A 288358-nucleotide genomic window follows, 5' to 3' on the forward strand; every position below is an offset into this window, starting at 1 on the left:
TTCTTTTTTTTTTTTTGTAGAGACAGAGTCTCACTTTATGGCCCTCAGTAGAGTGCCATGACCTCACACAGCTCACAGCAACCTCCAACTCCTGGGCTTAAGCGATTCTCTTGCCTCAGCCTCCCGAGTAGCTGGGACTACAGGTGCCCGCCACAAAGCACTGCTATTTTTTGGTTGCAGTTTGGCCGGGGCCAGGTTTGAACCCGCCACCCTCGGTATCTGGGGCCAGCGCCTTACCGACTGAGCCACAGGCGCCGCCCTGCTAATTCTTTTTCTTTCTTTTCGAGATAGAGTCTCAATTTGTCGCCCTTGGTGGAGTGCTGTGGCATCACAGTTCACACCAACCTCAAACTTTTGGGCTTAAGCGATTCACTTGCCTCAGCCTCCCAAATAGCTGGGACTACAGGCTCCTGCCACAACACCCAGCTATATATTTTTTTGTTGTTGTAGTTGTCATTGTTGTTTAGCAGGCCTGGACCGGGTTTGAACCTGCCCAGGCCCTCTGTATGTGGCTGGTGCCCTAGCCGCTGAGCTATAGGTGCTGAGTCTCTTTGCTAATTCTTTACGCTCTTTTTCTTTGTCTTATTTGCATCAGCCAATCTCTCCAGACCCATGTTAATTAGAAGTAGGGTAGCAATATCCATCTCTTGTTCTTGACATGCAACTGGAATGCTTTCAAAAATTTAGCATTAATGATACTTGTTGCAATGGCTTTTTGGACCCAATTTCTATTATACTGATGAAACATCTCCTTATTAAAAATCCCTAGTCACCATAAAATTTGAATTGCTGCTTATGGCCTTCTCATATTAATTGAATTTGACTCTAAAATGAATTATCTGATGTGCTATGAAATATGAATTCCTGCTGAAGCTTTTCCTAAACTCGTGGTATCCATGAGGTTTTTAAGTCACACGAATTCAATGTGGTAGGACCTCTGTTTGATAGTTTTCCCATTTTCAAAATAATAAATTTTCTTCAGTGGTACCTGTTCTCACATGGAGAGCACTGGCTAAAATTTTAGAGAAATTTTACATCCATAATGTTTATTACTTGTGTGGGTTCTTACGGGAGAAGGCTTTTTCACCTTTAGTACCTTCAGAAGATGTCTCTCCTGTATGAATGTCGTGATAATTAACGAGGTGTACCTTCTGCCTGAAGACTGTTACACTTTCATTACCATTACATGGCATCCTCAAACATGAACATTCTTGTGCCTGATGAAACCTGATTTGCCATTGAGTGCTTTGTCATCTTCCTTACATGCACAGGGCTCATCTCCAGGGTGACTTCTTTTTTTCTTTTTTCCAGTATGACTTTTGAATAAACACTTTTCTCAAACCTACTGCATTTATAAGATTTCTTTCCTGTATGGGTTATTGGATGAATAATAAAGTTTTCGAAGATTTTCCACATTCATCATGCTCAAAGGCTTTCTTTACAGTTTGAATGTTCTGATCCTTTTTTTTTAATTTTTTCTTTTTTTATTCAAATGATACTTTTTTTTTTTTTTTTTTTTTTGCAGTTTTTGGCCAGGGTCAGGTTTGAACCCACCACCTCCAGAATATGGGGCTGGCGCCCTACTCCTTTGAGCACAGGTGCTGCCCAAATGTTCTGATCTTTAATGAGGTATTGCTTGTAGCTAAAGCCCCTTTCACATGATAACATTCAGGAGTTTCTTTCCAGTGTGAATTTGCTCATGCTCTGTGAGATTTGATTTGCCACTGAAGGCTTTCCCACTTCCCTCACACACTAGGGTTTCTCTCTGGCATTTCTTTGGTGTCTAATCAGACTTGGTATTTGCATAGCAGCTTCTCACATTCATAAAGTTTCTTCCACTACACCTGAAAGCTTTTCCGGATTTATCACTTGTATTTTTTTTTTCCCTGTATGGCTTTTTAAACACAGAGTGAGGGGTAAGATTCAAAAGAGTGTGTGTGTGGGGGGAGAACACTTGATTACCTTGAGCACACAGGTGTTATTTCTCCCCAGTATGCGTTTTTCTCAGTGTCTGTGAGGCATTGCTTCTAAAGGTTTTCTCTACATTCATCTTCTGAAGGTACTAAGGGTGACTTACATTCATAGGTTCGGTATGACAATTTTTTATGCTGAAGGAGATTTTATCTTGGTTGAATGCTTTCCAGCATTCCTTACATGCAATAATTTCTCTTTTGTATCAATTCTCAGGTACCTGTTCACCCTTTATTCTTAGAGAACACTTTTCTCACAATGATTACCTTTAAATGAAATTGCTACCAGTAAGATGAACATGGCATACTCATCATACTCATAATACTTTTTTTCTTACACAGCTTCTTTTATATCGAAACCTAAATTATGGTCCAAATCTTCAGGTATTTTCCTGAAGTAACAGTGTTTGATGAAATGCCCTTTTTCAATCATACATTTTGTTTTTTGCCTTGACTATTTGATGGAGAGAGATGTAACTTAACTCAGTCTTTCCAAGCTGCTTCTCTCTCTGTTGACTTTTCCAGCTTCCTCTGGACTTGACCTCCTTTATGGTTTTTCCTCCACATCCATGACTCTAGACATCCAGTTTTGTGACTGTGATATTGCAATATAATAAGAAAAATATATTGTGATATATTTGTTTTCCTCGTTTCCTGACACATAGCTGCTAAAACCCATGAAATCTCTGGCATGATAGAATGTTTTTTGTATACTAATGAGATGACTGGTGGCTGGGGTTCCTAGCACCTTCAGGACGGGGGCTGGTCTCCAGGAAGACCAAGGCATGATTTAAAGGCTGGGACTTTCAACCTCACCCCAAACCTCTAGGTGACGGGAGAGGGGCTAACAGTTGAGTTGATCAATGGCCAATGGCGTAATCAGTTATGCTCCTCATGGTGGAAGGGCAAAGAGAGTATAGGAGAGACAAGAGATGGAACTTGAAGCCTCAAGCCCTCCTATAACTGGCATTAACCCATTCATGATGGTGGAGCCCTCATTCCCTGAACATCTCCCATCAGCTCCTATCTCACTACACTGTTGCATTGGGGATTACCTTTCCAACACATGTTCAAACCATAGCAACCCTCTTTGGCTTCTTCTCAAACCACTTCTATCTAAGCTCGAAATATATATTTGATCTGTATAACTCTAGCCACGTCGTGAACTCCTTGATTCTTTCCTTGCAGCCCATCCAGCTCCCATGTCAGACCTCTACTTCTGTCATTCCCTTTCCTCCCTCTGCATAACTGCAGCCCATCCAGCTCCCATGTCAGACCTCTACTTCTGTCATTCCCTTTCCTCCCTCTGCATACCTGGAGACAGATGACTGGCCTTTTCTGGTTTTGTTTTGACTAGTACCTCATTATTTTGAACTTAAGGTTGTGAAAATAGTATAGGAATGCTCATATTCCTATCACAAAGGTTCCCCATATGTTAACACATTAACCAGTTTTGATTTTTCATTCTCTCTGCATATGTATGTATATATATTTTTTCTTTTTCTGAACTGTTTGAGTATAATTTGCAGATCTATTTCTCCTTTACTCAGTGTGTATTTCCTAAAAGGAAGATGGTATCTGCCAAATTTCTCCACTGTAAAGTTACTATTTTTCCCTTTGTAACTAATAAATATCTTTTGTGGAGATGTTTTGAGACTTTGGTGGTATCGAAGCATCAAATTTTTATCCATTAGTTTTAGCATTCTTTGGTAATCTTCCTTCCAAAAAAACATAGTAATGATGGTGGCTGCCAAAGGGTATCTTCTCTTTCTAGCATTTCTTTTACTTCATTTAGTTTGTTTTCTTCGGTAACAGTAAGCTTTCATTTTTTTCCCTGTTGACTTTGTTTTTAACCTTTATGGATTCATTACATTCCTGCCAGTTTTGTGATACACTAAAAAAAGTCTACAAATAGAATGTGCAGTATATTACTTGTTTTTGTTGGCTGGTCTCATCTGGAGTACCACTGGCAATAGATGTGACTCCTCACTTCCCATTCTTTCCCCAGACAGCTCTTCCTAGGTTTTCTAACCCTCCCTTGAAGCTGTGATGCTCAGAGTTACCAGCCACTCCATCTTCATCTTTCCAATCTCAAGGTTGCTTGTCTTTATCTTTACGTCTCAGCAATATTTGTTGCGGTTGACCATTATACCTGCCTTGAAACACTTTCCCCTGCTTCTCAAACACCTGCCCTTCCTCTTGTCACCCATCTTGAAATTCAGCAGCTCCAGGAGCTTAGTGCTGGGTAGTCTTGTCTTCTCCTCATATACTCTCACTCTCATTTAATCCTCATTAGACGACCTCGTCTAATTAGACCTCATCTAATCCTGTGCATTTAACCACAATTTATAATCTGATGAATTGTATGTCTAGCCCTGATCTCTTCCTGTAATTCCAACTGCCTATACAATGTGTCTAGTTGGATTTTGAAAAGGTATTTCAAACTTTATATGGACACAAGAGAATTCTTAATTTTCTAACCACTTTTCTTCCAGTCTTCCCATTCTCCATGAAGGTATCAACATTTGCTTGCCAAGTCTCACTCCCTTGTCATTCATTACCAGCGATCACCCTGTTCTTATCCATTTGCAAGCTGTGTGGCTTTATCTCCAAAATACGTCTGGTGTCCAGACACTTCTCCTTGTTTACACTATTCCTGTTTCGGTCGAGACCACAGTCATGGTTTGGTTAGAGCATGTTGACAGACTCCTTGTCTTTCATTTCTTGCTTCCTTCCCCAACAAAATAAGCACACTAAAGTGGTCAAAGTTATCTTAAAAGAAAAAAGTTATGTCATTCCCTTGCTTAAAACTTCATTTTTAAAAAAATTTTCTTTTTGGAGACAGAGTCTTACCCTGTTGCCCTAACTGGAGTGCTGTGGCGGCAGTCTAGCTCAGAGCAACCTCAAATTTCTGGGTTCAAGTGATCCTCCTGCTTTAGCTTCCCAAGTAGCTGGGACAAAAGGCATGCCACAATGCCTGGCTAATTTTTTCTATTTTTAGTAGAGACAGGGTCTTGCTCTTGCTCAGGTTAGTTTGGAACTCCTGAGCTCAAGCAATCCTCCTGCCTCGTCTAGGCCTCTCAAGAGTGCTAGGATGACAAGCATGAGCCACTGTGCCTGACCTAAAAATCTTACTTTAAAATTGCACTTTAATTAATTAATTAATTGGGTTTTATTATTTATTTATTTAGTTTTTGAGACAGAGTCTCACTATGTTGTCCTCGGTAGAGTGCTGTGGCGTCACAGCTCACAGCAACCTCACACTCTTGGGCTTAAGTGATTCTCTTGTCTCAGCCTTCTGAGTAGCTGGGACTACAGGTGCCCGCCACACCTAGCTGTTTTTTGGTTGCAGTTATCATTGTTGTTTAGCAGGCCCGGGTGGGGCTCGGTGTATGTGGCCAGCGCCCTAGTCACTGAGCTATGGGTGCCAAGCCTTAAATTGCACTTTAAATAACAACTCCAATACCAAAGTTTTAAGTGATCTTTTCCCTATGCATTTCCCCAAGTTTTCTTGTATTACTATCCCCTCTACCCTAGGTTCTAGCAACTCTGGCCTTCTTACTATTTCACAGTGTATTAGTTTGAAAGCTTAATAAAGGAATGGATTTTTGCATCGTTTTTCCTTTTGTCTATAGTGTTAATTAGTAAATCCCAAAGCACTACGACAGTGCCTAGCATATGGTAGGCACTCAATGAATACATACTTGATGGAAAAATAAATGAGTATGTGCATGATGTGTTAATTTTTTTAACCTCGTGGTGTTAGCATTTGCCATTCTCTCAGAATGGAAGGTTCTCCAGGATCTTAACATGGCTAGCTTTTTTTTTTTTTTTTCTTTTTCATTACTTAAGTCTCAGCTCAAATGTCAGCATCTTAGAGAGGACTTCTTTGGCACCCTATTTAAACTGTCACTATTCTCTCCTTTTGCATTATCCTGTTTTACTTTCTTCATGGCACTTATTGTCACCTGGAATTATTCATTAATTTTCTTCTGTTGTCTCCACTAGAATGAAGCTCCATGAGAACAGGGACATTTTTGCTGTCATTGTTTACAACAGTTAAGTGCCACACAGTACACATTCAATACAGTCCTAGTACTCTGCAAAGAGTGAATTTTACTGTGTGTGAATTTTAAAAGTCATTAAAAAATCTACCTTAGGGCTCAGTGCCTGTGGCTCAAGTGGCTAAGGCTCCAGCCACATATACCTGAGCTGGTGGGTTCGAATCCAGCCTGGGCCCAACAAACAACGATGACTACAACCAAAAAACAGCCGGGCGTTGTGGAGGGCACCTGTAGTCCCAGGTACTTGGGAGGTGGAGGCAGGAGAATCGCTTGAGCCCAGGAGTTGGAGGTTGCTGTGAGCTGTGATGTCACAGCACTCTACCCAGGGCAACAGCTTGAGGCTCTGTCTCAAAAAAAAAAAAATCCACTTTAGGCTGGGAGTGGTGGCTCACACCTGTAATCCTAGCAGTCTGGGAGGCTGAGGCAGGAGGATTGCTTGAGCTCTGAGGTTCAAGACCAGCCTGAGCAAGAGTGAGACCTGTATGTACTAAAAATAGCTGGCGCCTTCATGTGTTCCAGCTACTCAGGAAGTTTTTTTTTTTTTTTTTTTCGGCCGGGGCTAGGTTTGAACCTGCCACCTCCGGCATATGGGACCGGCGCCCTACTCCTTCAGCCACAGGCGCCGCCCGCTACTCAGGAAGTTGAGGCAGAAGGATCACTTAAGCCCAGGAGTCTGAGGTTGTACTGAGTTATAATGATGCCACTGTACTCTACCTCAGGTGACAGAGTGAAACCGTGTCTAAACAACAACAACAACAAAAAAACTACACTAAAAGCAGATTCCTGAAGTTCACTTGAGACCTTCTGAATAAAAAAATCTGAGATGATGTCTACTTGTAATATTTGTGCACTCTGAAGTTTCAGAACATTTCTTTAAGACTGTAAGAGCAACTCAGGTCCAGTCCAGATAGCCCCTTTCCTCATCATGGTGAGTTCTCTTTTGGGTTCCTTGGTGTCATTTCTGGTCAGTAGATCTTAGTTGGGACCATCCCAATCCATCACAGAGGATGTAATAATGTTAAATCTCAAAGGAAGACTTTTGAGAGGCCTCTGGAGACCAAGGGATTTAGGGGGTGGCAGCTTTGGTAAGGCCATGGTAAGACCTGTCTTACCTTTGGGATTGTTTGCCTACCCACAACCCTACCAGTGAGCACTCAAGTGACTCTCTTAACCAACATGTTTCCTAAGACAACTGATTCCACATCTGTGTACTCCAAGAAGAGTTAAGAGCATCTCTCACTGTAAATGTTAAGGTGTGTGCTTCATCAGGCTCCCTTCCACTTTTTCATCTCAATTAAATTCAACAAATGTTTCCTGATAGCCTTTTAGTGCTGCCTGCAGAGGGGTTTACGGAAGAAAAAGATAAAGCCTAATAGTCCTCAAGTTGTTTACAAGATAGATAGTCAACTGTCTATAAAGTTTTAAAAGTGCAATGCTCTCCCATCCTCTTAACACTTTGCTTCCAGTCATCAAAATAAAACAGTAAAGAGAATACTGTTGAATGAATTTTAGTTTTTCCCCCTCCTGGGTGTTTTCCATTCTGTCTTTTGTTTAATTGTACTTTCTCCCTTTTTTCCTGGTTAGCCAGTAGTTCAGCAATTTTGTAGGTTTTATCATCAGTAGTATTCCTCATTTAAGTTCCAGTGTGCTAAATACTTTACAGATCTCATTTAACCTTAAAAACAAGGTAGCAAGGTGAGTATCATGGATAGGGAAATTGCTCCCCTGAAGGTCCCAAGGTCGGAGGTCTCTTTGCGGTCGCTGGCTGCTGTTATTCACGTTGCCAGCGGGTAGTTAGGGCTGAGCGGTTCGCTTCAAAACTGGAGCTCAGGCCTGGCACGGTGGCTCATGCCTGTAATCCTAGCAGTCTGGGAGGCCAAGGCGGGTAGACTGCTTGAGCTCACGAGTTGGAGACCAGCCCGAGCAAAAGCGAGACCCATCGTCTGTACTGAAAATAGAAAAACTGAGGCAAGAGGATCGCTTGAGCCCAAGAGTTGGAGGTAGATGTGAGCTATGACGCCACAGCACTCTACCCAGGGAAAAAGCTTGAGACTCTGTCCCAAAAAACAAAAACAAAATAAAAAAACCCCAAACCTGAGCTCATTTTAATGCACTTGGCTTCCCTTTGAGAAGGCAACTTTAAGGATCAGTAGATGTGGGAAGCCTGGGGTTAAGAAATGAGTGAGCGAACTCACTGGTTAACCGATGTTGAATAATACTTCTCAATGTTTGAAATAAATAATTTCCTTTATCAAAGTGGAAAAAGAGAAAGAAGAGAAACAGTGAAGGTGTTCTCTGGTTTGGTAAGGACTGAGCACAGACAAGGGCCGATGGGCCAGAAGGGTGGATGAAAAAGAAGTGCCTCTGCCCACGGGGCGCGCCCTGGAACCCTGGAGACCGAGGCCCCAGAAGCCGCGTCCCGCCGCCCCAGCCCTCCCGGGGAGCTGAGCAGAGCCAGGCCGCTTCCGATGGAAACCTGCGCTGGGGGGGGAGCCGACAGCCGGACGCGTGCCCCGCCACACCCCCGGCGCGCTTCCCAGTACGCTGGGTCGCTGGAGGTCGAGGGCCGCGAGCTCGAAACCCCAGCGCAGGGCGTCCCCTCTCCGCGGGCCCAAGGCTGGCCTGGGGATCCTCGAAGGCGTCGGGGCTCCGGAGCCGGCTTGGTTGAATGCGAAGAGTCGGGCTTTCTGATTGGCTTAAAAGTACAAACTCAGGCGAGCGCCGCCTGAGACCCGCTCTTCGATTGGATTTTACGTGAACAGCAGAGCACGAAATAAAGAGGTCTTCAGTCATTGGGCCATTGTGTGAATCTCCCTTTGGCTTCTCTGCCGACTGAATAAGCGTTTCAGGATCTTCGTCATGACTCTTAAATCTGGGCCTGTCAGTTCGCCCCTGCGTTTCTCGTCTTTAGGCACGGCATGCGGCTTACAGAGTTTAACCAATCATATGACGTCGAGATCAGGTTGCCAGGCAGATTACGCTAATGAGGCCCCGCCTTTTATGCTGCTCCCACTCTGCGGCGGGAAGAACCACCTGGAGGTGGCGGGGGGGGGTGATTTCTATCACCCCTAGGGAGAGAGGATCGGGGACCCGCTGATCTTCCAGCTCCCCTCACCCAACGTCGTGTAAGTACCTAAAGGATTAAGGGAACCGGATAAGCCATGGTCCAGAGTACCCCATAGACTGGGAGGGTGTTTCGTCTTTGCTTAGTCCCACCCAAAATGGCGCCCAGCTCTTTCCGCGTCTGAGAGCCCGGCCGGGGCCAACCGACCGCGGACCCGGGTGGGGGGGGGAATTGATGGTAGTGGTGGGGGAGAAATCCCGGCGGCACCGCCCGATGGTACAGTCCAGCCGGGGCTGGGACAAGGCACCTCACTCGGGGTGGGGGGTCAAACCATCTGCACCTTCTTAGGGGAAAGGGGCAAGACCCCCTCCAGCAGGCCCTCCTGGCGCAACGTTCAGCGATGGCTTCGTTGCCTCCTTGCCCCTGGCTTCCCCGCGCGCAGCCTCCCCCCTGCGACCCCCGAGCGGCTCGCACGCTCCGCCGGCCGCGCGCACCTCTCCTCCCCTGCCCGCGTTGGTTGGGCCGGGACGGCAGTTGGGCGGCCTGCGCGCCGCGGCAGTGGCGGCGGTTGGGCGGGCGCTCGGGGTGCTGCGGGCCGGTCTCCGCCGTCCGGGTGCCAGGGGCCGGCGCGGGGGGTGGCGGCGCGGCCCGGGCCTCGGGGCCGGCCGGCCGCGGGCGGGCAGCGGGTGCGCACGGCGCGGGGCTCTTTCCGAGGGGGCTCCGGGCTTGGGTGAGGCCGCGCCGCCCACCTGCTATCGATTGCTGGACCGCGACCTGTATTTACTAGATGGCGTCGCTGAGACGGGGAGGGGGGCCGGCTCCGGGAGTGCCGGGGTGGCCTGTACGGATCTGTCCCGCAAACCCCGTGCGGGGGTGGCCGGGGCGGAGGCCGAGGGTGGGATCTGGGTCTTGCCCCTGCCAGCCTGCGTCCCGGGAGCGCCCCAGAGGCGTTACCAGGCCAGTTTGGGCGAGGGTCCGTGGTGTGTAGTTTCCCAGCCCATTATTAAGCATTGTTTAGTCTGTAGCTGGGTGTTAGGTCTTCTCAGGGAAACAGAATAGTCACCGTCTGCCTTCCAGGCACACAAACGCAGCACTGTTGAATTTCGTGTGCACTTTAGCCTTGCTTGCTGGATAAATTGGATTCCAGTCCATTTTCAATGTATGTGTACACTTAAGCACGAGGAGGGGTGGCTTTGTGCTGTCATCAGAGATTAAACATGTAATGAGACCCACCCAGCTCTGCCCTGTGCCCTAATTCTGCTCTTTTGGCTGCTTAAATCCTGCCCTGCTCATCAGTGCCAAAGTTCTGTTTAAACTCAATAGTACTTACCTTCATTAAAAACAACAAAAACCATTCACGACTATATTGTGGCCTTTGTTTTTGACTTGTTGGCGTCTTTTCTTTTGTTTAAATCACTCCACCCGCCTTTACTGTAAGCTGTTTGAAGGCAGGCAGGTGTATTCTTACACTGTATCTTTTCGTACTTTACTGGTGCCCACTCTGTGACTAGCACCGCAGTAACTTCTCTTTTGATGAATTGTACTTAATTTATTCTGTGAGAAAAAAAATAAAAGATTGGTTGAGGGCAAAGCAATGTTAAATATTGAGTATTTATACGTATGATGTATTTAGGAAGTTTACTAGGTTTACTATTTTTAATAAATTGGGGGTGAAATTGACATAAATGAACCATTTTAAAGTGAACAATTCTGGGGTACTTTAGTGGCGGCCTTTCCTTGTTTATTTTGGACCAAGACAAATGTGGCGTGCCTTCTCTTACTCCATGAGCAACCGCGCTTTGCTTTTCCCTGTTACTTGCTTTACAAGGGTGCTAAACTGCTCTGCTTGTTCAAAGAAGCCATAGTTTTTCTAATGTTTTGTAGCATGCTCCACAGGCTGGTCTGGAGACTGTGAGCTCAGGCAGTCCACCCACCTCGGGCTCCCAGAGTGCTAGGATTACAGGCCTGAGCCACCCAGCTGAAGCAACAATGACGAGGATAACAAAAAAATAGCAACTCTGGACCAAGATGAGTGGGGAGTGACCCTGGACGTGAGATGAGTGGGGAGGGACCCTGGGTGCAATGGAAGCCACCCTGGTCCGGGGGAAGAGCCTGAAGCAGGCTTGGACCTTCATGCACTGGGTTCTGCTTGCACAGATCCCCATCTGTGACTTCCTGGAGAGTCACTTCCTAGATGAGAAAAGTAAACTCATCAAGGAGTTGGGTGACCACCTGACCGCCCTCCACAGGCTGGCCTCCCCCAGGCTCACTCTCAAGCTTGACTAAGGAGCCTGGGGAGCCCTCAAAGTGTCAGGGTTCTGCTAGAGCCTCATCCTCCAGCCACAAGGCTGCATTTTAACCACCCTGGGGTCCTCTCCCAAATGTAGATAAAGCTTTTTGGAGAAAAAGAAAAAAAAGTTAGCTGGCATCAAGGAGGCACCTGTGGTCACAGCTACTCTGGAAACTGAGGCAGGAGGATTGCTTGAATCCAGGAGTTTGAGGCAGTCACTAATAAGTGGGAGCTAAATGAGGGGTATATACAGGCACAAAGCGATGTAGGGTGTCTCTACGAAAGTTTTGAGACTATGTTATGCTCCATTATTTCACTTCCAAGAAACAGTGAACAAGCACCCTTTCTGATTACCTGTGCAAGTTTCAAGTCGCCTGGCTTATTGATGTTGCTGGAAGGGCTTCGTTTGTTTCCATCTGTGTGGATTTTATGTTTCTTGATTTTTGTGTATCTCAGAACTTTCATAAAAGACATTGGAAACCAAGAAGGGGAGTGAGGGATAGAGACTTACCTGTTAGGCACACTGAGCAGAATTCTGCTGACTGGACACTAAACGCCCTGACTTTAACATTATAGTGTATCCCTGTAACGACAACTTCTGTAGATGGTGGGTGGCTCACACCTGTAATCCCAGAACTTGGGGAGACTGAGGCAGGAAGATCTTGAGTCCTGGAGTTTAAGGTTACAGTGAAGTATGATGGTGCCACCACATTCCAGCCTGGGTGAGTAGGCAAGACCCTGTCTCTGTAAAAAAACAAAAAAACAACAACAATAAAAAGAAATTTATATTGCTTTTATTTACTTATTTGAGACAGAGTCTCACTCTGTTGCCCAGGTGAGAGTGCCCTGGCGTCAGTCTCCCTCATAGCAACCTCAAGCTCCTGGGCAGTCCTCCTGCCTCAGCCTCCTGAGTAGCTGGGACTACAAGTGTCTGCCACAACATCCATCTAATCTTTTTTTTTTTTTTTTTTTTTTGTAGAGACAGAGTCTCACTGTACCGCCCTGGGGTAGAGTGCCGTGGCGTCACACAGCTCACAGCAACCTCTAACTCTTGGGCTTCAGCGATTCTCTTGCCTCAGCCTCCCAAGCAGCTGGGACTACAGGCGCCCGCCACAACGCCCGGCTATTTTTTTGTTGCAGTTTGGCCGGGGCTGGGTTTGAACCCGCCACCCTCGGCATATGGGGCCGGCGCCCTACTCACTGAGCCACAGGCGCTGCCCATCCATCTAATTCTTGTATTTTTAGTAGAGAAGGAGTCTCGCTCTTGCTCAGGCTGGTTTTGAACTCCTGAGCTCAAGGGATCCTCAAGCTGTGGCCTTCCAGAGTGCTAGGATTACAGGTGGGAGCCACTGCTCTGGCTCATTTTCCTTTTTAAAAGAACCTAATTATGGGGATAGGTTTCTGGGCAACAAGCATAATTGATGAAAGGATTGAAAACTACTGAGCTGTACTTTTGGTTTCCTCAGTATTTTTTCATTGTAAGCACTGGTAAACACATGATAACTGTATAATTTCAGTTGGTAGAAGCTATTGAATATCCTGTCATTGCAGCATTTGAATTGTTCAGAATTTGAATAGTGATATATTTGGAATTATTGCCACTAAAACACATAGTCTCCCACTGCATTGCCAGCCCAGTGTGTAGGCACTCCCAGTCCAGCAATTTATTTGTTTTTCACAAGCAGAATTTATTGTTTATTATTTTAATTTATCACAGGTATTTTAATAGATTCACAAAGGAGAATTTGGTCTGGTGTCTAGAAAGAGCAAACGAATTAAGAAAAAGGAAATGTTTGCAACCACCAAATCTTCATGGGAATTCTTCTGGGGAACAGTGAAGGGAGGGAGGGGTGAAAGGGGCCTTTTCTTGCCTCATACTTTGGTCCACACTGCTGATGCTTTTCGAGGTTTAGTTGAATCACTGCTTAAGGGTATTTGGCCTGGCCTTTTCTATTCTTGACATTGTAATTCTAGTTACAGACTTGTGTGGAACATCCTGAATTGTGTCTCCTGTGACACTGATCCCTCACTAGAGTTCTAAAACATTTTGATCCCTCTTCTAAAATCCTTCAGTGCTCCCCACTGCCCTTACCTGTGTAGATTTTATATCTGTTTGGTTTGTAGAAAGCACCTGGCTTTTTGGACAACATCAAAATGGTTTTGAGAATAGGGGTGTTGGTGGGGAAATGGCTAACTCCAGATTACCATTACAGCAAGAGACTTGAAATGTGGGGAAGGCAATCTTTGTAAAGTCAGTAGTACACAATGCTTTAAGAAGCCTAAACATGGGTGGCGCCTGTGGCTCAGTCGGTAGGGCGTCGGCCCCGTATACCGACGGTGGTGGGTTCAAACCCAGCCCCGGCCAAACTGCAACCAAAAAATGGCTGGGCGTTGTGGCGGGCGCCTGTAGGCCCGGCTACTCGGGAGGCTGAGGCAGGAGAATCGCTTGAGCCCAGGAGTTGGAGGTTGCTGTGAGCTGTGTGAGGCCACGGCACTCTACCAAGGGCCATAAAGAGAGACTCTGTCTCTACAAAAAAAAAAAAAAAAAAAAAAAAGAAGCCTAAACATATAGATTGCTAAAAGGTTACTGTCTGCTGCAATCGTCTATTACTATTCATTATTCACTTTTTAGTTAAACTCTCATCTATTTCAAACATTAGATTATTGGAAGGCTGGTGTGGTGGCTCACACCTGAAATCCCAGGAGTCTGGGAGGCCAAGGTGGAAGGGTTGCTTGAGTTCAGGAGTTCTAGACCAGCCTGAGCAACAGCCAGACCTCATCTCTGCTAAAAAAATGGAAAATGAGCCAAGTGTTGTGGCAGGAAGGTGCCTGTAGTCCCAGCTACCGGGGAGGCTGAGGCAAGAGGATCTCTTGAGCCCAAGACTTTGAGGTTGCTTGAGACATGATGATGCCATGGTATCACAGTGAGAATTGGTCTCAAGGAAAAAAAAATTTATTGGAGGTAAATGCTACTCATCCTCTCCTTTTTTTTACCTCTATCCTTCATTTTCACTCTGACTTTGATGTTGCAATCAACAGCCTCTTTCCTGCCCTGATCTTTGCAAGAGATCAGGTCCCTTAGATCTGCCCTGTCCAGTACTGTAGCCAGTAGCCACATGTGGCTCTTGAGCGCTTGAAATAAATATGTGTAAGTGTGACATGTGTACACCAGATCTTTTTTTTTTTTGAGACAGAGCCTCACGCTGTGTCCCTGGGTAGAGTGCTGTGTTAAGCGATTCTCTTGCCTTAGCCTCTCAGGTAGCTGGGACTACAAGTGCCCATCAAAATGCCCGGCTATTTTCTGGTTGTAGTTGTCGTTGTTTGGCAGGCCTGGGCTGGATTCGAACCCGTTAGCTTTGGTGTATGTGGCTGGTGCCTTAGCCGGTTGAGCTACAGGCGCGGAGCTCAGATCTTATATTACTCAGAATTAGTATTAAAAAATATGACATCCGAATTTCTAAAATATCGATTACATGTTAAAATGATGATATGTTAAATAAATTGGGTTAAATAAAATATATTATCACAATTTCACCTGCTACTTTTAAAAAATGTATCAAATACATTTTAAAATATAAAATTATGTGTGCATTGCTTCTCAGCCTTTGAGATCAAGTGTAAAACGATGCCTGTGTGTACCCTGCATCTGTCGCTCACTGTGTTTGTTGAACAGGACAGCCTCAGTCTGGCAGGTGAGGGTGTTTCCACATGGTAATATTCAAATAATAGAGACTGCTATTGTGTAGATGTGTCTGTGTTTTTTAGTGCTCTTGATAGCTCTCACAATGCAGGATTATTCTTTTGAAGAATAAATATCTTAATCTCAAAACCACTTCTAGATAATTAACTGTTATTGAATTAAAATAATCAATTAATCATTTGAACTTAATAAAATGACATCTTGTGAGCACATAATCCATTAAAAGGAAGTTGAGCGAAGCATAATCAGCTGAATTTCCCCAAATTTGGTCTGCTATCTGTACATTGATTTTTATAATTTACTACTTTTCAAAGATTTAAGAGAGATTTCTAGGAGAAACTTAAAATTGAGAAAATCAGGCTCATACTTTTTTCTCCTGTTATTTAGAAAAAGGCCACAATAGTTTGAGTCTAAGGGTAGAACACTTTGGTCCAGCTCCTGGGACGACTGTCCTTTTAAACACAGTTGGAGAATCATAACCTACAGATAAATTCCATGTTGTTTTTACTCCTATATTTGAAAACATTGACAATTTTGCCCTAACCTGCTTTTTTTGATGCCTTGCCTTTTACTACCCTGTGCAGAGGTTTGATAAGGAATAGAATTGATAGCATGGACCCTGGGGGGCAGAGGAACTTAGTTTCATTGCTCTACTTAACTTAATGGCTGTGATCCTGGGCAAGTTACTTGTGTAAGCTTTAGTTTTCTTATCAAATCATTCAACTAGTTTCTTAATTGTTTTTTATTTTTATTGTTTTAGAGATAGTCTCTGTCACCTAGGCTAGAGAGCAGTGGTGTGATCATAGCTCACTGTAACCTTGAACTTCTGGGTTCAAGTGGTCCTTCCACCTCAGCCTCCCTAACAGCTGGGACTACAGGTGTGCACCACCATGTGCTATTTTTTAAAATTTTTTGTAGACGTGGGGGTTCTTGCTATGTTGCCCAGATTGGTCTTCAACTCTTGGCCCACCTCAGCCTCCCAAAGTGCTGGTATTATAATTGTGGACCATTGCACCCAGCCAGTTTCTTAATTATTATTATTATTATTATTATTTTTTTTTTTTTTGTGGTTTTTGGCCAGGGCTGGGTTGAACCTGCCACCTCCGGCATATGGGACCGGAGTCCTACTCCTTGAACCACAGGTGCCACCCAGTTTCTTAATTATTAATAGAGATAATAATAGTACTAACCTCACAGATTTCTTATGAGGGTACTTATTAATAACTGACCACAATAATATAAATGGTTCGATAACCATGCACAAAGTGGCAAATGGCATGTTGTTTACCTATAATAACTTGGGCCCTGTATTTTAGCCAAACTGGTCTTTCCATTGTTCCTTAAATGTTCTTGGTTTTCCCTTTGTGTTTTCATTCCTTCAATTCTCAAGTGGAATGTTTGTTCCTCTCTGTCCTCCTACACCTCTTTTCCTCGTTCTGCCCACCAAAATCCCGTCTGTCCTTTTAGAGCAGTGGTTGGAGAACTTGTTTTTGGTAAAGGACCAGATGGTAATTATTCATCATTTGATGACTGAAGATCTAAGAACAGGAATGAACACTTATTTATGTGACATGCACTTTGTCCCTCAAGTACCATAAACCTACTGAAGTGAGACACTACATTACTACAAAACAATAATTCTAGAATTAAAATGAAACTAGTAGTAATAGCACTTTGGTGAGCTTTGCTTTATTTAAAAATTTTAAGAAAGTGTATGTTCTTTTTATATGTCTTTATCCCATGCTCTAGGTATCTCACCAAAAACTTAGCTTTCATAAATCATTTCAAAAATATCTTTTTTCAGATCCATGGTTTTCAACAGTTGTAAAATATAGCTGTTGTATTTTAAGTCTAACAAAAAATGTGTAAGACCTTTCTAGAGAAAATTCTAAAACTTTATTGAGCGAGTTTAAATAAAATCTAAATAAATGGAGAGCACAGTGGTTCCAGGATGGAAAGATTCAATATTGAACAGGTAACAATTCTCTGGAAACCGATTTATAGATCTAATGTAATTCCAGCATTTTTTTTTTTTTTTGAGACAGGCTCTCATTCTGTTGCCTGGACTAGAGTGCAGTAATGTCATCACAGTTCTCCTCAACCTGTAACCTCAGACTCCTGGGCTCAAGCCATCCTCCTGCCTCAGCCTCATGAGTAGCTGGGACTACAGGTGTGCAGCACCACACCTGGCTAGTTTTTCTTTTCTTTTCTTTCTTTCTTTTTTTTGAGACAAGATCTTGCTCTTGCTCAGGCTGATCTCAAACCCTTAAGTACAAGCAATCCTCCCATCTTGGCCTCTCAGAGTTCTAGGACTATAGGTGTGCGCCTCCACGGCTGGCCAATCCCATCAGATTTTTAAAAACTGGACAAGCTGAGTGTATAAACTTTTTGCCAAGAACTGAGAAAAGGCAAAACAAAGAAAAGTTGGGACACCTTCTCTACTGGAGATTAAGAAGGGGTATACCGATTAAGACATTGTACTATTGGTATTGGATAGGTTTATCATGATAGATCAGTAGGGTACCATACGGAGTCCACAAAGAGTATCCTATGAGTACAGATCCAAACCCTTACTTTATGATCCAGGACCCATGGCAGAATGAAAGGCAAAACAATTAAGCTTTTAGAAGTTAGTGTAGGAGAGTACATTCATGCCCTCAGCAGAGTAAAGGGATTCTTAAATGCTTTCGGCACTAATAGCATAATAGGCAAAAGTCTTGAAGAAACACTTGAGGAAAGGAGAAATTAAAATGCTTAATAAACATACGAAAAGGTGTTCAACCTTGTTAATAATCGAAGAAATACAAATTACAACCATAATTCCATAACACCATACACTTAAATGAAAATTAGCAATTCAATCCTGAGGATGTTGAGCAGTAGAAACTTGCATCCCTGAGTGACAGAGATACAATTAGCATAACAATTCAGAAAACAGTCTAGCTTTGTCAAGAAGCAAACTTTTAATGCCCAGTGATTGCACTATTAGAGAAATGCATTCACATGGGAGAGCCAGAAAAAATATTTTGCATAACTTATTTTCATGATCTGAATTGATTCAATTAATATTTGAGGGCTGCCATGCTCTTTTCTGTACATACAGGTAGCGTTTTATTTATTTATTTTGGAACAGTAGGGAATCGATGTTATTTATGTTTTATCTCTCTGCTCAGTATTTAAATAAAATTTTCTATCCAATATGTTCTTCTGTTTCTAAAACAATGCTAGACATAGAACAGACATTTAATGAATATTCTTTATTTTTTATTGCTTAGGATTCATTGAGGTTAACGAACATTCTTATGTCTTAAAAAATAATTTGAATTTTTACGATGGGAATCTTTTATTATGACTTTGTAGTTACCTCTTTGGCTATTTAATTTGCTCAATTAAATCTCTCTGTGAGTTTAGTAAATCACAGGCTGCACTGGTTCCTTTGAGATGAAGTTCTAGCCTGGTGGTTGCATCATCTGGTGGGAGAAGAACAAGACAGTGGCAGGTCCAGCCTGTTCTGCCAGGAACCACGGCTGGCGCAGGAGAAAGGGCAAAGGTGGTTCAAGCCCTGTAGGAGTGAGGGATCTGGGCTCGAATCCCACTAGTGAGCCCGGTGACTGCGGACAAGTTATCATTCTCTGTGGTGGGAGGATTAATTGAGATCAAGGGTTTAAAGGGCATCTCACAGGATAGGTGCTCAGTAAATAGCTGTATAATCATTACTACTACACTAGGTGTTTACTTAAGTAACTTAATTTCCACAGTATGCAATTTGAATGAGATGGACTACGATTATGCTAAGGGTTTCTAGTTTTGAGATTTCGTTTAACTCTTTCAGTGGATTTACAAAAGGAGCCAACATATTATAGACCACACCTTAGTGAAATGGACCAGTGAAGTGTTTGCCGAAAATAGTCAGACTGAGATTTCTAAATAGAAATGCCTCTAATTTGTCTTTCCATGTGGAAGAAAACGCTAATCACATAGGTTAAACATTTTATCAATTTTAAGTTGAACTTTACATATTTTCTGGAATATACAACTAATATATTCTGAAATGTATTAGTTAAGAGAGTACCTGTGCCTGTAGTTAGGAGATATTTATTCCTAAATCAATTGTTTAATAATGAAAATGTATTAGAATGTGTATTTTTTTTTTTTTTTGGACACCGAGTCTTGCTCTGCTTTCTGGACTAGAGTGTAGTGTTGTCATCATAGCGCATAGCAACCTCAAAACTCCTGGGCTCAAGTGATTCTCCTTCTCAGCCTCCTGAGTAGCTGGGGCTACAGGTGCACACCACCACATCCAGCTAATTTTTTCTATTTTAGGTAGAGATAGCTTCTAACTCTTGCTCAGGCTGGTCTTGAACTACTGACCTCAAATGATCCTCCCACCTCAGCCTCCCAAGGTACTAGGATTGTAGGTGTCAGCCACTATACCAGGCCTAAAATGTCTTTTAATTGAAAAAAGACTTCTCTGGATATCTACAAGATCTAAAACTTAGCCTATGCTAATCATAATTTAAATAGTTATTAATAGTTGCAGTACACGTTATACTTTTGTTCTATACTGTGACAGACACTATCCCCCTTCACATTAGCAGTGAGTCTGTGAGATAGGTAAGACACCTGGCTTTATTCTTATCGTCAAGATAAATTTTGCTTGCCTTCAGAAATCCTTTTTCCACTGCTCCTTACTTATAACTTTAAGAAAGGTTCTGAATAGTAGAAAACAACTCAGAGTGCTAGATCAATGCATGCTGGCCTGCAACCGTGGTTTTATTACGATGGCGTAGTTGAAGGCTGGACGTGGCTGGACGTGGGCCTGCAGTCCCAGCTACTTGAGAGTAGGAATAAAGGGAATTACTTCAAGCCAGTACAGTTTACTTCTTAGTCCTTAGTCCTTACTTAAAAGTCATGGTCACTTAGTTTAACAAAACACTGTTTTTCAGGATTTGAGATAGAGTAAGCAAGTAGTTACACTATTATTTATTGCATACATAGCGTTGTTATGAAAATTGTGCTCTAAAAGTGTTTTCCTCTGACTGATTTTAATAAGTTAAATTTTTTTTAATCCAGTTAAAAAACTTGAAAGCACATGGATTTATTGAGAAACAGCTTCCAGCTTACTACATAAGATTATGCATCTTTAATATGTTAACCAGGAATTTATCCTGACAACTTGGATTTGTGATTTGCTGAGTCATACTTACTACCCAGAACGTCTGTACAGAAGGCTTTTCTGGCTGCAGAAGACCCTTTTGAAGGTCTGTTTGATTATTGCAAATTCAACAAAAGAGCTTGAGATACGTGAGCCAGATAGCTTTGAGTTCACTGGGGCAGCAGGGCCATCGATCGCATCTGTGACCCTGGGGCTGGCTTGTGAGTGCGCATGCCACTGTTCAGAAGGGAAGTGGAGGGAGTACGTTTGGAGCTTCATGAATCTGTTATCCATCTCGGGAAAACAGGGATGCTCAGTATTACTTGACGAGTCATTTGCAGCAATCTTTTAATTTTCAAGTGTGCCTTACAAATCCGTATTTACATTCAAAGCTCTTTTCAGATATGGTAGGTGTATGGTACAAATTGCCAGTTACCAGGGGTGGAAGGAAAGCTGGAAAATAAATTCCCCTGAGAGCAGTCTGATAGGCAAGGAGGACCTCCCTAATTCACTCTCACCACAGCCTTTTCAGAATTCTAAGGCAGATAGGCCACAAATACAAATGTATTAGGGAGGCTGGTGAGTTGCATATTTTGAAGAAAAGTAAAAGGATTCTTGCTAAGTTTTTGTTTAGCAATGAAAAAGCCTTTTATTAAAGGTGGTGGCTTTGGGCACTGAGAACTTGTGTAAGAATGTTGATTAATATCCTTAAGTCAGAGCTCTAACCTTTACCCTATGCTCACTAGGCAGGTCTTTTTCTTTTTCTTTTGCAGTTTTTTGGCCAGGGCTGGGTTTGAACCTGCCACCCTCAGCATATACCACAGGCACTGCCCATACAGGCAGGTCTTAACTCCACCGAATCAGTCCCTCGTGTTACTTCTAGCATGATTTTTCGAAAAGCATTACTGCCATGATGAGGTTATTTTTCTTTGCTTGCTGTAAAAGAGTTGCTTTTACAACTCTTTATTTTTCTTTGCTTGCTGGCACCAGATCAGGTTTATAAACCCATGGTTCCCTGCTCCCCTCTGGAGCCCACAGAATCTTCAGGGCGAGACTCTAAAGTCTGTTTTTCATCTCACTTCCTACTGACTCTGGTAAAACCAGTTTATGGACATTGGGAAGTGTAGATGAAGTTTAAATTCTTACACTTCTGCTGTGGTCTCTTCTAGGCCCAGACTAACTGCTGTTGGAAGCCTTTCTCTGTCATAGTTATGAGTCTTTAGGCGTTCGAGACCAACCTGAGCAACACAGTGAGACCTTATCTTTACAAAAAAATCAAAAACTAGCTGGGTGTGGTGGCACGCTCCTATAGTCCCAGCTACTCAGGAGGCTGAGGTGGGCAGATTGCTTAAGTCCAGGAGTTTAAAGTTACAGTGAGCTATGCTGACGCTGATGCACAGTAGCCTGGATAACAGAGTGAGACCCTGTCTTAAAAAAACTTGGTATTTAGCTGATGTTGAGGTCCCAAGGCTTATGTTTTAACTCTTATTTTGAAGCTGCAGTATGCTGTAATTTTGTTGGCTGGACAAACCCTTACTATTAGCAGAGAGTTTACAATCTGTATGATTTGAACTTCAGGTTTATTCTGCCTACACAATAGCAGACAAGAATCTGAGGCACCTGTTTTCATTTGGCTGTACTCATTCCTCTGAGACCTAGGAATGAACATGAACTGTTAGGGTGAATTAGTAATTATATTATTAACCACAACAACAAACATTTTCAAGCGCTGCCTATGTGCCAGGTCTGTTGTTAAGCGCTTTCCATAGTTTTTCATTTGCATTAGTTTATTTCATTTATTTTCATAGCATCACATTATTTCTTAGATCTATCTTAATTCTATCAATCTTAGGGATTGATAATGCTACCACTTTATGGGTGAGGTAATTATAGCTAGGGAAATGCAGGCACCTGCCCTGGCCCCGGATTGTGCAGCTGGCTCCTGGCCTTGGTACTCTGCTGGGATGCCCAGAGTCGGGCACCTATGTCAGAGGATGCTCGGTCAGCAGGAGTCTCCTGGGAGGTCATGTTAAGGCACCAGCTCTGACATCAGGACTCACTGCAGCCCTCCCCCAGGAACCATGCATATGGAATTATGGTATTATGGGAATGTCACAAGCTCGAGGCTGAAAATATTCAGAAACTATATGGTCAAACATCAAGATATCAGCTTGGGCTGGGCGTGGTAGCTCATGCTTATTATTCCAGCACTTTGGGAGGCTGCAGTGGGAGGGTTGCTTGAGGCCAGGAGTTCAAGACCAGTCTGGGCAGCATAGCAAGATCCCCATCTCTACAAAAATAAGAAAAAATAGAAAAAAAAGGTGTACACCATGGATTATAAGAGTTAGACTTCTTAGAGAATTCCTTTTGATCCTACATTTGGCTTACAGTGCGCTCTTTGCATTTAGGTCTGGCTGTGATTCTGTGTAACTTGGAGCCACTGAGCTCCGTGCAGCTTTACAGCTGTATAGAGCTGGTTAATGTCACCTGTTAATTTGCTTTCCCCTCCATAGTGTTTTCTCCTCTTTCCAGCTCACTACAGTTCGTTAGAAACATTGATATCATATATAACACTTAGCTTCTTAACTACAGAAAGAGTTGTATACCAGCTTTTTTTGTTTTTTCAGAGACAGGATCTCACTCCATTGCCCAGACTGGACTGCAGGGATAGGATCATAACTCACTACTACAACCTTGGAACAAACATCTGGGCTTAGGCGATCCTCCTGCCTTATCCCCCACAGTAGCTAGAACTGCAGGTATGTGCCACTGTGCCTGGCCATACGACATCATTTTTAATAGCAATACATTTTTTTTTTTTTGAGACAGAGTCTCATTATGTTGCCCTCGGTAGAGTGCTATGGTGTCACTGCTTTCAGCAACCTCAAAGTCTTGGGCTTAAGCGATTCTCTTGCCTCAGCCTCCCAAGTAGCTGGGAGTACAGGTATCCATTACAACACCCGGCTGTTTTTTGTTACAGCTGTCGTTGTTGTTTAGCTGGCCTGGGCCAAGTTTGAACCTGCCGCCCTCAGTGTATGTGGCTGGCGCCTAACCACAGTGCTATGGATGCCAAACAAAACATTTTTTTGATTTATGAAAATTCATCCTGAGAGAGCTTTGATAAGTAAACAAATTACCCATCTAAGGGAGGAGAAGATTGCAGTACGTTCCTTTGAGAATCCCTCACAGACAACCCCCTGAGCCAGCCAGGGCTCTATGTGCTGAGAACACTTCCCTCATCACGTCAGGTGGGTGGACCTCGACGGCCGCCTTCCAGTGGGGGGACAGAGTGCACACTGACTGTGCTCCCGTCATCGATGATAAATGCTTTGCAGAGTGTGAGAGCAGAGGGTACGAGAGAGGATGATGAGAAAGGCCTGCTAAGGAGGATGCATTGTCCCTGACATCTGAATAATGACAAGGACGTAGGCGTTGGACAGTGGTGGTGAAAAGCATCTCCTTTTGGAGGGGAGAACACAAACGTAGTCAGAGGTAGAGCAGTCAAGGTAGCCAGTGTTGGGTGCTCATTTGAGAGCTGGGCCCTGGATTTGAAGTGGGACTAGTCAGACCCACACAGGATTGTCTCCAATGTGAGTATGGCCCAGTGTTGATGGGAGGGTCTGTGATGCTGGATCTAGGAGTCTAATTCAATATGAATATTTCTGTTGTTTTAATCTTTTGGCTGCTTTGAGGAATGAGTTCTTCTCATGGTCACGTGCAGTGCCATACTCAGTAGAAAGGCATGAAGGTTTCTTCAGCTTTACCCCTTCCGGTTTGAATATTCCCTTCTAACCCTTCTCCTCTCCTGTATGTAATAGCTCTCAAAAGATTAGCTCACTAGGGATAAACAAAAACAATTAAATATCTTATCAATATAAAAATAACTTTTTTGATTATAAAAGTATAGATTAATACTATTGAAAACTATTCAGAAAACATAAAACGCTATACAGAAGTAAAGCTGCTCAAATTCCACTTTTCAGAGCTAACATTTTGGTGAGTATTCTTTAAGGGGTTTGGATCAAAATCCCAAAAGATATAATCTCAAAACCCGTAATACTGAATGTTGAAATCTTGAAAGATCAAAATCTTTAAAGTATAAATTCTAAAGGTAAAAATCTCTAACGTCTAAAATCCTGCAAATCACGATCTTGGAAGATTAAAACCCCGAAAGTTGAAATCCTGAAAGACAAATTCAGGGGAAGGTATTAGTCTGTTTAGATTGTACACAAGATAGTTATTTCCTGTTAATTGCATCATGTTAGGTGGAACTATTACTTTGTTACTGTCTTCATTTGCATTTGGGGAAAAATTCAGGTAGGTGGATTGGCTGTGCAATACCATAACAGTTAAAACTTCAGTTTAAAAATGTGGCATTTGCCCGAATTACCATTGCTTCCAGCTGATGACTCTCCAGGAGCTTTGGATAAATTAAAGCTGCATTTGCCTGAAGAAGCTGAGGATGTTACTGGCTGTTTCAAAAATAATTATGTTCACAGTGGGCTGGGAGGACACTTACCCCGCACTGTTTCGGTTTGATCTCCAGTATTGTTTCCATCAGATGTGTGGTCTGTGTCTGAGGGCCTGAAGGAAGGATTTCTGCGTTCCCACCCCACATAGAATCGTGGCCTGGAAAGTGGGATAACTTGATAGGTAATGTTCACGTTGGTGTGTCTTGAATCATAGAAAATTTTCAAAAAAGAGTTGCGCCTTCTCGAAGATGAATGTGAATGTATTCTCTAAAGAGAGCCGTGCTTAAAAGAAAAAAAAAAAAGCTCTTCATAGTGACTCAAGACTTTAAAATACAGTTAATGACCATAAAAGTCAGCTGGCTCTTACGGCCTATCTCTGTGTAATTGCCCATAATCCATCTTTGCTATACTTTTTCAAATGTGGAATTTTAGTTTTAGTTTTTTAATTTCTTTAAAAAAATTTTTTTTGCCCCAGCATTTTAAATTGCCAGCCTTAGTTTTTACACTTTGCTATGTTATATATTTCATCTTCACATCATTTCCGATACTGGAGGTATAAATTATGTAGAGACTTTTTAGAGCATTCTAATTTGTTTCATGCATTTTCTGCAAATTTGACTCCACAGAAGTGTTATTGCTGTGTTGACTTTGTGTGTAAGTGTTGTGCGTGTCTGTAAAAGCATCGAAACATCCTCAGTGACTGAGGAGCTGTCCTTTTTCGTACATCTACATTTGCAAAAGATAAAATTTCTTTTTTTTTTTTGAGTTGGAGTCTCACTGTGTCAATCTCAGTGGCATCACAGTTCACAGCAACTTCAAAGTCTTAGGCTTAAGCGATTCTCTTGCCTCAGCCTCCCAAGTAGCTGGGACTACAGGTACCTGCCACAACGCCCGGCTATTTTTTTGTTGTAGTTGTCATTGTTGTTTAGCAGGCCCTGGGTAGGTACGAACCTGCCAGCCCCAGTGTATGTGGCTGGCGCTAACCACCAAACTATGGGTACCGAGCCAAGATAAAATTTCTTGATATCTCAGCTTTTTAGGTGACTGCATATGTGGTGGTAACCCACTGTGGCATTTGATTGGTCTTGCTGGAAGGCTTAGGTGGTTCACTAAGGTATTTCAGATGACTGCAGATTTAAAGCTGGGTGCACACAGTTACCAACCATAGTGGTAGGTGTTGATACATTTCCCTTTTTGGCCTGCTTTTTTATGAATATGATTTCATCTGTTCATAACTCTTATACCCACGTGATTGTTATTAGTATGCCTACGTGTTTATGTTTGAAAAATAAGTTATTATTGCCTATTTTATAACATGGACCTATCAAGGAGTTCTGTTGTGTTTTTATATGTTTCATAAATGTTACATAAATGTAACTTTTTTTTTTGAGACAGGGTCTTGCTCTCTTGCCTGGACTGGTGGCTTAACTTCCTTCCCTAAGACATTTCTTTGTTTATAAATAAATCAATAAACCAATACACATATTTAAAAATCTTTTTTATAAGGGAGAAAGAGAGAATGTCTATCAGTGGGGGACTATTTAAAGAAATGATTGGAACAGCTATCATGTTGAAAGCAATGTGATTATTCCAAATACTTTCCGCATCTAAAAGGATATCTATAGATTATTAAGTTAAAGTATGGTTCTGTTTCTGGATAAGCATGCATGTGTATATATAGACATTTGGGCTTGGCAGGTGGCTCATGCCTATAATCCTAGCACTCAGGGAGGCTGAGGTGGGTGGATTGCCTGAGCGCAGGCGTTGGAGACTGTCCTGAGCAAGAAGAGTGAGACCCCATCTCTACTAAAAATAGAGAAACTAGCCAGGTATTGTGGCAGGCACCTGTAGTCCCAGCTACTTGGGAGGCTGAGGCAGAGAATCCCTTGAGCCCAAGAATTTGAGGTTGCTGTGAGCTGTGATGATGCTACTGCACTTTACCCAGGGCAACAGAGTGAGACTCTGTCTCAGACAAACAAACAAAAAACATTTAGTTTGTGTGTGTTTGGTGTGTATATGATGGAACAGTGGAAGGACGGGAACTACAGTGACAACAGTGGTTTATCTGGAGAATGGAGTGGGATGTGAAAGGGTAACTTTTACTTTTTATTTCAATAATTCTCTATTGTCAGAATTGTCAGTGGTTTTGTATATTCCCAGATAGTACACCCTTCACCACAAGCAATTTTAGTAACATTTTTATCAGCTCTAAAAGAAACCTTGTTGTCTCTCTGTTTCCCCCTCCACCTCCCCTGGCCCTAATCACCCACTAATTTACTTTCCAACTCTGTAGCTTTTCCTTTTTGTATTTAAAAATATTATATGTGGGCCGGGCATGGTGGCTCACGCCTATAATCCCAGCACTCTAGGAGGCCGAGGTGGGTGGATGGCCTGAACTCATGAGTTTGATACCAGCCTGAACCAGAGTGAAACCCCGTCTCAAAAAATAGCCGGGTGTTGTAGCGAGTGAGCACCTGTAGTCCCAGTTACTTGGGAGACTGAGGCAAGAGAATCACTTAAGCCCAAGAGTCTAAGGTTGCTGTGAGCTGTGACGCCAGGCACTCTACCCAGGGTGACAGAGTGAGACTCTGTCTTCAAAAAAAAAAAAATACGCATGGTCCTTTGTAACTGGAGTCTTTCACTTGGCACGATGGTTTCAAGGCTCAGTCATTCTGCAGCATGTCCCAACACTTCATTCCTTTTTTATGGCCGCGTAGTGAGTGTCCATTGCATGGGTGCCCCACACTTTGTTCAGGTATTATCTGTTAACCTGCGCCATGGTGGTTTCCACCTTGCGCCTATTTGAATAATGCTAGTAGAAACTTTTGTGTCCAAGTTTGTATGTGCAAACAGGGAGTGAAATTGCTTGGTCTTGCGATAATTCAATGCTTAATCACGTGAGGATGGCCAGATGATTTTCCAAAGTGATTTATGCCACTTTACATTTGCACCAGCAGTGTCGGAGGGTTCTGGTTTCTCTGTATCTTTGCCATGCTTCTTATCTGACTTTGCGATTCATTTGATTCACGTTATCTTTGTGGTTGTGAGGATGGTGTCCCACTGTGGCTTTAATTTACATTTCCCTGATGCTGTTGTTGAACATTTTTTCATGTTCTATGGGCCGTCGATATCTTCCTTAAGTTTTATGAATATTTATATATTCAACACGTAAATCCCTTATCAGATACTTGATTTTCTCTTGGGTTTTCTTTTCACTGTCTGGACGGTGTCCTTTGAAGAACAAACTTTTTTATGACAATGAAGGAAAGTTTATCTGTTTTTTTCTTTTGTTGCTTATACTTTTGGTTTCATAGTTAGGAATCCTTTGCCAATTCCAGACTTATGAAGATTTACCCCTATCTTTTCTTATAAGAGTTTTATAGTTTTTTCCTCTTATATTTAGGTCTTCAATCCATTTTGAGTTAAATTTTGTACGTAGTGGGGCAGCGCCTGTGGTTTAGTGGGTAGGGTGCCAGCCCCATATACTGAGGGTGGTGGGTTCAAACCTGGCTCTGGCCAAACTGCAAAACAAAAAAATAGCTGGGCATTGTGGCAGGCGCCTGTAGTTCCAGCTTCTAGGGGGGCTGAGGCAAGAGAATCGCCTAAGCCCAGGAGTTGGAGGTTGCTGTGAGCTGTGACATCACAGTACTCTACCGAGGGTGATAAAGTGAGCCTCTGTCTCTTAAAAAAAAATTGTATATAGTGTGAGGTCCAACTTAATTCTTTTAAAAATTTATTTATTCATTTACTTTTAGAGATGGGGTCTCACTATGCTATTCAGAAGCACAATCATAGAGCACTGAAGTCTTGAACTCCTGGACTCAAGTGATCCTCCGGCCTTGGCCTCCTGATTAGGTGGGACTACAGACAGGTGTGCACTACTGTGCCTGGCTAACTTAATTCTTTTGCTTATGGAAATCCAGTAGTTCTAGCACCATTTGTTGAAAATACTTTTTTTCTTTAATGAATGATTTTGGTATCCTTGCCAAAAATCAGTTGAACATGGACGCCATGGGTTAATTTCTTGACTTTTAGGCCTATTCCATTGCTCTGTCTGCCTTTGTACCAGCAGCACGCTGTTTTGGATACCATTGTTTTGTAGGAAGTTTTGAAATTGGGAAGTGAGAGTCTTACTTTGTTCTTCTTTTTCAGGATTGGTTTCACTATTCTGAGTCCTTTGCTATTCCACAGGCTTTTAAAAATCCACTTGTCAATTTCTGCATAGAAGTTAGCTGGAATTTTGACAGGAATTGCACTGAATCTGTGGATTAGTTATTTGGGGGGGGTATTAAACCATATTAAAATATTAAGTCTTCTCATCCATGAGCATGGGATGGATCATTTTATATCACTTATTTTTATCTTCTTTGATTTTTTTTAAACGATGTTTTGTAGTTTTCAGAGTATAATTTTTTTTTTTAATTTAATGAGACAGAGTCTCACTTTGTCACCTTCAGGAGAGTGCTGTGGTGTCATAGCTCACAGCAACTTCAAACTCTTGGGCACAAGTGATCTTCTTGACTCAGCCTTCCAAGTAGCTGGAACTACAGGCAACCACCACAACGCCCAGCTATTTTTAGAGACAGGATCTCACTCTTGCTCAAGCTGGTCTCAAACTTGTGAGCAATCTACTCGCCTAAGCCTCCCAGAGTGTTGGGATTACAGGCGTGAGCACCGTGCCTGGCCCAAAGTATAAGTTTTGCATTTCTTTCGTTAAATTTCTTCCTAAATATTTTATTCTTTGTGATGCTACCATGAATGGAATTGTTTTCTTAATTTCATTTTTGGATTGTTCATTGCAAGTACATAAGAATACAATTGATTTTTGTATATTGATCTTACATTCTGCAACCTTGTTAAACTTCCTTATATACATATAAAGAAGTTCATATATATATTTATATATATAAATTTTACCTTGTTATTTTACATGACTCCTTATCCCTCTCCCTCTTCCCTTTTCCCCACCCCTTCATTCCCCTACCCCACCCCTTGTATTAGCTCATCTACTGCCTTCATATTAGAATTGAGTACATTGGGGCGGCGCCTATGGCTCAGTCGGTGGGGCGCCGGCCCCATATACCGAGGGTGGCGGGTTCAAACCCGGCCCCCGCCAAACTGCAACCAGAAAATAGCCGGGCGTTGTGGCGGGTGCCTGTAGTCCCAGCTACTCTGGAGGCTGAGGCAAGAGAATCGCCTTAAGCCCGGGAGTTGGAGGTTGCTGTGAGCTGTGTGAGGCCACGGCACTCTACCAAGGGCCATAGAGTGAGACTCTGTCTCTACAAAAAAAAAAGAATTGAGTACATTGGATTCTTGCTTTTCCATTCTTGTAATGCTTTACTAAGAAGAATGTGTTCCACCTCCATCCAGGTTAATACAAAAGATGTAAAGTCTCCATCTTTTTTAATGGCCGAATAGTATTTCAGGTATATATATACCACAGCTTATTAATTCATTCCTGGGTTGGGGGGCATTTAGGCTGTTTCCACATTTTGGCAATTGTAAATTGAGCTGCGATAAACAATCTAGTGCAAATGTTCTTATGATAAAATAATATTTTTTCTTCTGGGTAGATGCCTAGTAAAGGGATTATTTTTGTGCCAGTACCATGCTGTCTTGACCACTATGACTTTGTAGTACAGCCTAAAATCTGGTATGGTGATGCCCCTGACTTTTTTCTTTTTTGTAGAGACAGAGTCTCACTTTATGGCCCTCGGTAGAGTGCCGTGGCGTCACACAGCTCACAGCAGCCTCCAACTCCTGGGCTTAGGCGATTCTCCTGCCTCAGCCTCCCGAGTAGCTGGGACTACAGGCGCCCACCACAAGGCCCAGCTATTTTTTTTTTGTTGTTGCAGTTTGGCCGGGGCTGGGTTTGAACCCGCCAACCTCGGTATATGGGGCCGGCGCCCTGCTCACTGAGCCACAGGTGCCGCCCCCCTGGCTTTGTTTTTATTACTAAGAATTGCCTTGGCTATATAGGGTTTCTTCTGGTTCCATATAAAACGAAGAATTACTTTTTCCAAATCTTGAAAGTGTGATGATAGTATTTTAATGGGGATTACATTGAATCTGTAGATTGCTTTGGGAAGTATAGATATTTTCCTAGCCATGAGCATGGCATGTTCTTCCATTTGTTAATATCTTCTGCTATTTCTTTTCTTAGGGTTTTGTAATTTTCTTTGTAGAGGTCCTTCACCTCTTTTGTAGGATCAAATGGGAGGTGTAATTTGAGTGCTTTGAGGATTCTCCATACTTCCTTCCAAAAAGGTTGTATTAGTTTGCAGTCCCAACAGCAGTGTAAAAGTGTTCCCTTCTCTCCACATCCATGCCAGCATCTGCAGCTTTGAGACTTTGGGCCATTCTCACTGGGGTTTGGTGGTATCTCAGGGTGGTTTTGATTTGTATTTCTCTGATAATAAGGGATGATGAGCATTTTTTCATATGTTTGTTAGTCATTTGTCTGTCTGCTTTAGAAAAAGTTCTATTCATGTCCTGTTTATCAGACAACCAGCCGTTCTTTATAAAAAGATAGAGGCAAACATCAAGGTTTGCCATTCTTTAGAACTCAGACCGAGTGCCGGCTCCTTCTGAACTCTCAAGGATTTGGGCCCCAGCAAGTCTCCCAGCCTCGGGTTTCTCCTCCTTGGAGGAGTGCTCAGGCTCAAGGACCTGATGGGGCCCTGAGGCATCACTAACAAACTTCTTCCAATGAGATGGGAGGACCAGTTTTTGCTTTTTAGTGTATGAAAAGTTCTTATCTGAATTAGGAGAAAAAGCCCACATTTCTTGTGCTGCAGGAAGAAAGATTGGCTTGCTTGCCTCCCTTGCAGCATGAAGAGAGAGAAGAGCCCTCGCCCTGACTGGAAACTGTGCACAGGGAACGTTGGGGGCCTTATTGCCTCATATAAGGATTCCTACCTGGGAGGTGGAAGGGCAGAGGGTCATGGAAATGAACTGGGAAGGGCAGGCCAAGGTTACGGTGTCAGACCTGCCTGAGGGGTTTCCCTCCTGGGCTTGCTTTGTCATACGATATTTTCAAATCGGGCTTTTTTTTTTTTAACCTTAGTTCAGTCCTCTTCTGGTTACACAGTACTTTCTTGATGATGGTCAGAAACCAATCAGGACAATTCCTTCAGGACTCATTACAGACTAGCTTTTAGATCCTAACAGGTGCCTCAGAGTCACAGTGTCGAAAGTTCTACGTCCTGTGAAGTTTTTCTGTCATTCTTTGCTCGCTCCCTTTCTGGAGGCTTTTCTGGGGTGCCCCCCCATGGTATAAAATGTAAAATGGTACTGTCTGGAGGGGTTTCCCTGTGCTTTGGCGCACCCATTGTTTGCTTCATGGTTCAGTTGGTTAGGACTGTCAGATGTGAGTGGCTGCAGGGCCCGTCCTTGTCACTTTCCCCTTCATTTTTTACCTTTGGATGCCTCTGTTTATATAGAAACATCCATAATACTTTTAACTAAGGAACAAAACAATATTATTTGAAACCTAGTCAAAGGGTTATTGGCATATTCTTTTTAAAAACTTTGTAGAAATCATTTATGGACCCCTAGTGTCTTTGCTTAGCTGCTTTTTCAGAAGCCTTTAGTCCCCTAGGCATGTTTCTCTAACTACAGTTGTGTTTTTTTTTTATTTCCAAATGGACCTTAAAAGAACATTTTTGTCATATTACTCTGCTCTCATTTCTAGGTTCTAGGAACTCCTTAGCTGGGGTGAGAGTGGTCAGTAAGAGAGAGGATGCATGCTTTGGTGAAGGACCCCAGGCTAGCCCTCCACCGTGGGCGCCGTGCTCTGTCTGGTGGAAGGACCCCAGGCTAGCCCTCCACAGTGGGCAAATTGCACCACCTCTCTCCCAAGTCATTTCTCCTCTGTGAGATGCAGAGGAGACCACTTTAGGTTTGTTGTGAGTTTGGGGTAACAAGTAAATGGAACAGTGGTTGTGAAAGCACTTGGAAAAACCCTCCTGGCAAGGGTAAAGGATTGCTGTTTTTTATAACTACTCATGTCCATTTTTTCTCAGCAGTGCTAATGATTTGTGGTAAATCCTTTTAAAACTGAGAAACGTGATGGATTATTTGGGCTTCCCCCTCTCAGCAACAATGGGACATTTGTGCTGAAATTTGTGTTATTTTGTTGTTCCTTGCTACTTCCTCTACAAGTTCCTGTCTACCATTTAGAACTGAGTCCAGCATTTTTTCTTTTTAATTCTGAGTTCTTAAACCATTTGTTCCACAAATCAGTTAAATGTAAAATCTCTACTTTCCGTTCCAAATGAATGAACATAATAGAAGCTCTTTGTTTTCACTCTATTTGGTCTAATTTTGTAGCTCGCAAATTTAATGTGACACCTTTCAGTCACGTGGGCGCCAGCAGCTGCATGGAGTGGAGCCCCAGTTCACCCTTATGTGCTGACCCTAAGTCTGAACGTGTGTTTAAACAACTTCGTTAGATTGTTGTGGGCATTAGCTGAACTGACAAATGACGCTGCCATGTGGCAGTCTTCCCGCCAGCGGTCCCCATGTCCTGTCTGTGACTGGCCCCTTTTTCCCTGGGGCTGCGCCCAGACCAACAGCCTGCATTTGATAGTTGGACCTTGTGTGGTCAGTGGAATAGAGAGTTGCACAAATCTTGTATAAAAAGCGTGGCGTGGAACCCAGGGTGAATCAGGTCAGCAGTTAGAGATCCAAAAAGTAAACCTGGAACTAGAGCCTCAGAGTTTCCCCCACCTCTGGTGGGGAAAAAGAGAAGCCATTGAAATGGGCCCACAGGGCTGCCTGTGCTGCCTGGGCCTGTGGGGAGAGGGCTCAGCAGTGAACTGGGCAGGGGCCTCATTTTAACCCTTTAGTCTCTCCTTCCCTTTCTTCCCAGAATCTTAGAGGTCCCTCATGTTGAGGTATTACATATCACTGCCTTTTCCCCATGACCCTGCCTCTAGCACAACTAAATGTGAGCGCTTAGGAAGTGGCACAAGTGAGATTGAGGTTTGACTGGACATTGGCCACAGTGGCGATCACTGCTAGCCATTGTTCACTGTCTGTGTGCCAGGCGTCTTGGAAGGTGCATGGCGTTGTAGCCACCCAGCCACAAGAGGAACTGATTGACTCTCAGGAATTCCAGAACCGGGTGTGTTGGAGACCAGCTCCTTTGACCCAAGCTAGGAGAGATGACAGTGGTAGACATATGCCATAGTTTACCTATTTGTGAGTTGATGGGCACTTGGGTTGTTTGCACATCTTAGTGATTGTGAATTGTGCTGCAGTAAATACTCGAGTGCAGATGTCCTTATGATAAAGTGATTTTTTTTCCTTCCTCGTAGATGCCTAGTAATGGGATTGCAGAATCAAGTATGAGGTCTGTTTTGAGTTCTTTGAGGATTAACCACACTTCTTTCTAAAAGGGCTGTATTAGTCTGTAGTCCCACTAACAGTGTGTAAGTGTTCCCTTCTCTCCACACCCCCACCAGCATCTGCAGCTTTGGGACTTTGTGTGGTGGGCTGTTCTCACTGGGGACAGGTGACATCTCAAGGTGGTTTTGATTTACGTTTCTCTGATGATTAGAGAAGATGAAAGTTTTTTCATGTGATTTTTGCCATTCATCTGTCTGCTTGAGAGAAGGTTTGTTTGTGTCTTGCCCAAGGATAAATGGGGCTGTTTGCTCTTTTCTTGTTGAAGTATGCACTATTCTTGTCTCCATGTTACACAAGGGAGAATGGAGTCACAGGGAGGTTAAGCAATTCATACCAGGCCAGCTGCAGGGGAGGTGCAGCCAGGATTGGAAACCACACCTGGAGTTCCAGCGGGCTCCTGAGGACCCTCCCCCAACCCTAACCCCTAACCCCACACTCCACTGGGGCCCTGCTGAGTGCTGGAAATCCTGGGAGTTGGGAATGCCTTGAGTTGGGCTCAAGGGCAGAGGGATGTTGTAATACTGCCCCACCAAGAGCAAAATATTTGCAAGTGCTGTATCCAGAAGTCTCATCTTCATATCTTCACAAGAGAATTCATCTATGTTTTATCTTATACTGTCTAAACCTCTGTTTAAGTACCATGATTTTTTTAAGTGCCATGATTTTTAAAAATCATTTAATTTCATCTTAATTATAGAGCTGAAAAGTACTCTGATGAACTTATTTTGTAAAGAGTTAACTGATTTGCCTAAATACACTTAGTTTTCTTTCTTTTTTTTTTTTTTTTGTAGAGACAGAGTCTCACCTTATCGCCCTCGGTAGAGTGCCGTGGCGTCACACAGCTCACAGCAACCTCCAGATCCCTGGGCTTAGGCGATTCTCTTGCCTCAGCCTCCCAAGTAGCTGGGACTACAGGCGTCTGCCACAACGCCCAGCTATTTTTTTTGTTGCAGTTTGGCCGGGGCTGGGTTTGAACCCGCCACCCTCGGCATATGGGGCCGGCGCCCTACCCGCTGAGCCACAGGGGCCGCCCATACACTTAGTTTTCTTTTGTAGCTTTGTTTAATCACTGACATTGTACCAGATGGTTGCTTCAATTTTCATTTCAGATTAATTGATTTATTTCAATTAAATTGTGAATAAATACGGTTTTAAAAATTATTCTGGGACTCAAAACTTAGTGCCTAACGTAATTTTAAAGGAAACATACATTCAAAATGTCATTGAATAATCAGCCCTGGAGTTTCATCCACATAATTGTCTTTTGTCCTGCCCCTGTCCTTGCTGGGAAGGTTCCAGCTCAGCGTCCCTTACCTTGCTGGGTTTCTCAGTTCAGCTATACAGATCTTCATTCATCTCCAAGTAGCTTAACTTAATTTGCCTTTTTTTTTTTTGAGACAGAGTCTTACTATGTTGCCCTTGGTAGAGTGCTGTAGCATCACAGCTCACAGCAACCTAAACTCTTGGGCTTAAGTGATTCTCTTGCCTCAGCTGCCCAAGTAGCTGTGGCGCCTGCCACAATGCCCAGCTATTTTTTTTTTTTTTTGTAGTTGTTGTTTTGTTGTCATTGTTGTTTAGCAGCCTGGGTTGGGTTTGAATCCACCAGCCCTGGTGTTATGTGGCCAGAACCCTAACCACTGAGCTACGGGCGCCGAACCATACTTGCCATTTTTCATTCACAGAATTTGAACATTTGTACAGAACCGTTAATATACATTGCTTGATCTTTGCCACTTTTTACCTCAGCAGGCTACCTGCTTCGGGTCTTCCTGTGACACTGATTTTCTCCTTCATTATTCTGCATCAGACTTTTCTTTGATGTATAGTTGTTATTAGGAGGCTTTACAATTCCATAGAATTAGGTCTAAAATTTTCAAAGTCAGTATTTTATAATGAACTAGTTTGTATCTAGAGCGTTTATCTTAGACAAAAAGAAAGAAAAATGAAGTAAAAGTGAGAAAGAAAGGCCCCAGAAATATGAGAAACATTTTCTGGACAGGGAAGGCTTGTCTCTTTCTGAGAGACCACCTGTTGGACGGAGGCCTTACTCAAGTTCATGTGCAGCTGGAATCTCACTGGCGGTTGCAGAGGGGTGGTCGACTTTGCTAGGCTATTGTGATGGCTGGCAAAGAATTTTTCCTTTACTTGGGCTACAAAGTACAAGACTTGCTGTAACCGGAACTCAAAGACAATAAGCATAAAGAAAAAAAAAAAAGCTAAGAGAAACAGCTTTGTACAATATCAGGAATCTCTTGATAAATCCCACGGTGTGGTGTTAGGGCGAGAGTACTGGAATCTCTTGCTCTGATTCTGATGTTGCTGACCTGATGTGTGACTTGCAGTGATCTATGCCATGTATAATCTCTCTGGTCTTGAGTTTGTCATCTGTAAACTAGAAGTTGCTCAAGGAGGTAATCTGTCCTCAAACTATCCTTCCCAAACACTAGTGTTCCAGAGTTGAACCAAAGCATTCTTCCATTTGAATAAAAATAAAGGGAAAATTGTGTTTGACTTTGACTTTTCAATCCTACAAAATTTTGTTAACCCTTTGTTGCTATTGCTGCCAATCATTTTAGCCAGCACCAGGATGTGATAAATGAACAAGCAGCAAAACAGCTGGGAATAGCATGGAAATATCTGATCTCTCTGGGCCTCTTCTTCCACTTCTGCCTGTAGGTGATGAAGACAGGGGCTTCTGACTTCTAAGGCGGGTGGGGGGGCTCTGGAGTAGTGGCTTTAGCTGAGCGAGGCCCAGTGATGTTGGGAGCCAGGCTGGTGGATGGTGAGGGGCAGGACTGTGGGATGAGCAGTAAGATTGGAACTCAGGCCTCCTTGGAGGCAGGCAGTGGGGAGGCTGGCACATTAGGATACTCTGTGCTTTAATGCTAAAGTAGTTGGAAGAGTAAGGGTTTATCTTTCCTCTTTCCTTTATCTTTTCTTTTACTCTTACTGAGTATTTCCTATATGCCAGGTACTGGCCTAGGTCCTTAAGGAACATCAGTATATCAAGAAAAGGAAAAGTGATCCCTGCCTCCTCGAAGCTGCCAGTCTAGTTGTTTTCTCCTGAGGAGTGTGGCACAATGGAAAGTGTGAGCTTTAGAATTAGACAAATCTGGGGTCTGCCAGCCTTACCAGGCACTTGTCCCATGGGGTGAGCTGGGAGGTTGGCTGTCATATCTCCACTATGTTGTGAGTTCCAGAAGAGCAAAGTTTTTGCTCCCCTTTCTTATCCTCAATGTTTACCATGGACTAAAACCTGTGTCTGTGTTCACCAAGCATGAACAAAACTGCTGCCATTTCTGGAATGTTCATCGTTATGCCGTGTGATGACAAATGTTGCCATCTTTTATTGAATCTAAGGTGTAGATGGTAAGATGCACAATTATTTTATATATCAGTAAGAGAAAAGAACCCGACAGCTAAACTCTGACACAAGTGCTTTCTGCCACTTAGAGTTTTTATTACATACCTATTGAAATAGCTTTTAGATTTATTTAGACATTGATTTTTATCGTGGTGTTCCCATGTGCACATAAAAGGGAAATGGATTGATTTAAGTATTCCTAAGATTGCTTCACTTTAAGAGCTTGATGCTTCAAGATCTCTTTAAACTTAGAGTTTTTATGTTGGTGGCTTCCCACATAGCATCTTTCTCTGGGCCATCAGGAATGTTGGTGGTGTGAGGGCACACCACTGTCTCTAAGAATCTCCTCTAAGCATCTAATACCTGTTCTGTTTGTTTTTCTTTTTTTACAGCGAGGGTCTCACTGTTGCTCAGGCTGCTGGAGTGCAGTGGTGCGAGCATAGCTCATTACAACCTCTAGCTCCTGGACTCAAGTGATCTTTTCCCCTTAGTCTCCCAAGTAGCTGGAACTATAGGCATGTGCCACCACGCTCGGCTATCTTTAAACTTTTTTTGTAGAGTCAAGGTCTTGCTATGTTGCCCAGGTTGATCCTGAACTCCTAGCCTCATCCAGACCTCTTACTTTTGCCTCTCAAAGTGCTGAGATTATAGGCATGAGCCACCGGGCCTGGCCTTTTTCTGCAGGTTTTCATCCTAGTGTTTTCTTACTTTGTCTGTGTCAGGCTGTCCCTTTCCAAGACTCTCAGTGATAAGAACCCGTCGTGCAGCTTGGTCCATGTGGGTTGTCTTTTGGACCAAGGTCCTTCAGGGTCTTGGTTGTTATGGTCATTTTCCCAGTGGTGGATATTTGCTTCTCTTATAACATTTATGCTCTGCTGTTGTTTTCATGCCTTTCAATTTTAATGCTAAATTACAGTGTAATTTTTTTGAAGACATTTAAAATGCCAGTTAGGCTCAGTATGTCAGCAGTGCATGTGACTCAGCTGAAGTGAGATCACACACGAGTAGGCACCTGACTGCCACCTGGGCGTAGGGACTGCGAGACACCACAGATTATAAAATAGACCCTTATTTCAGAAAATGTAAAGTGTGAGGGAAAAGTGCATTATCAACTTGGTGAAATACTAATATATAACAGTATTAATTTTTATAAGAACTACCATGCAGGGCAGATAATTTGGATTTCTTTTCTTTCTTTCTTTTTTGGAGACGTCACCCTTGGTAGAGTACTGTGGTGTCACAGCTCACAGCAACCTCAAACTCTCAGGCTTAAGCGATTCTCTTGCCTCAGCCTCCCAAGTAGCTGGGACTACAGGCGTCTGCCACAATGCCCAGCTTTTTTTTTTTTTTTTTAGTGATGGGGGTCTTGTTCTTGGTCTTGAACTTATGAGCTCGAGGCAATCCACCCACCTCAGTCTCTCAGAGTGCTAGGATTACAGGTGTGAGCCACTGCTCCCAGCAAATCGTTTCTTTTGTTGTTATTGTTGAGACAGAGTCTCCCTTTTTCACCCTGGGTAGAGTGCTGTTGTGTCATAGCTCACAGCAACCTCAGACTCCTGGGTTTAAGGGATTCTCCTGCCTCAGTCTCCCAAGTAGCTGGGACTACAGGCACCTACCACAGCGCCCAGCTATTTCTAGAGACAGGGTCTCGCTCGTGTTCAGACTGGTCTTGAACTCATGAGCTCAAGCAGTCCACTTGCCTGGGCCTCTCGGAGTGCTGAGATTACAGGCGTGAGCCACCTCACCTGGCTGAAATTTTGGATTTTCAAGTGAGGATACTGAGGATTGGAGTGTGTGGCTTACTAATGTTGTAACTAGGAAGAACAGGGTAGATTTGAGAGCTCAGACCCCAGATTTGTCTGATTGTAAAGTTCATACTTTCCACTCTATCACATTATTCAGGAAAAAACAACTGGGCTAGAAGCTTCCAAAAGGCAGGGATCACTTTTTCTTTTTCTTGATATACTGATGTTTCTTAAGGAGCTAGATTGATGCCTGGCACATAGGAAATACTCAGTAAATCCTGGTTGAGTGAAGTCAGTCATTACAGAGAAGATAGACATGCAAGCATGTCGTTCTCTTCCCGGGAATGAAGTCTCTTAACTCCTTTTTTTAACAAAAGGAAGAGGAGGGAAGATGGGTGACTCTTCCATTCTCTTAGGTCTGTAGGAGAGGCGAGAAGGTGAGGCGAGGCAGGGAGTCTATCCCTGGTGAGAAGAGCCGTCAGCACCTGCGGGTGGACGGTGCTGACAGGGCTTCCGGGATTCCTCCCCTGTCCCCTTAAGACAGGATCAACCGGGCTCTGTAAATTGTACAGTCAAAAGGAAAACTAACGAAAAGGAAAATAACTACGACAGTTCTTGCCATAAAGGAAGTTTATGTACAGGGCATGTATCAATAAATTGTTAGATTTTTAAAGAATATGAACTGTTTTGAAAATTCTGAAACTCTGCATGACTTCTGTAAAATATGCAAATTGCTGTATTGAGCACTTGCTGTATGGTAGGCTTTTTACCTAGAATTTTCATTTAACTCTCAGAATAGCTTTGGAAGGTGATTGTTTTCCCCGTTTTGTATATAATGCTGTTGAATTTCAGAAACTTTAAGTAATTTGGCCAAGATGATGTAAGCAGTAAGTGGTTGAGCCCTTCTGGAAGCCAAAATGTTTAATTCAGGCCCTGTGAGTTTTCTGTTTTACTCTCTTGTTTCCCATCTGAGTTTAAGTCTAGAGAAGACTTCAGGAACCATATTATCATTTTACAGATGAAGGCATTGTAAACCCCAGAGGGTTTACGGTGACTCGCTTAGATAGTAGTCAATAATGCCTGGAATTCAGCCTTCCTGAACTGTTTATTAAACAATAAATAATTGCAGAATGTCATACTGGTGTTTTAAATGGTTTAGCAATTATAGAATCTCAGGAAGTCTTATAACCGTGTCTTAAAGAACAATAGCTACTAGCCCGGGCATCCTGGATCACTGTTTTGGATTCCAGGTACTTTGTGAATTCAAATATTTCCCCCATCTCGAGCTTCTTTATTTGTTAAGGGTGTTAGAAGTTTATAGGGAATTGCTATTGTGGGCAGTAATGCACATCCTTCTGGCTGAATTTTTCCTGGTATTCTTTCCTGTGTGTGGATTGTTTTTTTGCCCCCCATCTTTTAGGGAGCATTCCCCCCATTCTCTATTTTTTTGTCTTACGTAGTTTACTGGTATCTTATATCATGTAATGTCTACTTCCTGACTCTGGCCAGACTAGAAAAAAGGTATTTCAGTGTGGAATAATTGCCCTGTCCCTTCCCATTTCTGCTTACTGCCACCTCTTCCTCTTTTACTTTGTGTCTTTTCTGAGAAGTCACCCCGGCCCACCTGCGTTCAGATGAGCTGTCCTCGCCTCCGTTCCCATCACACGCTGTGATGCCTTTAGACCACTCAACAGAAGTTAATGAGGACCTGCCACATAGCTATAGTCAACAAAACGCATTTCTTGACCTTCAGGAACACAAGAGTTGAGATGGGGAAAGAAGATGAGTGAGGGGCAGTGCCTGTGGCTCAAAGGAGTAGGGTGCCGGCCCCATATGCCGGAGGTGGCAGGTTCAAACCCAGCCCCGGCCAAAAACTGCAAAAAAAAAAAGAAGATGAATGAGTAGGCAGAAAAGTATCCCCTGGTTGGGTGCATTTTCTCCAAGGTGATTGTGTAGCAGGTGCTGTGCTAAGCATCTCACATACGTTATTTCATGTCATTCTCTTAATAACCTTATGATCTCCATTTTACAGAGAAGGAAAAGAGATTTAGAGAACTTCTGTGATTTACCCCAGGTCAGTTAAGTCTCAGAGCTGCTACCCACATCCAGCTCCAGAGCCCGGGCTCTTCCCCACTGGGCCTCTTCTAACATCCGCCTCTCCAGGCCTCCGAGCTCTTGCCCCGTGTTTCCAGTGCCCTCAGACGTGGGGCGCAGGAGGTGAGCCCCAGTGTTGGAGTTCCAAAACTAGTACTGAGTTCCTTTTCACCTCACCAGTTTAACTGCTTCAGTATCTTCCCTCAGAGATGAGGGGGAAAAAGGCAAGATACTAACACATAAAATGCAAGATCCACTGTAAAGCAGTGTATGTCCAATACTCAGCATGGTGGCACGTGACAGCAAAAGATTGGAAATAACCTGAATGTTTGATGCAAGATTGATTAAATAAAGTATGCTGTATTCATACAATGAAATTACACAGCTGCAAAGAATGAGGACTGTCTATACAGACATGGAACAATAGAAAAGGTGTCCTGGAACAAACAGGTGCAGGAGAGATGCTGCCTTGTGTGGAATCGATAGTGCGCTTCTGTTTGTGATTGGAGAGGGAAAGAGTTTATGTGCATAAACTATCTTTGGAAGAAAGATAAGAAATTGGTAATATAGGTTGCTTCTGAAGAGTGGCTGGGAGATTGCAGGAAGGGAGGTTGTCTACTGTATACTTATTTTGTCTTCGAAATCCGAGCTAACTGCATTTACTCCTATTAAAAAAGATATAAATAACATTGAAATAAGAAATGGAAAGCACTCTTCTAGAAATGAAAACAGACAGAAAGGCACTCTGGGCTGTGGATGTTTTGTGAAGGCCTGGCCTTTTCCTGCCTGGTCCTGCGACATTCTCGTGCCTAGCACAGCATTCACCTGGGCATTTGTACAGTGTCCCGAGCTGGGGGGAAAAACCCCTCAAATTCCTCTATAGGAAGGATGCATCTCTCTTGTGGTATTTTTGCTAAAAAGACATATCCTGAATCTAACCGTGAAGAGACATCAGACAAACTTCAATTGAGAAACATTCTGAAAAATAAGTGGCCTGTGCATTTCAACAATGTCAAGGTCACAGCAGACCAAGAAAGAGCATTAAAGGAGAAGGGTGTGACAATTGAACATGCTGTGTGTGTGATGCCAGATTGTGCACCAGGCCAGGAGAAAACAACGTTGTTTCTTTGGATATAAAGGACATTAATTAGGCAGTTGACAACATTTGAGTAATGTCTGTGAATTAGGTAATAGTAATAGTTTCAAAGTTTAACTTCCTCATCTTGATAATAGTGCTGGGGTTATAATAAAATGTTCTTGTTTTTAGGAATTAGGTACTTAAGAATTTAGGAGTAAAAGGGGCATTGATTCAGGAGAGAGAGAAGGATAATGAAGTAAAATTGTAAAATGTTAATAATCTGAGGGAAGAAATACAGGGATTTTTTGTATTCTCTCTGAAATGATTTCAAAATAAAAAAAACTTAAAAAGAAAAATACGCTATAATTTATTTTAAGTGGGGTCTTGCTATGTTGCCCAGGCTGGACTTGAACTCTAGGCTTAAGTAATGTGAGTGCCTCAGTTTCCCGAGTAGCTGGGACTACAGGCACATGCCACCATACCTGGCTCTGACTTTTTTTTTTTTTTTTTTGTAGAGACAGAGTCTCACTTTATGGCCCTCGGTAGAGTGCTGTGGCCTCACACAGCTCACAGCAACCTTCAACTTCTGGGCTTAAGCGATTCTCTTGCCTCAGCCTCCCGAGTAGCTGGGACTACAGGTGCCCGCCACAACGCCCGGCTATTTTTTGGTTGCAGTTTGGCCGGGGCCGGGTTTGAACCTGCCACCCTCGGTATATGGGGCCGGCGCCTTCCTGACTGAGCCACAGGCGCCGCCCATACCTGGCTCTGATTTTGTAATTACCGACCCTTTTATTTCCCTTTATGCAATTTTTTGGTTTTCTTCATATGGATCTTTATGTTATTGGTGACATTTATTCCTAGGTTTCTCAATATTTTGTTTCTTTAAATAATGGCTGTGTCAAGACCCTAAATATATTTTATATATACTTAAATATTAAATAGTGGTTAGGGGGCCAGCCCCATATACTGAGGGTGGGGGGTTCGAACCTGGCCCCGGCCAAACTGCAACAAAAAATAGCCGGGTGCTGTGTCAGGCGCCTGTAGTCCCAGCTACTCAGGGGGCTGAGGCAAGAGAATCACCTAAGCCCAGGAGTTGGAGATTGCTGTGAACTGTGACGCTACAGCACTCTACCAAGGGCAATAAAGTGAGACTCTGTCTCTAAAAAAAAAAAAATTAAATAATACTGTTATCTAAAGAAGATGTGCTTTAAAAAAAAATAATTTTGTTAGGATATAATTTAAATGTGATAAAATTCATATATTTTAGTTGAATAGGCTGATGACTTTCAAACCATGTATTCCCTGTGTAGTAACCACCACCCCAGTCCCAACGCAAGATGTGGGGTGAGAGCTTGTTTCAGGCTGCCCTCTGAGTGGGGATCAGAGGGCAGGGTATCTGGAGGGTGTGTGCGGGGTGGGCTGGGGAAGCAGGAGATGTGCGGGGAGGCTCCTACCTGCCACGGTTAGGTGCACACATGCCGGCACCTTCTCTGTCTTTCTTCTTCAGGTCCAATAAGGTTCAGAGGTTGGAGCAGGTGTGGTCTAAGAATTCATTTCTCAGCGTATTTCCTTTGGTAGTGGAGGAAATTCTGGCTGGGTTTTGGCCAGTGGGCTTTCTTCTCTTGACTCCAGGGTTTGTCTGACCAGTCCCACCTTCCCTGTGTACGTCCTGTGGGACTGTAACAGGAGGATGAGCCGAGGAGCAGCAGGCCTGGCTACTGCCTGCTAAACTCAGCAGCTCTCCAGTGACGTTTAAAATACCAACGTTTTCAGAACCTCTCCAAAAGAGACAGTTACCTTAAAAAGCCTATTGTGGAGAGGAAAAGGATTTGAGATATAGATTTTGTGCATGTTGATGTTCAGTAAGGCTTTTAATTTGGTGGCTAGTCACTCCTGTAATTGGCCAAATGGGAAATGACCTTTGTATTTGCACTCACAAATTGTGGCCCAGAAAATTCATCTCCCTCTGCTTGCCATTTCCCCCTCATTTTGTGGCTTTTATTATTCTGCTGTTCATTTTGAGTAAAGGTTGCATAGGAAGGCAGTGTCTATAAGGCAACAGTTGGGCTGCGGGGCAATAGTACTTGGGTGTGGACCCATCACTTGTCTGCATTTGACATTGGGAAACTCACTCCCCTTAGGACGGTGGTTCTCAACCCTTTAATACAGTTCCTCATGTTGTGGTGACCCCCAACCATAACATTATTTTTGTTGCTACTTTATAACTAATTTTGCTACTGTTATGAATCGTAAAGTAAATATCTGATATGCAGGATAGTCTTAGGTGACCCCTGTGAAAGGGTCATTCAACCCCAAAGGGGTCTCAACCCATAGATTGAGAACTGCTGCCTTCGGAGAACAAAGCTTATCTTCAGTGTTTTAACTGAAGATTACATTCGTGTGTGCACGCGCGTGCACACACACACACACATATTGATAACAAAATATGAGTACAGGTCACGTTGGGCACCTCTTGTAATTACGGAAGTCAAATGTTAACTTGAGAATCACAATTTAATAATTTTTTCCTTTCTTAAAGTGTGTATATATATTTTTTGCACCCTCTGCATGTACATAAATGTACATGGGTCATTACAGAAGTTTTGAGATGCTCAAAAGTCAAGAAACAAAAAATCTGAGCAGACAGAACCAACCGAAGTCTTCCCACCAACACTGATGAGCTGAGCAAGTTGTAACTTGGCATCAGCCAGTCAGAAAGGACGCTGTCGACTGTGTCTCTTGGAAGTGAAATAATGGACCATAACATGACCTGTCTCAACACTTTCGTAGTGACTTACCTACACACACACACAAATATACATATATACAAAATATATAATATTTATACACACACACAAATATATATGTGCATCTCATCCCTAATGAGTGTTTAGAATATGGCAAGCATGCAGTGGATTGTATTATTTTTACAAATGATTTCTTCATTTTTACCCTTTTTGCCCCGGGTGTTGCCTTTAACAAAGCTGTTTTTTTTTGCTCTCTTTCGGTGGTTGAAATTGTGATTGATAAAAATGTATTCGTCTACTGATAGTCTTGGTTCCTTTTCTGTCTTTTCCAGGCCTGCTGCAGCGAGACCTCTCTGTCCTTCATGAACACGTGTGTGGTGGACAGATGACTGTCCCCTACCCCGTGCTGCTGTAGGGGCTCCAGACCTGGGGCTGTCCAGGAGGGAGAAGATGGACTCCAAGGATGAGAGCTCACACGTGTGGCCGACGTCCGCTGAGCACGGACAGAATGCTGCACAGGTGGAGATCGGTCTTTTCCAGCCTATTATTGATAGCAGTTTTTCAACTGGATACAGTTTGCTGATAGTAAAGAAATAACAACTGTCCAGAAAGTATCCAGCCATGTAATATGAGAACTAGAGACACATATGGCTGGGTACTTTCCAGATAGCTCTTGTGTAGTAGTGAATAGTTGAGAGGGAGCCGACGCGAAGAACTTGCTCGGAAGGAATTAAGAGTGTTTTGGCACCTTCAGTGCCGCGTTGACACAATTCACTGTGAGTTAGAAGAGCTAAAATACCCCCCATAGGCTTCTCCACCTTGTCTTACCATCTTGATCTGTTTCACTGCTCTGCTCTATTTTACGTTCTTGGTGCTGAAAACCTCAAATTGAAATTTGTTCTCTTATATTATCTAGTATAGGATTTTTTTTTTTTTTTTTTTGAGATGGTCTCACTATGTTGCCCTGGGTAGAGTACTGTGGCATCACAGCTCACAGCAACTTCAAACTCTTGGGCTTAAGCGATTCTCCTGCCTCAGCCTCTCAAGTAGTTGGGACTACGGGCACCCGCCACAATGCCTGGCTTTGGCTGTACTGTCATTGTTGTTTAGCAGGCCCCGGCTGGCCTGAACCTGCTAGCCTCAGTGTATGTGGCCAGTGCCCTACTCACTGAGTTACAGGTGCCGAGCCTAGTGTAGGATTTTGATTCTTTGTGCATAATGAAGTACAAGGTATGTCTATTAAGTGAGTGGTCTTTCATTTTTGAGACAGAGTCTCACTCTGTCACTTGGATAGAGTGCTATGGCATCATCATAGCTCACGGCACCCTCAAACTCCTGGCTTCAAGCAATCCTCTTGCTTCAGCCTCCCAAGTAGCTGGGACTAGAGGCATGCACCACCATGCCTGGCTAGTTTTTTCTATTTTTATTAGAGACAGGGTCTCTTACTTAGGCTGGTCTCACAATTCCTGAGCTCAAGCAATCCACCTGCCTCGGCCTCCCAGAGTGCTAGGATTACAAGTGTGAGCCACTGTGTTGCCTGGCCGGCCTTTTCTTTTTAAATTCATAGTGTAAACCTTTAAGTAAGGTCCCATATGAGTCAACAGCTTTGGAGGCTGGTCGCCTATTCAAATGCTGCCTTCACCAATGACCTCTGCCTTTCCAGTTTCTGCCAGAACCAGCTATATGTTATTGTTACTTACTCTGTAATTTTGGTATGAATGTGAATTTTTGGATGAGCCAGCAGTCACATGGAGCTATGTTTTATATGTGACAAAACTATAAAACTTAATTTTTAAACATTATAATACATATGCAATTTTCATTTAATTTCTCATTAAATGGCATAACCATAGTACTCTTATCAAAATCAGGAAGTTAACACTGAAATATTCAAATATGAAAATTTTATTTCATTTAAGCAATATAATAAAATTACAATAAATAAAACTGCTTATCTCGTATATGATTTAAAAGTCTTAGTCTGATTCCTTAAAGAAAGAAACAGAGTTTTAGAGACGTTTTCAGCAGAGTAATCGAGAATTCTGTTTTGTTTCTCCTGGAAACCATTTCAATGAAGTTTTCATGCACCTATATGTTTTGGTGGTCCATTAAAAAGGAAACAAAAGAAAGTCTGGTTGTGACCCTGTGCATGCCCAGAGTCCCTGTCTTAGGGGCAGCCGAGGTCAGGCGTCCCCACTGCTCCCTTGCTTCCCAGTTATTCCTGCCCCAGCCAGTAATTCCGATCTAACAGAATCTGAGTGATAAAGCCCAAACAGAAAACCTTAGCTTGTCTTTGAGGAAATGAGTGTTCCTTTTTTAAGCACTGAAGTTACCAAGGCTTAGATGTTAATGAACAAATCTAAAGTCACAAAGTTATCTTACAGCAAATAAAACTGCGCCAATGTGTTGTGAGTCTAATGTTTCTAATGCACAAACTTAATTCTCACGGGCAAATCAAATTTATGTAAAAGCCAGACTATTTGGTATAAAGGTAGAAGTTTGTTTTATTTATGTGGTGCTTAATTTTGGTCTTTTAGATCTCTTTCTGAGGATTAAATTAATTTATATTATCTTTAGGATCTACTATTCTCTGCTGTAGGAAACTGACATGAAAAATTTAGGTCCAAAGCCAAGTTAGCGTAAGTGTAAGGACTCCAACCTAAGAGTGCCTGACCTCAGTATCACCACGAAAATTATTTCTCTCCCAAATGTGTACTTTGGCCATCTGCTTCCAGACCTTCAGTATCAGGCATAGGGCCATGTGCCAACCTCAATCCTTCAAGAATCCATCCTCCAGGGCTGGGCGCCATGGAAGATTAGTCTTAGCACTTTGGGAGGCTGAGGTGAAAGGATTGCTGAGGCCATAAGTTCAAGACCATCCCTACATAAAATAAAAAAATTAGCCAGGTGTGGTAGCATGAATCTGTAGTCTCAGCTACTCAGGAGGCTGAGGCAGGAGGATTGCTTGAGCTTAGGAGTGCAAGGTTGCAGTGAGCTATGATGAGGCCACTGCCCTCCAGATTCTAGTCTGGGCCACAGAATGAGACCTTATCTCAAAAAAAAAAAAAAAAAAGAAAGAAAGAAAGGAAGGAAGAATTTAGTCCTCCAAAGCGGAGCACTCAGAAAGTATTTTACAAAACATAGTTTCTACTTTAGTTCTATTGGTCTTGGGAGATAGAAAATTATTTAACCTAGTGACAGCGGAAATAGTTGTTCAAAACCCCTTAAAAATACTTTATTAGAATTTTCTATTTTTACCTACCTGGCAAGGAAGAATTTTATTACACTCATTAATCCAGCAAGTATTTACCGATACACCTCTAATATGTCCTTTGTCTTTGAAACAACTTATAGGAAAGAAAGTGACCTTATTTTAATGTGTCTGCTGAAAGGCACTATGAGTTATAAAATAGAATTTTTATGATGTGTTGAAAGCAATTGGCTTTTGAGTCTTGACTTAGCTTTTCCCATCACAGAATAATTTGTATTTTGTATTTTGGTAATATTAGCAAGCAGGAAACTTGTGTCTCTTTTACAGGATCCTCTTATTACTCCCAAGAAGAGTTATCTATCTGCAGTGGAATATGAGGCAAACAGGAATTTAAGTCAGTTGTCTAACACTAAGCAGTAAATCAGTGATAGGGTCCTTGGATCTTGGGTCTGGTCACTGACTAGACGTTGAGGGTGTATTGACCCCCATTTTTCTTGCACTGGGAGATATTTTAGAATGCAGGTGTGCCTGGTGGGTCGCGTGCCTTAGCGAGACTGGTTTCGCTTTATGTACTTGCCTGCTTTTTGTTCCAGGTGCACTTTGTTCCGGATGCTGGAACTGTGGCTCAGATCGTCTACACTGATGACCAGGTCCGCCCGCCCCAGCAGGTGGTGTACACGGCAGATGGTGCCTCCTACACATCAGTGGATGGGCCGGAGCACACACTGGTGTACATCCACCCTGTGGAAGCTGCACAGGCATGTGAAGGATTGTTTGTTTATAATTTTTTAATTTATTAATTAATTCACCAGTTACTTACATACTCTCTGCCCATCCTTGTGCTAGGTGCTGATGACACAGAGAATATTCATGTAAGATTTGTGCTTTCATGGAGCTTATAACCAATTTGGCAGAGGAAGATAATGGTCTGTTTAGCAATTTACTATAATAAAGAAGGTACTAGGCTCATGTCCACTCTTTTCTCTGCTAATCTTGACTAGGTTTATGACTTTGTTACTTTTGCTAAGTATTAGGAACTAGGCCAAAATGGCAAAGATAGTTCAGTGAAAAAAAAAAAAACAAAATACCCAGATTATTTCAGTTAAATGTGTAGGAGTTCTGCTAGCTTGTTACTGATTTGTAGGGCTGTAACAGAAGCTGAGGTTTTACTGGTAAAAGCCATATAATTCTAGCTATGTTTATTGTTTTGTCAGTAACTTGGAGAGTTAGTTTCCAAATGCATCACACAAATATGCCCCAATTTATGAATGTTAGTTTCTATGTTAGTACTTTACAGTGTATAAGGTGTGTTGCGTGACTGGAGACGCAAACGAACAGCAGCTTTGCCGTGGGTATAAATTCGCTCCTGTAATTATTAAGTCAAGAAACAGACTACACAATACAGGATGGCGTGTAGCAAAATTCTTTATTCAGGGTTTTGATTTTATACCTTTCTAGTCACGTACACAATCTATCATCTGTTAGTTCACCATTACCTCATTTTACCTATCTGAAATTAACTTGAAAGGAAATATCCTGTTACCATATCAACACAATCACTTTTGCAGTAAACATCTTCTTCTAGACACTGACTAATCTCTGGGCAAGTATCTAAATAAAGATCACAAAGAAGAAAGTAGCCACAGGGGAACAGAGTTAATGGAAGAGTATCTTCAAGTGTTCACTCAGTATGAAGTAACTCAGTTTATTCAGTATGAAGTAACGACTGTGTCTCTCCTCAGGGCAGAGCACCTATAGACCTCTGACAATATGTTGTTAATATATGTCAACTCTCTGGCCCGTATCTCTGAGGAAGGGCTCTGAGGAAGGGTGGCATGCCCTTTGATCTCAGGCTTCACGGGGTGCACAGCTTCAGAGAATGGGCTTGTGGAATTTTTAACTAGAGGCAAGCCAACTCTGCATGTGTCCCTGGGGGGCCCAGGTCCCTTAAGCCTCTGGAAAAATACCAAGCCATTTTAAACTCACACTGAGTTCACTTTGTGTGCTTGATGTAGGATATGTTTATTTTTAAATATCATCCTACAAGGTGCATTTAAATATATGTTTTTAAAAAACTAAATTCCATACTTTTAGGTAGAATCCTGGTAATAAAAATTTGCCCTCATTCAATATTTAATCAAGAAGCTCCAATTACTCTTAAAAATTACAAACCTCTACAAAGATGCACTTGCTGTACTCGTACGTAGCACTTTTGGAAGGCCTCTGCTTAGTTCTAGGGCCCCGCCTATTTTAAAATAAGATCACATAGTTTCTGGAAAGAATGACTGTGTCCAACTTTTAGTTCATTGCGAGGTTACTAAATGTCTAAATTATGATAATTTTAAAATCTCAAATCTAAGAAATCTTGACATTGGCTTTAACTATTGTTTACATTCTTCTGGAATCAAAATTTAACCAGGGTTCCTATTTCCATAGCTTTGCCAAAGGCTTGGGCAAATTAAAGTCTTTTAAAAGCTTTAGAAGAAAGTATGTTTTCTGGATTAGAGCTATTACCCGTGGTGCCTTGGCTGTAATGGTTTTGAATATTTTTCTTCAGTTAAACTTTGCTGCATCATGACCCAGTTTATTGTGTGTTTTTAATGGGTAGAGGCTTTCTTTTTTTTTTTTTTTAATTGTGACTTTATTGACTTTATTTACCTCCCAAAAGAACCTATAGAATGTTAAGTTCAACTTATTTTCCTTCTATTTCCCTCCTGATTATAAACGTGCATTTGTGTTTGAAAGAGTTGCGACCCTTGCGTGTATAATACTCTTCTTTACGCCTTTTCATTTAATCACAGGAGTGCTGTGTATGTACTTGTGTCCCCTCATTCATGTTATGGCTTTTTTCTTTCTGTGATGTGCCTTTTTACTTAGCTGTGATGTTCAGCCTCAAGAGAAGCTTTGCTTAAGAATAAAATCATAAAGTATATTAGCCATTTGGGATGGTTAGCTTAACACAGTCTCTTTGGAGCCATCTGAATGAGGGGCTTTAGCTAAGTGTAAGATCACTATCTTTACCTTCTTTATTAATGAAGGATTATTACTAGCTATAGTGGGAGTTAACTCTCCCAAGAATTGGTGCTTAATAGCAGGATAATTTTTCCTGGTGTAGGCAGGCTGTCTAAAGATCTGTTGATAATGTGTTTTTTCTTTCTTTCTTTCTTTTTTTTTTTTTGTCCAGACTCTGTTTACAGACTCAGGCCAGGTAGCTTATGTCCAGCAGGACGCTACAGGTCAGCAGGTAACGCTTTTCCTTTTTGCCTTTTGTTGTTTGGAGATGATATCGTAAATGTTACTGTTCCCTGGAATGCCCCTCGTCCTTCTGCATCCTGCTGTTTCCAGATATTTGTTTTATATACTAAGAATATTCTCTAGATCTTGTAACAAAAACAAAGAAAAACATCAAATAATGCTGACATAAACCAGTCTATACTGTGATAGCCTGGTAATAAAAAGTGATTTGTTGGGAAAATAAGCACGTAAGCAGAATACTGGTGCAAGTTCCAAAGAATAATCATGAATTTTAAAAGTGTCTTTTTAAAAAATTGGAAACATTTTTAATACTTTTTCTATTTTTAAATAGCAAAATAAGTTCCTGCTTAAATTACATATAAATTTGGTGGCGTCTATTCTCATTCTAGCTTCTGAAAGGTTGAAGTTCTTCTTAGTTTTCTTTTAAAACATTTCTTTCCCTTTACCTCAATACCCGCACCTCTTTTCTTTTCTTTTTTTTTTTTTTTGGAGACAGGGTCTTATTCTGCCTCTCAGGCTGCAGTGGTGTGATCTTAGCTCACTGCACCTTCCATCTCTGGGGCTTCAGTGATCCTACCATCTCAGCCTCCCAAGTGCCCCAGTAGTTGGGACTGCATGGCTGATTTTTAAAATTTTTAGTAGAGATGGGGGTCTCTCCATGTTGCCAGGCTGGTCTTGATCTCCAGGGCTCAAATGATCCTCCTGGCTCGAACTCTCACAGCGCTAGGATTATAGGCGTGAGCTACTACAACTGGCCCCTTTACCCGCATTTCTAACATGTCCCATTTGGTTTTGGGAGACTTTCCCCTTGTTTTCCACAAGGGCGTGAAAGTGAAAAGAAGGTGCAGAGGCTCAACATTTCTGTCTTACTTACAGGGAACATGAATTCAGATAGGTTTATGTTCATGTCAGCTGCTATTTACTACTGAGTGCCATGAATGATTAATAAATAAATTCTCATCAGGAAGCAGTTTCTACATTTTTATTTTTTAGTAGATGATTTGTATACTTCCATTTTAAAATTTGAAAAACAAACAGTACTTGTGTCAATATCATTTGTTAAATGTAGAGAGAGTTTTTAGGAGCCTTTGTTATGTAAGCTGGGGTTGAATTCATTCCTCACTGGCAGTGAGCTACAATGCCATGGTGTCTGTGAACTTGAGTGAGAATTATTTTATTTTAATAATGTTTTATAATAATTAGGTATATATACCCAAAACTACCTCATTTCTGTGAGTATGTACTGATTCCATCAAGCAATGGATTATTATATGTACATATATTGTAGGATATACTATTATTTATAATATTTTACATATAAGTTATTACCCCCCCCTTTTTGCTACTATAAATAATACTCTCATGGTTGTCATATCAGATTAATTATTTCTTTTTCTTTTTCTTTTTTTTTTTTTTGGCAGTTTTTTTTGGCTGTGGCTGGGTTTGAACCTGCCACCTCTGGTATATGGGGCCGGCACCCTACTCCTTTGAGCCACAGGCACCGCCCAGATTAATTATTTATTTAGGATTAATTTCCCAAAGAAAAATGAGACAAATGACATTCAGATTTTAAGTTATTTAAGAGTCAGGTTTTTTGGTGAAAGTGAAAAAAGATAACAAATATGAAAATCAAACAAGTTAAGTAAAAACCCAGAATCCTAAATTTGAATTGGAGCCTCTCCTAATGTGTTTTCCAGTTCTGGCCACTGAAGAGGTTTAGTTACAATGATCAGTTCAACAGGAGGGAGCACCCCCTGGTGCTCCGACTTGATCTCTGAATAGTTCTCCGGTGGGAGGAATCAGGGCTCCCTGGAGAAAGACTGATTCTGGCTCTGGGGCTGGGAACACACAAGATGAACTTGGAGCATCTTGTTTTTTCAGAAGGCCAGGGAGCTATGAAAAATTTCTATTTTATCAGCACACAAGAGGGAACCTGAAGGGGCCAAAATGGAACAATTTGACCTGTAAAAAGGATAATATCTATAATAGATTGAAGTACTTAAATATATTTAACGTCTACAAGTTCATACTGATATTAAAATGAATGACTCATTGGTTACTTTTTGAGCATGCTAGGATCTACCACATTATTCTGAAACTGGTAAATGTAGTGTGGGGGGAAATCCTGCCTTTCTCCCGAAGCTACTCAGGTTGCCAGTTATTTCAAGAGGGAAATTTTCTTACAGAAACATTCCAAGTAAAATAAAGAAAGAGAGATTGACTTAGAATATCACCATTTTGCATCTTCTAATGAAATATGGTTTTAGGTATTTATCATCAGCAGCAGCCTGAATCTATCTGGAGAAGGTTGATGATGAGGAACTTTGTAATGGATAGATCAGAGTGGTAACAACTCTGAACTTTTTTTTTTTTTTTTTTTTTTGAGACAGAGTTTCACTTTGTTTCACTTTGTCGCTCTCGGTTGAGTACTCTGGCATCAGCAACCTCAGACTCTTGGGCTCAAGGGATTCTCTTGCCTCAGTCTCTCAAGTAGCTGGGACTAAAGGTGCCCACCACGACACCTTTAAAAAAAATAGCCCAGCTATTTTTTTTTTTTTTTTGTAGAGACAGAGTCTCACTTTATGGCCCTCGGTAGAGTGCCGTGGCCTCACACAGCTCACAGCAACCTCCAACTCCTAGGCTTAAGCGATTCTCTTGCCTCAGCCTCCCGAGTAGCTGGGGCTACAGGCGCCCGCCACAACGCCTGGCTACTTTTTGGTTGCAGTTTGACCGGGGCCGGGCTTGAACCCGCCACCCTCGGTACATGGGGCCAGCGCCCCACCGACTGAGCCACAGGCACCGCCTGCCCAGCTATTTTTTTTAGAGACCGGAGTCTCGCTCTGGCTCAGGCTGGTTCCCAACCTGTGAGCTGAGGCATTCCACCTGCCTCGGCCTCCCAGAGTGCTGGGATTACAGGCATGACCCACCGCATCTGGCCGGCTCTGCCATTCTTAATGTCACGGAAAGAGTGACAGCCATTCGTTACATGCCTCCTGGCATTGTAATAACTTCCTATTGTTTATGCCGCATGTGAAAGTTTTCTAACCTCAAACTTGAACCAGAATCTGATCAAGTCTCTAGATTCAGCTTAAAAAGCATGGCAGAAAAAACAGAGCAAATTAAAAGACACACAAGAATGCCGTCGGCAAAATCCAGCCTGCAGGAAACTTTCTAGGACAAACGGCCTGGTTTCTTTTACAAATAAATTGTAAGGGAAAAGAAGAGGAAGGGGAGCTCACAGATTAAAGGAGACTTCAGGGATGTATCAGTCAGGTGGATCCCAATGTGAACAAACAAAGTTGATGAGGCAGTGGGGGAAATCATGACACTAACTGGGTATCTGGGTATTTGTGTGGATTATGAAATAGTTAACTTTTTAGGTGTGATAATATATGAAATACAAAAGCCATTTTCCTTTAGAGATAAACACTGAACTATTTACAGATGAAAATGTGTAATGTCTAGGTTTTGCTTCAAAATAATCTAGCGATTAATCAAGATTAATCAAAATAATCTTTAAAATAAAAAGTAGGCAGGAGATTAGTTGATGTAAGATTGGCCACGCGTCAATAATCATTGAGCTGAGTGATGGGTATGTGAGGTTCCTTACACTGTTCTCCCTATATGACATATGTTTGAATTTGTCCTTATAAATGGGAAAATTATTTTGGTGATTGACTTTCTAAATTGCTTTTCAGATATTGAAAACATTTAAATTCCCACAAATAACGCACAACATGAGAGCGCCCATCTCCCCACCCTCCTGCCACGTTGGCTGTTGGCATTCTTTTCATATTTTGCCAATCTGATAGGCAAAATTTTGTTGTTTTAATATTAACACTTAATCTTAATTAAAGGAGGTTTTATTGCCATGTGCACCTCACAGCTTTCATCTTTTCCAATCTCCAGGCACAATCTGTTTGTCTTGTGTTTTGTACAAAGGGAAAAGTCTGGCTCCATGAACCCCGGCGTTACGGGCACCTAACTATTGGCTTAGCATCTTCATTTCAGCATCCTTTCAACCAGTTTTTATTTCTGGCTGTAGTACCTCTGCAGTTGTCAGTTTATTCAGTGACCTGGATAAATTTTGGATAGGAAATTAGAGTGAGGGTTTAACACAGATGACGGTTGCTTTTTTTTTTTTTTTCCGTTTTTTAACAAAAAGGTTCCTATTCTCAATTGTTTTTAGTGGTGGCAAAATCTCTCGAGCATTTTTCATGCACGTATATCCTTGTTCTTAAGAAAGGCATCAGTGGTCCCCAGGCAGAGAAGCACAGTCCCCTCTTTGAAAACGAACATGTGTGGGTCCCCACATGCCGAGGGGAGAGCAGGCTGCATGCACAGTCGGCCCAGTGGGAGGTGAGGAGCATTCTGTTGTGTTTGCTGCTGTCCAGTAGAGTTTCGTATTTCCCTTCTCAGACAGATTGTATCCTTACAGAGCATTAAGTGGGAAGGAGAAAGTATACCTTAAGTCTAACAGATTCATTTTCCTTTTACTGTGTTTTATTGTACATGACAAAATGCACAGAAGTAAGCTAGTTGTGCTTTGTCTTCTCTTCATTAGAGTCAAGTAGACAACACGTTGCTTGTCCGCGTACTGCCGGCCTGTGACTGCAGGCCCCCGCGTGGATACCTTGCTGCTTAGGTATTAAAGGTGTAGTGGGTGATGTTTACTGCCTCTGTTGCCTTCCTCAAATAGACCAAATTCCACGGGGGCCATTGTAATGTAGTGGAAAAAGCAGTGCAGAATTAGAATTTAAATTTTACCTCTGCCATTTGATGAGCTGGGTGATGGCGTTACCTGACCTCCAAGGAACTGAAATACATACCTAGGTATGTATTCATTCAGCAAAGGCCAGTTTACTTTGCATTCGTTATTCATTAAACAAATTTGTAATGCATGTCTACTGTGTGTTAGGGTCTGTGCTGTCTAGAAAGATACAGTTTTTTTTTTTTTTTTTTGTTGCCCTCGGTAGAGTGCTGTCACATCACAGCTCACAGCAACCTTCAACTCCCGGCTTACGCGATTCTCTTGCCCCAGCCTCCCGAGTAGCTGGGACTACAGGCACCCACCACAATGCCTGGCTATTTTTTGGTTGTAGTTGTCATTGTTGTTTGGCAGGCCTGGGCTGGATTCGAACCCGCCAGCTCTAGTGTATGTGGCTGGTGCTTTAGCAGCTTGAGCTACAGGCTCCAAGCCAAAAGATACAGTTCTTACCTAGAAATTACTGTCATCAACCCTTTTCATTCCTTTTCAATGGTAGTGTGATTCTGATATATATTCAACCTGCGCCTTAGCCTTTTTATCCTTAAAAATAATGCTGGGGTAGATTGCTTGAGCTTAGGAGTTTGAGACCAGCCTAAGCAAGAGTGAGCCCTATCTCTACTACAAATGGAAAAATGAGCCAGGCGTAGTCACAGCTACTTGGGAGGCTGACGCCAAGAGGATCTCTTGAGCCCATGAGTTTGAGGTTGCTGTGGGCTATGATACTATGGCACTCTACCCAGGGCGACAGAGTGAGACTCTGTCTTAAAAAAAAAAAACTGAAGTGGTGAAGCCCCTCCTTTGCTATAGTTTGTTAGGAGAGTTCCAGCACAGGGGAGGTGAAGGTTGTTGGTATTATTTTGATGTCAGCTTCCTCCACAGTGGCAAGAAGCCAGGGGTAACCTTGCTAGACTAGGGCAGTATTTTTCAACCTTTTTTATCTCATGGCACACTTGAACTTACAGTTAAACTTCCACGGCACACTTAAATTATGTTGATCAAAAAAAAGAGTAAACACAGGCAGTGCCTGTGGCTCGGTGAGTAGAGTGCTGGCCCCATATACCGAGGGTGGCAGGTTCGAACCCGGCCCCGGCCAAACTACAACAAAAAATAGCTGGGCATGGTGGTGGGCGCCTGTAGTTCCAAGAGAATTGCCTAAGCCCAAGAGCTGGAGGTTGCTGTGAGCTGTAATGCTACAGCATTCTACCGAGGGTGACAAAGTGAAACTCCGTCTCTAAAAAAAAAGAATAAACAAAAGAATATACTTCCTGTGCTCTAAACTTCTTTCAAAAATAATTTAATGATCTTTAAGAATTTTCACGGCACATCAGTTGAAAATCACTGAACTAGAGTCTAACAGGATGTGGTGGGACAAAGGACGTTGCCTTTTCACTAGAATAACTCTGGACTCTGCACTCGGCCTTTCAGGTCGGCTCTGTGGAGCTTCAGGGCTTCCTGGGGAGTCGAGGTGCACATAGGCCTTGGTTTGTTCACCATTGCTACATTCATCACTAGTGCTGGTGTTACATCTCTGGTGTAGAGGAAAGGTGACGTCATAAACTGTGCTCTGAGATGGCGAGTGGGGACAAAGCTGCTTCCTTGCAGCCTCTGCTGAGGAGGTCAAGGGGAGGTGGCCAAAGTTGTCGCGTTCCCGGAGCCCCTGCTCTTTTCCTTGTGGAGTCCTTGCCCTCAAAGGGCATTTTATTCTGTTTTTATTGAAGTTGAGGCAGAAGCAACTCCCATAATTTTGTGCTCCTGTGCAGAACTTTCCGAAAGGTTCTGAGTTACAGAGGTGGGATGTTGTGCAGAAGTCCAGGCTCTTAGTTGAATGAGTGCACATCAACCACGCAGATCATCTAAGGCAGGTGGTTTTATTGTTCTGGAGCTCAAGTGTCTCAAATGCTGGGCAATGATCTTAACTCCTACAGCATGTCAGACTCTCAATAAACACACTCAATACTGTTTCTTTATAGAGTTCAAGAAGTTCTTTGATTTAGATGCTCAACAGAAAAAGGATGTTTTTGTGATTAGCAGCAGAGAATTCTTCTTTGAATGGATTAATGTCATTTCCCAAAGGGCCAAATATATTTCAATAGACTAATCTTCATTGAACACCTACTTCATGCTAGGCAGTTTTTCAAAGTTGTAGCAGAAGTATGAGCTGTAGAAAACTTATGATAATAATAATCATCAATACTAAGGATTTTGGGTTGGAGCAGTGGCTCCCAAAATGCTAAGATTTTGGGTGGCTGAGTTGGGAGGATCACTTGAGGCCAGAAGTTCAGCACCAGCCATAGTAAAACCCTGTCTCTAAAAAATGAAAAACAATTAGCTGGGCATGGTGATGCACAACTGCTGTGCTGGCTACTTAGTTGGGGGAGATGGAGCTTGAGCCAGGAGTCGGAGGCTGCAGGGAACTCTGATCACACTACTGCACTCCAGCCTGGGCAACAGAGCAAGACCCTATCTCTTAGAAAAAAAGAAAGAACTCCAAACTAAGCACTCAGTAAACGTCAGATTCTCTACTACTGTCCTTATACATATTGTTTCACTTAATCCTTATAACAACCTGAGGTATGTCTCACTGTGTCCATTTTACAGAAAAAGAAACTGAGGCTTATAGAGAAGTTTTGTAACTTGCTAAATGGTGGGGCTAAATCTGTCTGATTCAAGCCCACAGTCGGTTCTCCTAGGGTGTTACTAGAGAGGCAGAATGGTCTCCAGGAACCTGTTTAAGTAAAAAATAAGCTATTTAAGTTTTGAGAAGGGGAAAATGGCTTAATAGTACTCTAAGAGGAGATAAAAGGACTTCGGATTCAAGCCATTTATGAGTTCAGGATGGGCCTGCAGTGGAACTGTGGCTGTCATAAATGCTAATGCCGTCAGACGCTGTATTAATACAAATATGGAATCTGAGGAATAAATGAAGGCAGCCAGATGATCAGGGAGCTAGAAGTTTGGCCTTCTGAGAAGTGATGGAATGAATGAGGGATTTTTGGCCTTCAACTATTTGTTGACATGGCAGAGGGCTAGGCTCACTCTGCAGGCCTCCAGAGGAGAGTCCTGGGCCAGATCACCAAGTTGCGTATCTGGACTCCACAGAGACGTCTCACACTTAGAACTGTTCCAGGATGGCTCAGGCTGGCCTGAGTGAGGGTAGTGAAGCATGGAAGCCATGGCTGTGAGGTCGACAAGTGGGCTTTGTGGCCCTTGGAGGCATTGGGGTTGATTCCTTCACAACTGGAATAGGATAGGATTTAAAAGTTGGTGGAAGAACATAAGGAATGTAACGTGGGCATTTAGAAACTTACTTGCTTTATTTATGACTAGAAGGTCACATGGTTCAAACATGACCTACGGTGCTGATTGGGCAGTAAAAATGAGGTGCCGTGAGAGGAGCCAAGGGCACTGAAGTGGGAGGCAGGGGAACCTTTGAAGGTACCATTTATTACTGAGCCTGTTAACTCAAGACATGGCCCAAACTGTGTTATTTGCAAGAGACTGGCTTCGGCACCATGATACAAAAAGGCAGCCCATCCATTCTTACAACCTCAGCCTCTCTGAAGTGTCAAGTGCAGAGCCGTTAACTGTTGAATTTTGCCACCCACGCGCAGCACCATGTGTGTGGTTTTAGCAGTGAAGTGGGAAAGGCAGGTCAGCTCATTATGCCCCTATGTTGTGGCCATGCTGAAGGCAGGGAGGACCCTCTCCCCGTTATTAACGATGTGGAGCCTGATGGTACCCCATAACAGGCTGCCAGGCTGTGCAGAGGTCTGGTGCTTACGCACTGAAGTCTCTGGGGGAGGCAGGGCAGGCCCCGCAAACAGGTGTGAGATAGCAAGGAAAGGTGGCTGGGCTGTGTCGCGTTTAAGGGGTGCGTTAGGACGCACATGGTCAGGGCCCTGCGGGTGTCAATCTCCTATTGGCCCAAATGAAGGCTCACCTGGGCTTGCCGATGAGCCTGCCCAGGTGTGGGCCGAAGACGACGACGAGGGAGGGCTGGGCTTAAAAGCTGTGAGCAGCCAGTCATCGAAAATGAAGTCAGATTCCTCCTCCTGGCCCATGGGTGGAAAGCACTTTTCTAGGACCTTGAAGGGAGCTGGTGTGAAGACCAGACTCCACCCAGGCCTTGCGCTGTGCGAGTGTGTGACCGAGGCAGATGTCGGCTCACTGTGTGCCTTATGTCCAGGCCCCGCTGCCGGTCCATAACCAGGTGCTACCTTCGATCGAGAGTGTGGATGGTTCCGACCCTTTGGCAACTCTGCAGACCCCTCTAGGTAGACTGGAGGCCAAAGAAGAAGAGGATGAAGATGAGGATGAGGACACGGAGGACGAGGACGAGGAGGACGGTGAAGACACAGACCTGGATGACTGGGAGCCGGACCCACCCCGGCCCTTTGACCCTCATGACCTATGTAAGTGGGGCTGCTGGGCCTGTGGAGGGAGCATGTGTGCCTGGTGTTCACACCCCAAGTCCTGCCCACGTTCTGCTCCCATGGGGTGTACTGTCTGTGTGGTCCTGCCCTACCTCCCCAGCAGCCTGTGGGGTGCAGTGCTGACGCTCTCGGGGACTTTCTAGTTTCATGGGAGGCTAAGCTGAAACTCAGAAGAGGTTAGGCAGCCTCTCAAGGTCACATAGGGATGAGTGGGGTCAGGTGTCCGAGTCTTGGTCTCTCTCACCAGAGAGTTAGGTACCAGCCCCCGACTGTCGGCCTACCCACCCTGGGACTTTAAGGCCATTTCAGCTATTTCAGCTTTGATAAGCATGCTCTGCTCTGCCTTGTGCACGGTCATCTTTACAGATGCTCGTTACATCCCAGGTGCAAGTGCTCTCCCGACATGGGCAGTAGTAGCTTCCCCAGGGCCCTGATTCTCAGTGGAGAGCCAGACTCTGGGGTCTGTCTGCGCCTGGAGGCCTTTCTACTGCCTGTTAAGGTGCTGCTCACACCTACAAATCACTGTCTCTTCCCAATGACTTTCAGGCTTATGTAGCAAAGTTCTTACCTCCTTTATTTGCATTTTTGAGGCTATTCAGAGCTCTGTGGTCTCACCTTGTTTCTCCCAGACCTTCTGTGTGGTGGTGGCAAAACCCATCTGCTTTGGGTCAGATTCAGCTCCAGGTCTAAATCCAATCCAGGAGTGAACTTCTTTGTTTTGTTTTTCCTTGAATTCTTAAGTTTTCAAGGCATCTCCTAAGTCAAAAAGTAGCTCTCTGTTATTTAACAGTTGTACAAATGGAACATTCTCATCTCCTAAACGAGGTCGCACCACACAGCCAGAGTAGGGTAAAATGTAGTTGGTCAATGAAACCTGTTATAGGGGTGGCGCCGGCCCCATATGCTGAGGGTGGTGGGTTCAAACCCAGCCCCGGCCAAACTGCAACAAAAAAATAGCCGGGCGTTGTGGTGGGCGCCTGTAGTCCCAGCTGCTTGGGAGGCTGAGGCAAGAGAATCGCGTAAGCCCAAGAGTTAGAGGTTGCTGTGAGCCGTGTGACGCCACGGCACTCTACCCGAGGGCGGTACAGTGAGACTCTGTCTCTACAAAAAAAAAAAAAGAAACCTGTTATGTGTCCCGAGCATGATGATCTGTGTGGCCCAGTCATGTCCCCTGCTGCAATGGCTGTATGCATGTAGTTCTGGCAGGTAACTTACAGATGGGTGCTCCTGGCAGGCCGGTGAACGTGGCTGGATTGTTGCAAACCAAGTACTTTGGGATGGTTGTGATGGGCTGGAAATACATGTCCCATCAGGGGGCTGATTGTTATCTGGGTGCATGATACAGTATTCTAAATTCACTCGTTTTTTTCAGGGGGGCTGATTGTTATCTGGGTGCATGATACAGTATTCTAAATTCACTCGTTTTTAGCATTCTCACCGGACAGTGGTTAGCACTGAACTCTGACACCATCTAACAGCTTTGGAGTTAGATTATGTGGTTTCTAAAACTCCCTTTCGTCGGTTCCCCCCCAGGAGCTTTATTGAGATATTATTTACATACTTTAAAATTCACCTATTTTTGTCTAATCAGATTTTTCAGGATTTTACCTAATCAGGTCTTTTTTCTTTTCAGACGTGTTGCAATTGATTTGTAAATTTGGTGGCTACTGTTTGAATTACTATGCAGCAGATTTGAAATAAATCACAGCCTGCACATTCTTTTTGGCAAGCATGAGCAAATTCTGCCTGGTTTTAGAGGAAAATTGCAGGATTTTTATTGGTCTACAGAAGCTAATGTATTACAGATGAATAGGTAGTACCATTGTAGGAGTTAATTGAATGTTGGCCTGAAAACTTAGACTTGGGGATTTTTCCAGTCTGAACTTTTTACCTAAGATCAAGTCGTATTGAGGAATTTGACTTTTCTTCAAGCCTGTCTCTCCTTTGCAGGGTGCGAGGAGTGTAATAACGCGCATTCTTCCGTGTGCCCAAAGCACGGCCCCTTGCATCCGATCCCCAACCGGCCTGTGCTCACCCGAGCTAGAGCGAGTCTCCCTCTGGTTCTCTACATAGACAGGTTCCTTGGAGGAGTGTTCTCCAAAAGGCGCATTCCCAAGCGCACGCAGTTTGGCCCTGTGGAGGGCCCCCTGGTGAGGGGGTCAGAGCTGAAAGACTGTTACATTCATCTGAAGGTAATTTACGCTTTGTCATGGTTCACCCTTGTTCCTTTAATGGTTTTTCCAGGAGCATTCAATTTTCTGCTGAGTCTCTTATTTCAGTTTCATAGCTGTTGTTTGCTAGCATTTTTCTTTCTATGCTTAATTTAAGTGGAAACTTTCTCTCTCACCAATAAACTGGAGATTGCAATTTTAGGTTATGAATAATTCTGAGAGCTATAGTCCTGAGGGGCTATCATAGTTTGTTAGGGCTACTGTAATAAAATACCACAGACTGGGAGGCTTAAAAATTTGTTTTCTCGTGGTCCTGGAGGCTGGAAGGCCTAGTTCAAGGTTTTGGTAGGGTGTTTTTTTCTGGTTCTCCCTCTGTGCCGTGCAAAAGGCCGCCACCTCCCTCTGTCTTCCCAGGGTCCTTCCTCTGGCAGGTCGGTGTCCTAATCTACTCATCTTACAAAGACCGGTCACATTGGATTAGAGCTCAGCCTAATGACCTCATTTTAGCTTAATTACCCTTTCAAAGGCCCTATCTCCAAATACAGTCATGTTCTGCGTTAGGTCTTCAACATGAATTTGAGGGAGAGATACAATTTAGCCTGTAACTGGGGCTTTGACAGCCACCTTCTTTCTTTTTTGGAAAAATAACTTTAGAATACAGAGAAGATTATGTAGATTTTATGTAATTTGCTATGTATTGGTAATGTTTGCAGGGAAACCACTTCGATTTTGTAACAAGTTTGTTCTTTTGACTCTTTCATTGAAAAAATAAAGTTCAGCATACAGTGAAGTATTTATATTGGTCTCTGTTCTTTACATGGATGGTTTTGCTTCCATCCAACCCTCCCTGTCATCCGCTTCTAGGATAGCTATTCCAAAAACTAAGTTGCTAAGAACTAAGGGCAATGAGAAGGGTAAATATTTGGGAAGTGTTTTTTGACGAGTCAATTGCTGTCATGGCGCTGTTTTCTTTGGTGAGTGCTGAAGATCCCCAAGCAAGAATATTACTTTCTAAAGAGAAATGCTTTCTCTGGACTATACATTATAGGGATGCCTTTGAATCCCAAAAGGAGGCAAGTTGTAATGAACCTGAAAGCATTCTGCTTGTACTTTCTGACTAACTTCTACCATTTTTTGTCATGTTAGTTTTGCAAAATACTGATAAAACCATGCAATTAATTAGATTGTTAGTGTTCAGATTTTACCAGGCAATTCTCTTACCTTACAGGCGAGACTTCAGAAAGTATCTTTTCTCTTTTACATTAGGCAAGTCACAATGTCAGTATCTTTCTAGATATAAAGGGAAGAATCAGGGTATATGGTTCATTTAGGGACCAGTAGTTTATATATTATGACATGAGTGCATATCCTATTGAAGGTTTTTATTTTTGTGGTGTGGCTTTTTACTTTCTCTTTGGTTACAGGTTTCTCTTGATAAAGGGGACAGAAAAGATAGGGATTTGCATGAAGACCTATGGTTTGAGCTGTCTGATGAGACCCTGTGTAATTGGATGATGTTTGTACGTCCAGCCCAGAATCACCTGGAGCAGAACCTGGTGGCTTACCAGTACGGCCACCATGTGTATTATACGACAATAAAGAATGTGGAGCCCAAACAAGAACTGAAGGTACAGTGCTGGGTTCACAGTGCAATTTGTGAGCAATAGCGACTACTTAGGGTTTTTCCTAATTTTTTTTCCCCTAAAGTGGGGTTGTTACAAAAGCGATTCTTTCCTGGTAATTTACTTACTTAATTGAGTAGCTCAGTAAGTAAAGAAAAGCTACACAAATCCTATCTTTGAAACTGTCAGCTAGGTCATCTATAAGTCCCAAACAAAACATGTAAAAGGAAATTCCTATCGCATACCATCTATCCTAACAAATTCTTGTGTTTCTTTTTCTTTCTTTCTTTTTTTTTTTTGAGACAGAGTCTTACTTTGTTGCTCTTGGTAGAGTACTGTGGCATCACAGCTCACAGCAAGCTCAAACTCTTGGGCTTAAGTGATTCTCTTGCCTCAGCCTCCCAAGCAGCTGGAACCTTAAGCACCTGCCACAACACCCAGCTATTTTTAGAGGCGGGGTCTCACTTTTGTCAGGTTGGTCTGGAACCCCTGAGCTCAGGCAGTCCGCCCGTCTCTGTGCTGTCATCTCCTGTCTTCAGGACTGTCGCTGCTGCTACCGTAGTTCTAAAATAAATGCGCCACAGTTGCCTGTGGGGTGTTTCCCCAAACCAGCCTTGGCCTTTCTGCAAGTTTTGACACTGCTTTCCCATTCGACTGAACTCATCTGTGTCTTTTCCCTCAATTGAATTGCCTGTATCCCTGGTAGTTAAGTGGTTTTTGATTGAGTCAGTGGGAAGTTTCTGACAGTTTGCTATCTGATGCTTTAATGAGAGGCCCTGCAGGCTGTACGCCAGCCTCACATTGCTTTGAAATTTCTTGTGTTTATTCTGAGGGAAATGCAAATTTTTTGGGCCTGTTTGGCATCCACTCATGGGGTGCCAGGAGGCTCACAGTGAATGAGGTGAGAAAGAATTGAGAACTTGGCCAGGTTTGTGCAGGAACAGGGAGCAAGGAAGTGAGAGCCGTGTCCTGGACACAACTGCGGGATGCCATAGAATGTGGGACACGTTCTGATTTCTGAAATGTTGAAATGTAAAAAAAGGAAAAACACATCCTGGAATTGATGGGTTGGAGTAGAATTCGGAATAGTAAAATGCTAAACCACCTTTTAAAAGTCCAAACCTGGCCAGAGTTAAGTAAATTATAGAATACAGACTCTATAGAATATTATCCCACAGTCTAAAGATGAAGTCTCTATTAATATTTCCACATATTTAAAATAATGTTCCCTAAAATTATAGATGATCCGTTGATTTAGTGATTAATATATAGAACCCCAGCCATGTTTCAAACACTAGGAAAAGACAGACTGCCTTCCTATGTTCAGGGATCTTGTATTCTAAAGGAGAAATAGAACCATGTGAACAAGCAAATAAGGTCACTGAGGGGTAAGTCAGCAAGTGACAGGAAAGGGACCCGTTTAGGATTTAGGTGTGTTTCGGGGAGGCCTTGCTGGCTGAGCACTGTAGAATAAGAAGGGCTAGCACAGCAGAGGGTGGGGACGGGGTGAGGAAAGAAGCCCTGTACTGCTGGGGGTGGGAAGGAGCTGGTGGCAGACCCCCAGATCCTCTCGGCTGGACGGTGGGCAAGACAGCGTGACGTGGTCTGGGGCTGGGAAGGTCACGGAACCCTTGGACACTGTCATTGAGCATTTAAGGTTTATCGTGAAATGAGAAGCCATTGCCCGCACGGTGACATCTGACTGTGTTTTCATCAATACAGACATTGTAATTGTTGTACAGATTTTGGGGGTATGTGTAATGATCAGATCAGGGTACTTGGGGTTTAAGGAGGCCACTCTGGCTCCTGTATAGATTGCGGGAAAAGGCGGGGGTGGAGTGGGAGGCTAGTTAGACGATTGGTGGAACAGGAAGCTGATGGTGCCGGGTGTGCGTCTGGGCAGCAGAAGCAGAGATGGCGAACTTCTCAGGAAGCGGCCACCCTTGCTAAAGGCTACAGAAGCAAGTGGAAGCATCAAAGGCAACTTTTGGGTGGAAGGTATTTGCTGAGATGTGGAAGATAGGCAGGGGTGGGAGTGTGAGTTGGGAGGTATCAGAATTCCTTGCTGGACAAGTTTGAGCTGTTTGTGAAACCTCCAGAAAGCCGGGTCACAATCACTCAGAGGAGCAGAGAAGGAGGGTCTGGAATGGAGACCTCAACGTGGGGGTCATTAGCATGGAGTGCGTTGGAAAGGGATATGATCACCTGCGTTTAAAATCAGAAGGCCTTGGACGTGGACTAAGCTTTTGAGGAACACTGCTATTTACAAGTTAGGGAGAGGAAGACAGCCAGAGAAGAGTGAGCAGGAGCAGCCAGCAGGTGGAGGGGGAGCCTAAGCTGGTGTGGTAGGATTGGAACAGTCAGCTGGTTGTCCCAGTCAGAGCTGTCTGGTGGCCGCCACTAACAATTACAACTGTGTACAAACCTGTGTTTAATATAGATTAAAAATCAGGACAGCCTGTTTATTTAGATGAAGTGACTTCATAGTATATAATTCCTATGAAGTTGTTATAACAGCAAAACAATTTTCTAAAGAGGAAACAGAAAACTTGCAGTTTGCCCCTGCAAATGGACTTCTGACTGGTAGTCTGCTGGAAGGGTACAGCAAAGGAGACTCACGGCATGATTTTTTTTTTTTTTTAATGAGCCGTGGAAAAGCCTGGATTGTTTCATATAAGCAGGAGAAAAAAACTTAAGCATGCAAAGAACATCTGATAATGTAGTTCTTGATGATAAACTTGGTTCTTGCAGGTATGGTACGCTGCCTCCTATGCTGAGTTCGTGAACCAGAAAATTCATGACATTTCTGAGGAAGAAAGGAAAGGTGGTTGCACGTTTATATTTTGCATTTTCTATATGAATTTTAAATTGTATATTTTATGTCTTTGTTCATCCTCTAAATTTTCTATCTCAAAATATTTCAGCAGATATTCTAGTAGGTTTTTTAGAGCTGTACATCTCCATCTAATTCTAAGATCAAATTATAATGACATATTAACATTTCTTTCATGGGTGCTGGAAAATAGTATTTAATATAATGAAAACCTCCAAATACAAAATTAGAACCTAGATCAGAGGGTGATTCCTATCTCTGAGGACAGAGCAAGGCCAGCCTTGGCTTTGTTTTTAATGTAAATGTTGCTGCAGTGTAATCTGCGTGTAGAAAGGTACGCAGATCAGCGGTAGACGCCTTGATGGACTTTCACAAAGGGAATGCACCTTTGTAACCTGTACCCAGATCAGGACAGAAGATTACCAGTGTCCTAGAGGTTCCTTGTGCCTTCTGATTCTCCCTGCCAAGTATAATTACTCTTCTGACTTGCAGTGCCCCACGTAAGATGTGCTTATAATAGAATTGTGGATAAACAGAATCATGTGATATGTACATTTTTTGTGTCTGTGGCACCTTTTGCTCAACATGGTGTTTGTGAGATCCATTCACATTGTCCTATATAATTGTGATTTCCTCATTCCCATTGTTGGATGCTCTGTTATAGTAACGTATAACGAATCATTTGTCCGTTTTACTGTAGATTTTGTTGTGGGGTGCAGTTCTAACATTGACCACCCAGAATAAGGCCAGACTGCACAGGTTAAGGGCACAGCCTTCTACAGACTTCACACCCTTCAGACATCGGCTACAAACTTTGTGCTTCCCAAGCCACACACACATCTGACCAGCTAGCTACAACACAGGGGGTTCCCTGTAGCCCCTCAGGTTTGATTATTTAGCAGAATGACTCACAAAATTCAGAGAAGTGTTATACTTAACAGTTTTATCATAAAAGATAGCTTCCGGACCAGCCCAGTGACGAGATGGGGTATGGTGAGTTCTGGGAAGGTCCCAGTGCAAAGTTTCTACAGCCTCCGGACGCATCCCCATCCTGACATATTGACATGTGATTACCAACCATAGACGATCTCCTGGGCTTTGGTGTCTGGAGTTTTTATTGAGGTATCATCATATTGGCATGACTGACCGAATCACTGGCCAGGACACTGAACTCAAATCACCAGCTCCTGATCCTCTTCCCCTCCTGGAGGTCAGGCTGATATGGCCTGGCTCAAAGCCCCAGTCTTCTAATCACCTAGTTGGGCTTTTGGCAAAACCTACTCACCCTCAGTCATCTCATTAGAACAAACTTGAGTATGGTGAAGGGCCCACCCTGAATAACAAAGACATTCATATTACTTGGGAAATTCCAGTGATTTAGACATTACCTCCCAGCATTCAGGGACAAAAACCAGCTAGATTCTTTCCTGGTCAACAGAATTGCTTCTAGTTTTTGGCTATTTTGAAGAGTGTTACTATGACCGTTCTTATACAAGTGCTTTAGGGAACATGTGTGCACATTTCTGTTGGTGTCCATCTGGGAGGGAGCGGAATTGCTAGATCATTTGGTATGCAAATACTTAAATTTATTAGATACTTCCAAACATGTTGCTAAAGTGATGATACTGGACATTGACTTTTAAGTCATTTGTAGTGAAGTATACCTTCAGATTATGAAACTTGGGTCTGAATGGTTATCTGAATGCAGATTTCTTTTGTAGTATTTTTTGTCTTTCCAACGTGGTGAGGGGTATGTGTGTACGTGTGTATGTATTTAGGGGAGGAAGAGAGTGGTATAAAGGTGTTTGTTCTTTTAATGTCTTGTATAACTGTACCAGAAAATAAGATCCTAGAAAAATAACTCTTTGCCAAATTTTAACCTTTGATTTTTATGACAAAACGGTAATGCAAATAGCAGATACTAATTGTGAGCTCTTAGGTTCCAGTGAGATGAGAGTGGTGGGGACAGCAGGCGTTTCAGTTTTATTGGTGTCTATTGATCATCATCCTTTATAATTTCTCTCCTGTGACTAGTTCTTCGAGAGCAAGAGAAGAATTGGCCCTGCTATGAATGCAACCGCCGATTTATAAGCTCGGAGCAGCTGCAACAGCATCTTAATTCTCATGATGAGAAACTGGATGTGTTTAGCAGGTATGGATGAAGGGGAATGGCCCCAGCATACTTTATGAAGGCTCAGAATAATTTCTGTATATATTGTCCATAAGCAAATCAGTGTCTCCATGTGTGTTAGTGAGCACGTGTGAGTGCACACAGGTGGGATGCTGAGGGAGACGTCTTGTTTGTCATTTCTCTTCCCTCCTGCTTTTCACTTACCATTTATCCCTTTTCCAGCAAAACCAATACCAAGCAATGGGAGATCCTCTCACCTTAGTTAAATCTCTTCTAACTAGAGATTCTGAAATAGGAACATTTGAGATAGCATATATCTTTAAAATAATATGCATCTCTGCTTTTCAGACTTTTTTCAGCAGTGATTCTTTTATCAAATTAAATCATATGTTTAATTCCACTATATAAAAAAGGTAGATGAGGGGGAGAATCTTCAAGGGTAGAGTGAGCAGGGGCTGGACCAGGTAGGGCCTTATGAGTAACACTAAGAAATTTGAGCTTTATTCTAAAAGATCACTTTGGATAAAAATGACACCAGGTTAACTTAGAGTAAGACTGAAGATCAGAAGTCAAATCAGAAGTTATTGCAACAGTTCAGGTGAGGAGTAAGGGTTGTTTGGAAAGGGTAGTACCAATGGGACAGATACAGGGTTGCAAACTTTTGTAGGGAGGGTTGGGAAAGAGAGGGGAGAGGCTGGGATAGCAGCTAGGTAAATAGGAAATTGGACATTCTAGGGAAGTACCATACAATTGCCCGCAACATTAGTGCCCACTTGAAGTTCATGGTCACGGAAAGCCAGTGAGACCACCAGCATGGCTGGGTATTGTTCCGCAGCTTCATTAAACTGCAAGTGGCCTGGTGCAGAGTGGGCTGAGAACTGGACCCTGCTTGGTCATGGCTTTGCCAAGTGCAGACAGTGCACAGCGAGAATAAGGGAGCAGCAGCGGGGATGGGAATCCAGTGTGTACAAGGGAGTAATCATAGTAGGTGACTTTGGGGTTTATGTGTGGCAGAAGGGGAGAGAAAGCATCAGGGAATCCAGGACTGCACATAAGTGATAGAAGGTTGGACTGGAGATTCTGCCCTGTTTCCCCTTATTTTAAGGTGTGCTTCCAAAGATGCGCTAGGTCTTATTTTCAGGGGATGTCTTATCTTTCCTATAAGTAGGTCTTATTTTCAGAGGATGTCTTATTTTCGGGGAAACAGGGCAGTGACTTTGAAGGGCTCTTGATCTGGGTATGAGAGAGAGTGTCAGAGTGGGCTGTGCATGGAATTGGGGGATAAAGGCTCATGTGGATTTTAGGATCTGGGGTATGACCACAAGAGTAAATGTCTCAGGATGGGGCAGGTGGGCACAGCGAGCTTGAAGTTATTCCTAAGACTCTGCTCGTGGCATTTTGTATGTTGTATTCTGCTTCTGCCTCAAAGGGTAAAATCCGTCTCGTATAACTCGATGTCTTTAGAGTCTAGCACAGTGCCTGATACATAATAGATAAAATGTCAGTTAGCTTGCTTTTGAAAGAAAATTTGAGATAATTAGGAAAAGTTGAATTTTGACAAGATATAATACTATCAGATATTTTTTAGGTGTGAGATGGTATTATGGTCATAATATAGGGAGTCCTCATGATTTAGAGATACATAGTGAAATATTTACAGATACAATGATGTTTGGGATTTCCTTCAAAGCTGTGTGTGTGCGGGGAACTGGTGAGGATATAGACGGAAGGGCAGCCATGACCTGATGATCAGTGTTGAAACTGGGTTATAGGTCCTTTGGGCTCAGCATGCTGTTCTCTGCGTTTGCCTAGGTTTAGAATTTTCCATCAGCAAAAATCTTTTAGAAGTTCCTGAAAAAATATATATATAATATTTGTTAAACTGTTGAATAGATGCGTGGAAGAATAAAGCATGATAAATCATACACTTCCCCCCCACACAACTCTAAAAGAAGTTTGCATGACATACTTTCTAGGTCTCTTTTCTAAAGAAATTTTTGTGTGTTACAAATAAGGGATAAAATTTAATTGATATTTACAGGCATGTTATGGAATAGCTAAATTAGAAGTTCTGATTTTTCAGAAACTTATAGTACAACAAGAAAGTTCTTTGAATTTTAGTCACATTTCTTGGGAGGAATATGAGGTGTGGGTGGCCATATCGTGCATTAGATGACGTCTCCTGGGGACAGAGACACGCTCTAAGAGGCAGCATGTTCTGTCCTATCTGCAGTTCTTACATCATTTCAGAAGCAAGATGTTGTCAATGCTGTGAATTTTTATACCTCTTTTCTTCAGAATAATTTAAGACATCTCTTTGAGCAATAGGGAGGGCAAAGAGGAGACATTCAGAAAGCATCTGGTAGCAAAACAATTCTTTCCATTAGAGAAAAGACTCAGGGAAAGCGGTACAGCTGGAGCACGTGGAAACGTGGGCTTAGTCAGGATCACTGGGGCACTTTTGTGATGGAGTGTTAAGTAACACCATGATTTGTAACTCAATCTCTCGTCCCCAGAACGAGAGGTAGAGGAAGAGGACGAGGCAAGAGGCGCTTTGGTCCAGGTCGACGTCCAGGGCGGCCTCCAAAATTTATCCGCCTGGAAATAACCAGCGAAAATGGGGAAAAGAGTGACGACGGGACACAGGTACTGGGGACCGGACAGAGCTCCCCTAGAGGCCCAGGTCCCTTTCTCCATGTCAAAACAGAGGCCTTTCCTATCAGACAGAACTTTGCTGACCATTAATTAAAGTGTGATTGGAGGATGGCAAAAGAATGTATTTTCAAGTGTTAACTTCCCAAAACCCCCCAACTTGCTGCCCTATATAAAGGTTTGAAATTGACCGGAGATACCTGGGGTGGACTTTGCTTAAATCACCAAGTTATTGATGTTCCAAAAAGGCCGTATCTCCATCTTTTCCCGGTTTCCATCTTTCCTGGTTTGTAATTTCTCATAGTTTTTGCATTTCGTTCATAGTTACTTAATTAACTTTCCCAGAGGGCGGGTATTTTTTTCTGAGCCTTATGAATCTACTCATTCAGAGATGAGCAGCAATTCTAAATCCGAGTTGACAGTCCCCTTTCGGCGCTGACCTCTTCTCTAGGTAGGGAAATAATCCCAGGTTATTGCAAATTCCAGGACTTGCTGCATTTCCCCATAAAGGAGCAGTTTGATGAGGCTGAACCAGCTGCTCTGAACGGGTTGGACCCACCGGAGCAGACCGGCATCCCGATCCCGCAGCTGCCGCAGGAAACCCAGTCCTCCCTGGACCCGGAGCCGGAGCCCCACCCGCTGCACGCGCCGCCGCCGCAGCCGGAGGAGAGCGTGGCGCCCGCGGCCAGCGCGCTGACCGCCGATGACATGCGCAGAGCCAAGCGCATCCGGGTGAGTGGGCGCATGCGCCGTGCGCCGTGCGCGTGGCCGCGGGGCGTCCTCCCGCCAGCCGCGCCGTCCACGAGCCCGTCCCCCATCCGCGTTGGAATCTTGCGTGTAGCCTGTCACGGACTCGGCCCCCTAATTTTGGGAGACATTATTAACGTCCCTATGTCCCTACGACAGTCTGGGTAGGCCGGCGTGGCTGGTCCTAGATTCTGTCCATTTGGTGATCACTCAGCAGCCCGGCTTTCGGCCACTGCTGTGCTTAGCACGTGTGTCTCTCAAGGAGCGTAGCCGTGTCCATCCCGAAGTTCACAGATGGGAAATGAAGAAATAAACACGTTTAATTGTAATCGTTCTATCATAAACAGACTCATGGGTGCCTGATCATAGATAGCCCTCAAGTTAATTTTAGGTAACTACATTGCTTGTCTACAGTTTCCAAGGGGAGACTGGCACATGTCATTGCTCATCAGTGCACGACGTCCAAGTTGATAAGGGCAGGTGTGAGCCGCACACCTGGGGGCAGCTTGAGCCAAAGCGTTAGGTTTGGAAACCAGTCAATGTCTCGCGTGTTGTGACCTGTGTCTTGGCTTCAGACCGTGTGGCTGCAGGGCTTCTGTGACTTCCAATTTAGATGTGTCTTCTTATTATTTCACAAACAGCCTTTGAGCGTGGAAAACAATATGGTTTTGTGTGATAAGTGTGCTTACAAAAACCAATGACTTGACGGGCAGCTGAGCACATACAGACTTCTGTTGGTACTTTACACATAGATGAAAGAGACTCTCACTTCTCAGACGTCATGATTTTTAGATGCATGATCATTTTAGCTTATGTTTATTTTGGATTTCTTATTTGCCTGTAGGCTAGAAGGGACCTTGAAAAATAGTCTAGTCCATGCCTTCACATAAAAATACATTCAAATATTGATAGCTTTGAGGGACTCGTAACTGCTCTGAGGTTAAAAAGCCTTTAAGAGGGCCTTGTGATTGAAATATATAAAACTTTTGGCTCAGTGTATATTATTTCAAAAGGTTATGTAAACCTATAGAAATGTAGACCAGAAAGGAAAAAAGCTGTGAATTCATATCTTCCTATCATTCTACTTTGTTTCCCGGTCTGTACTTCTCTTGCTCACTTACTGTCTTTTCTGCTTTGGCCATTTTGATTTTTCACCAAGTCCAGAGAAATGCTTGCTAGATTTGATGGAAAAAACTAAAGCCCACATGTATAGTAGGCATTCAAGCATAGCCTAGCTGTAATTGTATTTGTATTCCTGAATGAGTTGGGTTACTGGTTTTGTTAGAAGGTTCCTTATAGCAAAGCCAGAGCCATGTGTATGTGGCTTTTGGAGGTCAGTCTTAGTTGAGCTATTTTGTTTTTTCTTCTCACACATTCTAAGAAGTAGGGCTATGTATTTTTTCATCTTTTCTATCCAGGTTGGTAATGACCAACTGAAAGGAAGTCTTCCAATCCAATTGGTAATGTAACTATTTTTCTCTCCTCTAATGCTGCCTGCTCAGTTGGAGCTGCAGGTAGGTTTGTTTCCTGTGTTTCCCATAACAGAATGTCACTTAAGTGTTTGCCTGACCTGCTGTTCTTTGCAACCTGTACTTACTAAATCCTGGTAGAAATTACAATTTGGTTGCCACAGTAAATGGAATTTAATGAATAATGTTAATTTATTTGCAAACAGATCAATGAGTAAATTGTGGGCTGCTGATGCCTCAGATACAAACTGAAGGGTAGGACTAAGTGATCTCCAAGGTCCCTTCCAGCACTGAAACCATCGAGTGACTTATGCAGTGGTTTTGAGTTCTAATTGTATGTTCCACAAGGTGCTAGGTGCACTCTAGGAGCTTGTAGTTGAAACAAGTAGGCAACAGGAAGGTAGTTTACATGTAAGTGTTAAATGTAAAGGGAAAGCTTATAATTGCTACAGAAGGTTGGAAGAATGAAAGGCCAAAAAGAAAGATGGAGGAATTGGGATAATTCATGGATGAAGTGAGACTAAGACTGGTCCTTGAAAAAGAGATAGGAGGAAGGCAGAACATTCCAGAGAATGGTAGCCACAGAGGCCCAGACACAGGGATGTGCGTGGTATGCTTATGGGACAGTGCAAAGACTAACTCGGCCTTAGCATGGGGCGCCTGCGGAAGGATAGTGAGGAGTGAGCCGTGCTGGGCACAGGTAGCCCACCAAAGGCTTTGAAAGCTGAGCAGAAAAAAACCTAGGCCAAAAAAAAAAAAAAAAAAAAAAAAGGTTTTAAGCAATAACTCCAAAACAACCAATAAACATAATCATTTGTTTTCCTTTTAGTGTCAGGATCGAAATAGCATGAAAATTGATCAATAATTTAGGTTCCTTTTGCTATTAAGATCAAATTTTAGAAACATTTTATGGCCATCATCTACAGAGAATCTGTCCTCTCAGAATTCATTGCAACATGAGTTGAATCCTGAATAACAGAATTTAGCAGTGATGCTATTTTGATGGCCCTGGAGCAGCTGATATACACAGAGCATGTGTGATTGACAGGAAGAATCACAATGGATTCATGTGCTCCCTCCACCGTTTTTCATGATTTCTTCTAGAAATGTGTACTGACTGTGGCTCTGAGCTACAGAATATACCTTACAGTAGAAACGGCCTACACATGGGTCAAGGGGTAGAAACAGCTTCAGTGCTTTTACTACCTGGGATACGAGGATCACATTAGTATCTTTAGATCAGAGAAAGACAGTCTAGTTCTTGAGTACTTAGACAATGTTCAGGGCTCCCTGGAAATTGCAAAGATGATAAGGTTTGTCAACAGAACTAGGAAAGTGGAGCCAGGTGGCCGCTCAGTTTAAATCGAGTTTCTCAAGGTACTTGTGCTAATCAGAGATGACAGAAGACTGATTAGCATAATGGACCAAAACAAAACCAAGTTCTGGCTGTGGCACCCAGGAAGAAATGGTGTCTGTAGTCGGGCCAAAATCAATTCCTGTGCCTGTGTCTGTCCTTGGACGCTTCACTGCACTTGAATAAAAGAAATCACTCTTCAGAGCAAGGCAAAAGTGCTCTGAATCACGCATCCCTAAACCTCAGAAATGCATCTGTTTATCTGCAGTATTTCTACAAAGTTTTGAAAGCCAATCAAGTAGTAACAGCTTTTTGTGTAAAATATCTATCTGGACGGAGTAAAAACATTAGGTGACTGCTAAGTCATGTGTGAGGAAGTGAAAGCAAGCTCTGTGGCTGATGGAAAAGATCTATTCTTAAAGATCTCTGCAGATGCTATGGAAAAGACCTAGAGATATTTTTTTGAGTTTCATGGGAAATATATTACTTTAATTCTCAAACTACTGAAAACTTCCTCTGAGCTAAGCAGGTTATTAAGGGATCTAGAGGCAACGGAGAATAAAATATTAAGTACTCCCCGAAGCAGCCCATCGCCCTGGAAGGCAACAGAATTGCTGTTTATCTACTTAGTATAGATACAGGCAGCATCTTAAAATTCTTACTCCTAGCCCTGTTAGACAAGTTCTGAGAGACATTTTCCAGTCTGTACACTACATTGTACAGTAACTATGTTCAGAAATCTCACTAAATAAAAACTAATCATTTTACTTTCCCCCAAATAATCATTTCGCATTAAATTTAGTTTAGAAGTTGTTGCTTATCAGTATTTGAAATTGAGTTTAAGAGTTGTTCGCTGTACTTTTTCATTGTACAGATAATGCAGGGAGGTCTCTGTTAATGCTTTACTTATTGTTCCCTTATAGCTACATGGGCAGACCTATTCACAGATTCGTTTTTTGAGGGCTTTTCCCCCCTCATAAGTCTCTAGAGCTTTCTCTTAGTGTTTTGAGGAACTTAGGAATGAGTCTTGGTGATAGCACAACTAAAATATTGATTCTGTATTCTCTGTGTGAAAGATGATTCTGTTGATGTGCTCTCAGCAGAGCATGAGTGGTTTTTCCAGTAGTGGTGATGGATTTGCACCGAGGATCCCTGTTCTCTCACTCGGATTTCCCCATAACAATTGCATGAATTTACAGGATGGCTAATCAGCATTAGAAGTGCAATCTGTAACTGAAAACAAAAAGCAAAATTGCCTGGTGTGGGCAGGGAGCAGAACAATATGCTTAACTGAGTTAGCATGGCATTCTAACCAGTAGAACTCACTTAGCTGCACTGGGACTTTGCTCTCTGCGTTTTCTAAGTAGGAAGGAGTGGAGTGCACATATTCCACTTAGGATGCGTGGTCCTGTCTGGTGAACAAACACATTCACACAAATCGGACTCCTTCATTTTCCTTTCAGTTCTTTTTCCCAAATTGGGATTTATAATACACCCAGCATAAAATTCACCCTTATAAAATGGTTTCCAGAACAGTCCCAAAGCTGTGCAGCCATTAACACTATTTCATTCCAGAATATTTCATCATCCCCAGGAGAAACCCCCGGTCCATTTCCTTCTGCACCCTGTCCTTGGCAAGGACTATTCTTCAGTTTTTTTAAAAATTATTTTCTTTTGCTAAACATTTTAACCAACCTTCAAATTCTTTTTATCAAGGACTTCAGCAAGTAACATTTGGCTGACTTGATCCACGCTCATCCCTGCATGTGTGACTTACCCCACATACTGTCTTTCAAATCTTTAATTTTTATCCCATTCCATTCTGGGGTTTGTTTTTATTGTATTTGTCTTCTATGAGAAACATTTTCTTGAATGTTACTTCAATCCTTTCAAAAGAAAACACATTAATGACTTTCTATAGAAAAAGAAAAAAAATAAAAATACAAAAGAAAACACATGTACATAGAGATAAAACACACACACACACACACACACACAAAAGGTTTGTCTTCTCAAGATGAACTTCGGGGATGGTTTCATTTTCAGTGTCTTCAACAAACAAATCTTTCAACTGTGTGCGTCCTAGAGTTTAACTTCTCTGGGAAGTCTGTGATTGGAGAGATCATCCTCTCTTTCTCTCTGAAACTGTGATGCACTTGAACTTTTAATTTCCTCACTGAATAATCACATCTGTGTATGTCTTTCAGAATGCAGCTCTTCAGCATCTGTTTATTCGGAAGTCCTTCCGGCCTTTTAAATGTCTGCAGTGTGGGAAGGCCTTCCGTGAAAAGGACAAACTGGACCAGCATTTGCGCTTCCACGGGCGGGAAGGGAACTGCCCGCTGACCTGTGATCTGTGCAACAAGGGCTTTATCAGCAGTGCATCTCTGGAGAGCCACATGAAGCTCCACTCCGACCAGAAGACTTACTCTTGCATTTTTTGCCCAGAATCCTTTGACCGCCTTGATTTGTTGAAAGATCACGTGGCCATTCATATCAATGATGGCTACTTCACCTGCCCAACTTGTAAGAAACGGTTCCCAGATTTTATCCAGGTAAGTGTCGGCCACTGAGATTCCCATCTGCTTTCTTCTTATGGTAAAAGAAACTTCAGTTTCTGGAACACTGAGTCTGCCTCGTATCTGCAGTGTCTTCCCTTCTTTGCAGCAACTTTACAATGAGAACGGTATTTCTTCAATCAAACTACTTTTATAAACAAAAGATAATTATAATCCTTAATTGTCCAGATCAGGCATTGGCATTTGGATGTTTAAGTTCTATTACGAGTAGTAAACACCCAGATCTGTTGTAATTTTTAAAAAGTCTTTCTTAATCTTCACCAGTATCCATTACTCACAAGATACACTCTGTAGAGGACACACTCCCATTGCCCAATTCCTGGGCTGGAAAGATTCCCTCCCTACCACTGTGGTTTCCTGTCTTGCTTTACTAAGGCTATGCTGTTTACAAGGAAATAAGAGAAAGTTGATTTATAGTAAAATTTTGTGTTAAGCACTGACTTACTCCCTGTAGAATCTGGGAGGGGCAAAATGATGAAAGTAAATTTCAGAATATTCATGATTTCATTAGGACTTAAGTGACATTATTTTTCTTTGCTAGTCCGAGAATAACTAAATATCTTATAAAACTACTGTTTTTTTTCAAAATTACCAAAGCGACAAGAGACAAGGACTTAATCATTGTTCTGCTAGTGTTCAGAGGCTTGGAAATTTTCTCACTTCACACAATTAGAAGGGTTGCTTTAAGGCAGAATTTAATGACAAAAGAAACTCTAAGAATAATGAAGCAAGCTCTCTTAGGAATAGGTTATTTTTTTTCTTCTTAGAGACTGGGTCTCACTTAAACCCAGGCTGGTCTCCAACCCGTAGTCTCAAGTGACCCTTCTGCTTCAGCCTGCCGAAATGCTGGGATTAAAGATGTGAGCCATCGTGCCTGGCTAGGTATTTCAATATGACTCATTACTTAACTTCCACCTCAACTCTTCTTCATTGGACATACATGGCTGAAAGAGTTCAGAAGCCATATTCCTTTATTTAAATAAAGGGAATAAGTCTCAATTAAAAAGAAATGACCCCAAAATTATGTCACTTTCATAAATAGGTAATATTTTCTATCTTGTTTAATTCATGTCTTTAATTCTTCTGAACCTGCTTTATGGGAAGATGTAAAGAATCAATTATTAAAAGGGGCTGAATTGCTTCTATACATATTAAGGACAAAGTGAGGAAAAATTATTTTTTGTCTTTCTGTACATCATTTTTAGCAAGATTTATTTAAACCCAAAGGAATGCTTTTTTTTTTTCTTTTTTAACTTATGGAACAATTTAAGTGGAATATTGCTTTTAATAAAACAAAGGAGGGACTTCATATCATCAGAGTTTGACAGGAAAGCATCCTTTCTTCCAGTCTTCGACTCATCTGGGAGGTGAGGATTTCTTAGGCTTTCGTTTCTTTGTGACAGGGACAGTGTGTTACCGGGTCCAATTGTCGCCTCTGGCCGATTCCTCCGCCAATGCCTCGGGCGCCCCCTAGTGCTCGATAGCTGTCTGCGGCCGTTTCCTTCGGTGCCCGGAGCGCTCTGAGTTCCCCTGTGGTTTTTACCCCCAGGTGAAAAAACACGTGCGCAGCTTCCACTCAGAAAAGATCTACCAGTGCACGGAGTGTGACAAAGCCTTCTGCCGTCCCGACAAACTGCGACTGCACATGCTCAGGCATTCGGACCGCAAAGACTTCCTGTGTTCCACCTGCGGGAAGCAATTTAAGGTACGAGGCTCAGGCTCGTGCGCCACTGAGGCGGTGCTCACAGCACGGGAGTTACCCTGAGCTCTGGACAAGTGCAAGGTGCCTTTCATCAGTTTATCACCCACTTCTGAAGAACTGGACTTGAGCTGCTCATTGGGCCTCAGTTTGACTTAGGTACAAAGTTCAGGGCCAAAAACTTTACCTAGTGTAAATTCTCAAAATAATTAATTAAAATCTCCGAACAGAGTCATAATGCATCTCTTAAAAGTATCCAAATATATAATGACTAGTGGAACTTAATTGCTACTGAAAATTCCTGCGAGACCAATGCATTTACTTACCATTCAGATCAGGGGATTTTTATTGATCGCTTTTTAAGTACATGTATAAGAGCAGGTAATTGAGCCTGCTGGTACCGGGACTCTCATCTAATAGAGGTGAGAATTCAGAAGGACCCTGACAAGGCTTAGACTACTTTGGAGAATGTTAATGACTTCAAGGATTAAAATAAAAAATAATAAGTATCCTGAGCCTGTCTCCTGGAATTTAGAAGCAGCTGAGCAGAAAGTTGCAGGAGACTCAGAGTTAAGTAAATAAATAGATGTGAAAATAGTAAAATATGCTTCATTTGGGGTTATCAGATAATTCTGTGGCACTGTTGTTGAGAGGGGGACTCTGCTGAATATGATTATGGGTCATACTGTCATAGAAACTGAAAACAAATCAGAAATGGCTGCAGGAAGGGAAAATTCTGGGTGTATTTGTACGGGATGCAAAGACTTAAAATATGAGAAATAGAATTTTCAAAGCTTAAGATTTGTGGTAAGGCGAGGCACAGTGGCTCATGCCTGTAATCCCAGCACTCTGGGAGGCTGAGGTGGGTCGATTGCCTGAGCTCAGGAGTTCAAGACCATCCTGAGCCAGAGTGAGACTCTGTCTTTAAAAAATGGTCAGGCATTGTGGTGGGCACCTGTAGTCCCAGCTACTTATGAGGCTGAGGTAAGAGAATCACTTGAGCCTTAAAGTTTGAGGTTGCTATGAGCTGTGACACCACAGCACTTTACCAAGGGAGCAACAAAGTGAAACTGTCTCAAAAAAAAAAAAATTGTGGTGTTACATAGAATATAATATTGGTGATTGTTTGATATATAGTAACAAAATTTAGAACTCTGCAGGGAACTAAAATTAGAAAAATATAACTGGATCTGGGTTTTCTGTTTTTCATTTTTCTTTCTTTTCTTTTTTTTTTTTTTTTGAGACAGGATCTTGCTCTGTCTCCCCAGTTGGAGTGCAGTGGAATAATGTCATCATCTTAGCTCACTCTAATCTCTAACCTCTAGGCTAGAGCCATCCTTCTACCTCAGCCTGTCGAGTAGCTGAGACCACAGGCACCCAGCCCCACACCAGCTAATTTATCTATTTTTTGCAGAGACAGGGATCTCATGATTGCCCAGGCTGGTCGCAAACTCCTGACTTCAAGCATTCCTTCCATCCTGGCCTTCTGAAGTGCTAGGGTTATAGGCCTGAGCCACTGTGTCTGGCCTAAATTTTTTTCTTGAAGATTTATATCAAAAAAGATTTCTGGGTTGGGTCCAGTGGCCCACGCCTGTAATCCTAGCACTCTGAGAGGCCAAGCCTGGTGGATCACTTGAGCTCATGAATTTGAGGCCAGCCCGAACAACTCTCCTTCAAGACCCCATCTCTACTAAAAATAGAAAAACCTAGCTGGGCATTGTGGCAGGCATCTATAGTCCCAGCTACTTGGGGGACAGAGGCAAGAGGATCACTTGAGCCCAAGAGTTTGAGGTGCTGTGACCTATGACACATGGCACTCTACCCAGGGGGACAGAGTGAGACTCTGTCTCAAAGACAAATAAACATATTTGTCTTATAATGCTGTTTGGCTGTCTGTCCATCCTATCCAGTCAGCTTGTTTTGCTTTTTTCATTTTGTACCAGATATCATTTTAACACCTGGGAATATTTGAAAAAATGTTTCTGCTTCTCTTTTCTCCTTTATTTTCACCCAGTATGTTTTAGACAGTGTTCAAACAGGGAAGCAGAGGATTACAGGATAAGGGATTTTCTTAAATAACCCAGAACTTAATTATAAGAGAAGACAGAGCAGTGAGGGTCAGAAAAGAGAAGTCGGGGGATTAGGGAAGTCTCATGCACCCGCAGAAGCACTGTCTGGCTGGGCAAATGGGCACTGACCTGGGCATCTGGGAACACAGGCACTTCAGCTAAGGAGAGCTCTTGTGGTCCTCCACTTCACTGCTCCTGGTGGTGGACATGGGGTTTGGCGAGCAGGGCTAGTGGTTGGGTAGAGAGCTAGTGGCTAAGTGAGAGAGAGGAGGATGAGTGGGGACCCAGTGGCACCTCTACACCAGACAACCACCTTCAGGTGACCCACAGAGTAGCACAGTGCTGTTCCGTTCCCACCCTCCAGCCGGGGGCCGTTTTCTCTTTTGGCTAACTTGAACTGGAACCATGCCGGGAAGGGGATTCCCTGTAAATGTTCCCCTTAGCCAAGCAAAAACAGCACAAAACCACCACATACCTTCAGTGCATTGTTTCAAACTATAGCCAGAGAAACTGCTTTAGAGAACAAATCTCTGATGCCGTATCCTTTATGAAAGACCCTATAATAGCTCTTCATGCATCCAGGTTCCAAAGTTCTTATCACTTAAAAGATGCTGTGGGATTTGGCTCCTGATTACCTCCCCCATCCCCACGTGCACTCCGGCCGTGCTGATGGACGCCAGTCTACTTGAGTGTACCCTTCAGTCTTTACTTGGGGCTTTGCAGTTGACAGACTCTCATATCATTTTACCTGGCTGATGTCACCTCGTATGGGGCATTGCTTGATCCCTGGATTAAGTGCTTCTCCTGAGAATTCCCGTAGGGCCCCTTCACAGCACTTGCCTGCCCCGAAAACTGTAAGCCCGTGAGGGCCGCACTGAGGACAAGCTGGGACCTGCTGACTTCAGGAGGCTCACAGTTTAATGGGGAAATCAGACATGTACATTAAGAAATTATTGTTGACACTATAATAGAGAAAAGTGTAAAGTGCCAGGTGAGTGACAATCTCCGATTTGGAGTGCAGGGGGAATCTCATATATTAATATAAGGCGACACTTTGAATTCACTAGAGGTTGGGGAAGAGTGCGCCAACTAGAGAAGGGGAGAGATGAGGAATGAGGGAAGGATTAAGGCATTCTGAGCAGCAGGCACAGGGCACTGCCAAGGTCAGGGAACGGTGAGGGGGAGCGGGCGGCGGTACGGGCAGAGCCAATGGGGAGAGGAAGCTGGGGAGGTAGGGTAAGCCACCACATTATGCCAGGTAATTAGGCTTGCAGTAAAGTGTAAATTCAAGCAGAGGCAGAGGAGTGGAGAAGCAGGCCCATGTCCGGGACAGGTTCTAAGGGAGGGCTGGCAGGAGCTTGTGTCTGGATGAAAGGGTGAGGGCAGACAGCCAGGAATTGAGATCTATGGCGTGAGAGGCTAGATGTTTGGGGACGCTGCTCAGGGGCTCAACTGAGGCAGGAGGAGGGAGGTGAGGGAAGTAAGTTAGGATGGAAAGGCCCTGTAGGGATTTGTCATCCAGTAACGTGGCCACCACTCCTGCATGTGTGGCCTGGTGTGATGTTAGTGCTGGGCTTTGGGATTTGTACGAGGTTCAAGTTCGGTAAATTGATCTGTTTAAAGTGAATAAATGTGGGGGTTAGCAAATGCTGATGCTTAAGAAAAAAATGGAAATGCCACAGAACGTTATCATTATATCTGCACTGAAGAAAGCTAGTGTTATTTAGGGCAGTGTTTTGATCCAGATTTTACTAAGAAACTCTGAATATTCCCGCCTGGGTTGTCCAGGGAAGATGGATGGGGATAGGAAGAAAGCACGGTTCAGTCATGTCCATTAGCAGTAGAGACAGGTCGGTGAGGAGTGCCTGGCCCTGGAACTCTGCATTTATCAGGAGCCGCGATACTTGGCAGGCACTCAAGGAACAGTTCTTGAATAAATGTGCTGAAAAATGAAGTCCCTGTACCAAAAGGTGGGAAGAACTGAGTTGCAGAAAGGTTAAAAGTCTTTACAAGACTAATCACAGTTTAATCATGCCCTGGAGGAGAGTGCCTCACTGGATTAGGAAGTCGGCACTTTCTGAATCCTTTATTCAAGATGGGCTCTAATTTTCTGTCCGTGGAAAGTCTCATGTCAACGTGTATCACCTTGATCATTAAGGTAGAACCTGGGCCTCAGGCCCATGCTCCATCCTCAGTAGACAGTGTGACTATTTACTTAAACTTCTAAATCCACAAGGTGAGAGCTTCTTTTTTTGAGACAGAGTCTCAAGCTATCGCCCTGGGTAGAATGCTGCCCTGGGTAGAGTGCTGTGGTGTCACAGCTCATAGCAACCTCCAACTCTTGGGCTTAAGCGATTCTCTTGTCTCAGCCTCCCAAGTAGCTGGGACTACAGGCACCCACCACAATGCCTGAGCTAGTTTTTCTACTTTCAGTAGAGACGGGATCTGGTTCTTGCTCAGGCTGGTCTGGAACTTATGAGCTAAAGCAATTCACCTGCCTTGGCCTCCCAGAGTGCTAAGATTCCAGGCATGAGCCACCCCCACAAAGCCTTTCTTTTCAAGTCGGTCTGTATGTCTGCTATATAGTGGTGAGTTCCTTGGAATGCACTTCCCTGCTTGACCAGCCTATTCCCAGTCCCTTGGACACGCCGTCCTATGTCCAGTGCTCCAACAACTCAAACACCTTTTGGTATTTTGTATTGATTTTTTAAATTTTTTAAATGTATTATTTAAATTAGTAAATAATACTCATTTGTATTATTCCTTTAATAAAAACTTTCTACCCCCGTACTTACTCCCTTTTCAAAAAATTCTCTCCAAATAGCGAAAAGACAAGCTGCGGGAACACATGCAAAGAATGCACAACCCTGAGAGGGAGGCCAAGAAGGCTGACCGCATCAGCCGCTCCAAGACGTTCAAGCCTCGCGTCACGTCCACGGACTACGACAGCTTCACCTTCAAGTGCCGCCTGTGCATGATGGGCTTCCGGCGGCGCGGCATGCTGGTCAGTGCCGGCGTCCAGGGGACGGGACAGGCCCTCAGCTCCCAGTTTGTGTCCCTGTCCTTCCCGCCCGCCCCCTCCAGAGAGGCCGTCTCCACCGCCTCCATCACTAGTTTTGTTGTTCTTTACCTTTGTCAGTCTCTTTGCTGTTGTCTAATTTGATTTCTCTCTTTTTTGTGTATTCCCAAATATATTTTCTGGTAGGGTCTTTGCCTTCTCTCCGACTGTCTCCTTTTACTGCCCCCCTTTGCCAAATTTCAAACACAGCAGAAGGAACCTTTCCATCTGTGCAGGGCATGTGGCCCCAGGTCGGCAGAAACATCAGTTGTGACAGCCACTTCTCTGCTCTCAACTCATTTTGACCTTGTTACAGCTGCAGAATATATTTCTGCCAGGAGCTGAAAAGCCATAGAGCAATATTTAAAGTGTAGAGCCTTAGTTTGTAATCTTCTTCAATGTTCTCAGTAAGCTTAGGGCATCAAATAATGAAAAACAGGTTTGCGTCAGGACAGTCCTCCAGAGAAATTCACACTCATGTCATTTTCCTTTTTCCAACAGCAGGGACTGTTGATGGGGTTCCCAGCGACCCAATTCACCTTTAACTCTTTGCTGAATTACTGTTAACTCCTGCTCCCCGTGACCACTAATGCTTTGGTGACACATGGGTCTGGTGACACCGGTTCTGACCAAGTGTTTTACTGTTCCGGGGCTTCAGAGAATTTCAGCTGCTCGCCGTCATTGTCAGAGGCATATGTTAGCTTCTGTTCGTAATAGGGTCTCTTTTTCTCGTTTGTTCTTTGTTTTCTCTTTAGGTGAATCACTTATCAAAGAGACACCCAGATATGAAGATAGAAGAGGTGCCAGAGTTAACTCTACCCATCATAAAGCCCAACCGGGATTACTTCTGTCAGTATTGTGATAAGGTAAAAGCAACACCTCTACTGGTGTGCCAGCTCGGAGACCTGCCTAAAGGCCATTTGTCTGCATTTATAAACACATGCTGTTAATAGAATCCCACAGCTACTCTTAGCAGATGGTTCCTTGTCCCTTACTTGTTTCCCATTCAGATAAGAAAGGACTAGAAATGCAGCCTCATTTTAAGCCAGCTTTTTTCTTAAGAATTAGTTGACTTTGTTTTCCTTACTGTCTCTTCTCTCTGTGATTTTTGTTCCACAAGGAAAGAGTTGTTAGCAAGTGCCTAGTATATGAATGAATTGCAAATTCCTAAGCTCTAAAACGAGAGTATTTATTATATTCCTTGTTAAAATATATGGTAGATTTTGAGTTCCTAGGAGATCAAAGAAAAAGCTTTTTTTTTTTTTTTTTTTTGGTGGTGGAATACTCTACTACTATATTCCATTATTTTTGTGCAGTTGCAAAAAAAAGAAAAAGAATATATGTTTATTATTTTGTTATAGTATTGTTTTCTTATGTAATGTACCTATGTCAGCTTAAAGTAAGAAACATTTTTTTAAACATAGATTCCTCACTGGAGGTAATAGTTGCTGTTAAAATTGCCATTTGAAAGATTCTTTGGCTCTTAGTAGTCAGCTACATACACATGTGAGAGCTTCCACAGACAGACTGCAGGATAAACTGTCTTAAAAACAATTGTCTTTTGGTTAGGCATGGTGGCTCACACCTGTATTCCTAGCATTCTGGGGGACTGAGGTTGGGGCAGCTGGGGGAGGGGGAATACTTGGAAGTCAGGAGTTTGATACCACCTGAGCAAAGGGAGACCCCCACCATCTGTACTAAAAATAGAAAAATAAGTTGGGCGTTGTGGCAGGCACCTGTAGTCGTAGCTACACAGGAGGCTGAGGCAAGAGGATTGCTTGACCTGGGAGTTTGAGGTTGCTGTGAGCTAGACTGACACCCTGGCACTCTAGACTGGGCAACAGAGTTAGGCTCTGTCTCAAACAAACAAACAAAAAAAAAATCTGGGTTTGGTGGCTCATGCCTGTAATCCTAGCACTCTGGGAGGCCGAGGAGGGTGGATTCTTGAGCTCACAAGTTCGAGACCAGCCTAAGCAAGAACGAGACCCCATCTCTACTAAAAATAGAAAAAATTGAGGCAGGAGGATCTCTTGAGCCTGAGTTGGAAGTTGCTGTGAGCTATGACGCCATGGTACTCTACCCAGGGCGACAGCTTGAGACTCTGTCTCAAAAAAAAATAAAAAAATTCTCTTTCTATGTCTGTATGTCTTTAAACTTTAGGGTAAAGGATATTTATTACATTTCATTTTGGACTGTATACCTTTTTTTTCTCACTTTCTTATGATGAAATTGTTAAGATAGTTTGCTTTAAGCAAGAAAACAGAACTGTGTACTGCTCTCACAGCCAAGCATTTGAATTGCAGGTTTATAAAAGTGCCAGCAAGCGTAAAGCCCACATTCTGAAGAACCACCCAGGAGCTGAGCTCCCCCCAAGCATTCGGAAACTCCGCCCTGCTGGTCCTGGAGAGCCGGACCCCATGCTGAGCACCCACACCCAGCTGACAGGGACCATTGCCACCCCGCCGGTCTGCTGCCCCCACTGCTCCAAGCAGTACAGCAGCAAGGTAGGGGAAGTTTCTGACTATTGGAGGTCCCAAGGACTACGCAGTGAATCACTCAAGGGTAGACGGCTTCTCATCCACATGGCCTATGGGGTTCCTTCTGAATTGAAGGGGACTGAAAGAGACGGCATCCTAGTGTGTATAAAGAGGGCCCATAGTGAAAGAAGGGAAGAGAATACTGTGGGCCTCCCCAGAGCTAGAGTCATCTGCTAGCCTGAGCAGGTGGCTGCTTCCCTTCTCCCCTGGCCTGTGGAGGCCTCAGGTTGAATGTCCTGAGCTCGCATTTGATGAGCTCAGGCTGTGGAGGCTACATAGGAACTGGGGTGGTAGTTGACGGGGGGTCATTCCTGCCATGGAGGCTACGTAGGAACTGGGGTGGTACTTGACGGGGGGGTCATTCCCGCTGTGGAAGGTACGTAGGAACTGGGGTGGTAGTTGGTAGTTGACGAGGGGTTGTTCCCGCCGTGGAGGTGGGGTGGAGTAGGCTGCGGAGGTCTGGATCTTGCCTGACAGGGCAGATCCAGGGGGTTTGTACTCTCAGTCCTCCTTTTCCCCCTTTTGCTACATGCACCATTTTGCGAAGTGCAGCCGTGGAATCAGTGTTGCTCTGATCTTTGTTTAAAGGCTCAAAATAAAAAACTTATGGCTCAGTGCCCGTAGCTCAGTGGTTAGGGTGCTGGCCCAATACACCTGGGCTGGTGGGTTCAAACCCGGCCTGGGCCTGCCAAACAACAACGACAACAACAACAAAAAAATAGCTGGGCGTTGTGGCGAGTGCCTGTTGTCCCAGGTGCTTGGGAGGCTGAGGGAAGAGAATCGTTTAAGCCCAAGAGTTTGAGGTTGCTATAAGCTGTGATGCCATAGCTCTCTACCGAGGGCAACATACTGAGACTCTGTCTCAAAAAAAACAAAAACAAAAACTTAGGAACCTTTGGAGGGAATAAGAGGAAAATTGAAGATAACTAATTCTGGTAATTAATTTTGGTTTTGCCTTAATTTTTTAGACTAAGATGGTCCAACACATTCGAAAGAAACATCCAGAGTATGCCCAGCTCCCTAACACCATACATACACCTTTGACGACCGCTGTAATCAGTGCTGCCCCAGCTGTTTTAACCACAGACAGTGCCACTGGAGAGACCGTGGTGACAACAGACCTGCTCACCCAAGCAATGACAGAACTGTCCCAGACCTTAACAACGGATTACCGAACGCCACAAGGGGACTACCAGAGAATTCAGTACATCCCCGTGTCGCAATCTGCCTCTGGTCTGCAGCAGCCGCAGCACATACAGCTCCAAGTGGTGCAGGTGGCCCCGGTACTGCATAGCATTTGTTTCTGTTTACCTTTGGGAATGCCATGTTGCCATTAGCCAGTGTGGTCGCTGGAACCCAAACCACCCCATTCTCAGAGCTGGAGCTGGGCTCTACAGAATGTACTTCTCCATGGACGTTCTGAGGCTTGGGCATTTGTAAAATGTGTCTCCATCCTGTCCTTCCTCAGGCTGGTGAGGCCCCTGGATTTAGCATTGTAAGACACTTCTGTCCAGGTAGGGTTTAGTGGCTCACATCTGTAATCCCAGCATTTTGTTTGGGAGGCCAAGGCAGGAGGATCATTTGAGGCCAGGAGTTCAAGACCAGCGTGTGCAACATAGACCCCATCTCTACAAAAAATGAAAAAAATTAACCAGGCATTGTGGTGCACGCCTATAGTTCAGCTACTCAGGAGGCTGAGGCAGAAGGATTGCTAAAGCCATGAGTTTGAGGCTGCAGTGAACTGTCATCACACCACTGCACTCGCGCCTGGGTGACAAAGTGAAACCTTGGTTCAAAAAAAAAGTCCCCTTCTGTGCAGGACTGTGCTGGTGACACCTCTTTCTGAGCCTCTTCTGAATCCTTATCCTTCAGCTCTCAGGTTGGCTACCTGCTAATGAGCCACTTTGATAAATCCATACCTGGGCATTGAATTACTGACACACATATATCAGTGAGAGGTTATATAGAATACTTTTGATTCAATCCTGAATATTGGTCAGTACCTTTTTAGTATGGAGGTATAAAGCTGTGTTCCTTCTATCAGATAATGAATAACTCATTCTTACTAATTAAGGGGCTAAACAAAGGAATCTTCTTGGAAGTATGCTTCATTTAATTATGCTAAGGAGAAGTGTACTCAAAGCACAAATGACCAAACTGGTTGCTTTTAAATCTTTTGGTCTCCAAAAATTTAAAACTAACATAGGAGCAGGAAATTGGAAGTTGCTACTGTCATCAACTTTTATCCTCCCTCCCCCCCCCTTTTTTTTTTTAAAGAGGGTTCTTTTTTTTTTTTTTTTTTTTTTTTTTGTAGAGACAGAGTCTCACTGTACCGCACTCGGGTAGAGTGCCGTGGCGTCACACGGCTCACAGCAACCTCTAACTCTTGGGCTTACATGATTCTCCTGCCTCAGCCTCCCGAGCAGCTGGGACTACAGGCGCCCACCACAACACCCGGCTATTTTTTTGTTGCAGTTTGGCCGGGGCTGGGTTTGAACCCGCCACCCTCGGCATATGGGGCTGGCACCCTACTCACTGAGCCACAGGCACTGCCCATTAAAGAGGGTTCTTAACTTTAGGCTTTTGGAGGGATCTGTGGAACCCATGATGTAATGTACATTGTTCTGGACAAAGGGCCTGTCCTTTACTAGATTTTCAAAGATATCTAAGATACACAAAAGGTTAGAAACTGCTCTGCTAGTGGGTTAAGAGTGACAAACTAAAAGCAGATTTTCTTCTTTGATTTCTTGTAACTATAAAAGGTAAGTCATTAAATTTCATGAAGTTTTTGATTCCTGCCAATTTCTCATTCAGCTTATTGTCAGGAGCTGTATTCCTTCCTCCCTCTCCCTCTTCCAGAATTTAATGGCATTAGCGGTTTGTGATATAGAGGCAGAATTCTTCCCACTGTCTTTTCCTCTCCTCTGGGCTGCAGTGTGGGCTGCCTGGGAGTACAGCATTGGGTCTGAAGTTCCTGCTCTCCCTCTGTTTCTGCTGGGATATTGTTTTTTTGTTATTTATTTATTTATTTATTTATTTTATTTTTTGTAGAGACAGAGTCTCACTTTATGGCCCTCGGTAGAGTGCCGTGGCCTCACACAGCTCACAGCAACCTCCAACTCCTGGGCTTAAGCGATTCTCTTGCCTCAGCCTCCCGAGTAGCTGGGACTACAGGCGCCCACCACGACGCCCGGCTATTTTTTTGTTGCAGTTTGGCCAGGGCTGGGTTTGAACCCGTCACCCTCAGTATATGGGGCCGGCGCCCTGCTCACTGAGCCACAGGCGCCGCCCTGGGATATTGTTTTTAACTGAACTTTTTCTCTGGAAGAATTTCCTTTACCTCCATCAATATGGGTCTGGTTTCTGGGTCTGTTTTCCCTCCCTCCAGGCCACTTCCCCACACCAGTCTCAGCAGTCCACTGTGGATGTCGGGCAGCTCCACGACCCTCAGGCCTACACCCAACACGCCATCCAGGTGCAGCACATCCAGGTCAGCGAGGCCACCGCCTCAGACCCACCGTCATCCCAGGTACCTTTCTCCATGGACTGTTCAGAAGCTGATAAGGCCTCAGGGACCGTGCGATTATGGTCGTAATTGAGAAGTGAGAAGGCATTGTCTTTGGGACCCATTTTCCTCAACTATTGAGATACCGTTATCTGGGGGCCTTGATTGAAGAGTCTTACCTTCGCCTCCAGTTTTATATGGGTATTGTAGACTCTCCTACATTATCAGCTTCACCTATCTAAAGGGAGCCCTGTGCTGTGACACTCTAGCGGTAACACTGGCCTTTGCTTCCCATTCTGAACATACTTGCTCACTTCTTTGATGTAGAGAAGTGTCTGTGTGGAGTGTTACTGTGTGTTGTGATATATTACTGTGTTTATAGGATTGAGTCTGTTTTTGAGATATTTAGCTAAGTTATGGGAGTTCAGAGAGGGACAGATCATGTTCATCAGGGAATTTTTGTAGAAGTGGTCTTTGAATTAGCTCTTGAAAGAGGGGGAGGATTTTGACATGGTGTTTGGGGGAAAGCATTATGATCTCCCTAGCTCATTGTGAGTAAAGACTCAGGAAAGACTCAGATGGGAAACGGTGGTTGGTTTACAGAAAACTGAGTTACTCTGTTTAGATTACTAAAATGAAATGATGTTGGAAAGAAAGTCGGAAAGGTGGTTTGGAGCTGGATTATAGAGGGCCTGGCCTGGCAGGCTGCAAGCTTCAGCCTTTTCACCTGTGGCTGAATGTTTGCACCTATGCTGAGCTCCCCCACCTGGGTGGGATCATCCAGTGCGGGTAATGGGAATTACTTTAATCATAGTGGTGACCCTTTCAGTGTCATAATCCATACTAGTCTGATTTAGTTTCTTGAGTTGTTCGTGAGTCCTGACTATATTTGAATTTCACAGTTCCCTGCTCCAGCTTTCTCTTCTTCCCTAGGTAGCTGGGCAGCCCTTGAGCCCCTCTGCCCAGCAGTCCCAGCAGGGCCTCAGCTCCGCCCACATGCAGGGCGGTTCTTCCGCACAGGGGCAGGCCCTGCAGCCGCCGCAGCAGAACTCCTCGGTGCAGCCGTACCTGCCCAGCGCTTGGAATTCCTTCCGAGGCTACTGTAAGTAAGAACAGGGAGTAAGGAGGCCATGCTGTCTCTGTCACGGGTGAGGGGTCTCCAGCCACGTGTCATGATTCTGTCAGTTTTATGATGGATTTTGGGTTTAAAGTATCAATGGGCCATTTTCTACACTCTGTAGTGCATGTACTGAGTTTCATGACAAAGCTCAAGGCAGTGCTCTGATTGTGACATTTCCTGAAATGTTAGGCATATTGCTAGAGGAAGTATAGGTAGGAAATTTAAATAGTACAATAGACGGGTATAGGATATGTTGACGGTAATGATTCATCCCTTCCACATATATATATATGTTTTAATTTCAGAATATTAAGGGGTCCACATGTTTTGCTTACGTACTTTGTTTTTGTACAGATTGAGTCAAAGTTGTAGGTCTGTCCTTCACCCAGATGGTGTGCGTGGTATGCAACAGGGGTGGAGTTACTCATCCCTTTCCCTCACTCTTCTCTCCCCGCTTCTACCAATATCTATCAAACACCCATGTATCATCATTGTACTAGACTCTGACTATCCCAAGATTAACATTGACATTAATGTCAGGACCACTACACAATAATCATGTTAGCCAGCTTTCATTTAACTCTTACTATATGCCTGGAATGATTCTAAGCCATATACATCATATTCAGTATTCATAACAATCTATGAGGTAAGTACAGTTGTCTGTAATTTACAGATAAGGCAATTTCAGCACACTCACTTGTCCAAGAGATGTACCTGTAAGCGGCGGGTTGGAACTCTCTAGCTCCAGAGTTTATACTCTGAACCCCAACCCACTGTGCTGTCTTCCCTCAAGACAACCTTTGGTTCAAAGAGATCACCTCTAATGTGGGTGAGTCTAGTTTCCAGTCAGGGAAAGTCTCCTACTCGTAGTAAATACTGGTAGAATACAGCTAAATAGACGACCTTTCTGCTCAGTTTAATGCCTGGGAAAGAAAGTGGAGTGATGAGCATACCCATAGTAATAATGGTATGAGTTAACATTCTAACCCAGAGAAAAGATTCTGGAACTGAAACTTTTTATTAGGAAAAGTTTCTAATAAAGTTTCTAAAGTTGCTAGAGATGCTTTCATTATCAAAAAACTCTTACCAGAGATCGAAAGATCACATCACTGTAGGACTCTCTCAGCAAGCAACTCCAAGGAAAATGCCTCAGTGAGGAATAAGGCTACTGGTGTTAGGTATTTGTTTCTGGAACTTGTATTTAAATCTGAGACCACTGAAGTGTGGATATTTCCTGTTTTTCAGCATCTGAGATTCAAATGATGACACTTCCCCCAGGTCAGTTTGTGATTACAGATAGTGGTGTGGCGACTCCAGTTACTACTGGCCAAGTGAAGGCCGTGACTCCGGTAAGCTGTGCTGCTCCCTTGGTTTCTTTCTTCTCCCCGTGATGCCATGTCATCACCCTATCACTGTTTATTTTTTAGTGATTAGTTTACTCTGTTTTCTCACAATAGATGATGAATTCCTTGAAAGCTGAGTCTTGGTCTCTATCACTTTATCTTCAATACTCTGCCTAGGAGGCTAGAATATGGCGCGTGGCTCAATAAGTGTCTATTCAGTTAATAACTGTAATGATGCTAGATACATCCCTGTGAGCACATTTTTAATGCTTCTTGGAAAAGTTACAAGTCCTCATGGCTGCTGGTCCTCAGCAGGATTGAGAGAGAATAATATAATGAATGAATTACAGAGCTATTTTAAACAACTCCCCAGCCCCATATGAATTGCCCTAAATTCTCTTGTTATATTTAAGTTGGGCAGATACAATGTTGCTTCTATCTACTACCTCTGTTTTTTGTCTTTACTGGTTTGTTCTGGCCTATCTCTAAGTATTACAAGGTAGAGTACATAAATTCGAATTTAAAAAATACTCTTGGGTGAATAAGTTCTGGAGATGTAATGTACAATATGTTGACTGTAGTTAATAAAACTCTGTTGTATACTTGAAATTGTTAAGTCAATCCTAATTGTTCTCACTTTATAAAAAGTTTATGAGGTGATGGATATATTAACTAGATTGATTTAATCATTTTATAGTGTTTATATGTGATTTCAAAACATGTTGTATACTATAAATATATTTTTTATATTTATTTTTTATTTGTGAATTATACTTCAATAAAGTTGGAAGGAAAAAAAAGAAACGTGGCTAAGGAATATTGGGATGTTACCAAGGGAAGGCTGACTATTTTCCAGGGGTCCTCGAGAGTATCTTGGTCATCCAGTGGCCTCAAAAAACTGATTTTTTTTTAAAAGTCTACTGAGAGTTCACCCATTTCTCAGCATGCAAAGTCACATTAAGTAGATGTAGGAGAGATGAATAAATGCAGAGGAGCACTATTAATTGTCAGTAAAAACAGTAAGTAACATAAAATAGAGTCGGCAAGTCGGCACGACCAGGGAATTCTTTGCTCCCTGTCGGAGCCATTCACTGACCTTCACTTTCTGTGGCCAGAAACTCAATTCAAGTAAGAACCAGATTATAACCAAGAATGTTTTCCTTCCCCTGCCATGATATATATGTGCACAAATTTAATGTACACTCTGGGGCTTTCATGGACCCTATGTTGAGAACAGACCCTTCCTCCACTAAAGGGAAACAGGCCTTTCCCCCACCAGAGGGGAAAGCAAATCCTAGTCACAAAGTTGCTGAGCAGGCCTGGACCAGGATGTGCAGCCCTGGCTGAGCCCAATGGGTGTGGCTGTGGCTTTTCCTCTGGACATGGCTTGGAAAGGCTACCACCTGAATTCCCCCGCTGGGGCTTCTTTTTCCTTTGCTTCTTAGCTGACCAGTTCTCCTTCTGACTGTTAAATTCTTTCTTTAAAAATGTTAACCAAGGATGGTGCCTGTGGCTCAGAAGTAGGGCGCCAGCCCCATATGCCCGAGGTGGCGGGTTCAAGCCCAGCCCCGGCCAAAAACGGCAAAAAAAAAAAGGTGTAAAAGAGGGACTTTACCTAACAATTGCAATCAGTGTAACCTGGCTTATTGTACCCTCAATGAATCCCCAACAATAAAAAAAAAAAAAAAAAAAAAAAAAAATGTTAACCAAATAGCCAGTCACATGTCTGTGAAGAAGTTTACGTGATCAGAGGGAACATGAGAAATATTAAAATGTGTAAGCTTTATGAAAATAAAGGTAAATTTATTGATGTAAGGAGTTTTATTAAATAAGATTGTGTTGTTCTTATACTCTTGAGTATTAAAATACCTGTTCAATGATAACCTAACTTGGCAAAATAAAATCTGGGGAACATTTATTATTTTTAACTGTGTTGATCTTTAAAATTCTGAAGTCTGGGAACCACTGATTTCAACTACCTTTCTGAGGGGCCATTCTGCCCCTTTAAGGAGACTTTAAAATATCTCTTCTTTGACCCATTCTGTATTAATCTTAAGATTTAATTGCCAGATAGCAGTCTTTTCTGAATTTTTTCCAAATTCTTAGGAGCCATATAATAGCACGTTTCCTTTGCCATGTGTGTTATCACCACGATGCGTTTTCTGTACCTGCAGTTCTGGTGAATCAGTGCAGGTGTCACCTACGCAGTTAGTGGGATTGAGCTGTGCTCTGTCCTCTCTAATGCCTCAGGGGAGCGCCTCTCCTGGATTCTATTTTGGGGTCCCCTTGTGACAGTTCTTTGCATGTTCTTACCTCTTCTCCCCCAGTAGCTCCACCTTCCCTTTTAGGCCCCATGTTTTTAAAGATCCTTTTCTTCCTGCTGTAGGGTCATTATGTTTTATCAGAAAGTCAGCCAGAATTGGAGGAAAAGCAAACGTCTGCCCTCTCCGGTGGAGTCCAGGTTCAGCCATCTGCACATAGTGACTCCTTGGACTCCCAGACTGCCAGCCAACAACAGACCACACAGTACATCATTACCACCACCACCAATGGGAACGGGAGCAGTGAGGTGCACATTACTAAGCCGTAACTTGGCTCCTCCAGCTTGAATCAAGCAGTCACATCATGTCTTTTCTCATTCATCAACCTGAAAGCTACGACATTTAGAACTCTTTTTTTAAGATTTATTATTCACTCAAGAGTTTGGAAACTAACATTTTGGCACTCATACATATATTGGGGTTTATTTCGCCAAGGTCATCTTTACCAAATTGACTCTTCAGACCCTAAAGGTTTTTGCCATGGAATGGAGATCTTTCAGGGGAAAGTAGATTTCAGGATAGAGAAACTTTGCCTTGCTCTTGAGTTGTTTTTGTTTTTGTTTTTTTAACACACACACAAAAAAAATGTTGGTAAGCCTTACTTTTCCTTTGTGGAAATATTGAGCGGCATATTGTGTTTGTACCAAAGGTGGAGAAAGGATGTGCCAAGTCCATGGTTACTGGACTTCTTCATTCCAAGCCACGGCACCAAAGGGGAAGGTACATTTTATGGGTGTGTGTTAGGTCAGAAGTGCTTTATCTTGTGAGTTTGAATTTTTGGTAGAACAAAAGGATCCTACTGAATAAGAGAGTAAAAATGATGAAATAAAAGTTTGACAGTGATGTTCTGAAGACAAAACTCATCTAAATTTTTGTTTTTGCTGATTTTTTAAAAGAACTTTCCTATTTTGGAAAACTCTCGTTGGGCTTTTGATGGTGCTTTCTACAGATGCTGGTCCTCGGCAGATTAGGTGAGAACTTCATGTGCTAATGGTTCTTACTTTATTACCCTACTAGGCAAACTCCCTGAAAGAGAAAAGGTTGCTTGACGTCAGCAGAATTTAAATCCCTACATTAAAGTTTTGCCTCCCAATCTCTGGTTGTGGTTGCATTAAGAAAGAGATACTAGCACCAAGAAAAATTTACTAAAACTACACACACACACACAGAGACAAACGACTGAAACCGTGTCCTGCCTTGTAGAATCCACTTACCATTTGTTGGAAAAGGATGAATTCCTTTACCACATAGACATTGAACTCCTGCTCACAGTATTCAGTGTATTTTAGCATTTTTAATACTGTCTTAAAATGAACATTCTTTAAAGTTGGATGGAAAGGTGGACTTTCTTAACATTTTTAACTTTAATGTAACTTATCTGGACCTTTTTTAATAAGATAAGCAACTTTACACTTAAGGGAAAAATAAAAATGTAGGGACCATTTACAATATTTAAGGCCATTAGGAGGGATCTGGAAGAAATCAGTCTATGAATATTATACTGTTAGATGGGAGAAGAAGAAGAATCTGCCTTCAGGATAGTTTTTCTTACATGTGTTCCTGTTTGAGAGTCTTGTTTGCTATGAATTCAAGGAAGAAAAATACTTTCCTTTTTTTTTTTTATCATACATTCCAAATATATACATTTAAAAAGTTGGTATGTATTTTAACAACTTTTTGTGACATCCTAACACATATTTAGAATATTTACTGCATAGTAGAATTGATCACTCCAAAACAGAAAGGCCTCACTTCATTTCAAATGAAGTTAACTATATTATTTACATTTTTGGATAAAAACTGGTTTTATACATTTAGAGGTAGAAAAGCTTTTTTAGGTTAAAGATGACTATCTGAAAAGTGAACAATTCTGTTGAAATAACTATACTAATATGTAGATTTTTGCACTTTATTTTTAGGACCTCGTTCATATAGTTATCTCAGAATTCAGCACCAAAAGGACTTCAGAAAGTTACTCCATGAATGTGTGGAAACTGAAAACAGACTCCATCTGTGGTAACAAAGAAATAATATCAGTGTTTCCAACAGAAAATACTGACCTAGAGTCAAAACACATGTAGACTCAGGTTCCCACAGTCCCGCTAAGTGATTATAAACACTCTGGTGTCCAGTCTGGAGACACTTGCTAGGTGAACATTAGATTTTTCCAAAGGTCCTGTTTTAATTTCTAGAACTTAAATGTGGCCTTGTTGGGCTTTTTTAACTTGAAGCAGTCTGTATCTCTCCTCCCCTCCCTTCAGGAATAACTTACTGAAAAGTTGAAAACTCTCCCTGAATGGAATGTTCATTTTATACCAGTTATTTCAAGTCTTAAAATACACAGAGGAAAGTATTGCAGAAGGACTTTTTTCTCTTTCCTTTCAAAGTATTTATTCTTGTCTTTTTTCTTTTTCGGTCCTTATATGAAATAAAGACGCTAAAACGAATTTGTTGTATTATCAACCAGAGATGCAAGTGGCAATTAAGCCAAGTAACATGGCTTTAAGACCAGGTGCTCTTTCCATTCATCCCAAGGTCATAGATTTTCAAAAAGACTTGGGTTTGAGGAAATGGTGGGTGATAAGCCATCTGAAGACCCAATTTGGAAAACACGTATGTAGCCAGTGTTCACACTGTGCCCTCTCTCAAGATATGCTGACGCTGTATGCAGACTTCATCCGGTGCAGCATGAGCGGAGGAGGTGGGGCGTAGATTTTTATGTTTTTATTGTTTGATTTGTGCCCTCAGAAATAGACATTTCATCATGTGAAATTCCTGTTTTCTGGAAAACCCCATTGTTTTGATCTTTTTGAACTGTTTTCAGACTTGGAATTATCCTTTCAAAAAACTCTTAAGATTCTTATCTAGGTCTAAAAAGCACTTCATGAGATGCTGAAGCTGACCCACTGGTTGAAAATGTTGACCCCATCCTGTTATTTAAATGTGAACATTTATTGTACATTCAGTGAGTTATAGTGTTAATAGTCTTGTGCTACCCAGCAGGTGTAAAAATTAATAAATATTTTTTTTTAATAAACATGTTTCTTGTTTGTATGGGTGAAGCTCTGAGAGCTATCAAGCTGGTTAAATGTTTTTCTTTCAAGGCCAGGCACGGTGGCACACGCCTGCAATCCCAGCACTCTAGGAGGCCAAGGCGGGTGGATGCTTGAGCTCAGGGTTTCAAGACCAGCCTAAGCAAGAGCGAGACCCCATCTCTATGAAAAATAGAAAGAAAAACTAGCCAGACACTGTGGCGGATGCCTGTAGTCCCAGCCACTTGGGTGGCTGAGGCAGGAGGATTGCTTGAGCCCAAGAGTTTGAGGTTGCTGTGAGCTATGAAGCCACAGCATGCTACTGAGGGAAACAAAGTGAGACTCTGTCTCAAAAAACAAAAACGATTTTCTTTCAAATACTAAAAATTTCTGGGCGGCACCTGTGGCTCAAAGGAGTAAGGCACCGGCCCCATATACTGGAGGTGGTGGGTTCAAACCCAGCCCCGGCCAAAAAAAAAAATGCAAATATGAAAAATTTCTGATTTCCAATCTGGCATGTAGAAGCTCTGAAGTTTCCTCTCAATCCTAATAACAAGTAAAAAGCTAAAAAAATGGAAAAACTAAGCACTCTTCTTAGATCTGTCAGAGAATTGAGCTTATAGGACAAACTGTTGGTTCCCAAATTGGAGACATAACCAAGGGAATCCAGAGAACCAAAGCTTGAGAGAACAGAAATCCACAGGCAAAAACCCAAGGGCAGAGTCCGTGAGAACCAGAGTAAGGAAACCTGTAAATTGCCGTGGGCTCGGTGTGGACGTGACTGAGACAGGGAAAGCTGCAGAGGACTCACTTTTGTGAGTTGTACCCCCAGGAGCTCAGCCAGGTTCTAACAGTTCATATTGCAGAAAAATCTCATGCTTCCAGCAGCAGGAGAAAAGGAACCATTTAAAACTATACCAGAGCATCCTGTTCTTCCTAATAAGATATTTCCTCAGAAAAAAACTATTTAACCAGTGCTTAACCTGCTGAAATTACAGCAGAGCCTCGCTGATCTGTAGGAAGAGAAACACCAAGCACAGTCTGCTCTGGCCACCCCATCCTACCTACAGGGGAGACTGAGGCACAAGAGATGTTCACAGTCCAGGCACAGCTTCACTAGGAGACGGAGACCTACTGTAGGGACCTCAGGATGCTGCTCCTACGCCCACACCTTAGCGCCACATTACTAAAGGCCCACTCACAGAAATTCTTTTTACCTGGGATATCATGTACGGCTATCAACAATAAAATTACAAGGCACACTAAGAGGCAAAAAACACAATTTGAAGAAAGAGCAAACGTCAGACCCAGGTTTAGATATGGCAGTGCCAGGTCCATTGGCTCATGCCTGTAATCTCAGCACTTTGGGAGGCCAGGATGGCAAGAACGCTTGAACCCAGGAGTTTGAGAACCAGCCTGACCTACATAGTCAGATTCCTTCTCCACAAAAAGATAAAAATTAGCTGGGCCTGCTGGTAAGTGCATGTAGTTCTGGCTACTTGGAAGGCTAAGGCATAAGGATCACTTAAACCCAGGAACTTGAGGGTATAGTGAGCTACAATGATGCCAGGGTACTATAGTCCAGGTAAAAGAGGGAGACCAAAAATGGAAAAAAAAAAAAAAAAACCCAAAAACTAAAACTGTAAATACACATGGAGAGATTTGGGAATTCATAGACTGGGAATTTAAAACAACCGATTAATATGAAAAAGGCTTTAATAGAGAAAATAGGTAACAAGAAAGAACAAATGAACAATGTAAACAGAGATGGAAATTCTAAGAAAAATGCTCAAGATCAAAAATACTATAAAAGAAAGAGTAGGTTTGATAAGCTTATTAGTGGACTAGATGGCTGAGGAAAGAATCTCTGAACTTGAGGAAATCTCAATAGAAACCTTCAAAGCTAAAAGACAAATAGAAAACAGACTGAAAAAGAAAAACCTCCAAATAGAGTATCTAAGAACTGCGAGACAATGAAACAGGTGTAAATACGCACAACTGGAACACCAGAAGAAGCAGAAAAAGGAACAAAAGGAATATTTCAATGATAATTTTCCCCAAGTTAATATCAGGCATGAAACTACAGATCTAAAAAAGTTGATCAGATGTTAAAAAGTCATTATCCATGTTATGGAATAAAGCAAATTTGTTAAAAAACCTAAAAAAAAAAAAAAAAAGAAACTACAGATCTAGGAAGCTCAGCAAACAAACAGTATAAATGCAAAAAAGAAATGCCCCCCCGTCAAAAAAAACCCCAAATGAACAAAAAAACTTGACTATTTTTCAGAAGCCATTAATCCAAGGAAGGAATGGAGTGAAATATTTAAAATTTGGAGAGAATAACCTATGAAATTATTTTTTTAAAGGGAAAGGGAAATAAGGACTTTCTTAACAAAATTGAGGGAATTTGTTGCCAGTAGACCTGCCTTACAAGAAATGTTAAAAGTAGTTTTTCAGAGAAGGAAGATAAGTCAGAACATCTGATCTACATAAAGAAAGAACATCAGAGAATGAATCAATGAAGGCAAAAGAAAAGCCTTAATTTCTCTTATTCTTAAGAGATGTAGCACGAGAGAATTCAAAATGATAATGACACTTGATTATATATGCTAATGCTCGTAAGTGAATTGAGTGACAGCAGTGATACAAAAGATGGAGGGAAAGAATTAGGATTATTTATTATAAGATGAGCACACAGGGTGCCGCCCGTGGCTTGGTGGGTAGGGTGCCGGCCACGTGCACCAAGGCTGTGGGTTCGAACCCAGCCTAGGCCTGCTAAACAACAATGACAACTGCAACAAAAAATGTCTGGGTGTTGTGGTATGTGCCTGTCAAGTCCCAGCTACTTGGGAGGCTGAGACAAGAGAATCATTTAAGCCCAAGGGTTTGAGGTTGCTGTGAGCTGTGACGCCACAACACTCAGAGTGACAGCTTGAGACTGTTTCAGAAAAAAAAAGATAAGCACACAGACCTTATGGATAGCTCCGTGGAAGGGCACGGAAGCTCCACGTGCCTTCCCCCACGCCTGTGGCTCAGTGAGTAGGGCGCTGGCCCCATATACCGAGGGTGGCGGGTTCAAACCCAGCTCCGGCTGAACTGCAACCAAAAAATAGCCAGGTGTTGTGGCGGGCACCTGTAGTCCCAGCTGCTCGGGAGGCTGAGGCAGGAGAATCATGGAAGCCCAAGAGCTAGAGGTTGCTGTGAGTCCTGTGACATCATGGCACTCTACTAAAGGCGGTAAAGTGAGACTCTGTCTCTACAAAAATAAATAAATAAATAAATAAATAAATAAATAAAAAGATACACTATCAGCTCCGCGCCTGTGGCTCAAGCGGCTAAGGCGCCAGCCACATACACCTGAGCTGGTGGGTTCGAATCCAGCCCGGCCCACCAAACAATGACGGCTGCAACCAAAAAATAACGGGGCGTTGTGCGCCTCCCAGCTACTTGGGAGGCGGCAGGAGAATCGCTTGAGCCCAGAAGTTGGAGGTTGCTGTGAGCTGTGATGCCACAGCCCTCTACCCAGGGTGACAGCTTGAGGTTCTGTCTCAAAAAAAAAGATACATTATCAACAAAGTGGGATAGTGTTATGGGAAAATGGGCTTGGATTAATTGTAAACGTATATTGCAAACTCTGGGGCAACCACTAAAGTAAAAGAAATAGTATCACCGATATGCTAAGAAAGGAAAGAAAATGGAATCATAAAATATTAAATTAAGGCCAAGCTCAGTGGCTCATGCCTGTAATCCTAGCATGCTAGGAAACTGAGGCAGGAGGATCACTTGAACCGGAGGGGTTTTTTTTTTGTTTGTTTGTTTGTTTTTAAAGCAAAACAAATCCTTTTGCTTTACTACTTGATTTAGAAAGTATTTTATAAGTTTTTCTTTTTATTAAATCATAGCTGTGTACATTAATGGAATCATGGGGCACCATACACTGGTTTTATAGACCGTTTGACACATTTTCATCACACTGGTTAACATAGCCTTCATGGCATTTTCTTAGTTATTGTGTTAAGACATTTATTTATATTCTACATTTAGTAAATTTCACATGTACCCTTGTAAGATGCACCATAGGTGTGGTTCTACTAATTACCCTCCCTCCACCTATCCTCCCCCCTCCGCTCCATACCTTTCCCCATATTCTTGGGCCATAATTGGGTTATAGTTTTCATACTAAAGCTATAAATTGGTTTCATAGTAGGGCTGAGTACATTGGATACTTTTTCTTCCATTCTTGAGATACTTTGCTAAGAAGAATATGTTCCAACTCCATCCATGTAAACATGAAAGAGGTAAAGTCTCCATCTTTTTTAAAGGCTGCATAATATTGCATGGTGTACATATACCACAATTTATTAATCCATTCATGGGTTGATGGGCACTTGGGCTTCTTCCATGACTTAGCAATTATGAATTGGGCTGCAATAAACATTCTGGTAAAATATCTTTTTTATAATGTGAGTTTTGGTCTTCTGGATATATTCCTAGTATATGTATATATACCTAGTAAAGGAATTGTAGGATCTAATGGTAGGTCTATTTTTAATTTTTTTTTTTTTTTTTGAGACAGAGCCTCAAGCTGTCACCCTGGGTAGAGTGCCGTGGCATCACAGCTCATAGCAACCTCCAACTCCTGGGCTCAAGCGATTCTCTAGCCTCCGCCTCCCAAGTAGCTGGGACTACAGGCGCCTGCCATAACACCTGGCTGTTTTTTGGTTGCAGCTGTCGTTGTTTGGCGGGCCCGGGTTGGATTCGAACCCACCAGCTCAGGTGTATGTTGCTGGCGCCTTAGCCACTTGAGCCACAGCCACCGAGCCGGTAGGTCTATTTTTAGATCCCTAAGTGTTCTCCAAACATCTTTCCAAAAGGAACATATTAGTTTGCATTCCCACCAGCAGTATACAAGTGTTCCATTTTCTCCACATCCCTGCCAATATCTCTGGTTTTGGGATTTTGTGTGAACCCCAGAGTTTGAGGTTGCTGTGAGTTAGGCTGACACCATGGCACTCTAGCCTGGACAACAGAGCAAGATTCTGTCTCAAAAATAAATAAATAAATAAATAAAATGTTCCTTTAAAACCACAAAAGACAGAAAAAGTGGAAGATGAAAATAGGAAACTAGAATAGGAGCAATACATAGAAAACAGGACCAAATAGATATTGATGCAAATGTATCAATCGTCACTTTGAACATCACTGGTCCAAATGCACCCATTAAAAGACAGATATTGTCAGAGTTGATCAAGAAACAAGACCCAAGTATATGTTGTCTACAAGAAACCTACTATAAGTAGAAAGACTTATAGATTAAAAATAAATGGTTGGAGAAAGATACATCATGCTAACACTAATCAAAGAAAGTGGGATCCCAGCCATATTAACTTCAGATAGAACAGACTTCAGAGCAGGGAAAGTTATCAGAGATAAAGAGTGCTGTTATATCAATGTATCCCAAATCATTAAAAAAGGAAAAAACCGTGGCATTACATGATGATAAGGGAGTCAGTTCTTCAAGAAGACATAATAACCCTTTAATGTGCATGCACCTGTACCATAAGGTAAAAACTGATAGAGGTGCAAGGAGAAACAGATGAATCCACTCTTATAGTTGGAGACCAGTACTCCTCTGTCAGAAATGTACGGGTTGGGCAGCAGAAAATAAGGACGGACACCATTGAACTCAACAACATCACAGATCAATTGCTCTATAGACTACTCCATCTCCTAACAGGAGAGTACATATTCTTTGTTTGTTTGTTTTTGTTGTTTTTTTATTTTTAAACAATTTATTGGATGTTTTATTATCCACAACAGATTTTCCTTTTATTAGCACAGGAAATTGAAAATTGGTTATAATATATTATCTCTGCTCTTATATTTTCTTCAGTAGATATATTCAGCATTTATATTTGTAAGTGGAATTATGTTCAGTTTTCAGGGTTTCTGAATTTTGTTTTTGTTTTCCTAGGGACAGGGTGGCGCCTGTGGCTCAAGGAGTAGGGCACCGGTCCCATATGCCGGAGGTGGTGGGTTCAAACCCAGCCCTGGCCAAAAACCACAAAAAAAAAAAAAAAAAGAACTGTTTTCCTGGGAACAAGAGGACTCAGGACATATGGTCGGCATTTTAATAATACCATATATCCAAAATAAAAATGATTCCATAAAGTTTTCAGGTGTCTAGTTTCATTAATTCGGAACTTCATCAGATAACTTGAAGTGCAACTAGCTTCCTCTTTCTTTTTTTTTCTTTTTTTTGTAGAGACAGAGTCTCACTTTACCGTCCTCAGTAGAGTGCCATGATGTCACATGGCTCACAGCAACCTCCAGCTTTTGGGCTTACACCATTCTCTTGTCTCAGCCTCCAGAGCAGCTGGGACTACAAGCACCCACAACGCCCGGCTATTTTTTGGTTGCAGTTTGTCCGAGGCCGGGTTCGAACCCGCTGCCCCCGGTATATGGGGCCTGTGCCCTACTCACTGAGCCACAGGCGCCACCCAGCTTCCTCTTTCTTAAAAACAAAACCCCCAAACATCCTTTTTCTGGAAGTTGCATTATTTCCAGTGTTAGGCCAGTTTGTCCTCAAATTAAGCAGAATTTCAACATCTTGTTGAGCCAGTTTGTAAACTCCAACTTCATTTAATGCTGCTTTCGCAGGAAGCTGTCCTGAAGCTGACTGCAATACATCTTTCAAGAGTAGTGCAGAGCCGATGTTCAAATTCAAAATAATACAAGCTTCTTTTATACGTTTAAAATAATTTTCTGGTCTCTTGCAATAGTGAGAAAACAAAGGGAAAAGATCGCGAGTCATATTAAACTGCAACTGGGCTGCTTCTTTTTCATTGAAGTGATTAGCAAGAATGATTTCTTGGGAGATGTATATATCCAGCTTCTCTACAAGCATTTGCCAGAAAATTTTAAATAAGGAGAAACAAAGCTGCTGCTCCAGTTGAAGTAAATGGTCTCGTAACATCAGCAAAACTGGGCAGGCCGAACTGGACAGGGGCAGTATTGCCTGCTCTGACTGAGATGGCAAGGACAACCATCTTTCTTTTTTATATAATTTTGCAGCATCTTTAACTTCTCTAAAGACCTGGTCTACTTGTCGGGTCAACATGTCATGCTTTAAACACTCTAAGAGGTTAATCATGTCATCAAAGACAGAGTTCTCCATGGAGGCCAGTTGTCCGAGTTGCAATTTACTTAGAGTATTATCATCTGTGAAGACCTCCAATGCTGCCTGTTGAAGTTGTAAAAAGAAAACATTGTCAGCCCAGTCTGCTAGTACTGTCGAGATGTAGTTCACAGCATTAAGAATTGCACAGTATCGGGCGGCACCTGTGGCTCAGTGAGTAGGGCGCCGGCCCCATATACCAAGGGTGGTGGGTTCAAACCCAGCCCTGCCCAAACTGCAACATAAAATAGCTGGGCGTTGTGGCGGGTGCCTGTAGTCCCAGCTACTTGGGAGGCTGAGGCAAGAGAATCGCCTAAGCCCAGAAGCTGGAGGTTGCTGTGAGCTGTGTGATGCCATAGCACTCTACTGAGGGCAATAAAGTGAGACTCTGTCTCTAAAAAAAAAAAAAAAAAAGAATTGCACAGTATCGAAAGCCAAGGGAAGCTCTAGTCTCTTCTTTCATCACCTGAGTTAATCGTTAATCGTATCCTAAAATCATCTACTAGCTCCTTCTGTAACTCCAGAAACTGCAGCTTTCATGAAGCTGTGGGAAGATTTTTATAACTGTCAGTTATAACCAAGAGTAGAGTCATAAAATTTTCTGCACAGTCTGGAACTTTGATTTCATCCACATCAGTGATATCCTTATATTGGGATACTCAGGCAGCTTCTGATGAAAGCATTGTGTCCATTTTTTGAAGAGCAAATTTTCTCTTCATAGTCAACCATCTCTGAAAACAGGTTTCCTCTGACAGAATATGCATACAATCAGCAAAAGTGCCAGGATAGCCATGAACAGTATGAAGCTCCCTTTCAAATAAGAGCACTTTGTCCACCAAATGACAGAAGAGACTATCATCATACAGCAGACAAGGAATATCGGCAGCTAATTTCTCAAGCACCAGCATCATAAGGCCTCGAGGAAATTCAAGCCTTGCATTTACTGAAGACCCTACTTTGTCTAATATAGGCTGATTCTTCTCATCCAAAAATTGTGTCTGATTTCCAATCCACATAAGTACTTGAGCCAAGTACCATTCAGGCTTACTGATAACATTAGTCTTCCGGTTCCTTCTGAAATGATATCTGAACCCCTTCTGGAGAGGAGTCAGCATAACCTGAATGGGCAGGATAACAGAAAGGGATGCAGGAAGGGAGTATTTTTCTGGGAGTTGTTTTGGTTCTGTAATTAATTCATCTGAGGTTTGTAGTTTGAGAAGCTGACAAAATAGTGTCTCCAGGTTATTGTACAATTCAGGGCCACTGGCAGGTCAACTTAAGCCAACAGTTTGAGATCAAGGGGGTGCAATGAATGGCCAATGAAGTTGTGCTAAAATTTCCTCAAAATCGCTTGTAAGCTTGTCCTTGAGAATTTTATGCCAGAATTTAACTGTGGCTCTCATGAAACTGAGCAGATGAGTACAAGATGATTCCTGAAGCTTGATGTCAAGTTCTGCCATAGACACTAGAGTAGATGCTGCCTCCGGTACATTATTGGTCATCAGATACTGCTGAATATTATCACTTAGTTCTTCAATTTGTGAAATCCATTTAAGGTAAGTGAGACGCCTTTCAGTCTCTTCAATTTGGTCAATCATGGCCCCAAGCTCATCCATCCAGGGCTGTGCATTCAGCAAATGGCTGTTAATGGAGCTGAAGAGATGAGTTTCTTGCTCTAGAAACTGATTTAGCAATTGCTTTGATTCTTCTGCATTTTTTAAGGCACTTTGAATTCTTTTAGGAATTTATGATGAAATTGCAAGTACCTGCACTGACTTGTTTACTTTCAACAAGAACTGCAATATTTATGTCACTTTTCTCCTCCATGTTCTTCCTTTCGTCACCACTTTCTGAGCAGCAAGGGGCTGCCGGCCACTCACTGGTCTCCCAGGCCGGTAGCATCCCGCCTCCGCACGAGTCCTCAGCACCACACACTGCCAGCGTGGCCTGCAGAGTCCATTCCAGCCAGGGACCGATAACGGCTCAGCCTTGGAGGCTGGAGGGCTAAGCCCCCCCACGACTTCCTCTCTTCGTCTCGAGAGTACATATTCTTATCAAGCACCTGGGACATTTACCAAGGTAGAGCACATTTTGGACCATGAAACACTTTAACAAACTTCAAAGAATAGTAATCAAACCTATTCATACCACAATGGAATTAAACTGAAAGTAAGAGAAAGACAGCTAGCTACAAAGGCTAGCCTGGTCAACACAGCAAGACTTCCAACTCTACAAAAATTTAAAAAATTGGCCAGGCATGGTGGCATGTGCCGGTAGTCCTGGCTACTGGCAGGAGGATTAGTTGAGCCTGGGAGTTTGAGGCTGCAGTAAACTATGGTCACACTCCACCCTGGGCAACAGAGTGAGACTCTGTCTTAAAAATAAAATAGGCCAGGTGAAGAGGCTTATGTTTCTAATCCTAGTACTCTGGGAGGCCGAGGTGGGAGGATCACTTGAGCTCAGGAGTTAGAGACCAGCCTGAGAAAGACCTTGTCTCTACTAAAGATAGAAAAAAATAGCTGGGCATGGTGGCAGGCACCTGTAGTCCCAGCTACTCAGGAGGCTGAGGCAGGAAGATTGCTTGTATCCAGGAACTGGGGGTTGCTGTGAGTTAGGCTGACACCATGGCACTCTAGCCTGAGTAACAGAGTGAGACTCTGCCTCCAAAAAAAAACAAAAAACAAACAAAAAAATAAGGAACAAGGGAAGGATGTCTTCTTTCACCACTGCTTTCAACATCTCAACTGAAATGAAAAACACAATACTGTTTACATTAGCACAAACTTTGATATAAATCTAGCACAATATGCATAAGATATACATGAAGAAAACTATAAAGAGGTCAATGAAGGACTAAATAAATGGAGAAAATATTTCATGTTCAAGGATAGGAAGATTTAATATTATCAAGACAGAAGATGAAAAGATAAGCCACATAAGGGACAAAATATTTGCAAAAGACACAAAGGATTGTCATCCAAAATATACAAAGAATATTTAATAAACAACCCTACTAAAACATGGGCCTGGCTTGGTGCCCATAGCTCAGTGAGTAGGGCACGGGCCACATACATAATAATAAGAGGGAAGGGACCTAGATTATTTAACAAGAGGAACTTTTATAGAGTTAAATTTAAGATTCAATTTTTCAATGTGTGTACTTTTTTCTTGGACATCCAGGGTCCAACAACGATGGGAGGGAAGACTAAGGACAACCGGCTTAGGCTGAGGTCTGCCTCACTGAGCCTCTAGAAGCCGTGATTTCCTCCCTGCCAAGCGGGCACTTACAGGGCGTAGTTCATAAGGCTGTAGTACAAAGACAGCAGCTAGAAAGAGCTTAGCATAGTGCCTACAGGCAGGGTATGCTATTTGTAATAAAGCTGCATTCACTGGGGTTATGAAGCCTTACTTCACAGTGAGGAAAAGACCGACTCGTCTCTGCCCTCGGGAAGCTCCTGAACCAGGCAAAAAGCACATGCCGGCTGTAAACTGCATCCCTGCGACCACCTGGCGCGCTCCAGGACCCGCAAGCTCCCCCGCCCCGCGTAACCCCGCCCCGCCCCGTAACCCCGCCCCGCGAAGCCCCGCCTCTTCCGCCGCCCGGGCCCGGAGCGTGCACGCACACAGGCGCTATGCGGGAGCGAGCGCGTTCGGGAGCCCGTGGCCAGACAAGGCTGGCGGATGGGGGGGCCCGTGCCTGGTGTTCAGGTGAGGGGAGGCCAGAGGCGGCGAAAGGGTTAAAGTGTCCCCAAGGAGCGGAGGGAGGGGGCCGCCGGGTCCCGGAGGTGGCTGCCGCTGTGGGCGTGGGCAGGGGAGCGGGGCTGCCCGGGTGGGTGGTGGTTAGGGTTAAGCACGCCGTGGGGGAGGGGCGAGGGGTGCAGTTTAGAGGGGAGGGACCCCGACCTTGGGCCCGGGCGGGGGCGGAGAGGGAGGGGTAGACGGCCTGGGGGACGGATTTGCAGCCGGCAGTTGCTCCGGGAGGAGCCAAAGGCTTAGCGTCTGTATTGGGAAGGGTCCAGAAGGGAAAGTTAGCCCAGGTGCGGAGGAAGGGCCATTGGGAGAGGCCTTCCCGGTCTAGGGAAGAGGTCCAGGACACCCCAAGACCTGGAAATCTTTGGTTTCCGGGGTTCCCGCTCCCTGGCAGCCACCTGCTTTTTGTATTTTGAGATCCTGTTCAGAATAGCGGCAGTTCAAAAATTGTCACTGGACTAGATTACAGTTAACCAGACTTCCACCGTAATTGGACAAACTTGGGAGCAAGTCGTGTTAGAATAGAGGTGGACCTTGTAAGAGTCAGGTAGGGTGCTGACTTTGCAGCTGATACTTGGCCAATTTTATTAAGAGAATTTTATTCTAAGTATCAGGTTGCTTGTGGGTTCTTTTCGTATTTTAAACTTTTGTTAAACTCACGTGCAGTGTGCTTTTTCACCTGCTTCAGTTACTTGGGCACCAGGCATTGTCAGAAGTCCTTTCATTATGTGTTGAAGGGGCACAATTGTTTGGGGACTACCTAGCTTCTTTGATCCAACGGGAATCTTTCTGCTTTGTCTTTACATAGAACTGAAATCTCTTCAAGAGAACTTGAAATAATTTAGTGTAATATTGCTTCATTTTACATGCAGTTATTACGGGTCTGCTCTTTATCATTTGGGAATTTTGGAAATAAATACTTGCTAATGTAAACTGTCACACATCTAAGAGTGTTCATTGCAGGATTTCAGATTTGAAAATAACAGTAGGGAAGGATCTGGTCCAATTCCCCTTCATTTTGTGGATAGCTAAGGAAATTGACATCTGCTGTGGTAAGATTTGAGGAATGTCACTAAGAATTACTGGCAGACCTGGGTTAGAAGTTTAGTGTTTCAACTGTTACGTGCTTTTTTTCCTCTCTGTTTTAGTATGCTTGTTAGCTCCTTTGGTAGGAATAAGAGCTAGAGAGAATGGATTTGGTAAGTGTTTGGTAGAGTACCTTTGCGTTCCAGCTCCCTGTGGTCCTGTTAGCATCTTTGGTCCTATGCTATCAACTTTATAGCTCATCCCAGCTGTCAGCCTTGTGAGATGTTCACTGAAACTGTCCTAATACGTACTTTTCTAAAGGTGATAAGCAGTGTTGCTATAGGAGGGAGAAAAATAGCACCAATTTACAGGGTTATAAATATCAAATGGACCAACTAAAGGAAAATTGGCCACTGACTTTACTGGTTGTCATGGTCAGGTGCATGGACCCTCAGGAATTTACATGGACTAATAAAGTCTTATCAAGAAGCTTCCTTTTCAGGCCGGGCACCGTGGCTCATGCCTGTAATCCCAGCCCTCTGGGAGGCCGAGGCAGCTGGATTGCTTGACCTCAGAAGAGTTCCAGACCAGCCTGAACAAGATTGAGACCCTGTCTCTTAAAAAAAAAAAAAAAAAAAAAAAATCTGGGTGTTGTGGTGGGTGCCTGTAGTTCCAGCTACTTGGAAGGCTGAGGGAAGAGGATCACTTGAGCCCAGGAGTTTGAGGCTGCTGTGAGCTGTGATGCCATGGCACTCTACCTGGGGTGACAAAGTGAGACTCTGCCTCAAAAAAAAAAGCTTCCAGCTTGGTGCCATCATTCAGTGGTTAGGGCACCAGCCACATACACTGAGGCTGGTGGTTCGAACCCGGTGAGGGCCTGCTAAAACAACAATGACAATTATAACAAATAGCTGGGTGTTGTGGTGGGCGCCTGTAGTCCGAGCTACTTGGAAGCTGAGAGACTTGCTTGAGCCTAAGAGTTTGAAGTTGCTGTGAACCATGATGCTACAGCACTCTACTGAGGGCAACAAAGTGAGACTCTGTCTCAAAATAAATAAATACATTTGTTTCAAAGGTTTATACAAGAGGTATTATGTATAGTGTTAAGAACATGGGTTTGCAGGCAGGTAAACTTGCCTTTCAGTACTGTCTCTGGGATTGGGTAAGTTTTTTTTTAATCTAACTTTAGTTCTAAAATCTGTAGAACAGATATAATAATCTTACCTTGCACAGTTGTAGGAATTAAATGAGATTTAATAGGCCCTCATGCATAACTGTTACTATTAGTGTCTGAAATTTAGTGTGTGTGTATTTTCAGTGAACTTTTTCTTTTTGTGAAAGGACAAGAAAGAACTAATTGCTAAAAACCAATGGTGGTTAAAGAGATTATATTGTAGTGGAGAGATGATTGGTCTGCAGAGTGAATTATGGACTGTGATCTGTTTATCATTTATTGTCTGAAGGTCATTTTCTTATCTATAAAATGAAAGTATAAGAGATTTATGAATTTAAGATTTACTGTAGAAACAATCTGAAAAAAGAGTCCTATTAAATAAGACTTGAAAATTCCAGTGGGAATGAAATGCTAGAAAGGAGGGAGGAGAGCTGTTGTAGTTATTTTTAATAGATTGGGCCTGATATTGTTAGTGAGTATTGGCATCAACAAGGTCCCTGAGGTTTCTGCCTTTATGTCTCCAGATGCCGTGCTTGTCTAGAGTAACTGTGAAATAAACAATGGATTCCTTGGACCACATGCTGACAGATCCCCTGGAACTTGGTCCCTGCGGAGATGGCCGTGGCTCGAGGATCATGGAGGAGTGCCTCCTGGGGGGCACCAGGGTTAGTCTGCCTGAGGACCTTCTGGAGGATGTAAGTGGTAAAACATCTGGCAATCTTTTCCTCTCTCAGCTTCTCTCTAACAGATACTCTAAAGCAGTGGTTCTCAACCTTCCTAATGCTGTGACCCTAGCAACAAAAATAAGTTTATGGTTGGGGTCACCACAACATGAGGAACTGCACTAAAGGGTCGAAGCATTAGGAAGGTTGAGAACCACTGCTCTAAAGCCTCAAGGCTACCTGTGGCCTTTCGGATCCCCAAGTGTAGCACCTTAACTGAAACCAACCTTCACAGAGCAAATCTCTTTATTAAAAGGGACTGGGTGTGGTGGCTCAAACACCTGTAATCCTAGTACTCTTGAAGGCGGAGGCCGGAGGATCACTGGAGCTCAGGAATTCAAGACCAACCTGAGCAAAAGCAAGACCCCATCTCTACTAAAGATAGAAAAACTACCCAGGTTATGGGTGGCGCCTGTGTAGCTCAAAGAAGTAGGGTCCTGGCCCCATATACCGATGGTGGTAGGTTCAAACCCGGCCCCGGCCAAAAACTGCAAAAAAAAAAAAAACAACTACCCAGGTGTTGTGGGCACCTGTAGTCCCAGATACTCAGGAGGCTGAGGCAGGAGGATTACTTGAACCCAGGAGTTTGAGGTTGCTATGAGTGAGCCATGGCACTCTATACTGGCATCAAAAAATAAAAAGAGTTTGTTCTGTTAAATTTGGATTTGGTCAAAGGGCCACGCTCAAGAAGGCCACTTGTGGCCCCAAGACCACAGAATCTCCACCTCCGTACCTTTTCTTTAAGCTTTATTTTTAACTCGATAATTTTCATCAGTTAAAAAAAGTTGTATATTATAAAAGCAGGATTACATTTGTGTTTACTTGAAAATGGATGCTGTGTTGTGAATGATTAGACAGAATCTAAGCATAATTCCTCTGTCCACAAGGTAAATAGTAGTTAAAGTAGTAGGACTTACCCTGGATGGGTTGTCAGCATGCTCTTGGCCTGACTAGGCAGGATGCCAAGTCATCATCATTATTAAGATGATTGCCGTTTATTAAGTGCTTATTATGTGCAAACCACTATGCATGGGAAAACATTAATTATATATTTTGTTTGTTTTGCCATGTGTTGAACATAGAGATATGTATAGTATATAATATAGCAAACATTCATTGCTGCACCCAGTTTGGGATTAATTTCGTTTAGTCATGTTAGTTTTACGTTCTTCTTTCCTCGTATGTCACACATCGTAGATGACGTGAAAGTCACCAGTGTGCCCGTCTCTGGTCCTTCCACCGCAGTGGCAGCGCCTTGCGTTGGCGTATATACTTCCCATCCTTGTTTTCTTTGCATTCAAGGAAATCTTTTTATGTTATTTATTAGTCCACAGATGCTGGCTTTATTAAATACCTACTCTATGTCAGACACTGAGTTAAATGCTAAGTAAGAGTAAAATGCTGTGCAAAGATAGGTGTGCAGGTCTTGGACGTTGAGTCTGAGGTGCTTCTGGTGCGTTCGTGCAAAGACATCTGGCGTAGATGGTTTGATTTCTGCGTCGTCTCCTGCTTGAACCCTTCAGTGGCTCCACCTAACACGTCTGCACATCCTTTCCTCTCTCCACTGTCTGCTACCCCCCTCCCTCCCTGTCCTTGCACTAGCCAAATGTTGCTAATCTCTTCTTTAAAGAAAATGAAATGAAATGTACCATATACGATATAAAATGCGTACCTCGATGCCCCCTGCCTATCCCTTCCCATCTCATCCCTCTGGCTCACTACAGTGTCAGACTCCTAGGCACAAGCGATCCTCCCACCTCAGCCTCCTGAGCACCTGGGACTGGCTATTATTTTTTTTTTTTCTTTTTTTTTAGAGAAACGAAGTCTTGCTATGTTTCCTAGGCTAGTTTCAAACTCTAGGCTGGGATTATAGCACTTTGTGGTTACACGCATCAGCCCCTGTGCCCAGCCTTCCTCTACTGTGTTAATTGTCACTTTGTCTAGTGGGTGTTCTCTGACATCCTAAGTGTGGGATGTGTGCCTTTATACACATGGCACTTCTTAACACCACTTTGTACTTGTGTGTTTAATTGTTCCCCGCTTCGGACAGTGTATATGACAGTCTAGCTTGGTACTTGGAACATGGAAGCTGCCCACCTTATTAACTAGTGAGTTGGAAATAGAACTCCATCCTCCTCCACTCTTAGCAGGCAACCTTGAATTGAGGTTGAAAGAACTTCAAGTTCTTTCTTCCTTTGTTAACCTTTCCCTGCCACTCAATTTAAGCTGAATTCAGGCGTCCGCCATCATGCCCTTGTTGGCAGAAAAGAGGTTTCCAAATGGGATTCTCTCTGCTGTGATCATTTTCCTCCAGATTGTTATTTACTGTTGGGTACAAGACTGTGCTTTATATTTAGTCTTTAATAATCAGTAAGTTTTGAGAATTGAGTAAATATCTTTGGAAATTTAGTTTGTTTAAAAAACTTAAGAACTTGGAAGATAGTGGTAGTTGCACAGCGAATGTGAATGGACTTAAAGACACTGAGCCTTAAAACCTTGTTTTTCTCTTATTCATTTTTCCTGTTTCTCCTAGCCTGAGATATTCTTCGATGTTGTCAGCCTCTCCACCTGGCAGGAAGTATTAAGTGACTCTCAGCGTGAACACCTTCAGCAATTTCTGCCTCACTTTCCTGAAGACAGTATTGATCAGCAGAATGAGCTCATCCTGGCCCTGTTCAGTGGAGAGAACTTTCGCTTCGGAAACCCTCTGCACATTGCCCAGAAGCTTTTTCGAGGTCTGCAGCTTAGCATTCTTCTTTGAGAGGGAGAGGAAGGCATTCACTTATTGATATTTCTTTCATCATTTTATTCTATTTATTTTCATGTATAGATACTGAGCCAATAGAGAGTAGTTTTGTCTAACACTTTGCTGCCTAGGCCATTTAAAAAAAATAGTAATGTATTGACTTATATAGAAAATACATGATATAGTAGTAGTAATATAGTAATAAGAGCTGTGTAACTACCACCCGCCACAACACCCGGTTATTTTTTGTTGCAGTTTGGCTGGGGCCAGGTTTGAACCTGCCACCCTCAGTATATGGGGTCGGCGCTCTACTCACTGAGCCACTGACGCCGCCCACAATCTGTAAAAAATTTTTAAAAACAGCTTGCCATTTGCTTTATTACATATATATGTGTACATATATGTACACACACTTTTTTGCTGCAGAAATCATGATATTTCACCCCCAAACACTTAAGCATGTACATGTATCGTAACAAGGACATTCTCCCACATAATCAATTCTGTTATCACATCCAAGAAGTTTTCATTGAGGAAATGAAGTGGACTGTTCCACGTCCAGATTTCCTCGATTGTTCCTGAGATGTCCTTTCTCATTGCTGTTTAAAGCCCAGGATCTCTCAGGATTCACACATTGCTTTGTTGGGCTTGTCTTTTTAGCTCTTTGAATCTTGGGCACTCTGACCTTTTGTTGTTGTCTTTCATATGCTGATATTTTTGAGCCCAGGACATGTGAATTGTCAAACATCCTGCTTTCTGAGAATTTGTTCTCATGTTTCCTCAAGGTTAGGTTTGGGTTAAACACTTTCTGGGAGTGGGGAATGCGTGTGTCACCTGCTGTGTTCTGGCCCTGGGTCAGTGGTATCTGCCAGACCTCTTGATTGTAAGGGGGCCTTTTTTCCTTTATAATTAAGAAGCAGTCTTAATGGTTCTTAAGCAATCTTAAGTGGCGTGATACTTTGGGATGATAACGATAAACTCATTTCCCAAAAAGTCTTCATTTTATTCACTGGTTTTTGCTTCTGCTGGTGAGTCTGCCCTGAATTAGCTATTATATTAGGGGTTGCACAGAGTTTGGGACCCCTCTTTCATCACAGTTTGCTCTCAGTCCTATGGAGACGAGCAAAGAAAGCCTCTCTCTGTCCTTTCTGGGGTGACTTTGCTTTGGCAGCAAGTCCCAAAAGGGCAGCAGGTCTCCCTGAGTTCTGTTACACTGGACACTCAACAGCTGCTGAGGGCCAGACAAGCAGGCTCAGCATTTCAGATCTGTTCCTATCCTGCAGGTTGGAAGTGGGCATTTTTTCCTGTGATGGGTTATTAATGTAAAGAGGGATTCCCTACCATGATTGGCACAGATCCATTTCCCTGTCTCTTCTGGTAGAGCAGAAGTGAGGAAACTGGCTGGTCTTTAGAGGGTTCTGTAAGGGCCTTAGCACTGTTTCTTACGCTGGCATCTTTCTGTGGAAACAGGATGGTAGCCGTTCAGGTAGGGATACAAACAAGGAGTGTCGGGGTGGGAGTTGCTGCATATTTCCCTGTGACCAGCACTGTATTTCATTTCTGGTGTTGCTGAAGACAGTTGCATGACTGTGGTTATTATGGTTATTAGCCTTGAGCGGTGAGCTATCATTGCTTTTCACTTTTGGCTCTCTTTCCTGAGTTTTTTTAGTTCCGTGGGGCAGACTTTGCCACATTTCAGATACTCATTTAACGTTTGTCGACTGATGTATGTGTAGTTGTACCTTTGTTTTTTTTAAGATGGACACTTTAACCCAGAGGTGGTCAAGTATCGGCAGCTCTGCTTCAAGTCACAGTACAAGCGCTACCTCAGCTCCCAGCAGCAGTATTTCCATCGGCTGCTGAAGCAGATTCTTGCTTCCCGGAGTGTAAGTGACGCTGGGGACTTGGTAAACATGGGCAGTGAACTCAGCTGTCATGAGTTCCAGAAGAGGCTAAAATGCAAAACATAAGAGATGCCACCAAAAAAAAAAAGTGCTACCAATTAATGTGTGACACAGTTGAACTGTCATCCTGTCTTAGGATCATTTTTAAGATGTATCCTGATTTCAGAGATGTTAAAATATGACAACAAAATGCTTCTTGAAATTGATGAAATAAAGTAGCTTTAATGTTTACCAAGAAAAAAGCAAGCGGATTTCAGATTCATCGTGGTTATTAAGGAAAGCTGTGATGCTGTGGAGTTGGCGTGTGAGCACACAGGCTGAGTGGATTTCAGATCCATTGTGGTTATTTTATTACTATTTTCTGGGACAGAGTCTCACTGTGTCACCCTCTGTAGAGAACTGTGGCTTCACAGCTCACAGCAACCTCAAAATCTTGGGCTTAAGCAATTCTCTTGCCTCAGCCTCCCAAGTAGCTGGGACTACAGGCGCCTGCCACACACCTGGCTATTTTTTGCTTGTAGTTGTCATTGTTGTTTGGTAGCCCGGGCTGGGCTTGAACCCACTGGCTCTGGTGTACGTGGCTGGCGCCCAAGCTGCTTGAGCTACAGGCACCGAGCCCCATTATGGTTATTAAGGGAAGCCCTGACGCTCTGATTTGGCCGTGAACGTTCAGGCCCTGAGCGTGGTGCTGGGTGTGTAGCACATCAAGCCTGCTGGCCTCTGGGTCGGGACCAGCCTAGGAAGTCCTAGAGGCACAGTGAAGTAGTTCAGTAGTTCTTTAAACTTTGATCTAGAAGTACGTGGGTATCTTGTATAAGTATTCATTCTTATGGAAGCAATTCGAACTCAGATTTGGGAGTTTTTGCCATGTGATAGTCAATATGTGTTCTTTTTAATTGGACATATTCATATGTGCATCTTTCATGGTGGTCTGGAGGAAAAGAATCAAAGAAAAAATAGACTTAGAGAGTGCCCATTGTTCCTGAAAAAGATCCAGATGATGACGGACTCCTGCCTGATGTCTCTCTAGGATCTCTTGGAGATGGCCCGGCAGAGTGGCCCGGCCCTTTCCTTCCAGCAGAAGCGCCCTTCACCGTCTCGTACCCCTGAGGAGCGGGAGTGGCGGACCCAGCAGCGGTACTTGAAGGTCTTGAGGGAAGTGAAGGAGGAGTGTGGTGACACAGCCCTGTCATCTGATGAAGAGGGTGAGTGTCCTCGGGCCCTTGGGGTAGCTGGGTCCTGGATTTACACCAGCTACTTGTTTGTCCGGCTGGAGCCAGTGGTAGCCATTATCTCCTCAGCAAAGAAGCCCTCCAGGTTTTCTTGTTGGGGGGTGGGTACTGGGACTCAGAAGCCCTTGGTCTTTGGGTTGCTGAGACATTGCTGTTAGGTGGGAGTGACTAGGTGCCCTTTTACCCTTTTGGTCGCGCGGTGTTTGAGTTTAAGTAAGAACTTACTGGACAGATCCCCACATGAGAGGGCTGTCCCCACAGTAGGCCTGACCAGTCCCATTGTGCCACTTGAGAGAACTGCTTTTCCCCTCACAGGAGAGCAGTAGTGACCGTTGGCCTGCTGCAGTGCGACCCCATCACTCCTGGAAGAGCCATTTATATGACCTAAGTCTCCTCCAGCACATCTGGGGAAGGGTCAGAAAGGAATGTGGAACCCTGGCCTCCACGTTGTTGGCTTAGCCTTGTTGAATACAAATGGCCACTTACCCAATCTCCCCTATTGGAGTCCACAGCCACGTTGGATTTACAAGAACAATTTTCTTTTGAAGATCTCAGCTCATGGCTTCCGAGCTCTCCAGCGCGTTCTCCTAGTCCTGCGGTGCCCCTGAGGGTGGTGCCCACGCTTTCAACTACGGATATGAAAACGGCAGGTGAGAGCAGAGCTTATGCTGCCACCATCCTGGGTAGTAACGACGTAGATCTGAGAGCTCCTTTAGAGGGAGGTGGGACTAAATCTCACTGCCAGGAAAACAAGGCAGTGCTCCTTAGAACTAAGCAGTTTGGAGAAGTTTTTGTAGTGTTCTACTTTTTTACATCTGGAGGTAGGCCTGCCTTCTTTCCTTTGTTTGAAAATTTTCCTCAGCAAATCGGGCAGTATTTTTTACTAAAGAACCAGAATATTAAAATAGCATTCTAGGGGACAGTTCAGTAATGGAACAAGAATGCAAACCCGAGCCGTAGTAATTCTTCAGAATGTGAAATTGGAAAAGAATTTTTGTGTGGAATGGGAATCGAAGAATGTTAAGAACTGTCTGTGTGTTTTAGGACCAGCTGAGGAACTGAAGTCATTTTCTAAGGTACCAGAAAGTGAGAAAGTGTTGATCCTGTGTTGGTTTCAAGATTTTTGGTCCTTGTCGTTCACAGGAGTCAGTAAACTCAGAAGTATTTTATTTTTGAATGTCACAAGTGACCAAAAAGATGTAAATTGGGGCATTGCAGTAGTGAATGACCTGGGCCATGTGGTTTGGTTCATTTTCTCTCAGATAAAATAGAACTGGGGGACAGTGACCTGAAGATAATGTTAAAGAAGCACCATGAGAAGCGGAAACATCAACCAGTAAGTTGGGGACGGGGTGTGGTGTCCGTGGTCTCTGTCCCCGTCTCTGGCAGGCTGTGCTGGGGAAGGTGCTGTCATCACTCCCTCGCTGTGCTTGCTTCCACCTGGCCGTGGTTGGACAGGAGCAGCCAGCGAGGCGGTGAGCTCAGATTGAGAGGCAGCTGGTGCTTTGACTTCAGGAGCTGCAGTGAGCTCAGAGTGAGGGGCGCGCTCAGCGTCGCTGCAGCATTAGTCTTCATGGCACTGTCTAGCGCGTGGCTTGTTGTCTCCACCTCACCAGCTCAGGGAGGATCCGGAGCTTATCCTCCACCCGCAGTCAGCACGTGGTCAGACCCAGTGCTCTTCCCACTTTTTGTCGTTTCCATTACTCCACTTTACCAGGTCAAGGAAGCTGAGAGTTTAGTGATGAAAAAACTGATATCTTTTCTCCAGTGAAAGACAGTCCTAAGACAGATGACATGGGACGAGTCCCGCATCGGCAGTCAGCGCCGAGTTCTGTCTTTTCCAGGTCCTGTGATACTTGGCAGGTCCCTTAACTGCTCTGAACCTCATTTTCAGAGTTTGTATAATATGCCCCTTTGAGCCTGAGGAGCACATGGGAGAAAGGCCGCGGGAGAGCTTTGTGCAGTGGAGAGGTTGAAACTGGCTTCTGTGTGCCCTATGAAGAAGAGTAGTTTTCATCTCTCTGTGTTTTAATTCAACGTGATTTCCTCATGTGTATTTAACACCTGATTATAGCTGTCAGGTAAATTGGCAAAGTTGCCATCAGTTTCTGCTGCTTTTGGGGCCTCCACAACCAGCTCTCTGCGTATCATGTCTAGGATCACCCAGACCTTTTGACAGAGGACCTGACCCTCAGTGACATCATGACGCGAGTGAATGCTGGCAGGAAGGGCTCTCTAGCAGGTGAGTGACTGTGGGTGTTGCCCTATAAGTAGGCTTTGCCTGATGGATGTTATGAGCCATGCATGTGGCAAAAGCAAATGAAATCATAGCTCCCTCGTGCAAATACCCTTTGTTTTGTTATTGCTTCTTGTGGAATTGCAGGTGGGATATAAATTTAAGATCATTGGCTCTTTATAGATACTAAAATTAAGCTGTAAATCACTGAGTTTGAATTTTAAAAATCTAAATGTCATATTACTGAGACTTTCCTGCCTTTGACTAGGGCCTTGGGAAGAGAACATGCAGATAAGACCCTCTTAACTTCCAAGTGCAGGAAGTACAATTCTGTTACGTGTGTTACTTTTGTTCCCAGCCCTATATGACTTGGCTGTCCTTAAAAAAAAGGTTAAGGAAAAAGAGGAAAAGAAGAAGAAGAAAATAAAAATGATCAAATCAGAGACAGAGGACCTGAGTGAGCCCCTGAGCAGCACTGAAGGGGCCGCCTCCCTGTCACAGGCCCCGTCTCCACTGGCTGCTTCTGCTGTCAAGGAAGAGTAAGTGAGCCGCAGGGATGAGCACCTGACCCCTGCAGATACTCAGGGTGAAAGGTGAAGCTGAGGGTTACATCCATCCCCTGGGCTTGTTGTGGCTAGCTGTGACTATGTTGATCTTTAAGCCTCGAGTCCAGGGATCCTGTGGGAAAGTGTGTGGTACGCTGCTTTCTTGAGCTCTTTTAGTATTGCTAAGAGGCTTGAGGGCCTGAACCAATAGGGATGTGTTCTTGGCCTTTCGTTTCTTGTATTTTTCTTCCCTCATTAGGCCCCTTGAAGACCTCAAGCCTTGCCTTGGAATCAACGAAATATCTTCTAGCTTCTTTTCCCTTCTGTTAGAGATCTTGCTGCTAGAGAGTCAGGCTAGCCTTCCTATGGTAAGTTTTGGAAAAGTCAGATGTATATCAAGTTTTTACACTGTCAAAAGTCTTTACTCATCTATAGCTTGAGAAGCAGAACTCTGGGTTTCTCCTGATATTCTGTAGTTTTGTAACTTGGGCAAACACTAGACAAATATGCATATTCCAGCTTGCCCTGGCATGTCTGTGGAATTGCTGGTACAGAAGAGAAAGCTAACGGAGCCCTGCCTTTCCTTCCCCTCAGCTAGAGGAGCGAGTTTTAGACTGGCAGTCGTCTCCAGCCAGCTCCCTCAATAGCTGGTTCTCTGCGGCCCCCAGCTGGGCTGAGCTGGTGTCACCAGCCCTGCAGTATCTTGCCGGAGAGAGCCGAGGTGAGGTGCTCTTTTTTGTGGGGTTAGTATTTTCTCTCCTTCTTGTCTAATTAATTCTAATAGTAAACTGTAGCTTTGCTTGTTTGATCCTTTCCGCCTTGGAGGTCCCTACTTCCTGATACACCATGGAGTGCTTGGAGGCTGTCGCAGAGCTCAGGGGTGCTGGTATTTGTTCCGAATTTAGCACTCCTCCTGACTTGTGTGTTTTGTTTTGTGCTCCATTTCTTGCAGCTGTTCCTTCCAGTTTCTCTCCATTTGTTGAATTCAAAGAGAAAACCCAGCAGTGGAAATTACTTGGTAAGTAGTCCGTATTAACCTGCCCCTCACAGAGGTTTTCTGTTCTTTCATTTTCTTCTCTTACCTTCTTTTGCCTTCCAGTCAGTACAGCCCAGCATATTGGCAAAAAGAAGCAATATTAGACTCGAAGGAATCCTTTAAGACCTCTTTTGTACTTTTTTTTTCTTGAAGTTTTTGGCTGGGGTCGGGTTTGAACCCGCCACCTCTGGCATATGGGGCCGGCGCCCTACTCCTTAAGCCACAGGTGCTGCCCCTCTTTTGTACTCTTAATTAAGGTGAGGGTTTCCCCCTTTCCCCAGTTGGACTATTATGGTACAGTCAGGTAAAAGCTACGTTTCAAACTGCAGGAATATTTTGCAATAGCGTCAACATTTATCTTAACCATCCCAATGATTTTGGATTAATTCGTGATATAATTATTTGCATTTTCTAAAAATAGGCTTTGCTGTTGAGGATAACATGCAACAAGATCTTGGATAGCTCCAAATAAGCTGTTTCTAAAGAATAGCCAGTTTATTTTATTAAATTTTCGAAGCCCCACTTAATGTATTGTCATAACGTGCACCTGGAATAACCTGGTGTCAGTCACCTGGAGACCACCTAAGAGGGAAATTTAGAATTGGTCTCCTACTGGAACTCTCAAGTGGTCTGTAAGGGTTTACTCTGGCCAGTGGGCTGTGAAGGTGGTGTCATCCATCCCTCATTCATTGTGTGTATTTGCTTCCAGATGTCAGGGACCATGTTAGGTGCAGGGGAATAAAAGGATTCCCAAATCAGTATGCTTCCCTCATCTGGCTAAAGATTTGTTTGGGGAACCAAAACTCATTCAGATTAAGTAACAAACTGATCCTTTCTGTGAAGAAGTGCCAGAAATGTGGAGTTCATTAGGAATAGTCCGGAGAGTTGGGCAGGGCCCTCCCAAGGAAGTGGTGTTTGAGCAGAGATAGTGACCCTAGCACCAAGTTGGGGGGCAGTATTCCAGGTGGAGGAAGCAGCACCTGTTAGGGTGCTGGGGAAGGTTGTCACCTGCCTGCATGGGGGAGAGAATCGGACCTGATGAAGACAGTGGATAGATTTGGGAGTTGCAGGTGGCTGTAAATTGGCTATGGGGAGTGCAGGGAGAGCAGCGCTCGGCATCTTCTGCATCTGTAGCTGCTGGAGGGAGGTGAGTTTGCCGAGTAGGCAGCTGTGGAAGACGGGTCTCGGGGGAGGGTGCAGGTTGGTGTTGGACGTGCTGGATTGGAGCTGTCTTGGAGGTACTGAAGTGAAGTTGTTGAATAGGCAATAGGAAGTGTGGGTTTAGAATTCAGACCAGAGATTGGATGGAGAGCTGTTGGCCTGTGCATAGTAAAGGATGTGTGTAGGGACGTGTAAAGTGAGGAGGGCCAAGAAGTGAGCTTTGGGAAACTGTGGCAGAGGAGCTCAGTGGAGCACGTGTGATCAGGAGGTGCCCGCGGACGGGAGGAAAGCCCTGGGACAGTTGAGTCTCGGAAGCCAAGGGACCAGGGCTTCAGAAGTGGGAAGTGGTTGTTAGCCTCTGTCATCATAAAAGGTTAAGTAAGATAAAGAAGATAAAGACCTAAAGATGCTGGACGGGGAAGAAATTGTAAGTTTTTAGTGAGAGATTCCTTAGTGGAGTAATGAGTGTTAAGTGTGAGCTGAGGTGACTCTTGACAGTTGACTGTACGCTGCTTCCTGGCTTTGTTGGGCTGGGGGCTGGAGTATCCCTGGTGGGGATACTTAAGCCAGGGGTTGATTAACTTTCTCTCTAGGGCCAGAAAGTGTTTTAAGCTTGTGGGCCGGATGTTTCCTGTTGCAACTGCTCAGCTCTGCCACTGTTCAGAGCTCTCTGTGGCTGGTGGTATTGGTGGTTTTGTACATTGAGTAGTGAAAATAAAGATGAGCGTCCTTGTGAACATTGTCTGAAGAGACGGGTTGCTGCCTTCTACACACCAGCAGACCTGGCGGAAAAAGCTTGAGCAGGAGACAGAGTGCTGCAGTCAGAGTTTAAGCAGTGACATGAGAGGGGCAGGGGGAGTCTGGGGACTGTGTCTGTCTCTTCCTGGGCAGGCCGAGGAAGGAGAGCTTTTTCCTGCCTCAAGGAAAAAGAAACTGCTATGTCAGTGCTTTGAATGCCTTTGTGCCCTGGCTGGCAGAAGCCTGATCTCACCTGCAGGAATGGGACCCTGGTGTAAGCTGTTGTAATACCCTTTGTGAAGTCTGCTATTTTTTTTTTTTTTTGAGACAGAGTCTCACTCTGTCACCCTGAGTAGAGTGCCATGGCATAGCTCACAGCAACCTCAAGCTCAAGTGACCCTCTTACCTCAATTTTTCTATTTTTAGTAGAGATAGGGTCTCCCTATTGCTCAGGCTGATCTCGAACTCCTGAGCTCAGATAGTCCAGAGTGCTAGGATTACAGGTCTGAGCCACTATCCCTGGCCACCCACTATCTTTTGAATTTGATTTTATTTAGTATCTGCTCTCTTGTCACTTGGCTGTAAACCCCATGAGGGCAGAGACTGAATTCACTGAAAAACCCCAGCTTTGTAGGCAATGCCTGCCACACAGTGGCTAGTTAGCAAGTGCCTACTGAAAAGTGATTCAATTAGGTGCCCCCAGGAGCAGTGATCTGGGCAGACTTGCACTGTGAAGGGGAGGGCAGTGGAGGGGGGAGGGATCACTCCACAGCTCCTGATGTGGTCTCTCTTAATAGACACGTCAAGGGTGGAGAAAGTGGGATTCTTAGCAACACCTTAGATCATTTGTTTTTTTGTCTTTTTGTTCCTCTGATAGGACAATCCCAAGATAATGAAAAGGAATTAGCTGCCCTCTTCCAGCTGTGGCTAGAGACCAAAGACCAGGCCTTCTGTAAGGTATGCTTTTTTAAGAATATTGGCTCTTTCTCATTCAGTTTCCAGGGCCCTTAAGTTTGCCAGAATCCTTTAGTCCTTTTGCCTGTTAATATTTTCCTTTTCTCCAGCCAGAAAATGAAGACAGCTCAGATGCCACGACACCTGTCCCTCGGGTGTGAGTATGACACTCTCACAGTGGGTGGTGTGCCCTGACATCCCAGTGTAAGGCGCTGCCATGGTTTTGCTGATGGTTCTTTGTGTGTGAGAGCTGTAGATCCTAGGAGTCGGCTGATTCCTGCCTGCTCCAGTCAGCACACCGAGGAGGGCTGCACACTTCCTTTCGTAAGAGGGGCTTGCTGTGGAAGGACTTGCTGACAGCGGCGAGGTTCTGTGCGGCAGAACCTCCGAAGGGCTTGTGGTCCACCTTGTGGGGGAACACCCTTCCCTGGTTCCTGTTTGAGAAGGATTCTTCTAACTCACTTTCTCGTGTTACCAGTGAAGAAACTGAGGCATGAGTTTAGTGACTTGCTGAGAGGGGCGGGGAGAGTCTGGGGCTAGAGTTCAGATCCCCTCACTCATATCCCCAAGCTCTTTGTATCAGCTGCTTTCATGTTACTGTTTCAAGCCTGGTGTGGCTCTGAGATTAGATGTCCAAATACCAACACAGAGGCCCACCTTCTGTGTGGCAGAACTGTTGTCTCACGTCATAGGGGTGTAGACTCAACTTCTGGGTACTTTTCCTGTAGGCATCTAGCACACTGAAGTCCTTTGTCCCTTTAGGCTGAATTTTTTTTCCCCCCTTTGCCTCCCAAGTAGCTGGGGATATAGGAGCTCGCCACAACACCTGGCTTTTTTTTCTTTTTCTTTTTCTTTTTTTTTTTTTGGTAGAGACAGGGTTTCACTCTGGCTCACTCCTGCTTGTACTGGTCTCTAACCTCTGAGCTCAGGAAATCCACCCACCTCGGCCTCCCACAGTGCTGGGACTACAGGTGTGAGCCACCATGCCCAGCCTAGGCTGAATTTTTTATTATGGTTAGAGTACACTTACTTAGCAGCAGTGCTAAAAACAGTAGGTAAAAATGTCAGCCTCTTTCCTACCCAATACCTTCCTGTTTTCTTTTTGAGATGGGATCTTGCTCTATTGCCCAGACTACGGTGCAGTGATGTCATAGCTCACTGCAGTCTCAAACTCCTGGGCTCAAGTGATGTTCCTGTCTCAGCCTCCTGAGTAGCAGGTGCACATCAGCACACCTTGGCCAATTTTTTTTTTGTAGAGACAGAGTGTCACTGTACCGCCCTCAGGTAGAGTGCCGTGGCGACACACGGCTCACAGCAACCTCTAACTCTTGGGCTTACGCGATTCTCTTGCATCAGCCTCCCGAGCAACTGGGACTACAGGCGCCCGCCACAATGCCCAGCTATTTTTTTGTTGAAGTTTGGCCAGGGCTGGGCTTGAACCCGCAACCCTCGGCATATGGGGCCGGCGCCTTATCAACTGAGCCACAGGCGCCGCCCAACCTTGGCCAATTTTTAAAAGTTTTCGTGGAGATGGCAGTATTGCTATGTTGGTCCAGGCTAGCCTTGAACTCCTGGCCCCAAGCAGTCTTCCTACCTTGGCCTCCTTAGTGCTAGGATTATAGACATGAGCCACTATGCCCACAAAACCTTTCTGGATTTGTAAGAACCAAGTAACTTTGGGAATACCAACAGGAGTCACTTGGTAGGAGCTAGAGAGTAGACTTTTCTCCTTTGCAAGAATTTGATACTTAATAGGGGACGTTTTTCACTGTTGCAGAGGGAATGGTTCTGAAAAAGGAGTGATAGAGTCTGTGACCCACATTAACTCCTAGAGTTACCATAAAATTCTTTATGTTCCAGAAGAACTGACTATGTGGTACGGCCCAGCACAGGGGAGGAGAAACGGGTTTTCCAGGAGCAGGTAAGAAATAGCTGGAAGTCATTGTAATCTCTGCCTCTGTGGCGGCACCTGTAGCTCAGTGGATAAGGCTCCAGCCACATCCAGGCTGGCGGGTTCGAACCCAGTGTGGGCCATCTAAACAACAATGACAACTGCAAAAAGTAGCCAGGCGTTGTGGCGGACACCTATAGTCCCAGCTACTTGGGAGGCTGAGGCAAGAGAATCACTTAAGCCCAAGAGTTTGAGGTTGCTGTGAACTGTAACATCATGGCACTCTACCGAGGGCAATATAGTAAGACTCTGTCTCAAAACGAACAAACAAACAAAAAAAAAAACTGCCTGTATGAACTCTACAGAGAGAAACTTTGAGCCTCACTCTCCTTGAGTCCACAGTTTTAGAGGAAATTCATATCCTTCACCTTAGATGCTTTGTTGGTTGGGATTGCTTGTTGAGGTAGAAAACAGGGTAAGGAAAGGGAATGAGAAACACTTTGATCTTTTCTTCCAGATGGCATAATGCATTTGTATTTATCTTTGTTCCGTTGCTCAGTGAGTGACTCTGAGGACCATCCATTCCCTACTGTGGTTGGCTCAGTATTTCTAGTGGGATCACCTGTTTCCTTTCCATTTCAATCTCTGCACATAAGAGAGCCCTAGAGACAACCCCATTAATTCTGTCTTAGGAGCCTCTTGTCTGTTTTCTCTTGGTAGGAACGTTACAGGTACAGCCAACCCCATAAGGCATTCACCTTTCGCATGCATGGCTTTGAGTCTGTGGTGGGGCCGGTGAAGGGTGTGTTTGACAAGGAGACCTCACTCAACAAGGCTCGGGAACACTCCCTGCTGCGCTCCGACCGCCCTGCCTACGTCACCATCCTGTCTCTAGGTATGTGGCCTGTGTTTATTATCAGGGGATCCCTTTCTTCACCCCAAAGCTTTTCTCTAATCAACTCTGAACTCTGTCTCCCCTCTGCCCAGGAAGGCTTTGGTGTTTGGGAGATAAAAGGGAATCTAATCTCAGACTGGTGCCAGGAATCAGTGTTTCTTTGTGAAGTTGAGGTTCACATTTATGATCATTTAGGAATTGCTCACAGGCCAGCTTAAATAGTTAAGTGTAGGAATTTGCTTCCTCGAGGCTATGATTCCTTTAAAACTGTATTTGCTTGGCCTGGCACAGGTGACTCAGGGCTGTAATCCCAGGACTTTGGGAGGCTGAGGCAAGAGCAGCACTTGAGGCAGGAGGATCCCTTGAGACCAGGAGTTTGGGACTAGTCTGGCCAATGTAGTGACGCCCCTTCTCTAAACAAATTTAAAAAATTAGCCACATGTGGTGGCCGATAGATAGTCCCAGGTATTTGAGAGGCTGAGATGGGAGGATTGCTTAAGTCCAGGAGTTCACAATGAACTAGTGAGACCCGGTCTGTCTAAAAAAAGGATTTTCAACCTTTTTTTGTGCTATGTGTCCCTTTGGCAGTCTAGTGTGATGAAACCTTTGGACCCCTTCTCAGAATTGGGCTTTTAAATTCCTAAAATAAAATACATGGAGTTAAAAAAGAAACTAGTCTTGCTGAAGTAGTTATCAAGATGTTGAAATAAATATATTGTGCAGAAATATATGCTTTTATTTTTTTATATTATGTGTAAGTATTATGGTATGACAAGATCTAACAGCAGGACTTATAATTACTGTAATCCTAAATAGTAATGAGTACAGATGATGTTCTACGTGTCTGTAATGTATGAAAATGCCTGATTTCTGTCACACCACCACAGCACTGCCAATGTATGTTTGTGACTTTTATTTTTGAAGAAATTACCAGATTTTAGTTACAGATACGATTTTTTCCCCCATGATTTGATGGGCCCCTGAACCTTTGCTTCAGTCTTGTCTGAAGTGTAGTGTATGGGAACTCCAGCGGCAGAGCTTCCAGCCACTAGAGGGCAGTGTGTACCTGGTGTGGAGTCGGGTAGGGCCGGGGAGCATCCCCCACCAGAGCAGGTCAGGGGATGTGTGGTTCTCCGTAGCAGCCCTGCTTGACTCTTGGACTTTGCATTTCCTTATGTCATCAGTTCGGGATGCTGCAGCTCGGCTGCCCAATGGAGAAGGCACACGGGCAGAGATTTGTGAACTGCTCAAGGACTCCCAGTTTCTCGCACCTGATGTCACTAGCACTCAGGTAGGATGGAGAAGAGATTCTTGTGTTTGTCCCAGAATGGATATAAGGAAGCTTATGAGGAAATACAAACTATAACAAATTTTTAAGTTGGAAGAAGAGAAAAAGAACATCCTTAAAAATGCTGCTAGGTACAGTGGCTCACGCCTGTCTGTAATCCTAACACTTGGAAGCCAAGACAGAGGATCACTTGAGCCCAAGAATTCGATGCAGCCTGAGCAACAGCAAGACCCCGTCTCTACTAAAAATATAAAAAATTAGCTGAATGTTGTAGTTGGCACCTGTACTCCTAGCTCCTCGGGAGGCTGAGGCAGGAGGATCACTTGAGCCCAGGAGTTTGAGGTTGCTGTGAGTTAACAGTGACATCATTGTCCTCTAGCTGGGCAGTAGAGCCAGATTTTGTGTTGTATAAAAAAAAAAAAAAAAAAAAAAAAAAGCATAGTGATGACTGGAACATCCTCGCTGTCAGTGAAACACAAATTTGGCTCTCTGTTTCCCTTTAGCTTATGGTAAAGAGAAGGCTGGTTACTAACTTAGGTTCATGGTACCCTTACAAAGAAAAAGGATCAACATCTCAGTAGTCTTACAGAAGTTCTTGTTTTGCCAAAAATGATTTGGTGAGTCACTGGGAGTACACAGCCAGGCTGAGATATGATCTATTTACCAGTGGTGACTTCCACCCGGAGATTTTTCCCTGGAGCCCAACTACTTTGTCTGGGTCTGACTTGTGTCTTACTTCCCGTCACCTGGCTCTTAGGTGAACACAGTAGTGAGTGGCGCACTGGATCGGCTGCATTACGAGAAAGATCCTTGTGTGAAGTATGACATTGGGCGGAAGCTGTGGATCTACCTGCATCGCGACCGAAGTGAAGAAGAGTTTGGTGTGTGGGGCCTCTGGGCGGTGTGTCCCACTGGACTAGGGTGCTTTGGAGTTTCTCCCCCAATTCCATGAGTCTTCTTATTGGTGTTCAGACAGGACAAAATTGTAGCAGTGGGACAGCCCGCCAGCAAGGCATTGGTTTTCATTAATAACAAAGCCCCTGTCCTTAGTATGCTAAGGTTAAATTCTTGCTGAGGCACGATACTCTTGTTTATAGAGCGGATTCACCAAGCACAAGCAGCTGCGGCCAAAGCCAGAAAAGCCCTTCAGCAGAAACCCAAGCCCCCATCCAAGGTGGTAAGTGACCTCACCAGGGCATCCGCTGTAGGGACTCAGGCATGTTCTGGGGTGGAGGCATCTGGGAGTGGATCTCAGCTTTCACTGAACTCAGCACAGCAGGGGCTGTAGGGCTGTGCCTGCCTGCAGTGGAGATTTGATGGCCCCTGCAGGGGACTCTCCCTTTGTCTTTTCTTCTAGAAGTCCACCAGCAAGGAGAGCTCTGTAAAGGTCCTCAGCAGCGGCCCTTCGGAACAGAGCCAGATGAGCCTCAGTGACTCCAGCATGCCGCCCACCCCAGTCACGCCTGTAACCCCCACCACGCCAGCTTTGCCTGCCACTCCCATCTCCCCTCCCATATCGTCAGTGAGCAGAAGTGGCCCTACCCCCGTCTCGGAACCAGCAAAGTCTAGCTCAGGGTAAGGCCCTCCTTTTCTTTTCTAGCTTTTTTTCTTCCAAATCCCTTTTGTATGCATGTCCTGAGTTTTTGTTTTTTCCCTTTATTCCTGCTTTTCCTCTTAGTGTTCTTCTGGTGTCGCCACCAACAATGCCACAGCTGGGGACGGTGCTTTCTCCAGCTTCCAGCCAGACACCACCCAGCTCTCAGGCTGCAGCCCGAGTCGTGAGCCATTCTGGCTCGGCCGGTGTGCCCCAGGTGCGGGTGGTGGCCCAGACCAGCCTCCCTGCTGCTCCCCAGCAGGCAGCAGGGCCAGCACAGACACTGCCGCCGGTGCCTGCAGGGCCGCAGATCCGGGTTCCAGCCACTGCCACACAGACCAAAGTGCTGCCCCAGGTAAACAGGGAAGCCACGGGTCGTTGGGCAGCAGGGACAGTGGACCCAGAGATGGGCCAATGAGTCAGACAGGCAGGTCTGGGTAAGGACTGAGGAATCATGGATTATTGCTGTTACCAGTGCTGTTCATTGAAGCAACTTATTTAATGCTCAAAGCTGGGTAAGTGATTTTAGATGCTCTGTTTTACTTTTTGGGAATCTTCAGACCTTCAAACAAGTTTAGTTATTTATTCAGGATTCTAACATCAGGGCTGTGGTAAGGGTGGGATGTTATTCTAAGCCTGTGAGTCTCAGGTTCCACCCAGCGTGCCGTTTGTCTCAGCTGTGCTGCTGACTTGGTGTGTGATTTTAGGGAAGGTTGGTGTCTTGTTGGCCTCAGTGTCTTTCACTTTAAAGTGAGTAAAACAGAATTTGTCTTCAGTGTGTAGGAATAAAATGAGATGTTAAGTGTAAAGACATTCTGAAAATTAAGATATTCGTACAAATAAGAAATTTATAGTGTCCATTTCAGAGAGCAGTGAGCCCTTAGCACTGTTAGATTCACAGGGGAGTGCTGAAGGGAGTATTTCCAGGTGGCAGTGTGTGGGAGACTGACGGGAGAGCAGGTCTGCCTCGGAGTGTCTAATCAAGCTCTTGGCCTCATGCCCTGAACTAGACAGTGATGGCCACTGTTCCAGTCAAAGCACAGACTGCGGCGGCCACTGTGCAGCGGCCTGCACCTGGGCAGACGGGGCTTACGGTGACGAGTCTCCCCACTGCAGCCGGCCCTGTGAGTAAGCCCGCCACGAGTCCTCCTGGGGCCTCTGCTCCAAGCGCCTCCACGGCTGCTGTCATCCAAAACGTCACAGGACAGAACATTATCAAGCAGGTAGGTGGGACTCTCTCACCGCTGGTGTGGAGTTTCTTCCCAGACTGGGTGCCCATGGCAGAAAGAACTGTCATCTTTCACCCTTGGTTATATGTCCTCTGGGTACGAGTCCCCAGCAAGGGCAGTGCGACCTTCACAGATACCACTTGTTTCTTTCCATGTTTCTTCCTTAGCATTTAATAGTTGAGTTTCTGGATTTTGAGTAAACTTGATAAATTTATTTAAAGTCCTGTGGCATAATTTAAGTAAATTCCCATGCCGTGTTTTATTTTCAGTTTACTAGTAGTAAAACTAGAACATATTTGGGGTTTCTTGGTTGTGAGCATGAAAGGATAATCCTTAAACTTCAAAGAATTGTGAAGCCAAATGGCTGCTCATGCTGATAACAGTGTTTCTTTCCCACCTGTTCTGTGATGAGCCATCTTATTCTTGGTAAATAGTCTAATCCTCGTGGCACTGTGGTCAGGGCTCTTCTGTTATCTCCTTTTGAAGAGAGAGAACCGCATAATGATAAAGTAGCTTTTTTTTTTTTTAATAAATATTGAATGTCTTTCAAGTGTCAGGCATTGTCCTAGGACTTAACTCCTTGCCTTCTTGGAAGTCATGTCGAGCTAGGAGGCGAATTCTTCAGTGTCAGATAGTAACAGATAATGTGAGAATCAGCAGAGGCTGAGGGTTGGAGCCTGGCAGTACACTGTTCCAGCCAGGATGATCAGAGAAGGCTTCTGTGAGGTGACACTTGAGAGAGAGATGGATGGAGTTAGTGTGCTACGTAGTGATGATCAGGAGATAAAAACATTCTGGGCCCAGGAATGGCAGGTGTGTCAGGAATGTGATTATGAAATGGGAAGACCACGGCTGAAGCATACTGAGCAAGTGTGAGAGTCTGGGGGATGAGGTAGGGAGAGGTGGCAGAGGGTTAGATGATATTGGACGTTGAGTTTAATTTAAATGTGATAGGGAGCTGCTAGAAGATGGCGAGCCACAGTGACTTGGTCTAGGGTTTGCATTTGAGGACATCTCTGGGCAGAATGAACAGAGGGGGACAAGAATTGGAGCAGAGAACCAGGTGGGAGGCAGCTGGCTGTCGTGGGAGGTGCTGCTGGCTGGGCTGGGAAACTGGAGGGGAGAGCCAGTGCAGTTGTCTGGTGGCTGAGTAGGGGCTTTAGGTGAGCGAGTTGAGAATGACCCGTGTGACTGGGTGGTTAGTGGCATCATCCCTGAGGTTGGAGACGGCAGGACAGAGAAATGCTGGAGGAGGAGTGAGAAGCACCTGTCTGGGTGTGATGGCAGGGGAGGGTGAGGCTTCTGGATGTGGACCATGATGGACTTGACTGGGTCCAGGGGCCTGGTGGCTTTGGGGGAATAAGTTCAAAAGAGAAAGTAAGGTGAGGGAGTGCCAGTGAGTGCAGTTGGTCCTCTGGATCCACAGGTTCCACCTCCTCCGATTGGGTCAAGTGCAGATTGAAAATACTTGGGAAAACAACCAATACAAAATAATACAAATTAAAAAAAAAATACAATGTGACAGCTGCTTATGTGGCATGTACATTGTATTAGGTGGTGTAAGTACAGGCAGTCTCCAGGTTACGAACAAGGTAGGTTCTGTAGGTTTGTTCTTAAGTTGAATTTGTGTATAGGCTGGAACAGGTACTATTACCTGTAATAGCCCCTCTTTGTGAGCGCCAGTCATCCTTAGGGACTGGCTGGAACCCAGCAATGATGTAAAATGTATGGGAGGAGGTGCGTCGGCTATGTGCAACCACCATCAGGAACTTGAACATCTAAGGGTTTTGGTATCTGGACAGGAGACCTAGAACCATTCACTCGTAGCCTGTCTTGGTCATTTTTAGAGAAATTTGCTCCTGAAGAGAGCAGAGAACTGGGGCTGGAGTGGAATGGGGAGTAGATGGAAGTGTATGTGGATTTAGCCAAGGTTGGTTGTTTTTTAGGATGGAAAATAACACAGCATGTTTGCATTCTGACAGCCATGCTCTAGAGGGGAGAGAAAATTGATTGTACCACAAAGAGAGTGATTCCCTGCGTATGGCCAAAAGGGCTGTGCTTGTTACACGGAGTTGGGGGTGGTGGTGGGAATTGGCCTTAGAAGTTTGGAAGCTGGGCGGGTCACAGCACTTGTGGTCCGCCAAGGTGGGAGGGTCGCTTGAGCCTGGGAATTCAAGTCCAACCTGGGCAACATAGTGCGACTTTATCTATAAAAAAAACACAGGTGTTGGCATGTGAATGCTGGAAGGCTGACTCCAAAGCCCAGGCTCAATGCGCATGCTGTTCTGTTGCTCTTGAAACAGAGGTTGGCCCGGCTACTGGGTGTCCCACAAGTCACCATAAAGTTGCCATACACAGGGAAAATGGGAAATTGTAGCTAAATATGCCTTTATTTACAAAATACTAATTACAGAATTTCTCATTTTCCCTATGTATGGTGACTTTATGAGCAACTTTTGGGACACCCCATATAAATAGGTGTTTTTGAGACAGTTGCAGAAGCATGACTATATACTGGTGTTAATTATTTTAGATGGTGATGACAGCATTGTAATTTTTTTTTTTTTTTTTTTTGAGACAGAGTCTTAAGCTGTCACCCTCAGTAGAGTGCCGTGGCATCACTGCTCATAACATCCTCCAGCTCTTGGTCATAAGTGATTTTCTTGCCTCAGCCTCCCAAGTAGCTGGGACTACAGGCGCCTACCACCACGCCCGGCTATTTTTTTTTGTTGTTGTTGCAATTGTCATTGTTGTTTTAGCGGGCCCAGGTCGGGTTTGAACCCACCAGTCTTGTTGTATGTGGCCAGTGCCCTACCCACTGAGCTATGGGTGCCGCCCGTGATTTTTGGGTTTACTGTAAAATATTCTCCATTCTCCCTCCTATCCATTCCCCCAAGGAGAAAAGGGTGGGTAGAACATTATGGATGAAGTGATAATTTTTGAAGCTGATGAAGGGTATTTTTTTTTTTCTTTTGAGACAGTGTCTCACTATGTCACCCTTGGTAGAGTGCTGTGGCGTCCTAGCTCACAGCAACCTCCAACTCCTGGGCTTAAGTAATTCTCTTGCCTCAGCCTGCCAAGTAGCTGGGACTACAGGTGCCCACCACAACACCTGCCTATTTTTTTAATTATAGTTGTCATTGTTGTTGACAGGCCTGGGCTGGGTTCAGACCTGCCAGCTCTGGTGTATGTGGCTGGAGCCCTAGCCACTGAGCTATAGGCACTGAGCCTGATGAAGGGTATTCGGATTGATTTTACTACTCCGTATTTCTGTAAATGTTTATCATTGTTCTGAGTAAAAAAAGTTAAAAAAAAAATAGGACACGTACACTCACGAAGTGGAAGTCTGGCTGGTGGTGCCATGCTGCCCCCTCCGCAGGGTGAATCCCTTCTCAGGCTGCTGTTTCCCCTTCCAGGTGGCCATTACCGGGCAGCTCGGTGTGAAGCCCCAGACGGGCAACAGCATTCCACTCACAGCCACTAACTTCCGCATCCAGGGTAAGGATGTGTTGCGTCTGCCACCCTCTTCCATCACCACAGATGCCAAGGGCCAGACAGTTCTGCGAATCACACCGGACATGATGGCCACCTTGACCAAGTCCCAGGTCACCACAGTCAAATTGACCCAGGACCTCTTCGGGACAGGAAGCGGCGCGGCAGGCAAAGGCATCTCTGCTACCTTACACGTCACTTCCAACCCAGTCCATGCAGCCGACAGCCCTGCCAAGGCCAGTTCAGCCAGTGCCCCTTCATCCACTCCAACAGGTACCACCGTGGTCAAAGTGACTCCTGACCTCAAGCCAACAGAAGCCTCAAGCTCCGCTTTTCGCTTGATGCCAGCTCTTGGTGTGAGTGTGGCAGACCAGAAGGGCAAAAGCACAGTGGCCTCTTCGGAAGCAAAACCAGCTGCCACGATCCGCATCGTGCAGGGCCTGGGGGTGATGCCTCCCAAAGCAGGGCAGACCATCACAGTTGCAACCCACGCCAAGCAAGGGGCCTCAGTAGCCAGTGGGTCTGGCGCTGTTCATACGTCAGCAGTGTCCTTGCCCAGCATGAACGCCGCTGTGTCCAAGACTGTGGCTGTGGCTTCTGGGGCTGCAAGCACCCCCATCAGCATTGGGACAGGAGCCCCCACTGTGCGGCAGGTCCCTGTCAACACCGCGGTTATGTCTACGTCCCAACCTGTGAGTAACATGACTGATAAAGAATAGCTCTTCTGTTTAGGAAACTTCTTAAGGTGGTTTAACTCTCTGTCACATGAGAGCCTTCCTTAGAAACTAAGAAACATGGGGGAGGGGGGGAGCAGAAAGAGGGACGGGGGGTGGGGTGGGGCCTTGGTGTGTGTCACATTTTATGGGGACAAGACATGATTGCAAGAGGGACTTTACCTAACAATTGCAATCAGTGTAACCTGGCTTATTGTACCCTCAATGAATCCCCAACAATAAAAAAGAAAAAGAAAAAGAAACTAAGAAACATGTTTTTAGGAGTGGAAATTAGAAGTCCCATTTATATTATCTCATTTAACCCAAATAGATTTATTTACTGATAGACTTTTTAATTTTATTTTGAAATACAATTTGTAGAAGTGTAATACAGGCATAAATTCTTTTAAAACACCGAGGAACAGTGCATATGAGATAAAATCTCTCTAAGCCCGCCCCCGCCGCCCTAGGTCTCCTTGCATGAGGAGTAACTGCTGTTGGTAATTTGGTGTTTATCTTTCTTGTCCTTTTCCTGAGCGTTTTCATACATATATGCAGTTTTAACAAAGCAAACCTGTGAGAGACCCACTGTATGTATTGTTCTGTCTTGGGGATAGTTTGAGGCCATATACAGATACTGACTGGGCTGTTTTTAATGGTGTCATAGTAATCCATAGAAGTGATTCTGCTAAGGGTATGTTTCCACCTTCAACCAGCACTTCAGTGAATGATCTTGCACATGTGTGTGGGCGTGTATAAGTCTGTCTACAGCAGAGCATGCTGGAATACGTTGTGGAGGCTGCATAGTGAAGGCCCCGGTGCTACCAGAAGGGCCTTGCTAGCCTGCGTTCCCACAGGCCTCCTGCTTCTGACCTAACCACTGCTGATGTGCGTGTTTCACTGGTGAAAAGGAGATTGTCTTTCTGTTTCCTTTCCCTGATAAGTGAGTTGAGAATCCATTCATACGGACATTGGCGTATACTCTCCAGTGGAAATTAAATCTTTGCCAGTTTTCTTTTGAATTATTTAGCTTTTTCAAATTGTTTGAGGTGGACCTTTATATTTTGTACATGTTAATTCTTTATATATGGAAAATACTTCTCTTGCAGTTTGTCATTTTTTAACGTTGGATAAGGAGCCTTTTGCTCTATAGGTATTTGTATTTTACGTGATTAGATCTATCAACATTTTCTTTTATGGTTTCTAAGTTTTGTGCCTAGGTTTTAAAATACTAACCTTTATTTTCATAAAATGTTTTTGAGTTTAGGGCAGTGCCTGTGGCTCAGTGAGTAGGGCACTGGCCCCATATACTGAGGGTGGTGGGTTCAAACCCGACCCTGGCTAAACTGCAACAAAAAATAGGCACGTGTTGTGGTGGGTGCCTATAGTCCCAGCTACTTGGGAGGCTGAGGCAAGAGAATCACCTAAGCCTAAGAGCTGGAGCTTGCTGTGAGCTGTGATGCCACAGCACTCTACCAAGGGTGACAAAGTAAAACTCTGTCTCTTAAAAAAAAAAAAGATATTTTGAATTTAAAATATAATTGATAATTCATTTGAAATATATTTTTGTGAATGGCATGAGATAGGGCTCTCATGTCATAGTTTTTGTTTAGATAGAGTCTCACTCTGTCACACTGGGATTGAACACAGTGGCATTATCAGAACTCACAACAACCCAAGTCTTCTGGGCTCAAGACATCCTTTTGCCGCTGCCTCCTAAGTAGCTGGGACATAGGTGCTGGCTAGTTTTTCTATTTTTAGTAGAGGTGGGGTCTTGCTCTTGCTCAGGCTGGTCTCAAACTCTTGAGCTCAAGTGATCCTCCTGCCTTGGCCTCCCAGAGTGCTGGGATTACAGGTGTGAGCCACCACTCCTGGCCCATGGTTTTAAAATAATGCCAAAATTATCAACTATCCCTTCCCCACAAATTTGAAATTCTACATTTATCATAACTCAAACCCCCCCATATCAATGTCAGTGTTTTCCTGGATGTGTGTGTGTTTATTCTTCAGCTCCTGGGTAAGGAGCATTGTTCGGAACAGCTGGGTATGTGTGGACAGCATAAGACACAATTTTAGTTGCTTCCTACTAAGCAAGCTGTGTAGGGAAACCTCAATAGTTTGGGATAAAAGTCCAAGCAACATCAGTAAAACAAACACAGAAAGCAAAAGACTCTAACATAGTGTGGTTTAACAGGCAGCATTCACGTTTCTGTATCACAGAAGTTGAAATCGGCAAGGATCGGCGCTGCTGGACCCCGTGGCTTCTCCTCAGTCCTCTCCTGACATGCTCCATCAGTGTCGTCTGTCTGATGTCAGTCTAGGGAACTCAGCTGCAGAGCGTTTGGTGGGGCAGAACCCCTGTCTAGTCAGCTAGTTAAGTTGGTGTACTGGTAGTCTGAGATGTTTGAAGCAATGAAGACATTTTGAGGAAGAAAATAAAACCACAAGTAAACCTATCTGCAGGCACTATTTAGAGGTGCTCCCTTGCATTTTGACATCTTTAAGTGCTTTTTTTCTTTCTTTCTTTTTTTTTTTTAGAGATAGAGTCTCACTTTATCACCCTTGGTAGAGTGCTGTGGCATCACAGCTCATAGTAACCTCCAATTCCTGGGCATAGGCGATCCTCCTGCCTCGGCCTTCCAAGTAGCTGGGTCCACAGGCGCCCACCATAATGCCCGGCTATTTTTTTGTTGCAATTTGACCGGGGCCAGGTTCGAACCTGCCACCCTCAATATATGGGGCCGGCGCCCTGCCCCACTGAGCCACAGCACCGCCCTTTAAGTGCTTTTTCAAGGGCTACAAATTCTCAGTAAACTTTATGGATTCTGGGAGAGTACCTGCAAGACAGGCTTCTTAGAATTAGCTCATGGGAACTGTTGGTGCTCTTTCTTAACATGTTACCAACCAGCCCACGTGAGTTTTTTAAAAATCAGATTAATTTACATAGGATTTTACTATGTATAAGTTTTATTGCCAACCAAGCATTAAAACCAAGCAGCCTAAAAACAGGTGATGGAGAGGTCCTGTCTTTAACCACCCCGAAGTTCTGAAGACCCTGTCTTTTTTTTTTTTTTTTTCATTTTCTTTTTCTCTTCTCCTTTTTCTTCTCCCCCCACCCCCCGCCCCCCGCCTTTGGCTTCATTAGCTCTTTTCACTTGGCTGGGTTTATTATTTGTGTCACCACGTCTGGGAGGAATGGAAAGTCCCTGGAGAGCACGGCCTGCTCGAGGCTGAGCCAGTGCTGTGCGTTCCCGCCCGCGCACCCGCATTCCAGTGCAGTGGTGGTTTTGATTTGACCTCCTCTGACCTTCCTTGTATTTATTCCAGACTGACTGTGTACCCAGCATTGTGCCATGTGTTTATTAGGGGTAGAGAGATCAGTAAGACTTCTCCCTCTGAAGAGCTCAGAATCCAGGGCTATGCTTAAGTGAACACACACACTTGCCTTTGTGATTTTAGGTACAGATTTTATCCTGTCGAAAGCAGATATCTAGCATTGCTGTTGCTTAGGGAGCATGAAGGAGGATGATAACAGAGCCTGCGACACCAGTGGGTGGTTTTGTTAGGGCTGCCAGGGTGCGAACCCTAGGAGTACTGAGACGCTGGCGGGTGCTGGTCTGCAGCACTTGCTCCTGGGTTTCTAGCGCCCTGTAGGTGACACGTGGTGGTTTCCTTGTCTCTGTCTATCCTACAAAACCTGATTGCTTTCTCTCTTTAGGGGAAGCTGCCTACACGGATCACAGTTCCACTCTCTGTGATTAGCCAGCCGATGAAGGGCAAGGGTGTGGTCACAGCCCCCATCATCAAAGGCAACCTGGGAGCCAAGTGAGTGCTGTGTTGTCATGGAGGTGGTGTCCTCGTCACAGGAGGGAAGGTGGCTGGTCTTTCTGGGCCCCCTTCGTCATCTCTCTTTTGTTGTCTTCCCTTGGTTGTGTGGGCCCCTGTATTCAGCACTTGGTACTATTTTAGGTGTAGTGATTAATTCAGACTGCCACTAAGCTTAGAAATAGGGGGAGATGTGATAAAAAGCAATATACTCTGTTGGGTAGTGATCAGACTGGGGGGGAGGGGTGAGTGAAAAAGGCAGGGAGAGGCTCTGGGTGGTGCACAGTTGGGTGTGAGGGAAGTCCGTCTTTGACATTTGAACTCTGAACCTAAAACAGTTCAGAGGGCTAGGGTCACCCGTGGCCCTGGCTTAAGCGGGTATAAAGGGCATGATGAAATGAGTCTGGCAGTCCTGTGTGATGAGGCTATTTGGGGAGGGTCTCTCACCAGGAGCATACTCCTCGCTGGGGCTCTGTTCGGTACTGCCACTGGTCAGGGCGTGGCCATGGGACCATTTCAACCAGAGAACTGGGGGCTTCTGGGCTTGCCCTTCTCCCACCATGGGGTGAAAGGTGGTCTTAGCAGAACACCGGAATTTTCACTGGCACTAGATTTCCCTGTTGCCTTTCAGTGCATGGCCTAACCCTGAGCCCCAGAGAATATCCCATGATCCGGTCGTACCTGACTCCTGCTTTCCCTCCACAGCCTCAGTGGGTTGGGTCGCAACATCATCCTCACCACCATGCCAGCAGGCACTAAGCTCATCGCCGGCAACAAGCCTGTTAGCTTCCTCACTGCCCAGCAGCTGCAGCAGCTGCAGCAGCAAGGTCAGGCCACACAGGTAAGGTCCAAGGCAAGCTCTTGGCTTTGCTCTGATTCTTTTGCTGTTCTATTTGATGAGCCCACTTGTAATCCACCAATCACATCTTTTGCTCTTTGCAAACAGGTGCGCATCCAGACTGTCCCCGCATCCCATCTCCAACAGGGCACAGCATCTGGCTCTTCCAAAGCAGTCTCTACCGTGGTTGTGACCACAGCTCCGTCTCCTAAACAGGCACCCGAGCAGCAGTGACCGGAAGAGAGATAGCCTCTGTGAAGACCGGGCCTGCTCTGTCCTTCTGGCTGAAAGGAGGGGAGCATGGAGGTTGTATCATTCCTATAAGCTTGTCTGTCCAGGCAGTGAGTAGGGACATGGTGGCAACAGTGGCCTGGTTTCTGTTGCACGCTCCACAGTGGAGCACCCTGAGAAAGGTTCTGGGGTCTGCTCTCTACCAATCTAGGAGAAGATTCTGGTGGAATTGGAGCGCGTCGTGGTTCTGTCGTCCAAGCCAGAGTTCTCTTCCGGGAGTAAGACACCCAGGGAAGGCTTACCAGTTGCAGAGTTCACAGACAGTGAAGAAGTCTTGGACTACGTGAGGATTGTATTTTTTAGCTCTGGTCCTCTCCATGACGAGTGGTCTAGATTTGAGTTCTGCGCCTACAAAATTTTATGTAACTTATTTTTTTAAAGAGACTATCGTACATCTTTATCAAATAGAAATCTGGGCTTTAGTCCCCCCTAAATGGATACTTATTCTTTTGACCAGAACGAGAGAATAACAAGAATTTTAATAAGTTGTTGGCTGACTTGATAGCTATATAGTGGTGGAGAGGCTGTAAGACAGAGAACCACAGGAAGGGGGTAGTGTGGATTCCCTGACATGGAATTAATCTGGCATGGCCTCTTAAAGATGGGGTGTTGAGATCTTGATTGTGGTCCCTGGCTTCCCCTGCCAACTTTGCTCTCTGTGGCAAACCCATTCACGTGGAATTCCAGAGCCAGTGCGCAGAGAGGAGAACCAGAGCGGACGTGCCGCTTCTGCAGCAAAACTGTGTTGCAGTTCAGAGATTATACATTCTGCTTTGCTCCAGAGCAAAAGTTGCAAACCAGACCCTTGGGGCTGGCTACTTGTTTTTGTAAATAAAGTTTTTATGGGAACACAGCCCATACCCATTCATTTCTATGTATTTACGGCTGCTTTCAGGTTAGAAGGCAGAATTGAGTAGTTGACACAGAGACTTACAGCTTTCAGGCCTAAACTGTTTCTTCTTTTATGGCCTTTTAAGGATGAGTTTGTTGAGCCCTATTCCAGGGCAGAGATGGCAGGAGGAGAGGGGGGGTGTGCAGGGCCAGGGATCTGCCTGCCCGACAGTGATAACCCCCAGAGAGGTCAGTCTGGATTTGGAAGTCGAATGCTGGCATTTCATACTTATCAGCCTCTAGTAGCTACAGGTAGAACTCAGAATGACACTTTATAGGGGTCCTCAGACTTTTTAAACAGGGGGCCAGTTCACTGTCCCTCAGACCGTTGGAGGGCTGGACTATAGTTTTAAAAAAACTATGAACAAATTCCTATGCACACTACATACCTTATTTTGAATTAAAAAAACAAAATGGGAACAAATACAATCATACTGCCTCATGTGGCCCGTGGGCTGCAGTTTGAGGACCCCTGCTTTAAAATATAAAAACTGATTGAAGCACTGGTTGTTACCAGTATATACCTTTCTTATCCTTATAGGTGGATGGAAAAGCCTTTCTACAGTGATAGGCTTCCCTTTCTTCAAAGTATGCAAATTATTAAACATGGACCTTTCCTCTGTGGGATTAGTGATGGTCTTTGAGATCTGGGTGAGGAGGTGGAGCTGTAGGGCGTGGAATGGAGGTGGCCCGGAGTAGGTGTGGGCAGTTCAGCAGGTTGCAGAGGAGCAGTGAGTGGTGTGGGAGGCTTACTGGCCACACAGGAGTTTTCACAGACATTTCGTTTGAAATTGATGTCATCATTTCCTTTTTACCTATGAAAAGATGTGAGTCTGAGCTGACATTCAAGACAGCTAAGATGTCAATCTGGTCTTCTAATGCTGCTCCCAGCCCCATTCTGCCGCCTCCCTCCAGGGCGTGTGTCCTGGTGAGCCGCAGGAGGTGGTAAACTGGATCAGAGAGCAGAGGTGAACAGGCCAGGCAGGGGTCGAGCTGTTGATGGGCAAGCGGATGCTTGGTACTGCAATGAGGCCGCAGTGGGACTGCAGGGGGGAAATGGGTCTTTCACCTGAGTAAAGGAGAATGTGTTCGCATTTTATAATGCTTTGATACTTTCACATCTTCATTATTTCCAAGAGTCACATTTCACATTGAATGCCTTATGACAGTTTCCAAATGAGAAGAAGGTAGAAATTTCAGTGATCCTGTCTCAGGTATTTACTGCTGGCTAAAAATAAACCCCTTCTGAATTTGTTTAGCAAATGATTTCATAAAAGTAACTCCGACGTTCAGCCTCAGCCCTACCCCAGGCTGCTACTTACTGGAGCCACCAGACTCTGCCTGTCTCTGTGTCCATCCTGGTGAGCACGATGTCAAGTTCAGACCTTTCAGGCTGCCCTTGTGGGCCTGACTCTTAGTCTAGTCTGGGTACTGTCCCGCGGCCCTGGAATAGCGCAGAATGGAAACCCTGTGCGGCTCATGGTGACAGCACCAGTATTTGTGCCCCACACATGCTTCCTTTGTATGCCGACTGAGGGGTCTCCTGGAGAGGGGTGGGTGGCTGCGGGTGGGTGTTTTGCATGGAACTTTTCCAGAAGAACTTCCAGCAGCAGCCATTGAGCCACTGCTTCACAGAGGTTGGTAAAATTATTCTGACCACATCTAAGATGGAATCTGGGGAATCATATTGTAATTGGTTTCTGCTTTAATACCACCTCTGTCTGTGGTGGGTTGGTCACTTCACTTGAAGGCATCACAAACATGCTGTGTGATGGGCATCCAGAGAAACTTTAGTATTTTATATCTGATCATCACACTGCAGTCTCACTCTGGAGAAAATACATTTCCTTAAAACATTTTGTATTTAAAAAAAAAAACTTAAAATGTGGGGCGGTGCCTGTGGCTCAAGGAGTAGGGCGCCGGTCCCATATGCCGGAGGTGGCGGGTTCAATCCCAGCCCCAGCCAAAAACCACAAAAAAAAAAAAAAAAAAACAAAACTTAAAATGTGGATCTTTTCTATGAAAATAAAACAGAAATAGAGTTGTTCTTCCCATTTCCACTCCCTAAGGAAAGAACACATTTTTATTAACTGCCAATGATAGAGGTATTTTTTTTCTTTCTTTCCTTTTTTTTTTTTTTTTTTTTTTGAGATAGGGTCTTGTTCTATTGCCCACACTGGAGTACAGTGGCATTGTCATAGCTCACTGTAACCTCAAACTCCTGGGCTCAAGTAATCCTTCTGCTTCAGCCTCCCGAGTAGCTAGGATTGCAGGTGTGAGCCACTGTGCCCAGCTAAGTAAAAATTATTTTTTGTAGAGATGAGGTCCTGTTGTGTTGCTCAGGCTGGTCTCAGACTCCTGGCCTCAAGCGATTCTCCTGCCTCAGCCTCCCAAAGTGTTGGAATTGCAGGCGTGAGCCACCACATCCAGCTTTCCAGCACTTGTGGAGTGAGTGGGTGGGTTCTTCCTCAGGTGGCAAACCGAGGTGGGTTCTGAAAGGGGACCCAGGACATCTGTAATAACTTAATTGGTGTTTTTAGTATCTCATTTTTAATCTTAAACTGTGACTCCAACTCTGAATGGCTGACTAATCATGGGAGGTTACTTTTTGTTAAAGAGTTTGTTCCAAAGTGCATTCCATGTGTTATATAAGTTATCACATCTCCAGTGATAGGGCAGGGTGAATGGTGAGAAAGACACTGGGCTTTTGAGTCATACTGAGAACAGGTTTGCTATTTGTTAGCTCTGTAACCTTAGGCTAAGCAGCCTTGCTGAAGGACCTCATGCACTCAGTACATATTACAGGCCATTTTAAGAACCAAACTCAGAATCTGAAAAACAGTTTGCAAATGAAAGGTATTGCTTCGTCTCCAAGGCCCTTCACCCTTTGTCCTTTCCCACTTTTATCAGAGCTCTCCGTGTTCTTCCTGCTCCCGTTGGCTCTGCCTACTGCGCTCTGTGCCTGGGATGTGCTTTCTCTGTAAGGCAGACTCCCCGCGTCCCTCCCCTGCTTTCTCTCTGGCCGTGATCTGCACTCACCTTTGCCAGCATCTCTCAACGCTGGGTGTAACCGCTTTGTCTCTGCAGTAGCCTGCAGACTCCTCTCTGGACACACACCTCATTCTTCCTTTCAACCATGTCATTGCTGGTGCAAAGTAGATGTTTAATAAATGCTGAAGGAAGTTTAAATAAAAGAAAAAACAGATCCAGAACCAAGACTAGAATATCAAGAGTTTATATTACTAATTGAGAATTCACATCCTTTGCAGAATTTACTTCCAATTATTTTAAAAGTGAAGGCCTTTGGGAGGCATCTGTGGCTTAAGCGAGTAGGGCGCAGGCCCCATATGCTGGAGGTGGTGGGTTCAAAACCAGCCCCAGCCAAAAACTGCAAAAGAAAAAAAAAATTTTTTTACAGTGAAGGCCTTCTATAACCAAGACATTCTCTCTCTGCCTCATTATACACCTTTGCTGTCAGATCCTTTATTAGGGCAACTTTGAGAGTTCTAGCTCTCCGCTGAGCCACTGACTAGCTTTCAGATTAAAAAACACAATCTTTGGCCTAATTTTGTAACTTGTCAGCAGTGGTATTGCAGTGCTGTGGTACGATTAGTTAGGATATGTTTAACAAGTAATATTTAAAAATTACCAAACCTTGTGAATTACTTCACTCTTACAAAAAGTATGTTAGAATTTTAACTCTAAAATAAAGGCACTGTTCACTGATGTTTTGATATCTCTCTGATAACAAAGTTGTTTCTTTCTTGAGAGAAAGGTGGGTGAGAGTAAGTTTTCCTGCTGGATTCATAGCCTGGATTCATCCACGAGGCCCTTTTCTTGCTCTACAGCTTACAGTCTCTGATTTCTCACCAAAGACACAAAAGCTTGCTGCCTGCAAGTATTAAATCATTTTTCTTTATGAAAGATATTACACCAACACAGAGCTTAAATTATGTTTAAAAAATCCAAACAGCAAGGTACACAAAACACTGAAGCCGTAATTTCCTGATTTAGAACCTCTAGCCTGTGTGAAGTGACCAGGTGGCAGCGTAGACCCTCAGTAGCAGGCCGCAGCCAGCGCTGCAGCGCTGTGGCAAGCTTTGTCCCCTGCCCTGCAGCGGGAGTCCACCCTCTGCGTGGCCCAGTCTCAGTCCTCATCTGAGTCGCTCAGGAGGGTGGCCTGGTAAGTGTGATCGGCCTTCAGTTTCTGAATCCCAATGACCTCTCCTCCAAGTCTCTTCATCCGAGTCGAAAGGCTGTAGTAATAGAGAAGCAATAGAGCCCATTAAACTAGCCAGAATTCCCTTATCCCCTCACTTAAGGATGTTAAGGCATCTGCTGGTTTTTAAAACTTTGTATTTCTATCAAATACTGATGAGATGTCTACATCTAACTTCTTAGGCAATTATTTTATTCATTAGTAGGTAAAGGAACTCATGATTAAAATTACTGAATGCCAGTGAGTAGCGCCTGTTGCTCCATATACCAGAGGTTAGCAGGTTCAAACCCGGCCCTGGCCAAACTGCAACAGAAAAATAGCCGGGCGTTGTGGCGGGCACCTGTAGTCCCAGCTACTCGGGAGGCTGAGGCAAGAGAATCGCTTGAGCCCAGGAGTTGGAGGTTGCTGTGAGTTGTGTGACACCATAGCACTCTACCAAGGGCAATAAAGTGAGACTATCTCTACAAAAAAAAAAAAAAATTTATTGAATGTTGGGCTGTGCCTGTGGCTCAAAGGAGTAGGGCACCGGTCTCATATACCAGAGGTGAGGAGTTCAAACCTGGCCCCGGCCAAAAACTACAAAAAATAAAAAAATTAAAAAAATTAAATTATTGGATGTCATAATTGAAAACTGAGGTTTCTTCTGATTTACTATTTCACTGACTTGGCAGAACCAAAAGATACTAACTGGTCTGTGCAGGACTCTTTCTGAGTGAAGTGTGTAAGGACCTAAAAAGACGGGTGCTCCAGGCAGCACCTGTGGCTCAAAGGAGTAGGGCACCGGCCCCATATGCCGGAGGTGGCAGGTTCAAGCCTGGCCCCAGCCAAAAACTGCGGGGTGGGGGGGGGGGTGGGGGGAGGGAGGGGGATGACGGGTGCTCCATAGTAATAGAACTGGCAGGGCCCTTTCACCTGCCGTGGGAGGCTCTGGTGTTTACCCTGGTCAAGTTACTCAGTGTTTTGAAGCCTTGGTTTCCCCATCTGTAAAGGAAAAAAAAAAACCCAAAAAACTGCATACTTGGCAAGGCAGCAGAGGGGGAGTCAGTGTGAGTGCCATCCCCAGGGTCTGGGACCCAGCAGGTGCTTAGGAATTCACATGGATTGTCTGTGCACTTCTACAGAGCACGTAGAGATCACTTTCTCCTCTGGTGTGTTTTCTCACGGTCACAACCCCTCTGGGAAGCAGGCAGGGTAAGTCCAACAGTAAGAGGACGTGTCCAGGATGAAGCCGGGGCCGCAAGGCCTACCGTCCAGCACCGCCTCCGAAGTCAGACTTGGCCCCACCACACCACAGGCTTAGAGTCTATCAGAACTGCATTTGGGGTGCTCCAGACCGGTCATTTAACTTGCAAAGCCTCATCACTTGTGTGGGAGGGCAGCAGGACCTTCCCTGCAGTGTGTAGTACCTTGCACAGGGTTTGGCACATAGTTGGTGCTCATTAGATGGTAGAAGTTAGTCAGATCAGTGCTGCTTAGGGGTTAACTAGGAGACTTCACAGCCGTCTCCTTGAAACATACCAGAAAACGAGTGAGTAGTTGGCGGCCACGACGCAGAGGGCGGCCAGGTAGTGCCAGCAGAAGCACATGGTGATGAACATGATGTTGCCCTCATCCCTCTGGTCCCACTCCGGCGTTCCAAAAGGGGGGAACAGCACAAATCCGATCTGGTGGGTTATACAGAGAAGTTGGCCTTGTGGTTAGTTGTCCGGAGAAGCAACCCAGCCTTCCCGTGCACCAGAGTGGCCCCTGGCTCCTGCCTACCACTTCTCAGTTGCAAGCCTCATTAGCATATAAAAGCCTTCTCACACAGGAAAATTGCTCTGGCTTTAGTATAGGCTTTAAAAACACTTCCAGGCCTCAATTTTGAGTGAACAGTTTAGCAAGTGGAGCCTGTCCCCCGCTGGGAAGGGGAGGCTGGGAAATGATTGGTTGGCTCAGTGTGGGTTCCATGCCTTGTGCTTGGATGTGAATGGCTAAAATTACAAGGGTCAAGTTGTGGGTGTGGGGAGAAAAGGGGCCTCTAAACCTGTCGTATGGCTTGCCCGGGGCTGCATTTTGGGGCTGGGAAGTCCTCGGCTGAGCTCCTCTGGCCAGACCCCGGGAAGAGCCTTGCTGTGAATAATCACCTGCCAGAACCAGGTTCCCTGAAGAATAATGAGACTGGTTCGGAAAAGTTCCAGCACAGTATTGTCCCGAAAGAAGACCTCTAGGAAGACGCTGACGCCCCCAACAAGCAAAGCAAGCACCAGGAGCGAGTGGATGTGCTGGTCCAGCAGTGGTCGGTTGTGGACGTGGAAGTAGAAAAGAAAACCTGCCGCAAACCAAACACAGCCGTCAGGGATTTGCCTGTTTCTTCACCAGAGGATTCTCTCCGGATTTCCTCTACACCTGTCAGAGCTAGATTTTTCAGCGTTAAGGAAGTCAGTTGACAGGGCAACAAACAGATGCAGATTACGTTTATTTCCTGGGTGTGGTAAGAGTATAAACAGCAAGGGCTGCATCTTTAAATGCCCACATAGGACCCAGGGTAGTGTTCGTACCGGACGCAGGTGAAATGTGGTGGTGCGTGACAAATGGTGACTACACTGGAAATTCAGTTTTGCTCTCATTCAACCTTCAAGTCTTCCTGAAGTACAGAGTGAGGTTGTTGGATTACAGCATGTTTCCTAATACTCCAGGTAAAGTGAGTCATATCGGGAGAACTCTCCTAGCAGCTGGGTGGGGCCCCTGAAATTCTTGGTGGGGGCACAGTGGTGAAGGGTGGAGCACAGTTTCTCTTACCAGCCCAAAGGCGTTTCTCACCCTATGTGGTGGCATCCCAGCAGTCTTGAAACATTTGTGTGTGTGTGTGCACCTGTACCCACAAAAGTGTGCAGGTGTGTGAGCAGGGGTGCTGGTGGTGTGGGAAGACACGGAGGGGCTGTGCTGTGTTAACAGGGGGTCTGGGAGTGCCCTAAAGCGTCATGCCTTCATGAGCTGCTGTACTGAATTTGTCATTTGGCCCATCCACGGCATGGACCAAGTCCTGTTCAGGTTTTGGAAGTCCAGAGATGTAGATTTTGCGGGGAAGGTTATTACATTCACAAAGTTAATGGTCTTTTGAAAAGTATTTTTAAAGTTTTTTAGAGACAGGGTGACACTCTGTTGCCCAGGCTGGAGTGCAGTGGTGTGATCATAGCTCAAGATCAAACCCTTGGACTCTAGCAATCCTTCTGCCTCAGCCTCCTTAGTAGCTGGGAGTGCGGTATCATGCCTGGCTTGCAACATCTCTGGTCTTTGTGCTGTGCTCCCTCATAAATACAGCTTGTCAGAACCCCCCTTCTTCCGTTCCACAGAGTTACCTTCAGCGAATATTGCCATAGCCATAACCAGTCTGTCTACGCCCAGGGGAATGTGGTTGAGCAGATAGGTGACCATGTCCGTGATCCCGGAGACGGCGAAGAACAGGTACATGGTGCTGTGCTGCCAGTTCATGAGCTTCACCCAGCCGTGCTCATGGTAGAGGTGCAGGTGTGGCCCATCCGGAACAAACTGCTCTGCCAGGATCCCTGCACGGAATCAAGAGGGGGTGTTGAAGAGGCAAGAGTAGCTCCACATCATAGATGACAAGAAGTAGCCCAAAGGCACCACCGAGTCCAGCCGGGGTCACGGGCCTGTGGGGCGGCAGGCCTCCTTCAGGACGAATGTCTGTGCCCAGCAGTCTGTTAGACGTTCTAGGGGCTGAGTTTGGGAGTGGCAGCAGAGACTCAGAGTGTGGCTGACATACTCAACTTGGGGCGCCCCTGCCAACTGAGCCGTGAAGGAAATCCCAGAAAAACATTTGGGTGGAAAATAGATTCTGGCCAGAGATACCCAGAGGAAGAGACCTGCTCTCGCCTCAGGGAGGGACGCAGCTCTCAGGTGTGTGTCTGTCAGGACACCCCTCAGGACGTGGGTCCCTCGCTAGGCACGGAGCCAGCTCTGCAAGCTCTGCGTCCCTTCCAGCTCTGGGGTTCACAACCCTGGGGGAACAAAGTGACGGCCTCTCAGGGTGGGCAGAACACTGGTGATGCTGTATTCAATAGTTTTTCACAGTGCACGGTGTTGTAAGGTGCTGTGAACTGTTATTATTATAAAGCTCTGTGCACAATGGATGTTACGATGAAACGGACTTGTGGCCAGTTGGAAGTTCTTGTCCTGTTATCTCTGCAAGTGGAGAAATACCTATTTTACAGGGCCTAGAAAGTAGATTTAAGATACCAAGGATGATGGGGAGATTCCCTGAACCAAGTGACTACATCTTACCAATGAGGGAAAACAGGGTCCTCACTGCGGCTTCAATGACCTCCAGACGCTGATGAGACTGCTGCAGCCAGGCGGTCTTCCGTGTCTGATGCAAGTACTTCAGTGGGTACTTCACTGACCACCACAAGCCGACTATTAAGAAGAAACTCCCTGGGAGTGCATGGCCCTTGAAGTTTGCCATCGGGATTCTAGAACACCTAGAGAAATAGGGACAGCTCTTCGCTGGCTGGATAAAGACAACATACAAATGTATATTTTGGCGGGAAACACAATACGTGCTGAGGATTGCAGATCAGATGACACGTTAAAAAAGATCAACTCAGCCAGGCACTCGGAGGCCGAGGCAGGTGGATCGCTTGAGCTCATGAGTTCGAGACCAGCCTGAGCAAAAGTGAGACTCCCGTCTCTACTAAAAATAGAAAAACTGAGGCAAGAGGATCACTTGAGCCTGAGTTGGAGGTTGCTTTGAGCTATGATGCCACTACACTCTACCCAGGGCGACAGAGTGAGACTGTCTCAAAAATAAATAAATAAATAAACTCACAGCAGTGCCTATGACTCAAGAGTAGGGCCCCGTATCCTGGAGGTGGCAGGTTCAAACCCGGCCCTGACCAAAAACTGCAAAAAAAAAAAAAAATTCATTCTCATAGAACAAGTCACTGTATTCACTGAAGTCTTCTCTGGTAAGTGAGTTACGTGGTCAAGAGAATACCACTGGCCAGAAGGCGTTAATAGTGTGGGTAAGATGGAAGGGCTAGGAAAGAGGGTCAGTTAGTGATCTCGGGGTAGAGAAACCTTTCTAAACATAAAGGGAACAGTGCCTGTGGCTCAGTGAGTAGGGTGCCAGCCCCATATACCGAGGGTGGTGGGTTCGAACCCAGCCCCAGCCAAACTGCAACAACAACAAAAAAAATAGCCAGGCGTTGTGGTGGGCGCCTGTAGTCTCAGCTACTTGGGAGGCGGAGGCAAGAGAATCACAGAGGTTGCTGTGAGCTGTGATGCCACGGCACTCTACCAAGGGCAACAAAGTGAGACTCTGTCTCTAAAAAAGTAAATAAACATAAAGGGAAGATCTAGAAAAGAAAATCAAATTACACAAATATTTTTATAGCAAAAACATAAAAAGGTATGTATCCATAGTAATTTTTAAAAAGCATCAAAAGACAAATAACAGATAAGAAAAAAATATATAGCAGCTACACAAGAAACGGCCGTTTCAGTAGAGAGCCTTTACAAATTAATGGGGAAAAGACCATGGAAAAATAGACAGGACACATGAACAGTTGATTCACAAAATAATACCAGTGGGCAATCTCGCTGCAATTAGAGATGTACCAAGGAAGGCACATTTTTCATCTAATGTGAAAATAATGTACCATGGAGTACTATTCAGCCATAAAAAAGATGAAGACGTCACATCTTTTGTGTTTACCTGGATGGAGATGAAACACATTCTTCTTAGTAAACAATCTCAAGAATGGGGGGAAAAAAGTATCCAGTGTACTGAATACTAATATGAAAAATATATAAACAACTACGTGCCCATATGAAAGAAAAAACAAAAATATAGTCTAGCAAGGGGGAGGGGAGGGGGGAAGAGGGGAAAGGGAAAAAAAGAGGATCTCACCAAATGTGCACAGCGTGAGGGTGTTCAGCACCCCCCTGAGCGAAGGGCTCAACCAGGATTTGAACTTTACCTTGGAATGGAAAACAATGTCACCTAAACATTTATACCTCCCTATTAATTTGAAATTTAAAAAAAATTTTAAAAAGGAAGAGTTCTGATGTGGCGGTCTAGTCCCCATGAACATGGTCGCTATGATTTAAATTTTGTAAAAAGCGTCATTATGTAGATAATCATTTTATTCCAAAACACATTGCAGGCACTATTTTTATCTCATTTATGGTACCATGATATGATAGGATAAAAATTAGCTAGGATTTATTCAGAAGAAAAATGCCTCCTTTCCTCTGAGTGGCCACCTGAGGAATGTGTAGGCTGGAAGTAAAACAGCAGCTGCTGGTGATTGCTGAGGTTTGAATATGTCCCTTCCAAAATTCGGGTTATTGGCAGTGTTGAGAAGTGGGGCCTATAAGGGGTGTTAAGGCCATGAGGGCTCCTCCTCCTCAGTGAGATGAAGTGCCCTGGTAAAGGGGTCTGAGGGATGGAGTTGACCCTTTTTTTGTCCTGCCAAGCGAGGACATTGCCTGTCACCAGACACCTGATGGTGGTGCCTCCACGTTGGGCTTGCAAGACTTCAGAACTGTGAGAAATCAGTATCTGTTGTTTACAGATTTCCCAGCCTGTGGTGTTTTGTTCTAGCAGCATCAAACAGACTCAGATAGTGATCCAGGAAAGGAACATAAAGTGGCAGCCTCTGCCTGGTTACTTCATCCCTGGCCGGGGGCCATCCTTCCATCACCAGCCAGCTTTTCTTCTTTGCTTTTGAAGCAGAGTCTCACTCTGTTGCCCAGGCTGGTGCCATGGCATCCATGTCACTCACAACAACCTCAGACTCCTTGGCTCAAGTGATCCTTATGCCCCAGCCTCCCGAGTAGCTGAGACTATGGGTGCCTGTCACATACCCAGCTAATTTTTCTTTCTTTATTATTTTTTTTAATTTCAGGTTAACATGAAGGTACAAACGACTAGGTCACAATATTGGCATTTGTTAGGTAGAGTCCCTCTTGGAGTTGTGTCCCACACCCAAAAAGTGTGCCGTCTACCCTTAGATTGTGCCCATTCAGTGGGAGCACACCAATCCCCACCCCTCCTCCTCTCTTTCCCCTCCTTAAGACCCCCTTCCCCCAACTTGTATTGAATTGAGTTTTTCTCCTAGGTGGGTGTGTATTAGATTGTCTGCGGCTTCATATTCATAATGAGCACATTGGACATTTGCTTTTCCATTCTTGTGATACTTTATTAAGAAGACTGTTTCAGCTCCATCCATAATTTTTTAATTTTTAGTAGAGATGTCACCAGACCAAGGAGCACATCCACCTGTCATCCAACCCAGTTGATGGAAAAGTGGATGAGAGATAAACAGTTTCACTTTTTATTTATAGAAAGGCCAGCAATTCTGGAGGACAGCAGAGTATCTCCTCAAAGAGCTGTTCTGTTCTCCTGTTTCTTTTTGTTACTTTTGTACTCTCCTAGTAAGAGTATCAGCAGTGTTATTACTCATCCTAGTATACATCAAACAGATTCCTCCTCATAGGTTACAAGGTTACACAGTATTCCCCTATCTTAAAGTGGTTATATCTTCAAAGCAGTTTTACTGTAGACTAAATCTATAGTTAGTCAGCACTTCACTGGGTGCGCAGAGTGGCCTGGGTCGTGGACCAGTGCCATGGAGTCCAGTCTCCAAACTTATCCATGACAGCAGGACTTGGATGTGAATAAACAAGCTCCAAAGGTTGATACGTAGGCTCATTTGGCCTCACCAGGGCCTGTCTAGCACTGCCCTATATGTAATGGTTATTTAGGGTAACAGTGGCTGCCATCAGAAATGGGGTCTCACTCTTGCTCAGGCTGGTCTTGAACTCCTGAGTTCAAGGGATCCTCCTGCCTCAGCCTCCCAGAGTGATAGGTATGATCCACCACGCCATTCACCAGCTACATTGACAGGGCTGTTTCACATCTGACACATTGACAGTTGGGAACTCACCCTTCATTGAGGTCTTTCACAAGCTATTAAAAAATGCTTTCAAACACTCTGGGTGGCTGACGCTGGTAGATTCCCTGAGTTCAGGAGTTTGAGAACAGCCTGAGCAAGAGCAAGACCCTGTCTTTAAAAACAGCCGGTGTGGGCGGTGCCTGTGGCTCAAGGAGTAGGGCGCTGGTCCCATACCGGAGGTGGCGGGTTCAAACCTAGCCCCGGCCAAAAACCACAAAAAAAAACAAAACAAAAAAAAAAAAACAGCCAGTGTTGTGGCAGGCACCTATAGTCCCAGCTACTTGGGAGGCTGACGCAAGAGAATTACTTGAGCCTAAGAGTTTGAGGTTGCCATGAGCTATGATGCCACCGCACTCTACCCAGGGTGACAAAATGAGACTGTCTCAAAGAAAAAAAGAGAGCTTTCAAAAAATAAAAGTGTATTAAATGCTTATAATGGAAAGCAAAGTCACATGCCTCATCTCACCCCTTAGTGAAGCCACTTTTAACTCTTTCATTTTCTCTGGTGTTTACCTCCATAATTATAGTCCAGCTACCATTTGTTAATTTATCATCATTAGGCACCACCTTCTAACTTCCTGCCGCTTTCTTAGAACCCCTCCCTCCTCTCCACCTCTTCATTTTTATAGTAGTTACAACATACTTGTTTGTTTAAATCCTATGTTCCTTTATTATGATGCTGTAAATCCAGAGTCCTTATTAGGGCCCGTACGGCCCTACACGGCTTAGTCCTGGTCCCTCCACCAGAGGGACCCAGTATATTACCCTCCACCAGATCCCTCTGTTCTTCCATGCAGCTGAGTGCAGCCCACTCCTGCAGCAAGACCCTTCACTGCCTGTTCTTTCTTTCCCACCTTGGGCCGGCAGTCTCTCCTTCCCTTTGGGCAGGTCTCCATACTATGAAAAGTACCAGGCCTGTCTCACTCTTTAATCTGTGTTGTCTTGTAAATTTTCTTTTAAAGTACAAATCACTATCTGATATCACAAACTGACATATTTTTTGAAGCACCTATCTCCATCCACTAAAATGCAGGCCCCTTGAAAGTAGGAGATTTGATCTATCTGGTTATTAAAGTTATCCTATCATCCAGCAATCCCACTTCTGGGTATATATCCAAAGGAAATAAAATTACTCTCTGAAAAAGACCTCTGCGCCCCCCCCTCCACCCCCTGCCATGTCCACTGCAGTACTGTTCACAATAATAGCCAATAATGAATGGATAAAAAAATGTGGTGTACACACGTACACGCACACACACAAAAACAGATAGTTATTTGGCCTTTAATAAAAAGAAAATGTGCCATTTGCAACAGGGATGAGCCTGGAGAACAGTGTGTAGACACTGCATGCTTTCATAGATAGAAGCCAAAAAAAAGTCAAACTCATAGAAACAGCAAGTGGAATGTCGTTACCAGGGGCTGGAGATGGCATAGAAAATGAGGAGATGTTGGTTACTAGGGGTACAAGCTTGCAGTTGTACGATGAATACGTTTTGGAGGCCTAACGCACAAGAGAGTGACTCTCGTTAATAATAGTATGCTGTATACTTGAAATTTGCTAAAAGAGTATTCTTATCCCAAAGGAAAGGAAGAGGTAAGTATGTGGGTAATGGATTTATTAATTAGCTTGCCTACGGCAATCATTTCACAATGCATCCATGTATTACATCATCGTGTTGTACGCCTTGAATATATACAAGTTAATTTTTTCAGAGACCTCCACACTGTTTTCCATGACTGATGTACCACTTTACATTCCTACCAATAGTGTATAGGGGTTCCCTTTTTCCACGTCCATCCCAATAGTTGTTATTTTTTGACTTTTGCGCAGTAATTATTGAACAGATGTAAAGTGATATCACTGTGGCTATGATCTGCATTTCTCTGATGATTAGTGATACTGAACAGCTTTTCATAAACCTTTTGGGCATTTGTTTTATTTTTATTTTTTTATTTATTTATTTATTTATTTTTTGGAGACAGAGTCTCACGCTATCACCCTGGGTAGAAGGCTGTGGTGTTATAGCTCACAGCAACCTCAAATTCCTAGGTTTGAGCAATCCTCTTGCCTCAGTAATCCTCTTGTCTCAGCCTCCTGAGAAGCTGGAACTACAGGTGTGTGTCTGTAGGCTAGTTTTTCTATTTTTAGTAGAGATGGGGTCTCACTCTTGCTCACAGTGGTTTTGAACTCTGAGCTCAAGCAATCCACATGCCTCAGCCTCTTAGAGTGTTAGGATTACAGGCATGAGCACTGTGCCTGGCATTCCATGACAATGTTGAAAAGCAGTGGAGACAATGGGCAACCTTGCGTGGTTCCTGATCTGACTGAAAATGATTCAATTTAACTCCATTCAATACAATTTTGGCTGTGGGTTTTCTATGTTTTGGAAAAGGTTAAGTAATATAGGTACTAGTTCCTCTTTAAAGGTTTGGTAGAATTCTGATGTGAAGCTGTCTGGTCCCAGGCTTTTCTTTTTAGGGAGATTTTGTAAGTTGATGCTATTTCAGAACTTGATATAGACCTGTTCAACATTTCCACTTCATTCTGGCTAAGTCTACAAAGGTGGCGTGCTTCCAAGTATTGGTCCATTTCCTTCAAATTTTCATATTTCTGAGAATAGAGTTTCTTATAATATTCATTAAGGAGTTTTTGAATTTCTGAGGGGTCTGCTGTTATTTTGTCTTTGCCATTTCTGATTGATGTAATTAGAGATTTTACTCTTTTTTTCCTGGTTAGGTTAGCCAAAGGTTTATCTATTTTATTGACATTTTCAAAAACCCAACTTTTTGATTTATTGATCTGTTGTATAATTCTTTTGTTTTCAATTTCATTTAATTCTGCTCTAATTTTGGTTCTTTTCTTCTGCTGGGTTTGGGGTTGGAATGTTCTTCTTTTTCCACTTGCTTGAGATGTCCCATTAAGTTGTAAACTTCCTCTCTTTCCGTTCTGTTGAGGAAGGCTTGCAGTGCTATAAATTTCCCTCTTAGGACTGCCTTTGCAGTATACCAGAGGCTCTGGTAATTCATGTCTTCATTATCATTTTGTTCCAAAAATTTGGTAATTTCCTTCTTAATCTCATCTTTGACCCAGCTATAGTTCGGCATAAGGTTATTTAGTTTCCATGTTTTTATATGAGTTTGCAAATTCCTGTTGTTACTGGGTTCAACTTTTATTCCATGATAGTCCAAGAAGATGCAAGGAATAATTTCTATTCTTTTAAATTTGTTGAGGTTAGACTTGTGACCTAAGATGTGATCAATTCCGGAGGATGTTCCATGGGCTGATGTGAAGAATGTGTATTCAATTTTGTTAGGATGAAATGTTCTGTAGATGTCTGTTAAATCCAATTGTTGAATGGTTAAGTTTAAATCTAAAATTTCTTTGCTGAGTTTCTTATTGGAGGATCTATCCAAAACTGCCAAAGGAGTGTTAAAATCTCCAACTATTATGGTGCTGGAGGAAATCAAGTTGCTCATGTCTGTTAGAGTCTCTTTTATAAATTGAGGCAAATTCTAGTTGGACGCATAAATGTTAATAATTGAAATCTCATCATGTTGAGTGTTACCCTTAACAAATTTCAAGTGACCACCCTTATCTTTCCTTCTTTTTGTTGTTTTAAAGCCTATTGTATCTGCAAATAAAATTGCAACACCTGCTATTTTCCGATTTCCATTTGCCTGAAATATAGATGACCATCCCTTTACCCTGAGTCTATATTTATCTTTTAAGGTAAGATGAGATTCTTGTATACAGCAGATATCTGGCCTGAGTTTTTGTATCCAGTCAGCCAACCTGTGCCTCTTTAGAGCACAATTTAAACCATTCACGTTAATTGAGAATATTGATAAGCCTCGTAGAATTTTGAGTATCAAGTTTTGCAAAAGTCCAGTGGACATTTTTAATCCTTTCACCACCATGGAAGTTGGAATTTGATCAAAAATTTCTAGTGAGTTTACTTAGGTGGTAGGGGATTGCACTGGTCATTATGGAGGATAAGTCTGAGAATATCCTGGAGAGCTAGTTTAGTTATGGCAAATTTCTTCAACATGTGAATGTCATTAAAGTGTTTAATTTCTCCATCATAAATGAAACTCAGTTTAGCTGGATACAGGATCCTGGGTTGAAAATTATTTTGTTTTAGGAGACTAGAAGTTGATGACCACCCTCTTCTAGCTTGAAAGTTTTCAGTAGCGAGGTCTGCAAGCATTCTAATATTCTTCTCCTTGTAGGTTATGGTTTTTGTACGTCTGGCTGCTTGCAGAATTTTCTCCTTTATATTAACTTTGGCGAAGTTAATTACAATGTGTCTGGGAGATGTCTTACTTGGATTGAGTCATGCTGGGGTTCTGAAACTGTCTGCCATCTGAATTTCAGAATCTCTTGGCATGTCTAGGAAGTTCTCTTTGATTATTTCATGGAGTAGAGCATCTGTGCCTTTCGAAAACACCTCTTCGCCTTCAGGAATTCCTATAAGGTAAATATTAGTTTTCTTTGAATTATCCCAGAGCTCTCTGAGAGAATGATCCACTTTTGCTCTCTACTTCTCTTCCTCTTTGAACATTTGGGAATGTTCAAAAGTTCAAAAGCTTTGTCTTCAATGTCAGAAATCCTTTCTTCTGCCTGCTCCATTCTGTTACTGAGGGATCTACTGTATTTCTCAGATCTTTGAGGGCTGCAATTTCTTGTCTCAATGTGTCAAAATCTTTGGTGATTTTGTGTTTGAATTCATTGAATTCTTGAGACAACCTTTGAAATGTTCCTTGAATTTGTAATTCCAACTTTACCTCCATTCTATTAATCTTATTTGCAATCCAAATTCTGAATTCAATTTCTGACATCTCAGCCATTTGTTTTTGAATGGGATCTTCTGGCCATGTCGTTCCTTGGTGGAGTTGATCTACTCTGATTATTCATGTTGCCGGAATTTTTCTGCTGATTCCACCCCAAGATTATATTACACCATTGGCTAGATGAGCAGATAATGTGAAGTTGGGTTGGGGGCTCCTGGATAGGGATTAACCAGCCCTTTGACCAAGAGCTGGGACTAGTGTCTGTACCTTTTCCCCTGGAGCTTGGCAAAGGACCTGTACAGTGCTATGGCCTGAGACACTGGGGATCTGCTTGTTGTGGTGGGGCTAAGTGGCTCTGTCTTGTTTTCAACTGGTCTCTGTCCACTCCTAGTGAATCAGTAACTCTGAGTTGAAGTCTCAGCTGTGGAGAAATACCAGCAACTAAATCTCCTGGCCCCCATGGGCAACAACTAGAAAAGGAAAATCAAACTTTCCCAGAACCACACATCCAGGGTATCACTTCGGATAGTCCTCAGGTGATTGGACCAAGTCAAGAGTTCCAAATCAATTGTCCCAGTCAGCACCCAGTCTCAAGTGGGAGAGTTCAAAAGGTCTCCAGCAATTAGAAATCAGGAGTCTGCTGGCAACTCGAATATGACTCCCTCCAGTGCTCCGTGGAGTCAGAAGGACCCACCCAGCAAATGAATTAGTCTGGGAAGATTGATGCCTCCTTCCCCACCTTATACCTCTGTCACACCCAGTCACTGGTAACTCCACAGAGCTGTTTCCCTCCAATGAGCACATGCTCTAGGGGTTTGCGCCTGCCTGAGTCACAGGGAGATCTATTCTCCTTGGCCAGACTGGCACACTCTGCCACCACCTGGCAGAGGCAGCTGAAACCTGACAAAATTGGGTGCTTAATGGTAGCTGGGGAGGTTCACTCAGTTCCAGCCTCACCCCAGATTGATGTTGCTGCCACTTATATTCTGGCAGAATTCTCTCCTGTCTCTATTCCCTTGTGGGCCAGGCTCTGTTTGAGTTCACAGAAACTGTGGCTCAGCCCAACCCTGTGCTGCTGCCATTAGGCCAATTCTCACGGAGCTGGCGTCTCTGTCTTGGCTGCACTCTGTGTTGGGGTGGGAGTGGTTAAAGCTCCCTGCCTGCTTTTGTGTCAGCTATGTTTCCCTGGGGTCCAGGTGCTTCTGAGGCTCACTAAAGCAGCACTTCTGACTCAGCCCTACCCTGGGAGTATGTCATCTCCCTGCACATATTCTAGTCTCCGTCCTGCCAAGCCCCACCCAGGAACATACTGCCTCAGGCATACCCTTTACTCACGGGGCCTGTGTTTCCATCCCAGATCTGTTCTGCCAGTGGCTGCCACCAGTTGCCAAGAGAGGCAGGGAGTGTCTCTCCAAAATATCTCCAGGGGTGTGAGCCCTATTGTTCCTGCTGCTGCTGCTGCTGCTGCTCTGTGCTGTGGGGCACTGCTTCCCCCTCTCCCTCTTAGTCCACAGTCCTCTCTTTACCTCCATGTCACAGAATCATCACAGACCTGTAACAGCCCACACCTTGTCCATACCTCTCCAGAAAACACCCCAGAATCTGGACTTCATGGGGGACACAGGCTTCCAGACCTCAGGGTGAGAGTGGAGGGGAGTGCTGGGAATTCAGAACTTCAGGTAGAGAATGTATACAGTTTTATGCCTGGTGGGAGAGTGCCACTAGTGTTAGTGGGTCCTCTCTGGGGAAGGAGTTTCGGTTTTTAGAGGGTCTCTCCCATGGGATGAAATAGGAGGATATCAGAACTCTGCTTGCTTGTTTGTAGAAAGTATACTGCGAGCCTTTCTCATGGGAGAGGGGACTCCCGTCCGCTTGGTGATGGATTTTATACCTATTGTTTGTTTCCTTGGGGTTGCAGTTCACCTCAGCAGGATTGATGTGTGTTCTTCCACCTTCTCTCTTGGCTCAGCTCCAAACCATCAGCTTACTTGCTATGCTTGGGAGCCTCTATGGAAAGCTGGCTCCAGTCGGCCATCTTGCCTCTGCCTCCATGGGTTGTCTTTTTATGTGGTTGTTTGCTTTGTTATGCAGAAGCTTTTTAGTTTGATGCAGTCCCACCTGTTTACTTTTGCTTTTGTTGCCTGTGCTTTGGTAGCATTTCAAATAAAATTACTGCTAAGCCCAGAGTGATGGAACATGTCCATATGTTTAGCGGTTCTCAACTTGTGGGCTGTGACTCCTTTGTAACAATGAAAATACATCCTGCATATCAGATATTTACATTACGATTCATAACTGCACTTATGAAGTACACTACATAGCAAAACTACACTTATGAAGTAGCAACGAAAATAATTTTATGGTTGGGGGTCACCACAACATGAGGAACTGTATTAAAGGATTGCAGCATTAGGAGGCATTAGGAAGGTTGAGAAGCACTGTAGGAGTTTTATGGTTTTAACTCTTATATTCAGGCCAGGTGCAGTGGCTCGTGCCTGTAATCTTGGGAGGCCAAGGTGGGTGGATAGCTTGAGTTCACGGGTTTGAGAGCAGCCTGAGCAAAAAGCGAGACCCTGTTTCTAATAAAAATAGAAAAACTGAGGGAAGAGGATTGCTTGAGCCCAAGAGTTGGAGGTTTCTGTGAGCTATGACACCATAGCACTCTAGTGCAACAGCTTGAGATTCTGTCTCAATAAAAATCTTACATTTAAAATTTAATCCATTTTAAGTTGATTTACGTAGATGGTGGAAGGTAAGGATCTACTTTTTTTGTTGTTGCATGTGGATATCCACTTCCCTAACACCATTTATTGAAGAGACTGTCCTTTGCCTATTGTGTGTTCTTGGCACTTTGTTAGTATATTAGTTGATCTTTATGAGTGCATTTATTTCTGCATTTTCTATTCTGTTCCATTGGTACATAGATGTTTTTAATGTCAGGACTGTGTTGTTTTGACTATTTTGTAATATAATTTCAAATCAGGACACCTTTGGCTTTGTTCTTCCTATTCAAGATTGCATTAGCTATTTGGAATCTTTGTGGTTCCATATCAATTTTAGGATATTTTCCAACTATATCTCTGGAAAATACTATTAAAATCTTGATAGGGATTGCATTGGATTTGGTGGGTCACTTTGGATGGTCTGAGCATTTTGACAATATTGATTCTTCTAATCCAAGATCCATATATAAGATATATCTTTCTTTTTATTTGTGTCCATTTATTTGTGTCTTCTTTAATTTCTTTCATCAATATTTTATAGTTTCTTTTTTTTTAAGAGGCAGAGTTTCACTTTGTTACCCTTGGTAGAGTGCTGTGGTGTCACAGCTCACAGCAACCTCCGGCTCTTGGGCTCAAGTGATTCTCTTGCCTCAGCCTCCCGAGTAGTTGGGACTACACGCGCCCACCACAACGTCGGGCTATTTTTTTTTGGCCGGGGCCGGGTTTGAACCCACCACCCTCAGTATATGGGGCCGGAGCCCTACTCACTGATTCACAGGCATTGCCTAATGTTTTATAGTCTTAAATGTACAGATCTTTCACCTCCTTGGTAAAATATATTCCTAAGTATTTTATTCTTTTCGATGCTATTATAAACGAGGTTGTTTTTTCTTAATTTCTCTTTTTCAGATAGTTCATCATTAGTGTATAAAAACACAATTGATTTTTATGTGGGAATTTTGTATACTGCAACTTAACTTAATTTGTTCATTAGTTTCAACAGTTTTTTTTTGTGTGTGTGTGTGTGTGTAATCTTATGTATATAAGATGATATCATCTGCAAACAGAGACAACTTTATACTTTCCTTTCAATGTGGATGCCTTTCTTTCTCTTTTCTCTTCTCTCCTCTCTTTTCTCTCCTCTCCTCTCTTTTCTCTCCTCTCCTCTCCCCTCCCCTCCCCTCCCCACCCCTCTCCTCCCCTCCCCTCCCCTCTCCTCTCCTCTCCTCTCCCTTTTTTTTTTTTTGCAGTTTTTTGGCCAAGGCTGGGTTTGAACTCGGCATCTCCAGTATATGGGGCTGGCGCCCTACTCCTTTGAGCCACAGGCGCCACCCTACCTTTCTTTCTTTTCTTGCCTAATTACCCTGGCTAAGACTTTCAGTGCTATGCTAAATAGAAATGGCAAGAGTGAGCATCCTTGTCTAATTCCTGATCTTAGAGGTAAAGCTTTCAGTTTTTAAATATTGAATATGATACTGGTCTGTGTGGGATTGTGTAAATGGCTTTCATTATGTGGAGGTACATTTCTTTTATGCTTAATTTGTTTTTACTGTTTTTTAATTATCAAAAATGTTGTATTTTGTCAAATGCCTTTTCTACGTCTATTGAGATGATTGTATAAATTTTGTCTTTTGTTTTGTTAGCATGGTGCATCATATTATTATTATTATTTTTTTATTGTTGGGGATTCATTGAGGGTACAATAAGCAAGGTTACACTGATTGCAATTGTTAGGTAAAGTCCCTCTTGCAATCATGTCTTGCCCCCATAAAGTGTGACACACACCAAGGCCCCACCCCCCTCCCTCCTTCCCTCTTTCTGCTCCCCCCCATAACCATAATTGTCATTAATTGTCCTCATATCAAAATTGAGTACATAGGATTCATGCTTCTCCATTCTTGTGAAGTGCATCATATTATTAATCTGCATATGTTGCACTATCCTTACATCCAAATGATATGACCCCATTGTCCATGGTGTATTACATATTCTTTTAGTATGCTGTTGAATTAAGTTTACTAGTATTTTGTTAAGGATTTTTGCATCCGTGCTCATTAGTGATATTCACCTGAAATTTTCTTTTGTTGTAGCATTCTGTCCTTGGTCTCTTTAATGAGTTTGGAAATAGTCTCTTCTCTTCAACTTTTTGGAAGAGTTTAATCAGATTTGGTATTCATTCTTTTTAAAATGCTTGGTAGAATTCCCCCATGAAGCCAGCAAGTTCTAAGCGTTTCTTTTGACAGGAGATTAAAAAATTACTGATTCATCACCTTATTCTTTATTGGTCTGTTCAAATTGTCTATTTTTTCATAATTTAGTCTTGGCGGGTTGTACGTTTCTAGAAATCTATCTGTTTCTTTTAGATTATCCAATTTTTTGGCATCTGATTATTCACAGTAGTCTCTTATAAATCATTCATTTTTGTATAAGTTGTAATATTTCTTCTTTCATTTCTGATTTTATTTAAAAAGTATTCTCTCTTTTTAACTTAAACTAGCTGAAGCTTTGTCAATCTTGTTTATCCTTTTCACAAAACCAACTTTTAGTTTTATTGATCTTTATCTATTGTTTTCTGAGTGTAAGAATAATAATAATAATTATTATTATTAGATATAATAATATCTGATATTAGAGATATTTGGGTATAAAATTAGGCTGATATTAGAGATATTTGGGTATAAAATTAGGCTGATTTTTCTTCATATATGCATTTATCACTAAAAACTTCATTCTTAGAAATGCTTTTATGGCATCTCATCAGTTTTGGTATTGTGTTTCCATTTTCATTTGTCTCCAGATATTTATAAATTTCCCTCTTGATTTCTTCTTGGATCAATGGTTATTTAGGGGCATGTTTTTCAATTTTCAACTATTTGTGACTATTCCAGTTTTTATTCTGTTATTCATTTCTAGTTTCATACCATTGTGGTTAGAAAAGATATTTAATATGATTTCAATCTTTTTAAATTTGTTTAGACTTGTTTTGTATCCCAACGTCTGATCTATTCTGGAGACTATTCCTTGTTCACTTGAGAAGAACCTGGGTTCTGCTTTGTTTGATGGAATGTTCCGTATATGTCTGTTAGGTGCTTTTGGTAAAGTGTAGTTCAAGTCCTGTGTTTCCTTACTGATTTTCATTCTGGATGATTTATCCACTGTTGAAAGTGAAGTATTGAAGACCCCTCCTATTAGAGTATTGGTGTGTTTTTCTTCCTTTAGGTCTATTAATATTTGTTTTGTGTATTTAGGTACTCCAATGTTGGATGCATAAATACTTGAAATTGTTATATCCTGGTGATTTTCTGTAGTGGTGTGCTTTTAATTCCTTTCTCTTTATATTTTGTATATCTATACCATAGGTTTTTACTTTGTGGTACCTCGAACTTCGGGGCTCAAGAGTTCCTCTTGTCTGCCTGGCTAGTTTTTCTATGTTTAGTAGAGACAGGGTCTCACTCTTGCTCAGGCTGATATTGAACTCCTGAACTCAAGCAATCAACCCAGTTCAGCCTCGCAGAGTGCTAGTCATTGATTGTTTAACACTGATCTCTTTCACAATCAAGCGTGTTGTAATTCTTGCTTTTCCCAGTCAAATGTGCAGAAAAACTGGCTTTGCAAATATATGTTCATACCACAGTCTGACTGGCTTCCCTCCTCCCTGCCCTTCCTTAAAGGTACAGTCACGTCCACATCTGCATACTTGATACCAGTTTATCAACTCTGTCTTTTCCTTTTACCTAAAGATCTAAAATTCACATCAGTGGCTGGCAAGGCCTGCTATATGACCATAGAAATGCCTTTTAAATTTATGTGTGCTACGTGGAAGGCTAAGAATTTGATCTGATGAGGGACATAGCTGGGAATTGTTATATTTCTTCCATTAACAAATTAATGGATTATTTCATTAGATTTAGCTACATTACCAGACGTGCGGTGGAGATACAGGGTAGGTCAGTTTTAGAAAAGAGGAGGAGGAAGGCAATCACTAATCTCAAATAGAATAATAAACATGGAAACTTCTAACAATTGGAATGACCCCTTGAATAAGCTGAGTCCCTGGTAAGTCCAGCATCAAAAAATAATTTAAATAAAATATTGATTTAAAATAAATATTAGAGAAAGAAAATAAACACTTAAGAGACTTATTCTCTAATATACACAGCTTCTGTGGGGGGCATTAACCTATAAAACCTTTCAATCCAAGAAAAAACTTACAAATGGGGAAAAAAACTCAGAAAGCGGTTTCACAATGACAAATTCCCCAATTTTGTTATGTCAATGTACTTACTTTTTTGGATATCACATGAGCTATAATGTGAAGAGATCAAGTATTTTAGAGAAGCAGTAGCTTTGAATTAAAGCTGGCAGCCAAGAAATCTGGGGTTTGGGGGCAGCTCTGCCTTTTCATTTCATATCTAGGGAGATTGTTAGAAAAAAGAACATAGTTTGAATATAAGATTTGGCCTATTTTCTTTGTATTTCTTGTTTTCAACCATTTCCCCAACCTACATTCCCTCTCTGTCTCTCCTTCTCTCTCCTCTCTCTCTTTTTGACTTACTATATAATTTTATTATTTATTTATTTATTTTTTGCAGTTTTTGGCTGGGGCTGGGTTTAAACCCGCCACCTCTGGCATATGGGGCTGGCTCCCTACTCCTTTGAGCCACAGGCGCCACCTGTATAATTTTATTTTATATCAAATAATCAGTGAGCAGGCAGATAAGAAGCAGTTACTTGCAAAGTTTCTCAGGTTTTTAGTGTACTTAAGACTTACGTGAAGAATTCATTAAAAAATGCAGGTTTATAGGCCAAACCAGAGATTTTAATTTGGTAGAACTAGGAAACTGGGATGGAACCTAGGAATCTGTAAATTATTAAACAACTCAGTGACGGATAAAAGACAACTTGGATTTTATGGAAAACTATGGATTCAAACTTGTCCATACTTACTTGACCTGGTCAAGTGGAAGGATGATGGGGAGGATGAACATGATCAAACTAGAGGCAAGAACAAGCGGAGATGTTTGAGCTCAGAGTAGAAAAGATCTCCAGGATCAATCAAGCTAATAACATCCAGGGATTAGAAGCTTGAAACCAGGTTTCAGAAAAGGGGAATGATACAATAGTGATTTTTTTTTACAGGAATTTTGATTTGATCCCTGTCCTCTCATTTGAGGGAATTGAAATGAAAGACTAAGTAGAAGGTATCAGAAAGAGAAAATGGAGGTCAGAGTATGGGAACAGGGACAGTGGCGAGGAAACAAGAGGTTAGAAGAGTCACGGAAGTAATGGAAGAGGGTGAGGTAGAGTGGGAGGGGGAAGTAGAGGGGAGGGGGAGGTAGAGGGGAGGGAGAGGGGGAGAGGGAGAGGTGGGGGAGGGCCAGGGGAAGGATGAGGGAGGGGGACCTTGAAGTAGAGGGGGATGGAGAGGTAGGAGACTGAGGTGGAGGGAGGGAGAATTTATGGTCACACCATTTGTCTATAGTTAAAAACAAAATGGGACATGGCACCTAAAAAAGAAAAAGTGGTGAAGGAAGGGCTATGTCTAGATGAGTGGGAGAATCAGCCAAAGGAGGAAAAATGAATTTGGCTTCCTCCTCTACTATCCTCATCATTACCAGGGCTGGGAACTTGGCCTCCACAGCAGGGGCAAGATGTCAAGCCAGTTTCTCCCAATTTGTGGTAACAGGATATAAAATACTTAGACTCCCGATATCACAGAGAGCCTGGCCCTCTACTCAGTCCCCATCATAACTTTGACTGAATAAGTTATGTTTTATTTTTGCTGTGGAACATTATACAGCCATTAAAAAGAATGGATTAGAGCTATCCCAGCTGTCCTGCAAGGTTTTCTACAAGATATTGTTGGCTGAGACAAGCAAGATGAAAAAGACTATTTATAATATGACCCCATTTTGTTAAATGATGGTTATTTCCTACACATATGTGTACGTATGTATGTGAATATCCAGTGATCAATATGGATTACCATTTTAAAGACCCTATCTCAAAAGGCAGTCGTCCTGAGGAACTGGAAGTCAGGACGTCAACATATCAAGTCCTAATCTTCTACCCTTGAAAGTAGATTTCATCCATCTCCAAAACATATGAATTTGAAGCATACTCGATTCACCCCATAACACCTGGTCCCCTAGAATTTATTTTCATGTGCACAAAAATTCCTTCCATTCCCAGAGTGCCAAAAGTCTTAACCCAGTCTAGCATTAACTCTAAGTCCAAAATCTCATGTATTTATCACTTATATCAGGTATGGGTGAAATGCAAGATATGACTCATCCGGAGGCAAAATTCTTGCCCAGCAGTCAACCTTTAAAATCACACAAGAAGTTATCTCCTTCCAAATTAGGACAGGCATTCCCATTTCCACACTCTAGGAGAGAAACTGGGAAGAAGAAAGTGGTCATGTAATTCCAGCAAGTCTGAAATCCCACAGGGCAAATTCCATTAGCTTTTAAGACTTAAGAATAATTATCTTTCACTCCTTGCTTTGTTATCTGGACCTCCAGGTGTCCCTCCCTTCTTGGGCCCACCAGGGCAGTGGCCCTGACCTCTGCCCTAAGTGGTGGCCCTGCCCTCTTGGTCCTGGTCTGGGGCAGCCCTGCCTGCTGAAACTTGGGAGATGGCCCCACCCAAGAAGACTGCCCTACCTCTGAACTGAACCCATGCCCTCTGAGAAGGCAGTGGCAGCCTTTCAGAGTCATTGTCCTCCTTTCTTGAAAGATATCACAGCCGGTTAGCTCTATTGGCCAGTTCTACATAATTCCAGGAGTCTGGCAGCCTTCCTTCATTACTTCCCATCTCTATTCCCTTTAGCCCAAGGTTGGCAGAGAATGGGGACCTAAGATTCCATTCTTGGCAAGGAAAAACACCCCCAGAAAAAGGGAAAAACAGAGAAATAAGCTGAGCAAGGCGGAATAAAAGCAGGCTAGCTTATTTACTTTTAAACCAGTTGCTAAATTTCTTCTCTGAGCAGTTTCCTGCTTTTCCTAGAAGCCTGGCCTATTGGGGATACAGCTTGCACACACCCCTGCTGGGTCTTGAACACTCTGAAGAAACAATGGCCCCAGAGGAAGAAGCTGCGTGCAAGGCTTGAGTAGACCAATTAACCAGGCGCCCAGTCAACAGACAAAGCAAATACCATTTGTGCAGATTTGTATTTGATCAGAACAGAATCAAGGGAACAGCTTGAGCCTTGAAATATGGGCAGGAGGGCTTATGTATCCCCTTATACAGACAAAGATGCCTCTCGGTGGTGATCAGAAGAAAAGTCTTGGGTCCCACCAATTCTGCAGACTGACACTGGTGGCATTTTACTCCACAGTGAAGTTAGTGGGGATTAATTTCTCCCAAGGGATCTGTGTGACCACAGACAGGAGGCTGCCCCCACACAAGGTTCAGGTTTTGCATTTCTCAAGGCTGCTCAGACCCTTAAAGTTAATGATTATAGAAATAATAGGAGCCGCCATGCTTACTCAGAGATACTGCTGATGTTTTTGTTCCCTTCATCAGCTTACCCTCTGGGCTAATGAGGAAATAGCCTTCAATAAAACTGAGTGGAACAGACGCTCCGGGCCATTGCACTGGACCCCACAAAATAGTGATGGCCCCCTGTGCTCCTACCTTTGAAAACTATTCTGCATGTCCTGTCTCTTTATCTTTCCTGCTTCTAACTGTACTTTTCTTCAGTTGATCACCACCCCTTGCACAGGGTTTTTTTTTTTTTTGTAGAGCCAGAGTCTCACTTCATCGCCCTTGGTAGAGTGCCATGGCATCACAGCTCACAGCAACCTCCAGCTCCTGGGCTTAGGTGATTCTCTTGCCTCAGCCTCCCCAGTAGCTGGGACTACAGGCGCCTGCCACAACACCCAGCTATTTTTTGTTACAGTTTGGCCGGGGCTGGGTTTGAACCCACCACCCTCGGCATATGGGGTCGGCGCCCTACTCACTGAGCCACAGGCGCCGCCCCCTTGCACAGGTCTTAAGGGACCCTCCCCCTGGGGCGGGACCCTGGCACTGTGGTTGCTAGGATACATAGTAGGAAAAAAAAACTTCTATCCATGACATTGTGAAAAGTATATTGTTATAATTGTTCTAATATGTTTTCTCCTAAGAATTTTTATAGTTTTATCTCTTGTATTTATATCTATGACTTCTTTTGCGTATGATGTGAGGTAGGGGTCCAAGATCATTCTTGTACCTGTAAATATCTAAGTGTCCCAGCCATTTGTTGAAAAGACTATTCTTTGCCTGCATTGAATTATGTTGGCATCTTGTCTAATCTTCTACCCTTGAAAGTAGATTTCATCAATCTCCAAAGAAGGACCTTGCCCATAACTAGCTCAAACTGTGAAGCAGAAGACCGATTCTATTATAATACATGTAGTAAATACTTTATGAGAGTGCACTGAGTGTGGGGAAAATAAGGGGAGGATTACTATTCAGCCTGGAAGAGACAGGAGAAAGATTATGGAGGGTAATGTCACAAAAGCATCCTGGAAAATCACGTAGGCATTAGTCAGGTAGTATGGGTGGAGTTTCTGGCACAGCAAATAGCACGCACAAAGTCTAAGAGGCAGTTGCAGCCAATTATCTGTATGGTAGGAGTTGAGTTAGATAATGTTATTCTCTTTACCCTCCCACCCCCACCCTCTTTACCAAGAAAGACGAGGTGTCATTCTCTTCCATGGGTCGAAAGCATTAAACTTTGAAATTGTGTTAGATTAGGACTAACCAAAAGAATATATAGCTAAAGTTAAAATTGGACAGACGTTGTGGTCCTATGTGCCTAAGAGTCTCTGGGAAGGGATATAATTCAACTCACACATGGCCTGAGGAAGGCTGAGTTAGGAAAGACTTATGTCAAGTATTATATTAGTTACAAGACATCTTGTTTCCTAGATTTTCCTAAAGGTAACAGGTTCCTAAACTAAAACTAAGTGGAAATATAGTCATTTAATAGAGAGAGCTTGAAGTATGGAGTGTCAGACTAAGTTTAATACTAGTTCTGCTTTGAGCAAGTTCTCTAACCTCTCTGAATCTCAGTGTTCAGTGCTTATTCTGAATCCAGACTAAGTATTTAATAAATGTCAGTTTCCTATCTAATCTAGTCTGGTCTTATACCGATTCCCACAATGAATGGGAGAGACCTGGGCTTCTCTCCTGGGAGAAGTACACTTGTTGAATTAGCTGTCCTTTGCCTATGAGTAGCTGCCACCAAAGGGGAAAACTGACAGTTATCATCATTTGGAGGAGGCAATGGCCAAGGAAAAGTTTTGAATGGCAATTAATTTGTGTGTTCAGTCCATAGGGAAGTAGGTAATAGTGGGATCAAAACATATTATTTTACTGTAGAATATGATTTTGGCACATTATGAACCTGTCTTTGCCAGCAGGAATACTCAGATGGTTTCTGGCTTGACTTTACCTTGGAATACAGCCAACCTTGGCTGACTCAGCTTTCTGTAACATGCAATTAACAAGGTTATTACCCTTTCCCTTTCTGTGAGCTACTTAGTAACAGAATGGAGGGGAGGCACAGGTCGCTGAATGAACTCCTCTATTGCTCACAGGCTGCTGTGACTCTGCCGTAGTCCTGAGTTTCAGTCAAGGTGCGTCCCTGCTCTGCAGTCACTCCACAGGTCTATAGGTCTGAAGGCCATCAGCCCTTTACCATTCGACAGCCACCGCAGCCAACTGTCATTTCCTCTACAGGTGGTTCTTTGGAACAACAAGGTCAGAAGGAGGAGAACCAGAGTAAGAAGCTGAGCTTTGTTCCAGCTTGATTTCGCCGTGATAGAGAATGGAATTCCTATGAACCAGATCTCAGTTACCTCCCAGGCCAGTTTGGTTTCTTACTTTCTTTTTGCAGTGGAGTGAGACTCAAACTTGTGGGCTTGAGCAATCTTCTTGCTTCAGCCTCCCAAATATCTGGGAACTATAGGCACCCACCACTACACACAGCTAGTTTTGGGGTCTTGCTCTTGCTCAGGCTGGTCTTAAATTCCTAACCTCAAGGGATCCACCCGCCTTGGCCTCCCGGAGTGCTGGGATTACAGGCGTGAGACACCATGTCTGGCCCCGGTTTGGTTTCTAGCAGAAGATCTACTCACTGACATGCTCATTCTCCCTCTCTTTTCATGTGAGCCAATTAAATGCAAGTTTCTGGTGGGTGTAAAGAGATAATAAAATGAATAAGAAATGATCTCTACCCATAAATAATGTATAATCTAGCAGGTTGATCCTGCCAGTAAAAAAAAAAAAAAAGAATTTATAATCCAGTAGAGAGCTGTACACCATATAATGGCATTTTAGCCAGTGACAGATCACATATACGAGGCTGGTCCCATAAGATTATAATACTGGCCTGGGTGTGGTGGCTCACACCTGTAATGCTAGCACTCTGGGAGGCCGAGGCAGGTGGAATGCTTCAGTTCAGGAGTTGAAGACCAGCCTGAGCAAGAGCCAGACCCTATCTCTACCAAAAATAGAAAAAGCAGCCAGGCATTATGACAGGTGCTTGTAGTCCCAGCAACTCTGGAGGCTGAAGCAGGAGGATTGCTTGAGCCCAAGAGTTTGAGGTTGCTGTGAGCTATGATGCCACGGTACTCTATCCAGGGTGACAGAGCGAGAATGTCTCTGTTTTTCTCTCTATATATATGTTATAATACTGTATTTTTATTGTACTCTCCTATGTTTAGATAAGCTTAGTGAATTTAGAAAATACTGCATTATAAGTGTCTACAGTGTTCAGTATGGTAATGTGCAGGACAGGTGTACAGTCTACGAGCAACAGGTTATATCACATCTATCACTAGATGTGTAGTGGGTATGCCGTCTAGGTTTGTGTAAGCATACTTGATAATGTTCCAGAAATTCCCTAATGACACATTTTTTTTTTTTTTTGAGATAGGGTCTTACTATGTTGCCCAGGCTGGACTCAAACTCCTTCTGAGCTCAATTGATCTTCCTGCCTCAGCCTCCCGAGTAGCTGGGACTACAGGTGTGGTCACTGTGTCCAGCTATCCAACCATGCATTTCTCAGAATGTACCTTCACTGTTAAGCAACAGATGATGGCACTTGTGAAAGAGTGAACGTCATTAGATACACTAATCGTAATCCTTGGCACATAGATAGAAAATGAACAACTCACTAGAGAATCTGAGAAGAGGGTGGCATTTGATCTGGGCCTTTCCTCAAACTGTCTTGAAAACTAGGTGGTCTTATTAGAATCCTGAATTAAAAACTGAAGAATAAATCTGGGCTAAATTTCTTTTTTTCTTTCTTTCTTTCTTTCTTTCTTTCTTTCTTTCTTTCTTTCTTTCTTTCTTTCTTTCTTTCTTTCTTTCTCTCTCTCTCTCTCTCTCTCTATATATATATATGTGTGTATATATATATATATATATATTTTTTTTTTTTTTTATTGAAACAGAATCTCACTCTGTCACCCTGGGTAGAGTGCCATGGCATTCTTTGGCTAGAGTTCCACAGCAACCTCAAAATCCTGTGTTCAAGAGATCCTCTTGTCTCAGTTTTTCTATTTTTAGTAGAGATGAGGTCTTGCTCTTGCTTGGGCTGGTCTTGAATTTCTCAATATCTAAAACAATACACTGGGGCGGTGCCTGTGGCTCAGTGAGTAGGGTGCCGGCCCCATATGCCAAGGGTGGCAGGTTCAAACCCAGCCCCGGCCAAATTGCAACAAAAAAATAGCTGGTGTTGTGGCAGGCACCTGTAGTCCCAGCTGCTTGGGAGGCTGAGGCAAGAGAATCACGTAAGCCCAAGAGTTAGAGGTTGCTGTGAGCCGTGTGACGTCATGGCACTCTACCCGAGGGTGGTACAGTGAGACTCTGTCTCTACAAAAAAAAAAAAAAAAAAAATACACTGGCCCCTGAGTCAAAAGACTTGGGTTCAAGCCTGAGTTGTGCAGTGAACTCACTCTATGACCTTGAGCAAGACACGTAACCTCTCAGGGTCATAATTTATTTGTTTATTAAATGAACAGTTTGGAAGAACACATCTCCATGGCTCTTCCTAATTCCACAATCCCTTTATATGTTTGCCCCTCATTAATACATCACAAAAAGGAAATGTAGGAGTTATAGCGAGTTCAGTCCTGGTGAGGGGGAACTCCAGTGATGGACACTACCCACAAAGAAGTGGTTCCCAGTTGCCATCTCAGGACACATTGGAATGGAAGAGGTATCTCTGGGACTTTAAAGATTGGCTTATTTTTCAATCAACAAGGAAAAACACTTACGTATTTTTCAGTAATGAACATTGTTCTCAACTCAGCAAGCCAAATAATACATTTAGTTCAGAATTCACTTTCTGGAGACTCCAGGGCAATAAGAATCTAGAGGTCTCTCCAAAGTCATGGAGGCAGATTTCTAAGATGCCATAACTCTAAGGAGCACTCCAAGGTGTGGGCGCTCTGCCTTCTCCAATTCATAGAAAAAAGTGCACAGGGCTACAGATTCCTTCCTTCAGCATCTGCTAACAGAGAACTTGCCCTGCACTTATATTACAAAGCAGGGTGGATGCTGGGCCCTCTGCTTCACTCAGCAGCCATTCTTGTCTTGTCCAAGCTCTTACATCCATTTCTTCTTTCCTTTGCAAGACTCACACACACCCATGGATTAATCACCACTTGCACAGTGAAGACTCTCATAACTTTATTTCTAGCCCTGACCTTGTCTCTAAGTTTCAGACCAATACATTCACCAGCCCGCTGGTTAGGCAAATATACAGGTGTTTCTTAGACACCTCAGAGTCAACCTTTGGAATTTCATGCCCAAAGCTGAATTCATCCAGAATCCAAATTGGCTTCTCTTCCCACATCCCAAACTAGGGTAATGGCTTAACATCCACTCACTCAGAGTCCTTGGTGACATCCTGGACTCTGTCCTTCCCTTACCATTCTCAGCAGTGTCCCAATTTTCCCCAAACACTCAAAATTCTGCTTATTTTGCTCACCCCACAAATCTGTCTCTTCTGGACAACTTTATTTAGGCTCTCCCTGATTGACCTGGACCACTGCAATGCCCCAGTCCTGCTGTCCAGCGGTCCTTCTTCTACCCTGTAGCCAGGGTCATCTACCTTCAAACTCATCTGACTATACTTCCATGGACTGTACGATATTCCATTAGCTGACCCCACACTGAGGAGGTGGTCCACACACTCTCACACTGTGTACATTCAAAACTTGTCTCCTCTCCAGCGCCATCTCTGTTTCTCCCCACCATGAACTTGACAGTGGACTCTTGCTCCCTCTACCTTGCATGTTCTTTTTCTTTCTCTTCACCTTTACTCAGTTTTCAGTTCTCAGGCCTTACCTCCTTTAAATAGCCTTCTGTGAACTTCCAGGCTGGGCTGAGCACCCTACCTCTGTGTTACTGAAGTATCTCAGATGTATCTTTTATTTTTTTTAATCACAAAACAATGTTTAATTTTCTTTAAATCTGTTAAGACAGGGTCCAGGATGGCCTCCTGGGCTCAAGGCCACCCCCAATTATGCCTGTCTGTGCAGAAGGCTTATGGGGGGGCTGGCAGGTAACAGACTGGAGGGAACCCAGGCTAGACTGGAGGCACGCTCAGGAGGTCAGAACGGCAGGCCGTTTTAAGCACTGATGAGTGCATCCTTCTAAATGGAAACAAGTTGCTCTTACGATGCCTTTCTCAACCAGTGCTCATATATATCTTGATTTTTTTTTCTTTCTTTTTTTTTGTAGAGACAGAGTCTCACTTTATGGCCCTCGGTAGAGTGCCGTGGCCTCACACGGCTCACAGCAACCTCCAACTCCTGGGCTTAAGCGATTCTCCTGCCTCAGCCCCCCGAGTAGCTGGGACTACAAGGCGCCCGCCACAACGCCCAGCTATTTTTTGGTTGCAGTTCAGCCGGGGCCGGGTTTGAACCCACCACCCTCGGTATATGAGCCACAGGCGCCTTACCCACTGAGCCACAGGCGCCGCCCATATATCTTGATTTTTATCACTCACCGTGTCATATTAAAATTATACATGTCTTGCCCATGAGACTGCAGAATCTTCAAGAGCAGAGACCTTATCTTTTACATTGTAAACTTCTCGTGACTTACCACAAGCTTGATACATAATGGTAGTTATGCAGTGAAGTGATGCAACTTAACCTTAATCCTGAATCATGAGAACGCCATCTCTTAGCTTGAGCCATTTGTAAGGTTGCTGGTACCATTGTTCTTTTCACACAATTCTTAGAGCTAGATGAGTCCTTTGATGTCTAGTACTGTGCCTTGCTGACTGTTGCATGGACAAGATGAGCCCTGTCCTAGTAAAGGACATTTGAAATCACAGGATAAATATGGTACATAATCTTAGAGTATCCATTTTGCCTAAAGATTTTGGGCGAAAAGGTTTTTGTGTTAAGAAAAAAGAACAGACATATTTGGAGTAGCATAAACTTTTAGTATCAAGAGAGACTTCAGTTTATGCCAGGCTGTTCCCAGGCAGCCCTCCATGTCTTTGGGAGCACAGGTTCTATTGTTAGTGGTAATGGTTGAGAAACACTAACCTACAGATCACTGTTTTATACTGAAGGTTAGTTCTTGTTCTAGAGCCTTCCATATAAAAATAATCAGTTCCAGGGTTAGCACCCATAGCACAGTGGTTACGCCAGCTACATGCACCGAGGTGGGTTTGAACTGGCCAGGGCCAGCTAAACAACAATGACTACTACAACAACAACAACAACAACAAAATAGTCAGGTGTTGTGGTAGGCGCCTGTAGTCCCAGCTACTTGGGGGGCTGAGGCAAGAGAATTGCTTAAGCCCAAGAGTTTGAGGTTGCTGTGAGCTGTGACGCTTTGGTACTCTACCAGGGGTGACAAAGTGAGACTTGGCTCAAAAAAAAAGAAAAGAAAAGAAATCAGTTCCAGTAAAACAAAAGCAGGGCAAATCTCAAGAACAGCCTAAAGAGAGAGAATTTCATCCTGGATCTGGGTTAGGTTTGAAAGATATCTGTCTGGCAGGGTATTCTGAAATTAGGATGACATTATGCTTTGTATAAAATATGCCAGATGGTAGGGAAAGGTAGGGGGGGAAGAGAAAGAAAAATGACCATTAGAGCAGATTAAAGAGAAGCCTTGGATTGAAGTAGGGATCAGATAAGAGAGAGTGTAAGGAAGTGAAGGATGTAAGACACGAGGAAAGAAAAGAATCCAAACAGACCTGTGGCTAGAGACAGGACCACATCCAGGGCGTTGGTGATGACCCAGGGAATAATTAGATAGCTCGTAAGATGCGATAGTTTTTGCTCTTTGAAATTCTATTTATAGTCCTCAGAGACCGAAATATTGCACATCTGTTTTCTCAAAGCCCTCCATTCCATCAAGTTTGAGGATGAGGTAGTATCATCCAAGAATTAGTGACACAAAAAGATGTGTGACAAACAGAGGAAATAATACAGGGACAGGTAGGAAGGGCTGGTTTAAAATGTATAATGGGCTCAATTGAATCCAAACAATGTTTCTCAAGTGCCTATTTGGGTAAGGCATTGCCTTAGGTGATAGAGGAACAGAGGTTCCCCCACTATGCCCCAGACTTCAAGGCATTTACAGTCATCTTTGAAGGTGTCTAAGAAGGAAAAGCCAATGGTAGAAAATCCAGGGTCAAATGTTGAGGGTTTCCAAGTAAGAGGGCTTGGAAAGCTGGACAAAGAACCATTCCTATGATACATATTATTGGTCCCTTCAAGAGTGGTGGTGAGTGGGCAGCGCCTGTGGCTCATTGAGTAGAGCACCGGCCCCATATACTGAGGGTAGCGAGTTCGAACCCTGCCTCAGCTAAACTGCAACGAAAAATAGCCCAGCGTTGTGGCAGGCGCCTGTAGTCCCAGCCACTCAGGAGGCTGAGGCAAGAGAATCGTCTAAGCCCAAGAGCTGGAGGTTGCTGTGAGCTGTGACGCCATAGCACTCTACCAAGGGTGAAAAGTGAAATTCTGTCTCTTAAAAAAAAAAAAAGAGTGGTGAATGTGTCAGGTTCTGGTTATCACTTGTCAGGGTGCATAAGGGAAAAGTGGCAGGGATTTGGAGAGTGACATTTAGAGGCGGACATTCAGTCCCAAATCCTATAACCAAAGCATTCTGTAGAGCTGTTAGGAAAATATTTTCTCAGTATAACCAATTAAAGAAAAACACTACTCTAATTATACTTTTGCATCTTAATTAAATCTTCCCCTTAACAACGTGTTACAACAAATACTAGCATGGCAGGGAGCACCTCCAAAGGCTCTAATTTATTCTGGACTAATAAGTATTTCATTATAGGTGTGTGATGAACATTTTGTGAATGCTTATCCCCCAATAATGAGTTGTATATGTGTTCAAGAGATTTTATTACCCTAAAATCACAGAGTTTTTATTTTGATTTTTCAGTAGGCATGAAAATGTACAGAAGAACACCAGCAATCTCAAAGTTGGGGCAGAATCAGAGCAAAATTCTGATTCTGAGTCCTGGACTCCCACTTCTGTACCTCATGACAACAAACCCTACTCTTAAGGAAACTCCATCATAAGTAAATCTAAATTCTTAATGGCCTTTTCTCAAACAGGAATAACTTCTGGAGATGGGCTCTTTCTACAGAGAAACTGATTGTAAGTGCCAGAAAGGTGCTGGAGTTTGAAAAGGACAAGCCATCAGGAAAGCCTGTTCTGCGTAATCAGCCCACAGTGAAGCCCACCAATCTATAAGCCACACTTAGAGATTATGCACACCATTTTAAAAAATGTTTCAGGTTAATATGAAGGTACACAGGATTAGGTTACATTATTTGCATTTGTAAGGTGAAGTCCAAAGTCTGCCTTGAGGTTAAGTCCTTCAGCCAGCCAGTGTGCCATATACCCTACGTTATACTAGATAGGTGGGAATCTACCAAGCCCTTTCTCCCAATTCTTGAGTTTAATTGTGTTTTTCTCCCTCTCTACTTTTTTTCTTTCTTTCTTTTTTCCTTCCTTCCTCTCTCTCTCTCTTTCTTCTTTCTTTTCCTTCTTTTCTTTCTTTCCACAGAGTCTCACTGTGTTGCCCTGAGTAGAGTGCCGTAGCATCATAGCTCATAGCAACCACAAATTCCTAGGTTTGAATAATCCTCTTGCTTCATCCTCCTGAGTCTTGGCCTCCCAAAGTGCTAGAATTACAGATGTGAGCCATCATGCCTTGCCTTTGTGTTTTTCTCTCACATGGGCCTGTAGTTATTGATCTACTAGTTTCAAATTAGTAATGAGTACATGGGATGCTTTCTTTTCCATTCTTGAGATACTTAGGAGAATATTCTTCAAATTCATCCAGGTAAATCCAAAAGATGCAAAGTTTCTATCTTTTTATGGATGAATATATTCCATGGTATACATGTGTCACAGTTTATTAATCCATTCATGGGTTAATGGGCACTTGGGTTGTTTCCACAGATCTTTGCTATTGTGAACTGAGCTGCTATAATCAAAAAAGCAAATAGACAGCCTTCGGAATGAGAGAAGATATTCACACTTTATGAATTGGACAAAGGGAGATGGGATCTTTCTACAGAGAAACTGATTGTGACCAGACTATACAAAGAACTCAAGCAAATCAACAAGGAAAGTGCAAACCCCATCAATCAATGGACAAGAGACACAAATAGAACCTTTTCCCAAGAAGACAGATGAATGGCCAACAAACACATAAAAATATGCTCATCATCCCTAATCATCAAAACCACTCTGAGACATCATCTGAAACCAGTGAGAATAGCCCACATCACAAGGTCCCAGAGCTGCAGATGCTGCTGGGGGAGCAGAGAGAGGAATAAATTTATGCACTATTGGTGGGATTGCAAACTAGTATAGCCTTTTTTGGAAAGACGTATGGAGAATCCCCAAAGAGCTACAAGTAGATCTCCCATTTGATCCTGCAATCCTATTATTAGGTATCTACAGAAGAAAAATCATTTTACCATATGGAGATAGGCACACCATTTTTAAACATGAACATTTGAATACAGCTTCCCATGTGAAAGGCAGAACCAAAACAACAAAATAAACCATTCTGAAAATAAACACAGACATTGTAGATAGCTGAAGAAAACTTTATAAACAAAATAAAAATAAGTTAATATTCTCAGAGGAATAAAAGAAGAAAGGGGAAAAGGGGGTGTGCTTTACTCTCCTGGGTTGAATTCTGCACCTGTATAGATTTTTTGACTGTCCTTCTCCCTCCAAAAGTGTTTCCCAAAAGGGAAACAACAACAGCTAAAATTCAAATCATCATGTTTGTCTCTAGACTCAGTGAAGTTTTGGGCAAGAGGGTGGCTTAGAGGGCCAAAGCTAGAGTTCCAATGAGATTTGGAGATTACAGCACTTACCCGTGACCTCTGATTGTTTATATTCACTATGGTCTCGTAGGTCTCGTAGTTGAACAATCTAGTGTTTGTCTCTTGGCCTGTCTACAGAAACAAAAATGGAATGTGTCTACATAGGCAATAATTAGTTGATGACACAAAAGTGACTTTAATTTTCTTATAATAAAGAGTGGACTTTGGCTTTGGGAGTGGCTTTGCGTATGATAAAACTGCCTTCATCTGTTTTCAATAAGCAGATGTGTTTAACAAAAAGAGATAATCCTTTGATTTACCCCAACATAAGTTGTTTTTTTTTTGGCCAGGGCCAGGTCTGAACCCACCACCTCTGATATATGGGGCCAGCACCCTACTCCTTGAGCCACAGGCACCACCTAATTTTATCCAACATAAGTAACATCTGTACTTTGAACAGTTAAGCATGGCTGCAAGCTGATGTTATCTTGAAGGTAATGGTGAGATAAGAAACATAAATCTTTTTTTTTCTCTTAACCCCTTTTTCCTCCAGCTCTTGCCAAATCGTATTCCAAAGTGCTATGTGCTAAAATTAAGCCAGAGGCACAAACAAGGAGACCTCAAATCAAATAACTGGCACCAAAGGTGAGATTCAATAGCTTGAGGTAGGCCATTATAACCACATCTACTGGAAGGGTGTGGGAGGAACCCACAGACTATGAGAGAAAATGTGCAAGATTGGGAGAAGTGGGTGGTAGACTGTTTTCATTTCCCCTGGAAGAAGTGAGGAGGAAATCAAAGCCTTTTTAAAAAGAAGGAAATAGACGGCTTAGCTCCTACAATGCCAGAACAAACAATGCATAACCAGAGGTAATGCCCCACCCTCTGCTGTCTCAGCTGCTCTGCCTTGTAAAAGCCAGGGGCCATATTTCATAAAGCCTTTATATCAATTTCATATCTTTTTCCAGAATCACTTTTAAGCCACATGAAGAACTAAGTCCGAAGGGCACCGGGCTGGTCTCGCAATGTATTCTGATTGTTCCACGAGCTTCCCAGGCACAACACTCACGTTATTTTGAATATATGTATTCAATATATATCGAATATATTGTGTATCTGGTTAAAAACAGTACATGTTTCTTATGAACAATAAGCCATACTTTCTATTAAAACGAGAGCAGGGTTGCAGGTAAGATGTCGCTGGCCTGTCGAGGTATGGAAGGCTGTGCCTTCGCATCTACGAGCCGCACAGGGCAAGTGTACAGTGCCGACCCAGGAGGGGACTGCCGAGGCGGACTCCACGGAAACCGGCAAAGAGAATGCGAGGCAAATGGCCATTTCTGTGTGCTTGCCCTCACATTTTAAAACGATTTCTATTTCATAAAGTGCTAGGTTTCTCTGGCTGAAACTCTAATCTTTCTTTCGTCTAGGGCTGGACCAGATGCCCAGGAGTCGTTTCTCTGGGCCCAGGAGGGTCACCCACTCAAACCCTCCCGACGTGGGTCTGCTGCTCTGTGAGCAGAAGCGAAATCACGGCTCAGGGGACTTATCAGGTGCCTTGGGTCGGTAGATTCCGGGCTTCCTGGACAAAGGAAAGTGTTTTGGTTTGTGCATTTGTGGATGAGAGGTAGCAAAGAAAGACAGTCCAGAAGCAAGTGCCCACAGGTACGTGAACAGCCCGAAACACCTCCGGGCCCCTAATGAGACAGAGCCGGCTGGGTGCCCTCGGACCCTCCGGGCGGATGGAGGCCACGGAGCCCGGGACCTTCACACCTTCCCTCCCCCGGCAGCGCGGTCGACCTGGCTAGCTGGGGACCCTGCGCAATATTCATTTCGAAGCCGCTGGCGACCCGACAGAGGGTGCCCGGCCCGGGCGAGAGCCCTGGGCAGCGCCGGTCCGCGGCCCCGACGGGGCTCCCAGGTCAGGTCTGCTCCCCCCGACAGCGGGGTTCTCCGGACCCCTCCCGCCCCGCTCCTAGCGGAGCCGTTGTCCCTGTCCAGGCGCCCTCCCCGGCCGAGCCTCTCCCCTTAGAAAATCCCTTCCCCTGCGGGACCCCCGCCCTGTCGGGAGCCGGCTTTCCATCCGAGCTCCCCTCCTCGGAGGGACCCGTCTCCCTCCAAGTCCCCAGTCTTTGCGGACAGCTTGCTTACCTGTGCCCAGCGCCTCGGAGCCGCCTGCGCGCCTCGCCCGGCTCCGAGAGCTGCCGCCAGGAGCCGGTGTGCGCTCCGCCCCGCCCCGCCCGTCCGGGCCCGGCCCCCGCCGGCCCCTCCACCTGGGACCGCCCTTCCCGGCCCCGGCCAGCTCGCGAGGCCTCCAGTCGCCAGGCCCACGCTTCCCTCCACGCCCCTCCCCGGAGATGGGCCTGGCCGCCGGCACTCCCCAGGGCGTGTGCTGCGGCAGAGGTTGTGGCTCTGAACACTGTTTACCAAACCGAATAGCCACTGTCAACGCAGCGAAGTAGCCGCGGATCACCCCCCAGCTAGGGACGTCTCCAGTGGAACATCGGAATCCAGCTTTCCTAGTGTAAATGAGTGTCACATTCATTCATTCAACAAACCTGCCACGTGCCCATCTGACCACAGGTCTGACAGGTGGACAATACAGTTGTACGTGCTGGGATCCAGCTGTGGAGGGGACAACTCCCTGCCCCTCAAAACTTCCTGCTGAGGACTGTAGGACTTGCTTTGTAGTGTCACGCTGTCACAATGTCTCCTGTAAGGGGTTGGCCTCGTGGAATGGTTCTGCACCTGTGGTTCTGCTCATCATCCCTGTGGACGTTAGAAGAATTCAAGAGCTGAAGGCTCGCCTCAGCTCTACGGATAGGTACCTGGTCCTGGCAGTGCACCTGTTAAAAGCATTTCAGGTGACTTGAGAAGGTCTGGACTGCGAACCACAGTCTAGAAGTCGGAGATGCCTTCCAGCTAATTCCACTGTTAGGACACTGGCCAGCAAAGCCTTCAAGGAGAGGCTTGGATATACGAAGGGGGTACTCTAGCAGTGTAGGTGGGCATGCGATCCCAAGAGCAGCTTCTCTCAATAGTCAAAGAAAGCTGCTTTGAAGGGTAAGGAGGCCTGAGCAGGTCTCTCCCCTGTAAAACAAAGGGACTGGGACCTGGTGTCAGGGAGGAAGTGAAATCAGTTAAAAGGATGATGGAACCACACACCTCAGATGCAGGATGTGTCACAGCTAGGAGCTGGGAGGGCACCTATTAAATTTACTGTCACCTCCCTGAGCCTCACCCTTGTTTTTGAAACGGTTGACAGGGTGGAATCTCGGATACCTGTCACCCTGGGAGAGGCTGTTCTGTCACCAGACCTCTCTTACGGCACACTTTCTCTTCAGTAATGTTTTCTTTCCCTCCACTGATACCATGACTAAACCAATGTGTGACCTCTCAGTTATGTAGTTCCTGGTGGGTAGAGATGCTTCTTAATATTGAAAATTAAGAACTAAGAAAATTATCTCTGCCTCAAATTTTAATAACCAGGTGCCAGGACAAATCAGTTTTTAAAAAGTTTGTCTAACTCGATCTGTTAAAAACAACTCAAACCGTTTCGATCAAGTAGTTTACGAAAGTGAATTGCTAGTAAATCAACTATAAAATAATACAATGATATCACCTATTATTAGCAAACTATTGTAATATAACAGTGGGAAAAATTAGTGTTCTGAAATAGATCCAATTATAGGTGGATCTTAGTAAGCAAAAGATGGCATTTCAGTTAAATGGGAAATGGTTTATTTTATATGTGTTGCTGGTAAAATAGAGAGTATCTTTTGGAAGATCTGGGTCAGAGATTGCCCATGATCCAGCCTTCCCTTGGTTATCGTGGTGCTCACTGGGTACATGACCACCCAGAATGAGCAATATTTTTCTCAACCTCTCTTTTCATGAAGAGGGGTTATATGGCTAAGTGAGTGGAAGTAACACAGGCAACTCTGGGGGAATGTGCCCATCTTCTTGCTTTCTTCTGCTGCCTAGAATGTGGACACGGCAGTTAGCCAATCTTAGGCCATGGTGGTGAGACATCCTGGACCAATGGCCAGGCCAGAGGATACAGGGAGGCTTGATTCTTGGATGATTGGCTGCAGATGATTTCACTTCACTCACTCCACACTATTGTAGGCAGGCTACAAGTAGTGTCCACCTGGAGTGCCCACCTCCAGACTACGAAGTAAAAGAGAAATAAACTATATCTTGTGTCAGTCACAGCTATTTGAGGCTCTTGTTACATGCGGCTAAATCCATATCCTGACTAATGCAGAATATCTTCCCTTCTGCTTTACACCATAAACATACAAAAATTAAAGATAAGCCTAACAAAATCTAAACAGATCATTTACTTTGTAACGAAATCTAAACAGACCACTTACTTTGGTAATCACAGTTTGGGGGCTCCGTTTTATAGAACTAATGGATGATAAGAATCTAAAAGATTCTTATTATAGAATTGTTTATAATAACAAGTATCTGTCAATATGGGAGTAGTTGAATATATTATAGTATGCCCTTTCTATGATATATTGTATATCTCTATGATATATTGTATTATAAAAGGATGACTTAGATGTATATTTATTGACCAGGAAAATCGTTATGATGTATTGTTAAAATTTAAAAGTTAGGCTAGGCGCCTGTAGCTCAGTGGCTTGGGCACCAGCCACATACACTGGAGCTGGCAGTTTCGAATCCAGCCCCGGTCTCCCAGACAACAAATGTAGCCGGGTGTTGTGGTGGGCACCTGTAGTCCCAGCTACTTGGGAGGCTGAGGCAAGAGAATCACTTAAGCCCAAGAGCTGGAGGTTGCTGTAAGCCCTGATGCCACAGCATTCTACCAAGGCGACATAGTGAGACTCTGTCTCAAAACAAACAAACAAACGAACTAAAATTAAAAAGTTGCAAATTAGTGAGGAATTTGCTTTTCTTTTTTTCATTTTATTGTGGTAAAATACACATAACACCAAATCTACCCTAACGATTTTTTATTGTACAGTTCAGTGGCATTAAGAACATTTACATAGTTGTGCAACCATCATCACTTTCCATCTCCAGAACTTTTTCATCATCTCACACGGAAACTCTGTTTAAATGGCAACCCCACATCCCTTCCTTTCTCCAGCCTCTGGTACCACTGTTCCACTTTCTGTGAATTTGGCTACTGTAGGTATCTGGCTCAGGCTGGTCTGGAACCTGTGAGCTCAGGCAATCCACCCACCTCAGCCTCCTAGAGTGCTAGGATTACAGATGCCAGCCACTGCGCCCAGCTCCACTGATGAACATTTGGGTTGTTCCTACATTTTGGCTGTTGTGGATAATACTGCTAGGAAACTGGTATATGAATATCTGTTTGAGTTCCCGATTTTTTGGTGTATATATCCAGAAGTGAAACTGCTGGTTCAAATGATAATTCTATGTTTATATTTTTGAGAAAATATTAGTATCAGTAGCTGCACCATTTTACATTCCTCTGAACAGTGTGCAAAGATTCCAATTTCTCCACATCCACACCAGCATTGATTGTTTTCTGTTTATTAGATAATCCAAGTCTTACTGTGGGTTTTTTTTTTATTATTATCTTACTGTTGTTTTGCTTTGCATTTCCTTAATGATTAGTGTGGTTAAACATCTCTTCATATGCTTATTGGCCATTTGTATATATTCTTTGGAGAAATATCTATTCAAGTCCTTTGCCCATTTTTGAACTGAATATTTTGGGTTTTATTGTTGTTATTGTTGAGTTTTAGGAGTTCTCTGTATATTTTCAAAATTAGTCCTTTATCAGATATGTAATTTGAAAATATTTTCTCACATGTGGGGTGCCTTTTACTCTGTTAATAGTGTCCTTTAATGCAAAAAGTTTTAATTTTAATGAAGTTTAATTTATTATTTTTGTTTATGTCCCTGTGATTTTGGTGCCATGTCCAACAAATCATCTGTGTATCTTCCTGGTGAGGAGTCTGTCAAAGTCTTTGGTCTATTAAAAAAATTGTACTTTTTCTTAATGTTGAGTTTTCAGAATTCTTTTCTTTTTTATTTTATTTATTTTTTTCAGAATTCTTAATATATTTTAGAAAACAGTCCTTCAACAGATAAGTATTTCATAAATATTTTCTCCTAGTCTATGGCTTAATTTTTTCATCTTCTTGTCAGTGTTTCTAATTTTTTACAGAGAAGAAATTTTTAAGTAAATTCCAGCTGATCAATTAAGTCAAAAATGGTTCAAAGAGATAAAGAAGGACATTATATATTGATAAAAGGGTGAATTCACCAAGAAGATATAATAATCACAAACATTTGCACCAAATATCAGAGCTTCAGAGTACCTAAAACAAACATTGACAGAATTGAAGGAAGAAATAGACAGTTCTACATAAAGTTAGAGATAACTGCACCACTTTCAATATTGGTTACAACAAACAGAAAGTAAACAAGGAAACAACAAACTTTAAACATTATAAATCAGCTGGACCTAACAGACATGAATAGAATCCTCCACTCAATAACCGCAGAATACGCATTTTTCTCAAGGGCATGTGAAACATTTTCCAGGATAGACCATATGTTAGGCCACAAAACAAATGTTGCTCAATTTAAAAATATTGAAGTGAAGCAATATATCTTTTCCAATCATAATGGAGTGAAACTAAAAATTAATAACAAGAAAAACTGGACAGATTACAAATATGAGGAAATTAAAAATAGGTCTCCTTTTCTAGGTTCTTCGTACATTGCGGAATTTTGGATTATATCTAGGATATTGTGAAATGTTGTTGAGACTCTGAATTTTATCATAGCCCTTCAAAGAGGGTCGATGTTTTTGTTGTAGTAAATCATCTTTTGCTGGATTCAAATGGAAAACTTGGTCTTTTAGTGGCAGTGTAAATTCTTGCAGTAAAATTCCTTTATCTTCCTTTGAACTACTCATAGTCTGTCCCACACAAATGTATTTCAGGGATCAGCCAGAGCGCTCAGCTGAGTATATATGCATAGAATTTGGAGCTCTTCCTCCTAAGATTCCCTCTCACTGGGTTTTTTTTCTCAAACCTTGCCTTTTGGTTCTTAAAAACAGAAAGTCTTTGTGTTTTCAACCATGTAACACTGACTTTGCCTTGCCTTAAACATAGAATCATAAAAATAAGAAACTCCCCGCATACCATTCCCCCTTCCATAATGTCACCTCCCCTCCCAAATCTGCTTCCTTTGCTCTCTCTACACTGCCTTGAGTTCATTGTTTATTCTGTGTTTTTTTTTTTTTTCTCCAGAGTTTGTAGTTGTTTCCTACAGAAAGACTAGATGGAAAACTTTGCTAGACGTTTCTTTAGCCATACCAGAAGCGAAAGGTAATTCTTAGCCTTTAATTTGTTGACAATCAACTCACAACTTTACTTTTTCTAGAGCATAAATTATTTCCAGCAGCAACCATCCAATTCCATTGTACTTTTTTGTTTCCATATTTCTCAAACTCCTGATGCATTGCACCTTCTGGTGCATTTCCTTCCGCTGCTATACTATCTCAGTGAGATCACGACAGTGTTGCTTCTCAGGATTATCTGGGCCTCACGGCTCAGCAGGGAAGTACTCCCATTGCCAACTGGTTGGCAGGTGATCCACTCCAACTTTCTCAGCCCACTCCTGGTTCCCATTGCTACAGGTTAGGTATCCTGGCAAGCAGACCCTGAGGTGGGTAAGGGCCTTCAGGAAGATAGTTAGCAAGTGCTCTTGAGATTAGCATCTGTGGGACTAGGCAAAGAAGCAGAGTTAGGTAGAAGGAGAATTTGGAATCTTTACAAGGATCACTGAGGCTAAGCCTTTCAGAGTGGTCCTGCGTTGAGGTGACTGGGTAATGCCTTCAAAGCTACCTTTCAAATAGTCATTAGTTGTAGTTTGCCCCTGGGAAGAGGGTATAATCACTGGCAAGGGAGCTCTCTTTAGTTGAGGGTAATTCCTAGACAGGACTGTTGGGGAGCTGGGGCATAACCACTTCAATCCTGGAGGGAGTGTGGTGGCACAGGACAGCAACCACAATAATAGGTATACAAGGAAACATGTTCAAGAACGGCCATTGCATCACTTTATTGTAGCCTCCCCACCAAATAGTGATATCCTAATTGCCCTAAGGTAAGAGAAATAAATAAATAAGCTGTGGTTTAGTTTTAAAATGGAATGAAAATGCAAGCTCCAGATCTACAGGTATCAACACGAGTGAATCACAAAACTGTAATGCTGAATGTTGAAAATGCAGATTTGCAGTATGATGCCAAATCTGTAAACTCTAAATACATAAAATAATATCTATTATTTATGGATCCACACATAGTAAGAGTACAAAATAATACATGGGAATAATGAAAAACAATTTACTTAGTTATTTACTAACAAAACATAGAAAATAAGAAACCATTCAAAACAGCAACAGAAGAAATAAAAAGTCAGGAGATCATCTAATTTTTCATTAGACTTTTGGAGAGCTCAAAAACAGATGTAAGTAAATGGAGAGATAACCCAATGTTTGTGGGTAGGATGATTTAATATTATAACAACAGCAATTCTCCCCAAATTAATTGGTTAAACCCAATGCCATTCCAATCACTAATCTAGCTAGGCTTTTTTTTTTTTTTTTTTTTTTCTGAGATGTGGTCATGCTCTGTCACCGTAGCTAGAGGGCAGTGGTGTGATCCTAGCTCACTGCAACCTCAAACTCCTGGATTCAAATGATCCTCCTGCTTCAGCCTCTGGAGTAGCTGGGATGACAGGTGTGCACCACCACACCCAGCTAATTTTTCTATTTATTTGGAGATAGGGTCTTACTGTTGCTCAGGCTAGTCTCAAATTCCTAACCTCAGGTAATTCCCCCACCTTAGCCTCCTAGGGTGCTAGAATTACAGGTGTGACCACTAGGCCTGGCTCATAAACTAATTTACATAAAAACACAAGCGGGGTCTTGTGTGAACTTGTATAGATTGTGTGCTGAAAACTGGGGGATTCACTTAATTCTCATCTAAATCCAACAGTGGAGGTTGGCTGGGAATCATGCATCCCAACTATATCTTCAGATTAGTAGTTACTGTGGGGGGATGTAAGAAGGAAAAAGGAAGATGCATCAGTTACATCTGTACAGTTTTTATTTCTTTTTAATAGATAATATTTTCTATCGCCTCTGTGTTACTCAGAGGCAGTATAGGACAGAGGTTAAAATCATGAGCTTTGGCAGGGAGATAATCTGAGTTCAAATCCCAAATCTGACAGTTTAGCTGTGTGACTTAGTGCAAGCTTCTCATACGTCAACTTCTCCATCTGTAAAATGGAGAGGATGATCATATCTATCACAGAGGATTATAAGTGATAATCAAAATAATTGCATTTTACAAGAGAATATATACATATTTACATAGCACTTACTATGCTTGGCATGTAGCAGATATATTACACATTTCCTATTATCAGAAAGATCTAAAGCAAAAATGACCAAATTGTAGCATCTATTTAATAGTGGACATTCATACATTGACATATGCCGTGTATGTAAGTTTTTTGAATTTTTGTGTTTGAAATATTTTCTCTCAATAATAAAAACAGGAATATAATTGCCAAAGAGGAGGAAAGAATAAGCAACTGAATGCAGAAAAGGAGTCCAAAGTGAAACAGGGTCTGCCATTTTGAAGATTACAGGATTCTGATGAAATAATGTGTGAGTCTGGCTTTTGTTTTTCTTTCTTCTTAATAACTTTTTAGCTTATTAGCACTAAGAATCAAGGAAAGGAAATGTGCTAATTTTGTACTTTTTGAATTAGCATCTCCTACTAAAAGCTTTGATGAGGCCATTTTGCTATTTTGGCTAAAATGTAGTTGATAAGCGTACTTTGTTCTCCCCTGGAATGGAGAACAGAGAATAGGATTTCAGCATGATAACACAGTACAGCATTTCTCACCAACAAACTTGCTGAACCTCGAATTCAACTTCCCAAAGTCACATTGCCTTTTCTCTATATTATGCATATTGAAAAAACATGTTGAAAATATTCAGCAAGCAATTAAAACTATTCAAGACACCTGCCCAAGAAAAACGCGATAACTTTTCAACCCCAATTACCATTCAAAGCAAATCATCCAGGAAGATTATAAAGAATCAAGCAGGAAATATTGGACCATACAGATGAGGTAATAAACATGTACTAAGCAATGTTAAGCCAGCAACCACCATAGCAACTTCATCTGAATATATTTTAGCCAAAGAGGTCAAAAGTAATCAATGCTGTTACTGAAGATGTAACTAGTGTGGTCATATCAATGAGATGAAGTGCAGATTTAAGATATATAATTTTATGGTAATAAGCACAGAGAGGAAGCCTCTTCTTTCTCAACATTTATATTACTTACTTTTCTTTTCTTATTGCATTAGCCAGATCCTTCAAAACAATATTAAATACCAGTAGTGACAGCTAGCATCCTTGTCTTATACCTGATTTCTATGGAAATGGCATCAGCATTTTACAATTTTGTGTGATCTGTTTAAAGAAATATTTTAATTTCCAAACATCTCAGGATTTTTCAGATATCTTTCTGTTATAGATTTTTAATTTGATCCTATTAGAGAACATACACTGACTTGAATCCTTTTAAATTTATTGAGACATGTCTTATGGCCCAGAACATGGTCTATCATCGGACATATGAAAAGAATATGCCCTCGTTGTTGGGTACAGCGTTCTATGACAGTCAGGTAGATCAAGCTGGTTCATAGCATTGTTCAGGTTTTCTATCTGTATAAATTTAAAATTATCTGCTCACTTGTATTTTCAATTGTTGGGAGGTGTGTTGAAATTTCCAGTTATAATCATGGATTTGTTTATTTCTCCTTTCAATTCTATCAGTTTTTTACTTCATGCATTTGTTAGGCATGTACACATTTAGGACTGTTACGTCTTTTGATCATGTAACCTCTGTATCATTATTGAATGATCCTCTTTTATGCCGGGTAACATTCATTGTCCTAAAGTCTATTGTAGCCCATATTAAGACAGCCACTCCAGTTTTCTTTTGATTAGTGTTAACAGGGTAGAACATTTCCCGCTATTTTTCTTTTTTATGTTCAATACAAGTTTCTTGAGCAACTCCTTCAGCCGAGGGCAGCCTTCAGTCTCCTGGGTTTCAGGTGGGACGGGAGTTGTGCGCCCCTGGGACAGACCCACGCCAGCGCCCCGCAGGATGCCGGGCACAGGAGCCCCGCCTCGCAGAAGCCCCGCCCCACAGGAGCCCCGCCCCACATAAGCCCCGCCTCGCAGGAGCCCCGCCCCACAGGAGCCCCGCCCCACATAAGCCCCGCCTCGCAGAAGCCCCGCCCCACAGGAGCCCCGCCTCGCAGAAGCCCCGCCCCACAGGAGCCCCGCCTCGCAGAAGCCCCGCCCCACAGGAGCCCCGCCCCACATAAGCCCCGCCTCGCAGAAGCCCCGCCCCCACAGGAGCCCCGCCCCGCATAAGCCCCGCCTCGCAGAAGCCCAGCTCCTCCCCTCGTTCCTCCCACCCGCTCCGCGACCTGCGCGGGAAACCGTGAGGCGGGGACCAGCACAACCAGGAGAATGCGCCCCCTGAGGCCAAGCCGGTCTATAGCCGGCTGCTGCCGGGCGCGGGAGAACCCGGCGAAGAAGAGTCGCTCTGGCGAGGCAGTTGAGGACCCTGCAGGTTAACCGCTTTCATGGAGAGGACCCGCGGGCAGCAGAGAGCAGCAGCCGCGGTGAGAAGGCAACGGAAGTGCCGGGCATCCAGACCACCTGAAAGAGGCCGTCGTGACGGCCAAGAGCAAGCCGGTGCCCCGTGGCGCTGGCGGACGCTGAGAGCCCGCTCCCAGGGACCCCCACTCAGCGTGAGGCCGCACGCAGCGCGGAGCTCCCTCCCGAGCTCTCGGAGCCCAGCCGCCGAGGCGCTGAGGAGGACGCGGGTGCGCGCCGGCTGCGGAAGGCCCGGCAGTAGCCGCTGGTGGACCGAGCCCCACGCTTCCTGGACAGACCGAGGCCAGCCAGGCCGACAGTGGCCAAGCGCCCACGACCTGCTCCGCGGCCGCATCCCGAGTTCTGGAATCCTCCAGACCAAGTTCTGGCGAACAACGTTAACTTGCACCTGTGTGACCTGGGCGGTCAGCGCGATGAACCCCACAAGTCGTTCTGGCCCTTCGACGACGTGGCCGCCACCGTCTCTGAGGTGGTCACAGCAGCTACAGCGTGGGCATCCTGGAGGACATTGACCGCCTGCAGGAGCCTCCTGGCCTCTTCAAGAGGTTCTGAAATGACAGGGGGCTGCACACCATCGCAGTGACTCTGACCCTCAACACACGAGACCCACATGCTGAGTCTTTGCTGGGAGATGGGAAATCGAGGGCTTCCTTCCAGAGGTACACTTTGCTGTTGGCTTCCAGCTCTACCTCTTTTATATTTTAGTAGTTGCTGTAGAGTTTACAGTATAGGTCATTAGTTTATATATACCTTCAGACAATGTCACAGCACTTTATTTGCAGTGCAAGAACTTTACAATAATGTACTTACTTTTCCTCTTTCCTGGCCTTCCAGCTCTTGTTATACATTGTACTTCTCTATGTGTTAAGCACTCCAACATTCATTATTGTTATTTTTTTCTCTAATCGGTCAATTATCCTTTTTTAAAAATTAGACTTTATTTATTATAGCAGTTTTAGGTTCATAGAAAATCTAGCAGAATGTGCAGAGATGTCCCATATGCCCCTTCCCCCTCCAGGCCAGCCTCCCTACTATCAACACCCGCACCAGAGGGGGACATTTACAGTCAGTAGTATCACCCAAGTTCATACTTGGAGTTGTACATTCTATGGGTTTGGACAAACACATAATGTCATGTATCCACTATTACAGTGTCATACCGAGTGATTTCACCACTCTAAAAATTCTCTGTGCTCCTCACCTACTGACCCCTTCCCTCACCCACTTTAACCCTTGGCAATCATGATTTTTTTTTTCTTCTTTGACACAGGATCTTGCTGTCGCCCAGGTTGGAGTTCAGTGACACAATGGTAGCTTACTATAACCTCCACCTCCTGGGCTCAAGTGATCCTCCCACCTTAGCTTCTGGAGTAGCTAGAGAGAGGCACATGCCACCAGGTGTGGCCATTTTTTGTATGGAAGGGGTTGCCTAGGCAGGTCTTGAACTCCTTTCCTTCCTTTTCTTAAGACATCCTCCCACCTTTGCCTCACAAAGTGCTGGGATTACAGCCATGAGCCACTGTGCTCAGCTTTGACCTTTTCACCGTCTCCATAGTTTTACCTTTTCCAGAATGATTAGCTGGAATTCATATAGTTGGAATCACATAGTAGAAAGACTGGCTTCTCTCAGTAACATGCATTTAACTTTCCTTCATGTCACCTCATGGCTTAAGAGCTCATTTCTTTTTAGTGCTGAATAATAGTCTATTGCCTGAATGTATCGCGGTTTATTTATCCATGAAACTACTAAAGGCTATCGTGATTTTTTCTAATTTTGGCAGTTAGGAGGTTCTACACAGTCTCCTACAGTGTGTAGGTATCTGTGTAGACATAAGTTTTCAAGTCCTTTGGGTAAATACCAATAATGCTATATAATTAATATCAGTGTTGTCAATGTTAATATTGATAATAATGTTTTGAATTAAATGTTATTCAAGTTAATTTTACTGGTTAAATATGTCTACTGAAAAATTTTAAATTATATTTCTATTGGACATCACTATTCTAGGATGTCCTAAAGAAACATGTAAAAAGGAAGTAAGGAAAACTATAATTATTCTTTCAGGGAAAAGAATGTCCCACACACTCTTGTCATGGCTTCCAGGACTTCCTCAGGCTGTGGATAATGAGATTGAGCATGGGAGTGAGGATGGTGTAGAAGACTGCCAGGATTTTATCTTCTGCTGGTGAGTGGAGATTTCTGGGACGAAGATAGATGTAGACAAAAGGTGCGTAGTAAAAGGTCACTACAGTCAATGTGTCGAACAGGTGGCAAAGGCTTTGTTTTTTCCCTCCTTTGAATGCATATGGTAGACAGCACTGACCAGAAGAAGCAGTGATACCCAGGAAAGGAAAAAGGAGAAAGAGGGTTGTGCTCACAAAAACCATGTACTCATAGACCCAGGTGTCCAAACAGGCATGAGGCAACATTTTTGTTTTAGATTTGAGCTGGTGAAGGTGTAAAATGTAATTTCTACCCAGTATATTTCCTTTTGATGGGAAACAAGAAAATGTTCAGGACTCAAAGGTAAAAGGGGTCAATAAGTGGAATTTCACGCACAATGGTAGATGATGACCAAGGTCTGTTAACTGGCACTGTTTGAGTTGGGAGAAGTAAATGAGCATTTTCCATTACTGGACTTGTTCAAGTTCTTTTTTTTTTAATTAAATAATAACTTTGTACATTGATGCATTTATGGGGTTCAGTGTACTGCTTTGACATACAATGCGAAATGCTTACATTGAGCTAAGTAATATATCCATCACAATTCTACTCATTTCTTAATAGTTTTGAAATGTGCCGTTGCATCATACGCATTAGGTGAGGTCCTCCCAAATACCCTCTCTCCTCCCATTTCCCCCCTCCCTTCTCTCTATCCTATTCCCTTCCACTTTCTGGACTATAGTTAAGTTTTGCCATTCATATGACTGTGTAGGTGATTATATATTGATTTCATAGTAGTACTGAGTACATTGGATACTTTTTCCCCCATTTTTGAGATACTTTACTAAGAAGAATATGTTCCAGCTCCATCCAGGTAAACATAAAAGATGTGAAGTCTCCATCTTTTTTATGGCTGCATAGTTTGTTAATTTGTTAATACATTCATGGGTCAATGGGCACTTGGGCTGTTTCCATGTCTTGGCTATTATGAATTGGGCTGTAATAAACATTCTGGTGCAAATGTCTTTGTTGTAAAATAATTTTTGATCATCTGAGTATATACCTGGTAGAAGAATTGCAGGATTGGATGGTAGGTCTACTTTTAGTTCCTGGAGTGTTCTCCAAACTTCTTTCCAAAAAGATTGTATTAGCTTGCATTCCCACCAGCAGTGTAGAAGCATTCCTTTCTCTCTGCATCCACGCCAACATCTGTGGTTTTGGGATTTTGTGATATGGGCTAATCTTACTGGAGTTAGATGATATCTCAAAGTGGTTTTGATTTGCGTTTCTCTGAAGATTAAGGATGAGCATTTTTACATGTGTTTGTAGACCATGTGCCTATCTTCATCAGTTTCTGTTCAAGTCTCTTGCCCACATAGAAATGGGGTTATTTGTTCTTTTCTCATTGATTAGTGTGAGTTCTCTGTAGATTCCAGGTTATCAGACCTTTATCCGAAACATAACCTGCAAAAATCTTCTCCCATTGTGAAGATTATCTGTTTGCTTTACTTACTGTGCTCTTGGCTGTGCAAAAGCTTTTTAGTTTGATCAGATCCAAGTAATGTATTTTTGGTGTTGCTTCAATTGCCTGGGGGATCCTCATAAAATATTCTCCTAGGCCAATTTCTTCAAGCATTTTCCCTGCACTCTCTTCTAGTATTTTTATAGTTTCATGTCTTTCAATTAAAATCTTTTATCCAGTGAGAATCAATTTTTGTTAATGGTGAAAGGTGGGGGTCCAGTTTCAGTCTTCTACAGGTCGCCAGCCAGTTCACCCAGCATCATTTATTAAATAGGGAGTCTTTCCCCCACTGAATATTTTTGATAGGCTTGTCTAAGATCAAATGATGATAAGTAGCTGGATTCCTCTCTTGGTTCTCTATTCTGTTCCATAACTCTACTGCTCTGTTTTTGTGCCAGTACCAGGCTGTTTTGATCACTATAAATTTACTGTATAGCCTGAAGTCTGGTAACATGATACCTCCTGATTTGTTCTTATTTCTGAGTAATGTATTTGCTATTCTAGGTTTTTTCTGATTCCATATAAAATGAAGTACTATTTTTTCAAGTTCTTTAAAGTATGACAATGGTGCTTTAATAGGGATTGCATTAAATCTGTAGATTGCTTTAATAGGGATTGCATTAAATCTGTAGATTGCTTTGTAAATCAACAATGTTGATTCTTCCCAGACATGAGCATGGTATGTTTTTCTATTTGATAACATCTTCAGCTATTTCTTTTCTCAGAGTTTCATAGTTCTCTTTATAGAGATCTTTCACATCCTTTGTTGGGTAAATTCCCAGATATTTAATCTTCCTTGGCACTACTGTAAAAGGAGTAGAGTCCTTGACTGTATTTTCAGCTTGACTATTGTTGGCATATATAAAAGCTACTGATTTGTAAGTATTGATCTTGTATCCTGAGATGCTGCTGTATTCCTTGATCACTTCTAAGAATTTTGAAGTTGCGTCCCTGGGATTTTCCAGGTATAGGATCATATCAGTGAAGAGTGAAAGTTTGATCTCCTGTGATGCTATTTGGATACCCTTGATCACCTTCTCTTGTCTGTTTGCGATGGCTAAGACTTCCATTACTATGTTGAATAGCAGTGGGGACAGTGGGCATCCTTGCCTTGTTCCTGATCTGAGTGGAAATGTTTTCAGTTTTATACCACTCAATATGAAATTGGCTGTGGGTTTGCTGTACATGGCCTCTATCAATTTAAGAAATGTCCCTTCAGGGCAGCGCTTGTGGCTCAGTGAGTAGGGCGCCGGCCCCATATGCTGAGGGTGGCAGGTTCAAACCCAGCCCTGGCCAAACTGCAACAAAAAAAATAGCCGGGCGTTGTGGTGGGCGCCTGTAGTCCCAGCTGCTCGGGAGGCTGAGGCAAGAGAATCGTTCAAGCCCAGGCGCTGGAGGTTGCTGTGAGCTGTGTGAGGCCACGGCACTCTACCGAGGGCCATAAAGTGAGACTCTGTCTCTACAAAAAATAAATAAATAAATAAATAAAGCCTCTTCCTTTAAAAAAAAAAAAAAAAAGAAATGTCCCTTCTATGCCTAATTTCTTAAGTGTTCTGATCATGAAAGGATGCTGGATATTATCAAAGAATTTTTCTGCGTCAAGTGAGAGAATTGTATGGCCTTTGTTTTTTATTTTATTAATGTGATGTATTGTACTTATAGATTTGTGTATGTTGAACCAACCCTGTAACCCTGGAATAAAACCAACTTGATCATGGTGTATAATTTTTTTGATATGTTGTTGAATTCTGTTTGCTAGGATCTTAGATCCTATATTGCATCGATATTCATTAATGATATTGGTCTATAATTTTCTTTCTTTGTTGGATCCTTTCCTGGTTTGGGGATCAGGGTGATATTTGCTTTATAGAATGTGTTGGGAATTATTCCTTCATTTTCTATGCTTTGGAAAAGGTTGTATAGTATAGGTACTAGTTCCTCTTGAAAGGTTTGATAGAATTTGGATGTGAAGCCTTCTGGCCCTGGACTTTTCTTTTTGGGGAGATTTCATATTGTTGATGCTATTTCAGTGATTGATATAGGTCTAGTCAAGATTTCTAATTCTTTCTGGTTAAGTCTAGGAAGGTGGTATGCTTCCCATTTCATTCAGATTTTCATATTTCTGGGATTAGAAATTTTATAGTAATCATTGAGAATTTTTTGAATTTCTGAGGTATCTGTTGTTATTTCTGAGGTGTCTATTGTTATTTCTCCTAATAGACTATATTAGAGATCAATTTATTAATTGATCAATTTATCAATTTTATTAATCTTTATAAAAAACAACTTTTTGTTTTGTTGATCTTCTGAAAGATTCTTTTGTTTTCAATTTCATTTAATTCTGCCCTAATTTTGGTTATTTCTTTTCTTTTGCTGGGTTTGGGGTTGGAATGTTCGTCTTTTCCAGTTGCTTGAGATGATCCATTAAGTTGTTGGCTTCCTCTCTTTCTGTTTTCTTGATGAAGGCTTCTAATGCTATAAATTTCCCTCTTAGGACTGCCTTTGCAGTATCCCACAAGTTTTGATAATTTTGTCCAAAAATTTGGTGATTTCCTTCTTAATCTCGTCTTTGACCCAACTATCATTCAGTCTAAGATTATTTAGTTTCCATGACTTTGAGTATGAAGATTCCTGTTGCTGTTGAGTTTAACTTTTATTCCATGGTGGTCCAAGAAGATATAAGGAATAATTTCTATACTTTTAAATTTGCTGAGGTTAGACTTGTATCCTAGGATATGATCTATTTTAGAGGATGACCCATGGGCTGATGAGAAAAATGTATATTCAGTTTTTTTAGGATGATGTGTTCTATAGAAGTCTGTGAAGTCTATTTGTTCTAGGGTTAGGTTTAAGTCTAATGTTTCTGTGTTTAGTTTTTTCTTGGAGCATCTATCCAAAACTGTCAAAGGGGTGTTAAAATCTCCAACTGTTATAGTGGAGATTACAAGTTGTTCATATCCATTAGGGTTTGCTTTATGAATTGAGGAGCATTCTGGTAGGGTGCATAAATGTTAATTATCGAAATCTCTTCATGTTGTATGTTTCCTTTGACAAATATGTAGTGACCATCCTTATCTTTCTTTATCTTTGTTAGTTTAAAGCCAATTGTATCTGCAATTAAAATTGCAACCCTGGTTTTTTCTGGTTTCCATTTGCCTGCATTATTTGTTCAAGTTATTTTTTTTTTAAATAGCTATTTATATATTTATATTTGTTGTTTGTTGTTGTTGCAGTTTGGCCAGGGCCAGATTTGAACCCTCCACCCTTGGTATATGGGGCCGTTGCCCTACTCACTGAGCCACAGGCGCCACCCTTGTTCAAGTTCTTATCAGAAAATATTTCTTCATTCAAAAACAAAGCTTTGTTGTTACTTACCTGCTTTGTTTAGTTAATCACAAACATATTACATTTGTATTTGTAATAGGTTCAACATTCAAATGTATTTGTATTGATATATACTTTCTTTTAAAAATTAATTAACAAAAAGAAATACATTTTCTTTTTCTTTTTTTTTTTTGGTAGAGACAGAGTCTCACTTTATCGCCCTCGGGAGAGTGCTGTGGCATCACACAACTCACTGCAACCTCCAGTTCCTGGGCTTAGGCGATTCGCTTGCCTCAGCCTCCCAAGTAGCTGGGACCACAGGTGCCTGCCACCATGCCTGGATATTTTTTTGTTGCAGTTCAGCCAGGGCCGGGTTTGAACCCGCCACCCTTGGTATATGGGGCCAGTGCCCTGCCCACTCAGCCACAGGTGCTGCCCAAGAAATACATTTTTAAATGTATTTTATAATGACATCGTAATATTTACTGGTTCTTTTTTTTTTTTTTTTTTTGTAGAGACAGAGTCTCACTGTACCGCCCTCAGATAGGGTGCTGTGGTGTCACACGGCTCACAGCAACCTCTAACTCTTGGGCTTACGTGATTCTCCTGCCTCAGCCTCCCGAGCAGCTGGGACTACAGGCACCTGCCACAATGCCCGGCTATTTTTTTGTTGCAGTTTGGCCGGGGCTGGGTTTGAACCCACCACCCTCGGCATATGGGGCCAGCGCCCCACTCACTGAGCCACAGGCACTGCCCTATTTACTGGTTCTTATTATTATAAATTGTGTAGATTTAAATTTCTGTCTGTGATCACTTTGATATTAGTTATGAAATCAGTCTGCTGGCATCAAATATTTTTCAGTTTCTGTTTACCTGAATGGCATTTATTAATCTTTTGCCTCTACTTTTGATGGATAGCTTTACTGATTTTAGGATTCTTGCTTTAAAGTTTGTTTTTAGGATAAGCAATAAATTTTAAATTTAGTCGAAAGTTTTACAAGATGGCAAACATCAAAATCTAAGAAAGCTAGCTGAATTGAGAATGAGATCATAATGATAGCAGCTGATGATATACTGCGTTGAGTTGTAGGAAGGAAGAATTGTACTTGTGGTTGGTTCTGACTGAGACCAAATGGAGGACTTTTTGTTAAGCATCAAAGATGACACATGATTTTGAACCTAAACAAACTGAACTGCAGGCATGTGCCCTTGATGACTGGTGTCCTGGTTCAGAGCTATGTCCTCTGGAAGATGTGCAGTTCTGATAGAGCCAGCGTTTTTCTAATTCCCACAGAGGTGCTTATGGTCTAGGTCAGATTGCTAAACGTAGACACCACTGGGGAACTTTCCTCAGTAGGCCCCCAGGAATCACTTGAACCAGCAAGGATACTTTAGGAAATCTGACATTGAGGTCTGCTCATTTTGAAAGTTGGGTGATTAGGAGATAATAGTTTTGTTTACAAGAACTGAGATCATACAACCCACTGGGCCAAAACTACCTAGGAAAATGAGCTCACTTATTGAAAAGTTTGGAACCCAGCTGTTTCTATTATCATTTGTAGAAATGAGCTCAGTTTTCCCATTGGTGTCTCCCATTTTTACAATCACAAGGCATGTCTTGTCCTTCTTCTATAGTTGACATGAAAATCATAAACCTGGAGGGAAATAAACTGATCCTTATAACTGCATATTGTAACCCTCATCACACAAACATGGATTCACTGCAAAAACTCAGTGAGGGGAGTGTCTGTCGGACAGTATCATTGACAGTGAGAGCTCAGGTATCTGATGGGGTGAGGCAGCATTTTCTCCATGAATTATTCTAAGTAGGAGAATTCTGTTTATCAGTTCAGTCATATTTCAGTGAATCATTACTAAGTATAGTAAATATATCCATATTAAAATTAAAATTGTATGAATTTTATGAGGCCATAGTTGTATTTTATATTTTAAAATACAAGTAATCTAAACTAATTCAGAAGGATTTAGTTATACTTGTTATTTTAAATTTGTACAGACTTTTGTATATTTATTGTATTTAGAATAATCTTAAATTGTGAAATTATTTTTTAATATTTTATATAAATTACTTTTAGTAGAGGACCATAAAGTTCATTTTGCTTTATTCTATCACAGTAATTACTAATGTATATTTTTTTAGGTTATTATGAAACTTTATGAAACATCTTTGTCATTTATCAAATTGTATATGTTAATTACTATAGTACATATATGGAAGCTTATAATATTAAGCATGACTATAAATACTTCATATAAATTATGTTTTAGTATTTCCTGTATTAGCATAATCAGAATAAGAATATTTAATTTTGTTAATAAACTAAGACAGAAATCATTTTGTATTTTAGTTTTGGTATTACTTTTAGTAGTGAAAGAATAATGATCAGCAAAATTATAAAGAAATAGCATTCAATTATTATCAAAAAAGTCTCCCTATCTTTATAGTTGCCTCTGCAAGTTTCAAATTTGTGATTTACTAATTGAAAATATATTCACAAATGTGACAAATGTATTTTAATTATATTGTTGAAATTTGCAATTTATGTCTGAACTTGGTAGCGATAGTGTCATTTGGTGTCTGATATTTTTAACATGTAAGACAGAGAAAGAGGAATAAGAGCATTCAACAGAAAGAAAACCCAGGGTAATGATAAAGATTGTCCATTTGTGGTTTATAGTTCTACAAGGGGATCAATGCTTCACGGACACTTAACAGCACACAACTGATGTTTCTATTAATATTAGAGAAAGCATTTAAAAATCTTAAATGTCTACATTTTCTTCATTTAGCGAGGGAGAACCTCATTTAGTACTCAGTGCACATGGAGGACAGAGGATGACGTTCTGCGAACTCCAATTTTTAACTTGAAGTTATTTCTTCTACTTCCATTCTTGACACAGTTGTTATGACTATCATCATCTTTCCTGTAATATACAGATGATTGTCCAAGATCTTGCAAATTTTTAGCACAAAGAAACATTACACTTTGATGGCATCTGCTTGTTTGAGATAATCAGAGAAAACAAACACAAACTCTCCCAAATGGTCTTTTAGGAGGCAAAAATTGGTAGGACGGTATTTGTGAATAAGTCCTGCCATGTTTTTCTGTTGTCTACATTTAAAATAATGGTTTTCCTGCCTGTGCTTTCCTCTAATAATCTGAAAATTAAATGTCTTGGAATTATGAATGTTACTGTTAGCAAGCATTTTGCTTCCAGCTGTACTCAACACTAAGTTCAACTTCCCAAGAATGGTAAAAGCATTGCAGTCATTCAATAGCTTCTAGTGCTTATCATAATTACTCTTCTAGCCTTTGAGTATTTCTTTAAAAGCCTTTCATGGAACCAATCTTGGTGTGAACATGTTTTTCTTCTCTAAATTTAACAGCTGGTTTTCTTAGGTTGCCACCTATTGCAACTTCCCAGCCAAGCCCCTCAACTTAGCACTTGAAATTCTTCTTTTTTTTTAAGACAAAGTCTCATTATGCCACTCTTGTTAGACCGAGGTGTCACAGCTCACAGCAACCTCAAACTCTTGGACTCAAGTGATTCTCCTGCCTGAGCCTCCCAAGTAGCTGGGACTACAGGCACCCGCCACAATGCCTGGCCATTCTTTTTGTTGTTGCAGTTGTTTAGCTGGTCTGGGCCAGGCTTCAACCCGCAACCCTCAGTGCATGTGGCCAGTGCCATAACCATTGTGCTACGGATGCCGAGCCAGCACTTGAAATTCTAATCATTTTGTGCTGCCAGTGACCAGTATTGTATAAGGCTGTATAATAAATTAGACAAAAGTGTGATTGAAATAATATTTTTGATTAATATAATAAAAAATTGGGGGTTTTACTTATATAGATTATACTCTTAAATGTACACCAGGTATGAACTTCACTTTCAAATAATATCATTCATAACGTAACACTACTAAAAATCTAAATATTGTGATAAATGTGAGGGAATGTATTTAACCAACTTTTATTTTATACAAATAACCTATTAATCCCATGCAAGGTAGCTCTTGTGTTTCTGGAAATGGCTCCTTTACTTTATAGACTGTTTATCTTTCCTTCAAACAGTGGATATGATCACTCTATTACTGTTGGCTTATATACCGATGTTATTTTCCCTATCATTATCTAGAATTATTTACACACTTTGGGGCTCAGAGTATTTTATTTTATTTTTATTTTATTGATTTTATTTTTATTTTATTTAGACATAGTCTCACTTTGTTACCCTCTGTAGAGTACTGTAACATCACAGCTCACAGCAACCTCAAACTCTTGGGCTTAAGTGATTCTTTTGCCTCAGCCTCCCTAGTATCTGGGACTACAGGCACCCACCAGAATGCCCAGCTATTTTTTTTTTTTTTTAGCAGGCCCGGGCCAGGTTCCAACCCACCAGCCCTGGTGCATATGGCCAGCACCCTAACCACTGAGCAATGGGTGCCCCCTCATTTATAACTTTTAAATGTATAACATAGGATCGATTTTTTCTAGGCACAGATCAAACTAATGATGACCTCTGTGGATCCTTCTTCTTTTTTGTTTCTCTGAGTTTGGCGTCACATTATTACAAATCCCACAGATCTTCCAAGGTGGAGTTGTTAGACACATAAATGAAAAAACAGGGGAGAATTAGGTTTACAATTTGGATTAAAAATGCCTTTTGTTTATGTGGTGAAGGCAATTAGTACTTGTTTGGTTCTGGAAGTTGAGATAAATTTATAAAAATGTAATCAATTTAATTACGTTCTGTCTATCAACAGTAATCCATGGGAAACCTGGTCCTTTCTCTTCCAGGCTCAACAACAATGTTCTCAAGACCCTCACTGAAGCAATAGGACATTTGAAGACACAGAACATTGGTCTACTTCATATGTGAAGGTCATTTACAGGGTGAGTATATGAATTAGAGACCATAAACTTGATAATTTTGGGGGTTGTAGAATAAAATATTGAAGAAATTTATCTATGTTACTAAATCTAATTACTTTGTATTTTTGATATATAGCTTATAATATATGGATGACATTGCTGAAATTATGTAGATAACTAGTTAATAAATCATTGTACATATATTTTTAACATGTCTCCAAATATTCTGTTTATGAAATTGGAATGTGATCCTTAAAATTTGGAGGCAACAAGGCCTTTATTTAATAATCTTATCCTGGTTCTTCTCCTAGCCCCAAGTTGACAGGAGAGTCTGGCTATACTGAATTTGCCAGTCCATGAAGTGGGAACTAACCATTGTTTGGTTCTGACAGTTGAGATAAGTGTGAGTTTTCATTAAATTAACCTTTTGTAGAAAGAATAATAATTATAGCCAGGGGCCGTGGCTCATGCCTGTAATCCTAACCATCTGGGAGTCTGAGGCAAGTGGATTGCTTGAGCTCAGAAGTTTGAGACCAGCCTGAGCAACAGCCAGATCCCATCACTAAAAAACTAGCCAGGCATTGTGGCAGATGCCTGTAGTCCCAGATACTCAGGAAGCTGAGGCAAGAAGAAGCAATTGAGCCCAGGAGTTTGAGGTTGCTGTGAGCTATGACACCATAGCACTCTACCCAGGGTGACAGAGTGAAACTGCGTCTCTACAAAAAAAATAAAAGATTAGTTACATAACCAACTATGCAGTGTTCTCTTTATAAAACACATGCATCAGGTGGCTGTAGCAAAATTTATAATTCAGCCATTAATTCCTGCTTGAGAGCCAGGAATACTAAATGTTAACATGTCTGCATTATGTTACAAATTTGTTTTTTTTTAGATACGCATAATGTGTTTCTTCTATGACACTGAGATGAATTCACTTTTAACTTATGATACCTTTAAAAAATGCCTTTCTGTCCAAGGCATCATTGGGATCTCAGCCAATATATTTCTTCTTCTCTCCCGCATCTTCACATTATTTTGGGATCACAGGCCTAAGCCCACAGACATCCTCACCTGTCACCTGGCCTTTGTCCACACAGTGATGCTCTTCACTGCAGTGGGGTTTTTGTCTCAAGGCATGTTTGAATCACTCAATTGGCAGAGTGACTTCAAATGTAAGAGTTTGATCTATGTGACAAGGGTGATGAGACACCTGTCCATCTGTACCACCTGCCTCCTGAGTGTGCTCCAGGCCACCATCATCAGCTCCAGGACATCCTGGTTGGTAATATTTAAACATGAAATCACGGATTACACTTTCCTCATTCTCTTCATTTTTTGGTTCCTCAATTTGTCTGTTAATAGCTCCATTATTACCTACACTGTAGCTTACTCCAATATGACCCAGAATAGTCTATTGTATGTCAGTGATTACTGCTCACTTTCCCCAATGAGTTCCATCATGAGGGGACTTTTTTTCACTGTGATGGTTTTTAGAGATGTCTTTTTAGTAGGAATCATGCTGCTCTCGAGTGCATACATGGTAAGGCTCTTGTCCAGGCATCAGAGGATGACCCAGTACCTTCATAGCACCAGCCTCTCCCAAAGAGCCTCCCCAGAGCAAAGGGCCACCCAGAGCATCCTGCTGCTGGTGAGCTGCTTTGTGGTTATGTATTCGGTGGAGTCCATCCTCTTACTCTCCTCAATCCTGTTATGGGCACATGGCTCTCTCATCATCTGTGTGCAGAGGTTTGTGTCCAATATCTATGCTTCTTTCAGTCCTTTTGTGCTAATCAGATCTGATAAAAGAATATCAGTATTCCTCAAAAATTCAGTGGGAGTGCCTCTATTTTATAGATTTGGGAATAAATTTTTTTCTGAAAATTATTCATCTGTTATTAGTTAAACAACTTACAAAGTGAAGCACAGGATTTGCTATTTGATTTAAATAAAGCACGTGGAATTTGACTCACATAATATCTAAATACTTTTAACTTTGATGGAGTGTGTGTTTGTCTCAGTTCAATGTCCACTACCATTTGATATTTCCAAGGCATGTGTCTTGCTCTTGTGTGTTCATTTTACCTTCCTACAGGAAACTTATCTTTCTTCTTGAAGTGTACTCTTCTGTAGCTCCTATTGGTGAACAAATGTGTATTACTTTCGAAAACATTTTAATTACCTGTATCCATTCAAGATATTTAGCTACATATCAAATTGTAGCTTGAATAACAATTTTGAACACTTTTATAACATTTACTTTTATGGCCAGGTGTGGTGGCTCATGCCTATAATCCTAACACTTTGGGAAGCCAAGGTGGGAGGGTTACTTGAGCTCAGGAGTTCAAGACCTCCTGAGCAAGAGTGAGACCCCATCTCTACTAAAAATAGAAAAGCTAGCTGGGCTTCATGGAAGGTGCCTGTAATCGCAGCTACTTAAGAGGCTCAGGCCAGAGGATCACTGGAGCCCAAGAGTTTGAGGTTGTTGTTGGCTAAGATGATGCCAGGACACTCTACCCTGGATGACTCTGGCAGTGAGGCAGTGAGGCAGTGAGACTCTGCCTCCAAAAAATAAATAAAATTTGCTTTTATATTGAAAATAACAATGCATGTTTTTATTATGCAACACATAATGTTTTGAAGTATATACAGATTGCAGAATGCTTAAATATAGCTTTTAACAAAACATTGCCTAGCACAGCTATTTTTTGTGTGAGGACACTTAAGTAACTTTGAATTCTTCAGTTGTGGAATATATTAATATAATCATTAAGTATAAGTCACCTTGCTGTATAATAATTCTCTTTAAAATTAATTCTCCTAATTGTAGCTATGTTTCTTTTGTCCAGCAATTTTACCACCACCTGAATCTCCCAGGCTCTTTAAGTACCATTTTACTCTTTACTTTATAAAATCAATTTGTTTAATTCCACATACGAGTGAGATGATAAGAGTATTTTTTTTTCTGTGCCTGGCTTTCACTTCACATAATGTTCTCTAGGTTGTCTTAAACGGCAGCATTTCTGTCTGTATTATGGATGTACAGTGTTTCATTGTGCTTATATACCCCATTTTTAAATCTATGTGTCCTTATGTTTATTCTATGATATTAGCTATTGTGACTAGTACTGTGGCAAACGTGGGAGGGCTGTACGTGTTTCCCTGCAACATACAGATGAAAATTTCTTTGGATACATATCCAATAGTGGGATTGTGGAATCAATAGTAGTTCCATTTTGTTAGTTTTTTAAGCAACTCTGCTTACTATAATAGCTCTACTTGTTTACATTTATGCAAAGTGTATAAAAGTTTCCATTTCTCAATATTCTCCTTAACACTTGTTACCTTTTTATCTTTTTGGTAATGGTCATCTAACTGCAATAAGGTGATATCTCCTGGTGGTTTTCATTTCCACTTCCCTGATGATTAGGAATATTGAGCATTTTTTATTTCTCCATTGGCCATTTACATATCTCCTTTTGAGAGATAAACCTATATAGGTTTTTTTTCTCATTTCTTAATTGGATTATTTGCTGGTTTTGCTGTTGAATTATTTGAGTTTTTATATATTTTTATTATTAGCCCTTTGATAGATGTATATTTTGCATATATTTTCTCACATTCTGTAAGTTGTCTTTTCACTCTGTTGATTGTATACTTTGCTCTACAGATTTTTTTAAGTTTGTATTAACATTTTGTGTTCTTTTGCTTTATGGCTCTGTATAGAAGTGAGAGACTTTTTAGGTTGTCTTTCTTTCTCTCTCACTCCTTTTAAGAATTTTTCTTCTGGGCAGATTTGTGGCTCAGTGAGTAGGGTGCTGACCCCATATACCAAGGATGGTGGGTTCAAACCTGGCCCCGGCCAAACTACAACAAAGAAATAGCCGGGCATTGTGATGGGCGCCAGTAGTCCCAGCTACTCAAGAGGCTGAACAAGAGAATCACCAAAGCCCAAGAGCTGGAGGTTACTGTGAGCTCTGATGCCATGGCAGTCTACCAAGGGCAACAAAGTGAGACTCTGTCTCTAAAAAAAAAAAGAATTTTTCTTCTCTTTGGTTTTTTGCAGTTTGGCAATTATTCCTTTTTAAGAATATTCTAAGAATATTAAGAATTAAAATTCCTTATAATTTTATCTATAATTAACACATAAAAAATTGTACATATTTATGAGACACAATATAATGTTTCAATGCAAGAATGTATTATATGATATGCAATTGTGTTATTAGAATATTCATTGCTATAAACATTTGTTATTTCTTCATGCTGGTATAATTAAAAATCCTCTGTTATAGATATCTGAAAATATTCAATACATTATTATTACCTATAGTCACCCTACTAAGTAATAGAATACCAACATTTATTTATTTATTTTTTCTGTATAACTACATTGTATAACTATTAGGAAACCTCTTTCCATTTTCTCTCCTCCTTACCCTACCCAGCTTCTGATAATGACTATTCTGCTTTGTAGTTATATGAGATCAATTTCATTAGATTTGACATATGAATGGGATCGTGTGGCAGTTGTCATTCTGTGCCTGCTTTATTTCACTTGATTTAACATCCTTGAGGTTTTTCCATGTTGCCACATATGACAGGATTGTATTCCACTTTAAGGCTAAATAATATTCCATCATATATCTCCTATGTATCATATGTATATGTGTGTGTGTGTGTGGCAGAAAATATATGCAAATTACTGATCTGACAAAAGACTAATATGCAGAATATGCAAGAAAAACACCTGAAGAGAAAAAAACAAAAGATTTCATTAAAAAGTAGGCAAGCATCCAAACAAACATTTCTCAAAAGAAGACATGCAAATGATCAATAGATAAGGAAATAATAGTCAACATCACTAATCTTCAGCAAAAAATGTCAATAAAAGCTTCCATGAGATAACATCTTATCCTCGTTCAAATAGCTATTAACAAAAAGACAAAAAATAAATGCTGGTGATGACATGAAGGAAAGGAACCCTCATCTACTCTTTTTTTAAAAATTTGTTTTTTATTTCAAATTAATGTGGAGGTACAAATTTTTAGGTTACATTGTTCTCATTTCTCAGGGTAAGGTTCCATTTGTAAAAGAGCCCCTCACTCAGGGGACGTACTATACAATGTGCACATTAGGTGAGACCCCCCCCCATGCCCACCCTTCTTCTGCCAATGTCCACCTCCTTACATCCTTCCCCCTCCTGCCTCCATCTATCCCCATATTGGACTATATTTGTGTTTTTATTGTTCGTATGAGCATGTATTTGCTTATATATTGGTGCCATATTAGTATGGAGAATGCATTTCAACTCCATCCAGGTAAATGCAAAAGATGTAAAGTCTCCATCTTTTTTAATGGCTGAATAATATTGTATGGGATATATATACCATTGTTTGTTGATACATTCATGGGTTGATGAACATTTGGATTGATTCCACAACTTCGCAATTATGAATTGAGCTGCAATAAACATTGTGGTGTAAATGTCATTGTGACATTTACACCACAAAGACCAAAATGATTTTTGGTCTTCTGGGTAGATACCTAGTAATGAAATTGCAGGATCAAATGGAAGGTCTTTTAGATCTTTGAGGATTTTCCATGCTTCTCTCCGAAAAGGCTTTATTAGTTTACAGTCCCACCAGCAGTATAGAAGCATTCCCTTCTCTCCACATCCATGACAGAATCTGGTATTTTGTGACTTTATGATGTGGTTTTGATTTGCATTTCTCTGATAAGTAAAGATGATGAGCATTTGTTGTTTCATTTGTCATCCTTGGAGAAGTTTCTGTTCACATCTTTTGCCCACTCATAGAGATGGTTATTTGTACTTTTCATATTGTTTAATTTGAGTTCTCTGTAGATTCTAGTTATCAGGCCTTTGTCAGATTCATAACTTGCAAAAATCTTCTCCAATTCTGAAGGCTGTCTGTTAGCTCTGTCTGTGGTACTCTTAGCTGTGCAAATAGTTTTTAGCTTGGTCAAGTCCCAGTTATTTATTTTTGGTGCTGCTGCAATTGCTATGGGGGTCTTCCTCATAAAGTTTTTTCCCAGGCCAATATCTTCAAGCATTTTCCCCACATTCTCTTCTAGAATTTTTATTGTTCTATGTCTTAGATTAAAATTTTTTATCTAATGAGAATCAATTTTTGTCAATGGTGAGAAGTGCAGGTCCAGTTTCAATCTTCTATATGTGGATAACCAGTTGTCCCAGCACCATTTGTTAAATAAGGATTCTGTTCCCCATTGCACGTTTTCGTTAGGCTTATTAAAGATTAAACGATAATATGTGGCTGGGTTCATCCATAGATGCTCTATGCTCTTCCATAGACCTATGTCTCTATTTTTGTGCCAGTAGCATGCTGTTTTGATCACAATAGCCTTGTGATATAACCTGAAATCTGGCAACATGATGCCTCCAGATTTGTTTTTATTTCTAAGAACTGTATTTGCTATTCAGTTTTTTTTCTGGTTCCATAGTATATAATAGAATCAAAGTACTATTCGTTCAAGTTAGTACTGGTGCTTTGATGGAGATTGCATTAAATCTATAGATTGCTTTGGGTAGCATGGACATTTTTACAATGTTGATTCTTCCCAGGCATGAGCGTGGTACGGTATGTTCTTCCATTTGTTGACATCTTCTGCTACCTCCTTTCTCAAAGTTTCATAATTCTCTTTATAGAGATCTTTCATGTCTTTTGTTAGATACATTCCCAGATATTTCATCTTCTTTGGTGCTATTGCAAAAGGAATAGAGTCTTTGATTTTATTCTTGGCTTGACAATTGTTGGCATATATGAAGGCTACTGATTTATGGGTATTGATTTTGTAACCTGAGACTTTGCTGTATTCCTTGATCAATTCTAAGAGCTTTGTAGTTTTGTCCCTGGGTTTTCCCAGGTATAGGATCATGTCATGTGCAAAGAGGGAGAGTTTGACCTCCTCTTTCCCCATTTGGATTCCATTCATCACCTTCTGTTGCCTGATTGCAATGGCTAGGACTTCGAATGCTATGTTAAATAGTGGTGGAGACAGTGGGCATCCTTGTATGTTTCCAGATTTGAGTCAAAATGCTTTCAGTTTTACTCCATTCAATGAGATATTGGCTGTGGGTTTGCTATAGATAGCCTCTATCACAGTGGTTCTCAACCTGTGGGTTGCAACCCCTTTGGGGGTCAAATGACCCTTTCACAGGGTTACCTAAAACCATCACATACACCACATACAAATATAGATGTATGAAAATAATTTTATGGTTGGGGGTCACCCATGAGAAACAGTATTAAAGGATTGCAGCATTAGGAAGGTTGAGAACCACTGCTGTATCAGCTTAAGGAATGTTCCTTCTAAGCCTATTTTCTTGAGTGTTTTTTATCATGAAGTGATGCTGGATATTGTCAAAAGCCTTTTCTGCATCAATTGAAAGAATCATATGGTCTTTGTTTTTGATTCTATTTATGTGGTGTATTATATTTATAGGTTTGCATATGTTGAACCAACCTTGTGTCTCTTGGATAAATCCCACTCAATCATGGTGTATAACCTTTTTAATGTGGTGTTGTATTCTGTTTGCTAATATTTTGTTGAATATTTTTTGCATGGATATTTACTAGTGATAATGGTCTGTAGTTTACTTTTTTTGTTGAGTCCTTTTCTGGTTTGGGGATCAGGGTGATATTTGCTTCATTGAATGTGTTGGGAGGATTCCTTCTTTCCCTGTATTTTGGAAAAGTATATGTATTATAGGAATAGTTCCTCTTTGAAGGCTTGATAGAATTCTGGTGTGAAACCATATGGGCCAGGGCTTTTCTTTTTAGGGAGATTTTGTATAATTGATACTATTTCAGTACTTGATATAGGTGTAGTCAAGATTTCTAAACCTTTCTGGCTGAGTTTTGGAAGGGTACTGTGCTGCCAGATATTGGTCCATCTCCTTTACATTTTCATATTTCTGGGAATAGAGTTTTTTGTAGCAATTGTTGATAATCTTTTATATTTTTGTGGCATCTATTTTTATTTCCCCTTTATCATTCGGACTGTAGTTATTAGAGATCTTTCTGTTTCTGGTTAGTCTAGTCTAGGGTTTATCAATTTTATTAATCTTTTCAAAGAACCAATTTTTTGTTTCTGTGATCTTCTAAGTAATTCTTTTGTTTTCAATTTCATTTAATTCTGCTCTAATTGGGTTACTACTTTTCTCTGCTGGGTTTGAGATTAGAGTGTTCTTTCTTTTTTAGTTGCTTGAGATGGCCCATTAGGTTACTGACTTGCTCTCTTTCTGTTTTCTTGATAAAGGCATCTGATGCTATAAATTTCCCTCTAAGGACTGCCTTTGCGGTATCCCACAGGTCTTGGTAGCTTGTGGCTTCTTTGTCATCTTGTTCCAAAAATCTAATGATCTCCTTCTTGATCTCATCTATGACCCAGCTATCATTTGGCATAAGGTTATTTAGTGTCCATGATTTTATTTGAGTATGAAGATTTCTTTTGCTGTTGAGTTCAACTTTTATTCCCTGATGGTCTGAGAAGATACAGGGGATAATTTCTATTCTTTTGAATTTTTTGAGGTTAGCCTTGTGACCTAAGATATAATCAATTTTGGAAGATGATCCATGGTCTGCTGAGAAGAATATGTATTCAGTTTTGTTAGGATGAAGTGTTCTATAAATATCTGTTAATTCCATTTGCTCTATTGTCTTGTTTAAGTTCATTATTTTTTTGTTTAGTTTCTGCTTGGAGGAGCTGTCCATTACTGCCAATGGGGTGTTAAAATCTCCAACTATTGCAGTGTGGGAAGATACATCATTCAGATCAATTATGGTTTGTTTTATATATCGAGGAGCATTCAGATAGAGTGCATAGATATTAACTATTGAAATCTCTTCATGTTGTGTGTTTCCCTTGACCAGTATGTAGTGTTTATCTTTGTCTTTCATTACTGTTGTTGGTTTGAATTCAATTGTATCTGCAACCAAAATTGCAACCCCAGCTTTCTTTTGCTTTGCATTTGCCTGGAATATCATTGTCCATCCCTTCACCCTGAGTCTTTATTTATCTTTTGAGGTAAGGTAAGTTTCTTGTAGGCAACATATATCTGGCCTGAGTTTTTGTATCCAGTTGGCCAGCCTATGCCTCTTTAAAGACGAGTTCAAATGAGTCATATTAATTGAGACAATTGATAGATGTGGCAGAATTTTGATCATCTTCTTTTTCAGAAGTCCAGAGCTTAATTTTATGCCTCTCACCATTGTGGAAGGTAGGATTTGTTCTTTAGTTTCTGGGTAGGTTACTTTGGTGGTGTTATGAAGAATGGGTCTGAGTTATTTACTGTAGAGCTAGTTGAGTCATGGCAAATTTCTTTAGCATGTAAATTTCAGTGAAATATTTGATTTCTCCAACACAAATGAAACTCAGTTTAGCATGGGATAGGAGCCTGGTCTGGGAATTATTTTGTTTAAGAAGGTTGAAAGTTGATGACTACTATCTTTTTCTGGCTTGGAGAGTTTTGACTGAAAGATCTGCAGTCATCCTGATACTTTTCCTTGTGTAAGTAATACTTTTATTAAGGTTGGCTGCTCGCAGAAGTTTCTTCTTCATATTAACATTGGCAAAATTAATTACAATGTGTGTAGGAGATGCTTTGTTTGGATGGAGTCATATGGAGTTCTGTAACTATCTCCTATCTGAATTTCTGTGTCTCTTGCAATATTTTGTTAATTCTCTGCCATAATGTCTTGGAACAGAGAATTTGCACCTTTGGGACCATCCTCTTCTCCTTCAGGAATCCTTATAATTTGGATGTATGATTTCTTGGAATGATCCCATAACTCTCTCAGGGACTATTCTATTTCTTGTTCTCCATTCTTCTGGCTCTTTGAATGCTTGGGATAGTTGAAAAGTCTTGTCTTCGTTATCTGAGATTCTTTATTTATACTACTCAACTCTATTTCTGAGGGACCCTACTGTATTTTGAAGCTCCTCAAATACCTTTTTCAATTTCTTAAGCTCTGCTATATCTTTCCTTATTATGTCCATATCCTTGGTGACTTTGTCTTTCAATTCATTAATTTCTTAAGACAGCTTCTGAACTGTTTTTTGATTCTCTGCTTCTACCTTTTCCTCCATTCCAATTATCTTATTTGATATTCATATTCTAAATTCTATTTCTGACATTTCAAGTTTCTTTGTAGATGGAATTCTCTGTTGTATTTTCTTTGACATCCCTTGCAGGTGTTTATCTGCTCTGATTTTCATGTTGCCAGATTTCTTCAGCTGATTCTCCTCATGATTCAGGAGATTCAGCTTCTTCTTCTTTGTTTAATAAATTAATTATACTTTTTTAGTTGAGTTGATAGGTTGTCCCTGATGAGTCTACTCTTCACTGTTGCAATGCCACTGCTTCACTAATAATGGCAGACAAGTGGTGAATCTGCAGCCCCAGACGGTGTCTCCAGGGGAACAAGAATCAGTAGGCAGTACTAGCCCAGAGTTCCAATTAATGTTGTGCCGCTATTGCTGGTTCCGCCCACCATATCAAGCTCACAAGGCTGCTGACCTAACAGTGCTAGCCCAGAGTTTAGGAGAGATGTTTATGCACAGGGCATCATCCATCCAACCATGCACTGAGGGCTGCAGCTCTGTGGACAAGGTAGGCCCAGAGCTCAGACTAAGTTGCTCAGGAATTGGGCTGCTTGCCCAGTTAAGTTCAGGGTGCTGCCACCCAGCACAGCGGATACAGTTCTAAAGTTCAGATAAGAGTCACTCAGGCATCAGGCACAACCCATCCAGTTGAGGTCAGAGAGCCTCCACCAGTGGAGAATGTTATTCCAAAGTTCAGTGCAAAGCCACTTAAACCCTGGCCCCATCCATCCAGTTGTGTTCAGAGAGACTTAACATGGTGGAGAGTGCTAATCCAAAGTTCAATTCAGGCCTGAGTGCCTTTAGAACAGTAGTTACCGTGCCAGCCACATACACCCAGGCTTGCAGGTTCGAACCCAGTCCAGGCCAGCTAAAACAACAATGACAACTGCAACAAAAATAAAAAATAGCTGGGTGTTGTGGCGGGCATCTGTAGTCCCAGCTACTTGGGAGGCTGAGGCATGAGAATTGCTTGAGCCCAAGAGTTTCAGGTTGCTGTGAGCTGTGATGCTACAGCACTGTACTGAGGGTGACATAGACTCCGTCTCAAAAAACAAACAAACAAAAAAAAACGAAGTTCAGTTCAAAGTCACTTAAACCCAGCTCCACCCACCCAGTTGAGTTCAGAGAGCCCTGTCTGGTGGAGACCAGAGATCCAAAGTTCAGTCCAAAGTCACTTAAACTCCAGCCCTGCCCCCCTCAGTCGAGCTCAGAAAGCCTTGCCTGATAGAGGCCAGAGGTCCAAAGTTCAGTCCAAAGTTACTTAGATACCCGCCTGCCCAATCAAGCTCAGAGACCTGTGCCTGGCATTGGGGGCAGGTCCAAAGTTCAGTCACAAGTCAAAGTCCTTTATCCACTGTACCCAACCCCCAATGGAGCTCAGAAGTTGTCCTGAAGGGCAGAAAACAGAGCTGTATGAGAATTCCTGAGGAGGTGGAGGTGGGTAGTTCACCCTCTCCCCACAAAAACTTGGACTGCTGTGCTACTGTTCTCACGCTGCAGCGTGGCAGCCTGCAGACTTTCTGAGCTTCCCAGTGAGTGTCAAACACTCCGTGCTCTACAGGGGGCCAGTCCGTCCAGCAACTTGGGTAGGAGAAGAGCAATCTGGGTGCTCAGGATTGCAGGAAAAATATTTGGTCTTTTGTTGAGGAGAGAATAAGGCCTAGTCTCAGTAGTGCGACCTCAGTAATGAAGGAGGACTGGGACTTAACAACTGCTGTCCCTTGGGATAAGGTGAGGAGACTTTTAAACCCAGTTCGCTGGCTGTCACACACCGCAGAGCTCCTGATAGGGGGCAGGGGTCTCCCGTCCTCTGGGGGAGCTGGGCTCATACCTGTTGTTTTTCTTCTACTTTCTTGTTTCTGTTGCTTGATACAGCTAGGGTGAGGTATACTTCATGCAGTCCTCTCAGTGTGGAGCTCCTTTCTTTCAGCTTCTATTCACTTTAGTCCGATGTCTCTCCCTTTGGACATGAGCCTCTGGCGAAAGTTGCTTCCAGTCAGCCATCATCCCACAATTCCCCATATGCTTATTATTGAATGTAATATTTTTACAGAAGCTGGGAATAAAAGTAGGGCAATTACAGAAGTGGACATTTTATGATATTAACCTTCTTCTTTCCTATTACTGAATCAATTTTTGTGAGTGGAGAAAGGCACGCGTCCAGTTTCAGTCTTTTACATGTGGATATCCAGTTCTCCCAGCACCATTTACTGAATAGGGATTTTTTCCACCTGTGTATGTTCTTGTTTGGTTTATCAAAGATTAGGTGGTTGTAAGATTTCATTTACATTTACATTTCATTTTCATTACATTTACATTTCATTTCCTGGTTTTCTATTCAATTCTAAATGTTTGTGTCTCTATTTTTGTGCCAGTACCATGCTGTTTTGACCACTATGGCCTCGTAGTACAGTCTAAAGTCCGGTATGCTGATGCCCTCAGGTTTGTTTTTATTACTAAGAACTGCCTTAGCTATATGGGTTTTTTTCTGGTTCCATACAAAATGAAATAAGTCTTTCCAAGTCTTGAAAATACGTTGTTGTATTTTAATAGGAATGGCATTGAATCTGTAGATTGTTTTGGGAAATACAGACATTTTAACAATGTTGATTCTTCCCAGCCATGAGCATGGTATATTTTTCCATTTGTTAATATCCTGTGCTATTTCTTTTCTTAGGGTTTTGTAATTTTCTTTATAGAAAATAGAATACCTCTTTCGTGAGGTATATTCCTAGATATTTCGTTTTCTTTGACACTGTGGTAAAGGGAGTTGTGTCCTTAATTAGCCTCTCATCTTGGCTGTTATTGTCATATACAATATGTGCCAATAACACATGTGAACATTGATTTTATATCCTGAGACATTACTGTATTTTTTGATGTCTTCCAGGAGTCTTGTGGTTGTATTCAAGTTAATTTTACTGGTTAAATGTGTCTACTGGAGAATTTTGAATTATATTTCTATTGGACAACTCTCTTCTAAGATGTCCTAAATAAACATGTAAAAAAGCAGAAAGAGGGATGGAAGGAGGGGGGTGGGGCCTTGGTGTGTGTCACACTTTAAGGGGGCAAGACATGATTTCAAGAGGAACTTTACCTAACAATTGCAATCAGTGTAACCTGGCTTATTGTACCCTCAATGAATCCCCAACAATAAAAAAAAAAAAAAAAAGAAGTAGGGACAATTATAATTATTCTTTCAGCGAAGAGAATGTCCCACACACTCTTATCATGGCTCCCAGGACTTCCTTGTTTCTCAGGCTGTAGATAATGGGATTGAGCATGGGAGTGAGGATGGTATAGAAGACTGCCAGGATTTTATCTTCTGCTGGTGAGCGGAGATTTCTGGGCCGAAGATAGGTGTAGACAAAAGGTGCGTAGTAAAAGGTCACTACAGTCAAATGTGTCGAACAGGTGGCAAAGGCTTTGTTTCTTCCTTCCTTTGAGCGCATATGGTAGACAGCAAATAGCACCCGACCATAGGAAGCAGTGATACCAAGGAAAGGAAGAAGGAGAAAGAGGGTTGTGCTCACAAAAACCATGTACTCATAGACCCAAGTGTCCATACAGGCAAGAGGCAACATGGCTGGTACATCACAGAAGAAGTGATCAATAGCCCTAGACATACAGTAGGGAATATGAAGGGCATAGACTGTGTGCGCCAAGGAGTTCATGGACCCCAATGTCCAAGATCCTACGATCATCCTCACACACATACTTTTACTCATGTGGATGGAATAATGGAGAGGATGGCAGATGGCCATGTAACGGTCGTAGGCCATGGAGGCCAGGAGTAAGCCTTCAGAACATGCCATGGTCAGGAAGAAGAAACTTTGAATGCCACATCCCAGGAAGGAGATGCCTTTCTGGCCAGAGAGGAAGTCAAATGCCATCTTGGGTACAGTAGTAGAGATGTACATCAGGTCCATGAGGGAGAGCTGGCTGAGCAGAAAGTACATTGGTGTGTGTAGACGGGGATCTATGCGAATGAGGTGAATCATGGATGAGTTGCCCACTGAGGCGAGGAAGAATACAAGAATGATAAGAAACAAGAGAAGAAGGCCAGTTTGATTTGGGGGAAACAACCCCAACAAAATGAAATCACTTGAAGTGTGATTCCATTTCTCCATGAAAACTTACTGCTTGGACTTCCTTGAAAGAAAAATAAACACAAAAACAAAGCACAAATCATGAAATGAAACAGAGCAGGAAGATAAAATGGAATTCACTTTATTATATGTAGCATAAATTATTTTTCCCTCCAAAACTGCATGTTCTGTTGAGTCAACTAAAACGTCTGTAATAAATGCTCCCTTTCCAATTGTGCTTAGTAAGCATCTCAGCAAGTCTTAGATATAAGTCTAGCTCCATAGGCAGCAAAGGTAAGTGAGATACCTAAGGCATTCCTTCCCAGTGTCTCCAGTCTAGACACACCACTCATGAGTCACCAACAAGTCACAGGGACTGAGGAAGGCAGGACTCCCTGCACTCCCTAATGTCTCAGTCGAACAGGGCACATTTACATGGGAAACTGGCACGTGTGACTTGGACACCTTCTGTATGCTTAAATCATCAGACCTCAGTCACCAGCCCTCTTCCGCATCCTTAATTTCTGGTTGTCCCTTCCCAACTGCCTCTCACCAGATTAACCTTAATCTTAATTCTCTGCTTGACACTCTGCCTCTCATGTTCTTTAAAGGCACTGTTATGCTTTTCCTAAGAGTCACCATTCAAAGTCACTGTCCTTGAGCTGTAATATATCGTTTGTCCTACAAGATCCACCGTAAATACAAAATATTTGAATTTTTATCTTCCATAATAACGTTTCTATTTTCTAAAGTGCTATAGATGTCAAAATCAAATGTATAAATTTTCACATACAATTTCCCTTATATAAGTAAATTTCAGATAATAAAGGTCACAGATTACTAATATGAATTTACTTTTTTTCATTCTATTTTCTGGAGCTGTGAGCAGTAATTAGTACAGTAATGGAATTACAACAAGGGAATGGAGATCACAACATGTGGGTGTGTCTCCTCTCTATAAGCATGTATACTCAGATATCCTCTTGCTGTAGGTCAGCATCTTAGAGATGCTATAAATTATGTAAACTGTTCTTCACATTATTTTATTTTTATATATTCTAAAACACAAATTATGTAAATTTAATCATTCATACTTTCATTTTTCAAATACCAGAAGTAGTTTTCATAGATGTGAAAAATAATTTTGTCAAATACAGTTAGTGATTAGATCAGATTATGAGCCTGTTTGGAAACTTCAAATTACTAGTTACGGTAGAACTTTCACATAGTTGGCCACTTCCCTACATTAGATCAAGTTGATCTAATGTTCATGGAACAAATATGCACCACATGTACATATCAGTACAGCAGGCCTAGTTCTTTATGTTGATCAGTTTGTTACAATATTTTGGGTGGTCAACTTACAGAGGTTCTACTGTTTCAAAATCCCAAGTTTAAAAATTGTTGGGGAAATGCCTTACTATGTGTACAATGCCTCATTTATTTCAAATTGTGCAGTTGTTCCTCATCTATAAATGATTAAGCCTAATTCCATATTTTAGAGGAGGTGGAAGCATAGGAGATTAGAGAGGATGTTTTTTCCCCCTGCATTTTAGTTTGTATGAAGAAGGTATCCCAAGAGGCTCTTCTAATTTCCAGGTCATGTAATCTTGTAGCAGAGTCGAGGACCTGCAAACTTGTTCAACTAGAACAGCAGGTGTGAGCAGAAAGACAATCTTGACTTACAGCTTATATAGGTCTTTCAATTTAATTAATAAAACAACAAAACTACAATTTAATATTAATAAGATACATAAATCAAAAGAAAAAAAGAATAAATCCTATTTTTTAGAAAAAAATTTCTAGCTTTTTGTGCCAGGGCCTTGGGAAGATTATTATTTGTAACTCAAATCTTTATAGCTTCTCTTTTTTTCTTAAGTCACCTCAATTCTGGAAATTTACTTTTTCTTGCTCTCAGTTTCCCAAGCATGCATCAGTGGTGATTATGGTATTTCTTGTATTTCCAATATATGTTTGACATTTTTACTTACTTTGCCTTGTTACAATATTTTCTGTTTCATGTATGGTCTTTTCTTTGAGGGAAACACTGATGCAACATTCTTTCCAGCATACGTATTAGGGTAGTCATCTTGGGTTACTTATTTTTCAATAGTAAGAACAGCAATTTTTTGTAATTAATCACATTTAGTAACTTAAAATTAACTTATTTCACATAACCTGGTAAACATGAATAAAATTGTGAAAGGGATCTTGTCACAGGAAAATGAGAATGCATTTTATAGTTATCTAATTGATAAACACTAACAATTAAGAGTAAAGTCAGCAACATGACAGGTGCACAATATGTTTGGTATGGATGTGAGATAGGATCAGAGGCATCCTCTGCTGCTTATAACATTTTAGAAATAAAAACCAATGACCTAACAGATAAAGATAAAACCTGTGATTACCATTATTATGATACATTCGTTCCCTTAAAAAGTTCATTAAGCTTCTGTGTAATGGCAGTGCTGCTAGGTACTGTGGGGATTAAAACATGGATTCTGCAATTTGCAGTTAAAATATAGCGGGTGATACAGACAATAGACCAAAAAACTTCAATCTGATACATACAATCTGACACTTTGTAGTGACAAGAAAAATAAATGGACAGTGAGACAGTTGGATAAGAGCCCTCGTAAAAGCCAGGATATGGAGATAATATTTGAGCAGATACAGTTAAAAAAACATTCTACTCAGAGTGAACAGGTAAGTGGAAATCCCTAGAGTTAAAGCCTATTTAGTTTATAAGGACATTAGTAAAGAGAGGAGCATTTTTTAAGCACAGGATGCATGACATTTGTGTAGGACTCAGAATTGGTTCTGGATAAGAGGAGTAGCCAGTAGCCGGGCGTTGTGGCCGGCGCCTGTAGTCCCAGCTGCTCGGGAGGCTGAGGCAAGAGAATCACATAAGCCTAAGAGCTGGAGGTTGCTGTGAGCCGTGTGACGCCACGGCACTCTACCGAGGGCAGTAAAGTGAGACTCTGTCTCTACAAAAAAAAAAAAAAAAAAGGAGTAGCCAGGCCGAGTGTCAGGATCTTATCTAGTCACAGAGGTGACTAGAGAGTTTCAGGAGAAGGAGTAAATGGAAGACATGAGTTAGGAGGGAATCAAAGCATTTGAAGATTATCCTTGACAGTTGGTCACTCACTTGGGGAGAGGGTGATACCTAATGAAATGTTCTATGTCTCCTGCCTGACATACCCGCTATTGCAGAGTAAGCTCTCAACACATCTAGTTGAGGAAATGAACCAAATATTTGTCTTAGAATAAAATTAGTATGATCATTCTTACTGATAAAATGTGGCCAAATCAGTTAAAAAATTAGTCTTTAGTATATATGACCTGGGAATTAGAAGAGCCGTTGGGATACTTTCTTCATTCCTTTGTTAATCCAGGTTTTGATTTAGGAGGAGAAAGGCACCAGCAGGGTTCCTAGAGATGTGTTTCCAAAAGCAAGCACTGAACAAGCAGGTTCAGTGTATTTGTGTAATACAAAGTTTACACAAGTTTGTGTATTCCATGGGCCAGTTGTTTTGAAGGGAAACACATTTGCATTTTGATTCTCTCCTGTACAGATCAGAGTTCTGAGTGTCATAAGATTGATCATTTAACAAATAACTATTCTATTTGTTAAATTGAAAGCTGGCATATTATGGAAGAGAATAGTTAGTTCAGTAAATGTGGCACTTGAAGCTGTTGGGGCATGGGACACTGAAGTTGAAGCTTAAGGTCTATTTTTATCGACACCTGCTCTTAATTGGGCATGGGACCTTTTTTATTGCAACAGCATTGTACAAAGGACCACCCTCTTGCTTACATTATAACTTGGAGAATGTTTTCCTGTGGCTGCAAAATGGGCCTGAGATTACTGTCTCCCTTGATCACCCTTGTTAACCTAAAGAAAGAAACTGACACAAAATTAATATAGAGAGTTTATTTGGGCCAAGAGTGAGAACTATAGCCCAGAAACACTTTCAAGTTACCTTGAAGTGCTCTAGAGAACAAAGGCAAGGCATTTTTTTTACAAATCAGGAGAGGGGACAATTACAAAAATTGAGTTTAGGTATTCTCAATATAAGTAACATTGGTTAGTGATTGGCTATACATTATTGGACTATTGATTATGAGTTATAATGCCCCCCAAATAGTATATTAGGTTAATTTATGGCTGCTTGGCCTCAGCCATGTTAGAACTACATAGCAATGAGCTGCTAGAGGTAATGCCTTAGCTCAAGGGGGAGTAAGCTGTGACTGCTATCTCATTCTTTTTGAGGCAGAGGCTCTAACAGAGTCTTTATCCTGGGTATAGTGCCATGTCCTCCTAGCTCATAGCAACCTCAAACTCTTGGGCTCAGGTGATTCTCTTCCCTCAGCCTCCTGAGTAGCTGGGACTACAGGTACCCACCACCACACCCAGCTAGGTTTTCTATTTTGAGTAGAGATGGGGGCCGCACTCTTGGTCAAGCTGGTCTGGAACTCCTCAGCTCATGCAATCCACCCACCTCGGCCTCCCAGAGTGCTAGTGTTACACCCGAGAATCGAAATCCCCAATGACCATACGAGAGAGCCAGACACCAATGCAAATCACACGAGGGTATTTATTTAGGTGCGAGCCAGGGCTGCCAGTGTTCTCAGATGCATCTGGGGCCGAGAGCGCTGTGCTTGTCACCGGTGGGGGTTTTTATGCAGTGGTTATGGGGTGAGGGGCGTGGGAAACAAAGCATGGCCTTTGGGTCTGTTATCTCTTATGCTGACACTAGAATTTAAGGCTGATAGGGTCCCGCCAATCTCAACAGCCTGGGGGCGGGGGGGACGGGGGTGGGTGGGTTCTGACGCACTCTGGGAGATAGGGACGCATCCTGGGAGATAAGGAGGGGTGTGGTTTACTAAGAAACGAAACAAAGGATTTTCAGGTTGCTTTTAAAATGGAGGACAAAAGCCTGAAATGATGAAAAGCCCAAAATGGCATCACTGGGTCCTTCACTAGGATTACAGGTGTGAGCCACTGCACCCATCCGGCTGTCACTTAAATGCCTGTGTGGGTCTGATAATTTAAAGGGGCTCATATTTCTCAAAAAAACTTTTTTCCTCATCCTAAAAGATACATTGCTGAAATTTGAAGAGTTAAAAGAAGAAAAACCTCAGTTTATAGGACCTAATATATGTAAGGATAGAAAATGGAAAGTCCCAAATTTATTTTGCAAAAGTTACAAGTATTATACACCTTTTAAAAGCCTTATAGACAATTATCACAAGACCAATAAGCAAATTGTTTGTCAGAGCGTCAGTTGATTTAACCCACTTCACAGGACATCGGTGAGGGAGGAGCTGAGAGAGCTCTGTGTGCTCAGCATGTGCTCATGTCCCGGTCCTCTCCGTCTCCTAACCACTGAATATCTTAAGGTCACACCACTGAAGACCTGCACGTTTCATAACTCTAACATGTTCACATTAACGCCTTTAGAATTTTAAGTGCAGTCTTGGCTTTCTAGTTTTTTATGAAACTATTCTCTGTGTGGCAGTTTTCTTATAATAGAAAAACAGCATCTCCACAAGAACTCCCTGGGTTAAAGTTTACCTAAATCAATCCACCCAAAAATATGACTGTGACTCACCTTGTCTGAAGTTCTTGAGTAAGAGGTAGGTTTATAATGACAATAATTCCTGCTAGTAGTCCTTGAATTATTAAAATATCAAACCGTGGTCTCATATCTCATAGTCTGTCAGGCTATGCAATAAGATCATATCCTTGACCAACAAGTCCTGCACCAAACAAAACTCTCTAACATGAGAATCTCCTATCTGCCAAAATTCATGAGAAGAAAATTTCCAAATACACATTGTAACATTTGTTTCTCACTGTTCCTATGGCTAGTGATTCTCTTTATGTTGAAATCAGAAAACAGCCCCACATTCCTCTGTGAGATGTTTCTGTTTGCATACAAGTAGCTTAGTTAAAACATTTTCCTTTTTTACTACCTCATTCCAGTTAAAAAAAAAAAAAAAGACATTTAACACTTAATTTCCCCACGTTCTACTTTATGAAGACAAATGGATAAGCTGTTACCTTTTGTATACACAACCTTACATCATCAAGCCTTAGGTATTTCTCTTTCTCCTCTAATTGATCTCCAATGTCCAAGTCCCTGTGGGACATGACCTCGGTCATTTCATTTGACTTTGCTGATTTGAATGTCAATTCAATTCTTAGGGAAAATCAATCAGTCAGCTCTGCTGTATTCAGCTGCTACTCAGAATTAGACCAAAGACAGATACAGTTCATTAATCCAGAACATAATTGGAGGGGTTATAAAAGATGTTTTAAGGTCCTTATAGAAATTTCTGAGTTTCATAAATTAGAGAACTAAGGACTAGAGAGTTGCAAGAAGCACTCCGGGGCTCTCCTAAGTTGTAGTAGAACTAGCACCTGGGACAGTTTCCTGCTACTGTCTACACAGTTTTCTGTTTTTCTTTTCGTTTAGTTTTTGCTAAACTTTGATATTTCTTTTATTTTGTTGGTTTTGGGTTTAGTTTGCTATTTTTTTCTAGTTACTGGAGATGTGATATTGGATTATGAATTTCTGACATTTCTGTATTTTTAATGCAGACATTTAAGAATATAAATCTTCTCCTGAGGAGTGCTTTCGCTGAGTTTCATATTTTTTGATTGCTTGCACCACCTTTGTTGTTAAGTTCAAAGAATCTTTTTATTTATAGCTTAATTCCGTTCTTGACACAATAATCATTAAGCAGAAGGTTATTTAATTTTGATGACTTTGCGTAGCTTTGAGTGTTTCTCTTGTCATTTATTTCTAGTTTTATTCATTTTTCACAGAGGCTGTTATGTTTATTGTGCAGAATAGACAGTGATTATTAGAGAAATATTTTCAACAAGCCAGAAATTGAAAGTATAATCTTAGACATAAATTCTACATGAATAACAAAGAATAAAGTTAGAAGACACTCAAAGGAACAGGGAGAAACATACCTAACTTGCAGAAATGGTAGAAAAGCTAAATGTCCAGTTTTACTTAGCTGTGACCAACAATACCAATGAACAGTCCTACAAAATTTATCTCCCACAAAATAAACTATATATCTAAAAATTATATGATGTTATTATTGTTCCATTGTCCATAGCTTTTTTTTTTTTTTTCAGGATGAAAACTGGGACTTAAGAGGTAGTAGTGTGTTTGATTATGCAACATATAGGAAAAAAGCGTAATTTCATCAGAGATGGAAATCACTTGGTCCTGCAAGCTTGGCCAACATGAGGAGTTTATGAGCTGGCCAAAGAGATTTCTAAAAGGCCCATTCAGAGATATAGACTGTGTCCTTTACTTTTATGAACTACCATTTATTTGCTTATTTAATGCACAGTTAACAATAATGTTAAGTTTTGATTCTCTCTGTAGCTTCTTTGGTGATCTCACAGCAGTGAGCAATCTCCCAGTCTCAGAGAGGTGCTTGGTCTTGGCAACTACTTCCCTGAAGCAGTTGGAAGGAAAATTATTTTAATTTCATTTGGCTTCAGTACTAAAAGCCATGCTGACGTAAGCTATCAGGAGAAACTACCTCCTAGCCCAGTTGATAATACCATGTTAAAAGGTCAGCACACTACTAGGAGAAAAAGGCATTACAAAACTCTACCTAAGAAGCATTTAAAATAAATCTGGTTGAGACATAGTACAAAAATATGAGTAAAATACATGAAAATATTTGTCAAGAATTTTCTTATATTCAACTTATATTTAACACACATATTTTTGACTGCATTTTCAAAAAAATGAGCTTCTTGCATCTTACCAACAAAGCTGAAAGTTTCTCTGAAGGTTGGCTTTTACTTAGTTATTATTTATCTACTTATTTTGCAAAAGAATGCAAAAATGTGATTCTTTCTACCAGACGCCATATACCCCTACATTGTGCCCAGTAGGTGAGAGCTTACCAAATTCACTCCCCTTCCACTTGAATTTAATTGTGTTTTTCTCTTGTGTGGGCATGTAGTTGTTCATCTACAGGTTTCATATTAGTATTGAGTACATTAGATGCATGTTTTTTTTCATTCTTACAACACTTTACTTAGGAGAATGTTCTCCAAATCCTTCCAGGTAAAACCAAAGGATGTCAAGTCTCCATCTTTCTTTATGACTAAATAGTATTCCACGGTATGCATATACCCCAGTTTATTTGTGTAGGGAGCCAGCCCCCACACAACCCCTGGGTATCCCCAATGCTTGACAGAGATGAGAGAATGAAAGAAATAAAGACAAGAGACAAAATAGGATTTAAAAGAGTGTGCCCAGAGGACCATTGCCACCTAATGTGAGGAACAGCAAAGGCCCTGTGTTCTGGTTAACTCAGTATTTATTACATACATGGTCTTCAAATCAGCAAATGAACAATAATGGGGGAAAGCAAAAAACTGCACTCTATGTCATCCTTTATGGTATCTGCCACTTTAACTTAGCCACTCCTTCACCACTTCAGCTAAGTTGCTCTTTAACCACTTATACTCTGTTATTTATAAACTAAAGAATTGGGATGCAGTCAGTGGAACAAAGAATGAAGCTTAGAAGCAAAATGTGAAGCAGACAGCAGGTTTGACCATGCACACAGTTTCCATAAGAGGCAATTAAGTCTCTGCGGGGCAGATAGGCTGATACCATATTCATACCAGGAATGCGGAGAAAGAAACTTTCTCTTATCTAACTCCAAGAGATTGTTTCTCTTATCAAGGAGCCAGCTTCCCATGCTGTTCCCAGCACATCTCACAACCACTTGTTTGTCCCTTTGTATAGACTGTCTGTGGGGAAAGGGTCAGGCCTCAGGAAGACATTTCTTATCATTTTTATCCAAGGCTTGTGCTGTGATGTTCAACAGACTTTTGGGGCTCCTGATATGCAATGTGGTCTCCCTGTGCACATACTCTCTGAGATATCCACATCTTCTATCTGTCCTTTATCCCTTGCCTCACAATCCACATTTCCTAATTGTTAAAGTATTTCATAAATTCCCATCTAAATAAATGCTTTCAGAGTATGGCTTCCTCTGCCTTTACGCCTCAGTGAGTTCTCTCACATTTCCACCCACATTTCCCCCTTTTCTGTTGGAGGACTGACATCACCATCATTCCTTCTCCAGGTCTCTCGGTGTTTCTCTGCAGTCCTTTGACGCGCATGCAGACTAAAGGCAAACAACGTAGACAAACAACAAATAAAATAGCAACAGAAAACAATAGAACCTCTGAGGGTCTAAACCCACTTAGTAGGGTTAAGATCAGCCAGGCCACTAGATGCTTTTTCAAAAATGTCAGATCCGGGGACCAAATTGAGGTGTGGTTGAGATGCCTCAAAAATCTGTTCCTTTAATTTGTAAATATCTGATGTTAAATTATCTTCTCTTCCTTAAAGATGTCTTTTCACTGCATCCTAGTGATGTCTGGTAGCATTATAAGAATAAGGAGTTATACAAACATCAGAAGTATTCCAATCACACTGAAGTTGAATTCTATGTTCCAAATTCATAATTCTTTCACCCATCCAAATCACTGTTTGTCTAAGATCATTAATTTGATTAGCTAATTTTGGATCAATTTTTGCTTGGTAATTCCACAATTGTATCAAATTCTTTTGCCAGTTTTCTACAAAGCGAGCAGTTTGTAGAGAACGGTGAATAGCAACACCTGCTACACCTACAGTTGAAGTGACCACTATCAATCCCATGGTGACCACGCACACAGTTTCCCCAGGAGGCAATTAAGTCTCCAGGTCCTTGCGGGGCAGATGGGCTGATGCCATCCATACCCATACCAGGAGTGGAGAGAAAGAAACTTTCTCTTGTCCAATACCAAGAGATTGTTTCTTTTATCAAGGAGCCAGCTGCCCATGCTGTTCCCAGCACATCTCACAATCACTTGTTTGTCTCTAGAGACCTTTGTACAGTCTCTCTGTGGGGGAATAGTCAGGCCTCAGGAGGACATTTCTTGTCCTTTTTATCCAAGGCCTGTGCTGTCATGTTCAACAGATTTTGGGGGCTTCCAACATGCATTGTGTTCTCCTTCTGCACATACTCTCTGACATGTCTACACCTTCTATCTGTCTTTTATCCCTTGCCTCACAATCTACATTCCCTAATTGTTAAAATATTTCATAAATTCCCATCTAAATAAATGCTACCAGAGGATGGCTTCCTCTGCCTTTACTCCTCAGCAAGTTCTCCCACATTTCAACCCTCATATTTATCCATTAGTGAGTTGATAAGCACTTGAGTTGTTTGTACATCTTGGTGATTGTGAATTGAACTGTGAAACATTCCAGCCCAGATGTCCTTATGACAAAATTATTTTTTTTTCTGGGTAGATGCCTACTAGTGGGATTGTGGGATCGAATAGAAGGTCTACTTTTAGCTCTTTGAGGATTCTCCATATTCCTTTGCAAAGAGGCTGTAATATTTTGCAATCCCATCAATAGTGTAAAAGTGTTCCCTTCTCTCCACACCCTCACCAGCATCTGAGACTTTTGGATTTTGTGATGTGGGCTAATCTAATGTGGTAGGTGATATCTCAGAGTGATTTTTATTTTAATTTCTCTGATGATTAGGGATGATGAGCATTTTTTAATGTGTTTGTTGGTCATAAATCTGTCTTCTATGAAGAACGCTCTGCTCATAACTCTTATCTGTTTATAAATGGGATTGTTTAACACCACAATTCTACCAAACTTTCAAAGAAGATAGATCCTGTATGTGTACTGCAAAATCTATTTCAAAACATTGCTCTATGAAGAAAATATCACCCTGATACCAAAGCCAGTAAAGGACCCCAACAAAGAAAACTACAGACATTTCACTAATGAACATTGATACAAAAATAATAAAATCCTAGTAAATAGAATATGGCTAAATATTAAAAAAATTATACATCCTGATGTGGTGGGCTTTATCCCAGTGATGCAAGCTTTGTTCAACAAATGCAAATCCATAAACATAATTCACCACATAAATAGAAGCAGAAACAAAGACCATATGATCCTCTCTAGATGCAGAAAAAGCATTTGACAACATTTAGCATCCTTTTCTGACAAGAAAACTTAAAAATAGGTATAGAGAGTACATTTCTTAAGCTGATGGAGGTTTAAGAAATAGCCAACATAATACCAAGTGGAGTAAAACTAAAAGCATTCCCACTTAGAACCAGAACCAGACATGGATGTCTACTATTGCCTGCTAAACAACAATGACAACTATAACAAAAAAATAGTTGGGTGTTGTGGTGGGCACCTGTAGTCCCAGCTACTTGGGAGGCTGAGGCAAGAGAATCACTTAAGCTTGAGAGTTTGAGTTTGCTGTGAGCTGTGACACTACAGCACTCTACCAAGGACGACATAGTAAGACTCTGTCTCAAGAAAAAAAATGAGAAAAAAAATTACTTAATCAAAATTTAAAAAATTTTGTCTATCAAAGTATATTAGTAAAAACGTACCTAATAATGGGAAAATGTGTTCAAAGTATACATATGATAAGAGATTAATATCAACAATATATTTTAAAAGCCTGTATCTCAATAGCAAGAAAACAAGCCAACTAAAAAATAGGCAAAGAGCTCGAATAGGTATTTCTTCAAAGAAGATGAGCATCAGTAAGCATGCAAATAGATGTTCCATCATTAATTGTTAGGGAAGTGTAAATTGAAACCTTAATAAGATACCACTTCACACTTATAGGATGGTTATTGAAACGAGTAAGTAAATACACAAAAGCAGAAAACTTTTAAGTGTTAGTGAGGATGTGCAGAAATTGGCATCCTTGGGGCTTACTCAGGCAGCCACTGTGGAAATCAGTATGGTAGTTGCTTTAAGGAACTGATCACAATTACCACATGATTCACTCTGGGCATATACAGAAGAAAGCAAACAGTTAGACAACTATTTATTTACTCATAACATCCTTTTTCACAATAGCTGAAAGGTAGAAACAGCCCAAATATACATTACTGGATGAGGGGAGAAAGTTTTAACTGTTGCTAATTGGGAAGCTATTTATTCAATACTCTGTGGATACTTAGCTCTGCAAACTCACTCACATGCAGTGGAACATTATCTATGAACCTTAAAAGGAAATGAAATGGGTGAACCTTGGAGTTATGGTAAGTGAAATAAGCTAGAAATTATACAAGGTGCCTAGAATATTCAAATTAATAGAGATGTCAAGGTATCTTTACTTTTAGATTCATTTCTCTACCAAGTGTCACCATGCCAACCACACAGCTTTGTCTCACTTGAGTGTGCTAATAAAAGATCATACTGATCACTAAGAATTTTCCTCAATTTCTCTAATAGAATAAAGCTCCAATTAACCACAAGTTCCAGCGGGACAAAATAAAGTTTTAACTTTTTTAATTGAGAGGTTATTTATTATAACAAGGCTCTGTGGGTACTTAACTTTGCCAAATTCATTAAAAGTTTTTCACCATAATCTCAGAGCCAATTTAATGAGACTGAACATTACTCTTCCAATTAAGGCCCTTCTTGCAAATGCTTGGGCCACATATGAAACCAGTGATTAGTGCCTCAGTGTCTTTTTGAGTGAAAAGCCTCATCCCCATTGTTGCAAGGGGAGAAAAGAATTAAAATGAATTAAAATTCTGTAGAATTTATCTAGCTATTAAGGCTGTTAGATTTGCCCTTCAACTCGTGTTCACAAACTTTATTAATGATCCATTGAATGATAGAAGACTCCACACACCTTAAACATTTTAGAATGAATGTAAATTAAAATACACATATTAGAGTAAGTCTAGAAAACCCTGTAGTAGCTAGAAGGGATTGTGTGGCAATTTCTGAAATCTAGAAAATTTGTGATATGCTGTTATTTCAAGTCTCTCTTTGCTTCTTAACAATTTAATACTCAAGCATTTAAGAACACTATAAATGACTAAGTAATTTTTGGACTGCCAATTTATTCATGTATACTATATTTGCAGGAAAAAAAAGGATGAGAACCAATTTTTTCTAAGATCCTTTACATCTCTAGTTGATGCAGTGTATTACTGATATTTCTACATTCAGTGATAGTAGGCATCAGAGTGTTAAGACACTGCAGTTGTTTAAGTCACAAGGATACTGATCCAAGGACTCAGGAGCTCAGTTTTCCACACTGATTTGCCATAGCCACTCTCTTTGGTGCCTCCATGAAAGAAATATATACAGTGTTTAGCCAGTTGAAAGACCAGTTTTTAAAAATTTTAAATAGAAATACTTTATGTATATAAATATTTATGCATATTTACTCATTACATGTGATATTTTGTTACATCTATAGGCTGTGTAGTGATCAAGTAGGAGTATGTGGATTGTCCATCACCTCATGTATTTATCATTTCTGTGTGTTGGGAACACTTCAGGTCCTCTCTTCTAGCTACTTTGAAATATACAATACATTATTGTTAGCTATAGTCACTCTACTCTGACATCAAACATTACAGTTTATCCCTTTCATCTAACTGTATATTTGTACCAATCTCTTTTTATCACTCCTTTCACAACACACTCTTCTCAGCCTTAAATAATCATTATTCTCCTACTTCCATGGGATTAACTGTTTTAGCTCCTAAATATAAGTGAGTGCATGCAATATTTGAAAAAGACCTTTGTAGGCAAGGCACAGTGGTTCAATGGCTGTAATCCCAGCACTTTAAGAACCTAAGGTCAGAAGTTCAAGAACAGCCTGGGCAACACAGTGAGCCGACTCTACAAAAATTAAATTAAAAAAAGTTAGCCAGGCATGGTACGCACATGTGTACTGTCAACTTGGGAGCCTGAGGCAGGAGGATTGCTTGAGTCCAGGAGTTCTAGGTAATAGTGAGCTATGATGATGCCACTGCCCTCCAGCCAGGGTGACAGAGACCCTGTCTCCAAAAGAAAGAAAGAAAAAAAATTATCCTTTTCAAATATCATTTTTTTTCAGTCCTCAATTTAGTTGCTTAGAGAAGTTTTTTAACCTCCCTTTGTTTTCACTATTGTACTTTTTGCCTAAATTCATGACAAGTTTGGCTCTTTATGAATGTGCCCTCACAGAGGGAGGGAATGTGGAAATGTGGCTCAAGACCTATCCATAATAAAACAAAGCTAAAGATTTGTTTTGCTCTTTTTTAAAGCTTGGATTTCAAAGTAGTTGCGTCATTAAATTAATTTGTCAAGTCAAAACTATTTGTTCTTATGCCAGATAAGTATCTAAGTATTATAAAAATTTACATATTGTCTGCCATTACTGAAGTGATGAATCTTTAAATATTCTTTTAATTGTTGTTGTTTGATTTTTAATTATCTAAAAAGTACATCTGGGGTGGCACCTGTGGCTCAAAGAAGTAGGGCACCGGCCCCATATCCCAGAGGTGGTGGGTTCAAACCCAGCCCCAGCCAAAAACTGCAAAAAAAGTACATCTGAATTTGTCACCCAATATGAAATCTGGGGACTTAATGTTAATTTGCATATAAATTTGTCCTTTCCTGACTCCATTTCCCTACTCATACCACAGGAAGAAATCACCACTCTGAACCTAGTGTTCAGCATCCTCTTATTTTCACTTAGTTTTAATCTAAATAGAGATGTAAAATGTTTTTTATTTTAATTGTTTATTGCGTCATAATTTTTTAGAAAAACTATACAAATAACCTTCCTGAACATATTTTCTCATTTAGGTTCATCTTTTTTTTTTTTCAAATTGCTCGTCAGCCTTCCTTCCTTCCTTCTTTATTTCCTTCTTTCCTCTTTGTTTCTCTCTTTCTTTTCTTCCCTTCCCTTCCTTTCTTTCCTTTCTTGTCTCACTGGGTTGCTCAGGCTAGAGTGCAGTCGTGTTATCATAGCCCATTTCAACCTTGAACTCCTGGACTCAAGCAATCCTCCTTCTCAGCCTCCCAAAGTGCTGGGAATACAAGATGTCTGCCCTCGAGCGCCTTGCTTTTGACATAGTAAAATATTCCATTGTGGGAATGCAATGCAAATCGTTCATCACATTAATTAGACACTTGGGATTTGTATACTTATGATATAAAGAACAGGTCCTTTTGAAAAAAAATTTTTATGACACCTAATGTAACAGAAGTTCCTTGGCTTGTATGGATAGAAACGAATGGTAAGACGGTATATACTGCAAATGTCCAATGCACAGCACAGGACTCTTTCTTCCTTCCTTTTGCTAAAAATATCCATATCTCTAAAAATATGTACCTAAATTTTTAAATAGAACACCATAATATGGAGAAAAGGTTAAAGAGCTACCATAAATCCACCGAATCCTGTTTCATATCTACCCACCCAAGAGATCTACACAGATTAATGGTTGTGGGGCATTTAAAGCAAAGTTTCAATGTTCTGGGGTTTTTTATTATACATAATCTCTTATTGATAGGTTTCTTCTTTTCCCTTAACCATAATACCTTATCACACTAAGAAAATTAGCAGTATTTCCATAATGTCATCTATTATCACAGCTATAAAAATATTTCTCAATAAAATAAATACCTGCAACAGTCAAGTGCAATGTCCTGGTCTGGATGATTGGCCGGGGAGTGTGCTTTACATGCTTTCTCAGAAGTGAGCCACAGGACTGGCTGCAGTCACCCTGTCCAGAAGCTTGCTCAATAAAACAGTTAACTTCCTTCCCTTCCCCGTGTGAATTCTTTCTGATCCTACTGATACAAGTTTGTAAGTTGACTTATATCAACTTCCCATCCTCCTGGGGGATCCCAAACTTAGGCAACATTGGCCCTCCCTACTGTTTGATAATGCTATTTATGTCTCAGAGACTTTTTTTGTATGGAATGTTCTTAGTAAACATTCTTACTTTTTTTGTATGGAATGTTCTTAGTAAACATCTCAGGAATGGAAAAAAAAATCCAATGTACTCAGTACTACTATGAAACCAATTTATAATCACTCACACTTTCATATGAAAGATGAAGCATAAATATAGCCCAGGATGAAGGAGGGAAGAGGGGTAATGGGAAGGGAGGGGCGTGATTCTATAGAGGGAGGGTTAATGGTGGGACCACACCTATGAAGCATACGGCAAGGGTACAAGTCAAATCTATCAAGTATACAGCACAAATGTCTTCACTGTGATTAAGTAAATGAGGTGAAAGCTATGTTAATTAGTAGGATGTAAGCACTGCAATTTGTACAAATAATCAACACATTGAATCCCACAAGGGCATGAATGTATTCATGATCTATGTATATGTGACTTAATAATAAAAAGGAGAACTTACTACTGCCATGTCTTTATTTGATTTCTGGTTGTTTTGTGATCTTCTCTTTCTTTGTTACTTCCTTCCTTCCTTTCTTTATTAAAAGCAATTTTCTCCAGTCATGTATTTTTATATTATTTTTAACTTAATTTTTATTAAATCATAACTGTATGAATTTATGGGGTACAATGTAATGATTTGATATATAATGTGCAATGCTTAAATCAAACTGATTAACATAACCATCACCTCACTTAACTTATTTTTGGGGATAAGACATTTGTAATTTACTCTTAGTTATTTTGAAATGTACCCTTACATTGTGCACATTAGGTGAGATCCCACCAAATACCTTCTCTCCACTTACCCTCCCCTCATTTCTCTCCTTCTTCTTTCTGAGCTATATTTGTGTTTTATCATTTGTATGAATATGTAAGTGATTATATATTGGTTTCATAATAGTGTTGAGTACATTGGACACTTTTTCCCCCATTCTCAAGATACTTTACTAAGAAGAGTATGTTCCAGCTCTATCCAGACAAACATAAAAGATGTAAAATTTTCATCATCTTTGGGCTGAATAGTATGCCATGGTATACATATACCACAATTTGTTAATCCATTCACGTGTTGATGGGCATTTGAGCTGCTTTCATGACTTGACAATTACGAATTGAGCTGTAATAAACATTCTGGTGCAAATGTCCTTGTTGAAAGTGATTTTTAATCATCTTGGTAGATACTTAGTAATGGAATTGTAGAATCAAAGGGTAGGTCAACTTTTAGTTCATTGAGAATTTTTCATAATTTTTTCCCACCAGCAGTGTAGAAGTGTTCCCTTTTCTCCACGTCCATGCCAACATCCATAGTTTTTGGATTTTGTGATGTAGGCTAATCTTACTAGAGTTAGGAGATATCTGAAAGTGGTTTTGATTTGCATTTCTCTGATGATTAGAGATGATGAGCATTTTTTTCATGTATTTGTTGGCCATTCACCTGTCATCTTAGAGAAGTTTCTTTTCAAGTCTCTTGCCCACAAAGAAATGGGGTTGTTTGTTCTTACTGATTTATTTGAGTTCTCTGTAGATTATAGTTATCAGACATTTGTCAGAATCATAACCTGAAAAAATCTTCTCCCAATCTTAAGACTCTCTGTTGGCTTTACTTGCAGTGCCCTTAGCTGTGCAGAAACTTTTGAATTTGATCAGATCCCCGTAATATATTTTTGGTGTTGCTTCAATTGACAGGGGAATCCTCCTCATAAAATATTTTCCCAGGCCAATTTCTTCAAGAATTTTCCCTGCACTCTCTTCTAGTATTTTTATTGTTTCATGTCTTCAGTTTAAATCTTTTATCCAGTGAGAATCAATTTTTGTTTTTTTGTTTTTTTTTTGAGAATCAATTTTTGTTAATGGTGAAAGGTAAGGGTTCAATTTTAGACTTCTGCAGATTGCTAACCAGTTCTCCCAGCGCCATTTGTTAAATAGGGAGTCTTTTTCCCAACGTATGCTTTTTGTTAGGCTTATCAAAGATCAATTGACAATTTGGCACACCTCCTGGGTGAAGGACTCAGCTCCAACTCAGAGTTTACCTTACAAACTCAAACAATGTAACCTAGTCATATGTACTCTCATATTGATCCAAAAGAAAAAAAATTTAAAAATTCAAAATAAGAGGAAGGAAATATATTAAAAATAATTTGTTCCATTGAAATTTATATAACATAAAATTTAAAATATTACAGTGAAAAATTCAGTGATGTCTTATACATTTATAATGTTGGGCAATCACAACATCTAGTTTCAAATCCATTTCCATCATTCCAAATTTCATAATTTCTTACCCATTAGGCAGTAAAACATGTTGGTGAGAATATGGAGAAATTAAATCCCTTGTGTATTGCTGGTAATTACAAACATAAAATGGTTCAGCCATGGTGAAAAACAATTTGACAGTTTCTAAAAAGAGAGAAATATAAAATCATTATATTACTCTGCTATTCTACCCCTAGTTATACATGCAAAAAGTTCCACTTTTAAATTAATGGTCTGATAGTCAACCCCAAATGAAATTCTTTTATAGACATTTTAAACTACTTAAAAACAGGTAACCATTATAATAGTATTGAAAACAAATATACATGAACAATTTTATAAAAATTAGACTTTTAAAGTCCCCAGATTGGAAAAAAGTTACATAAAATCGATAAAAAAGAAGAAAAGATCCAGAAAGGTCTGTGGAACACATAGAGTGCTTGCACATGTGTATGTTATTTCCAAAAATTAGATGTCCTCATGTTGCAAGCAGATAACAACTTTGTTGTTTAATTCCAATAACTGTTCAAATCCTGTGTTTTTTTTCCATTTCTCATCATTAAATATTCATCTGGCACATTCAGTCCAGAGACAGTCTCCCCTTTACTAACTTGTCCCAATCCTACACCCAGTTAGTACTCTGTCTGTCAAGGTAAAGCTTCTTGGCCTCATCCAATCTGCCTGTGTCAGGCCAAGGAGGCTGCCTAGTGGGCAGGTCCTTGTGCTCCCTGCCTCTCCCAGCCCACTGCAGGCTTTGGTCATTAATACCTAGAATTGGAGATTGGAGGAGGGGTGTTGTCTCCAAACCTCTGCCTATGCTTGCTGTCTTTTGTCTTTACAATAATAGCCATTCTAACAAAATGAATGTATCAGTGTATTTAATTAATTTGCATTTCTCTGACAATTAGTGACACAGTATTTTCATATATTCATACTTGTATGTATGCCTTTTGAGAAATGTCCATTCAGGTCTTATGCCCATTTTTGTTGGGTTATTTGATTTATTTACTATTGAGCTTTCTGAGGTCCTTATATATTTTGGATATTTAACCCATTCTCAGAGGTATAGTTTGAAACATTTTTTTGTTATTTACTAAGTTGTCCCTTTACTCTGGTAATGTTTGCTTTGCTGTGCAGAAGCTTTCCAGTTTGATATATTCCAATGTTTATTCTTGCTTTTGTTTCCTGAGCATTTGAGTTCATATTCAAAAAATGGTCATATTCAAACCAATGTTATAAAGTCCTTTCCCTGTGTTTTCTGCTAGTTTTATAGTTTCCAGCCTTAAATCATTTTGATTTTATTTTGGTATATGGTGTGAGAAAAGTGTTCAATTTTATTCTTTTGCACACAGATATCCAGCTTTTTCAACATCATTTATTGATGTGTTTTTGGCAAATTTGTCAAAACTCAGTTGATCGTAAATGTGCAGGTTTGTTTGTAAATCCTGTGCCATTGCTTAATACGTCTTTTTTTTCCCCAGTGCCCATACCTTGCTGTTTTCATTGCTACAGGTTTGTTATATATTTTGAAATGATATAGTGCATTGCTCCCTTTGTTCTTACTGTTCAAGATTGCTTTGGCTATTAAAGCTTTTTTGGTTCCATAAAAAATTTTAGAATATTTTTCTAGTTCTATGAAAAAGAACATTGGAATTTTGATAGGAACGGCACTGAATACGTAGATCACTTTGTTAGTATTGACATTTTAACAATACTAATTCTTCCAGTTTGTGAACACAGGGTAAATTTTCACTTGTTTGTAATCTTCAGTTTTCTACATCAGTGTTTTCTGGCTTTCATTGCAGATCTTTCACACTTTGGGTTAAATTTACCTCTAAGTTTTTTCTTTGTTTCATTTGATGTTATTGTGATAGGGATTTTTAAAGTTTCTTTTTCAGATAGTTTGTTGTTAGTACGTAGAAAAATTACTGATATTGATTTATGTACCTTTACTAATGTCTTTTATTAGTTGTAACAGAGTTTTGGTTGAGTTTTTAAGACTTATGTCTTTATGGGCGGTCCCTATGGCTCAAGGAGTAGGGCACCAACCCCATACACCAGAGGTGACAGGTTCAAACTTGGCCCCGGCCAAAAACTGCAAAAAAAAAAAAAAATAATAATAATAAGACATGTCTTTAGAATCATGTCAACAGACATAATTAATGTTTCCTTTTTCTATTTGGATCTCTTTTATTCCTTTTTATTGCCTAATTTCTCTGTCAAAGGTTTCCAGTACTATGCATAATAGAATACAAGTGATAAGAGTGGGTATGTATGTCTTATTCCAGATCTTGTGAAAAAGCTTTCAGTTTTTCATCTTTGAGTATGATGTTGGCTGTAGGCCTGTGATAGATGCCCTTTATTGTGTGGAGGTATGTCCATGAAGAAAAAATTTGAACAAAGCAATAATGAGTAAGGAAGCTGAATCATTAATAGTAAGTTTCCCATGAATGAAAAGGTCAACACCTGATGGCTTCATGGCTGAATTCTATCACTAACCCAAAGAAGAACTGCTACCTATCATTCTCAATTCCCAAAATATTGAAAAGCAGAAAACAGTTACAAACTCATTTCCCAAGGCCGAGATTACCTTAATACCCTAATTCCAAAGTCAGAAAGGGACATTGTAAGGTAAGAATACTACAGGGCAGGCTCAGCGCCTATAGCTCAAGTGGCTAAGGCCACATACACCAGAGCTGGTGGGTTCGAATCCACCCTGGGCCTGCCAAACAACAATGACAACTATAACCAAAACATAGCCGGGCATTGTGGTGGGCACCTGTAATCCCAGCTACTTGGGAGGCCGAGGCAAGAGAATCGCTTTTAAGCCCAGGAGTTGGAGGTTGCTATAAGTAGTGATGCCACAGCACTCTACCCAGGGTGACAGCTTGAGGCTCTGTCTCAAAAAAAAAAAAAAATACCCTGTTTCCCCCAAAATAAGACAGTTTCTTATATTAAGGTGTGCTCCCAAAGATGCGCTAGGTCTTATTTTCAGGGGACATCTTATCTTTCCTGTGAGTAGGTCTTATTTTCGGGGGAGCAGGGTGCTAGAGGGCAATATCATCAATAAGCAAAGGTGCAAAAATCTTCAACAAAATATTGCCAAACCTAATTTAACTTCACATTATAAAAGTGATCATTTGCCATAGTCAAGTGGGCTGTATTCCTGAGTCAGAATGGTTCAACGTACACAGATCAATAAATGTGATATTCCACATTAACAAAATAAAGACAAAAAATATGGTAACCTCAATAGACACACAAAAAAAATTTCAAAATCAACATTCTTTTTTTTTTTTTTTTTTGTAGAGACAGAGTCTCACATACCACCCTCAGGTAGAGTGCCGTGGCATCACACGGCTCACAGCAACCTCTAACTCTTGGGCTTACTCAATTCTCTTGCCTCAGCCTCCCGAGCAGCTGGGACTACAGGCGCCTGCCACAACGCCCGGCTATTTTTTTGTTGCAATTTGGCCGGGGCTGGGTTTGAACCCGCCACCCTCGGCATATGGGGCCGGCGCCCTACTCACTGAGCCACAGGCGCCGCCCCAAAATCAACATTCTTTCATGATAGAAAGTCCCAGCAATGCTATACATTTTCCATCAAAAACTGACTTTGCTGTATCCAAAAAAATGTTTAAGTCATATTTGTGTCTAAATACATTCTAAACTAAATTTCTCTTGTAAATTTTCTCTGATCTATATGCTATTTATACATGTATTGTTGTATCTCCAAAGGCTTTTGGATTTCTTAGCTACCTCTCTGCTATTTTTATTTTAATTTCACTGTAGTCCGAGAGCATAAATTTTATGGTTTTTATTCTTCTAAATTTGTCAAGGTGTGAGTTATGACCCAGACTGTGCACCCTTTTGGTTAATGTTTCTTCCATGTGAACTTGAGAAGTTCATGTTGGATGAAGTATTTTATAGAATGTCTTCTGTATAATTATAGAATCTCTACATGCATGATAATTTTTATTGGAGTCCAGATGTTTTTAATTTTATATTATTATGTATTGGGTATTTAGATTATATATTTTAAACTTTGTTTTAAAAGCAGTTTAATTTTTTTTCATTTGTTTTTAAGCTTCATCAGACAGGACTAGAGTAGCATTTATTTTAGGGCTAATTATCCCCTCTACTGCATCAAAACTTTTCAGGTAGCTCTGCTTACTGCCCCACGAATTAGTTATCATTCAACAGTGAGCTCCAGAGTCTGCTCTCAGCATGTTCCCCTTGACTAAATGTGCATAGCTCAAAGATCTGATGTGTCAGTAAGACCTTTATCCTTTCCACATGTGCATCAAAACATATCATACACTTTCTTGCACCTATTGGGAAATATCATTACAACTGCTGGCTCAAATTCACTGGGGACAGTAGTCATATAGTATTTGTAGTATAATCCTCTTTAGTTAGTATTTTAAATTTAATATTGCATGAGAAATATTTATTGAATAAATAAAACGTTGAATATTTGATACTCTACCTCTCCTTATTTATCTCATCGATTATATATTTCAAAATTGATCTCAGATACCACTTTGTACTGGGGATTTTTCCTAAAACTTTCTTTCATCCCAGGTTAATATGTTGCCCACAAACCCTTACACAATTCTGAATCCACAAGCTGCCATGTGCTGAGGACAGTTTATTCCTGGTAGATGGCTGTGGAAAGGGACTGTGTGGCGCAACATAACCTCTTGCAAAGTTGGGGAAATGACAAGATTGTTAAGGCATAAACAGTTCATTTGAAATGAGAAATTTTCTAAGATATTAGATCTTTTACTTTGCCACTAAATAGAGAATAAAACTCAAAAAAGTTGCAGAGGAGGCTGGTGGTATTTTAATATTTTATTTGGAATCAATGTAAGTTGGAAAGGAGGCTGGTGGTATTTTAATATTTTATTTGGAATCAATATAAAATTTTCATAAAATTAACATAAATAATAACGTTGCAAAAAATCTAGATATCCTTTACAAAGACTCAACTGTTGTTAATATTGTGTACTTCTTATTTCCACACTTCTTTCCCCATTTCTTTCTCCCTCTCTTCAGTTTTATACCTCATACTATTTCTTCTATAAATACCACCATTATGTACTTTCTACCAATGTGGATACTGTTTTATAGAATCAGAGTGCAATGATCGACTTTAGTAAACTTAACATCATTACCCTATGATTAGATAATGTATTTTTAAAGAGGAAGGAGTGAAAAACTGAAAAAACTTTCTAGTATAGGAAAGCAACTTTTAAGATAGGTGTGAAAATAAGACTAAACACCATGGTAGTATTGGAATTCAAGGACTAATACTGACACAAGGTCCTCAACATCTGGTGTCCAGAGAGAAGGAAAAACACATTACTATCAAAATTTTTTACTTTATAGTTTCTTAAAAAACAGATCCCACATTCAACATTTTCTTCAGAGCCCCCATGACATCCTTATTCCTTAGACTATAGATTAAAGGGTTTAGCACAGGTGTGAGGATTGTATAGAAGACAGACACCATCATATCTTTCTCAGGAGTGTGGTAGGAGCTGGGAAGCATGTAGGTATAGGTCGCAGCCCCATAGAAGAGGATTACTACTGTCATGTGGGAGGAGCAAGTGGCAAAGGCCTTTTTCTGGCCCTCTGCTGAGTTCATCCTGTAAATAGTGAGAAGGATAATGTAGTAAGAGACTAAAATGACTGTCACAGGGATCAGGAGCATGAGAACACAGCACAGATACATGAAAATCTCATAGAATGAGGTGTCTGAGCAGGAGAGTTTCAGTACAGCAGGGACTTCACAGAAGAAGTGATGGATCTCCCGGGATCTACAGAAGGGGAAGGTCATCGTGATAGGTGTGAATATGAAGCCATCTATTGACCCCAGGAACCAGCAGCCAGCCACCAGGAGGAGGCATACCTTATAGTTCATGAGGACAGGGTAACGCAGTGGATGGCAGATGGCTGCATAGCGGTCATATGCCATGGTGGCTAGAAGAAAAAATTCTGAGCCTGCTAGTGTCACATAAAGGAACATCTGCATCCCACATTCAGGGGCTGAGATCTTATTCTCACCAGTAATCTGGTCCCTGAGCATCTTGGGCACAGTGACAGAAATGTATGCCATGTCCATGAGAGACAACTGGCTAATGAAAAAGTACATGGGAGTATGAAGGCAAGCGTCAGAATAGATCAAAAGGATTAGCAGGGCATTTTCAGACAAGGCCGTCAGGAAAATCACAAAGATGACCACACAAAGAAGAGCTGGGTGTTTGGATTGACTGAAGAATCCTGTGAGGATAAAATCTGACCATCTGGTGTGGTTGGTCTTCCAGGTGGTGTTGTCCATGAGGTCTCACCTAGGTCACCAAAGAGAGCTTTGAGGTTAATATAATTCAACCCTCTGAAATGAATGTGTGTGTATGTGTGTGTGTGATGTCTCATGGGCTGGTAAATTTGAGGATTATAAATTACTTGTAATTCAACACAATTACCAGAAAACTAAGAATTCATAACTGTGGATCAAAAGAAGTGGTAACTTGTGCTAAAGTTGCCACAGTTCAGGATCATACTTCCTAGTGATAGATTATGTTGGTTATTAAAAAAATACTAGCAGGGCAGCACCTGTGCCTCAAAGGAGTAGGGCGCTGGCCCCATATGCCGGAGGTGGCAGGTTCAAAGCCAGCCCCGGCCAAAAACTGCAAAAAAAAAAAAGTCACAGGATAAAGTGTATATTATAAAAATTAAAAAAATTTAAAAAACCCACCTGGTCTATTAAAAAAAAAATACTACCAATGTGAAGACACAAGCACAGATAGTAAACATTGGGGAAAAAGTGAAATCAATTTTCTTATTTCTTGAGTTTTTTTTTTGTTATTTTTAATGGAAGTTTGAATTGAATTAAACTCTCTGGTTAAAGGATCTATCCAACTGTAATTTTAAAGACTCTCAGAGTTATATTCCATGTAAGAAAGATTTAGAAAATAACTAAAAGCATCACTTATGGAAAATCCATACCTGTAATAAAATTTGGACTCCCTCTGTCCATAGCATTAGATAACACTGTGAGGTATGTGGTTTCATCGAGCAAAACCCCATGCTTCCTCTGAGCAGAGGGGGGTCCTTGTGCACAAAAGACCCCTTAGAGACCTGAGGTTATGGTGTGATGAGCCCAGTTTGCTGGCCAACTGCAGTCATGGACCCAGCTTCCCCTCTTACCTGTCATTCCACTGTTCACTCTACATAAGAAAAGGATGAGAATAAATTTTGACCTTGGGTTTGATGAAGATTAAATGAGGAAAAGTAATGGAACTTCTTAGAATATTATCAGTTACAGATGAATAAACATATGTACTGTTAAAGAGTGGACATTTACAGTATTATTAGTGTCTTATGAGATACACTACTTCGGTTTTCCAGTTTTTGTATCTATTCCTGCATTTAAACATTTAGATTTGATAATGTCTCTACTTTCAGACAGTTCGGAATAATATTGCATATATACCCTATTTACTTAATTTATATAAATCTATATGAACTTTATATAAATATGGATGTATGTATGCACACAACTATAAAAACAGATAATAAGTATTTTTTGTTTTAATTTTGGTTAAGCACAGATTTATGGAGAATCCTATCTTCTTTCTGCATTCCCCCTTCCTGAAGTTCCTCTCTTTAAAGTTCCCACCACTTTACTAAATGTCAGAGAGGAAGGACTAGGGTTTAGAGAAGTCTGATAAACAGCAGTGTTTGGTTTAGTTGTTTTTGCAAATACCATCTATTTTATTGCCTTGCACAATCAGTTTTCTATGGAAGTGAGAAGAGGAGAGGGAAATCAAACAATCCTGGGATGTTTCTGATGCAAATTGACTGTTTTCTCCTGTTGTTAGATACTTAAGATGAATCAAAGACAAATTAAACTTGATTGTGCTTAAGGAGGTCACAGTCTATTTCACATAAATTAGCTATATAAAAGTGATTTTAAGTACTTTAGAATACCTATAAAATAAATGAGAAAGGCTAATAGAAGTAGAATATATTTAACTAACTCCTTCTATATTTTCTTTTAAGGAGAGTAAACCTTTTCAATTTCTGGCATGTTGTGTGTTAAATTTTAACATTTCTTACAAAGAGGAAGGATATTTAGGATTCCCTTTACAAGAAGCAGTAGTTACAATACAGGAATATTTCAGGAAAAATTTTTAAGTTTCAAATACATTTTATACTCTTTTAATAATTCTAAGTATTAGCTGGGATATGCAAATTATTAACATTTTCAAGTTTGAGGTAATGATACAATAGACAAAACAGCAAATAAATTTGGTGTCATAATATACATATTTATCAAATCTGAGACATAGTGCATTCAAATTATATTTTGATGTTATCCATTCTCATTGACAGATGGAAATTAAGCTCTGTGCAATTTATGAACAGTCCAATAAACTGTAAATTACACCCAATGACCTAGTCCATATTTGTGGTCAGAAAGAAGCAAAGACCTGCCTTGTGACAATATATGTGAAGACCTGGAAGCTGCTGGCTAAAGGAATTGAGGAGAAAAGGAGTGTAAATGGGGGAGGGTAGGAAAATCTCTGCTACACTTTGGAAAATCAGGGTCACTGTCATGAAGCCAGGTTGAACAGCTAACCTGAGACAACAGGTAGATGTGGAAACACTGTGTCTGCACCACACAGAAAAACTGGCTTTCTTCATTCTTGTTCTCCGTCCAATTAAATATTTGAATTTCCTATAAGCAGCTTAGGGCATATTTAATTTAGGGAATAATGAACAGTTGTAGGAAATATTGAATCTTTATTTAAAGCTGACAGCATCTAAGGACTTGTTCTAATGCTGATTTAACACACTTAAACGTCCCCTCTTAAGAGCCAAAGAAGTACATAATCTTATAGTTACCATTTATAGATTAAAACCATCAAGTTCTTGGGCTGTCTGCCTAGCATCACACAGCCAACCTGATGGAAGACAGCTGTCAGTCTAGGTGTGGAAACTAGAGTATGTAACTCTGACTAAGTTCTCTTGAGAATGCAGTCCTTCCTCCATAGACTAAAATTGGGATTTTAGACTATTGACTATCATTTACATCACAGAAACATAGATATGGTTGAAACATTTCTTTCTTTCTTTCTTTCTTTTTTTGAGACAGAGTCTCACTACGTCACCCTCAGTAGAGTGCTGTGGCATCACAGCTCACAGCAACCTCAAACTCCTGGGCTTAAGTGATTCTCTTGCCTCAGCCTCCCAAGTAGCTGGGAATACAGGCACCTGCCACAACACCCAGCTATATTTTTGCTGCAGTTGTCATTGTTGTTTAGCAGGCCCAGGCCGGGTTCGAACCCTCCCTGCCTCGGTGTATATGGCCAGCGCCCTAACCACTGAGCTAAGAGTGCCAAGCCTGAAACATTTATTTCTATCAACAATGTGTTTTAACTCTAGGAAATAATCCCCACTCAAAGCAAAACTAGTCATTCTCATGCTGAAAATTTTGGTCTCAGGAAAACAAATATCCAATAATATAGGAAAAATAAATATTATTTTGCCTGTAAATATTTGGAAATCAAAAACTCCTTTCCTAATATATTACAGTGTAAGATTCAAAAGACAAAAAATGCATCTTCTTTTATCTATAAAAATAGATCATGGAGGCAAATGAGAAAATGCGGTGAGAAGAACTGACAGTGTTTCGGACGCTGAATGATAAAAACAATGATTACCTGTTTGCTTCAGCAGCACTTCCTGTGTGGCTGAACTCACCATCAGATGGTGTCTTGAGCCTCATCTACATAGGCTAATGGAGTATGTCCAGGTTAAGTATGCAAGATATTAGGAAACTGACATCATCCTGGGTTTACTTTGTCCATTTGGGGAGTGGATTGCTTAATCTCCTCTGGGACTTTGTAGAAGGATGTAATTAAGACTGCTGAAGAAGCTAGTAGATCCTTAAGTTACCCTTTTCTGATTTTCTTCTCATTATTTTTTAACAGAAAAAGTCTCACTATGCTCCTCAGGCTGGAGCAGGTATAACCACAGTGTATCCCAGTTTCTAACTTCCAGCTTCTAGTCATCCAGCTGCTACATGTGTGTATCCCCTCCTTAAACTTCAAAAATAACTTGTGAACTATTGCTATTTGCATTCATGTCTTTCACAGATATAGACGTTGACTCTCAGAGTTCAATTATTGCGTCAAAGTCATAACCACTAATCAGTCACATAATCAAGAGTAAAACCGAGGTCTTCACATCTTCATTTCTATCACTCTTCATTGGGTTACTACTACTTCTATCACTCACTTGCAATCTATGTTGCTTCAATGATGCATTTAATTTCAAAGTGTTTGCTTTTTTATTTTCAATGTTGATATAGTAAAAAGAAAACCCTAACACAAATATGATACCAAAAATGTAAAAATCAACCATAATGTAATCATCCAAACACAAATAAAGCTTTAAAATTTATGTCTTGACTCCAAACTATAATTAATTATGGAGCACACATCCTGAACCAGACAATTGACATAAAACAGAGAACAAGGTAGAAGTAACTCCTTCCTCTTGGATCTTGCAAACAGATATTTCTGTTAGGTCTACAATGATGTTGATCATGCTCCCATCACATGGAGGTCTTTTCATGACATCCTTTGTCAGCCCCACACTGAAGCTCTGGAAAGCTGGAATTTCCTTTGACTTCCAGAGCTTCACATTTGGAGGGCTTATCTTGACTCCTTGCTACCTGATTTCCTGTAAGACTTTGAGAGTGTAGACTTTGATGGGACACTGATGTGTGAGGGGGAAGGAAAAAATATCTGGTGATGGTCTCTGTCAGCTGCAGCCACTATGGGCAACAGGGATCATGTGTGGGTTCAGGTTACAGCACCCTAAAGTCAGTTTCAGAGACATGAAACCTTAGAAGAAAGTGTGGAAAAAATTCTTAACGTTATTGATCTATGTAAAGAATTTATGAAGAAGGGGGAGGAGTAAGATGGCAGCTGAGTAAAAGCTTCCTTGCAACTGGGCATGGTGAAACTGGGGAGAGAAGACTCCAAGCATCTCTGGCTGGTGGGTTCTGCCCAGAAACATAGCTTTGGGGACACAGTGTGTCAGCAAGAGACTTCTGGACCCCATGAGGAGGACAAAAGCAGTGGAAAACTGGCAAGTTGTTGTGTGTGTTCGTTGCATCTAATCCCACCAGCAGCTATAAGTACAGCAGTAGTGAGATTGCAAACTGGAAAGGCCTCACCTGTGAGCTGTTTTGGTTTTTTCTGGACTTGGCACTCAGTTGAACTATCTTGGGAGAACTTGGGCAAGAGTGTGGAGGACTTTAAGCATTGTCTAGGGCCCCAGACTGAGCCGCTGAACTGGATGGAGCTAATAGTTTTTGGCTATGGGCCATGCAGAGCCATTGTGGGAGAATTGTTCTGGCAAGCTCTGCCCTCAGGGTTGCAGAACAAGGATCCAGTGAGGGACCTTGGGTGAGTAATCTAGTGACTGAGCAGCCTAAAGGCAGGGACTGAGATACCTTAAAGCCTTGGCCCTCAGGAGCATAGAGTGAGACAAGTTTTGGCACACTGGGTGGGGTACTGTGTTTGAACAGGCTAGCAAAGAGCTGTTGACCTTAAGGGAACCACCCAACCCAGCACTGCCAGAGGTTGGGGGTTTTTAAGGACTCATCAAAACCCTAGTCCAGAGGCATGGTAACTTAAAGAGCAAGAGGAAGTGAAAGGAAAATTAGGGCAAGGAAACAGATAAAAGAAAACACTCATGAAGAATCTTGGCAACATGAAAAACCAGTCCAGAGCAACCCCCTCCCCCAAGGGACTATGAGGAAGCTACTGCAGAGGATTCCACCTATAAAGAAATGTTAGAAATGGTATTTAGAATACAGATGATGAAAGGTAATTCAGAATACAGATTATGGAAAACAATGAAGGAAATAATGGAAACAATGAAGGAAACTGCTAATAAAGTGGAAAATAACCAAAAGGAAATCCAAAAACAGAATCAAATAAGGGATGAAAGATATGAAGAATATAGAAAGGGAAGAGGCGGAGCAAGATGGCAGCCGAGTAACAGCTTCCTTGCATCTGGGCACCGTGAGTCTGGGGAGATAGGACTCCAGGCATCTCTGGCTGGTGGGATCTGCCTATCATCACCCCTGAGAGGATACAGGGAGTCAGCAAGAGACTTCTGGACCCCAAGAGGAGGACTAAAACAGTGGAAAACCGGCAAGTGGTCGCGTGTGTTCAATCCGTCTAAACCCGCCCGCAACTGTAAGTTCAGTAGCAGCGAGACTGCAAACCAGAAAGGCCTTACCTGTGAACTGTTTTGGTGTCTTTGGACTTGGCACTCAGCTGAACTGCCTTGGGGAGAGCCTGAGCGGGAGTGCGGAGAACTTTGGCCTTTGTCTAGGGCCCCAGTCTGAGCCGCTGAGCCAGGCGGAGCTAATAGTGTTTGGCTCTGGGTCACAGGCAGCCATTGTGAGTGATCTGCCCCAGCAAGCTCCACCCTCAGGGTCGCAGAGCTAGAATCGGGTGGGAGCTGGTAACCCAGCGACCAAGTAGCCTATGGGCGGGGTCTGAGCCACCTTGCAGCCCTAACCCTCGGGGGCAGAGGGAGACCAGTTTTGGCACACAGGGTAAGTGGATAGCCACTTCAGCAGTGATTCCAGCGACAAGCACTTCCCTGGGAAAGCTTCTGCTCAGCAAGTGAACAAGTTCAAATTGCCTTTTAAGTGGGCTGAAGAGAGATTTAGGGTGTCTACCTGCTGGGGTTTGAGAAACTAGCAGCCTCCAGTCGTATCAGAACTGTGATTAACATCTCATACCCCAGAAGACCATATGTTGCCCAGACAATATTCAATAACATATAAATACTGCTTTGTTTTTGGTCGTGTTTTTTTTTTTTTTTTTTGGTTTGGTTGTTTTTTTTGTTTATTTTGATGTTGTTGATTGTTGTTTTGTTTTTTAAGTTCAACCTTTTCCATACAGATCCTTTTTCTTTCTCAATTTTTCTAGTTTAATTATAATTTCCCATTGCTGCCTATTTCAATAATTAGAACTTCATTTTTGTTAGTGTTTTACCGCTATTATTTGGTTTTTCAAGCCAATTTTATCCCGTAAAGTTTTCTATTAGCTTGTTTTGGTTTGATTTATAGCATTTTTGTCTTTCCTCTCTACTTGGTGGAGGTGGGGTACTGTGTCTGATCAGGTTAGCAAAGAGCTGCTGACCTCAAGGGAACCACCCAACTGGGCACCCCCAGAAGGTTTTTTTTTTTTTTTTTTTAAGGTTGTATCAAAGTACCCTTCTGTACACCTATATTGCTCTGTCTCCCTCTTTCTGTGCCTCTCTTCTTTTTGTCAATATTCCTTTTACCCACCCCCTCTCCTTTCTCTATTTTTCTTTTTTTTTTTCTTATCACTCGGTCCTCCTTTCTTTCATCCCTTTTTTGCTCTTCAACCTTCTCACCCTTCTGGTCCTGTAACCCTTAGTCCACAGGCACGAGAACTTAAAGAGCAAGAGGAAGTGAAAGGAAAATTAGGGCAAGGAAACAGATAAAAGAAATCACTCATGAGGAAGAATCAGCAGAAAACTCCAGGCAACATGAAGAACCAGTCCAGAACAACCCCGCCAAGGGAACATGAGGTAGTTACTGCAGAGGATTCCACCTATACAGAAATGTTAGGAATGACAGAAAGGGAATTTAGAATACACATGTTGAAAACAATGAAATAAATGATGGAAACAATGAAGGAAACTGCTAATAAAGTGGAAAATAACCAAAAGGAAATCCAAAAACAGAATCAAATCAGAGATGAACGATATGAAGAATATAAAAAGGATATAGCAGAGCTGAAGGAAATGAAACAGTCAATCAGGGAACTTAAAGATGCAATGGAAAGTATCAGCAACAGGTTAGACCATGCAGAAGAAAGAATTTCAGAGGTAGAAGACAAAGTTTTTGAGATAACTCAGATAGTAAAAGAGGCAGAAAAGAAGAGAGAGAAAGCAGAACGTTCACTGTCAGAATTATGGGACTTTATGAAGCGTTCCAACATACGAGTTACAGGAATTCCAGAAGGGGAAGAAGAATGCCCCAGAGGAATGGAAGCCATACTAGAGAATATTATAAAAGAAAATTTCCCAAATATCACCAAAGATTCTGACACACTGCTTTCAGAGGGCTATCGGACCGCAGGTCACCTCAACTCTAACCGAGCTTCTCCAAGACACATTGTGATGAACCTGTCCAAAGTCAAGACAAAAGAAAAGATTCTGCAAGCTGCCAGGAGTAAGCGCCAGTTGCCTACAGGGGCAAATCCATCAGAGTGACCGCAGACTTCTCTAATGAAACTTTCCAAGCAAGAAGACAATGGTCATCTACCTTTAATCGACTTAAACAGAACAATTTCCAGCCCAGAATTCTGTACCCTGCTAAGCTAAGCTTCAAAATTGACGGAGAAATCAAATCATTTACGGATATACAAACATTGAGGAAATTCGCCACAACAAGACCAGCTCTACAGGAAATACTTCAACCTGTTCTGCACACTGACCACCACAATGGATCAGCAGCAAAGTAAGAACTCAGAAATTAAAGGACAGAACCTAACCTCCACACTGATGCAAAAGATAAAACTAAGCAATGGACTCTCACCAAATAAGACGAATAGAATACTACCACACTTATCAATTATCTCTAAATGTTAATGGCTTGAATTCCCCACTGAAGAGACATAGATTGGTTGACTGGATTAAAAAACACAAGCCATCCATTTGCTGTCTGCAAGAAACACACCTGGCTTCAAAAGACAAATTAAAGCTCCGAGTCAAGGGTTGGAAGACAATTTTTCAGGCAAATGGAATTCAGAAGAAAAGAGGAGTTGCAATCTTATTTTCAGATACATGTGGATTTAAAGCAACTAAAGTCAAAAAAGACAAAGATGGTCACTTTATATTGGTCAAGGGAAAAATACAACAAGAAGACATTTCAATTCTAAATATTTATGCACCCAATTTAAATGCTCCCAGATTCTTGAAACAGACCTTACTCAGTCTGAGCAATATGATATCTGATAATACCATAATAATAGGGGACCTTAACACTCCTCTTACAGAGCTGGACAGATCCTCTAAACAGAAATTAAACAAAGATATAAGAGATTTAAATGAGACCCTAGAACAACTGTGCTTGATAGACGCATATAGAACACTCCACCCCAAAGATAAAGAATATACATTCTTCTCATCACCCCATGGAACATTCTCCAAAATTGATCATATCCTGGGACACAAAACAAATATCAACAGAATCAAAAGAATTGAAATTTTACCTTGTATCTTCTCAGACCATAAGGCACTAAAGGTGGAACTCAACTCTAACAAAAATGCTCGACCCCACCCAAAGGCATGGAAATTAAACAATCTTCTGTTGAATAACAGATGGGTGCAGGAAGAAATAAAACAGGAAATCATTAACTTCCTTGAGCATAACAACAATGAAGACACAAGCTACCAAAACCTGTGGGATACTGCAAAAGCAGTTTTGAGAGGAAAATTCATCGCTTTAGATGCCTACATTCAAATAACAGAAAGAGAGCACATCAACAATCTCACAAGAGATCTTATGGAATTGGAAAAAGAAGAACAATCTAAGCCTAAACTCAGTAGAAGAAAAGAAATATCCAAAATCAAATCAGAGATCAATGAAATTGAAAACAAAAGAATCATTCAGAAAATTAATGAAACAGGAGTTGGTTTTTTGAAAAAATAAATAAAATAGATAAACCATTGGCCAGACTAACGAGGAATAGAAAAGTAAAATCTCTAGTAACCTCAATCAGAAATGATAAAGGGGAAATAACAACTGATCCCACAGAGATACAAGAGATCATCTCTGAATACTACCAGAAACTCTATGCCCAGAAATTTGACAATGTGAAAGAAATGGATCAATATTTGGAATCACACCCTCTCTCTAGACTCAGCCAGGAAGAAATAGAGCTCCTGAACAGACCAATTTCAAGCACTGAGATCAAAGAAACAATAAAAAAGCTTCCAACCAAAAAATGCCCTGGTCCAGATGGCTTCACTCCAGAATTCTATCAAACCTTCAAGGAAGAGCTTATTCCTGTACTGCAGAAATTATTCCCAAAAATTGAGGAAGAAGGAATCTTCCCCAACACATTCTATGAAGCAAACATCACCCTGATACCAAAACCAGGAAAAGACCCAAACAAAAAGGAGAATTTCAGACCAATCTCACTCATGAATATAGACGCAAAAATTCTCAACAAAATCCTAGCCAATAGATTACAGCTTATCATCAAAAAAGTCATTCATCATGATCAAGTAGGCTTCATCCCAGGGATGCAAGGCTGGTTTAATATACGCAAGTCTATAAACGTTATCCACCATATTAACAGAGGCAAAAGTAAAGATCACATGATCCTCTCAATAGATGCAGAAAAAGCATTTGATAAAATCCAGCATCCTTTTCTAATAACACTGAAGAGTATAGGCATAGGTGGCACATTTCTAAAACTGATTGAAGCTATCTGTGACAAACCCACAGCCAATATTTTACTGAATGGAGTAAAACTGAAAGCTTTTCCTCTTAGAACTGGAACCAGACAAGGTTGTCCTCTGTCACCTTTACTATTCAACGTAGTGCTGGAAGTTCTAGCCAATACAATTAGGCAAGACAAGGAAATAAAGGGAATCCAAATGGGAGCAGAGGAGGTCAAACTCTCCCTCTTTGCTGACGACATGATCTTATACTTAGAGAACCCCAAAGACTCAACCACAAGACTCCTAGAAGTCATCAAAAAATACAGTAATGTTTCAGGATATAAAATCAATGTCCACAAGTCAGTAGCCTTTGTGTACACCAATAACAGTCAAGATGAGAAGCTAATTAAGGACACAACTCCCTTCACCATAGTTTCAAAGAAAATTAAATACCTAGGAGTATACCTAATGAAGGAGGTGAAGGACCTCTACAAAGAAAATTATGAAATCCTCAGAAAGGAAATAGCAGAGGATATTAACAAATGGAAGAACATACCATGCTCATGGATGAGAAGAATCAACATTGTTAAAATGTCTATACTTCCCAAAGCAGTCTACCTATTCAATGCCATTCCTATCAAAATAACAACATCGTACTTTCAAGATTTGGAAAAAATGATTCTGCATTTTGTATGAACCGGAAAAAACCCCATATAGCTAAGGCAGTTCTCTGTAACAAAAATAAAGCTGGGGGCATCAGCATACCAGATTTTAGTCTGTACTACAAAGCCATAGTGCTCAAGACAGCATGGTACTGGCACAAAAACAGAGACATAGACACTTGGAATCGAATTGAAAACCAAGAAATGAAACTAACATTTTACAACCACCTAATCTTTGATAAACCAAACAAGAACATACCTTGGGGGAAAGACTCCCTATTCAATAAATGGTGTTGGGAGAACTGGATGTCTACATGTAAAAGACTGAAACTGGACCCACACCTTTCCCCACTCACAAAAATTGATTCAAGATGGATAAAGGACTTAAATTTAAGGCATGAAACAATAAAAATCCTCAAAGAAAGCATAGGAAAAACACTGGAAGATATTGGCCTGGGGGAAGACTTCATGAAGAAGACTGCCATGACAATGGCAACAACAACAAAAATAAACAAATGGGACTTCATTAAACTGAAAAGCTTCTGTACAGCTAAAGACACAATAACCAAAGCAAATAGACAACCTACACAATGGGAAAGGATATTTGCATATTTTCAATCAGACAAAAGCTTGATAACCAGGATCTATAGAGAACTCAAATTAATCCACATGAAAAAAGCCAACAATCCCTTATATCAATGGGCAAGAGACATGAATAGAACTTTCTCTAAAGACGACAGACGAATGGCTAACAAACACATGAAAAAATGTTCATCATCTCTATATATTAGAGAAATGCAAATCAAAACAACCCTGAGATATCATCTAACCCCAGTGAGAATGTCCCACATCACAAAATGTCAAAACTGCAGATGCTGGCGTGGATGTGGAGAAAAGGGAACACTTTTACACTGCTGGTGGGACTGCAAACTAGTACAACCTTTCTGGAAGGAAGTATGGAGAAACCTCAAAGCACTCACGCTAGACCTCCCATTTGATCCTGCAATCCCATTACTGGGCATCTACCCAGAAGGAAAGAAATCCTTTTATCATAAGGACACTTGTACTAGACTGTTTATTGCAGCTCAATTTACAATCGCCAAAATGTGGAAACAGCCTAAATGCCCACCAACCCAGGAATGGATTAACAAGCTGTGGTATATGTATACCATGGAATACTATTCAGCCATTAAAAAAAATGGAGACTTTACATCCTTCGTATTAACCTGGATGGACGTGGAAGACATTATTCTTAGTAAAGCATCACAAGAATGGAGAAGCATGAATCCTATGTACTCAATTTTGATATGAGGACAATTAATGGCAATTATGGTTATGGGGGGGGAACAGAAAGAGGGAAGGAGGGAGGTGGGTGGGGCCTTGGTGTGTGTTACACTTTATGGGGGCAAGACATGATTGCAAGAGGGACGTTACCTAACAATTGCAATCACTGTAACCTGGCTTATTGTACCCTCAATGAATCCCCAACAATAAAAAAAAAAAGAAAGAAAAAAAAAAGCCCATAACTTAAATTTGAAGATCCAAAGTTTTAGTAATCAATGTCTAAATCCATCAGTACCTACTATCTATTTCCAATATTGTTTGTTTTAATAAACATATATTAAATAAACTTGTTTTTAAAAACAAACAAAAAAAGAATATAGAAAGGATATAGCAGAGCTGAAGGAACTGAAGCAGTCAATTAGGGAACTTAAAGATGCAGTAGAAAGTATCAACAACAGATTAGACCATGCAGAAGAAAGAATCTCAGAGGTAGAGGACAAAGCTCTTGAGATAACTTAGATAGTTAAAGAGGCAGAAAAGAAGAGAGAGAAAGCAGAATGTTCGCAGACAGAATTATGGGACTTATGAAGTGTTCAAACATTTGAGTTATAGGTATCCTAGAAGGGGAAGATGAATGCCCCAGGGGAATGGAAGCCATACTAGAGAATATTATAAATGAAAATTTCCCAAATATCACCAAAGATTCTGACACACTGCTTTCAGAGGGATATTGGACCCCAGGTTGCCTCAACTCTAACAGAGCTTCTCTAAGACACATTATGATGAACCTGTCCAAAGTCAAGACAAAATAAAAGATTTTTCAAGCTGCCAGGGGTAAGTGCCAGTTGACTTACAGAGGCAAATCCATCAGGGTGACTGCAGGCTTCTCTAATGAAACTTTTCAAGCAAGAAGACAATGGTTATCTACCTGTAATCTACTTAACTAGAACAATTTCCAGCCCAGAATTGGATATCCTGCTAAGCTAAGCTTTAAAATTGACAGAGAAATCAAATCATTTACTGATATACAAACACTGAGGAAATTCACTACAACAAGACCAGCTTTACAGGAAATACTTCAACCTGTTCTACTACACACTGACCATCACAATGGATCAACGGCAAAGAAAGAACTCAGAAATTAAAGGACAAACCTAACTTCCACACTGATGCAAAAGATAAAACTAAGCAATGGACTCTCACAAAATAAGATGAGTAGAACACTACCACACTTATCAATTATATAAATAAATGTTAATGGCTTGAATTTCCCACTGAAGAGACATAGATTGGCTGACTGGATTAAAAACCACAAGCCAACCATTTGCTGTCTGCAGGAAACACACCTGGCTGCAAAAGACAAATTAAAACTCCGAGTTAAGGGTTGGAAGACAATTTTTCAGGCAAATGGAATTCAGAAGAAAAGAGGAGTTGCGATCTTATTTTCAGATACATGTGGATTTAAAGCAACTAAAGTCAAAAAAGACAAAGATGGTCACTTTATATTGGTCAAGGGAAAAATACAACAAGAAGATATTTCAATTCTAAATATTTATGCACCCAACTTAAATGCTCCCAGATTCTTGAAAGAGACCTTACTCAGTCTGAGCAATATGTTATCCTATAACACCATAATAACAGGGACTTTAACACTCCTCTTACAGAGCTGGACAGATCCTCTAAACAGAAATTAAACAAAGATATAAGGGACTTAGGTCAGCACCTGTGGCTCAAAGGAGTAGGGCGCCAGCCCCATATGGTGGAGGTGGCAGGTTCAAACCCAACCTCGGCCAAAAACTGCAAAAAAAAAAAAAAAAAAGAAGAAAGAAAGATATAAGAGACTTAAATGAGACCCTAGAACAACTGTGCTTGATAGATGTATATAGAACGCTCCATCCCAAAGATAAAGAATATACATTCTTCTCATTGCCCCATGGAACATTCTCCAAAATTGATCATATCCTAGGACACAAAACAAATGCCAACAGAATCAAAAGAATTGAAACTTTACCTTGTAGTTGCTCAGAGCACAAGGCACTAAAGGTGGAACTCAACTCCAACAAAAACATTGAACCCCACAGAAAGGCATGGAAATTAAACAACCTTCTGTTGAATGACAATTGGGTGCAGGAAGAAATAAAAGAGGAAATCATTAACTTTCTTGAGCACAAAAATGAAGACACAAGCTAGGGCATAGCTATAATCTCCTGTCTCCTCTAATTCTGCCCCAGATGGACAATGCCCAAGAGTTGTCCACGGATAAAGGTGGAGAGACGAGGGAGTCAGACAAATCAGTCACTGCTCCCGGGGACCTGGGGCTACCAATACGGATGGAATCCCTGAGGAAACGAGGGAGATGGAGATGCAGACTTGAAAGAAGCTGCGGCAGAGGAAGGCGAGCTCAAGACTCAGGATGTCTCAGATTTAACAGTGATTGAAAGGGAAGACTCATCATTACTAACTCCTATAGCCAAAAAACTGAAAATAGATACCAAAGAAAAGAAGCAAAAAGTAGATGAAGATGAGATTCAGAAGATGCAAATCCTAGTTTCTTCTTTTTCTGAGGAGCAGCTGAACCATTATGAAATGTATTACCAGTCAGCTTTCCCTAAGGCAGCCATTAAAAGGTTGATCCAGTCTATCACTGGCACCTCTGTGTCTCAGAATGTTGTTATTGTCATGTCTGGTATTTCCAAGGTTTTCGTTGGGGAAGTCGTAAGAAGAAGCCCTCGATGTGTGTGAGAAGTGGAGAGAAATGCCACCACTACAACCCAAACATATGAGGGAGGCTGTTCAAAGGTTAAAGTCAAAGGGACAAATCCCTAACTCAAAGCACAAAAAAATTATCTTTTTATAGACCAAAGTCTAGAAATACCTATTACTGACAGTACATTCCAGACTTCCTATTAAATGAGACTTTCTGCACTGGTGCTTTAGTATCTTTAGTCCTCCAAGGATTTAATGATTTTAATATTTTTCTCAAAATTCTAATATCTGTATACCCAGAAGGCATACAGCTTGTTTCATACTTGTCTTGACTAATTTGGGACCTCTTAGGGTATTTTGTCTCGTGGCTAGTTGGAAGAAAGGTGCCTGGGCCTTGACCATATTCTGGACAGGAGAGCTTCTTTCAGAGAGAGAAAACCTTTCTGAGACAGCTTTGATGGTTTCACATTGAAGCTTAAATTAAGATGCTAACATAACGTGTCTCCCCCAAAATAAAACATCCTCCGAAAATAAGACCTACTTACAGGTTTCCTTCTAGGTGAAATATAAGGCATCGCCCCAAAAATAAGGCCCCCCCAGGCTCTGTCTCAGAATGAAAATTAATTTACCCTAAACTGGTTGCTAGGGCCACCCTGACAGGCGTCTAGCAACCAGTGACGTTAGGCGGAGTCTTGACCTCACTGCTGTGTGGAGGCGGAGCGGAGGTCGGTGTGAGCGGTGAGCGCGGGGTGGGAGAGAGGAGGAGACTTTCGCAGATGTGTGTAGAAGAACAGGAGGATCAGAGCGGACGGGACATGGCGAAGGTGGTGAGTGCTGGTCTGTCTCCGGTGACACTGCCTGATGCTTGCAGCCGCCCTCATGATGACTGAAGGTTCTCAGTCAGTGGCAGACCCTGCTCCAGCCCAGGTCCAGACCCCAGCCAGCCCAGTGACAGTCCCCAGGCAGGCCCCAGGGGGAAATGTCTGATAAAGGCGAGGGGGGGATCACTTAAAATGACATAGGTGGATCAGAGGGGGCAATCAAAATGACACAGGAGGATCAGAGGGAACAATCAAAATGACACAGGAGGATCAAAAGGGGTTACTAAAATGGTAATCCCCCCTCTGATTCTCCTGTGCCATTTTTATTCCCCCCTTTGATCTCCCCTGTGTCATTTTAAGTGATCCCCCTCCCCCCACCCTGATACCCCAGTTCCTTTTTTTTACCCCTAGAAATGAGTGCAAAAAGAAAAAGCTACTCCGTGGAGTACAAGAAAGGAATCATGGAACACTCTTGGAGCCAAAATCTTACTGCTTTCTGTAAAGAGAAGATGTTGATTGGTCCGAAAATGGCAAGCAGAGTATGGTATCCTCATTGAACAAGTGGACAAGGGAAATGCTAAAAAGCGCAAGTGTGGATCAGGTTGGCAACCATTATTTTCCGAGCTGGAAGACCTGATCTGTGAATGGGTTGTTGACAGGAGAGCAAAGGCTTTGGTTGTGAATAGGGCTCAGATTCAAGAATTTGCTCTTGCAATGGCACCACAGTTTGACATAGCCCCCGAAGACTTCAAAGCATCACGACACTGGCTGGATAATTTCCTTCAGCAAAGTGAACTGTCTTTAAGAAGATCCACAACATTGTTGAGGCTGGAAGATACTCAAGTTACTACCGTACCGTATACAGGTAATAAATTTCCTTTATTTTCATTTAACAATAAATGTGTACCGTATTCTTCTTCATGGAAAAATAAGACATACCCTGAAAATAAGACCTAGTGCAGATTTGGGAGCAAAAATTAATGTAAGACACTGTCTTATTTTCGGGGAAACAGGGTAGGTTTTTTCCAATGTCTGGTTTTAAGTAGATGAAACCATCAGAATGTTTGACTTGTGATTCCCTATCATGAGGAACGTTATGGTAGCAGTAGTAATAATTTGTGCTTATAAGGATTTAAGATTCTCCTATAGCTTTTGTTGAGTGATCATTAAACTGTTTTCCAATTTGCCAAATGTACATTCTTTTTCTGCCTAGCTGGTTGGAGTGGTGCAAAGTTTGTTATTCTTTTTGGTATGCCAATAAAATTTGTCTTGGCTTTTTTTGTGAAAAGAAGAAGGAAGAAGGAAGGAGACACAAGCTACCCAAACCTGTGGGATACTGCAAAAGCAGTTCTGAGAGGAAAATTTATCACTTTAGATGCCTACATTCTAAAAACAGAATGAGAGCACATCAACAAACTTACAAGCTATCTTATGGAATTGGAAAAAGAAGAACAATCTAAGCCTAAACCCAGCAGAAGAAAAGAAATATCCAAAATTAAATCAGAGATCAATGAAATTGAAAACAAAAGAATCATTCAGGAAATTAATGAAACAAGGAGTTGGTTTTTTGAAAAATAAAATAAAATAGATAAACCATTGGCCAGACTAACTAGAAATAAAAAGTAAAATCTCCAGTAACCTCAATCAGAAATGATAAAGGGGAAATAACAACTGATTCTACAGAGATTCAAGAGATCATCTCTGAATACTACCAGAAACTCTATGCCCAGAAATTTGACAATGTGGAGGAATTGGGTCAATATTTGGAATCACACCCTCTCCCTAGACTTAGCCAGGAAGAAATAGAGCTCCTGAACAGATCAATTTCAAGCACTGAGATTAAAGAAACAATAAAAAATCTTCTGGGTGGTGCCTGTGGCTCAAAGGAGTAAGGCACCAGCCCCATATGCCAGAGGTGGTGGGGTCAAACCCAGCCCTGGCCAAAAACTGCAACAACAACAAAAAACCAACTTCCAACAACAACAACAAAAATACCCTGGTCCATATGGCTTCACACCAGAATTCTATCAAACCTTCAAGGAAGAGCTTATTCTCATACTGCAGAAATTATTCCAAAAAATTGAGGAGGAAGGAATCTGCCCCAACACATTCTATGAAGCAAACATCACCCTGATACCAAGACAGGGAAAAGACCCAACTAAAAAGGAGAATTTCAGACCAATTTCACTAATGAATACAGATGCAAAAATTCTCAACGGAATCCTAGCCAATAGATTATAGCTTATCATCAAAAAAGTCATACATCATGATCAAGTAGGTTTCATCCCAGGGATGCAAGGCTGGTTTAACATACACAAGTCCATAAACATTATCCACCGTATTAACAGAAGCAAAAACAAAGACCATATGAGCCTCTCAATAGATGCAGAAAAAGCATTCAATAAAATCCAGCAAAATCCAACTCTCCTTTGCTGACAATATGATCTTAGAGAACCCCAAAGACTCAACCACAAGACTTCTGGAAGTCATCAAAAAATACAGTAATGTCTCAGGATGTAAAATCAATATCCACAAGTCATTACCCTTTGTATATGCTTAACATTCAAGATGAGATGCCAATTAAGGACACAACTCCCTTCATTATAGCTTCAAAGAAAATGAAACAGCTAGGAATATACCTAACAAAAGAGGTGAAGGACCTCTATAAAGAAAATTATGAAAACCTAAGAAAGGAAATAGCAGAGGATATTAACAAATGGAAGAACACAACATCTTCCTCATGGCTGGGAGGAATCAACATTGTTAAAATGTTTGTACTTCCCAAAGCAATCTACAGATTCAATGCCATCCCTATTAAAATACCAACATCATACTTTCAAGACTTGGAAAAAATGATTCTGTGTTTTGTATGGAACCAGAAAAAACCCCGTATAACTAAGGCAGTTCTTAGTAATAAAAACAAAGCTAGGGGCATCAGCATACCAGATTTTAGGCTGTGCTACAAAGCCGTAGTGGTTAAGACAGTGTGGTACTGGCACAAAAATCAAGACATAGACATTTAGAATCAAATAGAAAACCAGGAAATGAAACTAACATCTTACAACCACCTAATCTTCGATAAACCAAACAAGAACATACCCTGGGGGAAAGGTATGTTCTATTCAATACCATTTATTAATAACATATCTATTCAATAAATATGAATTCATATGAATTCAATTCATATTGAATTGGTATGTTACCTATTCAATAAATGGTATTGGGAGAACTCAATATCCATGTGTAAAAGATTGAAACTGGACCCACACCTTTCTCCACCCATAAAAATTTGATTCAAGATGGATAAAGGACTTAAATTTAAGGCATGAAACAATACAACTCCTCAAACAAAGCATAGGAAAAACACTGGAAGATATTGGCCTGGGGAAAGACTTCATGAAGAAGACTGCCATGGCAATTGCAACAACAACAAAAATAAATAAATGGGACTTAATTAAACGAAAGGCTTCTGTACCACTAAGGAGACAAAAACCAAAGCAAATAGACAACCTACACAATGGGAAAGGATATTTGCATATTTTGAATCAAACAAAAGCTTGATAACTAGGATCTATAGAGAACTCATTCCACATGAAAAAAGCCAACAATCCCATATATAAATGGGCAAGAGGCATGAATAGAACCTTCTCTAAAGAAGACAAATGAATGGCTAGCAAACATGAAAAAATGTTCATCATCCCATCCCTACGGTGCACCTTACAAGGGTACATGTGAAACTTACTGGATGTAGAGTGTAAATGTCTCAACACAATAACTAAGAAAATGCCAGGAAGGCTATGTTAACCAGTATGATGAAAATATGTCAAATGGTATATAAAACCAGTGTATGGTGCCCCATGATTGCATTAATGCACACAGCTATGAAATAATAATAATAAAAAAGAAACAATATTTGTCTATAGTTTTCTTTTTTGTTGGGTCTTTTCCTGGGTTTGGGGATCAGGGTAATATTTGTTTCATAGAATGTGTTGGGGAGTATTCATTCTTTTTCTGTGTTTTGGAAAGTATTATGTAATATAGGTACTAGTTCCTCTTTAAAGGTTTGGTAGAATTTAGATGTGAAGCCATCTGGTCCTGGACTTTTCTTTTTTGGGAGATTTAGTATAACTGATGCTATTTCAGTATTTGGTATGGGTCTATTCAGCATTTCTAATTCTTTCTGGCTGAGTCTAGGAAGGTGGCTAGCTTCCAGGTATTGTACATTTCCACCAGATTTTCAGATTGCTGAGAATAAGAGTTTTTTGTAGTAATCATTGAGGATTTTTTTGATTTCTGAGGAGTCTGTTGTTATTTCTCCTTTATCATTTCTGATTGATGATATTAGAGATTTTACTTTCTGTTTGTGGTTAGATTAGCCAAAGATTAATCCATTTTATTGATCTTTTCAAAAACCCAACTTTTTGTTTCATTGGTCTTCTGAATGATTCTTTTGTTTTCAGTTTCATTTAATTATGCCCTAATTTGGGTTATTTCCTTTCTTCCACTGGGATTGGGATCGGAATGTTCTTCCTTTTCCAGTTGCTTGAGATGTCCCATTAGTTTTTGACTTCCTCTCTTTCTGTTTTCTTTTCTTTCTTTTTTTTTTTTTTAAGGGCCTATCGTATTGCATAATTACTTTTTCTCCTATGTTTCTTTGTTTTTTTTTTTTAATTGTTGGGGATTCATTGAGGGTACAATTAGACAGGTTACACTGATTGCAATTGTTAGGTTAAAGTCCCTCTTGCAATCATGTCTTGCCCCCATAAAGTGTGACACACACCAAGGCCCCACCCCCCTCTCTCCATCCCTCTTTCTGCTTCCCCCCCATAACCTTAATTGTCATTAATTGTCCTCATATCAAAATTGAGTACATAGGATTCATGCTTCTCCATTCTTGTGGATGCTTTACTAAGAATAATGTCTTCCACTTCCATCCAGGTTAATACAAAGGATGTAAAGTCCCCATTTTTTTTAATGGCTGAATAGTATTCCATGGTATACATATACCACAGCTTGTTAATCCATTCCTGGGTTGGTGGGCATTTAGGCTGTTTCCACATTTTGGCGATTGTAAATTGAGCTGCAATAAACAGTCTAGTACAAGTGTCCTTATGATAAAAGGATTTTTTTCCTTCTGGGTAGATGCCCAGTAATGGGATTGCAGGATCAAATGGGAGGTATAGCTTGAGTGCTTTGAGGTTTCTCCATACTTCCTTCCAGAAAGGTTGTACTAGTTTGCAGTCCCACCAGCAGTGTAAAAGTGTTCCCTTCTCTCCACATCCACGCCAGCATCTGCAGTTTTGACATTTTGTGATGTGGGACATTCTCACTGGGGTTAGATGATATCTCAGGGTTGTTTTGATTTGCATTTCTCTAATATATAGAGATGATGAACATTTTTTCTTTTTTTTTTTTTAAACTTTTTTTGTAGAGACAGAGTCTCACTTTATGGCCCTCGGTAGAGTGCTGTGGCCTCACACAGCTCACAGCAACCTCCAACTCCTGGGCTTAAGCGATTCTCTTGCCTCAGCCTCCCAAGTAGCTGGGACTACAGGCGCCCGCCACAACGCCCAGCTAGATGAACATTTTTTCATGTGTTTGTTAGCCATTCGTCTGTCATCTTTAGAGAAAGTTCTATTCATGTCTCTTGCCCATTGATATAAGGGATTGTTGGCTTTTTTCATGTGGATTAATTTGAGTTCTCTATAGATCCTAGTTATCAAGCTTTTATCTGATTGAAAATATGCAAATATCCTTTCCCATTGTGTAGGTTGTCTCTTTGCTTTGGTTATTGTCTCCTTAGCTGTACAGAAGCTTTTCAGTTTAATGAAGTCCCTCTTTCTGTTTTCTTAAGGAAGGCTTCCAATGCTATAAATTTCCCTCTTAGGACAGCCTTTGCAGTATCCCATTTGTTGTTGGGTCAAGTTTAAGTCCAATATTTCTTTGTTTAGTTTTTTTCTTGGAGGATCTATCCAAAACTGTCAAAGAGGTGTTAAAATCTCCAACTATTATAGTGCTGGAAGATATCAAATTGTTCATGTCTGTTAGGGTTTCCTTTATAAATTGAGGAGCATTCTGATAGGGTGCATAAATGTTAATAATTGAAATCTCTTCATGTTGAGTGTTTCCCTTTGACAAATATAAGTGACCATTCTTATCTTTCCTTACTTTTGTTGGTTTAAATCCTATTGTATCTGTGAACAAAATCACAACACCTGTTTTTTTCTTATTTCCATTTGCCTGGATTATAGATGTCCATCCCTTCACCTTGAGTCTATATTTATCATTTAAGGTAAGGTGAGACTCTTGTATGCAAGAGATATCTGGTCTGAGTTTATGTATCCAGTCAGCCAATCTATGACTCTTTAAAGGACAATTTAAGCCATTCACATTAATTGAGAGAATTATCTCAATTAATTGAGAGATAATTCTCTCAATTAATAAGCATGATAGAGTTTTGGGTGTCATGTTTTTCAAATGTCTAGTGTATATTTTTAGTCTTTTACCTACTGTGGAAGTTAGGTTTTGTTCAAAAGTTTCTGGGTGAGTTTACTTTGGCCGAGTACCATTCTGCTAATCATTATGGAGGATGGGACTGAGAATATCCTGGAGAGCTGGTTTAGTTATGGCAAATATCTTTAACGTGTATGTCAGTAAGTATTTGATTTCTCCATCATAGATGAAGCTTAGTTTAGCTGGATACAGGATCCTGGGCTGGAATTTATTTTGTTTTAGGAGATTAAAGGTCAATGATAAATCTCTTCTGGCTTAGAAGGTTTCGGCTGAGAAATCTGCAGTCATTCTGATATTTCTCCCTTTGTATGTAATGCTTTTCTTACATCTGGCTGCTTGCAAAATTTTCTCCTTCATCTTAACTTTGGTGAAGTTAATTACAATGTGTCCAGGAGATGCTTTATTTGGATTGAGTTGTGCTGGAGTTCTGAAACTATCTGCTATCTTAATTTCAGTATCCCTTGCAATGCTTGGAAAATTCTCCTCCATAATCTCTTGGAGTAGTGCATCTGTGCCTTTAGGATCATTCTCTTCTTCAGGAATTCCTATAAGATGAATGTTTGATTTTTTGGAGTGGTCCCATAACTTTCTCAGGAAAAGATCAGTTTTTGCTCTCCCTCTTTCTGCCTCTTTCAGCATTTGGCACATTCAAAAGCTTTTTCTTTCTTTTTATTTTTTTTTATTTTTACATATACATGTGTTTATTAGGTTTCCATTTTTTTGCCTTCACAAAATTACAAAGGCTTAAATTTTAATAACAATAACAATGCTTAAAATAAGGACTAGAAACAAAAACCTTGTAAAAAATGAATGAACATAAATACATTCAGAAAAGGAATCAGACAATTAGCACATCAAAATATTAAGCAATAATAATAATAATAATGCAAAGAAAGTAACATTCACATTGTCAAATAAGAGTATGTCTATTATAGAATGCTTTGGCTCTGAGGTTCAGTATGGAGTCATCAGTTAACTTCTTCTTCTTATTTTTTAAGTCTCAAAAAATAGACAACTAAAGTAACAGATAATTTCGAAAAACAGATCATGCCAAGTCTTATAGACAAGAGAAAAAGAAGAAATGCTTCAAAATCATTCTACTTGATGTGGGTACACCTGATATTAAAATTGAAGAAAATATATTATTATAAAGGGAAAATTACAAACATATGTCACTTATAAATGAGGATGCAATATCCTAAACAACATATTAACAAGTTGAATTAAAAATTAATGTTTAAATAATGTACTTTGGTCAAAATTAAATCCAATTTATGTGAGAATTAATCACTATTTCATTCACAGGGATGAATCCCTCAGTCATTTCTGATTGAAGTTACTAGAGATTTTACTTTTATATTTCTAGTTAGTCTAGCCAAAGGTTTATCTATTTTATTTATTTTTTCAAAAAATCAACTCCTTGTTTCATTAATTTTCTGAATGATTCTTTTGTTTTCAATTTCATTAATCTCTGATTTAATTTTGGATATTACTTTTCTTCTGCTGGGTTTAGGCTTAGATTGTTCTTTTTCCAATTCCATCAGATGACGTGTGAGTTTGTTGATGTGCTCTCTTTCTGTTTTTCGAATGTAGGACTCTAAAGAGATAAATTTTCCTCTCAGGACTGCTTTTGCTGTATCCCATAGGTTTTGGTAACTTGTGTCTTCATTGTTGTTATATTCAAGGAAGTTGTTGATTTCCTTTTTTATTATTTCCTGCACCCAACTGTCATTCAGCATAAGGTTGTTTAACTTCCACGTCTTTAACTTCCATGTCTTTGTGTGAGGTTGAGCATTTTTGTTGGAGCCGAGTTCCACTTTTAGTGCCTTGTGGTCTGAGAAGATGCAAGGTAAAATTTCAATTCTTTTGATTTTGTTTAGGTTTGTTTTGTGTCCTGGGATATGATCAATTTTGGAAGTCCATGGGACAATGAGAAGTCCATCCCACTCTTTGGGATGGAGTGTTCTATATACATCTATCAAGCACAGTTGTTCTAGGGTCTCATTTAAATCTCTAATATCTTCGTTTAATTTCTGTTTAGAGGATCTGTCCAGGTCTGATAGAGGGGTGTTTAAGTCCCCTGTTATTATGGTGTTATCCTTAGGATATCATATTGCTCAAACTAAGCAAGGTCTGTTTCAAGAATCTGGGCACATTTAAATTGGGTGCATAAATATTTAGAATTGGAATGTCTTCTTGTATTTTTCCCTTGACCAATATGAAGTGACCATCATTGTCTTTTTGACTTTAGTTACTTTAAAACTACACGTATCTGAAAACAAGATTGCAACTCCTCTTTTCTTCTGAATTCCGTTTGGCTGAAAAATTGACTTCCAACCTTTAACTCTGAGTTTTAATTTGTCTTTTGCAGTCAGGTGTGTTTCCTGCAGACAGCAAATAGATGGCTTGTGTTTTTTAATCCAGTCAGCCAATCTATGCTTCTTCAGTGGGGAATTCAAGCCAGTGACATTTATTGAGATAATTGAGAAGTGTGATAGCATTCTATTCAACGTATTTTGTGAAGGTCCATTGCTTAGTTTTGTCTTTTGCATCACCGTGGAAACTAGGTTCTGTCCTTTAATTTCTGGGTGTTTACTTTGTTGAAGGTCCATTGTGATAGTCAGTATGTAGAACAGGTTGAAATATTTCCTGTAAAACTGGTCTTGTTGTGGCAAATTTCCTCAATGTTTGCATATCAATAAAAGATTTGATTTCTCCATCAATTTTGAAGCTTACCTTAGCAGGACATAGAATCTGGTCTGGAAGTTGTTCTGTTTAAGTAGATTAAAGACAGATGACCATTGTCTTCTGACTTGAAAAGTTTCATTAGAGAAGACCGCAGTCACCCTGATGGTTTTGCCGCTATAAGTCAGTTGGCACTTACTCCTTGCTGAGAGATTCTACTATATTTTGGAGCTCCTCAAATAATTTTTTCATTTCTTTGAGCTCTGCTATCTGCTTTCTCATTATATCCATATCCTTGGTGAATTTGTCTTTGAATTCATTCATTTCTTGAGACAACCTTTGCACAAATTTTTGGATTTCAATATCCATCTTTTCCTCCAATTTATTCATCTTATTTGCCATCCATGTTCTGAATTCTATTTATGACATTTCAGCCATTTGTTTATGAATGGCATCTTCTTATGTATTCCTTTTGTCATTCCTTAGGGGGCTTATTTACTCTGATTATTCATGTTGCCAAAGTTCTAATATTGGTTCCACCCCATGATTTTTTCCCACTATTTGGTTATTAAAACTGGCAGGATAAGATTGAATTGGGTGTCCCAGGTAGTAGAGTTAATTAGTCCTTTACAAAAGTGCTAGGCCTTATAATTGTGGCTTATCCCCTACAACCTTACAAAGGCCCCTTTCAGAAATTTGGCTGGAGACTCTGAGGACCTACTTGGTGAGATAGCACAAGCTGGCTCTGTTTTGAAATCTGCCAACCTCTACCCTATCCTAAGAAGTCATGGTATTGGTTTAAATCTCAGCTTGTGAGAGATATAGATCACTGCAGCATCCCACCACCACTATTCAGTTCTTTTCCACTACAGAACTTCTGCATGAGGTTGACATGCTCTGTGCTGGGGGTCTGGCCCACTGCCTTCTGGGCTCAGTCCACACAGGGCATCTGTGCCCTGAGAGACATAGTTCACAATGTCCCCAGGTAGACAGACCCGGACATGAGTTCCAATCAGATTGTCTCAGGCAGTACAAACACTGCTCAACAGAGAGGGATCTAGACGTCTCCAATGGTGGATAGAAATTCACAGTCAGTTCTGTCCCACAAACTCAAGAGGATGGCATGCAGTCCCCTCTGGTGAGCCACCAATTGCCCATCAAAGTCCCAACTGGGCACCAGCACCCCTGCCCCCCAGGCACAGTCAAAGCTGGCGGTCTGGCACCTGCCTCCTGGGCTCGGTCCACACAGGGCATCCGTGCCTCTGCTCGCAGACTCAGTTCGAGTCAGGGAACTGTGCCCTTGCCTACTGGACTTAGTCAACGCTGGGGGTCTGCACCTCTGCTTACAGGCACTGTCAGACCCGGGGACCACTCCCCCACACACGGACACAGTCAGGACTGGGCTTCTTTGCCCTTGCCAGCCAGACACAGCCAGAACCAGGGGTCAACACCACCACTGACAGGGCATAGTTATAACCAGGGGACTGCTCCTCCTTCCCCCGCGTGTACCTTTCTTCCTGAACCCTCCTTCTTCCCCGCAAGTCACAGATTCCATACTGATGTTCAGTGGTCCACAGTATGCCCATATCTCTCAGGAGAAGGCCAAACACTCTGGGTTCTGCAGGGGGCTGAACTTCAGATGGACATGCAAGGGGGGAAGGGTAGACTGGAAGTTCAGAATTGTGGGGAAAATATTTGTTCAATTTTATGCTGGGCAGTGTCTAGGTTCATAAGTGGGACCTTCCTAGAGAAGGAGACCTGGTGTTTAGTGGCTCTCTCCAGTGAGGTAAAATGAGAGGTCTTTTGTCCCCTGCTCACTTGCAGAGAGTCCTCAGCAAGCCTCCTACTTGAGGGAGGGGTCTCCCATCCTATAGACCAGCAGTTCTCAACCTGTGGGTTGTGACCCACAGGAACTGTATTAAAGGACTACAGCATTGGGCAGTGCCTGTGGCTCAGTGAGTGGGGCACTGGCCCCATATACCAAGGGTGGTGGGTTCAAATCCAGCCCTGTCCAAACTGCAACAAAAATAAATAAATAAATAAATAAACAAAAGACTGCAGCATTAGGACCACTGCTCTAGATGATAGGTGTTGTACCTGTAATTTGTTTTCTTGAATGCTTTACCTTGGATTCACAGCTTGCCAAGCTTCTTTCTTAGCTCAGCTCCCCACCTTTGGCTTCATAGAGTCCAATTCTGTCCAGTTTTTCTCCCTCTGGTCAGGAGCCTGTGCTGGGTATAGCTTCTAGTCGGCCATGTTTCCTGCCCCCTCCCCCACAAATTTCTTTTATCCTCTAATTTCTTATCCAGTTGCTTAGCATTGGAGTTTCCATAGGTGTGTTTTCTTCTCTATTATTTCTAAGCTAATTCTTGGTGACTTGATACACTGCTTTCTTGCCCTCACTATGTCATAGACTCTCAAATTTGAATCTTCATTCCAGATATTCCTTTTTAACTCCAGCCCTATATTTCCAATAACTTTATTCAGTTTTGCATCTGAGTTCTAATAAACATCACAATATTTCAAGACTGGGTTCCTTATCCCAGCTACTTCAAAATTTCCCTACCTAATTGTTTGATAAGAACTGCAACTTTTCAGACTCTAGATTATCATACCTTTTAATCTATTGCTAACAATGTAGCCATTGTCCTGTGTATTCAAACATTAGCAGGACATTTATTCTCTGCTAACAATTTTCTAGAAACCTCTCTCTTGCTTAGAATCCTCACAATGGTCTACAAATTCCTGAAAGATCTAGTCTACTATTTTTGTTTCCTCTTGGATCTCATATTCTACCTCTCTCTTTCTCTCTCTCTTTTACATATTTTCTATGACTGCCTTGTTGTCTTCAAATAGACAAGAAATATTGCAGCTAAGACCGTGGTCTGAAGAATCAATCCCTTTACCCAGAGCATCCTTCCTCCAGAAGTTTTTTACAGCCAACTCCTTTCCTTTCTTCAATTCTCTGTTCAAATGTCACCTGGTTGGGAGGTCTGACTCTTTCAAAAGTATAATTCCCTAAGAATTCCTGAACTATCATCTCTTAAAGATTTTATATATATATTTTTTCATACCATTTTAATTTTTAAAAAAATATATAGCTCACTTAATGTCTGTCTTCCCCAGGTAGAATGTCAGATCCTAATGATAAGGAATTTTGTGTTGCATTCATTGAAATTGCCCAAGTACCTTGATCAATCCCAAGCACATAGTATAGGGAATCCACATATAGTGTGGAATAAAACAGTCCACTTAAGTTAGTGCTAAATTGGTTTTTTTCAAGTTTGAAAAATTACATACATATATTTTCTATTTTATATTAAGTAGAAAGAAATGGACATAAAAATTAGAGAGAACATTAAATTGGAGCAAAATAGTAGAGAAAACTGAATTGCAGAAAATTGAGGCAATTGGAAGACAAGCAAGGACAATTATGAAAGAAACTAGAATGTTAATAAAATCAACAAGAGGTGGGGAAATGGGGGAGTGGAGAGAGGGAAGGAGGGAGGTTGGTGAGTGGGTCACAGTGTTTGGCACACCTCTTGGGGGAGGAACACATTTATAAGAGGGACTTTACTTGACAAATGCAATTAGTGTAACCTGGATCTTTGTACCCTCAATGAATCCCCAACAATAAAAAATATTTATGATATATGGAAATTAAAGAGGCATTGTGGCAAGAATTCAATGGACTTCTGTAGGTGTTGATAAAACCAGCAGGTGACGGTACAAAAAAGTATAATCTTGAAATATGTTATCATAGTAGCCTTCATGTCCTCATTCCTCAGGTTATAGATAAAAAGGTTCAGGGTTGGGATAGCTACCATATTATAGATATTGAAGACAGACACCAGCAGGTCAAAAACAGAAGGAACTGAATCTGTGAAGAGAAAATACGGACATATGAGAGTGAAATGGAGATAAAGCAGACCAAGCTCAATGAGGAGGCAATGGCAACGGCTCCAACTTCAACCAAGTGCTCATCTGAGCAACAGGAGTCTGAGTGACAGAGGAACATCACACTCCCAACATGACCCTTTTATGTTCTGGACTCTACTGGGGTCTCGCAATGTCCTACCTGAATCCCACGGCTCACACAGAGAGACGTTTGTCTTTGGAAGGGGCAGAGTTCTTGTTGTGGGATGATACAAGAGGGTGCCCTCCTATTCTGCCATCTTCTTGGGAATTTACATTATTCATCAAGAATGTGACAGAACTTTCTTTTTATCTTAAATATCAGTGAGCCATATTTTCAAGTTGGAAACTAAATTGTATGAGGCCATAGGGGAAAAGAAAAGTAGATGATAATATACAGTTCTATAATTGAAGCCAAGAGAATGAATTCCCTGGAGGAATTGCAAAATTAAATCATAGATGACTTAGCAAAATTGCATAGGTTTTCTCTGGAAATTTAAATGTTTTCAGCTATACTGTAAACAGTGTATCTTGTTGAAGACAACTGGAAGGTAAGCACATTTTGAAGTATGTAAGCCATTTTGAAATTCAACCCAATGGTTTGAACCACACCTTATTCAAAGACTATATATTAGAAATTCTGTTATCTTAAATCCCTCTAAATAGGGAGATGATTTTTCATATTCATCTGCAACTTATTCCTTTATATTCTGTAAATTTTGAGTAATGTGTCTCTTATATCTGTCACAGGAATTTTCTAAGATTAAATAAAATAATACCTGTGAATGTGCTGAGTGTAATATATTATTTACATTTATATAAAATATTGTAAGTTAATATTCATTGGACAGTTCTTCAGTAGATTTAGTTTATTTGTTCATGCTTTCAATCATTGTGAGCTAAACCTCTATATAAACCTCCCTTACAGCATATAGCTTACAAATCAGGTACCAATAATGTAATAAGAAAAATAGAGTATTTTCAAAAATATGTTTTAGTGAATATAAGTGGAGATTATTTAATTTTTTTTTTTTGCAGTTTTTGGCCGGGGCTGGGTTTGAACCCGCCACCTCCGGCATATGGGGCCGGCATCCTACTCCTTTGAGCTGTAGGTGCTGCCATATTTGTTATTATTTTTAAAAGTGCCACGTGATGTATACAATGATGGTAGCATTCATCTGGTAAATGCATACTGGTACAAGTACTTTTTGATGAGGAATTTTTAAAAGTTAACTCATTCTATCTTTATAACAACTCTGTAATGAGTGGGAATTCAAAGAAAAGAAAATCCAGAGGCATTATTTAACTTGCCTGGTGACAAAAGAGTTGGTGATAGAGCCAGAATGTAAAGCCAAGTTTATTTGACCTGAAGGTTCCTGATATTTGTTACATATACAGAACAGTCAGTAGCCACACCTCTTCTCTAAGTCTAATATATTCAGATTGTTATCTGTAGAATGAAGAAAGAGGCACAGAGAAAGATGCATATGTCTTGGAACTAGAAGACAGAGTTTACAAGGGATTGTGGAAAATCCATCCCCAAATCTCATATTAATTCCCCCACCTCACAGCATAACACATTTTAGTCAACTTCCCAGGGTTTTGCACAAACACTTAACAATATTCACGTCTTCCTTATATGGAATCTTCTTATGTACAATACAGTCCAAGCCACTCAGGGAAGTAAGAGAAACCTTCTGAGAATAGACCTGAGCTCACATTTATACAGTATAGAGATCTATAAGCAGAAATACACAGGATTTTTTAACGGAGAAAAGAGGACAAGTGATTTGAAATAAAAATTTGAACAATTCTCTGCAATTCCCTACAAACAAGATGAACAAGGAAATCAAAGCCTGATCTGTTGAAAAGTTGAGCCATTTGAGACTTTCAATGCCTTTGAAGAGAAGAGTGATAAAATTCAACAGTGCTTTGGAAAGGTCCAAAAGTATGATACTATATTGTATACTGAAGAATATAAATTAATTTTGTGCATAATTTCCGAAAATGCGGATGCAAAGAAGGTTTTTTCCAGAAGTATGTATGAGCCTTTGAAAAGGTATCAGCAGTCCTTTTCTTTTTATTAAATCAAAATATTTTATGTCTCTATCTGTAGGCAGGAATGTATTTGATGAATAAGTTCTAAGTGTCGGCAAGAAGAGTTTTTGCATGCAATTTTTATCTGTAACATAGTGTCTAGGTATTGCATCCTTGCTTGGAGGTGGGAGAATGATCTGTCCATGGGAAGAATGCAGCTGCCCTGGGGCAAACACTTGTGCTTGATGTGGTGTTCCCAATTAACATTTATCCTCTGCTTATTGCCCCCTGTTTCTGTCCCTTATTTCCTATTTTTCTTTTTCTCTACAGCACCAACTTTCTTCTTTAATAAGAACTGTGTTTAGTATTCTGGTGTGAACTGTCTTTACTCGGTCAACACCACTCCTTCCCTCTTTTCTTCCCACTCCTCTCTCAAATTTCCCTCTTAAGAATATCTTTGTAATAATCCTTTTATCTTATAAATATCATTTAAAAAAACACAAATTGTTTAGATAAAGGTGTACAGGGTTATTCTGAGATATTTGAGACAAAAGGGCTAATAATTCCATACTTTAAGGGACTTGAAAAAAATTATGATTATAAATAAGCTTGTGATTATCACTTTATAAGCAGCAAAATAATTTGCATTATGTTCTAAATGCAAATTATTTAATTATTTAAATTAGTATAGACTTAAAAGTGTCTATACTAATGTGTATTCTTCTTAGTAACATTTGAGTGACTTTCCCTGAGACATTGGTCACACAAGGTCAATGTGGAGGTAGCTGAGTATTCAGAACCATGAAACACTGAATCTTTTAGTCTCCTGTAACAGGGCAGTAAAAGAAAAGACAATTTGTAGGACTGGCTTTGGCAAAAATAAGGTAATGTAATATAACATAATATAAATATATTCTATGCTTATCTACCTTAAGAAGATATAAAACATGGGAAAATTTGAGGAATATATAGGCTGAATGTTGTCATCTATTACAGTATATAGATTTTACATCTCTCTACTAGAAGCTAACAACTCAAAACTGTTTCTCCATTCAAATTCACCAAGATCTCACTAACTGGTATTAATAGAGAACAGCAAGTCTTAATCAGTTCTACTGTCCCACACTGCTATTCTTCAGGTAGGTCTTATTATGGGCTAATGTAAAAAAATAATTTTATACATAAGGACATAATATAAAGCAGTGTACATTTTAAATATACTGCAGTCTGCTGTTAATACAGGAGGCAGGAAAAGCAGCTGTGAGCAAAGCTTCGATGGAAAATTAAACATAACTAGAATTAGGTCTTGTCATTAGTTACTAATAGGGACAAGGACAGTGCAGTAATAAATGGCTATAGCATTCCCCTAAGCAGTTTCTCCTAAAGTATTTTTTTTTTTCATAAAGCTACTGCAGAGAAATTTCACATGGAGTTTTGGTAATTGCAGTATGCCAGCAGCATTTCCGTTCTTTTGATAATCCCAGCTGGGTATGTAGGATTGCGGGTCAACAGTGGTTAGACAAAAAGATAAACAAAAAGATAAATACAGGGTAAAAGGATACATGTTTCATTGTAGTGCGTGCTTTCATCTCCACTTTTCTAGACAGAATATTTTCTAGCATCTTAATGTGATGTGGTGAGTTTCATGGAAGATAGAATGGTAATGTCATGAAATTCCCAACAATTAAGAGTTTTCATGACCCTAGCCATTAGATAGGGCTAATCTACACTACATATTTGAATTGAATTGACTTGTGGCTTGAACTGAACTATCTGACTCTTAAGAAAACTCCCCTAATTTTGCTATGAAATGTACTGTATCTTTTAGCTATATACTTTGCATTTAAAATGCACATCACACTAAAAAGAAACTTAAAATCCTTAATCTACCAGTGATAAATTTGATGCCTAAAGAAATAATGCTGGCATGTTGACATCATTTCATAGGTGTTTTGATCAAGGCAGGAAATCCTTGATATTTTCATGAAAAACTCCTGGCCATTTCTCACATATTGCATTCTCCACAGGGAACATTTCGTCATGCTAGGGGAGAATCAGACCTTGGACTCAGACTTCATCCTGACGGGAGTCTTCACTAACAGCCCCACCCACACCTTCCTCTTTGCTCTGGTCCTGGGTATCTTCACAGTAGCTGTCATGGCCAACACTGCCATGGTTCTCCTTATCTACCTGGACACCCAACTCCACACGCCCATGTATTTCCTCCTCAGCCAACTCTCCCTCATGGACCTCATGCTCATCTGTACCACGGTACCCAAGATGGCCTTCAATTACTTATCTGGAAAGAAATCCATCTCTCTGGCAGGTTGTGGCACCCAAATATTCTTCTACATTTCCCTGCTTGGAGCTGAATGTTTCCTGTTGGCTACCATGGCCTATGACAGGTATGTTGCCATTTGCCAGCCTCTGAGATACCCCGTTCTCATGAGCCAAAAAATCTGTGGTCTCATGACGGCTTCTTCCTGGATTCTTGGCTCTCTCGATGGCATAATTGAAGTTGCAGTTGCATTGTCCTTCTCGTATTGTGGTGCCAGGGAAATACCTCATTTCTTCTGTGACGTACCAGCCCTTCTTACTCTCTCATGCAGTGATACCTCGATGTTTGAAAGGATGATATTCATCTGCTGTGTAATTATGCTTCTTTTCCCTGTAGCAATCATCATTGCTTCTTATGCTCGTGTTATTCTGGCAGTCGTCCACATGGGATCTGGGGAGGGTCGCCACAAAGCTTTTGCCACCTGTTCCTCCCACCTCGTGGTGGTGGGACTATACTACGGGGCAGCCATGTTCATCTACATGCGACCCGCTTCTAATCGTTCACCCACCCAGGACAAGATGGTGTCCGCCTTCTACACCATCCTCACTCCCATGCTGAATCCCCTCATCTACAGTTTCCGCAACAAGGACGTGGCCAGAGCGTTCATGAAGGTAACAGGGAAGGGAAAGTCTAGAGAGCACAATGCTTAGTTATTTGCTTCTTACTTACTTGGCTTTATGCTGGAATGTGTGTATTAAACCAACAGTCCAGTCCCCAGTACTTACCCATTTCTGTAGATTTACAGGCAATCACATAAGATTAAGTAACTGAAAAAAAAAACAAACCCTGCTTTCCTGTTTGTTCAAATATTTCATATTTTTTGTTGTGGTTTAGTTTATTTATGGTACGGCTATATATTTGTGCAACAGAAAATTCACAACTACATACTTTGTCTTTTTAATACCATTTAACGAATCAGAGACATTTGCCCTTGAAATTACCTTGTGTTTGACTGCACATGTTAAACCTTGTGTCTTTTAGCATACATTAGACTCAACCTTGACAAAGACTCCTACTACATCCAGTATCATACTTTGGACTTATAATTTTGTTAAAATGAATTATTTCATATTGTGGTAGTGATGTTTATATGAGATTAAATTCAATTATGGAGATCTTTAATTATTTATTTTTATTTATTTATTTTTATTGTTGGGGATTCATTGAGGGTACAAGAAACCAGGTTACACTGATTGCATTTGTTAGGTAAAGTCCCTCTTACAATCGTGTCTTGCCCCCAAAAGGTGTGGCACACACCAAGGCCCCCCTCCCCAAGAGCTTTAATTTATATCTGCTATATCCTTATATGAGTATTAAATTACTCAGTTAAAACTTTGTTGTACCATCTCCACTGTGTTAGCTGTCTTTTTACACATAATAGTGTTATAAAGTTAGAACTAGAAACTGCAACTATTTATTTGTCACAATTTATAAGGGTCAGAAGTCCCCAGTAACTGCAGCATTTTACACTCCCACCTACAATGTGTGAAATTTCCTGTATTCCATATCCTCAGATACATTTGGTATCATCAGCCATATGGTTAAGATGTATTGGTATTTTATTATAGTTTTAATTTGCATTTCCCTGATAACTAATAATGATGCTGAGCTCTTTATCATGAGTTTATTGACTATTTGTATATATTCTCTTTTAAAATGTTCAAAGTTATTTGCTCATTTGAAGTAGGTTATTGTTTTAGTATTAATTTTTAGAAGTTTTTATTCTGAAAATAGCTATTGGTCACATCTGTTGTGCAGATACATATTTTCTTCTGATCAATGGCCTGGCTATTTATTTCCTCAAATATGTTTTATGATGAGCAGGAGCTTTCATTTCACAGAACTCAAATTTATTAATAAGACAGTAGCTTTCCCTCAAACTGTTACCTATACACTCACTTACCATAGGACATGGCAGTTTTACTCCCAGGTATTTCCCAAGGGAAATGAAAACATGTGTCCATACAAAAGCCAACATCTAAGGATTCCTACCAGTTTACATTACAAGAGCCCAAAACTTGAAATCCCACATGTCATCAAGAGTTGGCTAGAACAAATTGTGATATAGCTGTACAAATAACTAAAAAACAAAGACAGCAATTATCATGAGTATTTCCGCCTATTTTGTTATGAACACATGTGTGTCTTTATTTTCTTTCCTCTCTTATTCCTTTATCATGTAACATAAGAAATATTTTATGTTATACAATTAAGTATTGTTAATTTTACAGCATATTAGTAAGTTATGGGATATCAAAAAGAAGAGTAAACATCACTCAAGGATTTTACTTCCTCTGCAGGGAAAGATGTTTGTACGTTTGGTTATCAAGTTAGGTAGAATTGTGACTTTGTTATTATCTTTATTTGGAGGTATGGTTTACTGGGAGATGTGTATAGGTGACAAGTTGACAAGGGGTGAAGTGTGATAGTTAAATTTTATGTGTCAACTTGACTGGGCCATAGGGTGCCCAGATTAAACATTATTTCCGGGTATGACTGTGAGTGTGTTTCTGTATAAGATAAACAACATAACTGGTGGACTTGGGAAATTTCCTTCCCCAATGTGGGCAGGCATCATATCATCTGTTGAGTCCTAGATAGAATAAAATGGGAAGGAAGGGGGTATTTCTCTCCATTTTTCTACCTTATTCCCTGAGCTGGGACATCTCATCTCATCTCCTGCTCTCAGACTAGGACTTAAATCATTTGCTCTCTTGATTATCAGATCTTCAGACCATTGGATTTCCTGGGTCTCCAAAAGGTGTATGGCTGATCATAGCACTTCTCAGCCTCCCTAATTCTATGGGATAATTCCTCATAATAAACCATTTATTTATTAATAAACCATTATGAGTATAATGTATATGCACCTTTTTCATTCTGTTTTTCTGGACAGTGTGGACACACATGTGGATTAACCATTTCTGTTAAATTCGGGGAAAATATTTCTTTTTTTTCAAATATCATTTTCCTCTTCTTCCTTTCTTCTGGATACTTCAATGATATGTGTGTTGGACCACCTGGTAATTGTCCCATATCTCTCTGATGCTCTGTTTAGTTTTCTTTTGGTCTTTTTTTTTTTCTCTCAGTGCTTCATTTTAGATAGCTCCTATTCACTTATCTTTTCTTCTATATCATTTAATCTGTTGTTAATCCTGGCAGGGTATTTTTTTTTTCCTAACTTTTTTTTTTTTTTTTTTTGTAGAGACAGAGTCTCACTTTACTGCCCTCAGTAGAGTGCCGTGGCATCACACAGCTCACAGCAACCTCCAGCTCCTGGGCTTAAGCGATTCTCTTGCCTCAGCCTCCCGAGTAGCTGGGGCTACAGGTGCCCGCCACAGCACCCAGCTATTTTTTTGTTGCAGTTTGGCCGGGGCTGGGTTTGAACCTGCCACCCTCGGCATATGGGGCCGGCGCCCTACTCACTGAGCCACAGGCGCCGCCCTGGCAGGGTATTTTTAAGTTGAGATATTGTGTTTTTCATTGCTAGAAGTTTAGTTTGGATGTTTTTTAGATGTCTCATTTTTTTCCAGACTATACTCATGCTTTCCTATTCTTTCTTGAACATATGAGGTGCATTTATAGTCACTGTTGTAAGGTCCTTATTCAAAAGGTCTAACATCTGTGCCATGTATGGCTACACATCTATATTGATTTTTTTCTGATTCTGGGTCATATGTTCCTGCCCATTTGCTTACCAGTTAATGTTTGATTGCATGCCAGACATTATACATTGTTATTGGATGCTGGATTTTTTTGAATTCCTTTAGATAGTTTTGGGCTTTCTTTAGAGTACAATTAAATTACTTGGAATCAACTCAATTCTTTTGAAGCTTGCCTTTAAGCTTTCATAGGGCAGTTCTAGGACAGGTTTTCATTAAGAGCTAATTTGACCCCTCTAAAGCAATATTGTTTTGAGAACTATACTCAATACCCCACATAGTAGGAGATCTTCCCAGTCTGGCTAGTGAGAACACTAATTTCTGGCCCCCTGTGAACTCCCGAGACTCTTCTGCCCACATCTCTCTGTTCTTCCTGAAGCCCTAGTAGTCTCCTCACACATTCACATATCAGTACTCAGCCAGAGAGTTGAGGAGCCTCTTTGCGACCCCTGGAGCCTTCACCCTCTGCAGTTCCTCCTCTTCGATATTTTGCCTCATAAATTTTCATCACTTTGCCTTCCTGGAACTCTCAACTATCTCTTCCTACTCCATGGAACTGTTTGGCTCTGTCTTGGTTCCTCTCTTCTGTGGCCAGTCTGGAAATTCTCATGCTAATGGGTATTTTCAGGGCTCATCCCATTTGTTTTCTTTCTCTCAGGCATCACTGTCCTGCATTGTCTGTTTTCCAGTGTTTAACACTTTTGGTTCACACATTTTGTCCAACTTTTAGTTGTGTAAGGAGGAAGGATAAATCCAATCTCTGCCATATCATCATGGTTGAAAATGGACTTCTTCTTTTAGTGAACACTTGACATCTTGTTTAAGTAGTTTCTATTTAATGTTTTTATTAGAATTCTTTTAAATATTAGAGGGAAAATTTGCATTTATTTGTAAAATCATGTGGGTTTCCTTCTTAATTTATAAATGTAATAGATTTGTGTAGATAGGATTCTACTGTTGAATAACTTTGGCATTTCTAGAGGGAACACTTATTTATTCAAGTATTTTATATTATTAAAAATATTAAAAAATGATTGATGTAATGGCAAGTTCCAGGATAACAGTTGTTTCAGCTTCGGGTCAGCCTGTCTGGATTATTAATACTCTAAGGAATTCATCACAAGGATTTACCTGCTGTGGCATTAAGAAGAAAACTGATTTTTTTTTTTTTCTATAGGCTAAATGCAGTGACTCAGCCTGTAATCCCAACAGGATTGGGACCTGAGAGGCCCAGGTCGGAGGATGGCTTGAGATCAGCCTGGGCAACTTAGCAAGATCCTGTCTCTAAAGAAGAACTGAAAAATTAGCTGGGTATGGTAGTGTACACTTGTGGTCCTAGCTACTTGAAAGGTTGAAGCAGAAGGATCACTTGAACCCAAGAGTTCAAGATTGCAGTGAACTATGATTGCACCACTTTGCTGTAGTCTGGGTGATAGTGGACAGTGAGATTCTATGTTTTTTTTTTTAAAAAAAAAAAAAAGAAAGAATTTTTTTGCTCTACAAAAGCTATTAAAAATTCTTAAGGGATCTCAAAATCTGGAGGATCCCTTTTTAGAAGGGATTTCTATATTTAGAAGCATTTTTAGACCTTCTCTTTGTATATTATACTGACTAAAGTTGTTCCATGGTGCACTGATGCTCTTTGCATTTCTTTCCAGTGTTTTTTCTCTGTGTATCTCAAATTGGATAGCCTGCATTGCTGTGTCTTCAAGTTCACTAATATTTTCTTCTTCAGTGTCTAACCCACCAGTAATCTCATTCAGTGAATTTTCATGTCAGACATCGTAGTTTTAATTCCAGAAGTTCACTTTGGGTATTTAAAAATATATTATCCATGTCTCTGCCAATGTGTTCAGTCTTTCCTCTTTTTCAGTACACAGAATACAATTACAATAACTGTTTCAATGTCTTTGTCCATCTATAATCTGTCCTTGATACTTATTTTTCATGTTTGCTTTTTTCTTTATTATGGGTCATATTTTCCTACTTTTTTATATGCCTAATAATTTTTGATTAGATGTAAGACACTGTGAATTTTATCTTGTTAGATGAAGCATCTTAAGGTGAGAGCAGAGGAGGAAGCATCTTAGTAGCTACCACTCTGGCTGGAAAAGCTGGCATGAGTCTCCCTCTTATAGATGCATCAAGGAAAGTAAGAAGCCATTCTCTTCTGGAGCAGTGGCCTCCAGCTCTCCCTCTGGACAGAGACACACACTTGTGTCTTGTGCTTAGCTGAGGGTCTGTGGCTCAGGGCAGAAGCAGTGATGGTGACCAGAAAAGGGGAGTGTTATGGGAGGGATACAACCCAGCCCCAGGACACAGTAAGTTACCAAAAGAGTAACTTCTGAACCAGAAGGGAGAAAGGAAAACAGCTTTAGCAAATAGAGCAGCATTCCATTGAAAGGAGGAGAAGAGCTGCTTGCAAAGAAGATTGTTGGTGTTTCTAAAAGCTGTAGGGATCATTTTTGAACCACTCAGAAACTTTGATAAGATTGAGGGAAAACTGAACTTTCACTGTCTTTGCTAGACAGTGGTCACCATCACTGACTTTGCGAGAGTCAGCTCAAGACAGAAGCTATGCAATTTTATTAAAATGCCATTATCAACCATATTCTTTGATATTAACTCTCTCAGGTTAGCGTGCTTAGTGAATACCTGTAAATACCTGTTAAAAATAAAATTCCAGAACTTTAATATGTGTGGAAAGAAGTAACCAAGGCTTGAGAAATAGAACTTGGGAATGTCATTATGCTAGGTAACTTGCTACCTATGCCTGAAAATTCTTTGAAGACACAAAATTCCCCTATTGTTATTTTATGTATTTACTTATTTTTCATCGATATTAAAGAAATTGTAATATATAATGCCTAAATGTTACACGTAAGAGCAATATTAGCATTGATGTTTGTCTATGTGGATGAGATAGCCCTGGGCATTTTAATTTCTACATTAGTATTTGTAATTTATTTTCTGTGTTAATTTACAGGTCTGCCTCCCCAACAACTCTCTAAGGCATTATGCTTTCTAACTACAATGTGTTACGTGATTACTAAATGACAAACATGCTGCTTTGTGTTGCTTAACTTACATGCTCTCCCAAGAAACTGTATGAAGTTCATACTTTAATCTCTGTTTCCAAGTATCTGAAACCAGAAATGTAAAATAGATTCCTCAAAGCTACATCACTGTTAAGACTTGAATTCTAAACCTGTCTTATTAATCTCTGTAAATACCCTGCACCTGACGTAATGGATAATAACACGGTGTGTGTATAAGACATGCAGTTACAACTGTGAACACAAGATGGCGCTGCAGACTTGGCCACACTGTTGACAGTTGGGTCACAGTTCGGCGGACACACCTTCCAGTGTGGTTGACTGAGATCAGAAAATGCAGACTCTGTTGGGACTTTGTCTATTTTTTTAAACAGGACAATGAATTCTGTTAACTTATCTTTGAACAGATTCTGGGAATGGCATACAACTGTTCATAAAAATCTTTGGAAGTCTCAGTGAGGGCCCCTGATAGCATTAAGGACATTGTTTAGTGATGTGGAACCTCCTTTCCTTAAGATTTTAGGATAATACCTGCCTTCTTACCTGCATATAGGACTATAAAAAAAAACTCCCATAGAAGGTAATCTTAGGTCCATATGCACACACACCCCTCCTGCTTGTCTTCCTTTGCCTTGTTTCCCGGCCCTCGCTGCCAGAAAGTGCTGCAGGTGAGAATGAAGAAGAATGCAAGATCCTAAACACAGTCTCTGAGATGTTTATTGCTCCAGCCATCAGCCTTATTGATCAGAATGTTTTCATGACCTATACTCAGAGCTCTTTCCCATCATTTAGATAAACTGGTAGTTCTCTGGACAATTTCCTGACCTTCGTACATCTCAGAACATCACTTTTTTTGTCCTTTCAATAAGCGCACTCCTTCCACTGCTCACAGCAAGCTGAGTTCACTACAATCACAGGATCCATATCTTGCAACAGTCAAGTCTGTATCAAACTTGAATTTGTTTTCTTTTGTTTGAAATCTATTTCTTAGAACTGTAGTTTTACTCACAGGTCTATACTGTACCCAAAAGGACTGCATAAATATGTTTCTTTTTCTTTTTCTTTTTTTTTTTTTTTGTCGCCCTCAGTAGAGTGCTGTGGCATCACACAACTCACAGCAACTTCCAACTATTGGGCTTAGGCGATTCTCTTGTTTCAGTCTCCCAAGTAGCTGAGACTACAGGTGCCCGCCACAATGCCTGGCTATTTTTTTGTTGCAATTTGGCTGTGGCTGGGTTTGAACCCACCACCCTTGGTATATGGGGCTGGCACCCTACCCACTGAGCCACAGGTGCTGCAAACAAAGCATGCATATGTTTACCAAAAGACATGTTCTAGAATATTCACATGCTATCGAACCAGAAACTATCCAAGTACAGACAAATAGGATAGATGAATAAATTGTGGTCATATTCATTAAATAAAATACGACATACCAGTGAGAACAAATGAAACTGAACTACTTATAAAAGAAGGGGGGACCTCAAAAACATAAGGTTGATTGCAAAAAGGCAACCACAGGAGTGTACGTATTCAATGAATCTGCTATAGAAAGTTCAGGGAACAATCAAACCAATTCACAAAGTTAGAAGTTGGGATTGCGGTTACCCTGGAGTTGGGTGAGTCATACTGTAAGTGAGGTGAGGAGGGCTTCCTGGCTTTTGTTGTATTCTCTTTTTTAATCATGGTACTGATTTTGAAGGTGGGTCCACTTTGTGAAAATTCAGTGAGCTGTAAACTTATGACTTATACATTATGTATGTTTTATAAAGAAAAGAAAAAGAAGAAATATTTTGCCATGTATTGACTAGACTCCGTTCCGGGCTATTTTTGAAACTGCAATTTCAAGACAGGTAGTGTCCAGCATGTGTCCTGACCTGTTGCAATGTAAGCTCTGGTTCCTGGTCAACCTTGTGAGACTAAGAAAGTCGATTCCACATGAAGCTATGTCTGTGTCTTTAAGGTCCGTGTGGCCCTGGGAAAGAAGCACTAGGGACCCAGATTCAGTGTGATCATGAGTGCTTATGCATGCTCTGGTCATCTGCCTGCTGCCAGCCTCCCCATTGTCTTTTCTGCATTGTTCTGGGACTCTGGCCACATACACCTTCCAAAATAACTGTACAGTTGTCATCACTGTTCAGGAGACTATTTCAGAACACTGGCTTAGCTTGGTGATGTGCAGGATCCAGGAAGGGCCCAGCTGTCAGGAGGGAGGTCAGCAGGGACTGGGGGTGGATAGGAAGTGACCAGGGATAGGGCCACAGGATGTGCAGGGGGCCCAGAGGAGTACAGTTTCTGACGAGTGTTCAGCTTTGGTGTGGGGTAGTTAGAAAGAAAAAGCCAGGGCGGATTGAAAGAGAAGCTTTGGAAGAAAAGAGAATAGCAAAGGAATATCAGACTGATCAGTGCAAAAAACAGGAGTGGTCCATAGAGGAATGGGTGGGTAGGGAGGGCAGGAGTGCAAAGCACTGAGGATGTCCCAACGTTTGGTTTAGAGAGTGAACTCCACTGCTTAGGGAACTCAGGGACAGCTGCTAAGAACCTTCCCTAGGATGATAGAAAAGTAAGCGGGAGCGAGGGGGTCTGATGACTGACAGGCAGCCTAAAGGACCTGTGACATCCTGCCATCTGGAGCAGCTTGGTAGGTGGTCAGACAACCGCATAGCCTCCAGGGTCATGGGGGTAGGAGAAGCAGATGTCCTAGGTTGTAACATGGGAGACGGGTAGATGTGTTGTAAGGAGACAAAGGTGGAATTCCCCTTCTCTTTTCAACTTTATCTGATGTCACAGGCCTAAGGAAACAGCATACCATGAGTTCAAAACCCCAATTTCACTGGTTCCTGTATCCCATGATCTCACAGGATCTCTAGCCCCTTCAAAGTCCGCAGCAAGTATTTCTGGGGTCCCTGTGAGAGCATTTCATGAGCTCATGTACAAATCAGCACCCACATGGGCTCTGTGGTTGTGACTCCAGGGCGGCTCTGTGGGGCACCAGTGCCACTGTGCTCCCTCAGCTCCATCAGGAAGACTGAAGCTCAGAGATGTGAAGTAACTTTCCTAAACTCACAGAGCTGCTGGGAATTGATCTCAGTTGTAAGACTGTAAAATTCATGTGTTTTTTTTTTTTCCCCACTGCAGTAAGCTGCCTTATTGTCCACACCTCCATACAGATAGGCAGCACATATTACTGAGATAATTACTACTTATTTATATTTGATCCTCTTTTTTCAACAAGCAAAACGTGTATTTTCACGTTTTTTCCATTTCATAAGTACACTTCCTAAGGCCTCAGTGCTGCCTGATTTAAGTCAGCAAGTTGAAAGTATCTACAGAAAAGTTTGAATTGGAAAAATTAGCATGTTACATAGAAAGTGTCCAGCAGATGGCAGTGTTTCCACGACATTGTAATGTCACCCGCACCTGATCCGCAGCCCTGGGAGCAGTGTGACTACAAGAGCGCTCCATCTCTCACTACCTAGAGCCAGCGCAAGAGCCAAGAATCAATCTCAGTGTCTTGTTTTCCTCCAGGTGGGCACTCCAGTTCCACCCGCTTCAGCCCCCATCCCCGTGCCTCCAAACAGCCAGGGAGCTTATGTTCAGGCTTCCTGACCAAGCCACGAGGCCAGCTTCTAGAGCTTAGGCTCAGCCATCCTGAAAAGTACAAAAGTGCAAGGCTGTGCAGAACCTCCTACCCTCCCACCTCCAGGTCTTTTCAAGGGCAAGAAGCACCCTGAAAGTTAGCACCCTGAAAGTTTCATCAGGCAGGGGAGGAATGTCAAATCCGGAGGTTACATGGACAACCTCAGTCAGAGGTGGGTGCTGGAAGCCTGTGGTGTAGGACATGGAGTTTGAGGTCTCTCCTTCCCCAGACTGTCGGCTGCGACTGCATCATCTTAGCTCCTCAAGTCCTTCCAGCTGAGAAGTCACGGCCTCATGGAGGATGAAAGGTCTTTTATTTACCTCCACAGGTTTTTGACTTCTAGGAAGTTCATCTAAGGTAGGAGCAGTAGCGAATAGGAAACATGTAAGATTGAGCATACTGGAATGCGAGCCTGGTAGATCACGCTGAATGTTAAAGAAGGAGAGAAGAAAATTTTGATGAGAGTGGAACCTAAAAACAATGATACATATTTTTTTACAGCTCTAGTGGGGTATAATTGAAATACAAAAAAATTGCACATATTTAATGTTATACAATTTACAATTTAATGAATTTGGACATGTGCATGTACCCCTGTGCATAATCACCAGCTCCTCAAGTTTCCTTGTGTCCCTGTCCCTTTGGGGTAAAAATACTTAACATGAGATGTATTCTCTTAAACTTTTAAGTGTACAATATTATATTTCCAAATATAGGCACAGCAGATCTCTAGAACTTACTTACTCATATTGTATAATTGTAATTTTGCACCTATTGAGCAACACTTCATTTCTCCCTCTCCCATTCCTTGGCAACCACCATCCTGTTCTTTCTTGTATCAGTTTAACTACTCTGGATACCTCATATAAATGAAATCACACAGTAGTTGTCCTTCTGTGCCTGACTTATTTCACTTAGCATAATGTTTTTCAGGTCCATCCTTGTTGTTGCAAATGGCAGGGTCTCCTTCTAGAAAATGATACCTGACCTGAACTTCTGCCCCGTTTCCAAAAGTGGTATAAGAGGGTCAGGAAGGAAAAGAACTAACTCAATATTCATAAACTTCCTTCTTAGCCACATGACTGAGGCTTCTTGTGCCCTTGGCAAATCCCAGGGCCAGCCCAGGGTAGAGGTGAGAGGTGGGAAAAGCCCAAGTCAAGCAGACCTCAGTTTGACTCTTAAAACTGCCACTTATAAGTAGTTTGAGTACAGACTGAGGCTAATTTTATCACTTATGGACGAGGACAGTGAAGTCTATCTTATTAAGTTTGTTGTAAGTATTAAATGAGATATATATTAAAAGCCTTTAGGGCCTAGAAGTGAGTTGATGCCTAGTAAATAATATGAATTATAGTTCATTATCTTCAGGTCAATACCTTTGCTCAACTTTATGGAACTAATTCAGAGAAAACACATTGTTGTACTATCCAAAAGAGATCACGTGAAAAATGACCAAACTTTCAGCCAGTTAATATCTGTGGCTAAGCTCTAGGAGGAGAAATGAAGAAAGAAAATCCTTGAACCTGAGACAAAATCAGGTATGTGAAGCAATAGGCCCAAGAGATGTGGTGGGCTGGATGGCTGCTGCCCTGCTCCTTCCCGAGCTGTAATCTTGGCCAGTCCTTCCAATGCCCGGCCATGGCCAGACACTCCCTTTGTGAGTCTGTAAGTCTGTAAGGCTGTTTCCTTTTCCTTAGGGGAAGTCTAGATAATTTAGGCCAAAGAAAATCTTCAAGTCTTCAGCTACTTAGGTAGAAGTGGTTATAAGAGCTGACTAATGGAATAATTCTTTAAATCTATGATCTAACTCCTGTCTACACCTTCAGTATTAATTTCTACCATTTTCCCCATCTTAGCCATCTCGCTTCTCTACTTGCAGCTCTCTGCAATTTGTGCTTGGTGAATACACCTAGGACAGTGAATTTTTCAAGATCTCCTAAAGCGCGACCTCCTCCATAAATGCCCCTCTGAGCCCCTCAGTTGATTTAACTCTTCCCTCTTCAGTGCCTTTGCCACTGATTCCCTTTATAGAATCAATAGAGTCTATTCTAGAAATCCAAAGTTTTCAATGCACAAGTTTATTTTCTTATCTGATTCTGTCTCCATCTCCTAGTCTCTCGTCTCTTTGAGTTCATGTTCACCTTTGTTT

General features: G+C 41.8%; 5 protein-coding genes and 1 pseudogene across 12 annotated transcripts; 3 read left to right on the forward strand and 3 right to left on the reverse strand.

Moving 5' to 3' along the window:
* The first annotated feature begins 8339 nt into the window (after nt 1-8339).
* On the forward strand, nt 8340-99064 carry PRDM10 (PR/SET domain 10). Of its 3 annotated transcripts, none has more exons than XM_053594967.1 (21): nt 8340-9159; nt 45487-45673; nt 48959-49123; nt 51550-51609; nt 60575-60800; nt 62772-63013; nt 64417-64620; nt 67366-67438; nt 69482-69599; nt 72095-72224; nt 72741-72962; nt 78008-78355; nt 79929-80084; nt 84972-85151; nt 85961-86071; nt 87509-87709; nt 88711-89025; nt 91131-91271; nt 92181-92349; nt 93616-93719; nt 96100-99064. In XM_053594967.1, the coding sequence occupies exons 2-21, from the start codon at nt 45605-45607 to the stop codon at nt 96301-96303; spliced, it is 3438 nt and encodes a 1145-aa protein (XP_053450942.1). In that variant the 5' UTR covers nt 8340-9159; nt 45487-45604; the 3' UTR covers nt 96304-99064. The 3 variants fall into 3 exon arrangements, with proteins under 3 accessions (XP_053450942.1, XP_053450941.1, XP_053450943.1); XM_053594966.1 differs by having other exon boundaries at nt 8341-9159; nt 72717-72962; XM_053594968.1 differs by having other exon boundaries at nt 8341-9159; nt 60653-60800; nt 72717-72962.
* A 10765-nt stretch (nt 99065-109829) lies between these two features.
* Nucleotides 109830-146671, forward strand: NFRKB (nuclear factor related to kappaB binding protein). 4 transcript variants are annotated; one of them, XM_053593571.1, is made up of 26 exons: nt 109830-109951; nt 112718-112888; nt 115449-115650; nt 117420-117547; nt 118596-118770; nt 119310-119447; nt 120060-120133; nt 120955-121039; nt 121392-121572; nt 121838-121946; nt 122173-122299; nt 122531-122596; nt 125391-125470; nt 125578-125624; nt 127328-127388; nt 128079-128253; nt 129438-129544; nt 130299-130422; nt 130639-130718; nt 130899-131116; nt 131220-131490; nt 132146-132358; nt 135781-136548; nt 140288-140394; nt 141100-141235; nt 141341-146671. In XM_053593571.1, the coding sequence occupies exons 2-26, from the start codon at nt 112754-112756 to the stop codon at nt 141464-141466; spliced, it is 3933 nt and encodes a 1310-aa protein (XP_053449546.1). In that variant the 5' UTR covers nt 109830-109951; nt 112718-112753; the 3' UTR covers nt 141467-146671. The 4 variants fall into 4 exon arrangements, with proteins under 4 accessions (XP_053449546.1, XP_053449548.1, XP_053449544.1 ...); XM_053593573.1 differs by having other exon boundaries at nt 119346-119447; XM_053593569.1 differs by having other exon boundaries at nt 141100-146671.
* On the reverse strand, nt 146354-182680 carry TMEM45B (transmembrane protein 45B). 3 transcript variants are annotated; one of them, XM_053593575.1, is made up of 8 exons: nt 182592-182680; nt 180492-180572; nt 151462-151535; nt 150918-151114; nt 149975-150181; nt 148760-148944; nt 148152-148297; nt 146354-146670 (listed from the first exon to the last, which is right to left on the reverse strand). In XM_053593575.1, exons 4-8 carry the CDS (start codon nt 151096-151098, stop codon nt 146562-146564), a joined length of 828 nt encoding a protein of 275 aa, XP_053449550.1. In that variant the 5' UTR covers nt 151099-151114; nt 151462-151535; nt 180492-180572; nt 182592-182680; the 3' UTR covers nt 146354-146561. The 3 variants fall into 3 exon arrangements, with proteins under 3 accessions (XP_053449550.1, XP_053449549.1, XP_053449551.1); XM_053593574.1 differs by lacking the exon at nt 151462-151535; XM_053593576.1 differs by lacking the exon at nt 151462-151535 and having other exon boundaries at nt 150918-151143; nt 182592-182674.
* A 34725-nt stretch (nt 182681-217405) lies between these two features.
* On the reverse strand, nt 217406-218501 carry LOC128588158 (olfactory receptor 2L13). The gene has a single exon (XM_053594816.1). The coding sequence runs from the start codon at nt 218345-218347 to the stop codon at nt 217409-217411; it is 939 nt and encodes a 312-aa protein (XP_053450791.1). The 5' UTR covers nt 218348-218501; the 3' UTR covers nt 217406-217408.
* A 23247-nt stretch (nt 218502-241748) lies between these two features.
* On the reverse strand, nt 241749-242777 carry LOC128588157 (olfactory receptor 2T4-like). The gene has a single exon (XM_053594815.1). It carries the CDS (start codon nt 242710-242712, stop codon nt 241765-241767), a length of 948 nt encoding a protein of 315 aa, XP_053450790.1. The 5' UTR covers nt 242713-242777; the 3' UTR covers nt 241749-241764.
* A 13874-nt stretch (nt 242778-256651) lies between these two features.
* Nucleotides 256652-257741, forward strand: LOC128588159 (transcription initiation factor TFIID subunit 11-like; annotated as a pseudogene).
* Nucleotides 257742-288358: the final 30617 nt, after the last annotated feature.

The sequence above is a fragment of the Nycticebus coucang genome, chromosome 6 (assembly GCF_027406575.1).
Source record: "Nycticebus coucang isolate mNycCou1 chromosome 6, mNycCou1.pri, whole genome shotgun sequence".
NCBI lineage: Eukaryota > Metazoa > Chordata > Mammalia > Primates > Lorisidae > Nycticebus > Nycticebus coucang.

What these genes read in the sequence shown, in the direction of transcription:
- LOC128588157 (XM_053594815.1), bottom strand. Translation starts at nt 242,712, where the DNA reads ATGGACAACACCACCTGGAAGACCAACCACACCAGATGGTCAGATTTT.
- TMEM45B (XM_053593574.1), bottom strand. Translation starts at nt 151,098, where the DNA reads ATGGCAAACTTCAAGGGCCATGCACTCCCAGGGAGTTTCTTCTTAATA. An exon ending in GACCCTGTTTTCCCTCATTG is followed by an intron (nt 150,182 to 150,917) that starts GTAAGATGTAGT and finishes GATTCCGTGCAG; the next exon opens with GGATCCTGGCAGAGCAGTTT. An exon ending in AACTACTCACTCGTTTTCTG is followed by an intron (nt 146,671 to 148,151) that starts GTATGTTTCAAG and finishes CTATTACTACAG; the next exon opens with CCTTTCGACTCGGATGAAGA.
- NFRKB (XM_053593569.1), top strand. Translation starts at nt 112,754, where the DNA reads ATGGATTCCTTGGACCACATGCTGACAGATCCCCTGGAACTTGGTCCC. An exon ending in GTCAGGCTAGCCTTCCTATG is followed by an intron (nt 121,947 to 122,172) that starts GTAAGTTTTGGA and finishes CCTTCCCCTCAG; the next exon opens with CTAGAGGAGCGAGTTTTAGA. An exon ending in TTATGTCTACGTCCCAACCT is followed by an intron (nt 136,549 to 140,287) that starts GTGAGTAACATG and finishes TTCTCTCTTTAG; the next exon opens with GGGAAGCTGCCTACACGGAT.
- LOC128588158 (XM_053594816.1), bottom strand. Translation starts at nt 218,347, where the DNA reads ATGGAGAAATGGAATCACACTTCAAGTGATTTCATTTTGTTGGGGTTG.
- PRDM10 (XM_053594966.1), top strand. Translation starts at nt 45,605, where the DNA reads ATGGACTCCAAGGATGAGAGCTCACACGTGTGGCCGACGTCCGCTGAG. An exon ending in ACTGTTACATTCATCTGAAG is followed by an intron (nt 63,014 to 64,416) that starts GTAATTTACGCT and finishes CTTTGGTTACAG; the next exon opens with GTTTCTCTTGATAAAGGGGA. An exon ending in CCAAGCAGTACAGCAGCAAG is followed by an intron (nt 87,710 to 88,710) that starts GTAGGGGAAGTT and finishes TTAATTTTTTAG; the next exon opens with ACTAAGATGGTCCAACACAT.